Source organism: Mastigoproctus giganteus, chromosome 10 (genome assembly GCF_048544385.1).
Source record: "Mastigoproctus giganteus isolate SK-2022 chromosome 10, ASM4854438v1, whole genome shotgun sequence".
Taxonomy (NCBI): domain Eukaryota; kingdom Metazoa; phylum Arthropoda; class Arachnida; order Uropygi; family Thelyphonidae; genus Mastigoproctus; species Mastigoproctus giganteus.
The window spans coordinates 192200315-192488672 of NC_143584.1; the positions used below are offsets into that span (position 1 = coordinate 192200315).

Genomic DNA, 288358 nt, shown 5'->3' on the forward strand with positions numbered 1-288358 from the left:
TCCACATCTTATTTGGCTCATACATTTGCTAACTAATTGTTAATTTAATTAGTTAACTAATTAATTAATTCATTTAATGAATTCGAGTTATGAACTTTATCCCAAAAATGGCTTACAAAGCCAGGGATTATATGAGGCACGTAAAGACTTACATTAACTTCTTGCAGCAGGATTAAAAGATAAAATAAATAATAAATAATTGAAAATATACATTAACAAATAATAATAATAATTATTATTATAATTATTATTATTATTATTAAGCATAGCAGAATTTCATTAGAATTTCTGAGTAGAAGTTGGATTTAAAAAAGTCTCTTTTGGAATTCGCATTAATTTTCATTCATTATTGTGGTAATATGCGGCTGTATATGCTTAGTAGCATGTTCACTGCTTCCTGAACGCAAATATGTAACTTCGGATTTTAATCCACTTAGAGGGGGAGCCAGCCTGCTTTTAGAACTTTTTCCTTCTAATCTGACAGAAGAGAAACCGGATATTTGCCCTCGTGGGTAGCACAATTGGTAGAATCGCTGTCCTCCCCACACCTGGTGGAAAAGACCTGAGTTCGAGTCCTGTCGGTTTTTTCTCTCGGAAACTCCGGTTTTTTTTGTCTAGCAAACAAAATCGACTACAGAACACACGAATTTACAGACAGTATACACGGAGCAATATGGTCTTAGTCGCTGATGCTCGTAAAACCCCCACTACAACAGCAAACGGATATTTTTGTCAAGCAACCTTCACCAGAGGCTGATTAATTCAGTCGTAGTAAGAAGAAAACCCAAAAATATTTATTTCCTTTCCAGTACAGATTGACTGGAAAGGGCAAAAATATTTTCAGTTTTTTTCGATCCAAGATTCTCCTAATTTCATAAAACTATTTGGTTCTCATTCAGTTCTTCTTTCGGTGCTTCCCTAATGTCCTCTTTATATACGATTTCTGTCTTAATTTAATTAGTATTTAAATGCTGAGACTATTTTCTCATCTATCAAAAAATTGATAACTTCGATTGTTGTGAAAATGATCCACAGTTAACGTGCAATCCATTCTTTGTCTCTAGATTTGTGAAGTGTTCAAAGAATTTATTGCAGAGCTCATCGAACTGTACAGAGAAAATCCCTTCATGGAAAGTAAAATCGAGAAAAAATAAAAATTCAGAGAGGACGCATGTAAAAAAAAAAAAAAAAAAAAAAACCTCAAAAAGTTGTTTTCGTCCCCAAAAAAAAAGGGTTGATTATCCATGCCACCTTCATATAATACCAGCCATACTGATGTGGTGGATAAAAATTTTGCTGAAGAAAAGTATATACAAAATTAACTATTTACATAAATTTTCCTTTGCAGTAAACTGTATATAGTAATGCGAATTTGTAGCCTTGTTTTATAGCGAAGTTTTTATGCATCAGCTCATTGCAGTTGACACTATGCTGACCTGGATGAAATCCTATCTTTTTTGCTTCATTCATGTTTTATATACTGTACGTAAGTGGAATAATAGTTTTATCATATTCCTGTGAGATATCTTATTTAAATTTGCATTTTGTTTGCCACGTTTACTCATTTTAAATTATAGAGGACGTTAGCATTACCATAAATATTGTTCTTATATTTTCGAGTTAAGTTTGTTCGTTACTTTTCATTTTCTCAGGATCCTTTATGAACATCCATTGACACTTTGCTGAATATTCGGTGATTGAAATACGATCCTTTTGGAATTCACCAGGGCTGACGTTTTTCTCTGAAGAAGTGGCGCTATTGGGTTCCCTATCTTCTTTATTTGTTGTGGATGTGGTGTTTTTCCTTTTGTGCGCATGAAGTTTCCCTCCCCACCCCAATTTAAATATAATCGCACCTTGTCAACCATAAACTTAACTTCTGTCTTAGCCTGCTATGTCAGTTTTTTGGTATAATAGTGTCCTTTTTTCTACATTGTTTTGGAAATACGACGACCTTCTGTCTTTTCAATTAAATTGATTGTCTGTTTTTTAAAGTTATTTTACTCAGGAACATAGAATTGAATCCAGCGTGCTGCCTCACTGCTGTGGGAGATTTTATAAGCCTCCAGGGAAAGGATTTTTTTTTCCTTTTCCTTATATTACTGGATACATTACTGAAGACAAATCGTGCCTCGAGAGAGTATTTCTCCTCACACACTGAACACAAAGAGTGTACAGCAGATGCGACCCACGAACGATTCCAGTTCTGTAAGCACTGAGCACCTCAGCGCCATCTGTTGATTTCACAAACAGTATTTGTGATACGCATACTAAAAGGACCCGCTAAAAGAGGCGGACAGCGTGTATGGAGGTGGATGCAGTGAATCATTACAAAGTGGCGTATGTCGTTGGTGAAATGCATTCACGGTCACCTTCAGATACCCTCATAATGGCCTCACTGTGTAACCCTAAAGTATGATCCTGTTTTCTGTCTACTGGGGAGGAAGGGGGGATGAGTTGAAACGTAATAATAAAGAGCCACTTTGCATCCAGACGCTCAGTTATTGACGGCCCTCATTGATAAACTGGTTAGTGTTCTCGGCTTCCCCGAGGTCAGCGAAAATAGTGTCCACCAGCGGTGAGAATTCTTCAATTACTTCCAAGAAACAGGAAGTGAGTCATTGTATGGGAATTTCACTTGCGGAAACATCAACAGAATGGTTTTTGGTCATCATTAAACCAACTCGAACATAGGTCAGGGCAATTTGGTGAAGTAAGAAGACAGAGTGACAGGGAGAGAGGTAATATTACATTATCCTGGAATAATGTACACTTTAATTACCCTATACCAGGATAGTATACTGTATAACACTGCTGTTTGACCTCTATACAAGTATTGTAAAGCCTGTGGAAGCCGCACACTTCATTAGTCACTCGTATAGGTTAGAAAGCAAACTCCTTTTCATAATAACAGAGCAATTTAATTGCTGATGGCGACACCTATATCTTCAGGGTGCGTCTATTTAGTAGGGCAGTGTACCCGGCCTGTCCACCTGTTGATAGCCATATAAGCTCAGGGTGCTTGCTTCGTCTTCCTGCTGTCACCTTTCAACCTCTTAACTTCAAAGACCGGAAGTGCAGTAGGTTCTTCTTAAGTGTGGCAGTAACCCACATATTCCTTCGCTTCTTGCGATTTTAGGGTGCTTTATGACCATCGTCTTTTCAGGGACCTATAAGGTCTTGTTGAGTGAGTTTGTCACCCATGGTTTGCTCCATTTCTAAACTGCGTTCGAATCTCAGGCGTAACCCTTCGAAAACAGGAAAAGAATGAAGAGAAGTGAATGATAGGGATCTGAACTGGTTTAGAGAGAGGGAAGGCGCGTTGAAGGGAGGACTGGGGGGGGATAGTTTCTGCTTGGTAGATTTCAAAGCTTTCTCTCGTATATCAGTATTTGGATCTCATTACACACACACAGTAGAAAATGGACTAAAGCTGCATTTAAAATACATAACTAACAACTTTAACATATTTTGGAATTAATGATAAGTTTCCATAAGAAAGTTATCACTTTTTCTTTTGCCAGCTGTAATGAACGGACTAGAGTTTAATCACCTTTGGCCTAAATGGCTAAGTAGGTCTGTTTATTAAAAAGGGTTGGCTCATAGCGAATCAAAGACTCATTAACTGTTTTGTTGAAAGCTTCCCCGCAAAAAAAAAAAAAATAAATAAATAGTAATAAATTATAAAACTAAGACTTTTATGTTTCATTTCAATCAGTATCCTGATTTCAGTATACATTACCGATATTTATAGCTTACTTATATTACACGATGGTTTTAAAATGTCATAATCGACATCATTTAATGAGGGAATGTTCATAAATTATATAAAGGGATTATTTAGATTTTTCTAACGCCCCTTCCGCTGTAAGGTTTCGTAAAAATAGCTTCTTCCCCTGCTCTTCATTATTTTGTAACTAAGCACTTAAATTCGAAACATTATTAATTTTTATAAAAAAAAAAAAAAAAAAACCTTTACGTAACAATGGTGTGATGCTTTCCTCAATCCCGCCATCGTCACATTTATTCTGATCCACACCCCAACTTTAGCCACCGGAACAGTGATTATAATCACACCGTGGCCGAGCTAGTCGGCCTCGGAAGAGTAGTTGTGTGGTTTTATTCTCTTGAAGGCATGGGTTTTTCATCCAGAAGACAAAAGGATCATAAAATACGTGCACTTTACAGACATAGCACACACCTGTGTCTCACAGCCTTACTTGCCATGGAAAAAAACAACGACCTTCAATTCACACTATTTTTTTTTTTTTTTTGTAGTTGTTGGCGCATAGGCTTCCGTGGCCATAATGCACCTCCCAAGGTTTTTGCAGTACTTTGATCCAAGCCCGAGGCGGGAATCGAACCCGCGACCTTTGGGTTGCCAGGCAGGCACTTTACCCACCCGGCTAGCCCGGTCGGTAATTCACACTATGTTGATAAACCTGGGTTCGAATCTTGTCTCGATCAGAACTTTTAATGGGCTTTTGCGAGATGGAAAATTCAAGATTTCTCCCCCCCCGACCCTCAATGCAGACAAACGGGTCATAAAATACGCTCAGTTTATAACCACTATATAGACGCGCCCTCGTGGGTAGCACAGTTAGTAGACTCGCCGTCCTCTCCACACCAGGTGGAAAAGACCTGAGTTCGAGTCCCGTCGATAGCTTGAGGAATTTTATGGGCCTTTTTCACGTGGCTGAGTTAGTTGGTGTCAGGCGAGGATAGCCTGGTTTTTTCTCCCCGGGCACTTCGGTTTTTCGTCCAGCAAACAGAAAATCGATCACGGAACACGCAATTTACGGACAGTACATACGGAGCAATATGGCCTTAGTCGCTGATGTTCCGGAAAACCCTACTACTACAACACATATAGATGCTTCAGGACCTTAGTTGCCTAAGCGCAATTCCAAGATTAGATTCTCACCTTGTGTTAAGCAGTTTGCAAAGAGGTGTAAAGAGGAAATTGCAGTGCAGTAATTTTTGTTTAACAGTCGGACCCGGTTATTTGCTTAGTCTAGATTTCAGTAGACACAGAGAGAAGGAGAAAACGGAAAAATAGATAAACGCTTTCTTTATCCGTAGAAAGGATAAAGAAGAGCCGATATTGCCTCGATAGAGAGGGCGTGGAAGGATGTAGAGGAAACTCTTTCATGTCCCTAGTGGACAGTCGTGACGCACGAGGAAGGGTCAATGGCTTGGAGTGTAGTAGTTTACCCACCGAACAAGGACATTGAATGCTCTACTTTGGGTAACTATTTATAATCTGAAAAGCAGGTATGTTGATAATCGTGTGTCACAAAGCAAGGAAAAAAGGCAAATCATTTTCAAGTTTCAGAAGGCGTTGTAACTCAGCCAGATAAGGCAAATGATGGTGCGGCTGTGCTTCGCCGGCAGATCAGTCCGCTGCACACGACTTTATTGTGCCATTTATCTAAGTCGTGCTCCCTTTGTCTCTGAAGCGGACAGTAAGATAAATAGTTCTAACCCACCTACGGTGTTCCAAAAATAAGTCGTTTACCCTTCCACGCCGTGAGAAACGAATGTTGCCGTATGGATTCACTTTTTCAGAGGAGGTGGAGGGGTTCTTAGACATAACTAATTTTAGCAATTGTTAACACACAGACACATATACACAAAAAGACTTTATTACTCGTAAAAACAACGAAAAATTGAGGCCATTCAGAAATTTGTCACCAGGCACGTAGAAAAAAATTACCATAAATAACAAGTGAGGAGAACAAAAGAGAGAATAGATTAAGAAGATTAAATAGAAATCCGATAGAAACGAATAGATATTGTCGCATATGAACAATACGTGACAATCATCACTTCTTTTGTCTACTGTCAAGAAAATTTCATTCATCATAAAATCAAGAATCATTTACCATGTTTAACATTGGCCAGGACTGTTGCAGTTGTTTCTGAATGGAATCTTTGGTAGTGACAGAGCGTACTTAATTTTTCTGGATCTGTATTTCAGTTAGCAATGGGACACGTGGAATATGGAGGTCTTCTATATTTGTTCGGAAGGCCCGATAGAGCGGAGAGGTTAGAGCGGGAATACAGTAGCACACTCGTTTGAATTTACCATGGTTCCATCCTACGCGACTGCTAAATACAGTTAATGATTGTAGTCATTGCCAAAAATGATTAGTTTGTAAACTCCTCTAACCTGGTGGTCTTGTCAGAGTATAAATAGATATATACATTATACTGATAAAAAAGTATTCGGACTTTCCTTGGATTTTGGGCTGTCCGAATACTTTTTTAAATCCTTTTCTTTTCTTTTCCTGGAAAAATGAGCCATACTCTCCATCCATGTGACATAGGTATAAAAGCAGTTATGTTCACGCTAGAAGCAAGCAGATCGTGGACTGAGCCGTTGAGTTTAGCGTTAAGTAGATGGGTCGAGGCGTTGATTGCGATAACCTCCAAGGGAGAGAGTCATCATTGGACATCATATTTGCAATCAATCTCTTTGTGCTATTGCAACAAAACTGCTGATGTAATCGCAAAATGGGAATGTCTTATGGCTTGAAAAAATCTGGCTAGACAGCAGAAATTGATGGAAACATAGAGTATGGGGTTGGGAGAACACCCAGATGTGTTGTACTTAGATTTCGTCGGTGCTCATCGAATACTGTTAAAGATTCTTGGGGAGTTGCATGGTATCGGAATTTATGGAAGAGCTGGAGCATCCAAACCGAACATCAACGTGCAGTGCATAACCTAATGTAACTGATCCTTGGAAAGTGTAAAGGCTGCGTTATGGGATGACCAATCATTGTACACGGTTTTCAGAACCGATGCCGTGTTTGCTTTGCTGATGTCCAGAGAACGTTATTAACTACAGTTTGTCATCTCAGATGTGAAGCTTAGCGGAGGTGTTGTCACAGTCTGTGTTTCTTTCTCGTAGTTTGGGCTTGGGCCGTTGGTAAACTTTCCTGGAACAATGAATGCCATGAGGCAGTACATTGAAATTTTGGACAACGTTGCTTTTCCTATACTGTGGCAGCAGTATTGGGAGAGGACCCTTTTCTGTTTCAGCAGAGGGAACACAGTTTTCTCTCAAGAGTGAGATATTTTTGTTTTTCAGCTCGCACAACATACAATATGCAGATTAGCCGGTGAACTTGTACAGCCATAATACACAATGGTTTAGTATGATCTGAGCTGTTGATGCGCCTAATAGCCATTCTTTTTTCTTTTTTTTTTTTTTTCATTCATTTATTGAGCAAAGCGTCGGCCCCTAGCCAAAAATATCTGGCAAATCCGCTATACATATAGACCTGGTAAACTGTACAAATATTAACAATATTCTTATATACATGAAAAATTGTACATATCAATTAATTAAATTAGCACATGACGAACCAACTATACTGTACAATGGACATCCCGAACTCAGCTACAGCACAACGAGCTGAACAAGCAGACTACAACAGAAACCGATGAAGAGACATTGTCCACAAATGAGCATCACATCCTACAGACTGATCATCGCCGGTAATCTTCAAAAGATAAACAGTTCAAGGAACAGTAACCCACCAGCAGTCAGACAGCTTAGCAGAAGTTACTCATATTAACCAGCAAAACCAAGCTGGAAGAAGGTGGTATTGCAGGATCAAATCCAAGAAAAACAACAACTAAGGCTTCTATAACAACTATTATATAACAACCAACAACTATTTCATATTACAATGCAGTCATACTGCACAGCCTGTAGTGGCTTGGTTAGAAGATATGGGCATGCAAAAGCTTCATAGCCTCTCCGTGACGTTAACCTCCATTGAATACCTTGGGATGAACTGGAACGCCAACCAAAATACCGCCTTTCTATTATTAATTTTTGGTTTCGAGTCTACCAACGAGAATACATCGTGTAATAAAGGCCAAAGGTGCAGACACGTTATTAAATATCATAACAGTAGGAGGTTCTTTGAAACATGCAGGTGTCCTGTTGCTTGTGGCAGTATATTGAGGGCATTCAGAAATTTCAATCAATCTCTTTGTGTCATCCAGACACAAAGAGATTGATTGCAAATTTAACGTCCAGTGATGACAATGTATTGGAGAGATCCAAGTTCGAATCCCGTCAATAACGCGAGAAATTTATTGAAACCGTTTCAAGTGAGGTTTCTTGAAAAGGGTCTTAGCATAGATCCTATGCTAAGACCAAGTGTCTTAACATAGAGTCCGTACTAAGACCACCGTTCATAGTGAATAAGCCAATCACAGTTTACTTCTTTATGTCGCACACAATCTCTCACGTGTTTCATGATTTCTAACTAATAATAATAAGCCTAACTTGACTCTTTAACCTTATCGGATGAATTATGGAAGAAGAGTTGCTATGGTGTTAAATCAACATTGTCTTACTTGTGATTTTAAAAAGAGCGCCTTCTTGATTCGCGCAGATTTTGGAGTTTTCTATTGCAGTCTTTGACGCTTTGTTTCCGCATCGCACTGGGAACACCATGATCAGAAAAAAAAAAGTTCCAGTCTTTATCTTTTCTAGTCAGCAAGTGCCGAACGGGCTAGCCAGGTGGGTAAAGTGCCTGCCTGGCAACCCAAAAGTAAAGTGTGTTTAGGGTCAAACGGCACCAGGGGTTTCCCCCATCTCCGCGTTGTTTTCATTGTGGGTGAACCAGTTCGCTGGGAAATGCCAGAGATTTAAAAGTGTATGGATATTGTATATGTGTAGTGTCGTGTACCGTTGTTCATCTGGTCATTTACCCACTGAACTCGAACTGAGGCCCAACGTTGTCCCACTTTCGCCCCGTGGAGGCAGACCAGGAAATACCAGTAGACTAAGATTTATTCTGGCAGGTCCTGCCGCTTAATTTTCTGAAATTCGCCGGCTAGGACCTTAAAAAAAAAAAAAAAAATATATATATATATATATATATATATATATTTTTTTTTTTTTTTTTTTTTTTTGGTAAATTCGATGAGGAATAACGCTAAATTTTTGAAAGGCCGAGTGCATGGGCGAAAAACGTAATTTGGAGATAATTAAATCAATTCCGACGTGTAGGGCATTCGCTTGCGTATGTGCAGGTAGAGTGGGTGGGGAGACTGAAGCCTGGGGGGAAAGACTGAAGTATGGAGTCGAGAGAGGAGGCAACCCCAAGTCACAGTGGGGCATGCCCATGCCCACCAGAAGGGAAAGTGGGAACGGCGAGGAGGGGAAGAGACAGTAAGACCGTCTCCTCCCCCAGGCGCCTCCGTAGCCAGGTGGGAAGGAGCAGCAGTGCATAGCACACGCTTCTTGATTAGACCGGGGTTCGAGCCCGTCACCACCAAATACGGATGATGCGGAAAGGTCAGGGAATGACCACCGCATATTCACGGAGCAATATGGCCTTAGTTGCTAATGCTCCTAAAAACCATTCAACAACAACAACCGTCTCCTCCCCTCTGCCGGGGATAGGGGTATTAAAGATGGAGGCTAGGGCGCCCTCTTCAAGTCGCGTCAGGGTTTTTCTCTGTAGTAATTCCATTGGATAGTATTTTATGGTCTTGTACAGTTTAACTTGTGGTGGTCTTTCGTCAGACACGATTTATGGTAATTAGCAGTTTTCTCCTCTCGAAGAGGTTCTACGCATATTGAGAAAGTACTCTGTATTCCTCTTCTGTGTCAATGAAGTGGGATTCCAGTCCTTTCAGAAGGTAGTGTATCTTTGTGATCAGGATGCCTCTGAGATCTTCGTATTCTGGGCAGTCAGAACTGGAACCAAGTGGTTCCAGACACAGGGGTCCTCAACACGGCCGAACCCGATCAGCTTCTCCTTTAAGGGGCCATTACCAGTAAGCAGCGAAGTCAAGTGCTTCCCCGGAAAGTACCAGGCCGGTTGCTTGGGGTATATTTTGCTGAGTTCGCGGAGGAATTTTCGTGTGATTTCTCCTTTTGTTGTATCAGTCCATTTTTGTTGCCACTCCCAGAGTAGGTAGGCGGACCTTTTCTGTTTTTGTACTACTCGCTGGGTCAATTATGAAATCCTGGAAGGTGGCAGCGACCCCCCCCCCCATGGCATGCAGGAAAAGCAAGCCAGCTTTTACAGCCTCCAAATCGAGGGGGAGCGCTCCAGCAAGCATCTGGAACGCCGGTGTGCTTACTGTTCTGCATGCTCGTTTGGTTGTTAATAAAATGGTCCTTTGTATCATATCCAGAGTTCTCCTATTGACTGTTGGTTCGAATCCCTCCTCGGGCTTGGATCAGAGTAAAATGCAAAACAAACTTTGGGAAGTGCATTATGGCCACAGAAGCCGATGCGCCAACAACTAACAAAAAAAAAAAAAGTCAGCAAGTATCTTCTGTGTGTGTTCTTTACGTCGCTGTCTTATAGACTTTCAGGTTCTGCTACGCGCTTTTCTGTAGATATTGCAATTCTGAATTTTCTACCTTCTTTTTCAACTTTCCTCAACTAGTCAACGTCCTTTCGCTGTTCAGCTACTAATTGTATTTAGCTAAATACCCTTCTCTTTTTCTCATATTTCCTTTTTACTTCTGTTCGTTAGAACAACGTATTTTCTGCAAATTAATCTACAGAAATTCAAGTCCAGTGGCAGCTAGTGTCTTCCGTTCTCTCAACCTTCAATCGTGGCACCAAAGTGCTATGTTCTAGAAAGTTTGTGTAAGGATCACGAAAATAAACAAAAATAAATACAAAACATTTTTATGAGTGATTCGGCTGCCTCTTTGAACATTACACTGGTCAACACCACAAATGTTTCTGGCTAGAAAATAGTCAATTCTTCTTAATTTCAGCATGAGAAAAACGAATATAACATTTAAAACTCTTAGTTAGCTCTTGGTTCCACGATATAGCCCCTCTTATGATTTAGGGGAATATTGGTGAATAGTAGCCTTCAACGTCACAGGATCCTGATTTTGTGCCAGAACCTGAGTCGCCGAGTGAGTCACACAGAATCACTCAAGGTGAACTAAGTGATCTAATTCGAGACTTAGATCTATCGAAAGTTGAAGCAGAGTTTCTGGGATCAAGGCTCCAACAGTGAAATATTCTGCAACCAAATGTCAAGGTGTCTGTGTACAGGAGCAGGCAGAATGCTTTGACTCTATATTTTAAAAGTGAAAATAACGTTGTTGCCTGCTGTGATGTCAATAGTTTGATGACAGATTTGAATGTGGAGCACAATCCACAGTACTGGAGGCTATTCATAGACTCATCAAAGCTAAGTTTAAAAGCTGTTTTGCTCCGCAATGGCAAAGCTCTTCCTTCAATTCCTCTAGGCTATGCTGTCCACATGAAGGGTCTGCGCGGTAGCACAGTGGTATCGTCACCGTCCTCCCCACACCGGGTGGAAAAGGCTTGGATTTGAATCCCGTCGATGACGCGAGGAACTTTTATGGGCTTTTTTTCACTCCTTGGTTGAGTTAGTCAGTCTCAGGCCTAGATAGCCAGGTGTTTCCCTCCGAAAAAACTGGGATATTTTGTCCAGCAAAACAGGCAAATCGATCAGAGAACACACGCAATTTGCAGACAAAATACATATATGGGTATATATTAGAAATAATGGGTGGCCCTACTATAATAGTTTGAGTTTTGAGTTGTCCATGAAGGGTCTGCGCGGGTCGCACAGTGGTATGGTTACAATCCTCCCCACACCGAGTGAAAAAGGCCCGGGTTCGGATCCCGTCGATGACGCAAGGAACGTGACTGGGCCTTTTTTCACTCCGGGGCTGAGTTAATCGGTCTCAGGCGTAGATAGCAAGGTTTTCTCCCAGAAACTGAGTTTTTTCGTCCAGCAAAACAGGCATATCGACCAGAGAACACACGCAATTTACAGACAAAATACATATATGGGTATATATTAGAAGTAATGGGTGGCCCTAATATAATAATTTGAATTTGATTTGTCCACATAAAAGGTCTGCGCTGGGTAGCACAGTTGTATCGTCACCGTCCTCTCCACACCGGGTGGAAAAGGCCCGGGTTCGAATTCCGTTGATGGCCCAAGGAACTTTAGTGAGCTTCTCTTTTTTACTCCATGGCTGAGTTAGTCTGTCTCAGGCATAGGCTAATATCATAATTTGGTTTGCGCATGTAGCACAGTGGTATCGTCACCATCCACCCCACACCAGGTGGAAAAGGCCTGGATTCGAATCCTGCCGATGACGCTAGGATCTTTACTGGGCTTTTTTCACTCCGTGGCTGAGTTAGTCGGTCTCAGGCGTAGATAGCAAGGTTTTTTCCCCGAAGAAACTGGGGTTTTTCCGTCCAGAAAAACAAGCAAATCGACCAGAGAACACACACAATTTACAGTCATAGTACATATATGGGCATATGTAAGAGATTACGGGTGGCCCTAATATAATAATTTGAATATGAATTGTCCACATGAAGGAGACATACACCAATGAGCCAAAACATTATGACCAGCGAATCATTATGCAGATCGCAACTGCAAGTGAACTACAGCGGGGGTCGGGACATGGCATAGAAATCACCTGATACTGAGCTCTGTTAATCAGTGTTATGCTTGTTCTTCATGGGAAAGGCAGTGGACTTAAGCGAGTTTGACAAAGGCCAAATTATAATGGCCAGACGACTGGGTCAGAGCATATGCTAAACGGCACGGCTGTTGGGATGCTCACGGTCGGCCGTGGTTAGTAACTACCGAAAGTGGTCCGAGGAGCGAAAACCCACGAACCGCGATGTGTCTGACGACCATGGCTCATCGATGCCCGAGGTGTGCAAAGGCTCTCCCGGATGGTACGTGGCAACAGAGGGGCGATTGTGGCGCAACTAGCCGGTAATTGAAATGCTGGTGACGGGAGTAATGTGTACACAACACACAGTACATCGAACCCTGCTGAAAATGGGGGGCTGCTTAGCCACAGGCCGCTCCGACTGTCCGTGCTAACCACGGTTCATCGGCCACAGCGCCTACAATGGGTACACGAGCATCGAAACTGGACCTTGAGTGATTGGAAGGGGGTCGTCTGGTCCGATGAATCACGTCTCCTGTTGCACCATATGGACAGCCAGGTGTCATGCTTTGGGCGCTTTTCTGCTGGTATACCCTGGGTCCAGTCATCTACCACCTGCCTAACATCATTGTTGACCAGGTACAGCCTTTCATGGCAATGGTTTCCCCTCTGTCGGTGCCATATTTCAGCAGAATAATGCGCCATGCCGGATTGTTCGAGACTGGTCTGCGGAACAGGAGGTATTGCCCTGGCTTCCAAATCCCCAGACATCAATCCCATCGAGCATCTGTGGTTTGTGTTGGAACAGCAACTCCGATCTGCGGCATCTCAACCATGGACCTTACAGGAATTAAAGGGTCTGCTGGTTACATGTTGGTACCAGAAAGTACGACACATTTAGAAATCTTGTAACGTCCATGCCTCGCCGAGTACGAGCTGCTTTGGCTGCACGTGGAGGACCAACATCATATTAGGTAGGTGGTCATAATGTTTTGGCTCATCGGTGTATGAGAATATGAAATTAATTCTGGAAGCAATGAAGTACAAAGACCATGAATGACAGATCTGTGGAGACCTGAAGGTGATTGCAACACTGCTGGGCATGCAGTTGGGATACACGAAGTACTGCTGTTTCCAGTGTGAGTGGTACAGTCGGGCTAGGTCTTCACACTACAAAAGAAAAGTCTGGCCTCTAAGGGAAAATCTGCGCCCAGGGGAAAAAATATATCCAGCATAATCGTCTGGTTAATCGAAGCAAAATTCTTCTTCCCCCTTTACACATGAAACTGGGACTCATGAAGAACTTTGCTAAGGGGATGAACCAAGATGGAGAAGCTTTCAAGTACCTGAGAGGACAATTTCCACTGTTGAATGATGCTAAGGTTAAGGAAGGAATCTTTCTTGGTCCGCAAATTCGTGAACTTTTAATGGATGAAAACTTTGAACGAGTCCGCCAGGGTAATGAGAACGCAGCTTGGGAAGCCTTTAGAAGTGTTGCGCATGACTTCCTGGGAAACTGAAGAGCTGGAAACTATGTAGAGACTGTGAACAACCTTCTAGAAAATTATCATCGATCAGGCTGCAACATGTCACTGAAAATCCACTTTCTCGCCTCTCATCTGGACTTCTTCCCTGACAACTGTGGTGCAGTGAGTGACGAGCACGGTGAGCGATTCCACGAAGACATTTCAGCAATGGAAAGAAGATATCAGGGTAGGTGGAACGCTTCTATGCTTGCTGATTACTGTTGGACAGTAACAAGAGATGCCCTAGAAGCGGAATACAAGCGACAAGCGAAAAGAAGGCGCTGTCGTGAATAGGCCACATTTTGAGAAAGTACTTTCGGTTCCTGTACAGTTTCTTGTATATGTATGCACTTTCTTATATGAGATTGTTTTAATATTACTTTTCACTTCGAGTACTACTGAAATTACTATATTCTTAGACAATAGCGACATTATTGTATCTCAAAAACTAGAGCTAATAAAAAATTTCTGAAGTCATATTCGTTTTTCTCGACCCAAAATTAGTAGTAAAGTTTGCCTATTTTAAGAAAGGAAACCAAAGAATTTTTTTGTTGAACAGCATTGAACAATATTTTGTTGAACAGGGATGCGACCAGACATTCATGCTGGATAAAACTGATGCAGAATTTGAGTCATGTGGGCCGTGGTATTTTTGTCTTGAAACAATTCTGGTATACAACCTATATTATTATTTCTACACCCGGTGAACATGGAAATCTCCCCATGGTGCCTCTTTAATGACTCCACCGAGATATGCATGCCTTCGTGGGTAGCACTGTTTGTAAAATCGCCGTCCTCTGCACATTTGGGTGGTTCGAGTCTCGTCTGTGACGGGAGGAATTTTTATGGGCTTTTTTCACAACTTGGCTTTATTGATCTAAGACGAGGATAGCACGGTTTTTCCTCCAAGAAACTCGGGTTTTTCGTCCAGCAAACAGAAAATCTACCTCAGAACACACGAAATTTACAGACAAAATACACGGAGCAATATGGCCTTAGCCGCTAATGCACGACTCCACCGAGGTACTACAGCTCTTCATATAAGCCCTCGTGGGTAGCACAGTTAGCATAATCGCCGTCCTCCCAACATCGGAAAAGACCTCAGTTCGATCTCGTCAATAACGAGAGGAATTTCTATGGTTATTTTTCACATCGTGGCTGAGTTAATATCTCAGGCGAGGGTAGCATGGTTTTCCTCCCTTCAACTCGAGTTTTTCGTCCAGTAAACAACAAATGGACCACAGAACACATGCAGCTTGGGGACATATTAGATACGACGCAATATGGCCCAAGTTATTGACACGCTTAAAACCCTACAACCAACCAACCGATCTTCGTATAGATCTCTTGTACCACATGATCTTGCACGTCGCGTGCTATCCCACTTGCCTACGATGGGAGGTATGTGGAAATAGTAACGTTGAATTCTCTAATAAATTCGTAAGGTAGTGTATATAGGCATTTGCTAAAGAATTGTATTAATTATTTTAGCATCTCAGAGTTATTTGATCTCAGCATTTCCGATTTCACAGTCCCGTGTACAATCCTGAAAAATGTTTTACTGAAATTAGATATGCAAATTTATGGATGGATTAATTTTAATGCAACATTTAATGAATTAGGACTACTTAATTTTTAAAGCAAAATTTTATTTCATGCATCTCTTTCTCACGTAGGCTGTAATATGTAATTTTTGTTTAAGAAATAATAAATAAAATAATATGAATTACACAAGTGGCTCAGTTCGGCCATTTTTTTTTCTTCGGCAGTTTAAAATCTCTCAGCAGAGAATCGTTGAACTTAGCCTTATCATTAAGCCTGTGTACACACACACACACATTACGAACGACTGTGCACATGCTGACTTAAGTGTTAAGCCCATCTACACAGCAGTAGGTGTGTATGCGATGGGTTTTAATTAAAATTACAAGTAAATGTCCCATTACGTCCTCTGCGTCCGTCCAGGGGCTGGGTACCAGTAAGATAGATTGCACATGAGTTAGTTAGCAGTACTGCACGTGAGAGCCATTCCGAACTGTTTCATTTACTGTGTGTGACCTAGTTGGAGCGGACCGGAGGGAAAGTCGTTGATTGCTTTCCTATATCTTTTCGTGACCAGAGTAAAAGAATCATAAGTGAATATTATGCCCTTGCTAATTTTACCGGAGATTTTCCTCTCCATAAACAAGAGAATTTCTTATCTGTCTATCTCTCCACTTGTTTTTTATTTATTTTTGTTTTCATTATTTTTTGTTAATTAATGGTGGTTTGACACTGCCCTTATTTACCTGTGACCCCATTCTGGAACTGTATTTTATTTTTATTTTTGTGTCTACTAACAAGATAAGAGAATTCCATTTAGTCTTTTCGTTATGGAGTCTATGAATGCTAAATAACCTCTTTCGATTCATGTTCTATATCAGTTATCTCTCCCACCCCAACTATTCGGCTGCCATTCGAGGGTTCTGTTAAGCCCCCGCACTTTACGTTTACTAAAGAATTGCCATTCTTTACTTCAAACTACACGCACGGCTAAGAGCATTCATGTGTTTTGGCGAATATACAGAGACAAGGAAATTGCAATTGACTTTCTCAACTACTTTTCTACTGTAAGCTGCAACAAAGTAATTTCAAACTGAGAACTCAAACTTAAATATTTCGCTTTTGCAAATTATAATTAACTACTATACAGATTGTGTGAGTTTAATTATTTTTAATTTTTAGTTGGTTTGAATCTGTGTCAAGGCAACGCGTCAGCTTTCCCAATATCCGGGATGAAAATCTTGATTTTACAGGAGATGAAACCATACTGCTTCTTATTTTTTGAAGAGAATAATGACAATGTGCCAGGGAATGGCGTTACTCAGCTTGTTGGAACAGTTAACCCCCATCCCCTGTAGTTCATATAAAAGGAGATCTAAGTGCTCTGAATGGGTATAACCACGTGACAAGAGATGTAAGCGTTTTTTGTTTTGTGGGAAATGTTGGTGAAAGGCTAATTTCAGGAAATGCAATAATTCCTCCTAGGTAATTTCATTTGACTTTTTATCGGACATTCAACGCTGTTACCGCCGACCGGGCTAGCCGGGTGGGTCAAGTGCCTGCCTGGCAACCCAAAGGTCGCGGGTTCGAATCCCGCCTCGGGCTTGGATCAAAGTACTGCAAAAACCTTGGGAGGTGCATTATGGCCACAGAAGCCGATGCGCCAACAACTACCAAAAAAAAAAAAAAAAAAAACACGCTGTTATCATGAATTTAGTCTTGATACAGAGAATCCAGCCACTGTTGGAATTTCTGAATCACTGAAGCATTTCTGGATATCCCCTGTCCAGAAATGCTTCAGCCCGTCTGGCAATGTTTCTGAGACTTCACGAAATCTCCGCCATTTCGGTATGAATTTTAGTTTCGAGGTCAAGAAGAAATTACACGGAGTCATAGCTGAAGGTTATGGAGAGTGAAGCAGCACAGCCATGTTTCTTTTGGCCATTGGCCAAAAGTTGTATATTCAATCTGGCATAAGCGCATCTTCTTGCTACAATTTCCACTTGTTAGTCTAGACTAGATTTAGATATACTGTCTAATAAAATGTCTCTTAAGATGCAAATTTTTGCCAACTTTACTGCAGAAATTTGCAGTAAAGTTGGCAAAATAAACTATATAATATGGCCTCTCAATCGCTGCAGTAAAGCGATTGAGAGGCCATATTTTATAGCTGGATTGCCGTTGTTCGATTTAATTTTAAGTTTTCTGACTACTACTACTGTACTACTCTCGTAGGTATGTTTTGCCGATAGTTAATTGAGCGAGTTTAATTTCCTTTTCATATTTGTTCGAGAACATCGAAGAGACCAAGCGAAGACTAGGCAAGTGCAAGAAGTCCACCTCATCTGACTCTGCGCTCGTTAAAATCATAGAGAGTTTAAGTATTTAGGCTCGAACATAAAACTTATGACCTGGTCCATTAAGCATTCTCTATAGCTATAATTGTACCCGATCTTTTGTCTCTAAATCAAAACGGTGCCAGGCAAGGTTACGTGCCACCAGTTTGGGCTCTGGTGGCACGTAATCTTGTATTAACCACATATGGCTAATACTAAACGTGTTATGTTATAGAAATTTATAGAAGTTTTAGATTTTTGGAGTTTTCATTCATAAGAAATGTCTGTGTTCAAATGACGTGTCTTCCTAATGGTGAGTTACCAATTGCCCTTTAAAAGTAGTAGAAATTTCCATAATCTTTTAATATGCTCATTGTTAAACAGCCTAGTATATCTTGAGCGATTTTTGAATGTTACCGAGTATCTGACTGTGAGGATTTTCCCATTGATTCCCATTTACAAGAATTCCGAGTCTGACTAGATCACCGACTGGCCGATTGTTTTGTCTTTAGAATTTGATGCTATTTATTGGGCTGTTAATTTTTCTGAACAAGGTTGTTGTTGTTATTTGGTTTTTAGGAGCATTAGCAACTGAGGCCATATTGCTCCGGGGATATGCGGTAGTCATTTCCTGACCCTTTCCGCATCCTCCATATTTGGTGGCTCACGGGCTCGAACCCCGGTCTAATCAAGAAGCTGTGCTACGCACTGCTGCTCCTGCCCACCTGGCTACGGAGGCGCCCTCTGAACAAGGCGCTTGCAGTTAAGTTATGTTAGGTGTGCGTTAAGCACCAAAGCAACTTGGGGCATGCGGTTCTAGTATACATTTTGTCTGTAACTGCGTGTATTATTCGGTCGGTTTGCTGTTCACTGATCGAAAAATCCGAGTTTCTGGCAGAAAAAAGCCATGGTGTGGCTAAGACTGTAATTATATCAACTGTGCTACACACGAGGACAGGCGTATGTAGTACTGAGACAAATAGACAAGTTCGTCATTCAGCGAAGGAAGAATATCATTAACCAAATAATCGGGCAGTAACCTAGTTATAAATGTACACACTCCCTTCATTAAACTGACTTAGTATTGGTGTCAACTTTGAAACCTCTGCTGGAATTTGACGTGGGTGTCTGATTATCATAAACGGTTGACTTAATTTCTGCAGTCTGTGTCGAGCTTAAATTTTGGAAGATTCCATTTGTAGGAAGAATTCTTGACGGTATTATGTAGGGTGGGCTTCCGTACGCCCGTGGCAATGACTGACGAGAACCAAGACGATCTCGTCCAAGAAGTTCTAGAGGAAGCAATAAGATTATTATAAGCATCAATAGAATATCAAGAATATCAACAGTTTCATGGTGATACTTTCTGAAGAGATTTTACCTAAGTACTTTATAATCTGTCAAAACTGAATTGTATTGGATATATTTACGATAGATTTTTGAGCTGATAGACTTCAAACTCATCTTCACTTGGAAATGTTAGTCCTGCTCTCCTTTTTTCATTGTAATAATGATACAGTAGTCTTTCTGAAAACACTCACAATGAGGTATACATTTTAACTTAATAGGAAGGGGGATCCTACACTTATTTGTTTACACCTTTCCGAAACTGCGTGTTTACAAATACTCTGGGAGTGACTGCCTAGAGCAGAAACGGTGTTGCCTGATCGCACGAGGAACGACGTGACCAGCATGATGGGTGAAGATCAAGGAAGTGTCAGAGTAAATAAGGGAGTCACGAAAACACCGTTTTTTCCGTCATATCCCTCCCTGAATCTTTTCCCCCGAATAATTATATGATTAAAGGCAGCACATAACCATCTCTTCCCGATAACAAGTTCAAGGAACACTTAAAATTTTGGGATATTCTAGGGATTCGTCTACTGCCGAAGTAGACATACTTCTAAATAACAAATGGACGCTCAAAAGCATCCATTTGTCATTTAGAAGTATGTCTACTTCTAGGCGCCTATTAATTAATATCTGATTACGTAATTAATAATCTGCTTTTACCATATTATCATTCAAACAGATGATATAGCCATAGAGCCCATCTGCAAGATCCAGATGGCCATGCGATGAGTAATGTGGCACTGTATTCGTCTTAAGGAGCGTTCTTTTTCACATAGTTGTTAAATGTTGATCTCAATGATATCAATTTTTAACTATGCATGCAACTTTAATGGCACAAGTTTCGCTATAAACTACTTGAAAAATGAATTTTTAAAAATAATTCCAAGAATATGCAGTCTGTATTATCCTTTGTGCAGGTTTTCAAACCAGTGGCGCATCGTTCTTCAAAGAAAAACGGAGAATGGCCAGGGTCGAAATGATTGTTTGTTTGGGAATTTTTTAGGCGCATGGGCGTCTATTGGCCATAGTGCGCCAGGTCGAAATGAAAAATTTTACGAAAGAATGTTCGTTACTAAAATAATTTATTTTAAATTATTATTAGTAGTAGTGGTAGTACCATATGATGCAAGAAAGCAAGCTTATAAAGTATCCATCAAAAAAAAAATCACCTGTCCGTCTCCTCCAATAATTTCTCTAGTTCTCCCTTAAATTTATTCAAAGTACCCACTTCCACAACAACAGATGGAAGTTTGTTCTAATAATCAACTGGTGGCGCCTCCGTAGCCAGGTGGAAAGGAGCAGCAGTGCATAGCACACGCTTCTTGATTAGACCGGCGATCGAGCCCATCACCACCAAATACGGAGGATGCGGAAAGGTCAGAGAATGACCACCGCATATCCCGGAGCAATATGGCCTTAATTGCTAATGCTCTTAAAAACCAAACAAACAACAATCAACTGGTCGCTGGCTGAACACAAACCTCTGGACCTCTATCCTGCAACAGCACCTCAATATAAATGCCCCAACGTGTGTAGTCTGAGCAAGCTCAATACATTCAAAGCTTTAAACACCTCAATATGATAGCGTTCTGCAGCAATTTGCAGAACTGAAGTCTTTGTCGTAAGACGACGCTTTCGTTCCCTTCACCAATCTCGTTGCCCTTCTCTGCACTCGTTCCAGCCGATCTACACCCTTCCTAAAATGAGATTTCCAGACCTGTATGCAATAGTCAGATGCAGCCTAACCGTTGCCTTTTGTAATGAGATGATCACATCCTTATCCGTGCTTGCAAAGTTCTGGTATATCATTGACAAAACCGTATGAGCTGTCCTGGCAATCTGTCTACAGTGCTCAGAGAACTTCATATAATAATTTTAACAAAAGTATGACCATGGCATTACCGATCCGTGAAATGAACCCAAATGGCGTTGCGGTGAATGAATTATAGAACGCATCCTCTGCCAACGCAAGTAATCGATTTTAAATTTTTTCCCCAGACTTTTGGAGCTCCCCTGTATATATTTTTCTATTTGGGAATTTAACTTCAGGAAAGAATATTTGGCTATTATATTTTCTGTTTATTCTCCAGCACGATCATCTATGGTAGAGGACTTTACAAATAGTTATTTTACATGAATATTATCATTAATTGTATTTAGCGATCATGCGGGCTTAAACCGCTGTCAGTTCAAGTGTTTATACTATGATGATATCAAATGCGTATACCGCTCTTTACCATTCTGTTACGTGTATAAATCGATTGCCCTTAATAATGTGCGATTTAATGAATAATTTAGGGAGGGGGTATTAAGTTGAAAAGAACGCGTTGAATGAAAAATAAATACTGTATGTATCTCTTTCACCTATAAAATGGAAGAATTTTTTCTTATTATACTGTAATTAGGAGAATTAAGGTCGCCGTAGCCTAGTGGTCAGGCGCGCGGGGTGCATAAGTACACATGCCTTGAGTGACCGGGGTTCAAGCCCGTGACTGCTGAATACGGTGCTGTTTCTTATATTCTGTCTATCACACAGACTTAAAATTTCACTGGCAATATGTACATCAAAGACACCATGTATGGATTTTGCTGCTTGTACGTGCTCAATTTCGAAGACTTGTTGATAGAGCCGACTGGGTGTTTTTAGCAATCCGTTTCGTGTTCAGTTCATTCGTCATCATCTCAGCCGAATACAATAGTAACAAGTGAGTTAGAAAGTGGACTTCCACAATATTTACTTTTCACAACCACCTGATAATGTCAATTATGATCGTCCTTGTGATTATTGAACCGGTAAACTTGCTATTCAGGGCCAACCGTGGAAACTTGCAGCCACAGAGGTCGCTATCTGTAATAAATTTATAAAGCATTGATTACGTAATTTACTCTAGATATTCACACTTCATTAAATAATCACTTTTTGCGTACAGAACTTGTATTCTTAGACTATTAAATGACTTGTGATCAGTATGTTATTCACATTGTCTCTTCCCTGTTATTGTTTTGTTTTATAAATTCTTGTAGGTTTACACGTCAGTAAAACAATCTTAAAACAGGAAACCTTTATAATGTCGTCCTTAATTTATTTACAGGAAATAGAAACTCATGGATCGTGTTATAGGATGATCCCACATTATCAGCATTTTACTTTGGTTCCAAACTACAGCAGCAGCTGGCTCTGTAATGATGTGACACAAAAATTGATGCTGGTTCTGAAGGGATGAACACGAGACCGTTACACCTTCTTACATTTAAGCCAATCTTGCAACGTTTAATTAAACTGTGTGGGCAGAACGTGAGAAGAAGTAGGGTTGGATTTTAATTAACACCAGTCTACTCTATTCCGCCTGCACCAGGTGGCAGTAATGTAAACATCTCCAGGTTGTGATCCCAGAGTGCATACATCAATCACACGAGCAGCTGATAGGGCAGAACGAGTTCTACCTGGTGTGTTACATTCGGTGTACTCTCCAATTCTTCTGTTTGCTATTTCAAGACACTCATTTAAACCTTCCACCTGCTCTTAGTAAAGGCGGGAGCGCTGCAGTTCACTAATACTCTGACTTAAATAGGGCGAGGAAAAAATGGTCCAGGACAGGTCACTCCCACCCAAAAGGCTGACCTCCCTGTCAGATAACGATATTATTACCTCGATGCGTAGGTTTCTTTGTGTGTCAGCTTTCGGACTTTCCAGACCCTGCACATGTGCAATATCTACTCTCTAACCCCCACACATATGCAGTTAAAACGACTTCAAATGGCCGAACTCAAGCTCTTATGAATACCCCATAAAAGAAGGGACATTAACACAAAAAAAAGATTACCTTTTCCATTTTAGCCAATCGTCGCTTGATAATGAAAAATTTAATTGCAGTATTTTATGTGGATTTTAAAACTAAATAGAAAGGCACATGTAACTTAATCTAAAACAAACAAAACTACCGTGATTTTTCTTATTCGTACTGTTCATGCTGTCTAGAACATGTGGCGAAATAATCTTAATATTTTTACACACATATCAATAATGCGATTTTAATACTTAAAAATGAATCAAAGTTTTAAATCGAGATAATTCCGGATTTTTGAAACTAGGTATCGTAATTCTAAAACCAATCCAGTGTGGATTTTTCTATTTAAAATATTCTCTATCCATGAAGCATATGGTAAATAAATATTTTGAAATATTAATTAAATCAAAAGAAAAACCTGTTTTTAATACATCCATTATGCCTTTAATGGATTTATTAAAAGGTTTCACTATGCATTCTACATTTCTTCTATAAAGCAATATCGAATTATCTTTTAATATTTAAGAACACTCCCCCCCCCCCGCCCTGTTGAAATTGGATTATGTACACAAATTCCCGTAGTCAAAAAGGGTCTAATTCTTGAACTTTGCCTGCTTACAATGAATGTTGAAACTTCTTGCCTTTCTACACTGTAATCCCTCCAGTCTTTCTCATTCAAACATTCTTGAATTCTTCTCTTCCCCAATCTATAAACTATTCCTGGGATTTTTTTCCTTAAGTGCAATACACTGAGTTAAAGAATCCAGGAATACTTTAATGCATTAAACTTTAGCTGTCATTTTTTAAAACCGTACTTGAAGTACGGTCTAAAATCCTTTTGAAGCATTTCCTCGTTCTTATCGTTAATCATCCTCCCAACTTTTAAGTCGTCAGCAAATTATAAATTCTCCTGTATTCTTTCGACAGTATCATTTAGGAAGATGTTAACAAGAAGTCCTAGCACTGGTCCCTGCTGGATCTCCAATTGCTATTCCAGTACACTGTGAACAATATCCATTTATGACCACCTTCTGTCCTTCAACCAAACTCGAATCCACTGATGGGTCTTTCATGTTATTCCGACCTTCTGTAATTATATAATAACTTTTCACGAGGAACTGCATCAAAAGCCTTGCTAAAATCCAGATACATAATGTCAGACTTGTTTCTCCCTACATAGCAATCTGCCGGATTAGTCAGCCAAGATCTCCCCTTATAACGAAACCATGTCGAGATGCATTTAGGATGCCATTATTGTAGAGATAGTCATTATCTTTATCCAAAATTACATATCTTAACCACGGAAGTCAAACTTTCTTGTCTATAAATTGTCCAGCACTTTAGCTCCTCTCTCATTGATTGTGAAGACATTGGAACGTCTAGTACATATGGGTCCCAGGGGGAGAGAGAGAGAGAGGAAAGTATGAATCCTACAATAGAAAAGGATCATATTCTTCGGTAAAGATCGAATATCTCAAAGGAATAAAAGCCAATCAACAGATAAAATATCATTTGTTCGATTCTGTGTCTGGAAAGATGTGTGGGATCCGTAATCCTGATCTTAAAGGCCAAATTTAGAATGTATAAATATAGCATTACTAACGCCACAAAGAATGCTGAATTGCTGGTCTTGAGCAAAGACAGAAAATTCGCTATCTTATGTTTTTAATAACTTCTGAAACGTAAAAATTCCATAACGTCATATATCTCTTAATATTTGCTATAAAACACGTTTCCGGAATCTCAGACTTATATCTGAAATTTATGCTTCTAAATCATTTATGTAGTATTAAAAATATCTGCTATTGTAATTTCCATTTAAATAAATAAATTTAAAAAAATTCTAATTTTATTTGTTATACTACAGAAGTTAAAAAGTGCTACTTTTGATTGTGTTACCAAAGATTAATGATAATATTTTTGTTGAATAACTACTTGTAAGCTGTTGTTGAGCTGGAGTATAAACAGCACATTATTGAGATGCTTAGCAAGATTTTTATTTTTTCCTCTGCAGATGGTGGTGAAAGGAGAAGTTGGCGTTTGGTAACTTTCAGGTTTGTTGGTCACCATTCCGACTACCCTGGGGAGGGTAAAAAATTCCAAGAGCCTTATTACCAAGTTGCCATTAGGTAAATGTAATTTTTTACTTTTTTCTTTTCCAGTTTATGTATATTAATTACCAGGGCCATACAAAGGTACTTGGGGATCCGGACAAAAGGAATTAAGGGACCTCGTTTATTTATTTATGTCAGTGGTTTTCAACCTTTTTTTAATAACGGCACCCCTACTCAATACTGAATTTTCTGTCTGTTAGATCCGATTTTCTCTCTGTCTGTCTGTCTCTCTCTCTCTCTCTCTCTCTCTCTCTCTCTCTCTCTATATATATATATATATATATATATATATATATATATATATATATATATATATAAAATATTAAAAAAATATATGTTATATGATAGTTATTACAATAATATAATTATAAAAATTACATTTCATAATAAAAATTTTATATATAGAGTATATAATAATTTTATTCTTTATATAGAGGTACTAAGTAAACATCAATTATAGATCACCACAAAATTAAAAAGTACTGTACACTTTTTTATAATGAAATAAACATAAATTTTAAAAAATAATAAGTTTAAGTAACTTAATCCCAAATTACGCGGTACCCCGGTTGAAAACCATTGATTTATGTTGAGACTTTGATGGGTCCCTCAGTGCGGCGCATCCAATGCATCTCTCCCCCCTCCCCATTTACACGGCCCTGTTAATTACTGCTAAACCTAATTCAAATGACTGCATTGATAATTTTTAATGGCTGATTGTATATTATATTTTGTTCATTTCTTTTAAATACTGATCGATTTAAAGCCCCCGATGAGTCTGATCCAATGCTCACGTGAATGAATAAATGTATTGTATTTTCTTATTTTTAGTAATAAAATGTTCATAGACAAAGCACAGCGTCTAATAAGGCCGACAGCCGAGCTCTAACGAGTGCGATAGCTGATTTTATTTTACATCGATTTGCACCATTAGAACAAAAAAAAAAAAAAAAAACGCAATAAACTTATATATGGATCAAGGTATCGATATTATACGATTTCTTCCACGATTCATGGGCTATTTGTATAATTGAAGTTTCTAAAGACCAAAATTTACCCTCAGTTGCAATTTCATTTTCTTTCGCCTGGTGTACACATACTAGGAAATTGTATCAACACTACTTGTCGGTAATGAAATAGTCAGTGGCCATTGCATCATAAGTTAAATATGAATCGGGTCTCCCGCTTTCAATAGGACCTTGGGCAATCAATTTTACTCCGTATGAATTTAGTCTTGTGTGAATTTTTCTTTTTTGGTTCCACTCTCATTTCAGAGTGCCTCATGCTAGTTAGTAAATCTCACAATCTGGTCAAATATGTTCGATCACGAAATGGCTGAATTGACATTAACCACTGACCATGTCTATATCCGTCCTCCAATTCAACTTCCAAACCACCCCTTGTAACCTACTACCTACTAAATGAATAAATCTTATTGTCCTCTGTAAAATTATCATCCCAAAAACTAACTGGACTCATCATAAACATATTTTGTTACTCTAGGCATGTAAGAGCTACAGAACCAGATGAATGGACCAATACATTCAACGCTTCGTAGTTTCATTAACCTCCTTCATAAATGCTATTCAAGTTCAATTGTGCAATACTTCTCTCAAAATAAGTTTCCAGAACTTTTATTCTGATAAGAAATATAAGTAAAGAACCCGACAAAGTTATATTTATGCTTAAATATAGAGAGCTTTCGAAGTTCTCCAAAATTATGCATAAACTGTAAACTTTTCCACCAATGCTTGTATTTTGCTTGGTATTTCTAACCTTACAAGTAAATAAAATGAGGATGATCATTCATCCCCTCTCTCCCCCACGGACATTGCTAGTTTACAGAAATAAACATAATATATCCAAAAAATTAACAGGATATATACAAAATTCTCTGGTATATAAGTTAAAAGCACAGAGCACACCAATTCTCGGGTGTCCTCGCCAGTAGCACAGTGGTTATAACTCCGTCCTCTTACAACTGTTTGAAAAGGCCTGAATTCAAATCCCGTCAGTGATCAATTTTTACACACTTTTTTGTCAAAAAAAAAAAAAAAAAAAAAAAAAAGAAGCTTTTTTTTCCTTCTGGAAAACTGACCGAAGGATGCACGCAGTTATACTGTACTCGCAATATACTGACGCTTCATAGCCTTAGTTGCGCTTAAAGCAGACCCCCAGTTTCTGGATGAATTGGCTATTTATGAAAGTGCCCGAACTTGTAATCGGAAATTATCATCTTAAAGTTTGGACCTAATTCCTAATCTTATTACAAAGGTGACGTTTCAGGATCTTTGCCTTGCCAGATCCCATCATTGGACCAGAGGGGGGGGGGGGCGTTTTTTGGGACCTTTATATCGTGTGGTACAAACATAAATGATACTGAAGGAGTGCACCATTTCGTGAAAAGGATAGGTGGACACTCAATGAATATAAAGTATTTGATTCAATGGTGGTAAACACATTTGTGTTTTCTATAGCCCGACTGAATTCTTTAGTCAAATTAACAACAGGCAAACACCTACCAAAACTGCTGATGCGATGTATCAGCAGTTAAACCTGTGAATTTCCTTAATAAAAAGTCTTCGTGGGTAGCACAGTTGGTATGATCACCGTCCTCCACACATCGGGCCGAAAAGACCTTAGTTCTAATTCCGTCGATGACGCGAGGCATTTTTATTGGTCTTTTTCACAACATGGCTGAGTTAGTCGGTCCCAGTCGAGGGTAGCAAAACCGGAAACTCTCGTTTTTTGATCCAGAAACAAACCGACCATAGAACACACGCAATTTACAGACATTATATACGGCGCAATGTGGCCTAAGTTTCTGATGCGCCTAAAACCCCACAACTTAATAAAAGAGAAATGAAAAATTAGTTCACAGAAATTTAAATTTGAATAAAATCATTTCGATCAAATTTAAATTTTTGTAAACAAATTTTCTGGTGTCAATAACTATTTAATTTTTGACCAACCCTGTATGCCGATTACTCAGACTGGCTTTAGGTTGCTAGGATACTCATCCAACTTCGTTTTTGTTCAATGTTAATAATCATGAGTTGATTATTCGCGACTTGAGCATGCAGAATTAGCATTTCATTACAGCGTAATTCGATTAGGTGCAAACCATGGTTGACGACAATACAATTCACAGGATATTCTCTAAATTTGCGAGCTAGATTGCGGGTTGCTTCATTCTTCATTGTGTAACCAATGAAAAGAAGTTAATCAAATGTAAATATATTTTTTCCTTTAACAATCAATAACATGGAGCACAACCTACAGAAAGATTAATACGTGATGTTGGGAGTGGCCGAGTCACTCACCTGGACTAGGTGATGCGCATTAGCATAGATAAAGGGTGGAGCTTAGTATCCGATGTGATTGTCTTATCTCTGTGGGGGGGGGGGGTAGAAGCTAAGTACGGTAGAAAGATCGAGTCATAAATAATTTCAGTATGTATGAGTTGGTGATCAATAAAATGGAATATATTATTATTATCATTAATTGAAGTGTAATTAGAATTTGGAAAATTCCAATTCAGAAGCGTCAGTGAAACATTTCGTTAGCTGTTTAGATAAAAACTGGAGAATGATCAGCGAATGCCCATATGGGGAAGTGGGGTTAAAGTTAATACGTAGACCGCATCGATTTTGAAATTCTCTTAAATACACTCCACCTAAAAGTTTGGAATCACAGCATATGACAACAATTTTCATTATTTATTATTATTTTTTTAAATTGGCTCTGATGTAAGCTTTAGTATATTTATCAAAACTGAATTGTTTGACGAGGCGTGACATTTATAGCAAGTGATAATTGGGAATTAATTTTTTAATTCCCAATTAATAGAATATATATGAAAGAATTGCGCAACCAAAATGATTAAAACCGCAACACCAAATCTAGAGCGCGTGCTATAGTAAAAACGTGCGCGCAGAATGCCCACTGTAGTGGTACCGAAAATATTTAGAGGGGGGGCTAAAAATTGAATTGCCCCTGGGGCCTCTCAAGTGCTAAATGCACCACTGCCCCCGTTGTTATTTGCTAGAAGCTCTTCACACCTTGGAGCTGTGTTTCGGGTCACTCACTGTCTTGTAATATAAAATTTATTCTACAAAGTCCAGAAGATATTGCATTTTGTTCAAGAATGTCCTTACATCCTTCTTTTCCTAAAATTAAATTATTTCAATTCTAACGATATCACCCACTCCAGAAACAGAGAAGCAATCTCAGATCATAATTGTACCACCACCGTGCTTGAATGTAGGCACTAAACAACGAAGCTATATATATATATATATATATATATATATTTTTTTTTTTTTTTTTTTCTCTGTTTATCATCTCACAAACTACCCTTGGATTCATTCGTCCACATTACCTTATTTCCACTCTTCAACGTTCAATGTTGATGGATCTTAGCCGAAACCAACCAAAGCAGTTTCTTCGTGGTTTGTTCTTTAAAGGAGTACAAACTACTATTCGAAGATTCAAGATGGCAGTTTAAATGAAACGTCTAATTTTTTTTTTTTTTTTTTTTTTGCTAATACTTCTCATGGAATATCTTTATACACAGGGGCGGGTCGTCCCGAGCAGTGTTGAACGAAGGGGGTGAGTTTCACCCCTGGCGAAAAATAGTAATTTTTATTTTATAAAACACGAATTTAATAAATTTATGTCGAATAAACAACACCAAAAATCACATCAACTAAGTGTGGTACTTAGCATTAGCATTAGTAGAGGCATTTGATGCAAGAAAGCAAGCTTATGCAGCATCAGCCAAAAAAAAAAAAAAAAACCACTTCCACTTCACCTCTCTGTTCGTTCAAAATACCTGTCCAGCTGAGCCTTAAACTTATTTAGGCTATCAACCTCCACCACAAGGGATGGAAGTCTGTTCCACCAACCAACCACCCGCTGGCTAAAGGCAAATTTCCGCACGTCTATCCTACATCTGTCTTTCCTCAATTTGAATTTATGCCCTCTCAGGTGATTATTCTGAGCTAGAGGAAGAATCCCATCAGCATTGAGCATGCTTAAACCATTCAAGGCTTTATACACCTCTATCAGATCACCTCGCTGGTGCCTAGTCTCCAGACACTGTAATTTGCAAAACTTAAGCCTTTCTTCGTAAGAGCACCCCTTTGTTCCATTCACTAATCTTGTTGCCCTTCTCTGTACTCGTTCCAGCAGCTCTACATCCTTCTTGAAATGAGGCCTCCAGACCTGTATACAGTACTCTAGGTGTGGCCTGACCATCGCCTTATACAATGGAATAATCACCTCCTTATCCCTGCTGGAAAAATTCCTGTATATCATTGACAATACTCCATGAGCTACTCTTGCAGCCCGTCTGCACTGCTCAGAGAACTTCATATCTGCCTGCACAACCACCCCCAGGTCCCTTTCATTCTCTACCACTGTCAGTGTTGTACCACAGAGTTGATACGTTGCTCTGGGGTTGCTGTTTCCCATGTGTAGTACTTTACATTTGTCAATGTTAAACTTCATTTGCCACCTCTCAGCCCATCTGCTCAACCTTTCCAGATCCTGTTGCAGCAGCATAGTGTCAGTAGTGTCCTTGACAACCCTGCCAACCTTTGTATCGTCTGCAAACTTGGACATTAATCCCGATATACCATCATCAATATCATTTATAAATACAGAAAACAATAATGGACCCAACACTGAGCCCTGAGGGACTCCACTAATAACATCAGTCCACGATGAGCAGTGTCCATTGATTACCACTCTCTGTCTTCTCCCCCTCAACCACCCCTTTATCCATAGCAGCAATTTGCCTCCAATGTCACACTGCTCCAATTTGTGTAGCAGTCTTCCATGTGCAACAGTATCAAAAGCTTTTCTAAGATCCAAATATATAATATCAAAGTTATTCCCTGCATCCAGTTCTTTTGTGACTGCATCATAGTATCCAATCAAGTTGGTCAGGCAAGACTTCCCCTTAACAAAACCATGCTGTGTCTGAGCTATAACTGAAGTCTTGTCTAAATGATCCTGCAGTGCTTCTTTAACCAGTGCCTCCATTAATTTTCCTGGAACAGAAGTTAAGCTCACAGGTCTATAATTACTTGTGTCAGCCTTTGATCCTCCTTTGTGAATTGGAGTCACATTTGCACATTTCCAGTCTATGGGTACCTCCCCTGAGTCCAAGGAAGCTCTCATACTTGTTAGGTGGTAGACAGCGAAAATAAATCACTAAAATTCAAGACACGAAAATTTCAAAATAATTAAATGGGCAATATTTCTGGCTGCACAAATCGTAACTAAACGCCACTATTTCAAGTGTTTGCATTTTCGTTTTATGGTTTTCAGGTTCCTTTTATTTTCACAAAAACGGTCTACTTGTGACTAATTCCCAGGGGCTCACATCTGGTGAGTATGGGCTTGGCACACGCAGGGTCCTCAGCTGGATATCATCGTTCTTCTCTTTCTTGGTGATTCCCTTCCACTTTTTTCTCTCTCTCTCTCTGAGGATGACTCAGAAATTTTTTCTTTGGTTGGTGCAGCATACGCCTCGGGCTTCCTTGCACCATATGGCTCATAATAATAATATCGCAAACAAGATCGTAGCCTAGTGGTCAGGCGCGCGGGCGCTTAAGTACACGTGCCTTGAGTGACCGGGGTTCAAGCCCGTGACTGCTGAATACGGTGCTGTTTCTTGTATTCTGTCTTTCTTGTTAACTCCTCTGACTGTTTGGTCGTCCCGGAGTATAAACAGAATATTTATTTATTATTGCAGGCCACGAATGGGTTTGCCTGAATTGGTTCCTGACAGATGCTATTGTAATTATAAAGTGTCTCGCGGCTTTCAGGGTTCAGGGGAGTCTGCAGCCACTAATTCAGTCGTCAGCAGTTTCCACATTCCATTTTTTTTTTTTTTTTTTGTTTTTTTCACAGCAAGAGTCTACTTGTGGTAATTCTTCCTTTGTATACCGCAAACGAGATGATTTGGTCACAGCCTATAAACAATACATTTATAATCTTTTTATTACATATGCATCTGTACTGTATTATTGCATGAAGATAGCTGAGGCCCGAATGAGTTATCTATCGGAAAAATTAATAAATGATGCATACATATGCAAAGAATACATTATTACAATACAGTACTTGCATGTTTGTGCTACCTCCTTTATTAGACTAGACAAAGACAGTAGCAAATTTAAAATCGAGAAAGGAGTTCGACAAGGAGACACAATATCTCCAAAGCTGTTTACTGCTGCCCTTGAGGAAGCTTTCAGAAGATTAGACTGGTTGCAGAAAGGAGTCAATGTGAACGGAGAGTACCTAAACCATTTACGATTTGCAGATGACATTGTGGTCATAAACCACGATCCCAAAGATTTAGAGGAAAATCTTAATCAGTTATGCACAGTTAGTAAGGATTTTGGACTAAAGATGAATATGGCTAAAACAAAAGTAATGATGAACAAGTATGCCACGCAAAGGGAAATAATGATTGAAGGAGCAGTCATATACTTATCTGGGACAAGTTATTAGCTGTAATAATGATAAATGGCTGGAAGTCAAGAGAAGAATAAATTTTGGATGGATAGCATTCAGGAAATATAGTCACATACTGAAGAGCAATATCCCAGTTTGTCTGAAACATAAAATAATGAATCAATGTATACTCCCCACCATGACTTATGGAAGTCAAACTTGGGCACTCACCAAAAGAATGGAAGAGAAGCTAAGAACTACACAGCGAAGAATGGAACGAATTATATTGGGAATCAGACTGTTAGATAAGAAGAGAAACACATGGATTAGGCAGCAAACTCAAGTAAAGGACATTCTTATCGAAACTAAAGAACTAAAATGGTCTTGGGCAGGACACACAGCTCGAAGACATGATGACAGATGGACTAAGAAAATAACAGAATGGTACCCAAGAGGAGCTAGAAGAAAACCTGGAAGACAAAGGCGGAGATGGATAGATGAAATTCATGAGTTTTTGGGTAGTAAATGGATGGCCAGTGCTCAAAACAGAAGAAACTGGAAAGTTGCTGGCGAGGCCTTCATCCTGCAGTGGATTGAAAATGGCTGATGATGATGACTTGCATGTTTGATTATAATTTGTATATATATATATATATTTTTTTTTTTGCAAATTTTAATCGGTGATTTTCATATTAAACTGTGATTATTGTCAGTAATGTGTTTTGTGAACTGACTATTAGTATTTAGATGTTAAATAATAAATATTTCCTTTTGTTTTCTCATATTCTCTTATTATAACATTCCTGAAAATGCATAAATATAAATATCTTTAATCTGTATATTTATATACAGATTATGGATATTTATAATATGCATATTTTAAATTTATATATAAATATACTGATATGTTTGTAACATGTTGTAAATATTAAATAATAATAAAAAAATATACTACTCTACCCCCCCCCAAAGTTTACACTCTTTCCCCCAGTGCATGTACCCCCAAAAGCTTGCATTCTCCTCTCCCCCCCCCTCCGTGCAAACACTCTGGATTCAATACCGGTCCCGAGGTGAAAGGGTGCACTGTACCCGGGAGCCAACGTTTAAAGGCACCTGAAACTTACACATATGAGGGATACCCTAGGAACACCCCTATAACACTTCTTTCTTGGCATCTTTATCACAAAACAATCTTACACCACTCTTTTTGAATGATGGGCATTTGATAATATAAGTTATAGCTCTTACTCCTCATTTTATATTATTCAAAACACTAGAACCATCTGCAATCTTCTATAACATAGAAACAACACTCACAATTTCTACAATATTCCACTGCATTCAGAGATCTTCTACATCTTTCTGAAATTTCTTAAATATTGTTTTTTGATTTTTATACATAATAGAAAAAATATTACATAATTCCAAACGTTTAGGCAGGAGTGTACATGAGTTAGTTTTCAAAGACATAATTCAGGTTTTTTTAATAAATTTCTCTCTAATAAAAAGATATTTTTGAATTTTTTATTATTTATCTTAACCTATATTTAACCCCTCAATTGTCTTCAACTGCGAAAATTAATATGGAAATATGCGTGTCCTCGCATAGGTAATACTCTATCCAGTGTGATTTTTAATTAAGGAACGTTTAAAGTAATATGTAGCAACTAGCCAAGGCTAGCCCCAGATTGCTTTAAAATCAGCCAATATTTTAGTTAATAATACTGATAATAGCTATTAACAATATTAATAATAATTAATAAAAATAATAGCTTAGATATTAATAAAAAAGGTAAACTGCAGCCATTATCAACCCAATGCAGAATGGAAGCCTCCTCAACAATTCATGTTGAGGGAAATGGACCGTAATCTGCCATTCTGGTCCACTGAAGGAGCGTGTGCTACTGCACTCCCACTCCTGACCACTCGAATACTACTAATAATTGCTTTGAGCCAGAAGTGTAAGCACAAACGCTCTGACCTCTTTCTCAAACCCTTTAAATCCACGTCATCTTCCCGTTGTTAAAAACAAGTTCTTTAACTTTCTGTATGCAAGCTGATTGTTTAAATAGGCACATTTCACTTAAGAGTTGATTTGTTGTTTGTTTGTTATTTGGTTTTTAGGAGCATTAGCAACTAAGGCCATATTGCTCCGGGAAATGCGGTGGTCATTCCCTGACCTTTCTGCATCCTCCGTATTTGGTGGTGACGGGCTCGAACCCCGGTCTAATCAAGAAGCGTGTGCTACGCACTGCTGCTCCTTCCCACCTGGCTACGGAGGCGCCAAGAGTTGATTTACATGTATTAAATATGAAATTCAAGTAATTCAAATATCATCTGTAGGAGCTAGTTGATACCATGGCTACACTAAACAAAATTGCTCATTTACATCATTATGTTTGTAACACTGTATGTAGTACATTCACAAAGATCCTGGAATTGCACGCTGGTATTTATTTAAATGGTTTATGCTACAGCCGTAAGGTTTCATGGGGCATTGACGCATTGACCTTGGTATATACGCATACCAAATGAGAACTGGCTTGACCACTTCACTCATGCGTCACAGCTTGAATAATGTGTTAAGATCATGTTCTTCTTTAAACTTGGGAGTTTAAAGAAGAACATGACACTACGGAGACACTGTGGGCATTACAGTAAGTTTATGGAGATGATGTTTTGAAGAAAACAGCAGTTTACAAGTGGTTTGATCTGTTTGAAAAGGGACAAGGAACACTAGAAGATGAGCCTCACAGTAGACGTCTTACTGTGCCATGAAAATGAAGGAACTTGTGTGAAATGATAGGTGAATGACTATTGTCGATGTTGCTCATGAAGTTGGACTGTTGTAGACTTAGTATACTCAGTCCTGAGTTAAGATTTAGTGATGTGTTGTATGTGCAAAGTTTGTTCCACACTTGCTGTCGGATGATCAAATGGACTGCAGGAAAGCTAGCTATCACGGGTGATTTGTTCAAAAAATTTCAGGATCCGATCTTAAGAAAATTGGTCACTGGGGATGAGCGTTGTGTGTTTGCCTGTGACTCTGAGTGAGAAAACATTCGAATGACATAAAAATGTCCCCATGGCCCATGAAGTTTTGTGCAACAAAATCCAACATCAAAGTCAGGTTTGTCGTTTTTTTTTCAATGACAAGGGCATAGTGCACCACGAATTTGTGATTAGGGAAGAAGCATTACTGCTGCTTACCACATTGATGTTTTAATACGCTCTCAAAAATGGAAGGATGGCTGTATCCTGCACCGTGACAATGTGCCCAATCACATGGCAATGGCAGCTCAGCAGTTCTTGGCTGCAAAAAAGTCAGAGTCATGCAGCAGCCTCTCTACTCCCACAACCTTGCACAGTCTCACTTCTGTCTCTTCCCTAAACTGAAAATAGGGCTCTGGGGTTGTTTCACTAGTGGTTGACATCAAAGAAAATGCCAAAGGGGCATTTTCTTTATGTGTACTAAAAAAAGATGATTTTAAAGAATGTTTCAAAGCTTGGGAAGACTGATGGAGCAAGTATGTGTATGTGTGCATGCAGAAGGAAGGTACTGTGAAGGTGATTTGGTTAGCAAGCATCTATTCACTCAATTAACTTTTATAGTAAAATTCTAGGAATGTTTTGAGTGTACACTGATTGTTGAAATATACATTATCCTATTAAATGTATCCTGATCCCCTCCCCCCCATAAAACTAAACAGCACCAATGAGATGTATGTAAAGCAAGAATAAGTTTAAAGGTAGTGCATGCATTAGCAGAAATGTGGCAAACAAGTAGAACCAGTTGCAGCGAGGCATGTATGGTATTTCAAAGGGGCTTAATGCCACATTGGCTCAGCAGTTTGTCTATGTAACAGCCACATGCTTGCACCTCACAAAGTCAGCTGTAGTAGATGTAGTTAAAAGACAGTGAAAAGTGGCAGGTGTCCAAAAAAAAAAAAAATCCTGATGGTTAGGAATTGCTGATCACCAAAGTGAATAATGAAAACACATTGGTTGACACTCTGAACTTCGTATGTTCACAGGGGTGTCTGTAAGTGCATCCATGGTTCATAGGGGGCTGCCCACAAGCTCATATTTACCAGGTTACACTGATGCAGTTGCTCTAGCATCACCAGGGTTGCAAGGCCTCCTGGACCAACACGATTACCATTGGTCTGGAGTCCCTGCAATCTTACTTTAGGGCCCTTCAAAAAATATGTGCACCAGGAACCAGAGTACCTAAATTTGGCATTGGCTGTATGCATGGGTTTTCACAACAGAACTGCTGTTCACAAGCCTCCATATCACACCAACAAATTCTATCCATCATTTTCAGTGGTACTTACACCATTATTCTGGACCATAGAAACATACTATTGAGGGCAATGAGTTGCATTACATAAAATTCAGACCAGAGGTGGTCAAGAGTAGATGTAGACAGTAGAAGGGAAACATCAGTCCACAATAAAGTTTAGAGGGATGGGGGTGATGGTATGGAGATGCTTCTTGTGGAACCAATGAATGTCAAATTGTACACTGACACCTGGGACAAGTTTGCAGCAACTGCAAGCATGATTATGGTCTGTTGCATATAGCAAGAAGCATATAAAACTGGTTTGAGGAAAATGAATTCATGTCCAGCACCTAGACATGAATCCATCAAAACACCTTTGAATTAAAGTGGAATGCCAGATCAGGGCACATCCAGTATGCCCCTCTTCTATAACTGAACTTTTGACTGCAGTGAAGGAGGAATGGAAGGCCAGAAATATCTGTGCTTGCTACAAGGAACTAGTCAAAAGTGTTCTATGACCATTGGGGAGGGGACAAAGTTGGGTTGCACATACCTTATTGATTTGTTCATTAAAACAGTGTTTTTCTTAATGATTGCATCTAACTTTTGGCATTGTATCTAAATACTTTTGGCAGGCAGTGTGTTAACGATTACTGTCTCCCCCCCCCCCCACAACAAGCTGAGTTTAACAAAAGATGGATGGTTTCTTGTTGAGAATTTCTGAGGCATTGGTGGCTCAGGATAACTCAATTCATACAGTTTGTTGTGTATCCCGTCTGAATAATTTCTGTTCATGGGTATTTGTTTGTCATGCAGGCTGAATAAAACGCAGAATAATTCATGGGGGAAAAAACTCTTACTTCTTCCTCTTAAAATCAGTTAACTAGTCATAATTAAAGAGAACTTTAGGAGTTTCACCAATCTCGGACGAATCAAATCCAGAATGCTAAAAATAGTGACAAGTAGCACAATCCTATACTCTCATGGAGGACAAGATAAAATTATTTGAGAAAATTAGTAATAAATGCTCAATTAAAAAGCAGAAAAAAATTCAAGGGCACCTCAGATGACAATGAAAACCAAATCTTTATTAAATGCCTACAGCGATGGTTTTAAATCACAGACAAGTGAAAAGTGAGCAGTCTATACAATGTGCAGTGTTCTTTGACCTTCCAAAAATCTGTTCTATATTGGTTTAAATTGTGATTAAGAACTTGGAACAAGTGGGAGGAATCTATACTAACTGAACACAAAAATAGTACTTCTGACTGCTTGTTTATGATGTGCTTTGTTTTTATACCTGTATTAGTTTTTTCTCAATTCTATAAACATGTTATTTAAGTGTTGTGCTTACAAGTATAAAGTTATAGAATTCTTATAGTACCGTGATAATAGACTAAATATAAAAATACCAAAATGCTTAAAGTGTGGTACTCACCTTGAATATAATCTGCAATAGTTTTATGAAAAGACTGATGGCTAAATATAAGGTGGAATGGTTTAGTTAATGCATTAAGGTGGGATGAGATTTAATTTAACGGAATTTTAAAATAAGCGCAAGGAAGCAGAAGCGCACTACTCTGTCCCTGGTTGTCATAAGGTAGAAAATAGTTAATCGGGAACATAAAAGAATTGATATTGCCAATAGTCGTGACGACAGACTTTCGTTAAGTTATAACGTCTTCAGTTGGTGGTGTTAAATGAGAAGTAACACATGCTGTATTTTAAGGAATTTTCTATACTCTCGTGATGCTCTTTGGGACACGTGGGAATCTCAGATGTGAGAGATTCCAAGCCGAGGAAAGGTGAAAGGGAAGTTTTGCGTTTAGGATGTTGAGATTAGTATTGTGTCGAAACCATTCGATAATGAGGGCTTCATATTGAAGAATTTTGTGGCTGGTTTTTAAGTCTTATAATGGTGATAGCGGAGTCAATTAAAGGAGTGTGATTGTGGGTTTGGGCATGAATTGTGAGTTTTGTACTAGCTTGTCCTGCTATAAGACTATTATAGTGGTAGTACGCGCGAGTGTTGGAGGTTTTGGTAGAACCAAACTTGGTGGTAGTACTACCAATATAACAGGCATCACAGTTTGGTTGACATTTAATCAAGTAAATTATATTGTTCAAATCGTTGGTTGGGTATTTGTGTGTATCTTTGTAAGTGTTGAATAAGGATCCGAGTTTATTATAATCTGAAAAAATAAGGGAGATATCAGTACCTGTAAACACACGGCGGAATCGTCCGGCAAGTTCATTATGGTATGGGAGGATGATGCGTATATTTGTGTTGGTGGTGGATTTTGGTGGATTGTTAATTTTACTTTTGGCGATGGAAATAGTGTGTTGAATGAGTTGGGTTGGGTAGTTCCTAGTTGTAAATTTTTTCTGGGAGGTATTGAAGTCCATTGGTAAAGTCATTTTGTGAGGTGCTATATTTGAGGGCATTATGTATTTGGTTGTATAAAACCGCTTTTTTTGTGCAGAGGGAGTGGTGCGAAGCAAAATGTAGGTATTTGCCTGTATGTATATTTTTTCTGAAAATCTTTGTGCCTAGTTTGGTACCTGTTTTGTAAACAGTGAGGTTGAGAAAATTAATTTGGTTGTTGGTTTCAATTTCAAGAGTGAATTTTAACCTATCATGTATTGAATTAAATTTTAAAAAGATTGTCTATAGTGGACCTATTGCCTATTATGAGTATGTCATCAGCGTAACGGGTGTATAATTTTATTTCTGGGGGGAAGGGTTGTAGGATTTGGTTCTCTATTGTGGCTAGGTAAATTTCTGACGGGGGGGCGGAGATACCTAAACCCATGGGTAAACCGAATATTTGTTGAAAAATTTTATTATTGAATCTGAAATATCGGGAGTCTAGTAAAAGTGAAGTGAGTTCAAGGATGTTATTAATAGAAAGAGAGGTACGTTTAGTCAAAGTGTTATCTGTTGTTAAGAATTTCTGTAAAGCCTGTAAAGTGTATGGGATATGCATGTTAGTATATAGAGATATTACACCAAATGATGCTAGGATATCAAAATAAGCAATACTACAATTTCTGGTGGAGATATCCTAGCATCATTTGACGTAATATCTCTATATACTAACGTGCATATCCCATACACTTTACAGGCTTTACAGAAATTCTCAACAACAGAAAACACTTTGACTAAACGTACCTCTCTTTCTATTAATAAGATCCTTGAACTCACTTCACTTTTACTAGACGCCCGATATTTCAGATTCAATAATAAAATTTTCCAACAAATATTCGGTTTACCCATGGGTTTAGGTATCTCCGCCCCGCCCCGTCAGAAATTTACCTAGCCACAATAGAGAACCAAATCCTACAACCCTTCCCCCAGAAATAAAATTATACACTCATTACGCTGATGACATACTCATAATAGGCAATAGGTCCACTACAGACAATCTCTTTTTAAAATTTAATTCAATACATGATAGGTTAGAACTCACTCTTGAAATTGAAACCAACAACCAAATTAATTTTCTCAACCTCACTGTTTACAAAACAGGTACCAAACTAGGCACAAAAATTTTCAGAAAAAATACACATACAGGCAAATACCTACATTTTGCTTTGCACCACCCCCCCTGCACAAAAAAAAGCCGTTTTATACAACCAAATACATAATGCTCTCAAATATAGCACCTCACAAAATGACTTTACTAATGAACTTCAATACCTCCCAGAAAAAATTTACTAGGAACTACCCAACCCAACTCATTCAACACACTATTTCCATCGCCAAAAGTAAAATTAACAATCCACCAAAACCCACCACCAACACAAATATACGCATCATCCTCCCATACCATAATGAACTTGCCGGACGATTCCGCCGTGTGTTTACAGGTACTGATATCTCCCTTATTTTTGCAGCTTATAATAAACTCTGATCCTTATTCAACACTTACAAAGATACACACAAATACCCAACCAACGATTTGAACAATATAATTTACTTGATTAAATGTCAACCAAACTGTGATGTCTGTTATATTGGTAGTACTACCACCAAGCTATTTATATTGGTAATGCAGGCTAAACATGATCTCACATAAGTTTCTGTTAAAACAGTTTTAACTGAGTTTGTTTTCAGGCATAATTTTTTAATAAAATCTCAATTTTCCCATCAACACAATCCATGTATTTTGTGTTCCTTGGTCAGTATAACAAGTACTTTCTATTGAGAATGCTTAGGCTTAACATTTAGGATGAAGACAGATTGACAAGATAATAAAGTTCTTTAATTTCAAAATAACAGGCTATGATTCCCATTACAAGCAGTTAGGAAAATTTAACATGCATGCTTGCTAAGAAAGCAACATAAAAAGTTGTAATGAAGAGCCCATTACAAAATGCTATATGTTACACTGAGTGGCCAATTTATTAGGTATCCCTATTCTTTTTAGGAAGTAGGGTGCTCCTTCAGTAACAGCATTACATGTTCATACCACACAATATAAAGCAGGTGGGCAAGACATGGGGACGTGGGATGCTGTATGTGTGCAATTCAGTGCAAGAAGAAAGATTTAAGTGATTATGAACATAGTAATATAGTAGTAGGCAGCAGACATGTAAATATCTCAGAAACTGCAACCCTGCTGGGTTTTCACATATGACTGAATCTAGAGTGTACTGGTCCAGTAATATCCACCCAGCAGTGTCCTATGTTTGAAAACAGCTCATTAATGCAAAGGCCAATTGAGGCTTACATGATAGCAGAAAGGCTGCAATTGGTCAAATAACAACCCAGTGCAATAATGGTAACCAAAGAGCCATTTCATATTGCACAACTTGTCACAGATGGGGTATCACAATCAATGACTGAAACAGGTTTCACTCTTGTAAGCAGAACAAAAGAAGGTACAGTTACAGCAGGCTCAGGAACACCATAGTGGACAGTGGAGGATTGAAAAACAATGTCAGATACAAGAAATCCTGAATCTTGCTGTTTCATATTGATAAGAGGATGAGAATATGGTAAAAAGCTGCATTGTCTGAGGACTTTCCTATCAGGTGTCAATGATGCAGGCTGACAGTGGAGGTGTTAATGGTGTGGGGAATGTTATCAAAGTGCACAATGGGCCCATTGTTACCAGTGATGGAACAAAAAATAAACATTTCATTTTTAAATTCAATCAAGATAATCTAAAGCAGATATTTCCCTACCACAGATCAACATTACCTTGATTTGATCTCTACCAATTTTATTTAAAGGTTGAAAAAAACTTAACCAATATTTAAATCTGATCACATAAAATCTTGTAACAACTCTACCAAAAAGACCATGCTTGAAAAATGTTAATTGCAATAAGGTGAGAGACATTAGAATTACAAACTGGTCTGTTTTATACTAATAATAACATTGATGAAAAATACAACTTATTGGAGATAATTTATATAGCATCGTTAGATTTACAGTACCTGTAATAAAGAGCAACTCAACATTTAAATTTTCTAGTTGGTTCTCTAATGTATTAAAAAGACAGATTATGATAAAGAACAGATTCATAAAAAATTTAAGTTGAATAAAAATGCTTTATTCAACCACTTTCAAGTGCTAAGCAGGTCAATTAAAAAAATTATTTTAGATTACAACCAGAAATAAATTATAAACATATAAACTCATACAGACTTCTGATTATATTATCAACAGCTTGTCAAACAAGAAAATAAGAATAACCATTAATAATTTTCCTTCTCTGTTAGCCTTTGAAAATTACCTAAAAAGATGCCATAAAAAAGAGTTAATTATGATTAAGTTGATTTTCTCTCCAATATGGAAATCTTCTATGACAGATTAAAAATGATAATTTCTCAATTACTATCGTGATATGATATGGTAGCAGATCAGCTAATACTCCAATTGTATGTCAAGAAATATTGCTTTATTATCACTTACATAATTTCTAGTAATGACTGACAGACTGGTTTAAGTTAAACGTTTTGATTATAATAAGTGAAATATTTTCACCCCATCCCCGCCTTAGTTCTTTTTAATGCTTCTTCCAACCTAAATTTAACTACCATCTACCAAAAAAAATTTTATTGCAGATTTATACAAGGTGAGTACAGTTTTCTAAGCATTTCCTATTCATTTTTTAGTTAATCGTTATTAAAATAAATAAATAAATAAATAGATACAGCAGAACATAGGTTATCTGGAATAATTCAAAACAGCTGATCTTTCTTCTTTTTTTTTTTTTATTAACGGTAGTTCAGTAAGCTCCAGTTATAGTGATCACGTTTTCAAATTGAATTTTGATTATAATAAGTGAAAGATAGAGTTTACTACCTGTTTATAACAGATTGTACAAACAAAAAGCCCAATAAACCAAAAACTGCAAATTGTTTTATGGCTGTGACCTTCAGAAATGTGCTTTAGAAAAATATCAGACTACTGGGTTTGCTCAGAAACTACGAGTGAATTTCAGATTAGTTTAGCTCCAGCTTCTGTAAGAATAATATCGGTCCAAAACTGTTTGATTTATTATTTTTCTCAATTTTTTATGGTAAAATGTGAACAAAAAGAAAACGTGTAGTTTTAACATTGCAATGAAAAATTGAAATTATTAACAGAATTAGAAAAGGTGAAAATTTAGTCTCTCCAAAGAGTTTAATGTGGGGACTTCAACAGTTTACAACATCAAGAAAAATTCCAATGCTATAACAGAATTTGTGTTGATTATAGATAATGAAGGAGGATCTAGCAGGAAAAAGATGATGTCAAAACCTGAAAATGCCACTTTAGAGAGTGCACTTTATTTGTGGTTTCTTCAGAAGCGAAGTTTAGGCGAACTAGTGTCTGGCCCAATGTGTGTGAAAAAGCATTGGAATTTAATCAAAAATTAATAGGTAATGAAGAATTTAAGGTAAACACAGGTTGGCTCAAAAACTTTAAACTGAGACATGGTATAAGTGAACTAGATATTCAAGGCGAGAAAATTTCTGAAGACGAATCGGCAGTGGTGTCCTTTAAAAGTAAGTTTGCTACAGTTATAGCAAATTATGAGAAAGAAAACATTTATAATGTTGATGAGTTGGGCTTATTATGGAAAGCATTACCGAGAAAAAACCTAACCACTAAAAGAGAAATGCCTGTAACAGGTTTTAAGATGACAAAAGGGTGACTTACAATTGCTACTGGGATGCACAGATTGTCCGTGCTCGTTATTGGTAAGTTATTGGAACAACTGAAAGCATTTAAAAATCTTTCTAATTTTCCTGTTTTGTATAAAAATCATAAAAATGCCTAGATGGATGTTTCTGTTTTCTGAGATTGGTTTATAATTTTGATTTAATTAATCTTATTTAATTTAATCGTTATGTAAGATTAAATCTATATAATCTTACCAGAAAAAATTTTCTGGTTTGATTATCTGGAAAATTTGGCTATCCAGAAGAGGTCTGATATCAATTATTCCTGATAACTGATGCTCTACTGTATATACATAAATAAAGTACTAAAGCAGATATAAAATAAAAGCAATAAAATACACAGAAGCATAGAATAAATATACATAGAATTTATATATACTTATAAAATATATATAAGCAAAAAGCAATGAAATAGAAGCTTTTAGGGCGCGGTATCCCTTCATCAGCTAGTCTGTTTGATACAGATTTAAATAAGATTTTAGAATAAAGGATTATAAGTAGATGTAGCCGACCGGGCTAGCCGGGTAGGTAAAGTGCCTGCCTGGCAAACCAAAGGTCGTGGGTTCGATTCCCGCCTCGGGCTGGATATCACGATGGTGCCGAACCAACCGGTTGGTTGGATATCCCGGCCACGATACACGAAGGAAGCAAGGAAAAACTGGTTCCTTCGTGTATTGATCACATCATACGAAATAAAAAAAGTAGATGTAATTTATTTAGAAAGAGCAAAAGCTTTTGATTCTATTAATCAATTTTCTGCTTCTGCAAAAATGAAAGAGGGGTAATTTAAGGACTTTGGGGGCCTTATTTCTATATTTTTAAATGATGTAGTAACAGAAATCCAGCATTCAAATATTAACCTATGCTAATCAACTAAAAATTTATAATACAGGGGATCCTTGTTATCCGAGGATAATTGGTTCCAGAAAATTCCACTTAAATGGGGACCAATTTTCATAATGTTTACTATTTAAATAAAACTAAATGCAACTAGGCATAATATTTTAAGATCCTATATCTATATAATATCGGTGTAGATACACCATAGACAACTCTTAAAGAAAAACTATGACAGTAGTGTGAAAAGCATCATTTCATCTGTATCTCATATTGTGCTCATCCTTCACAATGAGTTTCCCATGTATTGCACTACCTCGAATAAGTAATGCTTCAATAATAGAAAAGACTATTGTTACTTATTCTCGGTGGACGCCACCACCCAGACAGCACCGTTTCAAAGTTAGTTGGCTTTTCATTGGTGGGTGGGCAGGTACCCTGGTATTGCAAGTGAAGCATTACTTATTCGAGGTAGTGCAATACATGGGCAACTCGTTGTGAAGGATTAGTAGATATGGTGTATCTACACCGATATTATATAGTAATGTTTATTATGTACTTGTACATAGTAAAAAAATGGATGATGGAACTGAAAAATGAGAAAATTATTTTATTAGACATTTTTTATTATAATATGTTACACAATGTAAGGTTAAGTAAAGGTTACTGAAGTTACCCAATAAAGAATGAATCCAGTTTCGTGTTTTTTTTTTTTTTTTTTTTGTGTTGTAGCATTTAGTTGTCTTTAACTTCTTGCTTAACATTTGTTGCACGATCATGAGGAAGATTGTTCTCACAAAAAATATTCAAGTTCTTGATCAATTTTCTCAAGGGTAAAAGCTTTTTCAGTTCTTTAATTTTCAAATCCTCGTAACTGCGTGGACTTTGATGCTGGGAACTTGCATCAACCACCAGGTCCAATTTATTTGCAAAGGGACTTGCAAATAAATTGGATCTGTTTGGAAATTTTAAAATGCTTAATAATCATTTGATAAAAGTTTCAAGTAACTGAAAATTTATTTATTTATTTTTAAATTAGACAGTGTTATAAAATCTGTGTATCCTTCGAAAAGTTATGATCCTATTGTTTCAGACACAAAGTATTGCTGATTTTTTTTTTTTTTTTTTAGATTAAAGATAGGCCCATGAAATGGTTCATGCATGTTGCATGAACCATTTCATGGGTCCTCTCTTTGGAATGTTACTTGTTGCCTTTTCCTGGAATGGCTTAGGAAGATAAAGTCATAGGTGAGCATGGCCCAAACTGAAGGCCAAGAGAAAGTGTATTTCCTGAACTCAGAGAAGATGGAATCTTTATCTGTCAGTGAATTAGCAGGCTGCCTACGCATTCTGCCATGGTCTGTTCTCATGTTGGTACATACCACTTTTGTTTCATTGTCATTACCATTTGATGGATAATTTTACCTAATCTATTAGGATTGGTGCAAACCTTGGTGATAGCTGATGCTTTGTGGGATGGAAAAAACAGGTTTAAGTATGTATTGTCTGCAGTAGATTTGTAAAAAAAAAAACAGATGATAAACCATCGAAGATAAGAGACTTCAGTGGAAACACTATCTGAAGGTTGAGGCAGATATGGTTGATGAAAACAAGAAGTAAAATCCATATTCCATACTAAACTCCAGAAGAACAATTACAGAACAGAAAGTCAAATAGTATTATGAGGGAAATTTGAAAAGATTGTGGCCTGAGTGTGAAAGAGTAGTGGTACAATATTAAAAATTTCTGTACTTAATATAATGTTATATAACAATTAAAATAGTAGCTCATCAAGTTTCATGCTGTTTCAGTAACATTGTGTGAATGGGGAAAGATGGAAAAAATCAATCATCTAATTATGGGGACAAAAAGGAACTAATGCCAAAGGCCATTCAAGAGCAGAGATAATTAGAACATTGGAAGAGGATGTCTCTTCCTATTCCATGATTAAGAAGCACACAGCAGAATTTAAACGAGGGAGGGTGAGCCTGGAAGACCCGCAACTTCTATCACTCCAGAAGTTGTTGACAGTGTGCATGATTGATGAGTGGCAGTTTGGTACATTGCCAGCATCTTTGGCATCTCATTTGAATATGTGTACCACATAATAACAGAATTTCTTGCTATGAAAAAAAGGTTTCAGTACGGTGGGTCCCAAAGTTGACAGCAGATCAAAAATACACTACACAAGAGTTGTCAAATCAAAATGTTTGCATCATTTTCAAGCAGATTCAGCAACTTCATGACCATGGATGAGATGTGGATCCATCACTTTCAGCCAGAGACAAAGGAAAAGTCCAAAACGTGGAAACACAGCTGTTGACAAGCTATTGCTTCTCTCCTTCCAAAGAAATCCAAGTTTATTCCTTCAGCTGGGATCATTTTTTTTTTTTTTTTTTTTGGGATGCTGCTGGAGTGTTGCTAACCTTCACAAAGACCTCGCTCTCACAGGGCCATATTATGCAGACCTTGTGAGGTGCTTGCATGAAAACAACTAAGCAAAGACGTTTCACCAGAACAACATGGCTGCATTGCATGGGTGCAGCTTTGATCATCCTTCAGTTTCATTAGATTTAGCAGCATTGGACTTTCACTTGTTTCCTAATTTGAAAAAATTGATTTTCCTGACCGGCATCCATTTTCCCACTGACAGTGGCATTACTTCTGCAGTGGATGCAATTTTGGAAGGCCAAGAGGAAACTTTCTTTGCAGCTGGAATCAACAGATTGCAACACTGCTGGAAAAAATATATTGACTCCAAAGGGGACTGTGTTGAAAAGTAACATGTTACCACACTCCTCAAATAAACCTTTCATACTCAGGCCGCAAACCTTTTAGATGGCCCTCATGTAGGCTAAGGCAGAATTTTTTAAACTTTGGCACGGTACCCAGGGATACGAAAATGCTTATTTTCAAACAATCAGCGAATGGCAGGACTTAGAAATTAAGGTGAGATTATAAAATGGATATTTAATGGACTAGAGCAGACATAACGAACTATAAAAGTGCTTGCATAATTCATTTTAACCCAACAGAAGAATTCTTCAAAAATTTTCATAAGTAGGCACATGGAGGTTGCAACACAGCACCAATGTTTTAGACATGCACAATGCAGTTATATCTGCATCTCTTTCACAAATGTATTTTCTATTCATCAACGATTCAACATGGGAATCTAAAAATAGAATATTCTCATATAATATAGAAGTAGATATTTTTTTGAATTTTTTTCTAGTTAGTAAATAATACAGTAAAATCCCATTACAACAAACTTCTATGGAGTGGTAGGGGTTGAAGAATCATTTTGTTGTAATGAATATTGCTGAAAATTATTTCAAAAGGGATCATTCATATAAAGAAATTCTTTATTTTACTTAAATATTGACTTTAAAAGTAGAAACATTTTGTTCAGAGAGTATCATAAAACAAATTTTGGTTTTAAAGTTTAACTTTTTTCCCCCCATTAATACAAAAATTATGCAGTGGTTAAAAAAATAACAACAAAGCACAATCACTTAAAAGGGTGTAATGAATTTTTTCCCTGCATCTTCTAACCCCCCCCCCCCCCCCCCCAAGCAACTTCTTCCACAGCAATCTTTACAATTATGGGACAGTGCCACTCAATTTTCCAGCAATTTTTCTTTTGTTATAAAACAGTACATACCACAAATTTAAACAGATACACCAACAGTTTAAAACTGATTTAATAGTAAAATAAAATAAAATGATACAAAAGACTGTAAAATAATATTTACAAAAAACTAGTTTACAACAAAAATAAAATAAAATAAGTAAATAAGTTAAAATGCATTAAAATATAAATTTAAAAGCGATAAAAACACTATTGAAGCTTTTGGAGGTGTCTGCCTCCTTCTTAAGCGACACATCCTTAAATACCAGGTTCACAGCACACGTGGATGACCAGGTGCATACTCGGTATTCCTTTCACTTGTACCAGAACCGGAAGTGGTCTGGGGACGTGGAAAACTAAAACGTTTATCTCTGGCAAAAACCACCACCTCAAAAAGGGGGTGAAACCTAACTGCCCTGTCTCTGTTCATGCTATTGTTGCCAGAGGATCCAATCCACAGACTTTCCAGCCACTTGTGGTCCCAGAATCTATGCGCCCGGTCAAGGATGACAGCGTTATCGGGGGAAAGATCTGGTGTTGTTTTTCCCAATAGTGCTCGGCAATGGTGGATTTATTGAGATCTGCGGTCCGTATCGCTCTTGAATGTTCCCCCAGACGGTCCTTGAGATGCTGTCCTGTCTCCCCCACAATCCAGGCATGTGATCTCATATACGACCCCACTACTAGAATCCCTAGTTGGTCTTTGACCTCTGACATTACTGTGTGCGACCTCCGGCCCGGATAGTAGGGAACATACACTGTGGGGTAAGCGGTACAGGCGGAACTACCCGATTGGGCTCTTCCTCTCTATTGTATTTATCAATGACCCTCTGGGGATGACCGCACCTCATAAGATCCGTTGTAATTTGCCTAATTTCCTTTTCCCCCTCCTCAGAGGTGCTGCAATGTGTTCTCACCCTACCCAAAAGTGCTCTGGCCACACTATTTTTATGTTGGGCAGTCTGTGCCGTCCTATAATGTGTATACTGGCCCCTACACATTGGTTTCAGTATATAGGGGCCAGTATACACATTATAGGACAGCACAGACTGCCCAACATAAAAATAGTGTGGCCAGAGCACTTTTGGGTAGGGTGAGAACACATTGCAGCACCTCTGAGGAGGGGGAAAAGGAAATTAGGCAAATTACAACGGATCTTATGAGGTGCGGTCATCCCCAGAGGGTCATTGATAAATACAATAGAGAGGAAGAGCCCAATCGGGTAGTTCCGCCTGTACTGCTTACCACAGTGTATGTTCCCTACTATCCGGGCCTGTCAGATCGCATTGCGAGAATGCTTCGCGACTTTCAGACATGCTGTGTGCAGCTCCCGGGCCGGAGGATGCACACAGTAGTGTCACAGGTCAAAGACCCCATTACTAGGGATTCTAGTAGTGGGTCGTATATGAGATCACATGCCCGGATTGTGGGGAATGTTACGTGGGGGAGACAGGATGGCATCTCAAGGACTGTCTGGGGGAACATTCAAGAGCGATATGGACCGCAGAGCTCAATAAATCTGCCATTGCCGAGCACTATTGGGAAAAACACCACCAGATCTCCCCTGACAACGCTGTCATCCTTGACCGGGCGCATAGATTCTGGGACCGCAAATGGCTGGAAAGTCTGTGGATTGGATCCTCTGGCAACAATAGCATGAACAGAGACAGGGGAGTTAGGCTTCACCCCCTTTTTGAGGCGGTGGTTTTTGCCAAAGATAAACGTTTTAGTTTTCCACGTCCCCAGACCACTTCCGGTTGTGGTACAAGTGAAAGGAATACCGAGTATGTGCCTGGTCATCCATGTGTGCCGTGAACCTGATATTTAAGGATGTGCCGCTTAAGTTTCATTATTGCTGAGGAAGGAGGCAGACACCTCTGAAAGCTTCAATAGTGTTTTTATCGCTTTTAAATTTATATTTTAATGCATTTTAACTTATTTTATTTTTGTTGTAAACTAGTTTTTTGTATATAATCAATTTTTGTAAATATTATTTTACAGTCTTTTGTATCATTTTATTTTATTTTACTATTAAATCAGTTTTAAACGGTTGGTGTATCCGTTTAAATTTGTGGTATGAATAATCCCAACCTTAGAGGCCTTATTGCAGATACAGTACATACATAGTCTTAGGTGGATTTTGAAAATAATTCATTGTACTGAATTTTTCATCAAAACTATTTTGTTCAAATAAGCCTTACAAAGCACTAATAAAGAGGGAAGTTGGCTAGGACCTAGAAATATTTTAATTATAGCAAAATTTTTATTAAAAGGTATTCATTGTAATGGGATTTTGCTGCAAGCTTTATGAAAATGAAATATTGCACTCTAACTATAGTGGTTATTTTTTATAAACTCTAGAAGCCAAAACGTAAGATGTTTATAATAAGCTGTTTTTGAATATTTTTCATTATTATTTTTTTTTTTCAAGCCTAGTCAGCAGCACCTTAGGCATTATAAAAATAAAATATTACACTGATAACTGCAACAGTTATAAGTTTATTTTTACTAATGCATTTAATTCCTTTTATAGAAAATAAGCCACCCCCCCCACATTCTCTGAGTAAATATGACAGTTAAAATGTTAAGTTTGTTTCTGTAAACAGGGGATTTCTTGGGACATGTGATATCATCACCATAACAGATGACTGCCTTAGACTTTGCTGTATGGCAGGTAAATACAGTGTTGTTGTCTAAGCAAATATCTTAGTTTTACTTGAAGGTACTCAAGATCTCAGCAAGCCATAACTATTATTTTTGTGTCAGAAATGGGATTTAAATATGAGAGGCCATGACACAATCCAATGCACATTCTAACTGGTTAAAGATTATTCAACTTCAAAGCTGCTAGTTTAAAATGAACACTTCATACAATTCCTATTGGGATCACTTGACGCATACTGTTTTCTTCCTTGTATGTACTCTTCATTCCTACTGAACAGCTAAAAAGAAATATCTGCGAAACATTCAGAGTATTTCAGGTGGCTACTTATGACTTTGTTACAACTCTGATCTTTGGGAATTTTTTATTTATTGACTTCAGTCATATTTTAAAGAGACAGAAACAGTTGAACAAGTTTCAAACACAGGACAGAAGATATATAAAAAACACACACCAAGAGCTATTCTTTTTGTACAACATCATTAGAGTTGTGCTTAACGTTTTTTATTGTATGGGATAGATCTGGTTACACGTGCATACAGAAAGAGGAACCTAATAAAGGCATATTATTTAAGTAGCATGTAGGCTTAAATTACAAAAAGCTATGAGCCTTTCATGACTAGAGTTTTCTGTTTGCACCTGATGTCTGTCCACTTAGTGTGCCCATTCTCTGAATGCCAGCACACAGATAAGAAATTATACTATTAACAGCATGTAAATTGTAATAAATAATATGAATACATATTGCACATATCACAGAAAACCAGTAACAAGGAACTAAATGAGTAAGTCACATAAATTATAAATACATGATTCACTGCATGCATTTCAGTGAGCAAATCCACAGATTTTATTTTTCAGTTCTTGAATTCTTGTGCTCATTGTCTTTACATCCTAGAATAGGAGAAAAAGTTATTAAAAATAAATGATGATAACCCAGATTACATACATTTATTTTTAATATATAACATATTGAAGTTTTAATGACTAAACTAAATCTTCCACTCTAATTCTATTTTCTCTCCTACCTTACCAAAGTTAGTACATGAGAGGAAAATGTAAAATAGCTTTTTCTTAAAAATCCTTTCAGTGCTGAAGGTTTGTAAGTTCTTTAAGTAGTTCAATTCACTGATAAGCAGTTTATACTCATATGCAATAGTTTTCAAAATAAAATAAAATAAATAACAATTTGGAAGTTAGTGGTTTGTTTTGAAGTATAATTTTGCTAATGTGTACCATTATATGGTAAACTCTTTAATATCCAGCAACCTTAGGGTCTAAGAGATCTACTTAGCAATTGAGTAGTATATTACAGCAGAGCACATTTCAAAAATACTAACCCTGAGTCCTGTTGTACAGGGTCAATGAGCCCCCAGACAATATATCAGCAATATATGCTCTTCGTTTACTGTTACAGAGCAGAAATTCCTAATAGCTATTTTTGAAAATAGCTTTCTTTGATTTCTCTACTGAAAATTCCAGGAATCTCTGTTAATTATTGTGCAATTAAGAATAATTCAGGAATTAAATTAAACCTAATTATGTGCAAAGGTTGAGTGGCATTTGTCACATGAATATTGACTGAGCTTCCTTTACTGACACCCCCCCCTGGCTTTGTGACATTGAAGCACTATCTGGAATCAAGCTGTTATCATCCATACTTCATGTTTTGTGCAGCCATGCTCCTGTTATTGAGAGGCTAGCTTCCAAATGCACAAGTTTGTTAAGTGTGCATGTTTCTTGATTTTCATTTTGCTCACTAACAGGTCTAAAGGGAGTTTTAATTTCAAACATTAATCAAAATGTTTTTAATATGAAAAATGGATTTTTCATAGTTGTGTTTGGAAAATATTAAAAACAAAAGTGGCATTCCTTATTTTCACTATTTGTGAACAATTTTGAATTATTTATTGCTGATTTTTCAAATGTATGCACTGAGTGGTTGAAGTGAGCCCATGTGTATAAAAGAAAATGCTTGGTGACAGGTTAAACACAAACAAATGGACTTATTTCATTTGTAAATATTTATAATGTAATGACTATCTTATCCTTTCAGGAAGCAGGATTTACATGCATGGATGAAGCAGAACAAACTTTCCTATGTAATGAGTTGCCCTAGTATTGCCCTACTTTGAACAGATAGTTTTAGCTATATTACAACTTTGAAAACTGATTTCGTACACCACATGGCAGCCTCACATCAAACAACTTTACAACTTGTGTGTTGCCACTAGAGGCCACTTGCCTCTAGTGGCAACACATAATGAGGGAACAGTTAGTTCTGAAACAGGTTGTCATAGCAGTCTCATCTTTTAAACAAATGGCAATTAACATTTTGGAAAGGCCACCTCATTGTAAAGGCAAGTTTGTAACTGCTGTGAGTCTTTTTGCATGGATTTTTAAAGTTGTTGTTGTTGTTGTTGTTATGGGAGTTTAATGGTGCATAAGCTACTATGGTTATAATGCGCCTGGATTTTTAAAGACAAATGCAATTGTTGATACGCTTTTGAATTTTAGAATTTCAGATTAAAAAAGATACCCAGATTTTAGAGAAGCTACTGTAATAATAAAATAAGCCATCCCTGCAAACCCTCCACATTGTTACAATCATCCAAAAGATGTAATTATTTATTTTTCTTCCCTCCAGATAAACTAAATGCTGAATCAATTACTTATTTGGTTCTGCACTGAAAAAATATTTACTGCTTCTGTTAAAAATGATTAAATTATTTTAAATATTGGATTATGATTTTGGACTGAATAATGGCAGTATGCACAAAAGAAATTATTTAAAAAAATGCATGGTGTAGCACAATGAGAGTTTTGTCATAGAGGAGAAATTTATCAAAGTTTCACTAAGCTTTATGTCAGGTAATTTTGGGATTAAAAAAAAAAAAGAAGTTTTATAACGTAATGGAGGGTATTTCAGTAGGTGTTGCTGGTTTATAGAAGTGTGTTCTCAGGCCATTTTGCATATTGTACAGGTTAAAAAAATCGAAATAAGTAGTGGGGGAACCCTACTCCTCTCTACCTGAGTAGACATTTAGAAAACCCTCCCATCATTACAATTCGATTTGAACCTAGAACCTCTCTAAACGAGTTACAAGTGGTAAACCACTATACTGTCAAGGTGGGGGGGGGGCGCTCGTGAGTTGGTGTTTTTTGGTAAATTTACTGTTTCAGTTTCACTTTTTTTTACTGTGCTGATTATGTAACTGTGATTATTATTTTTTTTAAACTGGATAATTCATTCAAAAATAACATTAAATCTGCTTTCAGTGGTGGATATTATAGTTTAAATTTGTTTTAGTCAGCATACAACTCTACATTAAAAATTCTAGTGGGATATTTTTGTAATTTTTACCTTAATAGAAGCAAGTTGATGTCACAGAGCAATAAAAGGAAACTGGGGATTCAAGTATCCAGGAAGCTGTCAAGTGACGCATCACAATTCAAGCCTAAGCAAAATTTTCCCTCTAAGGTCTTAGTAGGATTCTGATGCAAGTTTATAAAGTTCTCAGAGGGGACAGTAAATTCAAATGGAACGGGGGTTACAGACTGGATTGTCAGATTCTTATAGCCACCAAATTGTTAATCACTGGAATAAGTTGTCTCCATGGGAAGTTGAGGCTAATAACTTAGGAAAATTTCAAGGCTACCTGAATCAGTACCCATGGGAGGAATTGAACAATATTTTCTCCCTCTAAATGCCGGTACAGAAAGAGCTTGGCTGCATTGCACTACATGGCTATGGCCAATATTAATACAAGTCTTAAACTGAGGAATGTGGATATAAATGAGGTGGAAGCATCAGTGGAGATGTGATTAATGATTTTAGCAGTTTTACCTGCCACGTGAAAAAGAGGCAAGTTTTCTGCTCTTTGACTTTAAAAAATACAACAAAGCTAACATATGAAGAAAAGAGATTACTTGAAAAAGCTTTTGAATAAGGCCTGTACTTATCGGTATACAGTGGTGGACAAAAAACTGCATCACCTTAAAATAAAGTAATATTTGTAGTGAAACATATAAGATATTGTTTGATTACAGTCATTTTGTTTGCTGCAAAGCAACGGTATTGCATCCGCTGTTTTTATAAATACGGATGGCTCGGATGGGAAGTGATAGGTGAGAAGACGAAAATCGGAGGCATACCATCCTGACTGCATAACAAGCAAAGGGGTGGGGCAAATTAAGTTTATTAACAGAACAGTAAATTCAGAAACCTACACTGCTACCTTGGAGGAGTCCCTGAAACACATTATTAGGGATCACCACACAAACGTCCAAAATGCATTTTTCAACAGGAGTCAGCACCTTGCCACACAGCAAAATTGGTAAGTTTTATGCTATTTAGATTTAATGATGAGTTTGTCTTCTTGTCTCACAAGGCTTAAAACATACTTAAACACCAATGTTTTTCTCCCTTAAGGTGCAGTCATACCTCAGAAATGCTGGCATTATAGTGTCAGACTGGCCCAGCAACAATCAGATTTGAACCCTATTGAAAATTGCTGGTACATAATGTCTAAAATTGCTCAGAAGAAGCCAACAAGAAAGATGCAGCTGGAGGAGGAACAACAAAATATTGAGAACTTATTTTGCTGATTTACAGTACATAATATTTTTACATTATCATTTCAGTTTGTACACATAAATGCAATAAAATGTATGTTTGGTTGTCACGATTGCCATTTGCATGATTTCTCATGTTTTTTACCCTTTGGGAAGATATTTATGACAATTAGGTATATCATTTTATTGGATTTCACTGACAGAGATATATATCCCATCTAACAAATGCATTTCGAACATTTTTGCAACCCACAATGCAGCCCAAAACACATTATTTGAAAATTCACATGATGCAGTTTTTTGTCCGCCACTGTAGTTAATGATGACAGTTAAGGCTGTCATTTGGAAGTCTAAAATGCTGATATGAGTCAAGCGTAGTAAATTTCTGCAAAGTTGATCATTTTGAAACAGCCCAATCTTCTTTTTGTACCTTCACAGTGGAGTAAGTACTGTTTGTAACTCTTGTTACATCCCCCCCATATGCAAGGTCTAAAAATAGTATGATTGCCTATATATGAAAGTAGCTCCAGTATACAATTAGATATTCATACTATTTTTGGTTTCCATCCAGGTGGAAACCAATGTAAACGAGGGGATAGCTCAGTTGTCATATCCACACGTAACAAAAAAAAAAAACGATGTCATAGAAGACTTCAGGTGATTTTAGATAAGTCTATTGCACAATAAGAATGACAGAGCTCATTACTAGTGTTTTGTTTACAACAGGTTCTATAGCACGTCAAGTATTATCGATTACTGATATTCAGTTTTAGCTCTCTCTCTTAATCCAGATCTCCAACAGTATGGATGTCTAGAGATGAAAATTTCTTATTTTATGAAAACCCCAAACACAAGAGGTATTAGAACAGTGCTTGGGTTGGAGGTTGAGAAGACGAAAGAAGATATTTGTTGACATTGGACTTGAACTTCCGTAGACTGTAATTTTCAGGAAATACGTACAAAGGAAGGTTGTTCCAGAAAATGGCAATTTAATGGATAAACGAGGAAGATGAAAAGTTGGTTCTGTGAGTTTGGATGTTGGCGGCATGTGTTTGGACTGTTTTGAAAGAGAGAGTGGGAATAATAGAAGCCAATTCTGAAGAACAGTGCCCGTGGAAGTATCTGTAGAAAAGGCACGTCTATGAGACAGTGAGTGGAGAGTCTGTTAGAGAGGAGTCATTAATTAACCTAACTGCCCTCTTCTGAATGGAATCTAGAAGCCTGAGAGAGGTTTTGGGGACACCGCCCCAGATGTGGGAACAATATTCCATGGTAAGGCGGATTTTTCATTTGTACATCGTGAATGACATTACTGTCCTGAATAAGGTAAATGTTGGAAGTGATCACAGAATGGTAAGATGCACACTTGATATAGATCTAGGAAAAGAAAGGAAAAAACTGGCTCGAGTAAACAATACGAAGGTCTTTGAGATAACAGAAGAGGAGAAAAAGCAGTATGTACTGGAACTTAAGAACAAGTTTGAGCTTCTGCAGACTGCTCAGGATCAAGTTATCAACAAGGAATATTACACTTTCTGAAAGTGATAAAGCCCAAGAAACCTATAGGGAAAAAGAAATCCAAAGAAGAAAAAATTAGTCAAGAAATACTTATGATGAACCGAAGGCAACAAATAAAAAGCAAGATAAACACTGACAAGGAGAAAATTGAGTATACTGAGTTATGCAAAGCCATTAGAAAGAGACTTAGAGAGGACATAAGAAGATTTAATACAAGGAAAGTAGAACAAGCATTAAGGGAAAACAAAGGACTTAAATCAGCAGCCATGAGCAGTAATACAGAAAGACAAATGATACTGAAACTGAAGAATAGTGATGGTGTACTTATAAATAGCAAAGAAGGCATAATTCAAATAGCAGAAGACTACTATAGAGAATTTTACAAGGAGCGAGGGATTGATGCAGCATTGGGGAAGATGGATCGCAAATTAGCAACACGTACAACATACCCGATATGCTTCCTGATGAGGTAGAACATGCGTTGAAGAAAATGAAGTTACTGTAGAGTTGTTAAAATTGGGAGGAAGAGACATCACACAAAAACTGGCAAGGCTCTTCTTCACAAAATGCATGACGCCTAAGCAGTGGAATAATGCAATCATAGTTTTGCTGTATAAGAAAGAAGATAAATCAGAAATTGGAAATTATAGACCAATTAGCTTGTTATCCCATTATCTCACATCTACAAGTTGTTCACAAGGGTCATTAATAACAGATTAGAAACAATACTTGATGAGAATCAACCAAAAGAGCAAGCTGGCTTTAGGACAGGATTCTCAACTATGGATCACATTCATGTAATATCACAGCTAATGGAGAAAGCAAATGAATATAATACACCATTATGCCTGGCATTTGTGGATTATGAAAAGACATTTGACTCCATACAGCATAAGGCAATGTTTTGGGCACTGGAAAGACAAGGCATAGATACCACATATATTATGATTTTGAAGAAAATATAAGAGAAGGCTACTTCCTTTATTAGACTAGACAAAGACAGTAGTAAATTTAAAATCGAGAAAGGAGTTCAACAAGGAGACACAATATCTCCAAGCTGCCCTTGAGGAAGCTTTCAGAAGATTAGACTGGTCGCAGAAAGGAGTCAATGTGAATGGAGAGCACCTAAATCATTTAAAATTTGCAGATGACGTTGTCATAAGCCACAATCCCAAAGAATTAGAGGAAAACCTTAATCAGTTATGCACAGTTTGTAAGGATTTTGGACTAAAGATGAATATGGCTAAAACAAAAGTAATGATGAACAAGTATGCCATAGAAAGGGACATAATGATTGAAGGAGCAGTAATTGAAAAGGTGGAGTGATATACTTATCTGGGACAAGTCATTAGCTGTAATAATGATAAATGGCTGGAAGTCAAGAGAAGAATAAATTTTGCATGGATAGCATTCAGGAAATATAGTCACATACTGAAGAGCAATATCCTAGTTTGTCTGAAACGTAAAATAATGAACCAATGTATACTCCCCACCATGACTTATGGAAGTGAAACTTGGGCACTCACAAAAGAATGGAAGAGAAGCTGAGAACTACACAGCAAAGGATGGAAAGAATTATATTAGGAATGAGACTGTTAGATAAGAAGAGAAACACATGGATTAGGCAGCAAACCCAAGTAAAGGACATTCTTATCAAAACTAAAGAACTAAAATGGTCTTCGGCAGGACACAGCTCGAAGACATGATGAGAGATGGACTAGGAAAATAACAGAATGGTACCCAAGAGGAGCTAGAAGAAAACCTGGAAGACGATGGTGGAGATGGATAGATGAAATTCATGAGTTTGTGAGTAGTAAATGGATGGCCATTGCACAAAACAGAAGGAACTGGAAAGTTGCTGGAGAGACCTTCATCCTGCAGTGGATTCAAAATGGCTGATGATAATGACAGAGTGAACAGCTGTTTGGAAAGAAAAGTAATGTCGAGAGAAAAAGAGAAAACCAAGTTTTTTTTTAGATGCAGAGGAAGCAATATTTGTAATGTGCTTGTACCAAGAGAGATTAAAAGTCAGGGTAATCCCCAAAAGAGATTTATCTTGCCTAGAAATCAGTTTTACCAAAGATAAGCATAGAAGCAGAAGAATCCTTTTTGCGAGATATAAGACAAGACTGAGTTTTAGAAGGATTGAAATCAACTAAGTTGTCATTGTCCCACTGCAGAATTACCTGGAGATCGGCATTTAAGGAATTGGTAGCAGATATTCAAGAAGTTGAAGCTGATTGAACAGGGCAAAGTTTCTCAAAATGGAAAGTGGAATGCAATGTGCTATCATTGGCAAAACTATGGATAGGATTTCCAGTCAATGGAAGGTCATTAATATACAAGAGGAAAAGAGTGGGGATAAGAACTGAACCTTCTCTTCTAACTTCTCCACCAGCATTAGTGGAGAAGTTAGAAGAGAGAGCCATCTACCATCACCCTCAGTGAATGATCAGAGAGAAAACTGGATAACCAATTACAGAAAACAGTTGGCAAACCAAAATATGGAAGCTTGTTTAGAAAGACCTTTATGCCAAGAGCAAATGCTTGTGTTTCACAGAACTTTTCCATTGAATTTGTCCATAAATGGGTAACATAAGCCAGAATATCACCAGTGGATCGACCCTGACAGAATCCATACTAGCGATCATTGATCAGACAGAAGGTTTCTAGGTAATTTAAGAGTTGGCGGTTAATTGATTTCTCCATAACTTTAGAAAGAGCAGAAGTAATTGCAATGGGACGATAATTGGATGGGAGGGATTTGTCACCCTTTTTAGGAACTGGCTGGAGACGAGCAAATTTCCAAGCAGAAGGAAAAACATCATTGGAATAAGAAAGTGAAAAAAGGCAGCAAAGAACAGGAGTAAGTTCAGGAGCACAGGTTTTGAGAACATGTGGAGAAATACCATCACGACCTGGAGCTTTCTTAGCATCAAGATTCGTCAAAATCCTTCTGACATCCTTTTAACAGAAGACCATAGGAGGCATTGAATGGACTGTGTTGGGAATGGTGGAAGGTGTTTTACTGAGATCATTAATACATGAGTTGGAAGAAAAATGGGATGCTAGCAAGTTAGCTTTATTCTTGGCTGAAGTGGCAACAGAACCATCTGGTTTTGACGGAGGTGGGAGCAGAGATGGGTAAAAGTTGCGGCCAATAGCTTTGGCAAGAGACCAGAATGCTCGGCTACCATTAGGGCAAGAAGCAAGTTTTTTACTCTTAGCCTGTTCAAAATCTGGTTTGGACTGATTAATAACTGCTTAACAATTGTTGCGAGCTTTGGTGTAGGGCGCCTACGTAGCCAGGTGGGAAGGAGCAGCAGTGCGTAGCACACGCTTCTTGATTAGACTGGGGTTTGAGCCCGTCACAACCAAATACGGAGGATGCAGAAAGGTCAGGGAATGACCACCACATATCCCGGAGCAATATGGCCTTAGTTGCTAATGCTCCTAAAAAACAAATAACTAACTAACTAACTAAGCTTTGGTGTAGGCAGAAAATGAATCTGAATTGGAAACAAACTAATTACAATACGCAACATTCTTCTCTTGAATAGCCTTATCACATTTATTGGAAAACCAAGGCTTTGATAAAGGATGAGATTTTAAAGTGGAGTGTGGAATAAAGGATTCCATTCCTACAAGAATAATTTCACTGACACGATCTGAGCAAACGCTGACATCAGAAGTTTTGAAACAGTAATCCGACATAGGAAAAGAAATCTCGCAGGTCATTCCATTTTGCAAACAACACGAGGTTGGAAATAGCCATGAGATAAAGGCTCCATTGGAGAAGAGACAATCACCAAGTTGTGATCTGAGGTGCTTAAAGGACCACTCACATTGACTGTGTACTTAGAAGGGTTGTTTGTGAGAAAAAGATGAAGTGTGTTGGCTGTATGGTTAGGATTGTCCAGTATGCTTGTAGGCAAATGAACAATCTGTGGGCGCCTCTGTGGGCAGGAACAGCAGTGCATAGCACACGCTTCTTGATTAGACCGGGGTTCGAGCACATGACCACCAAATACAGAGGATGCAGAAAGGTCAAGGAATGACCACCGCATATCCCCGGAGCAATATGGCCTTAGTTACTAACGCTATTAACAACCAAATAACAACAATCTGTGCAAGGTCGTTAGTAATTGCAAAAGTCTCAGCATCTCAACCAGCTGGAGTTGTGAACATTAAAATCACCAAGGAAAATTACCTCACTGTTAGGAAAGTTGGACTAGAGAAAGTCAAGTTGCAGAGAGGAAGTCAAAGAGCTCCAAGTGATTAGTGGAGTTGGGGGAACGGTAGAGACAACAGATGAATTTGACACAATGAGGTAGAGAGATTTTAAGCCAGAGAAGATCGAAAAGAGGAGATTCCAAATTACCAAGTCTCTGACAGGGAATATCGGAACGGACATGTGCGCAATTACCACCTTTGTGGCGAAAGGAATCATACAGCGAATGATTTGGGCAACTCAGATGAGCAGTAGTTGAGTCAACCAATAACTGAGATTCTGTCAGAAAAAGTAAATGGGGTGTGGCAGACTGCAAGTGGAAACGGAAAACGTTGAGATTAGAATTGAGACCACGTATATTTGTGAAATGAACTAGGAAGTGTTTGGGAGGTTTAGATCTTTTCGCAGATAAGGTACTCTATTAGTTTGACAATTCATAGTGTATTCAATAGTAAGAAAAAGTGGGGTGGCATGCTGTATGAAGTAATGAAATTTCTGGATATGGCGTACACAGTTATTAATGGTAAGAATATACCCAGATCCTTGACATAATGTGGCCTCGACAATGTCCCCAGCATACACACTACTCAGACTCCCTTAAGTCACTATCTGGCAGAGTAGAGGTAGCAAGATTATACACTAACTGATCCGGAAGCCTCCTAAAGAGTTACCAGTAGGTTTGGCTCAGTGTACTAACTATCGGCCGGCCTGCGAACACCGTTTTAGAGCTGTACCCTCGAAATGTAAGGAAGGTTGGATCTCACCTTGACGTTAATGATAACCTCAAAAGTCATCAGTCATACTGCATGATGGAAGAGATGGGGAAGGGTTGACTGGAACTTAGCTCTGGAGACTAATCATGGGTTCCAGCACTTTGTCCATTTTGCCCATAGTACCTCTTCAGTATAGCACTGTATAATCATATTTTAATTAGATTTATTCTGAAAACAATACATTCCAGGAAATATTTATTAAGGTAATTACTTTCCAAATGGCAACTCACTTTTTACCAGCTCTAGGCTTGTGTGGCCATACATATGCATAGTTTAGAAGAATCACTGGAATTACCGATTTTGTATAAAATGCCAATCCCCCACATATCTTCCATATTCCTGCATAGCTGTGTAACACAGATCTGTGTCACAACTGCTCCAGACAGACTTCCTTAATGTGACAATTAGTAGTTGTAATTTCTCCTTGGCTGTCTGATTATCTCAGTGACTTTTGGTGTCAGGCTAACCTTAATACTTTAAGAGATCTGAAAACAGACATCTAAGTATATTGCCAGTCTTGTGCCCGTGCCATATGTGACACTGGTGAAACTGCAGTTCTTCAATCTGCACATACTAGAGACGATGAAGGACGACATATAAAATAATTTCTTTTTTACTTGTCTGCATTTTTGGTTAGAAAATCATTTTTTCACCATTTGCACCATCTCCAAAAAATACCTGCTGAACATGAATTCTTTGTCAATCAGCTTTCTCTTGGTGTGTGTGTGTATATGGAGATATGAGTAAATTCTCATTGAATTACTCCCATCTCCATGGGAAGCCTTGCAGCCTGGCTCCCATTAATGTGAAGATTATTAGTTGTATTTTTATACTACATGATCACCTTGGCTGTCTGATTAAAACCTTAATAGGTGTCTAAACAAGAAATTTCTCAAAAAAAAAAATAAATAATAAAAAAAATATATATATATATTGATTTAGTTCATGCATATATAAAATTAAAAATATTTAAATTTGTTAAAATGCAAAAATTTACCTCCTAGAAGATTTTGGCCTAGCAGATGAACGTGACCGACCAGACTTTCCTCTTCCTGATTTTTGACGTAGCGCCATTTGTGCACCTTCAGGAGTGTAGGCAAGATATACGTGGGATAAATCCAATTCTGTGTTCTGTAGGAAATAATTAAATTTCAGTCACAGAAGAAGCCGAGATGTTTTTAAAATACACCTGTTCTCTAATTTGCAATGAAATATAGATTTATAAAAAATGTGGTTAGAAGCAGTGGGCATTAAATAAAAAAGGCAAAGTTTTATAAGAAATGCAAATGCAGAACAGTTAAGTACTCACATAATTATGTATTAACAGTTTCAAAATTACCATTATATACCGTATTTTCCAGCTTATAAGATGCACGGGCATACAAGACGCACCCTAGTTTTGGCCACATAATTTGGAAAAAATAATAACCCTTCTATTATCCTTCGATACTGTTTACGGTGAAACTAAGAAGCAATCTTTTACGGACTGATGTAAACAAATATGGCGACATGGCATGATATGGGATGTAATCAGGGGTTAGGTACTAAAAATAAATTAAATGGAGTTACATTTATTTTTTTAAATTTTTTTTAATGGTATACGCTTGGGTAAATGTTCAACCAATAATGAAATGTTTGTTTCTGAAAAAAGCTGACAGAAGTAACATAACAGAAATTCTTAATCGCCCTAAGACAAATACGGTTGGAATTGAAAAATCCCAATCCAGTCTAATTAGCCCGCCATACCATAAAAGCACGAGATCATAGAAAAATACCATAAAAGCATGAGATCATATTATAGAGGAAGCAAACACATGGGAAAATGAAACAAGTTTTTACTTACGTCTGATTGTGGGATTCATATCACACAGATTTCAACAAATTTTCCACGAAAAAAAAGATTACTGGTATGTATTGTTGCCATAGATTGTAACCACTGATAATTGTTAAAAATATATTTCAACAGATAAATCTTAAGTAAAATTGGTGTGAATTTCAAAGGGAAGTTTTCAGAACTCAGTTTACCGGCACTACGTCATCAAAAATGCTTGCTGGTAGTCTTTAGGCCTAATCTGACATTGACCATTTAAGATGCAGGGTGATTTTCCGAGTATTTCTTCACAAAAAAAAAAAAAAAAATGCGTCTTATAAGCCGGAAAATACGGTATGTGGGGTGACTGAACAATCAATGGGAATCTGACGGCCCTTCCTTGAGAAACAATAAATGTCTTATGTTGATAGCTCTGGAATCCAGAGGATGTTGTTTGCTGGATATGTCCATAGGGGAAATAAGATTAGTATAGAAATCACAGGAAATCATAAAACCAAGAAAGAGAATTTGATAGTATATGAAATAAAGAAAGAAATTGCAGAATTTCTTTCAGAAACTAAGGAAATTGAAGATTAAGCATTGAATGTACTTGATAAATGATAAGGCATTAAACTGATGGTAGAATATCCCAATAAGCAAAAATATATTTTGTCTGGATTATGGAATAAGAAAAACTAACCAAGATTTATGGTGACCTACATATTATTAAGCATATGAAAATTTGTTCTGGAGTTGTAGTCTCTTTGTGGTTGCTTCCATGATTTCTTCTAGTAACATGTTAAAGAGAGAGAGAGTCCTTGCAGTGTCTGGCCTGATTAATACTAATATTAACACAGGTTAATTTAAAGTTCAAGAGACAAAACTATGTCTGTGTTGATTTAAGCAGGTTTGAAGTATTTGTAGAAGGTAAGAACATGTCAGTATTAACCAAAAGATATTTTTTAAAGTCAGATTCTCATTTAAAATGTTAAGGATATTCTAGTTTCATTGTGGTAGATGTTTGTGAATATAAGATTCTACACGTTAATTTTGTCAATATGTGAAAGACAACAATTGTACATTGAGAAACACAATCAATTTATTGAACATAACGGCAGATCATTGAGTTTAATATTTGCAATCCATGCAAAAAAGGTGGGATTGCTGATAGTGAACTGCTCTTTGTCAATTGCAGTTATTAAGCTGGTCATACAGAATTTGCATGAGCTATGAGCAATTTGACATCACTTTAGAAAGGTTCAGAATGGTCAACAGAAAATGCCCAGTGAGTACAGCTGGAATTATGTATGTTTGATTACATTTGTGAAATCTTATCTTGATTGTGTGGAATAAGTCCTTTTTTACAGAAAAGATTCACCATAGAAGCTGCTCGAAAGGAAAAGGTTTTACACACACACACTGATTGCGGGATATTGAAATGTGGAGATATGCATACGGGATGATTCAAAATTCATGCAATCTGGATTGTGTTACCACCAAATTTTATTTTTACTGCGACAATAGCAACACTAGTCATACCCAGTCCAACAGTTGTTATTGTTGCAAAGGCAACACATTTTTGCAGCACATGTTCATAAGTGAACATTCACAATCTCTGGATTTTTATCTTTCAAACTACTTAAAGCAGTAGTATGTACTAACAACCTTAACGCATTCAGAAAATTAAAAGTCAATATCGAATCAGAAACTTCAAAGAAATAAGTGATGAGTCAGCAGATTGTGTAATGAATTTTCACTTACATTTAGAAAGGAGTGCACTTTCAATATTTGCTGTGATCTCTATTACAATTATATTGAATTGGATTTCATGGTCTTTTGAATCACTATAATTTTTATATATTTTACCTTGACACAGTAAAGTGGTATTGGAAATGAAGAAAGATCCTGAACCAGCTTTCATAGTTAATTTCCATAAATGGCAGCTTAATACAGGGTGTTTCAAAAACAGCTTTACAACTTTGAAAGTGTATATAAATTCATTTAGAGGATGTATACATTATTTTGAAAAGTCAATGTAGCAAAACACTTCAACTTTTACCTCGGATAGTTATGATTCAATGTGACTTCTAATAGTTGTTGTTGTTATTTGGATTTTAGGAGCATTAGCAACAAAGGCCATATTGCTCCGGGGATATGCGGTGGTCATTTCCTGACCTTTCCACATTCTCCGTATTTGGTGGTTCTGCTGCTCCTGCAGGACCACCAAACGCACTGCTGCTCCTGCCCACCTGGCTACGGAGGCACCACGTCTAATAGTAATGCAGCAGACGTCCCACCTGTAGTCAATTTCTTGCCACATGTGGCGTTGCATCTCTGGCATCACTTCTGCAACCATGGCAGTAATTTAAGTTCGGAGCCCAGGGAATTTGCAGATAAGGGTGGTATGTATCCTAGATCTTTAACAAATCCTCATAAGAAAAAATCCATAGGTGTAAGATCCAAGGAACGAGGTGGCCATGTTATCGGCAACCCTCGCCCAATCCATTGACCTGGTAAACGGGTGTTGAGGTGCTCGCGCACTTCTCCAAGATAATGAGGGGAAGCACCATCTTGTTGGAAGTGAATGCGTCCTTCTTGGTCATCTTCGTCAATTTGTGGAACAAGGAACTGTTGGAGCATGTCTAGATACACGATACTGGTAATCTCCACGAAAAAGGGGCTGTACACTTTTCCTTTGCTGAGGGTGCAAAACACGTTCACCTTTGGGGAGGCACGTGGATTTTCAGTGCCCCAAATCCTGCAGTTGTGGGTGTTGACTTTACCAGTGACATGAAATGTGCTCTCATCACCGAAAATTATGGAGTCCAGAAATCCCTCATTGTCTTCTATCCGATGCAACATTTGCATACAGAATTCCTTACGAACCAGCTTTTCTGCATTCGTAAGGTGTTGCATGATGGATAATTTGTACACCTTTAAGTGCAAATGTTTTTGCAACCCTCGCCACACAGTCACATGTGGAATACTACTTTCCTGAGATGCATGTCATGTTGACTTTTGTGGATTTCAAATGAAGCTATCCCTAACCCTTTCCACAACATCGCCAGGCACACATGTCCAAATGGGTGACTTGGCATGGTGCACAGAACATTCGGTCTCAACAAAATTCTTGTGCCACATGTACATTGTAGGCCTACTGGGAGGGTCCTTGCGATACTGAGTGTGAAACTTCCTTTGAACTTGTGCAGCAGACTTCGTTTCTTCAAACCAAAACACATAATGAGCCCACTCTGCACCTGTGAAAGTCTCCATCTTGTTAATAAACTCCATCTGTTAATAAACATCTGTACGTGAAATCAACATAAACAATATTACATCATTTCCCAATAAAGATTTTTCCTTAACTTCCATGGAGGTCATGACACCTTCAGCGTCAGAGGCTTCCATTCCTTTAGGCACTGACCAGGAGTCAAGTCTTCACCTTGAATTTTCTTTGTAGTAGTATGTGGTTGGTAAGCAAGTTTCTGCACCTGGTCCCACAGTACTTCTGTTAGTGTTAGTTCAGGGTTGGCCATGTCAATAAGGATATGTGGACAAGTGTTGTGTCTTATGTAAGGCAGCCCATAAATGTTAGTTCATCTTAGCCATAGTTCTCTGTGATGATATACAAAACTCTGTACAATGGCCAGAAATGAGTTTAGTGCTGTGTTTGCATAGTGCTTTTGTTGTTTAGTTGTTTCTGGCCATTTTGCTACCAAAAAAGCAGTGATCACAAGGAAGGCTGCTTCCCAGTACCCGTCCATGCCACGAGTTTCGGTTGCAGTAAGCGGTCCATCATCATATATGTGCTACCCCACCTAGTAGCTTGATCCAAAATTGCTACATTTCCAGCATGCCATTTAAGTACTGCTTCTAGTTTTGGCTTTCTAGCAGCTAGTACAACCTGTCTCACCTTACTTACAAGAGCAATTGCATGTTTATTTCCTAAGCCATCACGAATTGCCAGCTGTAAAGTATGAACACCACAACGTATGTGCTGGACTCTCGAAAGGCTTGAAATTTCATCCATGATGTCACTTAAATCCAGTTCTGCTTCTACGTCATCAGGTTCTAATTCTGGAGTCTCACCACTTGATTCATCTCTTATTGAATCACCTCTCTCTCTTGGTCTTTAACTTCTCAATGGTACTTGACTTTTGTTGGAGGCATTATCAGTCAATGCACAATACATGCTCTTTTCTTATTTCAGACTCTTGAAGAATGCCTTTCACTAGCTGATGAAGGTACTTGCTTGTATGTTGAGCATATGTTGAAACAATGATTTCATTGGTCAAAGTTTTACTAATTTTTGCTCCACAGGTCAAAATCTCGCCATCAGTGCCACTCACTTGGCATGCGCAAATATATTATTTTGCATCTTCAGTGACCTTAAAGTATTCAAATACATTAGACTTTGTTCTAGATCCTTTGTTCATTGTAGAGGGCATCTGCACATTTGACATTTCTGAAAAAATAAAATGTGCATTATTTGAAACCCACTCACTGATTTAGACAAAAAGAACACAGAGAAATGAAACTACATCATGAAGCATCAAAGCATATAACATAGTTAGTTGGAGCCAAGGAGCCATTTTTTTTTTTAATGGCTCCTTGGCTCCACCCTTTTTTGCATAGATTACAAGTATTAAACAATAAATATCATAAGAAATAACTACTCTCTTTGGCAGGTATGTGCTGTACACAATAGAGCTATATGACTGATAATGGCAGCAAAACTCAGTCCTTGTTATCAAGTGTGAGAGTTTATTTGCATTGCAAATTTGTTAAAAATAATAGATTTTTAAATCTTTGAGATGTGAAAGAATTTTTGTCCTCTGAGGCGCACATTCATTGTCATTCTCTCTTCGATATTGAAAGGCCACAACACAGTAAACTCCCATTATAACACTCCTGCTTATATAGTGTTTTTTTTTGTTGTTGTTGTGGTGGTGGTTAATGATCAATCCTATGAAGTGCCATGCATTTTTTAACAACTGTAGTGCTCCCATTTAAAATGCTTTCCTGCTTATGTTGCTACTTTTTTTTTTTTTATTTTTTTTATTTAGATTCCAAGAAGAAATAAATCTGGACAACCCTCCTCCTCTTGAGTTTGTTTTTGGGAAACAGATGATGTCTTGGAATCATTTATAATGCAGTTTGTTATCAGAAAGCTGACCGGGCTAGTCAGGTGGGTAAAGTGCCTGCCTGGTAACCCAAAGGTCGCAGGTTCGAATCCTGCCTTGGGCTTGGATCAGAGTAAAATGCAAACACTTCGGGAGGTGCATTATGGCCACAGAAGCCGATGCGCCAACAACTAACAAAAAAAAAGTTATTAGAAATAGTTTCCAGCACAGGTGATATTTGTTTATTTCATATTTAACTAGAAGCTTTGATGGTAAAAAGGCTGCTCATTACAATTCATTTCTTTTTAAGTAAAAAGGAAGTGAGAAGAGTATTTGCATACTCTTCTCACTTCCTTTTTTTAATTTAACATTGTTCATCTACTTCTCTCACTGATAACAGTAATCAGTATCTTGTGCAAGTGTGTTCATAGCGGCATTATTATATTTATACATTAATACTCAAGATATGTTTAGTTCAATATAAAAATTATTAAAAAGATTTTAATACAATTTTTAATTCTTTTTAATGGCATGCAAGTATAGTACATCAAATGTGCAGGTTTTCGACTCATATATAAACCAGTACTTCATAAACATCTGCAAAAAAAAAAAAAAAAAAAAAAGCTAAAAAATCAATATCACTAACAAAATATCGGTGGTAAGGAACAATATAAGCTGTGGAACAAATTTTGCTGATATTCCAATTCAGATAACCTCAACCTTTTAAACAAGTTAGCAAAACAGCATTTTATTAGATGTTAAAGTAGAAAACATCTTGATATGTTTCACCCCAAAAAATAAGCAGTGTTTTTATTAATGAAAACCCCAAACACGAGAGGTATTAGAACCTATAGTACTTAGTACCGGGGAGGCGCCTCCGTAGCCAGGTGGGAAGGAGCAGCAGTGCGTAGCACACGCTTCTTGATTAGACCGGGGTTCGAGCCCGTCACCACCAAATATGGAGAATGCGGAAAGGTCATGAAATGACCACCGTATATCCCGGAGCAATATGGCCTTAGTTGCTAATGCTCCAAATAACAAACAAACAACAACAACTTAGTACCGTGCATGGGTTGGAGGTTGAGAAGTCGAAAGAAGATATTTGTTGACATTCATGTGAAAACTGGGAGTAAGGAGGAAACAGATATTAAGTCTATTTCTGTGCCAGTACAGGCAGAGAAGCAGTAGTAGGTTAGCAGTTGTGCAATCCAGCATTTAGAACAGGAGCTTGTTTTGCTCTAGAAGTTGTCCATGTCTACTGGTGTCATACTAACCCCCCTCCCCTCTCTTCCACAGATGGTCATTGCCATTTAAATTGTCAGAAAGGATCAGTCAGCTGTAAGGTAAGATGATCATCATCTTGCAACTGCATTGCTTCTAGAGGACTGTTCAGCAGTTCCTGAGTAGGTTTACCAAAATGGCATAATTCTGCATGGATGGACTTTCTAGAAATTTGTCCAGTATACAGTGGCATCTGCCTGCATCATAGCAGACACATTTTAATAGATAGCAGTGGAAAACCTTCATAAACCAGAGGAGAACACTAAACTTGTCACTCACTGTTGTTTAGTTTGACTTTAGGGAAAAAAAAAAAAAATTCTGTGAAATTCAGATCCAGTATTTGAATAAGATGATATTGCTTCAGGAGAAGAGAGTAACAGTAACTTGATCAAACTCACTCTTTTATATTATTTTTAAATTACAAGCATTTTACTATGATTCTCAGCAATAAAGTCAAATAAAAAGACATTTATATGCAAAGTTTCCATTTTTACAAAACTTCAATGTTTCATAAAATATCCACTCTGGAGAGCCCGCCTCTGTTGAAAACCAACTACAGGAAATTCACTTGTAAAAGGATTAATTGACACTGACAATATTATAACCTGATTTTTCACACAGAATTAACAGTCATAGTTTACTATACCTTTCACAGTCGATCTATTATCTTTTTTCTTATTAATAATACAAAATTTTGTCACAGTGGAGAAAAACATATAATCAAAATAAAAATTGCTTTTTTTTCTTTTCTTTTTTTCAGGCTAAATGCTTTTCAGCAAAGACATTATTTCATAATTCCTGCAATCAATACATAAACAATGATGTATGAAACTGAAGAAGCAAGGTGTCAATAAAGCTATCTTGTTATATGCCTGCACTCTGTCTTCTCATTCATTTGCAGAAATTTGAATCTTCTGCAATCATCTTCCCATGAAGCCTGAATAATTACTGTAAGCCAGCAAGAGTAAATTGTTTTCATTCATTTGTTTATGTCAATAGCCCAGTATTCAGAGGAATTTCATATTTGTGTTGCTAAAATATCAATATGTAGATGCATTATAAATTTGAAAAATTGTTTAAAAGAACTGAAAAAAGAAATATAACATTTCATTTTTGTTAATTATTATTGATTAAAAATAATTAAATAAAAATCAACAAGAAATATCTCCTGCTTTCCACACTATTAGCAATTCAAAAAGTGTTACAAAACTCAGAGTCCATATAGTGCTATTGATCAATAAAAAAAAAAAATAATAAATAAATATTCAACAATGGCCACACTATAAATGCTTGAGTTATACCACAGCTCTATGAAATAACGTACTTGACTACTTTTTTGTGCAACTGCCCTGTGAGTATTAATTGATTCCCTTTTCCATAATGGGAAGAATATATAACTTTTTTTTACCACAAATAGAAAAAACAAACATTTCTTTTGTAGAGAGGTACATGCTATTTACTAACCTCTTTATTTCGATCACGGTCTGAAGAAGTGGTCTGTTTCCTCATATTATTTCCAGTGTATGCTACACATTTTAGCTGCCATTCTCCAATATCTTCATTCCAATGAACAGAATTTTCTAATATTTCCTAATAAAATAATAAATGTTAGCAATGAATGTATGTATATTTTAATAGCTAAAAACTAAGTTGAATAAAAAATTTTATTACACCTTCTTATGAAATACCTTTAACTCCAACATACACAAAAAGAGATAAACTTAATTTTTTTTATGAAACCCCAAGATCAAGAGGTATTGTTATTATTATTTGTTATTTGTTTTTTTTTAGGAGCATTGGCAACTAAAGCCATATTGCTCCGGGGATATGTGGTGGTCATTCCCTGACCTTTCTGCATCCTCCGTATTTGGTGGTCACGGGCTTGAACCCCGGTCTAATCAAGAAGCGTGTGCTACACGCTGCTGCTCCTGCCCACAGAGGCACCATCAAGAGATATTAGAACCTATAGTACTTAGTCTGTGCATGGGTTGAAAGTTAAGATGAAAGAAGATACTTGTTGATATTAGACTTGAATTTCTGTTGACTAATTTTTCAGCTGGGAGGTTGTTCCAGAAAACGGAAGTTGGACAGTAAAAGGATACTTACTGGTTGCAGTACATGTTCAGGCTAGTTTGGAAGAGAGAGTAAGAATTATCAAAGCGAATTCAGAAGAATAGTGCCCATGGAAAGGCATGCAGCAGAAACAAAATGTCTAAGAGAGGGAGTGGAGAGACTTTGTTAGAGATGGGTCTTTAATTAACCCAACTGCCCTCCTTTGAATGGAATCTAGAAACTTGGGAAGTTTTGGGGGCACTGCCCCAGATGTGGAAACAATATTTTATGGTAGGATGTATTTGCAATTTATACAGAATGAACAGATGTTTGGAAGAAAAGTAATGCTGAGAGCAAACAGAAAACACAGTTTTTTGGATGGAGAGGAAGCAACATTTGTGATATGCGTATGCACAAGAGAGATTAAAAGTCAAGAGTATTCTCATATAGAAATCTGAGCATCAATGAAGATAAACATAGGAGCAGAAGAAACCTTTTTGTGAGATATTTTAGAAGAATTAGGACTGAGTTTTAGAAGAATTGAAATCAACTAAGTTATCTTTGCCCTACTGGAGAATTACCTGGAGGTCAGCATTTAGGAAATTAGTAGTGGATATTTGAGAAGTTGAGGCTGTTTGTGCAGGGCAAGGTTTCTCAAACTGGAAAGTGGAATGCAATGTGCTATCATCAGTGAAAAACTATCAATTCAATGGAAGAAGGTCACTGATATACAAGATACCTGCATAACACCTGCATTAGTGGAGAAGTTAGAAGACAGAGAAGTCTACCATCACCCACAGTGAGCAGTCAGAGAGAAACTGGATACTCAATTACAAAAAAAAAAAATTTAACCTAGTACCTTGGCTAATGCTTATTCAACTCATTACTTCATACATTCTAGCTTAAAAATGACTATTTGTTTTATCTAGATAATTTCATTTCATAATTTAATTTTTTTAAATTTTTCTAAATATCCTCTTCGTTAATAAGAAATTAGCAATTCTGAAGACTGCTTATTAGAATAACTTTTGAGCTTAAATACGAGTAAGGCCACATACCTAGTCTGAGGGGAAATGGTAAGAGTGCATCAAACCAATAAAAATAATTACAAGGACATCATTGGGGGTCTGATGGAGATTCCTTTAAATTGTATTTTCCACTCAGACCTGCCATAAAAGCAGTTCTAAGAATGAAATTGGATCAATACAGCCTGGTCCATCTGACTTCAGTGGTATGTAAAATCATGGAAGTGATTTAGTATTAGCAATGACCACATGGTGCAAGGAAGCCTATGGCTTATACTGCACCAGCAAAAAAAAAAAAAAAAGTAATAAAATAAAAGTGATGATTAAGAATGGTTGATGATTACAGGGGTACTTAAATAAAAATTGTATTCTCAAGAATCTGTAGCAGTTTTGTAAAGAGAAAATCTTGTGTAAATAAACTATCTATTATGACATTGCTTATTTGGACATTAGCAAAGCACTTGGCTCGGTCCCACATTAAGAGTTATTATACAAGCTGCAACATGTAGGGAATAGGTAAGATCCTTAGATGGATCACATGATATTTCATGTACAAGTGGCACAGAGTTGTAATAATTGGTTACTCTTCAGATTGGTTGAGTGTTCAAAGTGGAGTCTGTTAATTGGTATTGGGACTGCTATTGTTTCAGATTTTCTTAAATGACACTGGTAAAGGGATACAGCTCATATCAAAATAGTGGCAAATGACTGTTACCAAACAGTACTACAGATGAGTTCGATAGGCTTTGGGATTGGTCATATATTCATAAGTGGCAATTTTGTTTTAAAGCTGCAAAATGTAAGGTTTCACACTTTGGGTTTTATAACCCCAAATAATTTACACACTTGCCCTACCAAAAATCATAAAACATCATGTTTATGAACAAAATATAACACATATTTATTCAAAGAAATTAACAGTGAGGTCCCCCCATTGACTGTAATGACTTCTTCAATGCATTGTGGAAGTAAAGTATTTATGAGATTCACTAAGAAAGAGGGCCAACTTAACCTTGCTCTAATTCTGTGTTCAGTTTATTCCAAATATGTTCAACTGGGTTGAAGATGCCATCATAAGCTGGCTACCACAATTTTACAGTGTTATTCTTTAAACTAAATTCACAACCCTTGCCTTGTGACATAAAGCAATTTTGTGCTAATGGCCATTTGCATAAAACTGCCACAATGTAGGGCGTATGAATTTTCTAGAATATATTTTCTAGAAAATTCTGTGCTCTACACTGAATTTTCCAGAATATCAATTTAGGATATATATTTATGGATCCATGCGTTGCAACCAATAGAGCTAATCCACACCATGAGAACTATTCATAGATTATGACATCCATCTGCCTCCCAACTTTGCAATTGAAATAACACACTCATGTAAGAATTCTCCAGGAATCCTCCATATTCTAAAATATCCATCAAAAAGGAAAGGCATGTAGCATGACTTGTTCTACTAGACTTATCCATTGCCCCACAGTTCAGATTGTATCATGCCAATTGGCTAGAGTGCATATGTTTTTATTGTCAAAGGCTTCTGCACTATGGCTCTTCCATGAAAACTCATAGCACTTGCTACATGTTGTGGAAACACTTGTAGGTTTGCTATGACAAATGCAAAGTACTGCATATGGGTAGAAGTAACCCCAGAGAAACATACCAACTGTGTGGTACTACACTTAAGGTGGTAGAAAATGAAAAAGACCTGGGAGTAATTTTGCAGTCAGATATGAAGTTTTCTGAGCAATATAGACAAGACAGGCTGCCAGGGCAGGTCATGGGATTTTGTCAATGATATACAGGAATTTTGCTAGCAGGGAAAAGGAGGTGGTTGTCCCTCTGTATAAGGCAATGGTCAGGCCAAGCCTTGAGTACTGCGTACAGGTCTGGAGGCCTCATTTTAGGAAGGATGTAGATTTGCTTGAGAATGTACAGAGAAGGGCAACAAGATTGGTGAGGGGAATGAAGGGATTCTCTTACGAAGAGAGGCTTAAGTTCTGCAAATTGCAGTGGCTGGAGACTAGGCATCTGCGAGGTGATCTGATTGAGGTGTATAATGCCTTGAATGGGTTGAGCACGCTGAATTCTAATGGGATTTTTCCACTTGTTCAGATTACGAACCTAAGGGGGCATAAATTCAAATTGAGGAAAGGGAGATGTAGAATAGATGTGTGGAAATTTGCCTTTAGCCAGCGGGTGGTTAATTGCTGGAACAAACTTCCATCTGTCATTGTGGAAGTTGACAGGTTAAATAAATTTAAGGAGGAACTGGACAAATATTTAGAGGGAATTGTTTTGTAATTTTTTTTTTGTTTGGCTGATGCTACATAATCTCATACACTTTCTTTCTTGCATAACATGCCACTACTACTCACACTACCAAAACGTAGATTCTCTAAAGTGTGAAGGTAAGTAAGGTGAGGTAACCTGCCAATCTGATAGCTAGAGGTGACACTGAATCCAAGATTTGGCCAATCTGGTCAAGACCACCCTTTTGTTTCCCTTCATCAATTTCACTGCTTTTTTCTGCATTCATTTCAGCAGATCTAAGTATTTCCTAAAATGAGGCCTCCAGACTTGTATGCACTGCTCAAGAATTCAACCTAACCATTGCCTTATACAATGGGGTAATCGCCTCCTTATCCTTGCGAGTATAGCAATGACAAAACCACATGAGTTGCCTTTACAGCATGTCTGCACTGCTTGGGGAACTTCATATTTGACTGCATTTGACTCCCAAGCCTTTTTCATATTTGACTCCCAAGCCTTTTTCATTTTCCGCTATATTCATTGTCTGCGCTCAATGAGCATACAGACATTTTTAGCGCATGATATCCAATTATCATTCCTCCTGAAACTCTTAGCTCCTCTTTCTACATGTCCTTCATTTAGCATACACATCAAAACTGAATGCTGGGTTAACTGCTGATCACTTTGATAGCCAAAGTACTTGTATATTTTGTGATGACACAATTTGTTAATTTTTTTTTTAAGGATAGTGTACACTAAGAGAAGCTGGATTAAAAATACAAGGGGAACAGAGGTTGAGTGGTTACTACTGAAACAGACAGGCAGCATGGAGGGCCTATAGTGTCCTGATAAAGATTTATAAAACATTTGCTAATAGTGATGGGGAGGTTACAATCCCACAGTGTAAGAAAATTTTGTCTAGGTATGGAGGTCACAACTTAAAAATAACAGTTCCTTGAAAAGGTCCAAAGACAGGTGTTGTTTAAAAGGGTGTATGAGGAAAGACTTTGAATGTGTGGCTACAAAGCTTGATATCTAGGTATCTGATTAAGATTTATAAGGTTCTGATAGGTGAGATTAAAATAAATGAAGGTGAAACATGCATGGTTATAAATGATGCTACGAACTACTGGAATTTAAATTTAAGGGAGAAGATTTATAGGCTGAATTAGAAGATGTTTTTGTTTAGCAAGCCAATTGGTAATTATTGAAATAATTTGTTTTCATGGATAGCGAGGCCATCAGCTTGAAGAAATTCAAATGTCATCTTAATTAGTACATACATGAGGAGCAAAACACTTTTTTCATTTTTTTTTTTTTTTTGCTGATGTAGCAAAAGTGTGATGGGTTCCTTACATCTCATGCTAGTACTAATGCTAACTACTGATAACTGGGTTATTAGCTCCTATGCTAACAATGCCTAGTTATTGGCTGTTGAAAGGATAATAATCCCAAAATGGTCCATTTGAATAATGGCACTAACTGAAAAGAAATAACACTATTTCACTATTCATAAAGAGGGTAAAAATCAAGATTTATTTTAAAATATTAGCTGCATGATGCTTTTGTAATACTTCATACATTAGTTATAAAATTTTTATACCTTGAAGTCATTCAATTCTAAATGTATACTGATCAAAAGAATAGTGGGCAAGAACTTAAGAGCCATAAGAGGTTACATTAACAAAACCTGCATAAGGCAGGTGCTGTCACTCAACGAGCAAGTCAATAACAATAAATGATCCTAGAACTACTGCAATGAAGACAGCACAACAGAGGCACTATCACTTGGTGAATATGGTGGATGACAGATAATAACTGTGTGTAATAAATTAGATATACATTTTATCAAGCCTTATTTTTACTCTTTGCAATGATTGTGATGGATTTATTCACTAGTATTTTTATATATGCTACTGGATAAGAACTGAAAACAAAACTTTTTCATCTGAGAGATTTGAAGTACATTACTGCATTAAGTACTCAATCATGGGGAACTTTCTGCTCCTAGAAAGATCCCTGTGATCATGTACTTAAAGTGCAGTAATGCATATCAAATCTGTTAGATATATACATATATATATTTTTTTTTTTCTGTGTTAAAAATACCCTCTTCTATCTAATATTAAAAAACTTTTACAGTTTTCATAAATAACAGTATACCCATCTGCTGCATGGCTGAATATATCTAATTTTTTTTATGAAAACCCCAAACATGAGAGGTATTAGAACCTATAGTACTTAGTATCATGCATGGGCTAAAGATTGGGAAGATGAAAGAAGACATTAGACTTGAACTTCTGTAGATTGTAAGTTTCAGGAAATACATATGAAGGAAGGTTGTTCCAGAAAACAGAGGTTGAAGAAATAAATGAGGAGGAAGAAAAGTTGGTTCTGTGAGTTTGAAGATGGACAGTAAAAGGGTGTTGACTGGTTGTGGCACTTATTCGGACTGCTTTGGAAGAGAGAGAGTGGGAATTATAGAAGCCAATTCAGAAGAACAGTGTCCATGGCATGCTGCAAAGGCATGCAGCAGAAACAGAATGTCTATGAAACAGAGTGGACAGATTCTGTTAGAGATGAGTCATTAATTAATCTAACTGCCCTCTTTTGAATGGAATCTAAAAGCCTGATAGTGGTTTTGGAGACACTGCCCCAGATGTGGGAACAATATTCTATGGTAGGGCAGATTTGAGATTTGTACAGAGTGAATAACTGTTTGAAAGAAAAGTAACACAGAGCAAAAGAGAAAACCCCAGTATTTTAGATGCAGAGGAAGCAATATTTGTGATGTGCTTATGCCAAGAGAGATAAGAAGTCGGGGTAATCCCCAATAGAGATATATGATCTTGCCTATAAATCGGAGTGTCATCAAAGATAAGCATAGGAGCAGAAGAATGCTTTTTGTGAGATATAAGACAGGACTCAGTTTTAGAAGGATTGAAATCAACTAAGTTATCATTTCTCCAATAGACAGTTACCTGTAGATCAGCATTTAAGGAATTGGTAGTGGATATTTGAGAAGTTTAAACTGTTTGAGCAGGGCAAGGTTTCACAAACTGGAAGGTGGAATGCAATGGGCTGTCATCAGCAAAACTACGGATAGGATTTCCAGTCAATGGAAGGTCATTAATATACAAGAGGAAAAGAGTGGGAGAAAGAACTGAACCCTGGGGAACACTAGCATTAGTGGAGAAGTTAGACAGCCATCTACGTGGACACCGAATTACAAAAAAACATTTGGAAAAACCATAAAATGGAAGCTTTAGCATTAGCAGAGGCATATGATGCAAGAAAGCAAGCTTATGAGCTTGCTTTCTTACAAGCTTAAAGGAACCAGTAGGTGGCAGTGATCACAGTGTGTTGAAGTGGGATTTACTCAAAGAAGTAACTACCATCAGGAGTAAAGGGAAGGGCTTTTGCTTTCGTAAAGGCGAATACGATGGACTGAGACAGTATTTAAATTCTATACAGTGGGACCAACTGATGATGTTACCAACAGCAAATTCAAAATGGGAAGCATTCAAAGAACTTATCTTGGAAGCTACTAAGCTTTACATACCAACTAAGAAATATTGTTCAAGGTTTAGGCCTAAATGGATGTCAGATGAACTAATGAGACATATGGCAGAGAAGAAAAATGCATGGGATATATACAAATTAAAACGTGACACAGAAGCCTATGATAGATACAAGTTGATCTATAACCAAGTTACAAAGGAGGTTAGGCAGGCGAAGGCAGATTACGAGAAATCTTTGGCAAGGGATGCAAAGAAAAACAGCAAAGAGTTTTTTACTTATGTAAACTCTAGAAGGAAGGGGATGAATCAGATTGGTCCACTTGATATCGATGGGTCAACTGTTGATAATACTGCTCAGGTAGCTAACAAACTAAATGAATATTTTGAATCGACATTCACACATGAGGAGTTATTCAGGGAGGGGAATGCCAGAGGTGTATTCAACTCTGGTAGTAAGCTAGAGAATCTTGTAATAACTGAGAGTAAAGTGGAGGAGAAATTGTTAAAGATAAACACAAGAAAGGCACCTGGGGTGGATGGGATCTATCCAGTTATATTAAAGGAGGCAGCAAAGGAAGTAAGCAAACCCTTAGCCATAATTATGAGAGTTTCCTTGGACTCAGGGGAGGTACCCATGGACTGGAGATGTGTAAATATGACCCCAATTCACAAAGGAGGATCAAAGGCTGACACAAGTAATTATAGACCTGTGAGTTTAACTTCTGTTCCCAGAAAATTAATGGAAGCACTGGTTAAAGAAGCACTGCAGGATCATCTAGACAAGACTTCAGTTATAGCTCGGACACAGCATGGTTTTGTTAAGGGGAAGTCTTGTCTGACCAATTTGATTGGATACTATGATGCAGTCACAAAAGAACTGGATGCAGGGAATAACTTTGATATTATATACTTGGATCTTAGAAAGGCTTTTGATACTGTTGCACATGGAAGACTGCTGCACAAATTGGAGCAGTGTGGCATTGGAGGCAAATTGCTACTATGGATAAAGGGGTGGTTGAGGGGGAGAAGACAGAGTGGTAATCAATGGACACTGCTCATCGTGGACTAATGTTATTAGTGGAGTCCCTCAGGGTTCAGTATTGGGTCCATTATTGTTTTCTGTATTTATAAATGATATTGATGATGGTATATCAAGCTTAATGTCCAAGTTTGCAGACGATACAAATGTTGGCAGGGTTGTCAAGGACATTGGTCAAACAAGACACTATGGTGCTGCAACAGGATCTGGAAAGGTTGAGCAGATGGGTTGAGAGGTGGCAAATGAAGTTTAACATTGACAAATGTGAAGTACTACATATGGGAAACAGCAGCCCCAGAGCAAAGTATCAACTCTGTGGTACTACACTGACAGTGGTAGAGAATGAAAGGGACTTGGGGGTGATTGTGCAGGCAGATATGAAGTTCTCTGAGCAGTGCAGATGGGCTGCAAGAGTAGCTCATGGTGTATTGTCAATGATATATAGGAATTTTTCTAGCAGGGATAAGGAGGTGATTATTCCCTTGTATAAGGCAATGGTCAGGCCACACCTGTATACAGGTCTGGAGGCCTCATTTCAAGAAGGATGTAGAGCTGCTGGAACGAGTACAGAGAAGGGCAACAAGATTAGTGAATGGAACAAAGGGGTGCTCTTACAAAGAAAGGCTTAAGTTTTGCAAATTACAGTGTCTGGAGACTAGGCACCAGCGAGGTGATCTGATAGAGGTGTATAAAGTCTTGAATGGTTTGAGCATGCTCAATGCTGATGGGATTCTTCCTCTTGCTCAGAATAATCACCTGAGAGGGCATAAATTCAAATTGAGGAAAGACAGATGTAGGATAGACGTGCGGAAATTTGCCTTTAGCCAGCGGGTGGTTGGTTGGTGGAACAGACTTCCATCCCTTGTCGTGGAAGTTGATAGCGTAAATAAGTTTAAGGCTCAGCTGGACAGGTATTTCGAACGAACAGAGGGGTGAAGTGGAAGTTGTTATTTTTTATTTATTTATTTACTTATTTTTTTTTTTGGCTGATGGTGCATAAGCTTGCTTTCTTGCATCAAATGCCTCTACTAATGCTAATATCTGTCTTTCCTCAATCTGAATTTATGCCTTCTCAGGTGATTATTCTGAGCAAGAGGAAGAATCCCATCAGCATTGAGCATGCTCAAACCATTCAAGGCTTTATACACCTCTATCAGATCACTTCGCCGGTGCCTAGTCTCCAGACACTGTAATTTGCAAAACTTAAGCTTTTCTTCGTAAGAGCAACCCTTTGTTCCATTCACTAATCTTGTTGCCCTTCTCTGTACTCGTTCCAGCAGCTCTACATCCTTATTGAAATGAGGCCTCAGACCTGTATACAGTACTCAAGGTGTGGCCTGACCATTGCCTTATACAAGGGAATAATCACCTCCTTATCCTTGCTAGAAAAATTCCTGTATATCATTGATAAGACACCATGAGCTACTCTTGCAACCCATCTGCACTGCTTAGAGAACTTCATATCTGCCTGCACAATTACCACCAGGTCCTGTTTGCTGTTGTTTTGTGCTTTTTTTTGGCACAAGGGCCTCCTGGGCCATATTGTGCCTTTTCATTATTAACTTATGACTGAGTTATTAATATAATTGTTGTCAGAGGCCATTATATACATTTATGCTCTTCAAGTATCTAAACAGTGCTTCAAAATTAGAATTATTTCCAAGTATGTGTAGTAAATTTAAAGGTTCCAGCAGATTGGATGCAGAATAAAAACTGGATTTCCGGTTACTTGAATATTTAGGGCATTCTATTAGAATATGTTTGATTGTTAGCCGAGTCTGACAGAATGGACACTGAGGTGGGTTTTTTCCCATAAGCAAGAACAAATGAGTTGTATATGAGTGTCCAATACGGACTCTTGCCAAAATCACTTCTTTACGTCTGCTTTTCCTGAAACCAGAAGTCCACAAACAAGGTTCTTTTTTAATCTGAAATAGTTTATTATTCACTTGTGTTTGCCACAGATTAGTCCATTGAAGCCTACATGCTGTTTTAACAGTGGATTTATAATCAATGTGTGGTACTTTCAGATGATAGAATGATCCACTGGTAGGATGTTTAGCAGCACGATCTGCACTTTCATTACATGGGATGCCGACATGCCCAGGGATCCAGCAAAAGGTGACCAACTGTTTGGATGTTTGATATTGGTATAATTGAGACCGTATCTGTTTCAGAATGGGATGATGGGAAGAAGTAGTAGATTGAACGGCACTTAAGGAGTCGGTGTATGTAAGAACTTTTTTGATTTGCTGTTTGGTTATATTATCTAGAGCTAGTTTTATTGCATACAGTTCTGCGGTATTGATACTGCATTCTGTAGGAAGAGACACAGCTATTGAAAAAGCAGAAGAAATTGCTGCAGCACCTACAGCTTCATCTGTTTTGGAGCCGTCTGTATAAATATGAAATTTCTCTGCATTTTCTAAGGCGGGCTTTATGCAGCTGCTGGAAATTGTTGTTTGGCAGGGAGTCTTTCTCCATCTCAGAAAGAAATTATCACAGAGATGTGAGTAATGAGACCAGGGATGTTCAGGATGAGCTACATCTTCAAGGATACGCTGGAAGTTAATATTCTAACTGAGCATCAGTTCTTGCAATCTAATACCCACAGGGCGGTTTTCATTAGGTTTATTACGATATAGCGTTTCATACTGAGGGTCAAACAGGTATTCCAGCAAGGATGAGATGGAATACTTTTAATTTTTGCAGCATAACTACATAGTAAGGATTTTTGTCTAAGGTGTCTAATGGTGGTTCATTTGCGTCAATATACAGGCTGTGGACTGAAGACATTCTGAAGGCTCCTGTGGCTATCCTTAGGGCACTATGTTGAACAGTATTCAGCCATAACAAGGAATTGTTTCTTGCAGAGTCATAGACAGGTGACCCGTAATCTAAGCAGGACCGGATAAAACTTTTATAAAGATGTGTGAGGGCGTGTCTATCAGCACCCCAGGAGTTAGATGACACAGCTCTTAAGATGTTTAATTTCTTTTGACAGGCCGTTCTAAGATAGGCTATGTGATTGGAAAAGTTAAGTTTACTGTCTAGATATAAACCCAATAAACGAAAATTGTTGGTAAGAGGAATCAGATTGTTCTTTAAATATATTTCAGGATCTGGATGTAATTTTCGTATTTTACAGAAATGAATTGCAGTCGATTTATTTTCTGCTAATGAATAGCCATTCCGTTGCTCCCACAATTCTATTCTGGCTATGGACAATTGGAAATCATGGTTTGTGACTAACAGGAGATGATCAGGTCATCGGCAAACATGTATGATTCAACTGTTTTTGGTATGTCTTTTGTTATATTTGTAATTCTTATTGTGAATAGTGTTGCACTCAGGATGGAACCCTGCGGTACACCCTCCTCTTGTTCAAATGATTTGGACATACTGTTCCTATATCTGACCTGAAACGTTCTGTAGTGTAGGAAGTTTTGTATAAATTGGGGTAACTGCCCCCTCAGACCAAAGATCCTGAAGGATACCATATCGCCAAGTGGTATCAAAGGCTTTCTCAATATCGAGATTGACCATAACCAGATGTTGTCTCCTGATGAAAACATAGCGGATGTTTGCTTCTGCTTTTATCATCACATCTAAGGTTGAGTGGTTTTTTCGAAAACCATACTGATTTCGGTTTAGCAGATTGTTTCCAGGAGCCATGTTAGCTGCCTGTGCACCATTTTTTCTAAGACTTTGCCTAAACAGCTAGTCAGCGATATCGGTCTGTAATTATTCGGTATGGTATGATCCTTTCCTGGCTTCGGAAAAGCCAGTACAATTGAGTGACGCCATGAGTGCGGATAAGTATTTTCTAAATATATTCGATTGTCGAATTTCAATAGGGAACTTATTGCTTTATTATTTAACTTTTTTAACATTATATAGTATACTCCATCCGGGCCGGCAGCAGTACTCGATGTTTTGTTTAGAGACTCAAAAAGTTCCTTTAACGTGAATGGTTGATTGTACAGTTGAGATGCCTTAGTATAAAAATTTATTTTATGTTGTTCTGCAGATGCCTTAATTTTTTGGAAGGTTTTGCTGTATGTGGACACTGCTGATATACTGGCGAAAGACTCAGCTAATGCGTTTGCTATTTCTGTTGGAGCGGACAATTCCTGCCCTTTCCAGTTCAGGATTGAGGCTGGAGACTGCACAAATTTTCCGTTAAGTGCTTGAATTTTCTTCCAGATGAGTCTGCTGTCCGTGTCCTTGTTTATGGTGGAAGCAAAACTTATCCAGGCAGCTTTCTTTGCTTTTCTTCTTGTTTGGTGGAATTTGGCCTTGAGTCTTTTAAAGTTAATAAAATTAGCAGTTGTAGGGAATTTTCTAAACAGATTCCAAGCTCGATTTTTTGTCTGTTTAGCATGTGTGCATTCCTGATTCCACCAGTAAAGACTCTGTCTGCGTTTTCCAGGTAAAGATTTAGGTATTGCAGAATTTGCAGCTTGTAATATTTGATTCGTTATATGATCGGTGACACTATCTATGGGCTGAGACTGGACTATCTCATCATCAAACTGGATTAAGGAGGAATATTTATGCCAGTTTGCCTTACGGAATTTCCAAGTGGATCGCTGCAATGGAGACAAGTTTACTTGTGTTTGAATATTGCAAAGAATCGGTAGGTGATCACTGTTTAGCGGGTTATCGAGAACCGACCACCCCATATTGGCATAAATGGAGGGAGAGCATATTGAAAGGTCTATTGCAGTCATGGATCCTGTAGAAGAATGGACATAGGTGGGTGCACCAGTGTTTAACAGAGTAAGGTTATGAGCCTCAAGCAGCAATTCTATTATTTTACCCCTTTTGTCAATTTTTGGAGATCCCCATAGAGGATGATGAGCATTAAAGTCACCCAGTAAGCAGAAAGGAGATGGCAGCTGATCTACTAGCTTTTCTAAATCATCTGAGGAGAAAGCTAAATTAGGACGGAGATATATAGAAGCTATTGTAATCGTGATACCAATTTCAAAGCGCACTGCCACAACTTCAAAAGGAGTCTGAAGGGAAACATGTTTAGATGGAATGTTATTTCTGACAAGAATAGCCACCCCTCCATGAGCTGGCGTGTCAATACTCCTATCTCATCTAAAGATGGTATAATTTTTGACGGAAGGACACACTCGTGAATTTAGAAGAGTTTCCTGTAAGGCTATGCCAGCTGGTTCATACCGATTGATTAGATCCTGCAAATCATCTTTTGCATTCCAAAATCCTCTGCAATTCCACTGAAGGATTTTTTCTATTATGTGGTTTTTTATGTTGTTTTCGACTCTGACTGTTTTTTAGTTGCAGCTTGCTTGTATCGATCAATTTTTTCTTTGTCTTTCCTAGGAAAGACAGGTCGGGTCACATCCATCTCATCGGATGCATGTAATTCTAAAAAGGTATCTTCTGAATCATGATGTTCGTCGATGTCCATTCCGGTGGTGGATGTTTGCGGTTTCATGGTTTCTATTACTTTTGGTTTTATTGCTGAGGAAACATCCGTTGGTATGGTGATTGGGGTATTACTTGACTGCTCACTTGTTTTTTGTGTAGGATACTGTTTTGAACTAGAAAGCAACGAATGTGCCCAGTTCTCAATTGATACATTCGGAGGAATCGATACTTCAGTTTGGATCCCTACAGACTGTGAAGGTTGAGCTGCTGTGGCATATGTTCGCTTTGTCTCTGTTTTGATTATCCGTCTTCTTGCCTCTGAGTACGCCACTTTGTTCTCTACTTTATATTTTTGAATTTGTTTTCCTTGCTTCCATAATTCACATGTTTTTGAGAAAGCTGGGTGGTTACCCTTACAATTTGGGCAATGCAGAGTGGTAGTGGCACAATCAGATTGGTTATGATCTTTTGACCGCAGTTGGGACATACTGCCTCACCTCGACATGCTGTCTGGGAGTGTCCATATTTTTGGCATTTGTAGCACCTGATGGGATTCGGAATGTATGGACGGACACGGCAATGCAGGTAGCCTGCTTTCACTGATGTTGGTAAGTTAGGAGTGCTAAAGGTCAGAATTATGCTTCTTGTTGGAACGAGTGTACCGTCTTTTCGGGTCATGATTCTCCTTGCTTGGATGACTTTTTGATCGTGTAATTCTTGGACAATTTCCTCCTCTGACACAAGTAATAAGTCACATTCTGTTATTACTCCCTTAGGAGTTTAAAGTGGCATGGGGAGTAGCTTTTATTTGGTGTCCTCCAAATGTTGTAAGCTTTAATAGCTTCACAGAATGTTGAGGTTGAGTAGTTTCTATTAGAAGATCACTTGATTGAAGTCGCCTTACTGATTTAGATGAACAAGCGGCAGACTCAATGCATTTCTGCACTAGAAAAGGTGATAATTTGCTCAGAGGCTGATCTGATAGAGAGTGCAAGATGAGGAAGGCTGGTATCTCCTCTTTAGGTGTTGTTTTCAATCTCTTTGGTTGAGAATAGTCATTTTCATTGTCATTTGCTAGTCTTGAGGTCGATGGCTCTAAAGGTGGAAATGAACTGTTTTCCATCTTTACTCCTTTCAGCCTGGGAGAGTGGATTTCTTCTCCCAGGTTACCAGCCCCGCCACGGGGAGGCAGGAGCAGTGCCGCTAGAGTGACCAAGCGGTATAAGGGTTAATACGTTAGTTTAAAGAGAAAAAAAAGAAAGGTGGATTTCCTTTCTTAAAACTTGCTTACAATTTGCAAGACTAAGTTATTAATTAAAGAGAATGTAAAAAACTTTTTAAACTAAAGAACTGTGGCTCTGAGTAAATGCTCTATGAATCACTCGGAAAATTGCTTGATCACTATAACGCTTGGCACCGGGGGGGGGGGAGGTCCTTTTCATTCTCTACCACTGTCAGTGTAGTACCACAGAGTTGATACGTTGCTCTGGGGTTGCTGTTTCTCATATGTAGTACTTTACATTTGTCAATGTTAAACTTCATTTACCACCTCTCAGCCCATCTGCTCAACCTTTCCAGATCCTGTTGCAGCAGCATAGTGTCAGTAGTGTCCTTGACAACCCTGCCAAACTTCGTATCATCTGCAAACTTGGACATTAAGCTTGATATACCATCATCAATATCATTTATAAATACAGAAAACAATAATGGACCCAACACGGAACCCTGAGGGACTCCACTGATAACATCAGTCCACGATGAGCAGTGTCCATTGATTACCATTCTGTCTTCTCCCCCCCTCAACCATCCCTTTATCCATAGCAGCAATTTGCCTCCAATGCCACACTGCTCCAATTTGTGCAGCAGTCTTCCATGTGCAATAGTATCAAAAGCCTTTCTAAGATCCAAGTATATAATATCAAAGTTATTCCCTGCATCCAGTTCTTTTGTGACTGCATCATAGTATCCAATCAAATTGGTCAGGCAAGACTTCCCCTTAACAAAACCATGCTGTGTCCGAGCTATAACTGAAGTCTTGTCTAGATGATCCTGCAGTGCTTCTTTAACCAGTGCCTCCATTAATTTTCCTGAAACAGAAGCTAAACTCACAGGTCTATAATTACTAGTGTCAGCCTTTGTCCTCCTTTGTGAATTGGGGTCACATTTGCGCATCTCCAGTCCATGGGTACCTCCCCTGAGTACAAGGAAGCTCTCATAATTATGGCCAAGGGTTTGCTTACTTCCTTTGCTGCCTCCTTTAATACAACTGGATAGATCCCATCCACCCCAGGTGCCTTTCTTGTGTTTATCTTTAACAATTTCTCCTCCACTTTACTCTCAGTTATTACAAGATTATCTAGCTTACTGCCAGAGTTGAATACACCTCTGCGATTCCCCTCGCTGAATAACTCCTCATGTGTGAATGTGGATGCAAAATATTCATTTAGTTTGTTAGCTACCTGAGCAGGATCATCAACAGTTGAACCATCGATATCAAGTGGACCAATCTGATTCATCCCATTCCTTCTAGAGTTTACATAAGTAAAGAACTCTTTGCTGTTTTTCTTTGCATCCCTTGCCAAAGATTTCTTGTAATCTGCCTTCGCCTGCCTAACCTCCTTTGTAACTTGGTTACAGATCAACTTGTATCTATCATAGGCTTCTGTGTCACATCTTAATTTGTATGTATCATATGCATTTTTCTTCTCTGCCATATGTGTCAGTTCATCTGACATCCATTTAGGCCTAAACCTTGAACAATATTTCTTAGTTGGTATGTAAAGCCTAGTAGCTTCCAAGATAAGTTCTTTGAATGCTTCTCATTTTGAATTTGCTGTTGGTAACATCATCAGTTGGTCCCACTGTATAGAATTTAAATACTGTCTCAGACCATCGTACTCGCCTTTACGAAAGCAAAAGCCCTTCCCTTTACTCCTGATGGTAGTTACTTCTTTGAGTAAATCCCACTTCAACACACTGTGATCACTGCCACCTACTGGTTCCTTTATCTGCAGATTCTTAATGCATGAAGAATCACTGCTGATATTCAAATCAAGAGTATTACTCCCTCTAGTTGCCTCCCGAACATGCTGATGTAGAAAACAATCATCCAATAAATCCACAAAAGCCTTGTAGTGTGTGAATGACCAACCCACAAATTCCAGTCAATATCTGGGAAATTAAAATCCTCCATTATAAGACTCTCTGATTTACTGGCCCACTCTATTTCCCTGTACAGTTTCTTATTAAACTCATCCGAGTCATTAGGCCTATAGCACACTCCTACTCTCAATTTTGACCTCCCAATGCTTATGTCACACCAAACTGACTCGACACTGCACTGTCCAGCGATGTTGCCTAGTTTCACTTCCTTGGATTTTATGTTTCTTAACTAATAGCATAACCCCTCCTCCCTTCTGCACACATTGTACTCCCCAAATTCCAGTTCTGCATTCCTTATATCTGTATGACACCACATCTCTGATATCCCAACAATATCCGCCTTTGATGCTTTGAGCAATACCTCAAATTCATCAAATTTATTTACCAAACTCCTAGCATTGGTGTACACTCAAGTATACATGCATCTGTTCTTTTTCTTAGCTACCCTAACAAAACCCATGTGTTTACTTGTACCGCAATGACTCCCAGTAGTCTCTGAAATATCCTGCATCTTGTTTTCCAGGCTTCTGCTCATTCCAATAGAATGCAGTGAAAGAATCACTTTCACCTCTGCCAGTGGCTACTGTTAATCTATTAGTCCTTGTATCCGGCCCCCAGCTAGCAGTTTTCCGATCCACCTAACATTGCCTCGATAGCATCAGCAAATATTCTTGCAACCTTTCTATTTAAGTGTATCCCATCCCTGTAGAAGCAGTCCCTTCTGTTAACAAGTACAGACCAGGCTGAAAAAAATTTACCCCTTGAGCCTTGCACAATCTTTCCAGGGCCGAATTGATCGACAAGGCTCTCATCATATACTCCCTCCTATCGTGTCTGGGCAGAATTGCAGACACTTTCAAATTCAACCCTAATTCAAGGCTTTTTTTCAACAGTGACCTGTACTTGTTAAGTAATTCTGCCGGTCTCCTACTCGTAATATTATTAGTGCCAACGTGTACAACCATATCACCTTTTGTGCCCTTAAAAGATGATATCTGCTCTACAACGTCATCAACCTTTGCCCCTGGCAGACATACCCTGGTCCTGTTCCACCTATCCTTTTTACAAAGCATGTTCTCCGTTTCCCTGACAATAGGGTCACCAACAACTACTAGTTCCTGTGGGGGTTTCCGCTGTGTTGCGTGATGACCAAGTGCAAGCTCTGGCGTTGATGTGGGCAGCTGAGAGCTTGATGGGCCCCTCACTTTAAATCCTTCGAGGGCATCCACCCTGTCCTTCAAGCTCTCGTATAGGCCTATAACAACGTTGAGTTGTTGTCTGATTTCGTTACACTCCTTGCATTGAAAACACACACACACAATGACATTCCCCATGGCAATATCATGTCCCGTACCCGATTGCTCCACAAACATCATGCAAGCAGTGCATTTTAAAAGGCTGTGATTCAGAGGGCAACTGCCCCCCTCAGTTCTCCTCTGAGCCACAGCACTCTTTTGCTTTGCTGCTCTGGTCTGAGTCATGATTCCGATTTAATTTCAATAAAATTTCAATTCAGTACAAAATTATAATCCTAAACTTGTATCTCAACACAGTTATAACGCTATATATATTTTTCAGTATCAAATAATATCTACGAGTTCTGTTTATATAACTTCCGTATCAAGTTATGTATTAATTAAGTTTCGTTTGTAATCTAAGTCATTATATGTATTTAGTTAAAAGTACAATTTAATTGACAATGAAGTTTAACAAAAATTAGTAGATTTTGCTGATTAATTGACAATATTATATTATATACTATATATACTATACTATACTAACGCTGTCTAGTTCGGGATATAACGTTGTACCGTATAACAATGGCGCAAGTTACGAACGGTTAATCTATGGACACTTAAGTATTAGTTAACTTCCAAATTTTGCTGTCTCAATTCAGAATAAACTAACGATCCTGTCTAGGTCTATAAGCTACTTATAGAAAATAATTTGATGTATCAATTGGACAATAAAGCGGCTAAATATGGCTAAAAAACTTTTCCTTCAGCAGAGTGCAATTCGTAACACATGGATATGATACCCTTACTGATACTTTATTCAATTACAAGGCCGAGTAAGGAATAAATACACCAGATTAATCAGAAAGACACAAAATAATGCTATGCTACTAAATTTAAATCAAAAGTTTTAGAAAAACAATAATTTCAAATCAATAAATAAGAAAATCCACTTAGCGGCTTTGAACATGTCTGGCTCCTACTAGCCGTCTGGCTCCCACTAGCTTGTTTAGAAGACGTTTATGCCAGACACAATCAAAAGCCTTTGAAATGTCAAGAGCAGCTGCTTGAGTTTCACCAAACTTTTCCATTGAATTTGTCCATAAATGGGTAACATAAGCCACAATATCACCAGTGGATTGGCACTGATGGAATCCATACTGGCGATTGTTGATCAGATGGAAAGTTTCTAGATAGTTTGAGTTGGCAGTTCAATTGTTTTCTCCATTACTTTGGAAAGAGTAGAATTGATTGCAATGGAATGATAATTGGATGGGAGGGATTTGCCACCCTTTTTAGTAGCTGGCTGGAAATGAACAAATTTCCAAGCAGAAGAAAAACACCTTTGGAATAAAGTGAAAAAAAGGTGACATAGAACAGGAGTAAGTTCAGGAGCACAGGTTTTTAGAACAAGTGGAGAAATACCATTTAGACCTGGAGCTTTCTTAGCATCAAGATTGTGCAAAATCCTTCTCACATCCTTTTGACGAAAGACCACATTGAATGGAACATTCTGGAAATGGTGGGAGGTGGTTTACCAAGATCATTAATACACAAGTTGGAAGAAAAATAAGATGCAAGTAGGTCAGCTTTATCCTTGGCTGAAGTGGCAATAGAACCATCTGGTTTAGACAGAGGCGAGAATTAGAATAGTAATTCACACAGAATCACATTTTACTGAAATAAGGAGAATGACAACTTTTTGACGGTATACTGGGTGGGGCTTGTTAGTAGGACAGAAATTCTCTGACCACTTGAGAACAACAAAACAACAGCAATCAGCTGTTCTAAAATCGGTGTTTAATTGACGGCTGTAAATTATTATTTCATAAAAATGTTAGATAATCTTAAGTGCCAGTAATTCTGTCACTCATTAAAGATGACCCATAATTCCTCGTTCTTGTAATAATTTTTCTTCATTATCCAGCCCTTCTACTTGTAAAATTGAAAATGTTAATATACATAAACGTTTTTTTTTTTTTTTTACCTGATATTCAGGAGGTATAAATGAATCAATAATGAGCTGATTAAGGCGTAGCTCACGACTGAGCTGACGTATATTTTCTAATAATCCTTCCATTTCTCTTTGATGTTCTTGCTGTAAGTCACTCAGTTCAGCTTTAGCACTCATTAACATGGTCCATACTTTTTTAAGTTTTTTTGTTTTCCCTGCTGCCTCTTCTTGCAGATTGGAGTATTTTTCCTCAATATCCAGCCTTTCTGCCTGTAAAATAAAAAAATTTCAACTTTAGTTCTTATAAGACTTCAATTTTCAATATTTTTACAGTTTCTTTCTTTAAAATTCAAATCAAATTTCTGAAGATTTCATAATACTCAATTGTGAAAGTAAATGATTACCAATTGAAAAGCCTATTATTCACATATATCCTTAAAATTAATACTCAAATTTCTGTATCCCTATATTAAAACCTTTGAATATGACTGCAATTTCCAGAACAGCACAAAAATGAAATGACTGTTGAATCATTCTATCTAACTTTGTAAAAATTCAGTTGCATATAAAATTAGAGCTTAATGCAACTCTGAAATTTTAAAAATTGGGAGATTCTCTGAAATTTATTGTAAAATGGTATATTATACAACATTTATATTAACCTTTATCATCAGGAAGTATTAAATCCTAAGTCAATGAAATTTATATATACATAAATATACACTATATTGCCAAAAGTAACAGGACACTTGCATATCACCAACAGACTGTCAGATTTTAAAGGGGGTAAAGAAAATATTATTATTCATGTGGGGACAAACGATATTAAACGTACACGATCTGACGATTTGTTGGAAAAATACAGGACCATGCTGAGGAAATGTCGCGAGCTAGGCCATAATGTCTATGTGTCTGCAATTCTGCCCAGACACGATAGGAGGGATTATATGTTAAGAGCCTTGTGGATTAACTCAAGACTTGAAGGAATCTCCAAGGCTTTAGGGGGTAAATTTCTATCAGCATGGCCCACACTTGTAGGTAGAAGGAATTTGTTTTGTAGAGACGGGATACACTTAAACAAAGGTGGTGCAAAAGTTTTTGCCAGTATTATTGAGGATACCTTAAAGGCTCAGGGAAACTGCTAGTTAGGGGGGATGTGGGTAATACTGACACGCGTTTATCTGATAATATTGGTCAATGTAACTCTTGCACATACCTTAAGAGTTCTTATCTGTTACCCCAACTGGACGTATTATCTAGATGTTCTGGGGGAAAAGACGTTTCACGTGAGCAGGTAGCTAATATCAGGGAAGAGAGCCTAAATAACTTCAAGGGTTGTGTTAGGGTTGTTAAATATACAAGAACAGTAAATCTTAATTGTTTATACAGTAATGTTAGAAGTGTCGTCAATAAAATGAGCGAATTCGAACTGCTGGTTAAAACAAGTAACGCGGACATAATAGGGCTTACGGAGACGTGGTGCCACCCGGAAATTGGGGATGATGAGTTTCAGTACGGCTTGTATAATGTATTTAGGAAGGATAGAGTAGATAGAAGGGGTGGTGGGGTAATGCTTCTTATCAGAAGCAGCCTGAGTGCGACGATAGCTTTCCCAGATTCAGACATTTCACATGCTAGTATAGAGTCTGTATGGTGTGAGATAGTTGGAAACAAAGGTACAATGCGAGTAGGCGTAATCTACAGACCAGGTGATTGTGAAGACTATGACAAAAGCCTCTACATGCAAATGGAATGGGCAAGTAAGCGTCAATGCCTTATTATGGGTGATTTCAATTTGCCTCTAATTGATTGGAGTAAATGGGAAGGAAACTCGACATGGGGAACAAAATTTTTAAATCAACTAGATGACTGTTATTTGTATCAACATGTCAGGGAAAGTACTAGAGAAAAGAATATCCTAGACCTCATCATCACACATGAATCAGATGACATAACAGGGCTGACAGTAGAGGAACCAGTAGCAGGAAGTGATCACGGAGTTCTACGGTGGATGATGACGAGAGAGGTAGCAGAAGTAAAAGGCAAAGGAATGGGGTTTAATTTCAGAAAAGGAAATTACGATGCCTTAAGGTACTACATGGCCTCTATTAACTGGGTAGATATCGCGCAGAGAATGAATACAATTGAACTGTGGTACGCTTTTAAAACATTAATCACAGATGCCTTGAATGCGTATATACCATTAAAAAAATACTCCACGAGAAGGGTTCCAAGTTGGATGAATAGTGAAGTTGCCACATTACTTGAGCAGAAAAAGGTGGCATGGAAACGTTACAGAGCAATAAAAAGTACTGAAGCATATAACAGCTACAAGGTGGTGTGTAATAGAGCCACAGAAAAGGTTCGACAGGCAAAGGCAGTTTATGAGAAATCACTAGCAAACAGAGCAAAGAGGGGGGATAAGGAATTCTTCACATATATAAATGCCAAGAAGAGCAGGACAAACCAGATCGGACCTTTACGTAAGGGAAAGGGGATAGTAATAAATACACCAGCTGCCGTTGCAGATGAACTCAACAGTTATTTTGCATCGATATTTACAAATGAAAAGCCTTTTGTGGCAATGGGAAATTGTGGGAGCAAAGTTAAAAAATATGTAATTAATGATATTGAAATTTCGCAAGATTATTTAATGAAAAAACTTTCAAGCCTACAGACTAGTAAGGCTCCTGGAGTTGATGGAATATACCCTATAATCTTGAGAGAGGCGGCAAGCGAGTGCATTGAACCACTGAGGCTGGTTATGCGAGCATCACTAGACTCTGGGGAGATTCCCTTGGATTGGAAAAGGGCAAATGTATCTCCCATACATAAGGGTGGTTCTAAAAGTGTAGTGGGAAATTATCGACCTGTCAGTCTGACTTCAGTAGTAGGGAAAATCATGGAGGCATTGATCAAGGGTGGAATTCAGGATCATTTGGATCGAATTGAAATTCTCAAGGATACTCAGCATGGTTTTGTAAAGGGAAAATCATGTTTAACAAATCTGGTTCGCTATTTCGAAAGGGTCACTCACGAGCTGGATTTAGGGAATAATTTCGACATTGTTTATTTAGATTTCAGCAAAGCTTTTGACTCAGTCCCACATGAGCGGTTGCTTTATAAGATGGAACAGGTTGGAATCACTGGGAAAATCCTTAGATGGATAGAAGGATGGCTTCAGGGCAGGAGGCAGAGGGTTGTGATAAATGGCTATTCCTCAGATTGGGTTGATGTAAGAAGTGGGGTTCCCCAAGGATCAGTATTAGGACCACTGTTGTTTTTAATTTTCATAAACGACATTGATGAAGGGATAGAGGGCATGATGTCTAAATTTGCAGATGATGTTAAAATTGGTAGAGTAGTTAATGATCACTGTCAAGCTGAGCTTCTTCAGAGAGACCTAGATAGACTTCAAGAATGGTCAGAAAAATGGCAGCTGTGCTTTAATCCAACAAAGTGTAAGGTATTACACCTGGGAAACAGTAATCCCAAAATAACTTATTCACTTGGTGGAGTTCAACTAAACCCAGTACTGGAGGAAAGGGACTTGGGTGTTACGATACGGTCAGACATGAAATTCTCTGAGCATTGTAAACAGGTTGCAAGGAAGGCCCATGGTGTCCTATCGATGATCTATCGAACTTTTGCAAGTAGAGATAGGGACGTGATAATCCCATTATATAAGGCCTATGTTAGACCACACTTGGAATACTGTGTTCAAGTATGGAGACCGCACCTAAAGAAAGACATCGAGCTTCTTGAAAGGGTGCAAAGAAGGGTAACTCGCCTGGTGAGATCGGCAAAAGGGCGTCCTTATGAAGAAAGACTTCGAATATGTGGGTTGCAGAGTTTGGAAACTAGACACCTTAGAGGAGATTTGATTGAGGTGTTTAAGGCTCTGAGAGGCATCAGTAAAATGAATGAGGACAAAATTTTCAAGATTATAAATGATGCTAGAACTAGGGGACATAAATTCAAGTTACGCGGGGAAATGTTTAGATTGGACTGCAGGAAGTTTTATTTTAGCCAGCGAGTTATAAATTACTGGAATAAGTTGCCTTCATGGGTGGTAGAGGCCGACAGTTTGGGGAAATTCAAAGGTCATCTGGATAGTACTTTCGGGTAAGGGAAGCGCATAGGATGATAGGATTAATTTCCTTTTTATTTAATTTTTAATTTCATTTTATTATTTTTATTTATTTATTAATTATTATTATTTATTTATTTAATTTTTGTTTTTATCATTGTTTTGTTCGGATTTTTTTTTTTTTTTTTGGCTGGTGCAGCATAAGCCATAGGCTTTCTTGCACCATACGGCCGTTACTAATACTAATACTAATTTGTTAATAAGGGGCTCACTCAAGAAGAATTTCAGCTAAGGTCCATCCCCAGTTAAAACAGTCTGTTAAGAAACAAATTTTTTTAACAAGGTGCTCAGGTAATTCCCAAAAATTTTGGGCCCTTCACATATGCCAATTCTGAAATAAATTTTGAAAATTAAAATGACTAATAGTATCTAATATATATTTTAAAAAAATAATAAAAATTATACACATAATAAGCAGAAATATATGCACATATTTTAATAGTTTTTTTAAACTGGAAAATGGAATAAGTTCTAATGTGGATTATTAAAATTTTATATTGTAGATTATTTATTATAAATACAATAAGCTTGAAAAATATTTTTACTTTTATAGCACATATTTATTTTGTCATTTTCCTTATTTATTATTGATTTTAAAGTTGATATTTAAGTAAAATAAAGAGGAAATTGCGATAATTAAAAAGTGCAGCAAAATTTATTTGAACAAATGGTTCTTTGAAACAATTTTAAGATATTCAGTAGAATGAACTTTCCGCATAATGAAAGGATGCCACATATAACCTCAAAAAAAAAAAGTTTGTTTTAATGAATTTTACTGCATCATTACACAGATAGCAACAAAACTGCTTAAGGACTTACTTCCTTTAACTGTAATGCCTGTCTGAGTTCTGCTTCTTTCCTTTTCCTTTCTTCAAGTTCTCTAGCACTCTCCTCTAGTAGCCTTTCTTGTTCTTCTGCTTTTTCTAAAAGGTTTTCACCTCCAACTATTATTTTCTTTTCAAGAGCTTGGAGTTTCTGAGTTAAAGCATCATGTTCTTGTCTAAAATATTAACATGTCAAATTAATAAATAGTTTGTACCAATTTCTAAATAAAGGAATTGTTTATTCAACAACATATGAAATCAGTGAGTCACATCACTTAGCAACAAAATATGATTTTTATACAGTAGGGCTCCACTCATACGGCGGGTTAGGTTCCACATCCCCGCTGAAAAGCAAAAATCGCTGAAAAAGTGGAACTGAGCCTTTTTTTCACTTGTGAATGTACATAAAAGTCTAATAACATGTTTACACTATCATATGCTGTAAACAGACTAATCAACAACAATAAAATGGTGCCTGATGCCCTTCTTGGAATCGGCTGCTGAGTGAGTCATGCCAAAAAAAATGGAACTAAAAAAAGGAAAATGGAAGCACCAAATATAATGAACATGGATATAATTGAAACTGCCATATTAGCGGAATGCCAAAAAGCAGGGCCTTGCTGTATGTATATGTATGTCGCCTATCCCAGTTTGCTGATTCTGACACTACTTTTACAAAATTTAAATTAAACACATTATCTTTTTCTCATTTATTAGCACTTTCCATTTAATTTCTATTAATTTCAATATAATCACCTAAAATTTAAAATCAGGCAAAACTGGAATGGGGACAACAGAAACGGGTAGGTATGAGACATTCTTTTAGTCTGGCTATCGGTCTGCTCAAAGTCCCCAAAGAAGTGGCAGACCGATACTATATTATTTCCATTTTCATTAATATAATTTTATATAGGCCTTCCAGGCTAAAGCTAGTTTACTTTTACTAACTTGTTAGTTTGGTCCTTATGTAGGTTATTTTGCTACTTAACAGTTGTATATCACTACTATATATATATATATATATATATATATATATATATATATATATATATATATATATATATATATATACTATCATTGAATTATATTAAAATAAGTTAAATTATAATAAAGTGAAAATAAATAATTAAATAATTAGGCATTCATTAGAGGCAGCGACATGCAATTCCTCCATATGAAGCTGAAATACATCCAATATTTTAAATTAAATAAAATAAAACATAAGCCAGTATTATGGCAAAAACCGTAGAGCAAAAATTAACATAAAAACATACAAGACGTGAAATATCACTTTTGGTGGTATTTCAAATTCCGCTAAATTAATATGTAATTGGCATTATCCTAAAATTTGTATAGTTATTGTGAATTGGATTTAAAGTTTGAAATTATACAAGGGTTTCTGGGCTACTATTTATGTCTATTCTTGTTTTTCGTTCGTTTGTTTATTTGGGTTATTTTTATGTTAATTTTTGCTCTACAGTTTTTGCCATAATACTGGCTTATGTTTTATTTTATTTAATTTAAAATATTGGATATATATATATATAGTAGTGATATACAACTGTTAAGTAGCAAAATAAGCAGAGAAAGTAAAATAACAAAAGTTATTGTATGACTAATGCTCCAAAATGCACAGTGCAGCAGTAAAGGAAGCAAAAGGATATAAATAATGTGTGGTTTGTAAAATATATAAAGTGTCTGTGAAAATGGAAATGAAAAGTACACAAGGTGCCTGAACTAAGAGAAGTTTAAGGGATAGTCGAAAGTGGAAGTGAAGTAGTGGTTAAACAGATGAAAGAATTTGAAAAACCTAGTACAAATATTAACTGGGACTGAGGAAGCAAAAAAAATAAAAAATAAATAACACTATATTCAGATATGGGAGGGCAATTTTAGCAAGTGGTCAAATCAGGGGATGGCAAATATGCAAAATCTGAATATAGTAAATGAAAAAAATGATACATAGTCAGGAAATTCATCAGGGTAAGACTATGTATCATTTTTTCATCTACTATATTCAGATTTTGCATATTTGCCATCCTCTGATTTGACCACTCGCCCTCCCATATCTGAATATAGTGTTATTTATTATTATTATTATTATTTTTTTTTTTTTTTTTTGCTTCCTCAGTCCCAGTTCATATTTTTACTAGGTTTTTCAAATTCTTTCACCTGTTTAACCACTGCTTCACTTCCACTTTCGACTATCCCTTAAACTTCTCTTAGTTCAGGCACCTTGTGTAAGTTTCATTTCCATTTTCACAGACACTATATATTTTACAAACCACACATCATTTATATATATATACACAACACTAGATATAGCATAAAATGGTACCTATCATGACTGATTAAAATTCAAAAACAAAATTGGTAGTGAATATCTGCAACATACAAAGACCTATCAGCCTCTATGTAAAAAGCAAAGCTAATAATAATCATAATAATTTCATATTTACAAAATAGAAATTTCTTTTACCAAAAATACCAAATTTTACCAGTTATTATTGAATAAGGCTTACATTGAAATGTGTGTGTGTGTGTGTGTGTGTGTGTGTGTGTGTGTGTGTGTGTGTGTGTGTGTGTGTGTGTGTTTATTATTTTTTAAGTTGATCAGATACATGCAAACTAATACACCAGTTCTAACTGATTCTGTTTCACAAATAAAAAAGGAATGTATACATAGTTCTGATATTCATTCTTCTCACTTATTGTGATGAAATTTTAGAAAGCAAAAACCTGCAAAATAAATAAGCAAACTTGTCTGTATAAAATTCACTTGTGATAATGCTTATATTTTATCACAAAACAGTAAGCTTCAGGAACATTACCTTGTTAGTTTACATGAGATGCAAGTAGCTACACTAGCTTTGTTCTCTCTTCACATACATCTGTTTTCTATCTTCTATATTTTTTTTATCTCTATCAAAACAAAAAAAATGTTCCATTCTATTGCATAAAGTAAAAATATTTCTACAAATATTTTTATGATCCCAAGGTTAGTGTATGTGATGATCCACTAAATGGCATGTAGAAATATTGCAATGCTTTCTGAATTTATTTGATGACTTTTCTAGGCCAGTATGTTAGGAAGGCAATGAGAGAAAGCATTACTCTTGATCTGATTATCTCCTTTTATCTGCAAATTCATTAAGAATTTGCAGATAAAAGGCCCGCTAGGTGGCAGTGATCACAATGTACCAATGTGGGAGTGATTTAAAGATGTAACTACTGTCAAGGACAAAGGGAGAGACTTCTGCTTTTGTAGAGATGACTAAATGGTCGCAAAGTTTTTAAAATCAAGTCAGTGTGACCAAATGAAGATGTTACTAACTGCAAATTACAAATGGAAAGCATTCAGGGAAATAATTGTAGTAGCTACTATGCTTTTTATACCAACTGAGAGATACTATTCAAGACTAAGACCTAAATGAATGACAGATCAGGATGCTTACAGTAGATATAAATGAATCTGCAATCAAGTTACAGGGGAGGTTAGGCAAGCTAAGGCAGACTATAAGAAGTCTCAAGCAAAAAATGCAAAGATAAGCAGCAAAGACAAAGACTTGTTTACTTATGTAAACACTAGACGGAAGGGGACGAATCACATTGTCCACTTGATATGAATGGTTTAACTGTTCATAATCCTGCTCAGGTTGCTGACAAACTGAATAAGCATTTTGCATCTACATTCACACATGAGTAATTCATTATGGATGGGGGTTGCCAGAAGTGTATCAAATTCTAACAGGGGAGCTGAATGATTTTGTGAAACTGAGAAGAAAGTGGAAGAGAAACTGTTGAAGCTAAACATAAAAAAAGCACCTGACCTATTCAATTATATTACAGAGACAATAAAGTTACCTTTTTATTGTCACTAATAATATAAATGGAGTAATAAAACCACGAAGTGCAGGAGATCAAAAATGGCCTTTATTCAAATTTTTATTCCAAGTAATCACCACCTGACTGTTCGTTTGTTATTTGGCTTTTAGGAGCATTAGCAACTAAGGCCATATTGCTCCGGGGGGGGATAGGTGGCAAGTGCCTATTGTTAAAAAAAAAAAACGTTTTTTATTAGATTAGTAGTTAGGTTAGGGCTAAATGAGGTTTAAGTTCGGGCAGAGATCATTTAGATGCTAATTTAAATTTTTGTTTAGATTGGGAGCAAACATGGTGGTCAGATATGGCAGAAAGGGGAGGAAGACTGGGGGATGGGGATGGGTAGAAATATGGGGATGATAGAGAAGATGACCTCAGAATATCAGAGAGGATTGGCCCCACCAGAGAAAAGAGGGGAGGAGAGAAGACAGAAGCCCATCTCCTCCCCCTCCCTGCCCGGGGACAGGGATTTAAAGGGAATCGGGTTGAAGTACCCAGTTCAGATCGCGAAAAAAGGCACATGGGCAGCTAGGCTGCAAGTCCAATCTGGTGTGTTAGATAGATGATCGTGTCACTCGCGGGAGATCCTGCCTATCCAGGATTTGTCATGCCATGTCAGGTCAGGTTGGTATAGATGGTCAAGTCTATTTTTTTCTATGTTGAGGTTCACTCCTGGTGGTTATTGTGCCATCTTCTTATGTTCCAGGTGGTGGTCCGTCATTTCGTTGGAGCAGGGTTCTTCTTCTGGTGAAGAGATCCTGTGCAAAAAGCGAGAGAGCATTATATTCTTCTCTGCTATCTAGCAAGTGATTTCCTGGGCCTTTGATATGTAGGTGATTGTGGAGATGAGGATGCTCCTAAGGTCATCACAGAGTGGGCATTCATGGAAAAGGTGGGTCCAGGTCTCCGCTCCTCCACGTGTGCAGGATGGGTCATCTGCGATACCAAGGATTGTAAGTTTCCATTTTATAGCTCCATGTCCTGTCAGGAGGTAGCTGGTGAATAGTCCTGTTGAAAATTTAGGAAGAATTTGTGTGTAACCTTCCCTTTAGGGAGAGGTCTTCTGCCGCAGAAGTGCAAGGAGTCTTCTCTTCTTAGCTGCACGAGTGTTGTCAGGGTTTGTAGTGAAATCCAAGATGGTCTGGGAGGTTCCTTTGGAGAGGTGGTATAGTAGGCTACTTCGAAGGACTTCTAAGTCTAGTGGCAGGGCTCCAGCAGGATTTGTGGAAAGTGGGTGCTTAGCGTGTTACAGGCACATATCGTGGTAAGTAGGATTGGTCTTTGTATTATGTCCAGTGCTCTCCTACCAGTGGCTGTGATGGCCTCGGTGTACCAGATTCCTGATGCGTATGTAATTATCAGGAGAAAGATAGCCTGAATTTTGAAAGAACATACTCTTTTAACAAAAGCAAGTATACCAGGTAACTGTAAAACAGGGCTGTTTTGGTGGTGGCACTCATCCAAGAATAAGTAGGAAAGAGGTAGAACAGAGATAGGGCGCATGTGTTTAATCCCCAGTTCCACCACGAGACCCTCGCAAGCATAGTGTAGTTTCTAATATTCTTCTTGAGGTAGTTAAGATGTGGCTGGAATTTAACTTATTGTCCAGGATTACACCTAGACATTTTAACTCTGTGGAAGACTTGATGGTTTTGCCATTGATCTTAATTTGTGGCGGCCAGGTGATATTTAGTCTTCCCTTAAGCAGAATAGAGTCAATCTTAGTAGATGAGGTTTTGAGGTTATGGTGATTTGTCCAGTCATGGAACTTGCAGAGGGCATTGTTAACCAGGGTCTTGAGACGGATCCTGGTATGCTGGGCTATTGTAAGAATAAGATCATTGGCGTATGCTTGCGTGGAGAACCCATGTGGAACAGTAGGGAACCATCTTATTTGTAATAGTTTTCTTTCCTTTTCCCCCCTTAACTTCTTCAGAAAGTTCTAACAGCTCAATTTCACCATCAGAAAGGCCTTTAGGAGATCTTGATAGCATGTCTAAATACTTCACTCTAACATAGTGAAATAGTTCATTTATTTATTTTTTTCAGTGTAGAAGTTACTTTGTGACTTTTACACTGAAAAAAACAATGCCGCCTGCCATTAACAATTGAATATAAACTGACTTAGTTTTTCAGATGGTTTATACGAACTATAAATGGTTGGTAGTACAGGGAAAAACAAATTTTGTAATTAGAAATGGCAACAGTCATCCTGCTTTCCAAAAAAAAAACACATACAGACCCACAACACCACCTGCCATTAACAATTGAATATAACATAGATTTTGTTTATAAGATTGTTTATATGGAGTATAAATAAATGGCAATATAATAATGATTCAGTACAGTGGGAAAGCAAATTTCATAATCGGAAATACTGATCTTTGTGGCACCATGACATCCAACGGAAAGAGGACTTAAAAAAAAAAAAAAAAGCCATCAACTGAATATAAACATCAATTTAGCTCTTTTCAGATTGTTTATATGAAAAATAAATTGGTGGTAGTACAATATTTGTGCCAGCACAGCAGGAAAATAAATTCCACAATTGGAAATGTTGATGGGTAGCAACATCGGATCACAAGCGGTTAATTTACACTACTCCATACTGTATATTTATACATACAGCTGTATTTGTAATGTATTTTGTTTCATAAAAACTTGTTACATTACAAAAAGAGATTTGTAATGAGAGATAAAAAAAAAACAACACCGCATGCCACGTAAATTTTAAAAGGCAAAAAATTATCAAATTTATTGAAACAAGCTGGAAAGAAAACTTTACAGAAAACATTCCAATAACCCAATCACTCAAGAGTCCAAGAAATTACAAAAAAGGCATTATAGGGAATTGCATTTTATTAAGGCTTCTCAGAAAAACACAATTTTGTGTTATTCAAATACAGTACTATTGAAATTTTTACCTACCGAGCTTTACCAAGTTCATCCTCCCGCTGTTCTAGTTCAGATGCAATACGTTTTCTTTCTTCTTCAGCCATATCTTTTTTTTCAGAGAGCATTTTACGATCTGCTTCAATTTTGATTTGGATCTCTTTCATCTTTTCTTCAGAAAGACCTATGCAAAAAGTAGATTGGTATTTGTATGGCTAAATATTGAAAGAACATACTCTTTTAACATAAAAACAAGTATACCAGGTAACTGTAAAACAGGGCTGTTTTGGTGGTGGCACTCATCCAAGAATAAGTAGGAACATATTGCTCCTTCGGGAGCAGTACGTTCCTACTTATTCTTGAAAGTACTGTTAGTGGTACACCAAATTGTACTTAGTTATATGAAAAGCGAATGAAAGTTTGCATAAACTGCACATCAATTTATGGCATCTCATATTGTGAATTACTTCCACAGTTGCTCTGTTTGAGCACTTTAAATAACAATTGCTTTTCCTGAAGTAAAAGTATACTGCAACTTATAATTGGATGTGTGCATTTTTTGATGGCACCATTTCAGACTTTTTTTTTTTGATGATGGGTGGATAGACAGTTCAAGTGCAGGAACTGAAAATCTAGTTGTGACTGGATTCAGAATATGAGAGATTTAAAACAATTTGAAAAGTTAAAAGTTCTATTTAGTTTAGATAGAGCAAAGGCTACTGAAATTGCAGATGCACAAACAAGGTAACTCATTGTGAATGGATTCACAATGTGAGAGGAGCAATATGGCCTTAGTCACTAATGCTCCTAAAACCCAGTAACAACAATAAAGATATGTCATAAAACAATACCATTTATGTAAAGTTTCATTTAGTTTTTATATAGCTACATATAATTTGATGCCTATTAGCACTAATCAGATATGTTAGTTATGTAATTTCTGCAGCTTGAAGCTTTTGCTATAAACTGCACAGAAAACTAACTTTCTGCACCTTTCACATCTCTCACATTGTTAAATCATGTGATAACTGGGTTGTAAGTTCCAGCACTTAGTGCGCCACCCTGTCCTATGATCGGGACAATCTCTGAAACAGCATTGTCTGTGTGGTGGCCATCATCCAAGAATAAGTAGCAATATACTTTCTTCTTCTTTAGGAGACGTGCTTTTCATTCATGGTGGATGAACAGGGAATGAGTAATCATAATAATGCACTAATTTGAAATATAAAGATAGCAAAAACTGTAATCATGACTTTAAAAGAGTCATTTCCCTCACACGTTATTTCCATTAAGAGATAATAACCAATTAATACACTTATGCCATAATTATTACCTCTGTTAATACCATCACATTCTGGAACTTCAGAAATGTTTCAAGAGGTGTTTATTTCCAAGATAATCTTCTCTTTTCTTTATAAATTTCAATAGCATGCATAAGCATTTTTTAACAGAACGCACAAATTGCAACTAACACGATTTGTGCAGAGTAACAAGTTTACAAAGCTTAAAAAAAAAAGGAATGAAGAGAAGATTCTGAAAATTTATGTTTTTTATATGATTGAAGATTTCAGTAAAGGGCAAACACATTTCACAATAATAATGTAAAAACCCACACAATTCCAGCTATAGCTATTTTCACAAATGCAATAAGATAGAGTTTACTACCCGTTTATAATTGCTTGCAGTAACAGAAAAGCCCAATAAACCGGAAAGTGCAAATTGTTTTTATTGTTTTCTGGTTGTGACTTCCAGAAACGTGCTTTAAAAAATATCACAAAGCCATTCAAAATTGGTTCTTATAACATATGATAACGATGAAAGTGTAGTGTGTTTAATGATTTGAATTGGTAACTAATACAGTTTATACTAAAAAAACAACCTTTTAGGGAGTTATATAGTGAAAATTTGAACTTCCGAGGTTGTGGAATGAATTACCAAAAAACAATGTGTTATTGGGTTCACATTATGATATTTTTGCGATACGATGGTAATGGATTAATATCATAAAGTGGGGTACACTGTATTGTATAGCTAGGCATGTGGTTTGAAATGCAGTATTTATGAATGTTTAACATTCATTTTTTGCAATTAATGTTCATATTTTCGATTTGTTGATACTTAAAAAAAAACAAAAAAACTCATTAATCCGTAAACCAAGAACTGCCTGTATATCATTTATTTGCTGTTATTCTTAATGGAAAGTGACAGATGATAACAGTAATAACATTTGTTCTTCCTGTGTTAGAACTTTATTGGAACAAAGGCCACCAAGCCAAACTGTGCCTATTCATGGCTTATTTATACAAAAATTCTTTTGAAATTCTTTTGAAACTATGATGGTTAGAGTTAATTATACAGCTGGATGCATTTCAAATAACAAATAATTCATCAAGATTTGCATCCCAATTATAAGACAAACAGATTAAATACTTGTATAATTCTGATACAAACAAATATTTTAGATCAATGGAGATCTGTCACTTTTATACCTGACAATAAATGGTGACATTATTAAGAAAATTAAGACGTATAAAGACCTTGGCAACTGTATCAAGTTACTGATACCTATCTACCTCAACAAGGTCAATATCAATCAATGGTCAAAAAAGGTTACTGTTATTCGTTAATGGTAACATCTTATAGAGAATTATTTAATGATATCTTTGTTGTTATTATTATTCTTACATTTTCTGTGTCAATTTGCATAAATATCATTACTTTCAAAGAACATTATAATTAATGGACAGTATTAACACAGCAGATTATATCTGTGATTTATAAAACATAATTAGGAGGAACTGCTATCCTATTGAAACATGTCATATAATCTTCATGAGGAAAGAAGCACATTTCCAGTTCTATTTGGAAATATGACACTACAATTTGATTCTGATTTATTAATATAAATATTAAAGAGAAAATTTCATATTGGATTTTTATTTACATATGGGAAAGGACAGTCAACATTTTAATATCTGAATACATTACTAAAATAACAAATAACTTGCCTTTCTTTCTCCGATTCCTTTTCTTTTTCTCCTTCTTTGTCTCAAGGTCTGCTTCATCTGCTTCATCACTGTCATCCAATCCACTACCCTCTGCAGATTCACTCCCATCACTGCCTAGAAAAAATAGATCAAATGAATTTGGAAAATAATATGGTAAAGCCTTTAATTATGGTGAAGTCTTTGTCTGCACGAATTACATGGAAACAGGGAGATAAAGAGCACAAAAAAACCTTCAAAAAATTTATTTTATCAAACACTCTGGCAGGTGTGTACTTTTAGCATTCCTTCTTTAATTAATGCATATTGTAATGTAGATAACAAATATATTGGTTTTTGTCAGAAAAATGAAAATATTGGAACACATTCATAAAAGTAAAATCACAAATTTACCATAAATATGGAAAATTTGTGATATTAGCATTGCTAAGAGACAGATTAATGCAGTGTTCCTCAACCAGTAACCAGTGGTTGAGAAACATTGCATTACTGTCTTTTAGGAGCATCAATGGTTAACACAATATCTGTCAGATTTTATTTATTATTATTATGGTCCAAGGAAGCCTGAGGCTTATGCTGCACCAGCAAAAAAAAAAAAAAAAAAAAAAATCCCAAGTTACCCTGAGAGAGAGAGAGAGAGAGAGAGTCAGAAGTAAAGGAGTCACCAAGAAAGAGAAAAATGATGATATACAGCTCAGGACCCTGGATGTGCTTCACAGGAAAGAATGATTAATTCTATCTCATTTGCTTTATCTCCTAATACACTCTCTGTCCCTGCCAACACTAAGTCCCCTCTCAATGTTGTATGATTATTATTATTATTAGTAGTAGTAGTAGCAGTGACAAAAGATGCAAGAAAGGAAGCTTATACAGTATCAGAAAAAAAAAAAGGAAAAACCCTACCCATCTCATCTGTCTATCTTTAATAACATGTCTAAGTCTTCCTTAAATTTATTCAAACCACCCACTTCCACAACACCAGATGGCAGATTGTTCCAAGAATCATAATGAATCTTCGGTGGAAGAACATTCACCAATAACTTATTTGTCATATTTTTGTTTCATTTTTGTTTTCTGCATTGCATTTTAAATTATTACTATCCCTTTGCCTTCACAAGTACAAAATTTAGAAAAATAAGATATGGTTACCATAATGAAATATTTCAGCATGTAGGAATAAGACATTTAATGAATGGCTTCCTGTGCAATCAGATGACATGATATTAATAAACTATATATGACATGTCCAGTGGTGGGATTCAAATAATTTAACAACCGGTTCACTGCTCTAATGACCTTTCTAAGTATAAAAAAACTATATACCGAAAGGTAGTTTATTATTTCATGCAGTTAATACTTAAATAAGAACAATAAAAGAGGTCCACAAAACTAGATTATGTTATAAGAAAGAGTTTTAAAATATTAATGAAAAAATATTAAATAATACCTGACAAAAAACAATAAAACTGTTATTTAAGATATTTCCACATTGCTTCTTGACTGGCGTCCTCACTTGCAATTTTCTTCACTTTTATCCGAGCATCATTGGCTGAGTGATTTATCCTTAACCATCTTTTCACTGTAGGAGTAGGATCCCATTCCTTTAGAGGTAGGCCGATTAGTCTAATAGTCATTGTGTTTGATATATTAGAAACAGTTAGGCGACTTCTCTTCTCTGAACATATTATGTTCATCTTTGAAAAAACCCCTTTCCGCTTCTGCTGAACTTACAGCAATTGTTCTGACAATATTTTTAGCTCTTCAAACTTTTAGGAATTGCATAATTCTGGGAATTTTTTAAAACATTTTCCACGAAATCTCGATAATCATTAATATCAATTTGGTAATTAAAAATTTCATTAAATATGAGCAATTGTTCTTCAGCTGCTTTCCATGGAACTAGTACTTCTTCAATATTCCAGTAATCTGGCTCCAAAAAATTGAGAAATTGTAATTTATTCCTATCTTTAAATTGGCTACAAATGCTCTTAAATGCTCACATTCCATTAGTCTTAAATGTTCACAATCCATTAGTCTTTTTTTTTCAAATTCGTTACGATGTTTTCTAAAAGTCTTCCCCAAGGAAGCCCAACAAATCGATGATTTTCTACAAATTTTATATTTTTGAAGGTTTCTGAAGTAATTAATTCATCAACTTTTTTTCCGTATGGACCCTTTTCCTTTCCAAGCATTTGAAATGCTTTAATAGATCTTATCACGAGTTTTTCAGCCTTTATTATGTCTATATTTCTTGCTTGCAGTGCATTTGAAAGAAGAGAAATTTCGTTTAAAATATCAATCATCAATGCCAAATCAGTTATAAAATATATACTGTATTTTCAAGACGGGCAGCCATACCTAAGTACTTCTTATTTGACCTTAAACTACAGGCAGCACACCTTGGTCCCAAAACTCTACCAATCTTTATAATTTCAATCCCAAGTTGTTCGGATATTTTGGAAAGTTCAATTTGGTTCTTATTGGATTGATGAAAAATAGTATATATCTTATCAATAAATATTTTAAAATGATTTACTTGCTTTATTTCCTTTATCGAATCATCTAAAACAAGATGGAGGCGATGATTTAAACAGTGCCATATTATTATGTTTGGAAACTCTTTTGCAATCCTAGTGCTCACTCCAGATTTTCTCTCAAGCATAACGCTGGCACCATCGGAGCAAAATCCTATTAAATTTTTTTCTAGGTAGTTCTTAGTTTTTTTCCATAACTGAAGAACATATTGTCTTTGCATCTTGTTTTTCCAATTCAACTAGTTCAACGAAAATTGTTGGTGATGTAACTGAATCCAAGGCCAATTCTAATTTTGGTTTCTTATTGAAAAAATCTGTCAAACTCTGTTGCCTTTTCATCCTTTTAAGGGCTACTGCAAAAAATTTTAAAATGTTTTATTTTAATATATTATAGAGCAGGAGCGGATATGTGCCTATATATTTGAATATTTTTACTGGTTCTGTCCATGTGTGGTCATATCATAAACTTTTATAAACAAAGCACTATGCTTATATCATTGATAAACATCAGTCAGAACATACATTTTCTTCATTTTATCGATACTAAACAAAATTTCTTGCTGAATTAATATATGGCATAGGCTATGCAGATTAAATACGATAGAATACCAGGCGCCCACCTTAGAGAGAGAGCCCTGATCACAAGTGCCATTTTAACAACCGGTTCGCCGAACTCAACAAAAAATTAGGTATCGGTTCTGCCGAACCGGTGCGAACCAGCTGAATCCCACCACTGGACATGTCCCTATCTTTGGGACTTCATCAGTAGTAAGAGAAATATTTTTAATTTCTAATTTAAAATGTTTCTCTTACTTATTTAATTTCTAATTAATTAATTTCTGTGTTACACAATATACAAATTTGCTAACAAATCTGAGTTATTTACATACTCACAGAATGGTAGGGCTACCCTGATATTAAGAGGGAACAAAAAAGAATAATAAAGAATTCTGATTGGGAAATGTAATTATGCAAACAGGGTGTTCATTAGATCAGGTCAGCTGTTCTTGGTCTGATCATGTAGCAGCCAATGGTTCAGGGATGTTTTCTGCATGCAGAACCTTTGCCTTTCAGCTATTTGAGCAAACCTGCAAAATCTAGAGGGATTCTTATTGCTGCTGGTACTAGTAATAGGATTGTTGGCATTGATGCTGTTAGGGGAGGAAGGAAATTATATTTTTGAGGATCTGTGAGAGGGAAAGAGAAAGGGCAATGGAAGGGAAAGGAAGGTTGGGATGGGAACACTGGGAAAGGGTGTATCCAGTGGGGAGACAGTAGTCCTCCCCATGCCTATTGAGGTAGGAGGGAATGGAAAAGCATTTTGATGGCTCCAATGAGGTTTTTTTTAAAGAGGACAGGGCAGCAGATTCAAAATCTGACATGAAGACCTTTGAAAGTGTGGGAAGGATGGACAGGTCCCATGGTTGACATGAATTTTGCTGCTTTATAAAAAAAAAACATACACTATAATGCTCATACTGTCACTCCTTTTCAATGTAATCACTCTGTAAAGTGATATATTTATCCCACTGTGGCAAGGCACTGATACAAACAGTGTAGAAAGAAATATGTTGATCATCATGTAGTCCCCTTCAAGATACTGTTTCCGATTTCTGTATTCTCAGATGCTTTTTAATTGACCCGAACAAGTGAAAATCTTTGGAAGTCAAGTTCAGGGTTGATCATCATGTAGTCCCCTTCAAGATACTGTTTCCGATTTCTGTATTCTCAGATGCTTTTTAATTGATCCGAACAAGTGAAAATCTTTGGAAGTCAAGTTCAGGGTATAAAATGAAGATCATGATTTCCTAGCATGTTATCATGATCAAAATAAAACTGTGGTATGCAATACGATGTTCTGATTTGAAAATTTTCCAAGCTGCTTTTTTCTTTTCTATTTTTTTTATAAATTGCTTGATACACAAAAAGACACTGGGAATGATCTTGCTAGAGCAAAATGGTGACTCACAACAAGTAACTTTCTGGAAATGGCAACACATTACATCTTTCGGTTGAACATAAATATCTTTGGTACATCGTGCAGATGCCTTTTTCAAAAAGTAAGTGGCCACAAATAATTGTTTCTATACTTTCAATACTTATGTAAAGTGCACCTATGTACCTTGATATAGCCAACACCTTCAACACTGAAAGAAAAAGAATAGCCACAAAACTCCATGAGCAATGGCAAACAAAGTGGGAGCAGGAAACCAGAGGTAGCTTTGGGCTAACCAATGGTTAGCCCAAAGCCACCTAAGTGGACTTTTTATAACATTTATAGCCCCTGGACTTTTCCAACATTTATATTGACAGGTTTGACTGATGTCTGAATTAGTGTGGACTGATGACCCAAACTGCAGCTGTGGTGAGAGTGAAGACTGGACACACATTCTATATGAATGTATAATTTATGACATCCCCAGAACACAGTTAATAGCACAGATTAGCCCCCTTCCCAGGGGAGAGGAACATCTGTTCATCATAGAAGAGAATAATTATAAAGCCTTTACAACCTTCACACAGCAAGTGTTCAAAATGTGCAGAACTATCCAAAGAATGGCAATTCAGCTCTCCAGGAAATTAAACAATAATAGGCTCACGTTTCCCACTATGCCCAGACAATGAGTTTAAAACTGTCAGGATAGCAGTATTCTGTGCCTTGATAGCAGTATTCTGTGCCTTGACATGACAAAACCGGATTGCCCTGGGTAACCCCCCCCCCAGGGGTTGTCCGGCCATTAACATCGAAATAAAAAACAGTGCAAACATGCAACAACATGCACCTTGCACAGTAGTCATCAAACATGACGGGTCCATGGATTCATGTTGTTTTCACCAAATTCTGAGCCTTCCATCAACATGATGCACCACGAACTTCAACTTGTCAGACCAAGCAACTGTTTTCCAATCCTTGATAGTCCAGTGCTGTTGTTGCTGTGCCCACAGGAGGCATGCCCTCTTGTTCTTCATTGATAACAAAGGCATGCGATGTGGCCGTCGGCTGTTGTAGCCCATTCGCGATAAAATGCGACTAGTGGTCCATTGCGATCTTTTGTTCTGCGGCACCAAGGTTGTATTTTGATGTGATGTGTGACATTGTAGCCGCCATCCTCTGGCCTTTCTCATCAACAAGTGATTTTCTTCCACAGGAGTGCCGTTGAGAGGACGTTTTCTGTTCGTTGCACCATTCTTGACACCCTTGAAACTGGGGTGTGTGAAAAGTTCAGGAAAACTGCCGTTTCAGAGATGCTTTGTGCAGCATCTCTTGCACCTACTACCATGCCACGTTCGAAGTCTGTTAGATCACTCGTTTTCCACATTCTTGCTACAGTTTGTAAGCTTAACTGATACTAGAGAGGTTGTTCTCCTGCATTTATATCCACAACTGTGGTCATGTGACTTGCAATAGTGTGGGACAAACCATTTGTGTGCACAGCAGGGGCATACCTAATAAAGTGGCAGAACAGTGTATATGACCTGTTCAAATTTCACTGATTTTCGATAATCAAACATTTCACACCACCTTGTATATTGTCTTATATAGTGTCTAAAGTGCACTCAATGGACATATAATCACAAGGCAAGAAGGGGAAACTGTATTGTCATGACTTACCATTCATATTTTATTATACTGGTACTGGCCTCTTGGAATAAACTAAACTCCAGGCCAACATTCAGTTTCTGAGACTTGTTGTGGACATTCTTGCAATGATAATAGCCAGGCTGCCACTTGAGAATCTAAAAATGATGAATGGATGTAATGATTTGTGCAATTAGAAGGTGAAAAAAACTACCAATCTTGAAATTCAAGTACAGGTGATCCCCGCTTAACGGTGATAATTCGTTCCGGAAAAACAGAGCGCTAAGTGAATCTGCCCTAAGCGAGCGCCACATTCCCATAAGGTAACATGTGTATTTGTGAGTTGCGGTCGGTACCATAGGATATTTCCTAATCAATAATAAACGGTAGTGAAAAGACCGACATTTGTGTATCTTGCACAAATGTCAGTCAAAATATTTAATATTCAAATATTTGTACATATAAAATATTCTGCATTACATATGTATATAATTATGTGGTAACCACTTACGTATCAAAATTAAACTTAAAATCATGAAAAATGTGTCGGTTTTGGGTTGAACTTTGGCCCTCTTCCAAATAAACTAAAAGGGGTATTAATTTTAAATCCCCTGCAGCGTTACCACCTAACAATAAAGTCAACCGATCCTTCGCCACTTTGAAACCTGGCATGTTTTTTCCTTCTTTCAATATGAAGCTTCTTTTAGGCATTCATTTTTCCATAAAAGTCCTGCTTCATCTATGTTAAAAACTTGTTAAGAAGTATAACACATAATACCCCTCTTCAATAATTTTAAGTTCTTTTTTGAAAGTTTCGGCTCTTTTTTTTAAGGTGAGTTTTCTTCATATCATCATATTGACTAATCTCTCTCTCTCTCTCTCTCTCTGTTGTTTTTTTTTTTAAATATTTAACTTAACTGAATTCTGCATTGGATATTATCTTCAATAAAATTAGTTAAAAGTCTTTCCATTTCAATCCTAATAGCCAGCCTAGCCCTAGTTGCTTACAGTGGAACAGCTATCTTTCCTGCTGCTAAAATTAATTCTTTATTTTTTTATAATTGTTCTTACAGTTAAACTTGCAAGTCCTAAATTATGGCACACATCCTCTTGTCATTGACCACAATCGATTCGCTTCAAAACGTCTAATTTAATTTTCAAATTCAGTCTTTTTCTTACATTTATAGTCTTCGTACTGCGCCCAGACGTTGCTTTTTCATTCTTATCTGCCATTATTAACTCTTCGAAAATGTAACTGCGTTGGTTGCATTAATTACGATACAATGTTCGAGTAAACTGTCCATTATGCACCATGTCTAATACTGTATTGAGTGATGACCAGACTTCGGATAAATGCATATAATGCAAATATTACAAGCAATATACTTGATATATTTTTTAAAATGTTGATCTCAGAACTATGTAACAAGTCACTGTACTGCAATTAAATTAGCGTGTGAGAAACTTTCACTGAGCGTTGGAAAATTTCTCAAGTCGGCGTGGGAAATGTTTTAATGCTGTTTTGCTATTCATTTTCAAGCTATCGACTCCATCAAATGAAACGATTTTGTTAAATATGCCAAAAATGCAATCTGTAAAAGAGCGTTATAGTCAGATACGGGTTATAATATAAGAACAGCATTATAGCGAATCAGCATAAAGCGAACCGCATTATAACGGGGGCCTGCTGTACATCAAAATCTGGCTAAGTCTGGTTGCTTTGTGACAACCAATTCTGCTTGCACTCTCACACTGATGACATCATTAGGAACTGGGCATATCTTCCACATGTAAGATATAAATATACCGTCCTTCAGATGCTGGATACTCAGGTGTGACCTATCATAGACAGGTGTTGAAGTGTGGAATCTACCTAACCTCTGCATAAAATTTGATATGCCTCCAAAGATGGCAGAATTACTGGCTTTGTTTATTAAGCCCCAAGGCGAGTATTTAACCCCTTCCCGGAACATTATTTTTCCAGAAAATGTGCTGTAACGGATCCACTGTTTTTATTTTACAGATTAAAAGTATGCATCATGTGAATACTCATTATATAGTTTGTGTTTTTTAGTAATTTTTTCGTAGAAAATACATGGGAGTAATTAACCCATTTGGGCTATGCCGAGTTATCTCGTGTACACCAAAAAAGTGTGCAAATTATACAGATTTTTTAAATAAATTAGCACTTGAGCTTTTTAAAACAAAGGCACAGAAAAAGTCTTCATTACTCATTATATAAATAAATTTAAAAAATCAAGTGGAACGCACAAGCAGTAATCATGAACTAACTACATTCTGACACATGGCCACCACAAGTGGACAGGCGAGGTAAGCGTCGCTTACAGACAGCAGTTCAAGAGGGTGCCGAAATATTTTTTGATATTGTTTTTGTGAATTATTTTCGTGGGTTCGGTATTCTGCATTTATGATAGCAAATTATATTTTGCTTACTGGCGGCACAGGAATGTGCGCTACTGTTCTGACATCACTGTACAATATAAATAAAACGAAAGCCTAATGCAAAATTAGCCAGATAAATGGCAGAGAAAATGTTTCAGTCCTAAATTTGGAGGTATTATTATTGTTTGCTTCGGGTATTATTGTATCCTGAGATATTTCAAGTAGTTATGAATAACTTTTAAAACAGAAAACAAGATATCTTGGGATAATCCATGAAGGGGTTAACCTGGCGGTGGCAGCACCAAAAATTAAGCAAAAACTGTGATGAGTCATTTTCTTTTTTAATTTTCGGATTTTAAATTCTGCTTAAACAGTACTAATGTTTCATCTTTTCTTAATGGTCTTCAGTAAAATTAAAAATTTTGAAATATGCTATGTGCTTTAAACCTTTTATTAAAAAAAAAAAAAAAAATTGCAAAAAACAATTTAGACATAAATCGAAATACAAATTCTTCTGTTACACTTTAACAAGCTGCAAGGTGCATCAACTTTCAAACATGTGCACGGGCATATATTTTTGCTTATTATATGTATATGATCAGAGCTTGAAGATGTCCTTGAAGGAATTAAAATTGGTGGCCCATCAAGCTTTCAGCTGCCAAACTCAATGCCAGAGCTCACTCAAACAATGCCAGAGTTGCACCAGGCAACACAGCGGCAATCTTTAGGGCAGAATGCGCTGGTTCCACAGGAGCTAGTTATTGTCAGTGACTCAATTGTCAGGAAAACGGGATATTATTGTGTAAAAAAGGATAGGTGGAATAGGACTAGGGTATGTCTGCCAGCAGCAAAAGTTGATGCCATTGTACATGTTGGCACTAATTACATTAAGTGTAGCAAGTACAGGTCAATGTTGAAAAAAACAGTCACAAGTTAGGATTAAATTTGAAAGTGTCTGCAATCCTGCCCACACACAAGTATATGATGAGAGCCTTGTCAATCAATTCAGCCCTGGAGAGATTGTGCAGGGCTCATGGGGTAGAATTTTTCACAGCATGTCTGTGCTTTTTAACAGGAGAGATTGCTTCTACAGGAATGGGATACACTTAAATAGAAAAGGTGCAAGAATATTTGCTTATGCTATCGAGGAAACATTAGGTGGGTTGGAAAACTGCTAGCTTTGGGAGGGGGATTCACAGACTAATAGATTAACAGTAGCCGCAGGCAGGTAGTCATGAAACAAGTAAATACATGGGCTGTGATAGAGTAACTAAGAGTAAGAACAGGTGCATGTATACAATATAAATTTGATGAATTTGAAGTGCTGGTTAAGACATCCAAGGTGGATTTTGTTGGGATATCAGAGACATGGTGTCACTCAGATATAAGGGATGGAGAATCGGAATTTGGGGAGTACAATGTGTACAGAAACGATAGAAAGGGAGGAGGGATTATGCTGTTAGTTAAGGAATACATAAAATCTAAAGAAGTGCACATCCAGTTGATATAGATAGATACTGCAATGTTGAGTCAGTTTGGTGTGACATAAGCACTGGGATTTTTTTTTTTTTTTTTGGTAGTTGTTGGCACATAGGCTTCTGTGGCCATAATGCACCTCCCAAGGTTTTTGCAGTACTTTGATCCAAGCCCGAGGCGGGAATTGAACCTGCGACCTTTGGGTTGCCAGGCAGGCACTTTACCCACCCGGCTAGCCCGGTCGGCATGCACTGGGAAAGCAAAAATGAGGGTAGGAGTTTGTAATAGGCCTGATGAGTACAATGAACAATGAATACAGAGAAATAGAGTGGGACAGTAAATCAAAGTGTCTTATAATGGGGGGGGGATTTTAAATCCCCAGATATAGACTGGAACTTGTGGATTGATCAGTCACATATTAGCAAGGCTTTTGTGGATTTACTGGGCGATTGTTTTCTGCAGCAGCATGTTAGAGAGGCAACAAGAGGGAGCAACATTCCTGATCTGATTATCACCAGTGATTATTCACACATTAAATATTTACTTGGAAAATTAAATGCACTAGGCATAATCCTTATGGGTTTTGATAATTAACTATATAATATCGGTGTAAATACACCATAGTTAACCCATAGATTTGAGCTACGATTGTAGCGTAGAAGGCATCGTTTTAATTGTATCTCATAATGTGGTTGCCTTCACAACAAGATAGCTACTATTGAATTACTTCAAATAAATAACGCTTCTCTAGTAGAGAAGACTACTGTTATTTATTTTCAGCAGTACCACCACCCAGACGATCGTTTCAAAGCTGTTTGGCTTCGTCATCAGTGGGCGGGCAGGTACCCAGGTAATACAACAAGCCATCTATGGTGTATTTACACCGACATTATATAGTTAATTATCAAAACCCATAAGGATTATGGCTAGTGCATTTAATTTTCCAAATACATTACCACCACACCCTTTTGGCATCTCTCATAATGTGGATATAACTTCGCAACTGAGATGGCTTGTTGTATTACCTGGGTACCTGCCCGCCCACTGATGACGAAGCCAAACAGCTTCGAAACGATCGTCTGGGTGGTGGTACTGCTGAAAATAAATAACAGTAGTCTTCTCTACTAGAGAAGCGTTATTTATTTGAAGTAATTCAATAGTAGCTATCTTGTTGTGAAGGCAACCACATTATGAGATACAATTAAAACGATGCCTTCTACGCTACAATCGTAGCTCAAATCTATGGGTTAACTATGGTGTATTTACACCGATATTATATAGTTAATTATCAAAACCCATAAGGATTATGCCTAGTGCATTTAATTTTCCAAATACATTACCACCACACCCTTTTGGCATCTCTCATAATGTGGATATAACTTCACAACTGAGATGGCTTGTTATATTACCTGGGTACCTGCCTGCCCACTGATGACGAAGCCAAACAGCTTCGAAATGATCGTCGGGGGGGGGGAGCCTGGTAGTCACTGAGTTTCCGAGAATGGGTAACAACAGTCTTCTCTACTGGGGAAGCGTTACCTATTGGAGGAATTTATGAGTTTTTGAGTGGTGTGAGTTGAAGAGTTACTGTCCCTTTCATTCTTCGACGACGTTTTTTTTCCTCTTCCACTCCTACTATTACTTTCCCTCTACCTTTTTACTTTTCTAAGTCTAATAGGGACAATGGTTTGAATAGATCTGGTCCAATGGGTTTTTTTCACATTAAATTCACAAACAGCTTCGAAACAATCGTCTGGGTGGTGGTACCGCTGAAAATAAATAACAGTAGTCTTCTCTACTAGAGAAGCGTTATTTATTTGAAGTAATTCAATAGTAGCTATCTTGTTGTGAAGGCAACCACATTATGAGATACAATTAAAACGATGCCTTCTACGCGACAATTGTAGCTCAAATCTATGGCTTAACTATGGTGTATTTACACCGATATTATATAATTAAATATTTACAGATAAAGGAACCCTAGGTGGCAGTGATCACAATGTACTGATGTGGGATTTACTTAAAGATGTAACTACCTTCAGGGGTAAAGGGAAGGATTTTTGTTTCTGTAAAGGTGACTATAGTGGTTTCAGAGATTTTTTAAATTCTATACAGTGGGACCAACTGATGATTTGACCAACAACAACAAAAGATGGAAGCTTTTCCACCAATCAACTACCCACTGGCTAAAGGCAAATTTCCGCACATCTATTCTAAAACTGTCTTTCCACAATTTGAATCTGTGCTCCCTCAGGTTCTTAATCTCAGCAAGAGGAAGAATCCCATCAGCATTCAGCTTGCTCAACCCATTCAAGGCTTTATACACCTCAATCAGATCACCTCGCAGCTGCCTGCTCTCCAGGCGCTGCAATTTGCAGAACTTAAGCCTTTCTCGATAAGAGCACCCCTTTGTTCCATTCACCAATCTTGTTGCCCTTCTTTGTACTCGTTATAGCAACTCTACATCCTTCCTAAAATGAGGTCCCAGATCTGTACACAGTACTCTAGGTGTGGCCTGACCATTGCCGTGTATAACGGAATAATCACCTCCTTGTCCGTGCTAGCAAAATTCCTATATATCATTGACAAGTCTCCATGACCTGCCCTGGAAGCCCCTCTGCACTGCTCAGCAAACATCATATTTGATTGCACAATTATCCCCAGGTCTTTTTCACTTTCTACTTCCGTGAGAGTAGTACCACACAGTTGGTACGTTTCTCATCGGTTATCGCTATCCATATGCAGTATTTTGCATTTGTCAATGTTAAACTTCAGCTTATCTAGATCCAGTTAGGGTGGCATACTGTCTTTACTGTCATTAACAACTCTGCCAACCTTTGTATCATCTGCAAACTTGGACATTAAACATGATATACTGTTAGCCCGAGAGTTTTTACTTTCCTTGTAATTATAATCAACCCATACTAATGCCCAGTTATCAATATCGTAATAGAACAACATCAAGCCTGAGTCGCGTAACTATTGCTAGTTGAAAGAATAAAGAGAATATTTTCATTGTAGCTAGGCGAAGTTTGTATCTCAGGGAACGCGAAAACCTCTCACTCTAACTAATTCCCCCCCCCCCCATATCGGATGAGAAGTAAGATAGAACTTCCCCGAAGACTATCATAGCACCCGAGCCAAAGGCCAGTACATCCACAGCATATGTCCAACATAGGATACATTGAGTTAGAGAGAATTTTATCTAGGGTTACATCTAGAATTGCATCAATTAATCTACAATGAAAGAATGCAGTAGGTCAAGCCCTCTTCGCCAACCAAAATACCCAAAAGGCTTTACAACCAGGGTAACAAAGCAGAAGTCTTGGGAGGTTAGCAAGAAGGAAAGCCGGCATGAGAATGTAGGTGGACGTTTTGTAGTTATTAAGGCCTCCAACACCACAGCGCCCAAATAAGTCAACCAGAGACAGAGCGATCCTTTTGGAAGCATGAGTCAAACTTGGATCATCTTGGGCAGGAAAATCGCGACTTCCAGTGCCAATTTTGCTCTAGAAGAGCAAAATTGGGAGCACAGAATATAAAAAGGGGCCAAAATGAGCCCAAAGGGGTGTCTCTGTCGCCACTGGTTCTGGTCAACATTGCTCCTATGTTCCTCGGAAGATGTTTAACACCATCAACATAGTTTCTGTCGGTTTGCCGCCACCATCGGCTCCTCACCCAAGCCTCTTCAGTAGCTGCCCGCACCATCCATCTCTGGCTGAAGAGCATTAGCAGAGGCATATGTTGCAAGAAAGCAAGCTTATGCAGCATCAGCCAAAAAAAAAAAAAAACACGCTCCCATTTCACCCCTCCATTCATTCCAAGTACCTGTCCAGCTCAGCCTTAATTTTATTTAGGCTATCAACTTCCACAACAAAGGATGGAAGTCTGTTCCACCAACCAACCACCCGCTGGCTAAAGGCAAACTTCCGCACATCTATCCTACATCTGTCTTTCCTCAATTTGAATTTATGCCCTCTGAAATGATTATTCTGAGCAAGAGGAAAAATTCCATCAGCATTGAGCATGCTCAAACCATTCAAGGCTTTATACACCTCAGATAGAATTGCGATGGCCAGAGAAAACTACAGTCCACTCCACTACAGAAGGAAGCCTTGTAACAGACTCCAGGACAAACCAATTTAACCTCGTAAGCAAACCATTCTTATGCGTGAATGAAAATGTGTGATACAGCCAATTTCACATTAAACTTAATGCTTCCTTTCTTATTCTCTTCTATATGTGGAAATTAGTACTAATTCAATAAGGTGTACCACAGTTTACGTTCTAGTATTGTTTAGAGGATGTTAGAGATAAGGGACAGGATTTGTTTCGAAAGATAAAATGTACAATCGCATGAAATCGCAAGACCATTGAATTTTGCAACTCTATGTCCTACTGTTAGCATATCTTTGCACTTAGAATTGATGCACACTTTACTCATTGTACTATTATTGTGTGAAAGTAGATTGTATACATGGCCTTTTTGTTTATAATAAATGTTATGTGTTATTTGCATGTCACATTCTCTCTGTCAACATCTTAAACCACGCAAGGGTAAACAAATAAAGAAAATGAATTTTTGTGGGATGAAAAGATGCTAAGCGATCTTTCCATTAAAAACACAATGCGATCTGCAGCTGCAGAGATCCGGGGCCCTTAAAACCCCTGATTTCCGAGGGCTCAAATTATTATCCTAACTGATTGCATAATTGAAGCAGGATAGACAATATAGCCGTACCCAAAAGAAAGGGGGGGGGCAACAATACCTTCATCAATATCATTGATAAATATACAAAACAACAATGGGCCCAGCACCAAACCCTGGGGAACTCTGCTAATAACATTTGTGCATGAAGAGAGGTGTCCATTGATTACCACTCTCTCACTCTGTCATCTGCCACTCAACCATCCCTTTATCCATTGTAGCATAATCATCATCACCAGCCATTTTCAATCCACTGCACAATGAAGGCCTCTCCAGCAACTTTCCAGTTCCTTCTGTTTTGTGAAATGGCCATCCATTTGCTACCCACAAACTCTTGAATTTCATCTGTCCCTCTCCGTCATTGTCTTCCAGGTTTTCTTCTAGCTCCTCTTGGGTACCATTCAGTTATTTTCTTAGTCCATCTGTCATCTTGTCTTTGCGCAATGTGTCCTGCCCAAGACCATTTTAGTTCTTTAGTTTTGATAAGAATGTCCTTTACTTGAGTTTGCTGCCTAATCCATGTGTTTCTCTTTTTATCTAACAGCCTGATTCCCAATATAATTCGTTCCATTCTTCGCTGTGTAGTTCTCAGCTTCTCTTCCATTCTTTTGGTGAGTGCTCAAGTTTCACTTCCATAAGTCATGGTGTGTAGTATACATTTCAGACAAATTGGGATATTGCTCCTCAGTATGTGACTGTATTTCCTGAATGCTATCCATGCAAAATTTATTCTTCTCTTGACTTCCAGCCATTTACCATTTTTACAGCTAAGGACTTGTCCCAGATAAGTATATGACTGCACCTTTTCAATTACTGCTCCTTCAATCATTATATCCTTTTCTGTGGCATACTTGTTCATCATTACTTTTGTTTTAGCTATATTCATCTTGAGTCTAAAATCATCACTAACTGTGCATAACTGATTAAGATTTTCCTCTAATTCTTTGGGATCATGGCTTATGACTACATTGTCATCTACAAATCAAATGGTTTAGGTACTCTCCATTCACATCAACTCCTTTCTGCGACCAGTCTAATCTTCTGAAAGCTTCCTCAAGAGCAGCAGTAAACTTCGGAGATATTGTTGCTCCTTGTTGAACTCCTTTCCCAATTTTAAATTTGCTACTGTCTTTGTCTAGTCTAATAAAGGAGGTAGTGTTCTCATATATTTTCTTCAAAATCATAATATATGGGGTATCTATGCCTTGTCTTTCCAGTGCCTGAAACATTGCCTTATGCTGTATGGAGTCAAATGCCTTTTCATAATCCACAAATACCAAGCATAATGGTGTTTTATATTCATTTGTTTTCTTCATTAGCTGTGTTATTACATGAAGGTAATCCATAGTTGAGAATCCTGTCCTAAAGCCAACTTGCTCTTTCGGTTGATTCTCATCAAGTATTCTTTCTAATCTGTTAGTAATGACTCTTGTGAACAACTTGTAGAAGTTGGATAACAAGCTAATTAGTCTATAATTTCCAATTTATCTCCTTTCTTATGCAGCAAAACTATGATTGCATTATTTCACTCATTAGGCATCACTTTTTCTAATGCATTTTGTGAAGAGTCTTGCCAGTTTTTGTGTCATGTCTCTTCCTCCCAATTTTAACAACTCTACAGTAACTTCATCTTCCCCCGGGGCTTTCTGATTCTTCATTTTCTTCAACGCACATTCTACCTCATCAGGAAGGATATCGGGTATGTTGTATGTGTTACTAATTTGCGATCCATCATCGCCACTGCTGGCATCATCCCCTTGCTCCTTGTATAATTATCTATAGTAGTCTTCTGCTATTTGAATTATGCCTTCACTGCTGTTTATAAGTACACCATCGCTATTCTTCAGTTTCAGTATCATTTGTCTTACTGTATTACTGCTCATAGCTGCTGATTTAAGTCCTTTGTTTTCCCTTAATGCTTGTTCTACTTTTATTGTGTTAAATCTTCTTATGTCCTCTGAGTCTCTTTCTAATGGCTTTGCATAACTCAGTATACTCAATTTTCTCCTTGTCAGTGTTTATCTTGCTCTTCATTTGTCGTCTTCGGTTCATCACGACACGTGTTTCTTGACTAATTTTTTCTTCTTTAGATTTCTTTTTACCAATATGTTTCTTGGGCTTTATCACTTTCAGAAAGTTGTAATATTCCTCGTCGATATTTTGGTCCTGAACAGTCTGCAGAAACTCAAATTTGTTCTTAAGTTCAAGTACATACTGCTTTTTCTCCTCTTCTGTTATTTCAAAGACCGTATTATTTACTCAAGTCAGTTTTTTCCTTTCTTTTCTTACTATCCATTGTAGCAACTTACCCTTAATGCCATAACTCTCCAATTTGTACAGCAGTCTTCCATGTGCTACAGTATCAAAAGCTTTCCTGAAATCCAAGTATATGATATCAAAATTATTTTTGGCATTCAGTTCCTTTGTGACCACATCATAGTATCCAATGTTGTGGTCTTACTACGATGTGACCACATCATAGTAAGGGTAGCGTCCCGCAGAACGCTACGAAAGTCGGATTTTATGTAAGCCGGAATTTCCTCCATGCTTGTGCAGCACTCACAACTGTGCTGGCTGAATTGATTGAATCAAAAAAGAAATGTTCTATGAAACTAAGAAATGTAAATAGAATTATTTATTGTATTTATTAAATTTTTTATCTCATGCACAGGAAAAATTACAAAAGTGTGCAATTAAAAAAATTTTTTTTAAATTATACAATTACAAAAAAGGGGAGATGGGCATAACGTTAGCAAGTTTTACCTCTCGAGCATCATTGCCAGAATCGACGTCTTCAGGTGATAAGTACGCCGCTGCGGAGATTTAGAAGGGGCCGGCCGCTCAACCTTATGAAAGAACATATTAATGGAAGACTGGATGATGTTTTTTTTCTTCTTTTCATCGTAGATTTCTTTGTAGCAAGCAAGTAAGAATATCATTCACCCCTCTGTTCACTTTTAAGAATTGTTCGCTGTCAGAATCCATCTTCTCAAACCTCCCAATTGCCGATCCAATTGCACGAAATGCCATTGCCATCTCTCTGGTGATGAAGCGTCTCAGCTCTTCATTTGGTTCATCTTGAGCTTCATCAGCATTTTCTTCTTTCACTATTGCTGCCTGCAAGTCAATAAGTTCTTCATTAGATAATTCCTTCTCTTCTTCCTCTATTAACTCCTCCATGTCTTTGGCATCAACCTCCAACTGAAGTAGCTCTGCAACCTTTACAATCTTATCTGTAACCTCTTCATATGATTCGTCTTTTTCAAATCCTTCGAAGCCTTTTACATGCCGTGGGCTAATTTTATTTCATGTGCCATTTAAACAACTTTTAGTAATTTCCTCCTAGGCCTTATTAATGTTTAAGATGGCGTGGTAAATATTGTAAGATTTCCAAAAGTCTCTGAACGTAAAATTTTTCTCATCTACTGCAGACAATGCCTGAGCAAATGTGCGTAAATAGAATTGGAAATAACACTCTGATCCATAGGTTGGATGAGTGAAGTCGTGTTTGGCAGAAGAAATACGACTCTCACGTTCGAATTGAAATCATCTAGATGCATAGGATGTCCAGGAGCATTATCTAATAGAAGCAAAATCTTGAAAGGAACGTCATTGTCTTTACAATATTTTTCAACCTCGGCAATAAAGCAGCATTTAAACCAATCCTCAAAGAGAGAGAGATATTGTTATCCAAGCTCTCTGATCGATCAGAAATGCACGGGTAGTGTGGCTTTATTGATGCCCTTAAATGAACGAGGATTTCCAGAATGGTACACAAGCAGTGGATTTAATCTGTAATCTCCAGCTGCATTAGCCCCAAGCAAGAGTGTGGCCCTATCTTTTGATGCCCTGAAACCCGACATTGTATTTTCCTCTTTCGCAATGTATGTTCAATCCGGCATTTTTTTTCCAATACAGAGCAGTCTTGTCAATGTTAAAATTTGCTGCGTTGAATAGCCGCCTTCATCAATAATTTTTTGCAACACTTCACAAAATTTCTCTGCAGCTGCAGAATCAGCATTGGCAACTTGACCGCATATGTTGTGGAAGCCAGCACAATGCTTGATTGAACCTATTAAACTACCCCTTGCTTGCCACAAACTTGGGTTGGTTAGGTTGGTTGGCCGTACTTATCCTTAATATCTTTATAAATACTTGTTGCTTTTGCTTGAATGGTCATTAGACTCAGGGGCACTTGCTTCTGAATCTGATTTTCCATCCATATTATTAACACCTGTTCCATCTTCGATATAGCAACTGAATGCTGTTTTGTGATCGCTGTTGATCTTAAGTGCATTGATCCTTTGACAGGTTCTTTTATACGCACACTGTTACTTAAAATAGGATTCACTGTTGAAGCAGAGAGATCTAATTCCGTGCAATAGATGACAAACTTTGTCATGCTTCATCTTCATTTCTAAATCAATTTTGTTTCATTAATTAATCTGGGCAAGAGAGATTCTTCCTCTTGCCCAGATTATGAACCTAAGGGGGCATAGATTCAAACTGAGGAAAGACAGTTGTAGAATAGATGTGCAGAAATTTGCCTTTAGCCAGCAGGTAGTTGATTGCTGGAACAAAGTTCCATCTGTTGTTGTGGAAGTTGATAGCTTAAATAAATTCAAGGCAGAACTAGACAAACATTTGGAATGAAGATCAGTGAAATGGGAAGGGTTTTTGTTTTTTTTTTTTCCGTTGATGCTGTATAAGCCTTCTTTCTTGCATCATATGCCTCTACTAATGCTAATATGCTATATATCATAAAAAAGTTTTTAAAAAAACCCATATTATACATAGTTGATCCTAATGGTTACTTCCACTTTAAGGTTTTCTTCATTTTATTTTTAAATATTTTTTTTTGCTGAAAATTCAAAAAACCAAACAAACCCATTAATGGCATAAAATAGATGAAACAATCTTTTCCATTTTTCAGTTTAAATGACTGTTAAATGTGCAAAATTTCAAATGTATGCACATATTTTGGATTATTATGTTATTAACAGTTTTATAATACAAATAATACAAAAAATTAAAAAATATATATATTAAATACTATTTTTTGTTTCAATTTTTTTCAAAATTTATGTCAAATTTGGCACACTGTGAAGCATGCAACTTCTGAATATTATAAATGCTGCTAATTCTCTATGGCAAATGAATAGTCCTTCCCTTTTTGAATAATAATAACAACACATTTACTATTATTCAAAAATGACAGCAAATATTTCAAACAAATTTAATCAATCAAAAATAGCAAATATTTCAAAAATACCTTATGGATGACCATTAAAACCACTGCCATCTCATGCAGATAGGTTATTTTAATAGATCACATGGAAGAAACAAAAATCCAATCTTCAGTGTCAATAACTATCAGGTTCCCATACTAGTGCTACTACATGTTGAAAATAGAACAAACGTGGTGGCAAAATGATTCTTACAAAAATGTGTAAGAATCATTTATAATCATTCTGTATCAATGATTATTTCATCCAGCATCTACTTGAAACCACAGAGTGAAATATATAAATAATCATAGAAATAATATTATCTAGGATTTAATACCAGAATAAACAATAACAATTATATTACCACCATAGTATAACCAATACATGCCCTTCTGTTATTTACTTATTACAAGGTGTGGCAATTAAATAACGAGACTATTGCAATCAAATAAATATAATAAAATATTTTGTACCTTACAAATTATCCTCTTCAAAATAATTGCCTTGAGCTTGCACACACTGTTCCATATGTTTCTTCCAAGCAGAGAAACATTTCTGAAAGTCGCATTTCTGTAAGCAGTTTTTTTGAATGTAAGACAGTTTTCTAAATGTCTTCAATGGGTTCCCTAAGCCACTTTTCAGTTTAGGGAAGAGAAAAAAGTCAAAAGGGAATATGTCTGACAAGTAGGGTGGGATTTGTTTTCTGGCCACTGGTGAGCAGAGAGAGTGTGTTGTATGCTGGTGCATTGTCTTGATGGAGCATCCAACCATCATTTCAAAATTCAGATCTCTTCCTTTGAATTTTTTCACCCAGCCTTGTCAGAACTTCAAAGCAGTATGTCTGATTCATCATGATTTGGTGGGAGGTATTCGGGCATAATAATATCCTTTAATATCGAAGAAAACAAGAAGCATGGTTTTCATTTTTGATTGGCATTCTTGCTTTTTTGGTCTGGGGGATTGTTTTATCATCCATTGCATTGACTGTCTTTTAGTTTCTGGGTCATAGTGTTCCAGTATGACCCAGAAACAGCAGTCAACTTTCGTCACAAGTAATTACGGCACTCAAAGTCTGGATCTTCAACATGGAATCTTCTTCTTTGATCTTCATCCAAAATTTCTGGCACCGTCTTGGCACATACTTATCTCAGTTTCTAAAATTTCAGTTAAAATTTAACTGTTTTTTTTTTTTTTTTTGTCCATATTGAGTTTTGATGCAACCAATCTAATGCTTAAACGATGCTCACTTCTAATCAATGTCCTTACGCAGTCCACATTTTAATCAGTTTTCATGGATACTGTATGGCCTTCTTTCACTGTCTTCCACATTCTGTTCCTTCTAAAAAACTTTATGCCATTCAAACACGTGAGCTCTTGACATAGTATCTTCCCCATGAAATTGATGCAACAACTCATAACTTTCAGTTGGTGTTTTCATTAGTTTTGTTAAAAATACGAGGTTGATTAGTTGTTTGATTCCTTTGTCTGCTATTTTTCTGGCAAACTGCAAAAACTCAAGGTAATGAAAACCTGTCTCTCTGCAAAGTAGATATACACATTGGGATATAACTTAAATATGACTTGGCAGGCAAGTAGGGAAAGGTTCAAGGTCAACTGCTGTGCCTTTGTTTCATAGGTGGTGTTGGTGTGTAGTTGCTGTGCGTGCAGTCTCGTTATTTAATAGCCACATCTTGTATATTCCTTTTATTCACATATTATTCAGATTCACTTAAGTAAATTATTAATATTACCTTCTGCAAGCAGTCTTTTCAATTCTTCAATTTCTTTCTGAAACTTCCTTAAAAGTGCATCCTTAGGATCTTCATTGATGCGAGCTTTATTTTTGATATTTTTAGCACGATTTGCATATCGTAGAGTGCTAATTGTCTCATCATAGTTATATTCAGCTGGTCCTATATTTGCACACTAAAAAAAGAATGTGCATATTAAAATAAAGTACTTGTTTTGTAAAGAGAAAAATACACAAAGCAACATCTCACAAATGATGACACTAAACATAATAAAGATAATCTGCACATATTAGTATTTCTGATTAATAGTAATTTTAATTTAGATGAATGTGCTTCAGAACCACTTTGGAATGATAATCAGAATCCTGAATCAATGAACCTAAATCTACCAATGAATACGCTCTGAAGCAAGCAAGATGCATCACAACATCTGATATCTTATATATTTAACTCCAGGCTCACATCTGGTGAGTATGGGCTTGGCACACCCAGGGTCCTAAGCTGAATATCATCGTTCTTCTCTTTCTTGGTGATTCCCTTCTACTTCTCTCTCTCTCTCTTCCTTAGGATAACTCGGGAATTTTTTTTTTGGCTGGCGTAGCATAAACCTCAGGCTTCCTTGCACCATATAGCTAATAATAATAAATAATAATAATACTTGGTATAAAATGATGCAAAAAAAAAAGATCCATGCTGCAACTGCTGCAATCCACTGTATTAGATATAGGGTTTAAGGGTTTTGAAGACTTATCTTTTGCTTATTTTGATAGTATAGTGCACACTGCTTTTATAGGTGATATATTTGTTGCTTTCTGTTAACTATGCCCCATACTGCACTACTGTAAAAAATAAATAGCACAGTATTTCCCAAATTCAACATTATATTGTTTTATAACAGGCTGACAGTATTATCAAAATATATTCTATATTTAGGCATCTAAATATTCAGAACTGTAATGAAAATTCTGATATGGATAATTCTGAATGAACATGATCTGATGTGATTAAAAAATAGTGGCCTAAGTCACTATTTTCTAATCACTCTTGAAAGTTACTACTCACTCTTGAAAGTTACTGAAAGTAACTGATTTGTGCTTGATTGGTAAGAAATATAAAAGGAGAGGCCTGAGACCTTGACATAATAGATAATTAAATTATAATTAAAACAGAAAAAATGGCTTTATTTAAAAAAAAGCATTTAGCAAATGCAGCCCTTGGAAGTTTCTTGAAGGTATATCAGCTTTTCAATTTATTTAATTCTTTTTCTTTTATTTAACTTTAATTTGATCTTCTTGCAATTTAATGCTGCTAATGTAAGACATTTGGGAAACAATCTCAATTTATGCATGGCATGGAGGAACTAGGGCTGAAGAGTATAGTAATAGCCATATAGTGCAAGGAGACCACAGGCTTTGGCTACACTGGCCAAAAAAAAAACAAAAAAAAACAAGCATATAAGACAATACAAATCATTTACTTCCCTCCTCACATTGTAACTATCCAGTTGACCTCTGAATTTATTTAAACTATCAGCCTCAACTACTTGCGAAGGCAATCTGTTCCAGCAATAATGACTCGCATGTTAAAAGAAAACTTCCTACAATCTAGTCTAAATCTCTTCCTCTGTAATTTGAATTAATTTTTGAATTAATAGTAATTTTAATGCTTTAAAATTACTTATATTTGAGTTCTAGAATACCCAAAATTTCCACCTTCATTCATTTTACCCTTCTCAGTGTCTTATAAACCTCAATCAAGTCACCTCTGAGGTGCCTGGTTCCAAGCTCTGTAGCCCACATAATCTGAGTCTTTCTTCATATAGTTCCCCTTTTGCCAATTTCACCATGTGAGTTACCCATCTTTGACCCCTTTCAAGAAGCTCAATATCTTTTTTCAGATGAGGTCTCCATATCTGAACACAGTATTCCAACCCTGGTCTTAATTAACTATGGCTTCCATATGTCTAGAGGATAATGTTAGATAAATCATTGATAGGATACCAAGGGCTTTCCTGGCTGAATGTTTACACTAATCAGAAAACTTCATTTCTGCCCATATTATAATTCCCAGATCTCCTTTCTTTCTCTACTATTTTTAATTCAACCCTACCAAGTGTATAATTTGTTTTGGGGTTGCTATTCCCCAAGTATAAGGCCTTGCATTTTGTAGCATTAAAACATAGTTGCCACTTTTCTGATCATTCTAGCAGCCCGTTCAAGTCAACCTGAAGGAGTGCTGCTTGGTACTGATCATTAACTACTCTACCAATTTTTACGTTGTCTGCAAATTTTGCCATTAAGCCTTCTGTCCCATCGTCAATGCGATTTATGAAAATAAGCAACAACAGTGGTCCAAGAAATGATCTTCGGAGACCCCACTTCTGACTTTACATCAATTTGAAAGATGCTGCCTTCTGGAGGTGGGTGGTGATTAAATGGATTGTGATTGGGTTAGTGGATATTTTTCAGATTGGTGTAATGGATATTCTAAAATGGACTGCTGGGTGGCTGCAGAGCAGAAGCCTTGCAGCCACCTGGCAATCCATCTTAGAATTTTTCCATCACAATATGTTCCAGCTTATCCAGTAACTCTCTCATGAGGGACTGAGTCTTTTTTTTTTTTTATGAAAACCCCAAACACGAGAGGTATTAGAACCTATAGTACTTAGTACTGTGCATGGGTTCGAAGTTGAGAAAATGAAAGAAGACATTTGTTGACATTAGATTTGAACTTCTGTAGACTGCAATTTTCAAAAAATACATTAAGCAAGTTTTCTATTCTTAGTATATTCAAAATCTAGTTTGGACTGATTAATAACTGCTTTACAATTGTTGCTCTGGTGTAGGCGGAAAATAAAAGTGAAGAATTGGAAACAAGCCAATTACAATATGCAACATTCTTCTCTTGAACAGCCATAGCACATTTATTGCAAAACCAAAGTTTAGATAAAGGACGAGACTTTAAGGTGGAATGTGGAATAAAGGATTTCATTCCTACAAGAATAATTTCACTGACACGAACCGAGCAAATGTTGACTTCAGAAGTTTTGAAACAGTAATCCGACCAAGTAAAAGAAGGTAAGAAATCCTGCAGGTCATCCCATTTTGCATTCTTGTAATGCCAAACAACAGGATGATGGGAATAGCCATGACATAAAATTAGAGAAAAAACAATCAACAAGTTGAGATCTGAGGTGCCTAAAGGACCAATCACTTCGACTGTGTACTTAGAAGGGTTGTTTGCCAGAAAAAGATCAAGTGTGTTGGCTGTATGGTTAGGATTGTCCGGTAGTCTGGTAGGTAAATGAACAATCTGTGTTAGGTCATTAGTAATTGCAAAAGCCTCAGCATCTTGACCAGCTGGGTTTGAATGACTAGAAAACAGAAGCCAGCTGGAGTTGTGAACATTAAAATCACCAAGAAAAATTACCTCACTGTTAGGAAAGTTTGGCTGGAGAAAGTCAAGCTCCAAAGAGAGAAAGTCAAAGAGTTCCAAGTGATTAGTGGAGCTGGGAGAATGGTAGAGACAACAGATGAATTTAGCATTAGCATAGGCAAATGATACAAGAAAGCAAACTTATATAGCATTGCCAAAAAAAAAAAAAAAAAAAAAAGGAAAGGAAAAAAAAAAAAAAAACCTCATTTCACCCATCCACTCGGTCCAAATGTTTGTCAAGTTCTGCCTTGAATCTATTTAAGCTATCAACTTCTACAATGACAGTTGGAAGTTTGTTCCAGCAATCAACCACCCACTGGCTAAAGGCAACCTTCTGCACATCTGTCCTACAACTGTCTTTCCTCAATTTGCATTTATGCCCTCTTAGGCGATTATTCTGAGCAAGAGGAAAAGTTATATCAGCATTGAGCATGCTCAAACCATTCAAGGCTTTATACAGCTGTATCAGATCACCTAGCAGGAGCATAGTGTCCAGAGACACTGAAATTTGCAAAACTTAAGCCTTTCTTCGTAAGAGCTACCTTTTGTTCCATTCACCAATCTTGTTTCCCTTCTCTATACCGTTCCAGCAGCTCTACATCCTTCTTAAAATGAGGCCTCCAGACCTGTATACAGTACACAAGGTGTGGCCTGACCATTGCCTTATACAAGGGGATAATCACCTCCTTTTCCCTACTAGAAAAATTCCTGTATATTACTGACAAGACACCATGACAAACCGTCTGCACTGCTCAGAAAATTTCATATCTGCCTGCACAATTACCCCTAGGTCCTTTTCATTCTCTACCATTGCCAGTGTAGTACCATAGAGTTTATACGTTACTCTGGGATTACTGCTTCCCATAAGTAGTACTTTACATTTGTCAATGTTAAACTTCATTTGCCACCTCTCAGCCTATCTGCTCAACTTTTCTAGATCCTGTTTCAGCAGCGTACTGTCATTAGTGTCATTAACAACCCTGCCAACCTTTGTATCATCTGCCAACTTGGACATTAAGCCTGATATACCGTCATCAATATCATTAAAAAAAATAGAGAAAACAACAATGGACACAACACTGAACCTGGGGGACTCCATTAATAACATTAGTCCACAAAGAGCAGTGTCCATTGATTACCACTCTCTGTCTTCTTCCACTAAACCATCCCTTTATCCATAGCAGCAATTTGCCTCCAATGCCACACTGCTCCAATTTGTGCAGCAGCCTTCCATGTGCAACGGTATCAAAGGCTTTTCTAAGATCCAAATATATGATATCAAAGTTATTCTTTGCATCCAGTTCCTTTGTGACTACATCATAGTATCCAATCAAATTAGTCAGACAAGACTTCCTCTTAAAAAACCCATGCTGTGTCCAAGCTATAACTGAAGTCTTGTCTAGATGATCCTGCAATGCTTCTTTAACCAGTGCCTCCATTAATTTCCCTGGAACAAAAGTTAAACTAACAGGCCAGTAATTACTTTTGTCACACTTTGATCCTCCTTTGTGAATTGGGGTGACATTTGCACATCTCCAGTCCATGGGTACCTCCTCTTAGTCCAAGGAAGCTCTCATAATTATGGCTAAGGGTTTGCTTGCTTACTTTGCTGCCTCATTTAATATAACTGGATAGATCCCACTACCCCAGTTGCCTTTCTTATGTTTATCTTGAACAATTCCTCCACTTTACTCAGTTATTAGAAGATTATCTAGCTTACTGCCAGAGTTGAACACACCTCTGGCATTCCCCTCCCTGAATAACTCCTCATGTGTGAATGTAGATGCAAAATACTCATTTAGTTTGTTAGCTACCTGAGTAGGATCATCAACAGTTCAACCATTGATATCAAGTGGACCAATCTGATTCCTTCCCTTTCTTCTAGACTTTACACAAGTAAAGAAATCTTTGCTGTTTTTCTTTGCATCCTTTGCCAAAGATTTCTCATAATCTGACTTTACCTGCCTAATGCCTGCCTAACCTCCTTGGTGACTTGGTTACAAACCTTATATCTATCATAGGCTTCTGTGTCACCTGTTAATTTATATGTATCCCATTCATTTTTCTTCTCTGCCACATCTCATTAGTTCATCTGACATCCATTTAGGCCTTAAACGTGAAAAATATTTCTCAGGTGGCATAAAAAGCCTAGTAGCTTCCAAGATTAATTCTTTGAATGCTTCCCATTTTGAATTTGCTGTTGGTAACATCATCAGTTGGTCCCACCACATAGAATTTAAATACTCTCTCAGACCACTGTGGCGCCTCTGTAGCCAGGTGGCCAGGAACAGCAGTGTGTAGCACACGCTTCTTGATTAGACCGGCGTTCGAGCCCATGACCACCAAATACAGAAAGGTCAGAGAAGGACCAGTGCATATCCCAGGAGCAATATGGCCTTAGTTGCTAATGCTCCTAAAAACAAAAAAAAAAAAAAAAAAAACCCAAATCAGATCACCGTAGTCACCTTTACAAAAGCAAAAACCCTTCCCTTTATCCCTGATGGTAGCTACCTCTTTGAGTAAATCCCACTTCAGCACACTGTGATCACTGCCACCTAGTGGTTCCTTTATCTGCAGATTCTTAATGTATGAAGAATCACTACTGATAATCAGATGAAGAGTATTACTCCCTCTAGTTTCCTCCCGAACATGCTGCTGTAGAAAACAATTATCCAATAAATCCACAAAAGCCTTGCTAGTGTGTGAGTGACCAACCTACAAATTCCAGTCAATATCTGGGAAATTAAAATCCCCCATTATAAGACACTGATTTACTGGCCCACTCTATTTCTCTGTACAATTGTTTATTACACTCATGAGACTCATTAGGCCTATAAAACACTCCTACTCTCAATTTTGCTTTCCCAGTGCTTATGTCGCACCAAACTGACTTGACAATGCACAGTCCACCCATGTCGATTGGCTGTACTTCCTTGGATTTTATGTGTTTCTTAACTAATAGCATAATAGTACAGGAAGGATAGCCTGTCCTGTCTATCCTTTCTGTACACATTGTACTCCCCAAATTCCATTTCTGCCATCATTATATCTTTGTGACACCATGTCTCTGATATCTCAACAATATCTGCCTTTGATGTTTTGACCAACACTTGAAAATTAATCAAATCTATTTACCAAACTCCTAGCATTAGTGTATACGCAAGTATACATGCACCTATTCCTATTCTTAGCTACCCTAACACAGCCCATGCGTTTACTTGTTCCACAATGACTCCCAGCAGTCTCTGAAATCCCCTGCACCTTGTTTTCCAGGCTGCTGCTGATTCCAATAGAAGCAGTGTAAGAATCACTTTCATACTGTTAATCTATTAGGCCTTGTATCCTCCCCCACAAGCTAGCAGTTTTCCAACTCATTTAACAATGCTTCGATAGCATCAGCAAGCCAGAGAAGATCGGAAAGGGGAGATTCCAAATTTCTAAGTCACTGACTAGGAATATTGGAATGGACATATATACCACCTTTGAGGCAAAAGGAATTATATAGTGAATAATTTGGGCAACTGAGATTTGCAGTTGTTGAATCAATTGATAACTGAGATTCTGTCAGAAAAAGTATGTGGGGTTTGACAGACTGCAAGTGGAAATGGACATCATTGAGATCAGAACTGAGACCATGTATATTTGTGAAATGAACTAGGAAGTGTTTGGGAGATTTAGATCTTTTTGCAGATAAGTTTGCTCTATTAGTTCGAGAATTTATGGTCATATTTATAATGGAAATTGCACTACCCCTTTATCATTATCATATGTTTCCGTTAAAGAATCAATTTTGAATGCCTTTGTGATATTTTTCTAAGGCACATTTCTAGAAGTCACAACCATAAAACAATAAAAACAATTTGCATTTTTTGGTTTAATGGACTTTTCTGTTGGTTCATCTAATTATAAACGGGTAATAAACTCAATCTTATTGCATTTGCTATAATACCGATAACTGCAATTGTATGGGTTTTTATGCTATTATGGTGAAATGTGTTCCCTTCACTGTAATCTTCAATCATATAAAAAAACATAAATAAATTTTCAGAATCTTCTCTTCATTCCTATTTACTTACTACAATGGTGAAGGGAAAGGGACCAAGAGAAAGTGCAAGTGCTGGCAGTGCTAGAAAACCAAACAAAATTGATTTAGAAATGAAGATGAAAATGAAGTAAGAAGCAGAATAAAGTTTGTCTTCTATTGAACAGAATTAGGTCTCGCTGCTTCAACAGTGAATACTATTTTAAAGGACAGTGGCCGTATAAAAGAACATATCAAAGGATCAACACACATAAGATCAACGGTGATCACAAAACAACGTTCAGGTGCTATATGGAAGATCAAACAGCTGTTAATAATATGGATGGATAATCAGATTCAGAAGAAAGTGCCCCTGAGTCTAATTACCATTCAAGCAAAAGCAAGAAGTATTTATAATGATATTAAGGATAAGTACAGTGAATTCCAACCCAATTTCGTGGCAAGCAACGGGTGGTTTAATAGGTTCAAGCATCATGCTGTTTTCAACAATGTAAAAGTATGTGGTGAAGTCGCCAGTGCCGATTCTGCAGCTGCAGAGAAATTTTGTGATGTGTTGGAAAAATTTATTGATGAAGCAGCTATTCAACGCAGCAAATTTTTAAGGTTGACGAAACTACTCTGTATTGGAAAAAAAAAAAAAAATTGCCGGATCAAACATGCATTGCCAAAGAGGAAAATACAATTCCAGGTTTCAAGGCATCAAAAGATAGGGCCATGCTCTTACTTTGGGCTAATGCAGCTGGAGATTACAGATTAAAACCACTGCTTGTGTATCATTCTGGAAATCCTCATGCATTTAAGGACATCAATAAAGCCACCCTACTCCTGCATTTCCGATCGAACCAGAGAGCATGGATAACAATATCTCTTTGAGGATTAGTTTAAATGCTGATTTATTCCAGAGTTCGAAAAATATTGTAAAGACAATGACGTTCCTTTCAAGATTTTGCTTCTATTAGATAATGCTCCTGGACATCCTACACATCTAGATGATTTCAATTCGAACGTGAGAGTCATATTTCTTCTGCCAAACACGACTTCACTCATCCAACCTATGGATCAGGGTGTTGTTTCCAATTTAAAAGCATACTATTTACGCACAACATTTGCTCAGGCATTGTCTGCAGTAGATGATGAGAAAAATTTCACATTCAGAGACTTTTGGAAATCTTACGATATTTACCCCGCAATCTTAAACATTAATAAGGACTGGGCGGAAATTACTAAAAGTTGTTTAAATGGCACATGGAAGAAAATATGCACATGGCATGTAAAAGGCTTCGAAAGACTTCAAAAAGACAAATCATATGAAGAGATTACAGATAAGATTGTAAAAGTTGCAGAGCTACTTCAGTTGGAGGTTGATGCCAAAGATGTGGAGGAGTTAATAGAGGAAGAAGAGAAGGAATTATCTAAAGAAGAACTTACTGACTTGCAGGCAGCGATAATGAAAGAAGAGAATGCTGACGAAGCTCAAAATGAGAAGCCGAGACGCTTCATCACTGAAGAGATGGCAATGGCATTTCGTGAAATTGCATCGGCAATGTTGAGGTTTGAGAAGATGGATGCTGACAGCGAATGATTCTTAAAAGTTAACAGAGGTGTGAATGATATGCTTGCCTGCTATAAAGAAATCTACGATGAAAAGAAAAAAGCCACCGTGCAGTCATCCGCTACATCCATTAATGTGTTCTTTTGTAAGGTTGAGCGGCTGACCACTTCTAAATCTACACAGCCCTCATCCCCGCAGCGCAACACTTATCAGCTGAAGACGTCAATTCTGACAACAATGCTCAAGAGGTAAAACTTAATGATGTTATGCCTGTCTCCTCTCTTTTTTGAAATTTTTTAAATTGCACGTTTTTGTAATTTTTCCTGCGCATGAGATAAAAAAAAATTGAATAAATGCAAGAATTAATTCTATTTACATGATTGTCAAACATTTAATTTTTGATTCAATCAGTTCAGCAAGCAGGGTGGCGAGTGCTGCACAAACGTGGGGGAAATTCCGACTTACGTGGCGTTCCGTGGAATGCAACCCTTACATAAGTCAGGAAGCTCCTGTACTGGTGATACGTCGGCACTTCTCCATTCCAAAGGTGCCCTCACAGTTAACTTGAATGGTTCAATACACTCCCTGGCAGCTCTCTCAAAATTACTGGGTGTATTGCCATCGACTCCAGGGAGTGTATTGAACTATTCATAAACATTCATCTGTAATTTCAAAGTCATTAATTTCATATGACTCATCCTCACTTACACAGCCCTTTCTCAGCATGAAGGATCTATTATCAGTAAAAGACAGATGTAAAGTAGCTGTTAAATTCTTCCACAACACCAAATGTTTTGTCTAAGACTTTCCCACGCCCAAGTGTCTGATCACAAGGGGTCGCTCTGATTTGCTGTTTTTTTCTTTGTATTCACATAGATGAAAAATTGCTTGTCCTGATTCTTTGTTCGCTTAGCCAATGCTTTCTCATATGCAGCATTGGCTTCTCTAACTTTATCTATGGTTTACCAATCAACTTGTACCAATTGTAGGATTTAGTACTTTTCATCACTCTGTAACTATCCACTGCTACCTTTTTTCTGCTCTATTTGACCAGCCAGCTGTGCATTCATCTATTTGGCATCCTCCTCCTCCTGCAATATTTAGGCTTAAATGGATGTCAGATGAACTAATTAGACATGTGACAGAGAAGAAAAATGCATGGGATACATATTGTTATTTGTTGTTATTTTCGTTTTTAGGAGCATTAGCAACTAAGGCCATATTGCTTCGGGATATGCGGTGGTCATTCCCTGACCTTTCCGCATCGTCCGTATTTGGTGGTGACGGGTTCGAACACTGGTCTAATCAAGAAGTGTGTTCTACGCACTGCTGCTCCTTCCCACCTGGCTACGGAGGCGCCTGGGATACATATAAATTAACATGTAACACAGAAGCCTATGATAGATATAAGCTGGTCTGTAAGCAAGTTACAAAGGAGGTTAGGCAGGCGAAGGCAGATTACGTGAAATCTTTGGCAAAGGATGCAAAGAAAAACAGCAAAGAGTTCTTTATTTATGTAAACTCTAGAAGGAAGGGGATGAATCAGATTGGTCCACTTGATATCGATGGTTCAACTGTTGATCCTGCTCAGGTAGCTAACAAACTAAATGAATATTTTGCATCGACATGCACACATGAGTTATTCAGGGAGGGGAATGCCAGAGGTGTATTCAACTCTGGCAGTAAGCTAGATAATCTTGTAATAACTGAGAGTAAAGTGGAGGAGAAATTGTTGAAGATAAACACAAGAAAGGCATTTGGTATGGATGGAATCTATCCAGTTATATTAAAAGAGGCGGCAAAGGAAGTAAACAAACCCTTAGCCATAATTATGAGAGCTTCCCTGGACTCAGGAGAGGTACCCATGGACTGGAGATGTGCAGATGTGATCCCAATCCACAAAGGAGGATCAAAGGGTGACAAAAGTAATTACTGGCCTGTTAGTTTAACTTTTGTTCCAGGGAAATTAATGGAGGCACTGGTTAAAGAAGCAATGCAGGATCATCTAGACAAGACTTCAGTTATAGCTCAGACACAGCATGGGTTTGTTAAGAGGAAGTCTTGTCTGACTAATCTGAATAATGCACAAGTTTGCAGACAATACGAAGGTTGGCAGGGTTGTTAATGACAGGATCTGCAACAAGATCTAGAAAAATTGAGCATATTGGCTGAGAGGTGGCAAATGAAGTTTAACGTTGACAAATGTAAAGTACTACATATGAGAAGCAGTAATCCCAGAGTAACGTATCAACTCTGTGGTACCACACTGACAGTTTTTTTCGTTAGTTGTTGATGCATCGGCTTCTGTGGCCATAATGCACCTCCCAGAGTTTTTGCATTTTTCTCTGATCCAAGAGCCCAAGGCGGGATTCGAACCCGCGACCTTTGGGTTGCCAGGCAGGTACTTTACCCACCTGGCTAGCCCGGTCAGCACACTGAACAGTGGTAGAGAATGAAAAGGACCTGGGGGTAATTGTGCCAGCAGATATGAAGTTTTCTGAACAGTGCAGACGGTCTGCAAGAGTAGCTCACGGTGTCTTGTCAATGATATACAGGAATTTTTCTAGCAGGGTTAAGGAGATGATTATCCCGTTTTTTAAGGTAATGGTCAAACCACACCTCTAGTACTGTATACAGGTCTGGAGGCCTCATTTTAAGAAGATGTAGAGCTGTTGAAATGAGTACAGAGAAGGGCAACAAGATTAGTGAATGGAACAAAGGGTTGCTCTTACGAAGAAAGGCTTAAGTTTTGCAAATTACAGGGTCTGGAGACTAGGCACCTGCGAGGTGATCTGATTGAGGTGTATAAAGCCTTGAATGATTTGAGAATGCTCAATGCTGATGGGATTCTTCCTCTTGCTCAGAATAATCGCCTGGGAGAGCTAAATTCAAATTGAGGAAAGACGGTCGTAGGATAGATGTGCGGAAGTTTGCCTTTAGTCAGCGGGTGGTTGATTGCTGGAACAAACTTCCATCTGTCGTAGAAGTTGATAGCTTAAATAGATTCAAGGCAGAACTTGACAAACATTTGGAGTGAGTGGATTGGTGAAATAAGGGTTTTTTTTTTTTTTTTTTTGGCTGATGCTATATAAGCTTGCTTTCTTGCATCATGTGCCTTTGCTAATGCTAATATTTTCTTAATGGCATGTATGTGTTTCATGGCTTCTGTGATTTTTGCTTTAACAGTATTCCATAATTCAAGTGTATTTGCCCTCACTTTGCAATCTTCCCAATTAACAGATGCCGCACAGTACCTTAAACTGTCAAAGTCTCCTCTTTTGAAATTAGAAACTGTTCCTTTACTTTCAACTACTGCAACATCTTTCTTTCTTCATCTTCCAAATGGTGACTGCAAGATCACTACTTGCCAATGGTTCCTGTATTTTAAGCCCTGTGATGTCATCTAATCAATGAGTAATGAAGAGGTCAAGAATATTTTCACCCCTAATATTATCTCTAATATGCTGATACAAATAATAATCATATAATTTATTTAGTAAAAATTTTCTCCAAGGTGAGTTCCCTCCCACTCATTCCAATCAACCTGGGGCAGATTGAAGTCACCCAAAATAAGACATTTGCACTTGCTTGCCCCTTCCATCTGCATGTAAAGACTCTCATCATACTCTTCACAATCTTCTGTTCTGTAGATTATTCCACCTCTCATTATAACTTTGCTTCCAAGTAACTCACAACACAGATTCTATGCTGGCAGATGCAACTTCAGACTCAGCAAAAGCTCTTTTCACACTCAGGCTGCTTTTGATATGAAGCACCCCCCCCCCCCCCCCACCTTCTATCTTCCCTAAGTACATTATGCATACCATAGAAGAATCTGTCATTCCCAATTTCTGGGTGGCACCACATTTCTGTTAGCCCTATTATGTCAGCATTAGTTGTCCTAACCAGAAATTCATATTCAGCCATTTTATTGACAATGCTCCTGACATTAGTATTGACACAGTTAAGACTAAGTATTCTTCCATAGTTTACTACCCTGACATACCCCTTTGAAGTTATTTAGGCTTGTTTCCCTATCTTTCGCAGCCTGCTCATTTGAAACATTGCTACTCTCAGAAAATCTTGTCAACATCTGCTGTTGTGGCAACATACAACAATTCCTGAAATGAGTACAAGCATTACTTTGACCCATATCATCAGATAAATTTGGATCTATTTTATCCTTCTTCCTCCTAACTAACAGTTTCCCTGCACTGTTAAGCTATCCTCAATGATACTGGCAAATATCCTTTCACTACCTTTGTTCAAACGAATACCTCTCTACAAAATAGATTCCTTTTTCCCACAAGTGCAAGCCATTCTGATAAAAAATCCTCCTCCCGCTTCAAGTTTTAAGTTAATCCACAAGGTTTTCAGCATATAATTCCTCCTATCATGTCTGGGCAGAATTGCAGATACATACACATTCTGAACTAACTCGTGGTATTTTTTCAACATGATTCTATATTTATCCAACAAATGGTCAGGTCATGTTCGTTTAATAACATTAGTCCCCACATGAATAATAAGCATTATTATTATTCAAGAAAAGCTATTAAAGAGAGCATCTCTTTACTCTCCTTAAATTATGATGATTATGATGACCTGTTAGTAACATCTAAAATTGTTACTCCCTGCAAACACATCCTGGTTCTGGTCCACCTATCTTTATTACAAAAAATATTACCTGTTTCCTAGGCAATAGAGTCTCCCAATAAAACTAGATAACTTTTGACCAGAGCAATATGCACTTGGCTATTCTTATCTGGGACCCGAATTGGGAGTGCTATCACTTGACAGGTCATGAGATACTTGAGTCCCTCAAGAGCTCCCAGTTCCATCTGACCATACCAAGCCGAGTAATGAAGCCTCTGGCCCGACAACCAAAAGAAAAACATTACTAAAACCCCAAATTTAGTTATTCTAAAACCTATTGACAACCAAGAAGTCTAGCGAGGAAGTCAAGAATACAGTTGTCAATAAACTGAAGGAGCACTTTAAAACTAGAAGAATTAAATCGATCAGGAAGACCAGAAATGTTGGGATACTGATCGAAACTGAAACATCAAAAGAAATAGAAGACATCATAAAAAATCCTGCCATCTCAACACCTGGCCTTACTGCAGAACAACCGAAGAAAAAAGGCCCCTCAGTAGTCATATTTGATGTCCACAAGGACCTCACACCTATGCAAATCACCGAAGAACTATACTACCATAACCTGCAAGCATCTCACCCTAACTCAGACCCAGAAATTTGGCTTATTGAGCGAAAATTTCATAAAAAGTCTAAGTCAGATAATAATGTCAATTGGGTAGTAGTAGTAGTAGTAGTGGCATGTGATGCAAGAAAGCAAATGTATGAGCTTATGCAGCATCAGCCAAAAAAAAAATCACACCATTCCTTCCAAATGCCTGTCCAGTTCCTCCTTAAATTTATTCAACCTATCAACTTCCACAACGACAGATGGAAGTTTGTTCCAGCAATTAACCACCCGCTGGCTAAAGGCAAATTTCCGCACATCTATTCTACATCTGTCCTTTCTTAATTTGAATTTATGCCCCCTTAGGTTCGTAATCTGAACAAGTGGAAGGATCCCATCAGAATTCAGCGTGCTGAACCCATTCAAGGCCTTATACACCTCAATCAGATCACTGTGCAGGTGCCTAGTCTCCAGCCACTGCAATTTGCAGAACTTAAGCCTCTCTTGGTAAGAGGATCCCTTCATACCCCTCACCAATCTTGTTGCCCTTCTCTGTACACGCTCAAGTAAATCTACATCCTTCCTAAAATGAGGCCTCCAGACCTGTATGCAGTACTCAAGGCGTGGCCTGACCATTGCCTTATACAGAGGGATAATCACCTCCTTTTCCCTGCTAGCAAAATTCCTATATATCATTGACAAAACCCCATGACCTGCCCTGGCAGCCTGTCTGCATTGCTCAGAAAACTTCATATCTGACTGCACAATTACTCCCAAGTCTTTTTCATTTTCTACCACCTTAAGTGTAGTACCACACAGTTGGTACGTTTCTCTGGGGTTACTTCTATCTATATGCAGTACTTTGCATCTGTCAAGGTTAAACTTCAGTTGCCACTTCTTAGCCCATCTGCCCAAATTATCTAGATCCTGTTGCAGTAGCACACTGCCATTACTGTCATTAACAACCCTGCCAACCTTTGTATCATCTGCAAACTTCGACACTAAGCCTGATATACCTTCATCAATATCATTGATAAATATACAAAACAACAGTGGACCCAACACCGAACCCTGTGGGACTCCACTAATAACATTAGTCCAAGAAGAGCAGGACCCATTGATTACCACCCTCTGTCTTCTCGCACTTAACCATCCTTTTATCCATTGTAGCAACTTACCCTTAATACCATTCTGCTCCAATTTGTACAATAGTCTTCCATGCGCAACAGTGTCAAAAGCTTTCCTGAAATCCAAATATATGATATCAAAATTATTTTTTTGCATCCAGTTCCTTTGTAACCACATCATAATATCCTATCAAATTTGTCAGACAAGACTTTCCCTTAACAAACCCATGCTGTGTCTGAATTATTGCTGCAGTCTTGTCTAGATGATCCTGCAATGCATCTTTAACCAGCGACTCCATTATTTTACCCGGAACAGAAGTTAAACTAACTGGTCTGTAATTACTCGTGTCACCCTTCGATTCCCGTTTGTGAATTGGGGATACATTTGCACATCTCCCGTCCGTGGGAACCTCCCCTGAGTCCAAGGATGCTGTCATAATTATGGCTAAGTGTTTGCTTAGTTGCTTTGCTGCCTCCTTTAATATAACTGGATAGATCCCATCCACCCCAGGTGCTTTTCTTACGTTTAACTTCAACAGTTTCTCTTCCACTTTGCTCTCAGTTATTACAAAATCATTAAGTATCCTGCTACAATTTGATAACCTTCTGCCATTTTCAAACCTTAATAATTCCTCATGTATGAATGTAGATGCAAAATACTCATTCAGTTTGTTTGCTATCTGAGCAGGATCATCAACAGTCGAACCATCGATGTCAAGTGGACCAATCAGATTCATCCCCTTCCCTTTAGAGTTTATATAAGTAAAGAAATCCTTGCTGTTTTTCTTAGCATCTTTTGCCAAGGATTTCTCGTAATCTGCCTTCGCCTGCCAAACCTCCTTTGTGACCTGATTACAGATTAACTTATATCTGCCATAGGCTTCTGAGTCACTTGATAATTTATATGCATCCCATGCATTTTTCTTCTCTGTTACAAGTCTCATTAGTTCATTTGGGTGGTGGAGTTAATCCCCCAGCTTGGAATAGAATAAAAAATCAAGACAGAATATATATAGACTAGAGCAGCCATCGTTTTAAAGAACACATGGCTGTCCCAAAGCGTTTCAACTGATGCAGGTTTGGCCACACCACACACCTGCACTCAGGCGGAGTCAACCTGTGGGCACTGTGCCCAGAAGGGACATCAGTATAAGGACTGTCCCAACAAAACCAGCGAGCCTGTCTGCACAAACTGCAAAAGCTCAAAACATCCTCATAATCACTCAATAAGAGACAACAGTTGTCCAGTTTATCTAAGCGTAAAGCGAGCTCAACAAAGTAGAACCGATTATGGGCCTATGCCTTAAACAGTTCAACACCCAACAGATCAAATTCATCCAACTTAATGCGCAGCAGGCCAAGGCAGTTCCAGACCAGCTAAAAGTAATTGCAAATGAGGAAAATATCGACATCATGATCCTTCAAGAACCTTATACCCATGCCAAGCAGGTGCGGGGTTACCCACTTGCATACAAAATAATCCAAGCAGATAACGAAACCCCTGGGTGGCAATTGTAGTCAGGAACCCAGAACTCGCCACCACCAAAATATCAAGTCTCTGCACATCCTGAGCAGTGTGCTTGCATGTTATAGGTCCCCTTGGAACCTTTTATGTAGTTTCTATATATAACAGACCTGGAGAGGATATTCTTCCAACAATAAACTATCTGGAAAACATAGCAGCCCTCTTTCCCAATGAGAAAATTATCATGGGGACAGATGTAAATTGCCACTCTCCTGCTTGGTTTGCGGGGTCTGATGACCATAGTGGCACCTGCAATGAGCAGTGATTGGAAGAGTTTATCTCCAATTCACAGCTAAATAGGCTACATAATTTGCCAACATTTTCATCCACTCTCTGGGAATCAAATATTGATATCACCCTGGCTGGTTATGGACCACCGGGCCATAACCTTTCAAATGTCTAGAATCCAACAGCGACCATTAAATCCCAAACTCACATTGAACAGATATAAAATAGAAAATGCTAACTGGGACAACTTCATAGCAGCTCCGGACATTTCTGTCATGCAACTCCCGGCGGGGGACTGTAACTTGCTGGATCCAGAAGTGCACCAGAGAACTGTTACCAGGGTCAATACAAATGCTTGTACCACAACTTTTAAACAAAAAAATCTGCTCCCCAGTGCTGTTCCCTGGTGGTCCCCAGCACTGCAGTGCCTCCGCAGAGAGGTAAATAGCAAAAGGAAAGCTTTCCAAAGAGCAAGGAGTTCATGGCAGCAGCCAGAGGTGGAGGTCTTGAGAAAACAATATAAAATAGGCAGGAACACCTATATGGCTCTAATCTACCAAAGGAAAAGGACATCTTGGGAGCATCTGGTGATATCAACTGGGAATGCCGACCCTTGGGGGGTTGTATATAAAATTACCACCAATAAACTCCTCAGGGGAGAGGTTCTGAAAACCACTCTCACGCCACAAGGCACAATAACCACTACCTGGGAGCAGTCAATTAATAATATACTCAATACCATTTTCCAGCCACCAATCTCTGACCTCACACCAATACAAGCTCAACCGTGTGCCTCCAATGAATGCTACACCATGCAGGAAACAGAAGAGCCCTTCACCCTGGAGGAACTTCATTGAGCAGAATTGAAACTCAAGGACAGAAAATGCCCAGGTCCTGACCTGGAGCCTCAGATTTCCAGAAGGCATACTTTCTGCTGAACTTTTTCAATCACTATCTGCAAAAGGATCCTTTCCACTTGATTGGAAGACAGCTAATCTTCGACTTCTCCTCAAAAATTTGAATAAACCGCCACAACAGCCAACATAATACAGACCAATCGCCCTCCTAACTGTTCTCAGCAAGCTCTTTGAGAGACTCATTTTCTTCAGAATTCACAAGTATTATACAAACACAAACCTACAGGCCAACAACCTGTATGGATTCCGTCAGGTGCACTCGACAGTAGATGCACTAAATAACCTGATAACATCTGCTCCATCCACACCCAAAAAATACTTCCTTGTAATTGCAGTTAAACTTCGCTGGGGCGTTTGACTCACTTTGGTGGCTGAGCATCCTTGGCAGGCTCAGGCAAGCACAGATTCCTCAAAATCTCTACTTTGTAGAACAGGGCTAGGGTACTATGTACCCTAGCTCGGTTTTACAAAGCAGTCTTTATTCCAGCCATCTCATATGCTGAAGGGATCTAGTATCACCGGGAAACTATTGATACTAGATCCAGTATCAATCAGAAAAAATTAGACACCATTCAAAGAGCAATACTACTTACCATCACCAGAGCCTGCTGCATGGTGAGCACTCCTGCTCTCCAAGTCCTCTCTTTAGACCTTGAAATAATTAGATGCGGCATGTTGTATCATCTGTCTGAAGGAATCTCCACTACCACCACTGGATTCACCACCAACACAGCAATCAATCACAAGACAGAGAAAAAAAGGCACCTTCTCACTCACCTGCAGCAGGCCTGGATGACATCCACCAAGGGAGCAATTACAAAGAAATTCATCCCTGAAGTAATGTTCATGTTCCCAAAAGTCCCAAGCTGATATTCCCCTGGCCTGTACATAACGTACCTCCTCACAGGCCATGGGTCAATACAAGAAAAATTAACGTCTCTGGGCATCACAGATGATCCACGCTGCCACTGTGGCATTGACAAATCTTGGCACCATATAATGTATGAGTGTCCTGACTATGGAGATTTGAGATCTATTCTGATCACAGATTATTAATTTGCCAAAGAACCAAGAACATATACTAATTCATACCCATGACAATTATAAATACTTCACCGCTTTTGCACAAGATGTCTTCAACAGACGAAGAACATTAAGGAGAACATTAATGATATCTGCAGGCAAGATCAACTGGGACCTGTTTCCACGCAAGACTCCAAACTCAGACATTGGAGACATGAGCAGCTTCTCTGCCACAAGCCATATTGGCAATCAAACCGAGCACTCTAGCCTGGTTTTCTTTTACTCTCCTCCCCCTTCTACCATCTGGTGAGGCATGGGGCTGCCTCACTGACTTTTTGAGGTCGCCTTCTCTACCATCCCCATACCTCTGTCTTTCCTCCCAGCCTTCAGTCTCTCCCCCCACTCTGTATAACTGGCAGCGTACACCCCACACAACTTATCAATTAATAATGTCCAAATTTAAACTGCACTTACATAAACCTCTCTTGGCCTTTTATATTCTAGCATTAACCCCCTTTTTTTTCCACATAGGCCCTTGCCACTGAAATCTTTGGAAACTAGGTGGCAGGGCCTGCCAGAGTACAAAATATCTACTGGGTGCCTGACCTGCCTCCTCGGGGGCAAGTGCGGTAATGGTGGGTCCCAACGGCTCAATGGTCAGAAGAATAATGGTATACAACACTACATATCCGCCCACTCCCCACACACTCTGGCCTTCACAGAGTTCTGTGCTACACAAACAGAGTACATAATGCAGAGATGGGGGAAACCCCTGGTGCCGTCAACAACTAACAAATTTTGCACTTAACCACAACATCAACACTACAAATACTATCAAGCAAGAAAAGTAGATTCTCTTTCTAGCAAACTGAACCAAATCCCAGACTCGACTTAAACCAGATGTGACTCTATTGATTGTGACTCTACTATTATCTCTAACTAGGAATTACAGTGACGTGAAGTATTTTCATGGACTGACCTTCCATATCGGAATTGACAATCTTCTACTTTCACCTACATGGACTGCTAACCCTGGAACATCCAGGGTAGGATCCCATGCTAACCCATTCTAACCACAGCTGGGTAGGATTTCACCTGACCACACTAACTAGGGTATACCCTAGGTAGAATATTGCTAACCCAATGCTCGGATTGGGTAGGATCCAGCAGTTTAAGACTACTCCAATGCCAACAGGCAATCACACCCAGTACCCTTGCTGGGTGGCTTTTCTTCTCGGTCTCCTCTTTCACCTGATGGAGCCAATGTTCCACCGATAATTAGGGGGATGCTATCGTCTACATCCTCACTCTTATTCTTTCTTCTCCATCTTCCCTTCCTTTACTCCCTCCCTCCCTGCTGTTTCTCATTCTCCTTTTTTTTTTTTTTTTTTAACTTGTTCTATGTCCAGGAAATTCATGTCTTCCTGGTGGAGCCCAGCCAGAAAATAATGGGCAGCTTAGCTTACCTCCTAACAGTGAGTAGGGGTAACACAGAGTCCCATCCAATGCCACCCCATGTTACCCGTAAACAGAGCCACTGGTTCAAGAAGTAATGCAGGCTCATCTAAACAAGGCTGCAGTTATACTTTTTTTTGTTTAATGTAAACCCCAAACACGAGAGGTATTAGAACCTATAATACTTAGTACCGTGCTTGTGTTGGAGGTTGAGAAGATGAAAGAAGATATTTGTTGATACTGGACTTGAATTTCGGTAGACTGTAATTTTCAGGAAATATGTATGAAGGAAGGTTGTTCCAGAAAATTGCAGATGAATGAATAAACGAGGAAGATAAAAAGTTGGTTCTGTGAGTTTGAAGTTGAACAGTAAATGGATGTTGGCTGGTGGCTGCACGTGTTCAGACTGTTTTGAAAGAGAGAGAGAGAGAGAGAGGGAATTACAGAAGCCAATTCAGAAGAACAGTGCCCATGGAAATATCTGTAGAAGAAGTATGCAGCAGAAACAGTACGTCTATGAGACAGCGAGTGGAGAGACTCTGTTAGAGATGAATCATTAATTAACCTAACTGCCCTCTTCTGAATGGAATCAAGAAACCTGAGAGAGGTTTTGGGGGCAACACCCCAGATGTGGGAACAATATTCCATGGTAGGGCGGATTTGCGATCTATACAGGGTGCCGATATTAGAAGAGAGATTACAAGTCAGGGTAATCCCAAAAGAGATATATCATTTTGCCTAGAAATCGGAGTGTCACCAAAGATAAGCATAGGAGCAGAAGAATCCTTTTTGCGAGATATAAGACAAGACTGAGTTTTAGAAGGATTCAAATCAACTAAGTTGTCTCTGCCCCACTGGAGAATTACCTGAAGATCCGCATTTAGGGAATTGGTAGCAGACTTTCGAGAAGTTGAAGCTGATTGAGAAGGGCAAGGTTTCTCAAAATGGAAAGTGGAATGCAATGTGCTATCATCGGCAAAACTATGGATAGGATTTCCAGTCAATGGAAGAAGGTCATTAATGTACAAGAGGAAAAGAACTGAACCTTGGGGGACACCGGAATTAGTGGAGAAGTTAGAAGACAGAGCCATCTACCATCACTCTCAGTGAGCGATCAGAGAGAAAACTGGATAACCAATTACAAAAAAAAAAGATGCCAAACCATAAGATGAAAGTTTGTTTAGAAGACCTTTATGCTAAACACGATCGAAAGCCTTTGAGATATCAAGAGCAACTACTTGTGCTTCACTGAACCTTCCATTGAATTAGTCCATAAATGGGTAACATAAGCCAGAATACCACTAGTGGATATTCTGGCCTATGCTGACGGAATCCATACTGGCGATCGTTGATCAGACGGAAGGTTTCTAGGTAGTTTAAGAGTTGGCGGTTAATTGATTTCTCCATTACTTTAGAAAGAGTAGAAGTAATTGCAATGGGACGATAATTGGATGGGAGCGATTTGTCACCTTTTTTAGGAATTATGAGCAAATTTCCAAGCAGAAGGAAAAACACCTTTGGAATAAGAAAGTGAAAAAAGGCGGCAAAGAATAAGAGTAAATTCAGGAGCACAGATTTTGAGAATAAGTGGAGAAATACCATCGGGACCTGGAGCTTTCTTAGCATCAAGATTCGTCAAATCCTTCTGACATCCTTTTTAAGGAAGACCACAGGAAACATTGAATGGAGCGTGTTGGGAATGGAGGGAGGTGTTTTACCAAGATCATTAATACACAAGTTGGAAGAAAAATGGGATGCTAACAAGTCAGCTTTATCCTTGGCTGAAATGAAAACAGAACCATCTGGTTTGGACAGAGGTGGGAGCAAAGATGGGCAAAAGTTGCAGCCAATAGCTTTGGCAAGAGACCAGAATGCTCAGCTACCATTAGGGCAAGAAGCAAGTTTTCTACTCTTAACCTGTTCAAACTCTAGTTTGGACTGATTAATAACTGCTTTACAATTGTTGCAAGCTTTGGTGTAGGCAGAAAATGAAGCTGAAGAATTAGAAACAAGCCAATTACAATATGCAACATTCTTCTCTTAACAGCCTTAGCACATTTATTGGAAAACCAAGGTTTAGATAAAGGATGAGATTTTAAAGAGGAGTGTGGGATAAAGGATTTCACTGCTGCAAGAATAATTTCATAACGTCTGATGCAGCATGAGTTTGTTAAGGGGAAATCCTGTCTAACAAATCTGACTGGATACTATGATGTGGTCACAAAGTGGATGTAAAAAATAATTTTGATATCATATACTTGGATTTCAGGAAAGCTTTTGACACTGTTGCGCATGGAAGAATTATTGTACAAATTGGACAGGATACGAGTGCAGCTTATAGGGTTTTGTCAATGATAGAAAGGAATTTCGATAGCAGAGATAAGGAGGTGATTTTCTCATTGTACATGGCCATGGTTAGGCTGCAACTTGAGTACTGTATTGAGATCTGGAGGCCTCACTTTAGGAAAGATATAGATCTGCTGGAATGCTGCTGCAGAGAAGTGTAACCAGATTGGCGAAGGAAACAAAAGAGTGCTCTTACCAAGAAAGGCTTCAGTTCTGCAAATTACAGCTTGTAGAGATTAGGCCCCTGTGGGGAAATCTCATTGAGGTATTTAAGGCCTTGAATGGATTGAGTAAGCTAACTGTTGATGGCATTCTTCCTCTTGCTGAGGCTACACGCAAGAGGGTGCACAAATTCAAGCCGAGGAAGTATGGTTGCAGGATAGGTGTTCAAAAGTTTGCCTTCAGCCAGTGGGTGGTTAATTGTTGGAACAGCTTCAATCTGTTGTTGTGGAAGTGGGTAGTTTTAATAATTTCAAGGAAGAATTAGAAAAATTCTTGGAAGGTATGGATGGGTGAAGTGTGTAGTTTTTGGGATTTTTTTTGGCTCGTAAAAGAATCTAAGATGGGTGAATGGTCTGTAGGAATTGCAAGCAAGTATTCATATGAGGGGAACTCCAAAGGTGTGTGTCAGAGCTTGGAAACTAGGCATTTCAGGAGAACCTAATTGAGGTGTTAAGACACTGGAGAGGGGACAAAATTAATGACTGTGCAATTTTCATATTATAAAAGAGGAGAAAAACCAGTGGGCAGTGTGTTATGAACTGCTGGAAACTGCTTTCCCGGGTGGACAAGGCTGACAATCTGCAAAATTTAAAGGGTAGCTGGAGTGGTATTTTTGAAGGCAGGAAGAGATTTTCTAATGTAGCAAAAGCCTGGCTTCCTTACACCGGTTACCTTTATGAATACTAATATTGAAGCCCTTATTACTGGTTATTTCAATTATCATTTAAATTTTGTAATTGCTAACTGTAAGACTCCTCAGGGCTTCTGCTACGAGAATAAATACTGCAATATCTGTTTATCGTCAAAAAAGGAATATTATTATTATAAATTAAAATTTCATAAAAAAAAAAGCTCAGAAATATAATACTCGAATTATGGCTATTCAGCACCACATTTTCACATTTTCAATGATAATTATAACCAAATTAAGATATTTACCATTAGTGTCTTGGAATTTCCACCTAAAGAGTCTTGTAATAACCGTGTTAGTTTGGAGTTTCTGTACGGCACATGAGTGCTTTTACCGTCTACTAGAGCTGATATTACATTTCCCAAAGTAGAAAGTGAGAGGTTTATTTTTGTGGCTTCCTTTAATCTTTGACCTGATGCTCCAGTTTTGCTCTGCCGTTCAGAACCCTAAAGAACAGAAAAGAAGATATTCTTCGTGTTTTTGCAAAACATTCTATACAATTTTCCACCAGAGTCTAAACTGATTATATTGACTATAAGTTTATTATGGATATATTTTAAAAGCAAGTAAGTAAAAGCTCGTATTCATTCATTCATTCATTCTTGTGGATATATAAATTTTTAAAATTCTTGTATACATCCTAATTATTATTTTAGTTTGACAAATTTTTACTTGGCAAGACAGAAATTGCACAGAAATGACATAAATGCTACTTTAAACAGTCCCAATGTGAGAAGTGACTCATTACATTATTTGCATTTATAATATGACACACTGGTGCATATATTCCTCTTGCATAAAATGAAAGAACTTTCTGCCACAACCATGATGACTTCACAGCAACTCTCACTTCTTCAACTATTAAAAAACATTGTCTTGACAAATACTTCTTCAGAGGACTGAAGAGATGGATGTCTTAAAGTGCTTGGTCTGGACCAAGTGTTCGATCCTTCAGTACTTTTGACTGTAACATTGCAACCATGCTCTTGTGAAAGTGGCTGTATGGGGTATTACACTGTCATGAAGCAATGTTGTACCTGCTATCAGCAGATGCAGCAATATTACTTTTTCCTTAGAGTCACCCTTAGTGTCTCATGAATATTGCAATTTCAGTCCAAATTAATGGACTGAAATTAATCCTTTGGATAGGAAATCAACAAGTAGAAGCCTAATAGCAAATCTAAAAGACAGATGCCACACTTTTTTGGCTGATGGAGCAGTCTTGAATTTCTTGCAGGCCAGAAATCCAATAAATCCAAGAAGATTTCTTTTCAAGAAGTCTTCACCCTAAATTTACAGTCTACCTCTGCAAATGCTAGAAGCTCATTTCCATGTGCATGCATTTGTGCATTCTGTGAAGTGCTTTAGAATCCAGCATGCATACACCTGTCTGAATCCACCTGTCATGAACAATTCTGTATACACTGTTGGTATGCCCAATTCACTCACCAGTGTGTGCATTTTTACTTTCAGTCTGTAAAGATAGGACTTTCTATTTGTAAAATAGATATTTCTGTTTCACTGGTGGACACATGGATTTTGCTTCAATGTTAACATTTATTCTACCTGACAAATTCATTACATCAAAAACTTATTCATTTTTTAAAAGCAAAACCTTAGGCCTATCATCAATTCTTTACAAATTTAAGAAGAAGATATCCCTTTGTATTTAGAAAACAAATTACACTGTGTATGTTCATGTCTATATGTGTGCTGACATATTTGCTTACCCATACAGTATCACCAGCTACTAGTAGTGCCTTCTTGTAGCCAATAACAAAAATAATATATGTAAACCTATATATCTGCAAAGTTTTGGATTTATCTTATAAAACCTTTTTGAAAACTAATGTGTTATATTTCTCTTGGAGGAGTCCTGCATACAGATCTGAGAACAATCAGATACTTCATGTCACAAAATTTTTATGTAAATAGATAAAACAATCAACACTGGTCAACTGATAATCCATACAACTGTTCTTAATACCACTGCACAATAAAAAAGCAAGTGTCATTTGGTATTCCATGCTCATATCACATCATGCTCTACCTTGCAATAATATCGACAAATTTATTTGATATGTTATTGTAAGAAAATATATTGCATGTAAAAAATGGGATCATGACAATTCACTGCAAAACAGTTCAGTGCATGACAATTTACTGTATGCTACAATTCAGCGAATGACATTTCGGTGTATACTACAATTTGGTTAAAAACAACTGGTGGCTATGACAATTCAATGAGCATGGCAAAGCAAGACAGAAAACTTTTAACATGCCATGTTGTAAATGGTGATTTTCATGAACATGATACTATTCTTAATATTTTATATTTTTGATGGAGTATACTATCCACCTTTGCTTTTCAGTACACATTCTGCTTTTTTTTAGGAGATCCTATTAAAAATGCACTACAGAGATTTAAGACTGGGATATAAGAGAACGTTGTTCCTTGATTCTTTCTAAATCACCAAAATTTCTCATTTCCTAAACCTTTTACTTCATTAATTTCGTTAATTTCTGATCTCTATAGTTTTTTTTTTTTTTGTTAGTTGTTGGCGCATCGGCTTCTGTGGCCATAATGCACCTCCCAAAGTTTTTGCATTTTACTCTAATCCAAGCCCGAGGTGGGAGTCAAACCTGCGACCTTTGGGTTGCCAGGCAAGCACTTCACCTACCCAGCTAGCCCGGCCGGCACCACCGAGTTGTCACACAGTAAAATGTCATGCACTGAACTGTTGCATATAGCAAATTGTCATGCAATGAACTGTTGTTCAACAAATTGACATGGACTGATGAAAAATGTGACATTAGTGGTGCAGCTGGAAGTGTGTTGCAGTACTCTGCATAAGCACTTACAGTAACAGCATGGTACTTTATATCCAACTCAAGAGGGTGGACAATGAAAAAGTCTTTATAAAAAAATTTTGTACAGTCCAACATGAAGTTCCCTCAGCAGTGCAGACAGGCTACTAGGACAGTTCATATAGCTCTATCAATGATATGCACAAATTTTGCCAGCAGGGATGAGGAGTTATTTGGTTTTTAGAAGCATTAGCAACTAAGGCCATATTGCTCCGGGATATGCAGTGGTCATTCCCTGACCTTTCCGCATCCTCCGTATTTGGTGGTGACGGGCTCGAACCCCGGTCTAATCAAGAAGCGTGTGCTACGCACTGCTGCTCCTTCCCACCTGGCTACGGAGGCGCCCCAGGGATGAGGAGATGATTAGTTAGTTAGTTAGTTATTTGGTTTTTAGGAGCATTAGCAACTAAGGCCATATTGCTCCGGGAAATAAAATAAAATAAAAATAAATAAAATTCTTCATGCATTAAGAATCTGCAGATAAATGAACCACTAGGTGGCAGTGATCACAGTGTGCTGAAGTGGGAGTTATTCAAAGAGGTAACTACCATTAGGGGTAAAGGGAAGGGGTATTGCTTTCTTAAAGGCGACTACAATGGACTGAGACAGTATTTAAATTCTATACAGTGGGATCAACTGATGATACTGCCAACAGCAAATTCAAAATGGGAAGCATTCAAAGAACTTATCTTGGAAGCTACTAGGCTTTACATACCAACTAAGAAATATTGTTCAAGGTTTAGGCCTAAATGGATGTCAGATGAACTAATGAGGCATATGGCAGAGAAGAAAAATGCATGGGATACATACAAATTAACACGTGACACAGACGCCTATGATAGATACGAGTTGATCTGTAACCAAGTTACAAAGGAGGTTAGGCAGGCGAAGGCAGATTACGAGAGATCCTTGGCAAGGGATGCGAAGAAAAACAGCAAAGAGTTGTGTCCGGCTGTCTGTATGATATGCTCCGTAAACTTTTCTTGTTTTGTGTGTTTTTTATTTAAAGTATTAAGTTCCTATTAGTGCCACCACATAAGGATAGGCCCTTGGACTGCCAGGTGCAAGTACTGTATTATTTGAACGGACAACAGATAAGTATTAAATGAATTTCTGCATGTTCATTCCGCTACTCCATACAAGCGCTTTCAGCCATTATCTTGTAGTTCAACTTATACATGTGTCCAACAGACACTTGACCTTGACCAGGCATTAGAGTTTTGCCTAGCCGCTCTGTTCTTCCCTCCCTACTTAGTCCCCTGCTCCCTGTGGATTTCACTGCAGGGCAACTAAGGCGACCGGCTGGTCACAGTGCCTATTGCTTGCTAAACCACAACTGTGGTGATATTAAATTATCTAGTAAAACTACAGTAACTGAATTCAATATGACAAATACTACCTCCTGTCAAAATTCTAACGTCTGCACCATCTGTGGGACCAGCTCTGACCCCATTGTCCAATGTATTGAGTGCAAACAATTAATATGCAATGACTGTACACATTCTGACCTGAAAAAATTAAATAAAAGTCGGCGGAAATCATTCTGTTGTGATAGATGTCGACTCAGAAATTCTCAGAAAAGCCCTATAACTGTTGCAACGCCAAACAGCACGGAACCTGAGTCACTTTCCTCCTCTTCGGCTAACAAAGTTGAAATGCCGTACTCTAGTACATTTGAGACAAATATCATGCCAATAACTAGAAATACCGACTCTGAATCGTACATGGATGAAGCCTCTAATCCTTCTTTGTTGTCGCATCAAATCTCAGATGCATCAACTCAAACACATATATCTGTGCTGTCAGAAGATCTCAGCGCTAACTCCTTCCCTACGGAAACTCTGAATCCAACCTTTGGTATTCTGCAATCAACTGAATTCCAGGAACTACTCTTTAACACTATGCAGAAAATCCTCATTCAAACTCATCTAATCAGCGCACCTCATACTGCAAACTCTGAAATTCTCCTGGATTCTAATACACTCAATGAAGGAAACAGCGAGCTATACACGGAGATTTGTGGTATAAAAACAATATTAGCTAATCAACAGGCTGAAATTTCTGACATTAACGCCCAAATTAAAAATCTCACATCAGTTATGTCTTGCCACTTAAGGGAAGCTAGGAAGAATTCTGAACCTACTCTCGACACCAATGGGCTCAAAGTGAATACGAATTCTTCATTAACTGACGATGCCCTCAGTACTGAGACCAGATCTTCACCTTCCACCGGCCTCAATAGTTCTACTGCTGCAAATATTAATTTGCCCAAGCCTGCTAACATTCATGATTCAAGTCATTCAACTGAGCAATTTATTGCCAAACAGACTCTGTTAGATGATTCTTCTGATGTAAATAGAACCACTCCTCCCACCTACTCTCCTCTGCGGAACAGTTCTGTCTGTACTTCTATTTTACAAGCTCAGAGTCACCAAGCGGAATCCTCTTCAACATCAGTTAAGGCAACATATGCAAAAATAACTGCTGCCACATCTAATGAGGTCTGCAAACCTGTCTGTAGATCTGCCGCCACAGTGAGTAAACCTGTTTCTGATTGCCAGTCTCAAATATCGCACCAAAGATCAAAACAGAACAAACCGTCAGAAAATATTAAAGCATCTATATCTCAAGGTACTTTCTCCAAGCTTCCAGCCATAACTCATCAAACACAGAATGTAACTACTGCAGAAAAATCTCAGTTACTCAAACACAAGTATAATATCACAATTATTCCCACAAAAGACCGAATTTTTCTTTCTAGACTTGGACCCTCCACTAAATCTGAAGATCTTGTCAACCTAATTAAAGAAGAATATGGTTTCGGAGTAGATGTCCGTTCTCTGAAGACACGATGTCCCGCCTACTCATCTTTTATAATAACATGCCTTCCATCACAGAAAAAGTGTTGAATCTAAGATCCCTTTTATCAGGGGCTCTAGTAAAACGCTTCACGGACAGACCATCAAGGGAGTCCAAAATCTCCTCTCCACCGGCATAGCAATCAGATACCCTGCTATCTACACATACTACGCTCTCCTCTCGTCATAGAATCCCCAGATCCCAACTGTTCAGTGTTTACCTTCAGAATTGCAGGAGTATAATTAGCAACCTAAACCACTTCAGAGCAATCCAAGGCTCACATATTTACGACATTTACCTGCTCACTGAAACCTGGCTCTCCATTGATATTGATGATCAGGAGATTATAGATGGACAATATACAATCCATAGAAAGGACAGAGGATCTCGTGGAGGCAGAGTAGCTATTATACATTCTAACCATATACTCTGTGAAACTGCATCAAATTTCACAAATATTGAATCAGTATACTGCCTTCTTCATCTTGGCAAGTTAAAGGTTTTAATAGTATTGCTTTATTTTCCACCTCCCTTAACTAATATAGACCTCCAGTACTTAGAAAGCTCGCTGGAATCAATCTTCCCACTAATTCAATCTGCCGACATAGCAATGGTTTTGGGTGACTTTAACTGTCAAATGGCCAATTTAGAATCTTCTTCTCCATCACTGCAGACTAGGGCTCTCTTTAATATGCTTCACAGCTATGGTCTGGAACAAATTTGCAACTTTCCAACCAGAGAAAATGCCTACCTCGACCTAATATTTTCCTCTACTCATATAGATGTTCACACCGACAACCCCATATTTCACTCGGATCATTCACCAATTACTTTTGACATCACAGTGACTTCTCATAACTTCAAATGCAGCTCCCGTACTCCTCGATTCAATTTCAGAAAGGCTGACTGGCCTCTGCTCAACCTAGCTCTAAGAAACGTAGACAAGCAGCTCGCTGACGCTATGGATGACATCGATGTGCTCACCAACAACCTGATTAACTGTGTCCATTCAGTTATATCTGACATTGTTCCTCAATCCCATCTTACCGCACGCTCTACCTACCCGCACTGGTATAATAGTGAACTAATACGTAAAATTAAATCCAAAGAATTCTACAGAAACAAATATAAGCAAACAGGTGACAGTCAATACTATGAAATATTCAGCCAACTCCGCAAAGAAGTGAAAACTCTCATATTAAACTCCTACAACATGTATACAGAGTCAGTTCAGGATAGTCTGCTTACTCACAGAGATATCAAACCATTCTGGAATTTCATGAAGCATAAGAACATAACCAGTAGAAAGTTACAACTCCGAAACGCAGATGGAATTCTCTTATCTGACGAATTCAGTATTGCTCAAGAGTTTGCCAAACACTTTTCTAGAATTCAAACAAATGATACATTGAGACCTGCCTCATTTCCTGACTTCACACCTGTTAAAGATGATATCCTCATTAATCTCTTTATCACTGATGAAGATTTAAACTCGGCATTAAAAAGCATGAAAAATGACTATACTAGAGGCCCAGATGACATTCCAGGCCTATTTTGGAAAAGGACTGTCACTACATTGAAACCCCTCATACTGCGGATCTTCAACCTGTCTCTCAGGCTGGGGAAGTATCCTAAGCACTTTAAGCAGGTCAATATAGTTCCTATTTTCAAAAAAGGTGATAAAAATGACGTATGCGATTACAGACCCATAACCTTGCAAAACAGCCTGGCTAAACTCTTCGACACAGCAGTGCACAAACATCTCTTCGAATTCTTCAAGCCTTTTATCGATCAGAATCAACATGGTTTCTGCAGTGGCAAGTCAGTAGTCACAAATTTACTTCCTTTCTGGCAATACACCTCTGAAGCTCTTGATAACCACCTACAAGTTGATGCAGTCTACACAGACATATCTAAGGCATTTGATAAAGTCCCGCACGAACAACTTCTGGAAAAACTTAAGCTATATGGCATCCGTGACCCTTTGCTCTCATGGCTACGCAGCTATATTACGCATCGTTCCTTGAGCGTTATCATCGATCAAGTGAACTCAGACTGTTTTATACCACTAAGCGGAGTACCACAAGGCTCTCCCTTAGGTCCTCTTCTCTTCATTGTTTTCGTAAATGATCTTCCTTCTTTCATCTACACCTCCAATGTTCAAGTTGCTCTCTATGCAGATGATCTTAAGATCTACTCAGCAGTGAAGGAGACTACCAATTCTCAACAACTTCAATGTGCTCTCAATAAATTCTCTCTGTGGCTATCTCTGAATGGCTTGTCTGCTAACCCCTCGAAGTGCAAAGTTATCTCTTTCTCATCTTGCAGATCTCCACAACTAATGAATACGGAGTATAGTATTAACTCTGTGATCATCGAAAGGTGTGACCAAGTTAACGACTTAGGGATTCTCTTTTCCAGCAGTGCTAAATTCGATGCCCATGTCCTTAAAATCACCAGCAAAGCATTCAAAACACTGGGATTCATCAAACGGAACACATACAAGTTCAAAAACTACAGATATGCGGTTATCCTTTATAAAACTATTGTTCTGCCAATCCTTGAATTCAGTTCACCCATCTGGAATCCTCACACAAAGACTTTAACTAACAAAATTGAAGCAGTCCAAAAAAACTTTATCCGTTACCTTACGTACCGCAATCCTCTATTCTATCACTCAGTGTATTATGAATCGCTGTGTGATTACTTTCATCTAAGGCCTCTGTGCACCAGAAGAGTTACTGCTGACATCGCCCTCCTAGCCAAAGTAATCACTGGAATTTATGAAGCATCTGATATCCTGAGTAAAATAAACTTCAATGCTCCCTGTAGACAAGTCAGGAACCTTACACCGTTTCGCCTTGACTCTGCCAACACGGACTTAATGAAGTTCAGTCCACTGAACAGAATCAGCAAATCAGCAAATGACTCTCGCATTGACTTCTTTGACAACTCCCAATCACTGATGAACTCCATCCACAAGTTTGCCTCTTCACTTAAACTGCAAAGTGACTAGCTCACATCTAATTATTGTAGCTTATTATTTGTTATATTATTTTTCTATTCTCTAACGGATTAATTATTACTTGTTTTACCAGTAACTTAACTTAATACAATCCTCTTTTGTACATATGCTTTTATTGTTTGAATCTATATCAATGTTTATCGTCCTGTAGGATTTCACATTATTGTTATTATGTTTATTGATCTGATCTCAGATACACTGTTAATGGTTACCTGTTGTGTATCTTTTTATTAATAAAATAAAATAAAATAAAATAAAATAAAAATGCGGTGGTCATTCTCTGACCTTTCCTCATCCTCCGTATTTGGTGGTGACGGGCTCGAACCCCGGTCTAATCAAGAAGTGTGTGCTACGCACTGCTGCTCCTTCCCACCTGGCTACGGAGGCGCCATGAGGAGATGATTATCTCATTACATAAGGCAATGGTTACACAGCATATTAAAAGCTGCATACAGGTCTGGAGGCTTAATTTTAGGAAGAAATAGATGTGTTGAAATGGGTACAGAAATTAACAAAAATTAAAAAAGATAAGTCAAGGACACAAAAAGGCTTGTTTGTTAGTTACTTGGTTTTTAGGAGCATTAGCAACTAAGGCCATATTGCTCCAGGGATATGCGGTGGTCATTTACTGACCCTTCCGCATCCTCCGTATTTGGTGGTCACGGGCTCGAACCCCGGTCTAATCAAGAAGCGGGTGCTATGCACTGCTGCTCCTGCTCACCTGGCTACGGAGGCGAAGAATTGTAGCACCTGGTAACTAGACACCTGCAAGATTTAATTGAAGTGTTTAAGGATTTAAAAGGATTGAGTAAACTAAATACTGATGACATCCATACTTTTTTTCCCTCACAACACACTTAAGAGAACAAATTTAAAGTGGCAAAGGATGGTTTCAGAACAGGTGTGTGAAAAGTTCCTTTCCACCAGAGAGTAACCGATTATTGGAACAAGTATAAGTTTGCTTCCTTGCATCATTTATCACTATAAATACTAACAGGTCAGGCAAGGACCCCATGCATTACATTTCGAATGCATTTAATTTCATAAAATAATTGATTTTTTTTTTTTGTTATTAATAAAAAAATTAAAAGTAAATAATGAATTGTCTTGTTACCTATTAATTATTAATTGATTAACTAATCACATATGAAAGCAGCTTTCACTTCATTGCATTTATCTTGTAATCTAATATTCACTCAATGTTTTGTAATACATTACTTTGTAATTGCAAACTTTAATACAGTGAAACTTCTCCTAACGGACACCTCTCGTTAACGGACATCTCTCTACAACGGACATTTTCAAATTCCCGAACTCACCTCCATTGGTTTTAACGTGTTTGCAGCTTCTGTGTAGCGGACATTCTCTGTAACGGATGCGGACAGGCAATCTGCACTGTTTCGTTTAGATTAGCACTTAATTTGATCTCCCCATAACGGACAGCGGGCGAGCTTACGGCCCTTTTTCTAGGAACGTTTCTTCCACGTATTGCCTCAATCGTGTTTATTTTCTATTTCCGATTCTCTGAATTTTATCAAGGTTTGCGTCGCAGTTCTAAACCCTTTTTCAAGAATTTTAAGGCACGTGTAAAACTTCTGATGAATTCGGTGTGTGCAGGGGGGGGGAAATATGGTCGGCCTTTCGTATTTTCAGTTTTGTTCAGTGTCGTGTGAAGTGCACAATGTCTTCTCGTAAACATTTAACTTTAAAAGATAAAGTCGAACTCATTAATGCGTATGATCGGCAAAAAAATAGTGTTCGCAATCTCGCTGCAAAATTCAAAATCGGGAAGACGCAGGTAAGCGACATCCTAAAGAAAAAAAATGAACTGCTCAAACAATTTTGGCAACACGGAAATGATCAGGTTCAAAAATCATTCCCGAAAACTGTTGGACTTCAAATTGACAATGTTACGTACGAGTGGTTTTGTCGCTAAAAAAATTCCCATTAATGGGCCTATTATTAGGGAAAAGGCTTTGGAGGTTGCGAAATCTATGGGAGTAAATGAGTTTAAAGCTTCTGTGGGATGGCTAGACAAGTTCAAAACTCGGCATAAAATTTCTTGGAAAACCGTAAGTGGTGAAGGTGGATCTGTTGATACTGGGGTTGTAACAGATTGGACCGTCAAATTGGAAGATTTATGTCGTGATTTTGAAGCTAAGGATATTTACAACTGTGACGAAACAGGGTTGTTTTTTAAAGTTCTTCCTGAAAAAACAATGAGTCTAAAAAATTAAAAGTGCCAGGGCGGAAAAATTTCTAAGGAACGCTTGACTGTACTATTGTATACAAATATGCTGGGAGACTTTGAACAACCTCTTGTTATAGGAAAACCACAAAATCCTCGTTGTTTCAAGGGCATAAAGTTGAATCTTGAATGTTGATTGGAAGTCTAATAAAAAGCGTGGATGACAAGAGATATCATGAGCGAATGGATAAGTCACTTTAACCAAAACATGATTCGTCAAAACAGAAAAATTATTCTTTTCATGGATAATGCTGCATTTCACCCGCACATTTAATTGTCCAACATTCAAATCGTTTTTCTGCACCAAACACATCTGCAGAGTGTCAGCCCTTGGATCAAGGGATAATAAAAAATTTTAAACTTCACTACAGAAAACGTGTTTTAAGACATCTCATTGCAAACATGAACGATGTAACATGTGCGAGTGACCTTGCAAAGAAAATCAGCATCCTAGATGCGATTCAATGGATTTCCTCTTCAGTAAACGCAATTAAAAAACAAACTGTCGTGAACTGTTTTGTAAAGTCTGGCTTGTCAAATGCAAAAATTGAAGTTGTGAACAGCAAATGTGGAGCACCAAGAAGAACAAGAACTTCATCTATTGATAATGTACGATACTTCAGCTACAAGTGACCCTGGCTACAAAGATATAGACTCAAACCTCACTACAGAAGATGGTGCTATAGATATCAACGACATTATCATCGATATTTTTCAAGAAGTTCCTCATGAGGATGAAGAAATGGAAGGAGGCCATTATGTCGAAGAACATATTAACGACGAACCACTGATGAAAATAGAAGAAGCGCTCATACAAATCAATCGTTTAAAAATGTTTTTCGCCGCTGAAGTATCTTACTGAAGGACTTTCAATGGTTTCTTCACTCCAAACAAATGTTGAAAACAAAATTATCAGCCGGAAGAAGGTGCAGAAGAAAATAAGTAATTTCGGTATGTATTTTTCATAAGATAAAGTCATAATATGCATAGCACAATTGTATGTATATTATTTACAAAAATATTGTGCAAAATCTGTATATAATTTAATTTAATTTTACATTAAACGTTTAACGATTTTTCTTTATCTCTTGTGTATGTAATTGTATATTATTTACAAAAATATTGTTCAAAATCTGTATATATTTTAATTTATTTTTACATTAAACGTTTAACGATTTTTCTTTCTTTTTTTTTTTTTTTTCTCCCTCAGACTTCTTGTTAGCGGACACTTCTCTCTAACGGACACATTTTCGTTCCCCATGGCTGTCCGTTAAAGGGAAGTTTCACTGTACATTGTTTCACACCAACATCTGAAATACATGTTGCATTTTACACCAATGCAAGAAATGCAGAAACTTGCAAATTTCAGCTACTGCCTGCATTAGCATTAGTAGAGGCATTTGATACAAGAAAGCAAGCTTATGCAGCATCAGCCAAAAAAAAAAAAAAAAAACCCCCACTTCCACTTCACCCCTCTGTTCGTTCAAAATACCTGTCCAGCTGAGCCTTAAACTTATTTAGGCTATCAACTTCCACGACAAGGGATGGAAGTCTGTTCCACCAACCAACCACCCGCTGGCTAAAGGCAAATTTCCGCACGTCTATCCTACATCTGTCTTTCCTCAATTTGAATTTATGCCCTCTCAGGTGATTATTCTGAGCGAGAGGAAGAATCCCATCAGCATTGAGCATGCACAAACCATTCAAGGCTTTATACACCTCTATCAGATCACCTCGCTGGTGCCTAGTCTCCAGACACTGTAATTTGCAAAACTTAAGCCTTTCTTCGTAAGACCACCCCTTTGTTCCATTCACTAATCTTGTTGCCCTTCTCTGTACTCGTTCCAGCATCTCTACATCCTTCTTGAAATGAGGCCTCCAGACCTGTATACAGTACTCTAGGTGTGGCCTGACCATTGCCTTATACAAGGGAATAATCACCTCCTTATCCCTGCTAGAAAAATTCCTATATATCATTGACAATACACCATGAGCTACTCTTGCAGCCCGTCTGCACTGCTCAGAGAACTTCATATCTGCCTGCACAACCACCCCCAGGTCCCTTTCATTCTCTACCACTGTCAGTGTAGTACCACAGAGTTGATATGTTGCTCTGGGGTTGCTGTTTCTCATGTGTAGTACTTTACATTTGTCAATGTTAAATTTCATTTGCCACCTCTCAGCCCATCTGCTCAACCTTTCCAGATCCTGTTGCAGCAGCATATTGTCAGTAGTGTCCTTGACAACCCTGCCTACCTTTGTATCGTCTGCAAACTTCGACATTAAGCTTGATATACCATCATCAATATCATTTATGAATACAGAAAACAATAATGGACCCAACACTGAGCCCCGAGGGACTCCACTAATAACATTAGTCCACGACGAGCAGTGTCCATTGATTACCACTCTGTCTTCTCCCCCTCAGCCACCCCTTTATCCACAGCAACAATTTGGCTCCAATGTCACACTGCTCCAATTTGTGTAGCAGTCTTCCATGTGCAACAGTATCAAAAGCCTTTCTAAGATCCAAGTATATAATATCAAAGCTATTCCCTGCATCCAGTTCTTTTGTGACTGCATCATAGTATCCAATCAAATTGGTCAGGCAAGACTTCCCCTTAACAAAGCCATGCTGTGTCCGAGCTATAACTGAAGTCTTGTCTAAATGATCCTGCAGTGCTTCTTTAACCAGTGCCTCCATTAATTTTCCTGGAACAGAAGTTAAGCTCACAGGTCTATAATTACTTGTGTCAGCCTTTGATCCTCCTTTGTGAATTGGGGTCACATTTGCACATTTCCAGTCCATGGGTACCTCCCCTGAGTCCAAGGAAGCTCTCATAATTATGGCTAAGGTTTGCTTACTTCCTTTGCTGCCTCCTTTAATATAACTGGATAGATCCCATCCACCCCTGTGCCTTTCTTGTGTTTATCTTCAACAGTTTCTCCTCCACTTTACTCCCAGTTATTTCAAGATTCTGTAGCTTACTGCTAGAGTTGAATACACCTCTGGCATTCCCCTCGCTGAATAACTCCTCATGTGTGAATGTCGATGCAAAATATTCATTTAGTTTGTTAGCTACCTGAGCAGGATCATCAACAGTTGACCCATCAATATCAAGTGGACCAATCTGATTCATCCCCTTCCTTCTAGAGTTTACATAAGTAAAGAACTCTTTGCTGTTTTTCTTTGCATCCCTTGCCAAGGATTTCTCGTAATCTGCCTTCGCCTGCCTAACCTCCTTTGTAACTTGGTTGCATATCAACTTGTATCTATCATAGGCTTCTGTGTCATGTGTTAATTTGTAAGTATCCCATGCATTTTTCTTCTCTGCCATATGCCTCATTAGTTCATCTGACATCCATTTTGGCCTAAACCTTGAACAATATTTCTTAGTTGGTATGTAAAGCCTAGTAGCTTCCAAGATAAGTTCTTTGAATGCTTCCCATTTTGAATTTGCTGTTGGTAACATCATCAGTTGGTCCCCATGTATAGAATTTAAATACTGTCTCAGTCCATCGTATTTGCCTTTACGAAAGCAAAAATCCTTCCCTTTACCCCTGATGGTAGTTACCTCTTTGAGTAAATCCCACTTCAGCACACTGTGATCACTGCCACCTAGTGGTTCATTTATCTGCAGATTCTTAATGCATGAAGAATCACTGCTGATAATCAAATCAAGAGTATTACTCCCTCTAGTTGCCTCCCGAACATGCTGATGTAGAAAACAATCATCCAATAAATCCACAAAAGCCCTGCTAGTGTGTGAGTGACCAGCCCCCAAATTCCAGTCAATATCTGGGAAATTAAAATCTCCCATTATAAGACTCTCTGATTTACTGGCCCACTCTTTCCCTGTACAGTTTCTTATTATACTCATCAGAGTCATTAGGCCTATAGCACACTCCTACTCTCAATTTTGATCTCCCAATGCTTATGTCACACCAAACTGACTCAACACTGCACTGTCCAGCGATGCCGACTGGCTTCACTTCCTTGGTTTTTATGTGTTTCTTAACTAATAGCATAACCCCTCCCCCCTTCCTATCCTGTCTATCCTTTCTGTAGGCGTTGTACTCCCCAAATTCCAGTTCTGCATCCCTTATATCTGTGTGACACCACGTCTCTGATATCCCAACAATATCTGCCTTTGATGTTTTGAGCAATACCTCAAATTCATCAAATTTATTTACTAAACTCCTAGCATTGGTGTACACGCAAGTATACCTGCACCTGTTTCTATTCTTAGCTACCCTAACACAACCCATGTGTTTACTTGTACCGCAATGGCTCCCAGCAGTCTCTGAAATATCATGCATCTTGTTTTTCAGGCTTCTGCTCATTCTAATAGAAGCAGTGCAAGAATCTCTTTCACCTCTGCCAGCGGCTACTGTCAATCTATTGGTCTTTGTCTCCCCCCAAGCTAGCAGTTTTCCGACCCACCTAACACTGCCTCGATAGCATCAGCAAATAATCTTGCACCCTTTCTATTTAAGTGTATCCCATCCCTGTAGAAGCAATCTCTCCTGTTAACAAGTACAGTCCAGGCTGAAAAAAATTCTACCCCTTGAGCCTTGCACAATCTTTCCAGGGCCGAATTGATCGACAAGGCTCTCATCATATACTCCCTCCTATCGTGTCTGGGCAGAATTGCAGACACTTTCAAATTCAACCCTAATTCTCGGCTTTTGTTCAACAGTGACCTGTACTTGTTAAGTAATTCTGCCGGTCTCCTACTCAGGCTTAATGTCGAAGATTAAGTCTGATATACTTTCATGTCGATTACAGATGATACAAAGGTTGGCAGGGTTGTTAATGACAGTAATGGCAGTGTGCTACTGCAGCAGGATCTAGAAAAGTTGGGCAGATGGGCTGAAAAGTGGCAACTGAAGTTTAACATTGACAAATGCAAAAATACTGCATATGGGTAGAAGTAACCCTGGAGAAATGTACCGAATGTGTGGTACTAAACTTAGAGTGGTAGAAAATGAAAAAGAACTGGGAGTAATTGTGTAGTGAGATATGGAATTTTCAGAGCAGTGCAGGCAGGCTGCCAGAGCAGGTTATAGGGTATTGTATATTGTCAATGATATTGACAATATTCCTGTATATTGTCAATGATATACAGGAATTTTGCTAGTAGGGAAAAGGATGTGATCATCCCTTTGTATATGGCAATGGGCAAGCCACACCTTGAGTACTGCATACAGGTCTGGAGGCCTCATTTTAGGAAGGGTGTAGAGTTGCTTGAGCAAGTGCAGAGAAGGGCAACAAGATTGGTGTGGGGTGAACATAGGGTGATCTTACCAAGAAAGGCTTAAATTCTGCAAATCGCAGTCTGGAGACTAGGCACAGCAAGGTGATCTCATTCAGGTGCACAAGGCCTTGAATGGGTTGAGCAGGCTCAATTCTGATAGGATTCTTCCTTTTGCTCAGATTACGAACCTGAGGGGGCATAAATTCAAATTGAGGAATCACAGTTATAGAATAGATCTGCAGAAATTTACCTTTAGCCAGTGGGTAGTTGATTGCTGCAACAAACTTCTATCTGTCATTGTGGAAGTTGATAGCTTAAATAAATTCAAGGAGGAACTGGACAAATGTTTAGAGGGAATAGATGTGTGAATTATTATTATTTTTTTTTTTTGGCTGATGCTACATGAGCTTACGTCACAAGCTTCTACTATTACTATTATTACTATAAAAAATTGTTAACTGCCAATTTGAGCGTGTCTTTGAATGTCCAATGCTGGCTCTTTTCAGAAACTTTCAGAATGGTGTAATACAGAGGTTTTCAACCCGGGTGCCACAACAACAATCTTGGGGTGCACTGTGTAATTTGGGTTTAAGTTAAAGTTATTATTATTATTTTTTTTTTTTTTTGAAATTTATATATTTATTTCATAATAAAAAGGATACAATATCCATTGTACTATATCTTTTTAATTTTGTGGTGATCTATAGTTGATCTTTATATAGTACCTCTATATAAAGAATAAAATTATTATATAGGTATATATTAAAAGGTCGAAAACCACTGTGCTAGGTATTTCTTTTAGTCTAGGGAAGCCACGAACCAAGAAAGTTTAGGAACCTCTGGTGTAATAGGTGCATTTACTCAGGTGGTGATTACTTTGAATAAAAAAAAAAAACCCACTTTTGAACTCCTTCATTTCATGTTCTTTTTATTGCCACACCTTGCATACAAGTACTGTATTTAGTGTCTGGGTATTACATGTCTATTTTGGCAATTCTAAAATCATGGTAATTATTATTTTTATTTATTACAACACTTTATATAAGTTTTATGTACATAAAAGCAAAATTTTAAGCTAATAATCATTCCTTTTAAAAAGACTACTTGAAAAAAATGTCATAAGGATGTCTCAAACTATATTATTGCTTTAATTTGAAATCACTCCGCTTATTATGAAATAAAGTAGTTTAATAACTTCGAAGAGGGGCTCTTTGTGATTGTTCATTATTATGTTAATGAATTGATAGAAACTACACTATTATATAATGTGGTAGATAATAAATTACTTAATCTATCACATGATATAATAGTGTAGTGTCTATTAATTTGTTAACATAAAAGTATTTTAGTTTTGATAAAGTACGATTCACACCACACTTATTGTGATCATGGATAATATTGTCATTCATTTAATGTTATCACTTTTATGAAGTCCCCATCAAACATATTAATACATAAAAAAAAAAAAAAAAAAAAGTTTATTGTAATCAGTGCTTTGGTTTATGATATCGCTTTCCTACCTTACTGCAGTTTAGGCATGTGCAGTGGAACTGATTATATAACGTCTAGATATGTTCTCAAATTCTGACATGTTGTGTGGCTACTGCTATTATTTTGTACAGTTTGTATGGTTGTGAAAAAAAGTACTGTATCCATACTTCTGCCAATCTGACTGTTTTATAATAGAGCATTAACTCAATTCTAATTCTTGATTTTAATGTTTTCTTTATATGTTTTTACTGATGTGTATGGATTTCTTATCTTGGTTGAAGAACAACGAGAGGGTATCAAATAAATTTGGCAGGACTAAAATTTTTCTTCATAGCATCAACAGAAGAAAACTTAAATTTTTTAGACACATAGTAAGGAGGGAAAACTTTCTATTAAAGAATATATTGGAAGGAAAAATCGAGGGGAAGAGGAATACCTGCAACTAGGTGGAAGGATGGTATTAGTTAACTTGGGCGTGACATTTTGCAATGCTGCTTGTACAGCACATGTTTGATGCAGTTGGAGGAATTTGTTGGTGGCCACAATGGTTCCTCAGAGAGTTATGTGACTGCAAGAAGAAGATGCGTTTCCAGAAACATTATGACAGATTCATTTTTATTGACAACTTTCCTGAACAAATAGTGGATAGTCAAATTAAAATATTTTAAATTGCTTGATTTTAACATTTTCTTCCTGTCTACTTCCACCTTTTCAAGTACACATTTCTGCTCCATATCAATAAACACTGAACAGCTGCATTCTTGTTCCATCTGTTATTGTTATTCATTTAGCTGAGTCCCAAAGTGAACACAATAAGCAGCATCTACTGTATTTAAATTATTAAAAGTGGATGGTTTTATTTAACCACAGGAGTTGAAATAATATGGTAATAGATGCTACTCTGAATATATATATATATATATATATATTTTTTTTTTTTTTTCTGTCTGGGGAAGTTTTATTCCCGCCACTGATGACTATCTCTTGTCAGCCATTTTAAGGGGGCAGATACATAAAAAGAAAAAAAAAAACAAACGGAAACAATGGGTAGTTTTTCATGATCAAACTAGAAGTCAAGAACTGACACTAAAAAATACATAAATGCTAATAATCACTGCTTCACCATTATATAAAGTGCTGTTTTCCAATGATTTAGCTCTGCAGCTGTGAAAATCTGAATTACTCATGCATATGTATTAATCTTCTTTCGTCAAATAAATAAATAAATTAATTATAATAATGGAAACAAGAAAACATTTTATACAAATACATTGTGTATTGATAATAATTGTAGACAATTACAAGACAAGCTATTTTATATATCAGCCTGGCTGGCTCACCAAGCATCAGTTCAGAGCAGTTGATTTAAAAAGGAAAACAAGTTAATGCATTCTATTTCAGGGAGATTTCATAACACAATTAACATAACTTCTATTTTATAACACAATACGTTTATTAGAGAAGAGGCCTTGCACATCAGGAATAGTCACAATGAAATAAATATTGCTTCTACCAATGAGGCAGTCAAAATAAAATATATATAAAAAATATAAATAAATAAATACACCATGTACAAATTAAAACTGATTTATATACAGCCAATAAATATACAAAAAAAAAAAAAAACTAAAAGATAAACTTAATAGAAAATAAAAGCAATAAAACAAGCATGAAAAAGCTTTCAAGGTGATGAGCCTCTTTATCAACTTAAATAAGATAAACGATAACAAGTCTTTATGTCATGCAGAGGTACAACCTTGTGCATGCATTAACAACAGGTGTGGATTGTGTGTGATTAAAAGAAAGGAAAAGAGGGAAGGGAAGAGGAACAACAAAATACTTGACCATCGCAATTATACTTTATTACAATCTGCAACCCACTCTTGAAATATTAGAAAGGGCCAATAATTCTTGCCATCTCTCACAGTGGGAGGCCCTTCACATAGTTGTGATGGGTCTCACCATTAATTGCAATGCTGGGACCAGCATACATCTATTATGAAAGTTGTTATTTTACATTATGACAAGAGATGACGGGTTAACAATGGAGTTAACATATGCCACACCATTCCTGCAGAGTCTGACGGTTGAGTATTTTGTTGTTCTCCTTCCCTCTTTTCCTTCCTTTCTGTCACATACAATCCACACCTGCTGTTAACGCATGTGCCAAGCTATACCCATAATATAAGTCATAATATAAGGACTTGTTATTGTCTATCTCATTTAATTTGATAAAGAGGCTCATCGCTTTGAAAGCTTCTTTGTGCTTGTTTTATTGTTTTTATTTTCTTTATATCAATCAATAGATTGTATATACAATAAATTGTATATTTATTGTATATAACTTTACTTATTTTTACTGTCTCATCGGTAGCGATTTGAAACTGCTTTAAGGTTGAGAGTAGTATTTTTACACTACTGATAGCAAAGTAACAAGTTAAAGAAAACTTACAGCAAGGTCCACTAAATGCAGCTTGCCAACTCTTACATGTTGTTGGCCATCTCCACCCTTTTCGCTACATTCTACAGTAATCGAAAATATGGCATGGGATCTTGAACTATGTGAATTCATATTGGTGGCCCCAACAGCTCCTAAAATTATTAAATAAAACATTCAACAGAATAACGCTTTTGTACTAGAAAATATATATGATATACAATCTAAAATTTCCCTGTTTTAACTTAATATCTATGTAATCAAATTATTGACTTCATCTCTATCTGGACTTACAGAAAAAAATCATTAAAACTTGTTGGTAAACATACAAATATTGCAATAAAGTTAAAACAAATGAAAATATCTAAAAAAAAATAAACAAATTTATTACAAATGACTTTGTAATAAATCACCAACTCTAATGAGGTTTAATGTGACTCTAAAGAAACAAATAGTCCAGATTACAGAGACTGTAATTTTCATTAACATAATGATTACACTCTATTCTACCATTACAGAATGAGTGGATTACTTACTGTTTTTGTTGCCTAATGTCATAATGCGATCCAACTCATCTGCTGTGTTAACAACAAAGGCTGAGAGATCTTTAACATATACGCCAATATCGGGCCTTTCCTTTACCTGTAATTCAAAGATACGACCATTTTTGAAAAGCATCAAATGAATTTTTTTGCTTCTTATTTAAGATAATTTTACTTCTATAAGGGTAATATAAGCCTATAGTTCAATAATATTAATGAATGAGAATATGAATATTCAAACTGAAAATAAGTAGCAGAGAAATGTAATGCTTGTGGGAAAAAAACTACCATAAATGAACAAGGATTGTGAACTAATGTGTTGACATGAATTTTCTTGATGAGCACCTGATCCAAGCATCTAGATGGCTCCTACTCATATCTTTCATTCTCAAATTTTTTTAACTACATTAACAGACAAGTGCCATACATCCTGGCCAAATCTCACTCAAGTAATAGCATAAAACATTGTTCTTATTTTACTTGACATAAACATATATTATTAAAAACACAATTTCACAAGTTAATAACTTGATAAACATAACATCATGGTAATAATCATATTCTATACACATGATTAGGTTCAAACTTTTTGACAAAAGCAGCTTAAAGATTCTGATTGTATCACCATTTAGTAGATACAATTCACTATCGTTCACAGCTACCATTTGGAATTTTTAAAATTTTATACAACTTACCTCGAGTCTAAGGTTTTGGTCCTTTCCTAGCAGATCTCTAACTTCTTCATTATATATTTCGAGATATGATGCTCGAACTAAAAACCTAAAAATAATTATGAAAGATTTAAATCATGTACTGTAGTAATAAAATTTGATTAAATCACTTAGAAATTAAAATTTCTAAGCTGTTATTCTGTTGTGTTCATTTTATGTTAGTTACTAACAAGACCTATCTTACACTAATTTTAAAATGAATAGTTAAAGTTATGTAGATAAGGCAACTAAATTGACTCTGTAATTATATGATCAAATGCAATCATCCTATTAAGGCTTCCCCCACAAGCCAATTCACGGTAGCATTTTGTGGAATCATTTATAAAGCAAAACATCACAATGAAAATGCTCAATACAACTAAAAATTCATCATTTGTGAAATCATTAGAAAAATATTCTGTTTCAGAAATACTGAACAGAAAATATAATGGATCAGAAAGTCTACATCTCATCATCCTTGTGATAATGATGACCCCTGGCTAAAATAAAACTTCCTACAATCTAGTCTAAACATCTCTCCCTGTAATTTGAATTTATGGCCCCTAGTTCTAGAATCATTTATAACTGTGAAAATTTCATCCTCATTCATTTTATGATTGCTACTCAGAGCCTTAAACACCTCAATCAAGTTGCCTCTAAGGTACCTAATTTCCAAGCTGTGCAACCCACATATTCAAAGTCTTTCCTCATAAGGACATCCTTTTGTTAATCTCACCAGGCAAGTTACCCGTCTCTGGACCCTTTCAAGAAGCTTGGTCTTTTTTTTAGGTGTGGACTCCACACTTGAACACGTTATTCTAAGTGTGGCCTAACAACAGGCTTATATAATGGGATTATGACATCCTTATCTCTACCAGCAAATGTTTGAAAAATCATTGGTAGAAAACTATGGGCCTTCCTTGCAACCTGTCTACAATGCTTTTTTTTTGTTTTGTTATTTGGTTTTAGGAGCATTAGCAACTAAGGCCATATTGCTCCGGGGTGCGGTGGTCATTCCCTGATCTTTCCACATCCTCCGTATTTGGTGGCTCACGGGCTCGAACCGCGGTCTAATCAAGAAGCGTGTGCCAAGCACTGCTGCTCCTATCCACCTGGCTATGAAGGTGCCATCTACAATGCTCAGAGAACTTCACGTCTGACCATATCATAACTCCCAAGTCCCTTTTTTCCACTACTGACTTTAGTACAACTTCACCAAGTGTGTAAGTTATTTTGGGGTTACTGTTTCCCAGGTGTAAGACCTTGCACTTTGCTGGATTAAAGCACAGCTGCCATTTTTCATGATTATCGAAAAGTGCTGCTTTTCGATAATCATTAGCTACCTCTACCAATCTTTACATCACCTGCAAATTTAGACATCACGCCCACTATTTCTTCATCGATGTCATTTATGAAAATCAAAAAATTCCAAATGCTGAAATCCAAATAAACAATGTCAAAATTATTTTCTAAATCCAGCTCAAGAGTGACCCTGTCAACATAGCTAACCAGATTTGTTAAACATGATTTTCCCTTTACAAAACCATGCTATGCTGTGTATCCTTCAGAATTCCATCTCTATCCAAATGATCCTGAATTCCACCTTTGATCATTGCCTCCATGATTTTCCCTACTACTGAAGTTAAGACTGACCAGTCAGTAATTTCCCACTACATGCTTAGAACTGCTCTTAGGTATTGGAGATACATTAGCACTTTTCCAATCCAACAGAATCTCTCCTGAGTCCAGTGATACTCTCATAATTGGCCTCAATGCTTCAATGCACTCACTTGTCAGTTCCCTTCAACTCCAGGAGTCTTACTCGCCTGTAGGCTTGAAAGTTTTTCATTAAATAATCATGAAATTTCAATATCAATTACATATTTTTCGACTTCACTCCCATAATTTCTCATTGACATAAAGGGTTTTTCTTCTCTAAATATCAATGCAAGGTAACTGCTGAATTCATCTGCAAAATAAGTTGGGGGTATCTAATACTATCCCATGTCTATTACATACGGGTCTGATCTGCTTTGTCCTCCTCCTCTTTGCATTTATATATGCAAAGAATTCCTTATCCCCACTCTTTGCCAGCGATTTCTCATAATCTGCCTTTGCAAGCCTAACCTTTTCTGCAGCATTATTACAGATCAATTTGTAGCTGTTATAGGCTTCAGTACTTTTTATTGCTCTGTAACTTTTCCATGGAATCTTTTTCTGCTCAAGTAATCTGACAACTTCATTATTCATTCAACTTTGAATCCTCCTCATGGAGTATTTTTTTAATGGTATATACACATTCAAAGCTTCTGTGATTAATATTTTAAAAGTATACCTTAATTCACTTGTATCTTCTCCCTGTGCGATATCTATCCAGTTAACAGAGGTCATGTGGTACCCTGAAGCCGTCGCAATTTCCTTTCCTGAAATTATAACCCATTCTTTTGCCTTTACCTACTGCTACCTCTCTCTTCAGTGTCCATCGTAGAACTCCGTGTTCACTTCCTGATACTGGTTCCTGCACTGTCAGCCCTATTATGTCATCTGGTTCATGGGTGATGATCAGGTCTAGAATAATCTTTTCTCTAGTACTTTCCCTGATATAGATGAATTAAATTTTGCCCCCCACGTCGAGTTTCCTTCCCATTTGCTTCAGTCAATTAGAAGTAAATTAAAATCACTCATAATAAGACATTCACCCTTACTTGTTCATTCCATTTGCATGTAGAGGCTCTCATCATAATCTTCACAATCACTGGCCTGTAGATTACTCCCACTCTCATTATACCTTTGCTTCCAACTATCTCACACCATACAGTTTCTATACAATCATGCAAAATGTCTGAATTTGGGAAAGCTTTCATCACGCTTAGGCTGCTTTTAATAAGGAACATGACCCCCATCACACCTTCTATCTGCCCTGTCCTTCATAAGTGCATACTGTACTGAAACTCATCATCCCCTATATGTGGTGACACCACATTTCCATAAGCTTTATTACATCAGTGTTACTTGTCCTAACCAGCAGTTCAAATTCACTCATTTTATTGACGGCACTTCTGACATTACTGTATAACCAATTAAGACTTAGTGTTCTTGTACAGTTAACTATCTTGACACACTCCTTGAAGTTATTTAAGATTGTTTCACTGTCATGATTACTCACTCATTTGAAATGTTTCTGCTCTCAGAACATCTTACTAATATGATCTGTTGCAGTAACAAACAAGAACTCTAGAGGTAGTATGTACAAGCATTATTTTGGCCAATATTATCAGATAAACATATTTATATTACCCTTGTCCCTCCAAACTAGCAGTTTACCTGAACCTTTAAAGTATCCTTAATAATACTAGCAAAAACCCATGCACCACCTTTGTTTAAATGTATCCTGTCTCTATAAAACAGATTCCTCCTACCTATGAGTGCGGGCCAAGCTGATAAAAATTTTCCCCCAAAAGCCTTGCAGAGTCCTTCAAGTCTTGAGTTAATCCACAAGGCTTTCAGCATATAATCCCTCCTATTGTGGCTCAGCAGAATTGCAAACACAGTCATTTCTTCAGCATATCTGTCTAACAAATTGTCAGATCGTATGTGCTTAATATCATTAGTCTCCACATGAATAATAATAATAATATTTTTTTACCCCCCCCCTCTGAAAATCCTACAATCTGTTGGTAACATCATTAATTGTTGCTTCCAGCAGACATACCCTGGTTCTAGTCCACCTATCTAAATTTCCTGTTTCCCTGATAATGGAGTCTCCTAACAGAATTAAGTCCTGAACCAGAGCAGTTTGCATGTGGTTATTCAAGTGGAATTTATAAATAGCTTTCATCTCAATTTTTATCCACTCTTATTTTCAAAAATCATAACCAATTATTTTTATTTATTTTTTAAGTTAAAATATAGGATATATTTTAAGTTTTAGAAAATGTCTTACTTTTTATCCTCTTCTGCTTTGGCAATATGACCAAATATATGGGCAAATGTATTTGGAATGATGCCTTTTAGTTCTGGCACAGAACGTACCCCTTCCATTGTAAATGTTTTTCCTGTTCCTGTCTGCCCATAGGCAAATATAGTTCCTAGTTTTAAAAAAAGAAATTCATTGGTTCTTGTGAAAAAAAAAATTAGCACATAATAAAACAATCAAAAAAAAACTGTTTATGGCGAACAGCTCATTTAAAATTTAAAAAGTACAGGCACTCCCTGCTATACATAATACTCAACTTATGGAAATTCGACTTTACATAAATTTTTGCTGGCCAGTGCAGACTTAAAAAAATCGTAGAAAAATATTTTACATCCCATAGGAATAAATGGAGGTATCATGAAAATATCGTTATGTGAGCCCAATAACATATTATTTTTTTTTTGGTAAATCGTTCCAAGACCTCGGAAGTTGAAATCTTCGCTATATAACTAAGCTATTTATCTCTCTAAAGGTAATTTTTATAATGGAAATTGCACTACACTTTCATCATTATCATATGTTCCGTTATAAGAATCAATTTTGAACACCTTTGTGATATTTTTCTAAAACACATTTCTGGAGGTCACTACCAACATAAAACCATAAAAACAATTTGCACTTTCCAGTTTATTGAGCTTTTCTGTTAGTGCATTTAATTATAAATGGGTAGTCAACTCAATCTTATTGCATTTGCAATAATACCAATAACTGGAATTCTGTGGGTTTTTACGTTATGGTATTATGGTGAAATGAGTTCCCCTTCATTGAAATCTTCAATCATACAAAATACATAAATAAATTTTCACAATCTTCTCTTCATTCCTTTTTATTTATTAAAATGGTGAAGGGAAAGGGACCAACGGAAAGTGCAAGTACTGGCAGTGCTAGAAAACAAAACAAAATTGATTTAGAAATGAAGATGATTAATTGAGAAGTATGAGGCAGGACAAAATCTGTCATCTATTGCACAGAATTAGGTCTCGCTGCTTCAACAGTGAATACTATTTTAAACAACAATGCGCGTATAAAAGAACATGTTAAAGGATCAATGCATTTAAGATCAAAAGTGATCGTAAAACAGCATTCAGGTGCTGTATCGAAGATGGAAAAGCTATTAATAATATGGATGGAAAATCAGATTAAGAAACAAGTGCCCCTGAGTCCAATGGCCATTCCACCAAAAGCAAGTATTTATGAAGATATTAAGGATAAGTACGGCGAACCCCAAGCCAAGCTCGTGGCAGGCAACAGGTGGTTTAATAGGTTCATGCATCGCACTGGTTTCCAAAACATTAAAGTATGCAGTGAAGTCGCCAGTGCCGATTCTTCAGCTGCAGAGAAATTCTGTGACGTGTTGGAAAAAACTCCTCCTCAGCCCTCAACTTCCGCAGTGGTATGCTTATTAGCTGGAAAGTTAATTCTGGCAACGATGCTCGAAAGGTAAAACTTGCTGACATTATGCCTGTCTCTTCTCTCTTTTTGTAATTTTATAATTTTGATGTACACTTTTATAATTTTTCCCTTTTTCCTGATAAAAAAAAATCGAATAAATAATTCTATTTACATGTCTAATTGCTTCAATCAAATTCAGCGTGCATAGTTGTGAGTGCTACATAAGCATTTAGGGAAATTCCGACTTATGTAGAGTTCCTTGGAACGCAACCCTTACGTAAGTCAAGGAGTGGCTGTATGATATTCCCAAATACATCTGAAGTCTGCACCACATTAAACAGAAAAATACCATTTATATAAAATGAACAATTTTGAACTTGTTTTTTGTAAAAAAATGAAAGGACAAATTGCAATCACTTAAATGTGAATCTAGAAATTTTAATTAGCATTATCATATTATTAACAATATGTAACCACAGCAATCATACAAGATATCAGATAACAAAATTCAGTCCTTGAGGCTGTCACAGACATTCTCTCAGGTATGTCAAGCTGGGCTTGCTACCTGGGAGGCTAAAAGGCTGATGGAACTGATATTCAAGTGACACTCAAGTCAAGTTGATTCAATTTCGGCGAAGTCCGGTTGTTCTGTGACAACCAAATGCTCTGCTTGCATCTTCATGATGTTGCAACTGTTAGTAACCCTAGGTATAACACCCATGTGCTAGTACTGAAATACAGCACCTAGTATACCGGAGGTGAACACCCAGGTGCAAACCAAAGCAGCGGTCGAGGTGTGGCACCCATACCACAAGGGCGATGCCACCCTCTGTTACCAGGCAATGCTAGGCGGTAGATGACTCACCAACAAGTTCAATACCACCACTTTGCTTATTGGGTGCTTGAAGTGGTGGAACCCATGTTTAGCCTTCATGCCAAAGCTCCAGCAACCCCTCATTGCTTCCATTATGCAGTGTGATGTCTTTTGAGGTTATGATGGACATCATATGACAAGAACCAATCTTCCTTACATTTCGACGGTACAACCCTAACACGGCATTCGCAAGTCAGCAGATAGACAGTCCACTGGATCGAACCTATTGGTAACTCTCTAGGAGGCCTCCAGATCAGCTAGTGAATAATCTCACTGCCAATACTCTGCCAGAGAGTGGGTATATTCTTTCGCTCTTGGAATTACTTTTCTTCCAAATAGCTGTTTACTTTATACAAATTGCAAATCAGCCATACCCTGGAATATTATTCTCAGATCTGGGGCAGTGTCCCCAAAACCCCTCTCAGGCTTCTAGATTCCATTCAAAACAGGGCAGTTAGGTTAATTAATGACCCATCTGTAACATCTCTCTACTCTGTCTCATAGATGTTATGTTTCTGCTGCATGCCTTTTCTATATATACTTCCATGGGCACTGTTGTTCTGAATTGACTCCTATAATTCCCGCTCTCTTCTAAATCAGTCCAAACACTTGCTGCAACCAGTCAGCTCCTTTTATTGTCGAACTTCAAAGTCACAAAACCAACTTTTTTCCTTCCTCATTTATTCCTTCAACTTCTGTTTTTGGGAACACCCTACCTTCATACATATTTCCTGAGACTTCTAAAAAAATTCAAGTCTAATGTCAACAAGTAACTTCTTTCATCTTCCCAACCCTCAACCCATGCACAGACTAAGTACAGGTCGACCATCACTAATCCGGCCACCGGTAATCTGGTTCCACCGCTAATTCGGACATAGTTTCAAATTTCCCGGGACGGCACACCGACCTGCCACTACTGTTTTGGTAGCGTTGGTTGCAGCATCAGCTGTTGGCGCGAACTCAAACACTGGCAAGCCATTCCAACTTGTTTTTCTGCATTTATTATTATAACCGCCTCACATTTAGCCCCAGCCATGGTTCCAATGCATAAAGGAAGTGCCTCTTGTGGTGTAAAGCGCAAACATCGTACATTGTCCATAACAGATAAAGTTGAACTTCTAAAAAAAACTCAACAGCAGTGTGTCTGTGAGAAGTTTAACTCTGCTTAATTGTAAATTCCAGCAATTTCTCTCAGTTCCTCTTATTTTAGTAATTTTCTTTTAGCCATTCCTTTTTAGATTATTTAATTTTTTTTTTTTTTTTTTACAACGCACTTGTACAAACTTATGGAAAAACAACACAATATGATGGATAAGCACCCTAAATTGTTTTCACAAAATCTCTAACAATACTGACAAACTTACTGTGACGTTTGAGAGTTTATTGTTGTTTGTTTGTTATTTGGTTTTTAGGCGCATTAGCAACTAAGGCCATATTGCTCCAGGGGTATGCGGTGGTCATTCCCTGATCTTTCCGCATCCTCCGTATTTGGTGGTCATGGGCTCGAACCCTGGTCTAATCAAGAAGCGTGTGCTACGCACTGCTGCTCCTGCTCACCTGGCTACGGAGGCGCCTTGAGAGTTTACTTTATCGCAATTAGTTTTATTGCAGTGCCCGCTGCACGTGCAATAAACTAATCACAAACAACTTCATATGTATGCCACAATAGCGTCACACGTATGTCGCCGACACGGCTTCTCAAGAAATAAAGTAACCTATTTAACCTAAAAAAAAAAACCGACAACACTGACATTACAATATTTATTTTAGAATTACTAATGAAATTATTTGCTAAATATTTTTTGGCCCCTGGTGAATTTTTTCTTAAACTAGTTTGGCAGTTAATGTGTTAAAGGTGGTTAGCTGTTGGGTAAACTGTATGTGCTAAAATAACCACCAGCAATCCGGCAAACTCACTAATCTGGCACCCCACAGGTCCCAACGCTGCCAGGTTAGTGACAGTCGACCTGTATTATAGGTTCTAATACCTTTTGTGCTTGTGATTTTCATTTAAAAAAAAAAAAACCAAAACCTATGAATACTTATACTAATTTTTTCTTCAATTTGTGTAAGTATGAAAAAAATCCAAAAAGGTCTGAGGTCAATGCATGGAAGCCATGAAATTCAATTACCTCATTCCATACATAAATTTTGAAAGTTTGTATCCAGAAATTGAAGAAAACACAGAGAAAGAATTAGAGTGCACCATCTTATTTCTGTGTTGACTGATGATTTAAACTGTCTACAATGATCTATAGTAGAAGAAAGTTGTCAAACATGTGAAGATACTCAATCCCAGTGATGGCCTTTTCCACAAAAAATATACATAAATCTTTGTGTGACTGAGAGCACAAAGCAATTGACTTGAAACTGTCATTTATAAGCTTAAAATGTATATACTCACTTCCCCACATTTTAGCATTGTCTGTTTATTCACTAGCTATTCAAACAGTCCACTGAAACTTTTTGTTCACCTGTGCCAAATATTTAATGAAGAAATTGTGATATTTTCACTTGTCATCATGGTTTGTAGCATTTGTTGTTTATATCGTTTTACTCTCAACTGTTTTCTCAATTTTCCATATAGTGCAATGGGAATATTGAAAGCTAATTTTATACACTGGTTTTCTTGAACTTTGAACAAAAGCTGTTCTAATGTTTACCACTGTCTTATCATTTACAGATGATCTTACACAAATTCTTTGGAATACAGCAATGAAAAAGCTGTGCAAACAAAACTACAGTGTTATTCATAAACAGAATGTTTCTCCATATTGTGTGTGTAAAAGCTTCACTGAACTTGTGTTGCACATTGCATTTGTACTGCTGTAGTGGCGTTTGAAAAAGTTTATTAATTAGTAAAGTTTCACTAAATAATTTTATCAAATATAAAAATGATGTGTGGCACAAAAATATCATAGAACAATAAAAAAATTACATATCTGAATTTTCTGTTCATTACTTCCATTTTCAGTTATTACAATTTTCTTCACTTTTTTTTTCCCTGTATTTTTTACTGTTTACATGTAATTTTTAGCTACATATAAGAGAAAAAATGTACTTTTTCACAGCTTTTGTGAATTAAGTAAATATCTATATGATTTTTAAAAATTCATTCATCCTTTCTTTTTCTATAATTATAATTAAAAACACGTTCTAGGATCTGTTTTCGTAACAGAAATCAGGTGGGAAGATCACGACATCTTGTAACATATGAAAAACAGGGTGTCCGGGCTAGAGGTATCCAAAAATATACACATATATCTCAGCATCTAATAAGGTGTATTAAAACAATTTTTTGTTATTATACAGAATAGCTCACCAAGTTTTTATGAAGGTTAGTAAAGTTCGTCAAAACGATACTCAAGCTCTTGCCAAGTGTTTTCCAGCATTTGAGGTGTTATTAGAGCAACTGCTTCAACAATATGCTGTTTCAAATTGTCCAAATCCTGAACTTTTCTCTGGTACACAGTCTTTAATAAAGTCTCATGCAGTTTTTTTTTTTTTTTTTTTTTTTTTTCATAGTCATATCTAGGAAAAAAAAAAGAAAAAATGGACCAATGAAGCCATTTTTGTGCACTACTAACTAGACTGACTTTTGGTGTGTCCCTTTCATTTTATTTTTGATCACTGGTGAGGATTCTCTGTACCCCAAATGCAGAAAAATGTGACAAAACAAATCTTGGGGAGATTTCCTATTGACTGTGCTTTTGTTTGAGAAAATATAATGAGTGGTTCTCGCATTGTCATTATTTTTGGATACCTCTAGCTGGGAGACCCTGTATTATGATATGACAGTTAATATTATAATTCAAGAATTATAACTATAACTCTATAAAGATATTAGATTTTTACTAAAGCATGAGATGGCATCATAGCATACTCAGATGAATTTATGATATAAGTCTGATGTGTCTGCTTTATGGCCCATCTTTCTAGCCACCTTGTCTCTAAATGAGCAACAGAACTGAGCAATAAGTGTGCACGTGAGTGTGTGTGGGGGAGAGAGCCACCTTGTCTCTAAATGAGCAACATCAGAACTGAGCAATGTGTGTGTGGGGGGGGGGAGAGAAAGAGAGAGAATTTTTTAGAGCACATAGTAAAAGAGAATATAAATAAATAAATAAAATTAAGAACTTTACCATTATAACCCACTAACACGTTATCAATTATTGGACGAGCTGCTTGATTATAGACATCTAGCTGCTTGGCATCTGAGCCAAAAACTGTATCAAAGGTAAATCTTTTAGGTGGTTCTCCTTCAGATCCATTGGGATTCCATACTGTAACTGTGCCTTGAACAGAATCAATCTAAAAGATAATAATTATCAGACTAAAGTACAATATAACGATAAGTGGAAAACAATACTCATCAGTCATTCTTTTTTAACAAAATAAAAAAGCTAATACTGGATATATATTGCCATTTAATAATTTTTTATGATATTATTAAGTGATTTTATATACATTATTATCGTTTCTTATATGAATAAATGAACTTCTAGCAAAAAAGAAATTCACTGTAATTAGAGGAAACTGCAGTGAATAGAGATATGGATCTATAAGAGTTTTGGCAATTTTTTTTTTTTTTTTTTTTTCATTTAAGAACATAAGCATTTAAAATAATGCTATCAAAGTTTAAGTAAGTTTCCTAAATTAGTACCTCAATTATATTTTTGTAAGAAGCAGATACTTCCTTTTCACTCATAGGCCTACACCTTACCACCACTCTAACATTTTCTGAATCAGATTTGTCACCCTGTATAAATAAATTAAACATATCAATTAGAATTGTTTCAAATTATAAAGATACAATTACTGACTAAATACCTATATTTTCATAATCAAGAAAAGTTTCTACTGTATTCATCTAATAAACATAAATAATCATTCTTACTTTAAAGTAAGAAATAATTCAGTTATTCACAATTAATTAATTTCTACAAAAATAAAAGTTCCTCCACTTAAAATCATTCATCAGAATATAATTAAAAAAAAACTGGACAAATTTTATATTAAATTAATGCATTTAATATCTGTCATTGTTTTGAAGGAGGCAGGACATTCAGTGTTTGCTGAAATATTTTAGTATTCTACGAAATCATAGGTTCAGCTTTGAATAGCTGCAACGTATTAACTAATGCCTACATACAAAAGAGCAGTGACTTCAGAGAAGGTTTTCTAATAAATCCCAACTAAAACCATATACCATAAGTTCCATATACCATAAGTATATGGAACTGATTCTAAATTACTGACGGGGTTTTCTGTTGCCTATAATTTTCAAACCGGACACAACAAAAAACTGATTATGGAATATGAAAGTGTAACTGAAAAAGTTTTATTACTTATAGAATCAATACTGCAGAATGTTAAACAACTTCAATATGCGCACCTTTCGTGGAACGTAAGATGTCCAAGCGATATTCAAGTTCCCCAAGTGTTCTCCGGCATTTGTGGTGTAACGGTTTTGATCACAGCAACAATTCTGAGCATTAGTTCATCGAGGGGGGTTGTTTATTTGTTAGTTGTTGGCGCATCGGCTTCTGTGGCCATAATGTACCTCCCAAGGATTTTGCATTTTCTACTCTGATCCAAGCCCGAGGCGGGATTTGAATCCGCGACCTTTGGGTTGCTAGGCAGGGCTAGCCCGGCCAGCTCATTGAGGGAGGTCTCAGGGGTCTTGTACACAATGTCCTTCACGAATCCCCACATGAAGAAATCAAGCGGTGTAAGATCAGGTGTCTTAAACGGAATCTTAAACTTCAGTTTAAGACTCCGATTAAAAAGTTAAACTTCAGTTGCCACTTCTCAGCCCATCTGCCCAAATTCCCAATGTGGTGGTACACCATCTTGCTGGAACACCACATTTGGCTGATGATTTTCCAACTGGGGTTACAGATACAGTTGTGCCATGTCCAGATAGGTCACCGCTGTTACTGTTTTTTCCACAAATAAAAAGGTTCCCAAAACTTCCGAACACGACAAAGCACACCAGACACTGACCTTTGGACTATCTCTTTCGAATTCTCAAATGGCATGAGTTTTCTGATCTCCAAATTTTGCAGTTATGACGATTTACTCTCCCTGATACACAAAATGTTGCTTCATCACTAAATCTCCATTGTTATCTCTCAGACATCAATGTGGCGAGTACAGCATTGCCAAATAAAACTTTTGGAGTTACACTTTCATATTCCGTAAGCAGTTTTATTTTGTTGTTTCTGATTTGAAAATTATAGGCCAAGGAAACCCCGACAATAATTAGGAATCACCCTGTATATACAGTCAGACTTCTCTTAAACAAACTCCCATATAGAGATTTTTTTTTTTTGATTTCCCTCTGGTCCTTACATTGAAAATAATTTCCGTATAACAAAGAAAATTTCCATATAACGAACTGATTTCGAGATACCTGGGTACACACTGTTCACACCTCTGGCCTTTAGGCAATACAGCTGATTCTGTAGAAAGCATAATTAGGAGCTAAAAGGATTAATAATTAAGAGCTAAAACATTCTGCAATTTAGTGGTGCCTGTAAAACATATACAACTGCCTCTACTGTACTGAGAAATCACACTTGTCAACTGCTATCTGTGTCCACAGCCCTTGGCAAAGACTAAGACATATTCCCAATGCAGACATTGGCTCTGGTCAACCTGTATTCTACTGTAAGCACCATATTAGAGAATTAGGAGAAAGTGATTTTCCTTTATTCTGGAAATTCATCTCTTGTTTTGCAGAAATGAGTCATCCATACTTTCACAAAATTCACCTGTCTCTATTTACATGGTAGGTACAAGTGGTCGCTAAATCAGTTTTGTTTTAGTTGCTGTGCAAGTAACCTTACAATGTCTATGAGGAAATCCTTGAGTTAGCTGAAAAGTGGAAGTGCTTAATAGTGTAGATCAGAGTGTTAAAAAAAAGAAATTACTTTAAAATCTGGTAGTCCTGCCAGTAGTGTCAACAATTCTGAAAAACCGTGTTTCAATTCTCAAACTGTTTGAGGAAATGGGACCCAGTCGGAAGCGTGCGAAATTATGCCAGAATGAACTTATAGATGAAGCTGTTTTTAAGTGGGTGAAGTTGATTTGAGACCCCAAACATGCCAATATCAGAGCCATTAACAAAAGAAAAGGCTATGGAGAATGCATAATTTCTGGGGCATAAAACATTACAAGCCAGTTCTGGTTGGCTGGACAAATTTAAAAAGTGCCATGGTTTACTTGAAAAAGTGGCTAAGGTAAAAAAAGCCAACACAAGAACCACTGGAAACATCGGCTAACTTATCCGGAAAATAGTTTCCCGATACCGCACTCTAGCGCTGCTCGCTCAGTAAACAGACGGTAGGTGTTATCGGTCTGGAGCAGAAGTCGAGAACAATATATTGATTGACAGGTAGGCGTGGAAAATGATGAAGTGATTGGTGGTGGGTGTAACAGATAACAAGCTACTGTGTAGTCATTGTTTGGCATCATGTGTACTTTTGAGTAAACGGTGCATAATTAGTTTTGTAATGAACGGTAAACAAGTAATAGTAGCGACGAATCTTTTAAAGATGGAAGAAATTTGTAAGGAAAATAAAACATTGCTTGGTTTTTTGATGAAAACTAAATTAATAAGCCTGAAATTGTACTGTTTTAAGTGCAATGATTATTTTAAATTAATTTAATCACGAAGAGAGTCACGTGGAAAGTTCTGGTATTGTAAAAAAAAATGTTCTGCCCTAGTTTCTTTATTAAAACATAATTTTATGGAAAATACAAAACTTCCATTAAAAAGATAACGTATATTATATATTTTTGGTCAACGTGCACACCAGTAATTACGACAGCATTCCATCTGGAGATTTCGAAAGTAACAGCAATTAAGTTTTAATTAAGTGAATCGGGGAAAACTGTAGAAGCAGACGAAACTTTATTGGTAAAACCAAAACAACAGAGATGATGGAATTTAACTGCTAAGAAAAAATGGGTGTTTGGAGTATTTGAAAGAGAATCAAAATTCGTCTTCATGAAATTCATAAAAAACTCTTTTACGCATTTTTAGAAAAGTAGTGAAGAAAAATACTACCATCAAAACAGATGAATGGCGTGGATATAGGTGTATTATGGCCTTAGAAAAAAAGAATTACAAACATTTAATGGTGAAACACAAGGAAATTTTGTAGATCCACATACAGGAACACATACGAATAACATCGAAGCCCAGTGGAAGAGACAAAAAAAGTGACTAAAAGACTAAATGGCAGATGTAAAGATATGCTGACGGGCCACATGAATGAATATATGTGGCATCAAATTTATGGGAAAAATCATGAAGATACTTTTCAGGATATTATTACTCAAATTGCAAATAGCTATTGAGGTCCAACTATATGATTTGTATTCATGATTTTTTTTTTTTTTTTCTGAAAAAGTTCTGTTCTATTCATTTTTATGTTCTTCATTATGTATTTTTTTCTCATTATTAAAAGCAGATTTTTGGAGTTCATGAGTGTTTTACTATATTATTGATTAGGTTTGGTTACAAAAAAAGGAAAGGTTTCTTTATTTTTTGTTTTATTTCATAACCTGACCTTAAATGGTCTGTTAGGAAATAATAGAAAAGGTTTCCTTATATTTCGTGACTTAACCTTAAAGGTTAGGTTAGGAAATAATAGGAAAAGAAAGGAAAAAAAAGATTCTTTATATATATATTGTGAATTGAAAAAGCTATTGAGGTGTTGATTGACATTATAATATGTGTGTATCCACGCATGTGTCTTTAAAAATAAAAATACAGTAATAAAAAATTAATATTTTGTTGCACTAGTCCACCCATGATTCTAAAGAAAAAAGGTCAGGTTTCCCCCTCCACTTTGGGAGAGTTCAAGCTCCCATGGGATTCAAGTGGAGGTAACCTGACCTTTTTTTTACACCATTATGGAAAGTGTTCATTAGGGCAAGTGATACTAAACTGATGTTATCATCTGTTGTTCATGCAGCAATCAGCACATTATTTGCCACACCTACCTGTCAATCTATATATCGTTCTCGACTTCTGCTCCACACCGATAACACCTACTGTCTGTTTACCGAGTAAGCAGTGCTAGAGTGCAATATCAGGAAACTAATTTTCCACGTAAGTTAGCCAACGTTTCCCATGGTTCTCATGTTGGCTTTCTTCACCTTCACCGAAAAAGTTATTTCGGGTGAAAGTGGGGTTGTAATTGAAGAAGACTGTACCCATTGGAAAGAAACAGTTTTGAAAAAAAATTATGGAGGACTATAAGCCAAAAGACATATTCAACATTGATGAAACAAGTCTATTTTTTTTAAATGTTTGCCAAACAAGACACTGACTTTTAAAAGTGATAAAAGTTTAGCTCGTTAAAATAGTAAGGAAAGAATTACAGTCCTGGTTAGTGCAAATATGGCTAGTAATGAAAAACTGAAGCTTTTGATAACAGACAAAAGTAAACTACTGGGAAGGTGCATACTAAAAAAAAATTATACTGAGAAAAGAAACCAACCAACCTATAGATTCTGTTATAGATTTGTGGATGAGCATAGTGTTTTGTGGCAGGCATCATCGGTGGTTTCCCATTCCCACATCTGCACCATGGTACTTTGTGAAGAAATAAAAAATTTCTGTAAAAGCCAGAAAAAGTGTAATGTCTGGTTTGTGTCAGAGCAGCATTATGTTCTGTTGTTATGTCACTGGCTTCTTGGCCGCAGGACCCTGCGTTGCCTGCCACCACCACTGGGAAGTGAGCCAGGCTGCCCGGCTGCCCATAATACTCTGGCTGGCCTCTGCCAGGATCGCCTGAGCTTCCTGACAGAGACCAAGTTAAAAAAAAAAAAAAAAGAAAGAAAGCGAGGGGAAAGAGATAGCTAAAGAGGGGGAAGTTAAAGTGGGAAGGAAGAAGAAGGATGTGGAAAGAAGGCATATTCCAGATGATGGAAGTAGGGAGGGAATAAAGGTTGGAGCCCCTGGCCTGGGAAGCCCACCCACCCAGGGCCAAGAAAAGAAAAAAAGATTGCAGGGTAACTGTTACCATGCAAAGAGGTGCCATATGGCGTTTACACCCGAAGGCATTTGTAGCACCTGACCGACCTTCAAGTATATAGGTGCAAAGTCATCCCATACCTGAAGGGGTCAGCAGAGTTTGAAGTCAACCCTACCCTGGATGGGGTTTGCAGTGTATCGTACCCCCTGCAGAGGCACTAGTTTATCCTACCCTGTAGGGGTTTGCAGTGGATTAGGTGGTTTCCCTTTGTACTACTGTCGAACTGTTGCCTAGAAGATTGTTGTCTGATTAGTAGTCTGAGTTGGAAGGTTGATTGAGCAAACTCGGTAAGGGCATCTTTGCTCAATCAACCTTCCAAATCAGACATGGATGGGCATATCAAAGTTGACGAAAGCATGGAGTCAAAATGTGACAGAAACAATAATTAAGGACTGTTTTGCAAAAGCAGGTTTTGCTAAAATGCCAATTAACAGCAAGGAGAGGGATTAAATACTACAAGATATTGAGCAATCTCGAGAAGAACTTCAAGCGAGAGGAGAGGAGAAATTGTTCTTGATGAATTTTTAGGAGTTGATAATCATGTCATTGTAGCTGAATATCCAAGTGACTCCAACATTTTGGAGAGTATTCAAAGAACTAGTGAACTAGTGGTAATATTAAACTTTCCAAACATGAAATGAAACTTTGCATCGAGGCCTTCAATATGAAGAAAATGTGCCAGAAAATATATTTGAGTGTTTAAACAAATGCAAACATTTTTATGAACGATGTACAGTAAATTCCAGTGTACAACAAAAAGTAACCAAATATTTTATAAAATAATTCTTAAAAGTGTACTAATACATTGTGCACATCACATAAGTAGTAATTTCTTAATTATGTATGTATCATCATCATCATGAACTTGGTCCGGCTTAGGTCTTTTAAGACCTGTTCCGTTGTAGCTCTTGGAGGTGGTTTTGATCTCGCCATCATTGTCTTGGTCGACCCACATGATATTACTGGCTAGACGTCTTTGTGTATGCTTGATGTAAAGAGTGCGAGGATATTAGGAACCAACTCAGCTTTGTTTTGGGCCTTTCTGATAGTTTGAAGAATAGGATGAATGCCCTGGAAGGATTTAAATTGGGGTGCTCATAAAGCTCTCACTTGCCCACATCAATGCCATAGCTTGCACTTGATCATCAGGCAACACAGCAGCAATCCTAAAGGAAGAATCTGCTGTTCCCACAGGAGTTATTTGTTGTCAGTAACTCTGTCAGGGAAATGGGAAATATAGTGCACAAAAGGATAAGTAAATTAGGACCAGGGTATCTCTGCCAGGGGCACGTTGTAGAACAGATACCTTTTAAGGGCACAAAAGTTGATATTATTGTACACATTGGCACTAATGACATTAAGAGTACAAGAGCTACAGACTTACTTAACAAGACAGGGCAATGTTGAAAAAAAGTTGAAAATTAGGGTTATATTCGAAAGTGTCTGCAATTCTCCCCGGACACAATAGGAAGGAGTATACGATGATAGCCTTGTAATGAATTTAGCCCTAAAGGGATTGTGCAAGGCTCGCAGGGTAGCATTTTTCTCAGTGTGCCCTGTGCTTGTTAACAGGAGAGGCTACTTCTACAGAGATGGGATACACTTAAACAGAAAGGGTGCAAGAATATTTGTTGATACTATCAAGGCAGTGTTAAATGGGATGGAAAACTGCTAGTTTGGGGGGCATACAAAGAATAATAGATTCACAATAGCTGCAGGCAGAGGTGAAAGAGATCCTTACATTGCTCCTACTGAAACAAGTAGCAGCCTGGAAAGCAAAGTGCTGAGGATCATCATGGAACAACTAAATACACGGGCTGTGTCAGGTTAACTAAGAGTAAGAATAGGTGCATGTACACAATGCTAGGAGCATAGACAATAAAATTAATGAATTTGAAGTGCTGGTCAAGACATCAAATGCAGACACTGTTGGGATATCAGATACATGGTATCACTCAGACTTATAAGGGATGCAGAATTTGAATATGGAGAGTACAATGTTTACAGAAAGGGTAGACAGCATAGGAGGGGGAGAGCAGTTATGCTCTTAGTTCAGAAACACATAAAATCTAAGGCAGTGCATCCAGTTGACATGGGTGACGAGTGCAACAGTGAGTCAGTTTGCTGTGACATAAGCACTGGGAAAGCAAAACTGAGAGTAAGGGTGTATAGGAGTGCCAAATGACTCTGATGAGTACAACAAAACTATACAGAGAAATAGTGGGCCAGTAAATCAGATTATATTATAATGGGGGATTTTAACTTCCCAGATATAGACTGGACTTGTAGGTCGGTCACACGCCCACAAGCAAGACTGTTATGGATATTGGATGTCTGTTTTCTATAACAGCATGTTAGAGATGTAACTAGAGGGAGTAATACTCCTGATCTGATTATCAGCAGTAATTATTCATACATTAAAAATCTGCAGATAAAAGAACCAATAGGTGGCAGTGATCACAGTATATGATGTGGGATTTATTGAAGATGTAACTGATATCAAGGGTAAATGGAAGGATTTTTTCTTTTGTAAAGATGACTACAGTGGTCTCAAACAGTTTTTAAATTCTATACATCGACAACAATTGATGTTACCATCAGCTAATTCTAAATGGAAAGCATTCAAAGAATTAATCATAAACGCTAATAGGCTTTTCATGCCAACTAAGAAATACTGTTCAAGGCTGGCCTAAATGGAGGTGAGATGAACTAATGAGACTCGTGGCAGAGAAGAAAAATGTACGGAATGCATAAATTACCTAGGACACAGAAGCTTATGGTAGATATAAACTAGTCAGTAATCAAGTCACAAAGGAGGTTAGGCAAGCGAAGGAAGATTACGGGAAATCTGTGGCAAAGGATGCAAAGACCTCTTTACTTATGAAAACACAAAAAGGAAGAGGATGAATAAAATTGGCCCACTTGATATTGATGGTTTGGCTGTTGATGATCTTGTACAGATTACTAACAAACTGAATGATTATTTTCCATATACATTCACCATGAGCAATGCTTTAGGGAACTACAGGCCAAAAGTTTATCAAACTCTAACAGAGAGCTAAATGATTTTGTAATAACTGAGAAGAAACTGGAAGAGAAAATGTTGAGGTTAAAATTAAGAAAGGCACTGGGGTGGATGGGATCTATCCAATTATATTATGCAAGGCAGCAAAAGAAGTAAGCAAACCCTTAGCCATAACTATGAGCATCTTTAGATTCAGGAGAGGTCCCTCCAGACTGGAGATGTGCGAATGTATTACCAATTCACAAATGGGAGATCAAAGGGTGACACAAGTAATTACAGATCTGTTAGTTTAAATTCTATTCCAGGGAAAATAACAGAGTCACTGGTTAAAGAAGTAATGCAGGATCATCTAAACAAGACTGCAGTTACTTCAGATGCAGCATGCATTTGTAAAGGGGAATCTTGTCTAACCAATTTGATTAGATACTATGATGTGGTTACAAAGGAACTGGATGCAAAAAATAATTTTGATATCATATACTTGGATTTCAGGAAAGCTTTGAATACTGTTGCACACAGTAACACAGGCATGTGATGCAAGAAACCAAGCGTATGAGCTTATGTAGCATCAGCCAAAAAAAAAAAATTCACACAACCATTCCCTCTAAAAGTTTGTCCAGTTCCTCCTTGAATTTATTTAAACTAACAAATTCCACAACGACAGTTGGAAGTTTGTTCGAGCAATTAACCACCCACTTGCTAAAGGCAAATTTCCGAACATCTATTCTATAACTGTCTTTCCTCAATTTGAATTTATGCCCCCTTAGGTTCGTAATCTGAACAAGCGGAAGAATCCCATCACAATTCAGCGTGCTCAACTCATTCAAGGCCTTATACACCACAATCAGATCACCTCGCAGGTACTTAGTCTCCAGCTGCTGCAATTTCAGAACTTAAGCCTCTCTTGGTAAGAGGACCCTTCGCTCCCCTCACCAATCTTGTTGCCTTTCTCTGTACATGCTCAAGCAAATCTACATCCTTCCTAAAATGAGGTCTGACCATTGCCTTATACAAAGGGATAATCACCTTCTTTTCTCTGCTAGCAAAATTCCTGTATATCATTGACAAAACCCCATGACCTGCTCTTGCAGCCTGTCTGCATTGTTCACAAAACTTCATATCTGACTGCACAATTACACCCAGGTCTTTTCCATTTTCTACCACCCTTAAGTGTAGTACCCCACAGTTGGTATGTTCCTCTGTTACTTCTACTCATATGCAGTACTTTCCATTTGTCAATGTTAAACTTCATTTGCCACTTCTCAGCCCATCTGCCCAAATTTTCTAGATCCAGTTGCACACTACCATTACTATCATTAACAACCCTGCCAACCTTTGTATCATCTGCAAACTTAGACAATAAACCTGATATACCTTCATCAATATCATTGACAAATATACAAAACAACAGTGGGCCCAACACTGAACGCTGTGGAGCTCCACTAATAACATTAGTCCATGAAGAGCAGCGTCCATTGATTACCACTCTGTCTTCTCCCACTCAACCACCCTTTTATCCATTGTAGCAACTTACCCTTAATTCCATTCTGCTCCAATTTGTACAGTAGTCTTCCATGCGCAACAGTGTCAAACTTTTCTGAAATCCAAGTATATGATATCAAAATTTTTTTTTTTTCCATCCAGTTCCTTTGTGACCACATCATAGTATCTAATCACATTTGTCAGAATTATTGCTGCAGTCTTGTCAAGATGATCCTGAAATGTATCTTTAACCAGTGACTCCATAATTTTACCCGGAACAGAAGTTAAACTAACTGGTCTGTAATTAATCGTGTCATCCTTCGATCCCCCTTTGTGAATTGGGGATACATTTGCACAACTCTAGTCCATAGGGACTTCCCCTGAGTCCAAGGATGCTATCATAATTATGGCTAAGGGTTTGCTTAGTTCCTTTACCACATCCTTTAATATAAGTGGATAGATTACATCCATCCCAGGTGCCTTTCTTATGTTTAACTTCAACAATTTCTCCTCCACTTTGCTCTCAGTTATTACAAAATCATTACGCATCCCGTTTACAATTTGATAAACCTCTGGCATTTTCCTTCCTTAATAATTCCTAGTTTGAATGTAGATGCAAAATACTCATTCAGCTTGTTCGCTATCTGAGCAGGATCATCAACAGCCGAGCCATCGAAATCAAGTGGACCAATCTGATTCATCCCCTTCCTTTTAGAGTTTATATAAGTAAAGAAATCCTTGCTGTTTCTCTTAGCATCCTTTGCCAAAGATTTCTCGTAATCTGCCTTCATTTTCCTAATCTCCTTTGTGACTTGATTACAAACTAGCTTATATCTGCCATAGGCTTCTGTGTCACCTGATAATTTATATGCATCCCATGCATTTTTCTTCTCTGCCACGAGTCTTATTAGTTCATTTGACAACGATTTAGGCCTAAACCTTGAACAATATTGTTTAATCGGTATGAAAAGTCTATGTAGCTTCCAACATTAATTCCTGCTGTACAAATTGGAGCAGTGTGGCTGGCATTAAGGCCAAATTGATGCTATGGATAAAGGGAAGGTTGAGTGGGAGAAGACAGTGGTAATAAATAGGCACTGCTTTTCATGGATTAATCTTATTAACAGAGTCCCCCATTGTTGTTTTCTATATTTATCAATGACAGTGATGAAGGCATGTCAGCTGTCATGTCCAAGTTTGCAGATGATTCAAAGGTTCGAAGGGTGGTTAATGACAGTAATGATGGTTAGCTACTGCAACTGGATCTAGAAAAGTCAGGCAGATAAGCTGAGAATTGCAACTGAAGTTTCACATTGACAAATGCTGTACTGCATATGAGTAGCAGCAACCCCAGAGTAATGTACAAACTGTTTTAGTATGCTCAGGTTAGTAGAAAATAACAAAAACCTGGGACAACTGTGCAGCCAGATATGAAGTTCTGAGTAGTGCAGACAGGATACCAGTACAACTTGTAGGTTTTGTCAATGACAGACAGGAACTTTGATAGCAGGAATAAGGAGGTGATTATCCGATTGTATAGAGCAATGGTTAGGAAACATCTTGAGTACTGCCTACAGGTCTGGATGCCACATTTTAGGAAGGATGTAGAGCTGATGGAATGAGAACAGGGAAGGGCAATGAGATTGGTGAGGGGAACAAAGGAATGCTTTTACCAAGAAAAGCTTCAGTTCTGCAAATTGCAGTATCTGGAGACTATGCACCTGTAATGTGATTTGATTGAGGTGTTTAAGGTTTTGAATGGATTGAGAAAGCTCAGTGCTGATGGGATTCTTCCCCTTGCTTAAACTACACACGAGAGGGCATAAACTGAGCAGTGCAAACAGGCTGCCAGAGTAGGTCATAGGGTCTTGTCAATGATATATAGGAATTTTGCGAGCAGGGATAAGGAGGTGATTATCCTCTTGTATAAAGCAATGGTCAGGCCACACCTTGAGTACTGCATACAGGTCTGGAAGCCTCATTTTAAGAAGAATGAAGAGTAGCTAGAATGAGTACAGAAAAGGGCAACAAGACAGGTGAAGGGAACAAAGGTGCGCTTATGAAGAAAGGCTTAAGTTCCGCAAATTGCAGCTTCTGGAGATTAGGCACTTGTGAGGTGATCTGATTGAGGTGTATAAGGCCTTGAATGGATTGAGCAGGCTCAATGCTGATGGTATTCATCCTCTTACGCAGATTACAAACCTGAGGGGGCATGGATTCAAACTGAGGAAAGACAGTTGTAGAATAGATGTGCGGAAGTTTGCCTTTGGCCGGCAGGTAGTTGATTGCTGGAACAAACTTCCATCTGTTGTTGTGGAAGTTGATAGCTTAAATAAATTCAGGGCAGAACTAGATAAACATTTGGAATGAATGGATCAGTGAAATAGGAAGTTTCGTTTTTTTTTTGTTTTTGGCTGATACTGTATAAGCTTGCTTTCTTGCATCATGTGCCTGTACTAATGCTAAACTGAAATTGAGGAAGGATGGTTGCAGAATCGATGTGCAGAAGTTTGCTTTTAGCCAGTGAGTGGTTGATTGCTGGAACAAACTTCCATCTGTTGTTGGGGAAGACGATAGCTTAAATAAATTCAAGGACGAACTAGACAAACTATTGGAGGAAATGGATTGGGAAGGGTTTTTTTTTTTTTTTTTTTTGGCTGATGCTGTATATCAGGGATCAGCAAACTATGCCTCGCGGGCCAAATCTGCCCCGGCCCCACTTTTTAATCCGGCCCACGGGTTAATATTGTTTTTTACATGAAAAAAATTTAAAATAAATCAAATTACGTGCTGCAATAGCCGATAGTAGAGTTGAGAATAATGACCGCACGTGGCGCTACTGGCATCGCATATTCGCATTCTGTTGTCTACTGTAGAACAAGTGTTGCCAGCACTTCTCTCAGTTTTGCTTTAGCGGCGTATGTGGTATTGTCTGTCGTGGCGCTCTGCAATCTTTTTTTTCCCCTTTATTTATTACCCATCGTTTCCATGTCACCCTCAAGACCAAATATGAAGAGAAAATTGGACTTCGAATGTCATTCTTTTAAAGCTGAATGGAGTGGGAATTATTTTGTCATAGAAATAAATGACAAAGTATCATGTTTATTATGTAATGACACAATAGCTGTGTGAAAAGAGTACAATATACATCGTTGTTGTTGTTGTTGTTTTGGTTTTTAGGAGCATTAGCAACTAAGGCCATATTGCTCCGGAATATGCGGTGGTCATTCCTTGACCTTTCCGCATCCTCCATATTTGGTGGTGACGGGCTCGAACCCCGGTCTAATCAAGAAGCGTGTGGTACGCACTGCTGCTCCTTCCCACCTGGCTACGGAGGCGCCCGAATATACATCGTCATTACCAAACTAAGTACACGGCACAATATTCAAAACACAGAAAATCTGTGGAATCTAAAAAAGGAAAGTTTAAAACGTAATGCATCATCAAAACGCAATTTATTCATTAAAATAAAAAACGATAATGAAGCAGTAACTAAAGTAAGCTTACGAATAGCTCATTTATTAGCCAAGAAAGGGAAACTATTTACCGATGGTCAATTAATTAAATCATGTTTCCTTGTGGCAGCCGAAGAAAGTGTCCAGAGAAAATGGATTTGTTTCGATCTGTCAGTCTTTCGGCGAGAACAACTGTTAGAAGAGTTGAGGACATTGGGAGCCACATTAAGAGTCGATTAAAGGACAAGGCAAAAAATTTCAAGTGGTTTTCGTTGGCTCTTGATGAGTCTACAGACATTATTGATACTGCCCAATTGTTGCTGTTTATTCGAGGAGTCAATACTGAGTTTGAGGTTACTGAAGAATTAGCTTCTATGAATAGTCTGCATGGAACAACTACAGGCGAAGATATCTTCAAGGAAGTCGAGAAAACGTTAACACAGAACAATTTGCAATGGAATCAGTTAAAATGTGTCACAACTGATGGTGGTAAAAATGTGTGGAACGGGGAAAGGATTAGTTGGACAAATTTTTAAGGCTTGTGAAGAAGCTAAATGTTCAAAACCTCTGGTAATTCATTGTATTATTCACCAGCAGGCTCTTTGTGGGAAATACCTCAATCTGTCATGTGTTATTGAACCAGTTGTGTCAGCAATTAACTTTATTCGCTCTCATGGACTTAACCATCGCCAGTTTTTGAATTTTTTATTAGAGATTGAAGCCGAATATCCAGATTTGCCCTACCATACAGCAGTTCGATGGCTCAGCAATGGGAAAGATTTATTGAGATTTTTTGAACTCAGAGAAGCAATAGAAATTTTTCTAAATGAGAAAAACTGCACACAACCACTATTATCTAACAATGAATGGCTATGGAAATTAGCATTTGCTACAGACATCGTGGGATATCTTAACGAATTTAATTTAAAATTACAGGGGCAAACAGTGCTCATATGTGAAACGTATTCTATCATAAAGTCATATCGTCAAAAATTTGCATTGTTTGAAACACAAATCACATTAACCAAGTTTGACCATTTTCCATGCTGTAAAAAATTTCAAATATTAGCGAAATCCCCATTCCCAAAAAAATTTGCAGCGGATATATTTTCTGAACTTAAACTACAGTTACAACAGCATTTTTTGGATCTTGATGCAAGTGCAAAAGACATTTCCATATTTCAAAATCCATTTGGCTGTACAATTGAGGAGCTTCCATCAGACCTTCAATTGGAAGTAACTGATCTGCAAAATGATGATATGCTAAAGGTTAGGTTTAAAGCAATGGATCTAACCCAATTCTATAAATATCTTTGGAAGATAAATAATTAAAATCATTACGGTTAATTAATTACGGTTAGATAAATAATTACGGTTAATTAAAATCATATGAACGGGGATTTATATCTGTATTTGGGGTGTTTACCAATGTGAAAAGACATTTTCAAAAATGAAATATGTAAAATCGCAATATAGATCATTATTAACGGATGACCATTTGCAAACAACTTTAATGATAGGAAGTACTAACTTCGAACTCCAGTATGATGAAATATTATCTCAGAAAAAAACAATTACATTCATCGCATTAGTACAAATTTAACCAGTTCTATAATATGTTTATTAATAAATGGAAATATTTTATTCATTTTTTGTAAGTGTCAGCATGTGTATAAATATTATGTAAAATATCACTTCCTAATAAAAAGATTTTGAACCTGTATTTTTTTTTGTTGCTCTATGAGTAGAATTACCCATGTAAATATCTTTGAGGTTGCTACCTGGCCCGCTGAGCCTAAAAATTTTACGATCTGGCCCTTTCCAAAAAAAGTTTGCCGACCCCTGCTGTATATGCTTGCTTTCTTGCAGCATGTGCCTCTACTAATGCTAAATGGAAATTGAGGAAGGATGGTTGCAGAATGAATGTGCAGAAGTTTGCCTTTAGCCAGCGAGTGGTTGATTGCTGGAACAAACTTCCATCTGTTGTTGTGGAAGATGACAGCTTAAATAAATTCAAGGATGAACTAGATAAACTATTGGAGGAAATGGATTGAAGTGGGAAGGGTTTTTTTTTTTTTTTTTTTGGCTGATTCTATATAAGCTTGCTTTCTTGCATCATATGCCACTACTAAAAAGTAGAGAGCAGGAATTATAGAAACCAATTCAGAAGAACATTGCCCATGGAAATATCTGTAAAAAAGGCATATAGTAGAAACAGAATGTCTATGAGACAGAGAGTGGAGAGACTGTTGGAGATGAATCATTAATTAACCTAACTACCCTCTTCTGAATGGAATCTAGAAACCTGAGAGAGGTTTTGGTGGCACCGCACCAGGTGTGGAAACAATATTCCATAGTAGGGAGGATTTGCGATTTGTACAGAGTGAACAGTTGTTTGGAAGAAAAGTAATGGCAAGAGTCTTTACTTTTCCTCCAAATGGCAAGAGTCATTACTTTTCTTCCAAACAGCTGTTCACTGCTGGGGCTATAGTGCGGCTATTCATAGAAAATTATACAAAACAAAATTCAGATGTAATCACTTCATGTTTTATTAGAGAGATCTTTAAAGAATTTATGATAGATTCCAATTTTTTTCAGAAAAGAGACAAATTCCTTGACATTTGCATCATCGCCAATAATATGTTTTAATGTCATCGGTTCTCGAAGGTTTAGCATTAGTAGAGGCATATGATGCAAGAAAGCCAGCTTATGCAGCATCAGCAAAAAAAAAAAAAAAAAAAACGCTCTTTTCATCCCTCCATTCATTCCAAATACCTGTCCAGCTCAGACTTAAATTTATTTAGGCTATCAACTTCCAAAAAAGGATGGAAGTCTGTTCCACCAACCAACTACCTGCTGGCTAAAGGCAAACTTCCGCACATCTATCCTACAACTGTCTTTCCTCAATTTGAATTTATGCCCTTTCAGGTGATTATTTTGAGCAAGAGGAAGAATCCTATCAGCATTGAGCATGCTCAAACCATTCAAGGCCTTATACACCTCAATCAGATAACCTCACAGGTGCCTAGTCTCCAGACACTGTAATTTGCAAAACTTAAGCCTTTCTTCGTAAGAGCAACCCTTTGTTCCATTTACTAATCTTGTTGCCCTTCTCTGTACTCGTTCCAATAGCTCTACATCCTTCTTAAAATGAGGCCTCCAGACCTGTATACAGTACTCAAGGTGTGCCCTGACCATTGCCTTAAACAAGGGGATAATCACCTCCTTATCCTTGTTAGAAAAATTCCTGTATATCACTGACAAGACACCATGAGCTACTCTTGCAGACAGTCTGCACTGCCCAGAAAACTTCATATCTGCCTGCAAAATTACCCCCAGGTCCTTTTCGTTCTCTACCACTGTCAGTGTAGTTCCACAGAGTTGATACGTTACTCTGGGGTTACTGCTTCCCATATGTAGTACTTTATATTTGTCAATGTTAAACTTCATTTGCCACCACTCAGCCCATCTGCTCAACTTTTCTATTTCCTGTTGCAACAGCGTACTGTCATTAGTGTCCTTAACAACCCTGCCAACCTTCATATCGTCTGCAAACTTGGACATTACTCCTGATATACCATCATCAATATCATTTATAAATACAGAAAACAACAATGGACCCAACACTGAACCCTGAGGGACTCCACTAATAACATTAGTCCACGATGAGCAGTGTCCATTGATTACCATTCTCTGTCTTCTCCCACTCAACCATCCCTTTATCCATAGCAGCAATTTGCCTCCAATGCCACATGCTCCAATTCGTTCAGCAGTCTTCCATGTGCAACAGTATCAAAAGCCTTTCTAAGATCCAAATATACGATATCAAAGTTATTCCCTGCATCCAGTTCCTTTGTGACCACATCATAGCATCCAATCAAATTGGTCAGGCAAGACTTTCCCTTAACAAAACCATGCTGTGTCCGAGCTATAACTGAAGTCTTGTCTAGATGATCCTGCAGTGCTTCTTTAACCAGTGCCTGATAATAGTGAGGGCAGTCGATGAGAATATGTTTGACTGTTAAATGTACTGAACAGCTTAGACATTGAGGAGGATCCTCTCCTGGAAGTATCCAAAAGTAGCCTTCTCCTTTATGACATGATACTGATCAGTCTCTATAAATTCATTAATATCCTGATAATTCTTTATCTTCTTGGTCTTTTGTGCATCATCTCTTCAATGAAATCCCTTAATACATGCAAATATCCCTCTTTCCCTGTTCATATTAAATCCACTTTTCTTTCTTTTCATTATAACCTCTATCATACTTCTGTTTTTTCCTACCCTTTTCCATACTTTCTAATTTATAACTTTATCTATCCATTTAAGTAGGGGAATTTTAATTAACAAAAATTAACAAAAAAATTTTTGTTAATGCCACAGGGAAGACCTTAACAGTTCAAACATATTGCAATGTGTGTGTGGGGGGGGGGGGAAATCATCAAAAAGTTATAGGTACGTGGCATGGAAAAAGTAACACTTTTTCCCATGGCACTTGTCCTATGCTCAAGAGTCTGTGTACAACCTTGATTTACCATACACATGGAAAGAGACAATGAAAAAGAAATGGAAAATCCTTAAATAACTACATTGAGATAGTAAAAAGTAACAAAATCTAATTTGTCTATCTGGTAATACCAGGAATACTGTAAACAAAATAAATGAGCCTGAAGTTAACCTAATGGGCTCTTAGGTTAACTAATGTTGATATCATAGACTGTGATATGGTGGTCTACATGAAGATAAAGGACAAAGAATATCATAACGTGTATATAGGAAAATAGGACTAACGAGAAGGGTATACTTTTTATTAAAAACTGCCCAAAAGTGACCAGGCCATTCCCAGAATCAAGGGAATAATTTCAGCAAGAATTTTGGCAGCAGTATCAAGAATATTACAGTGAAGGAACTGACAACAATGGTATAAAATAGGTAATGCCCAAAGAAATCTCAGTGGTCAATGGAAAAGATGAGAGCTTCGATCAAGGGGAGGGAGCACAGATGATTAAAATATTTCTTGTGCTATTAATTGGAGAGGGAGTTATGCTATAAGACATGTATACATTATGGAAATGTTTAAGGAATTTATCCTGACAAACAGTGATACATTCATTCCTGTGAAGAAATATCTCAAAAGAATGAATCAAAATGGATGATGAGAGAGTTGAAAGGTATAATGAGGAAGATGCTATTTCGCATGACAGTTCTAAGCATATTTGTAACAAAGCCACTGATGGGATGAGACAGGTGAAAGCTGACATGAGAAATCCCTGGCAGAGAGAGAAAAGAAACGGAGACAAAAATTCTATTCTCATACATATAAGAAAGAAATGAGTAAGTCAGATAGGCCATTTAAAAGATGAACTGAACATGTACTTTGCTGTATAATTATTGATATAATGACCTTAGAAATGTTAAAATGGCTGAGGGAAGGTAAGGCCTGGATAGACAGTTTGCATCCAATTATATTGGATGCAAACTATCTATTGCAATATTGCCAATTATACCATTGCAAGTGTAATGCAATAGTATAATTGGCAGCATGCAAGTGTATCAAAGCAGTGGTAATGAAATTATCATTAGACTTGAAAGAAAACGGTAGAATTTTTCCATTCCCTCAATAGTAGAGTAGTTCTACTGATTTGCCGTTCTGAAATGGAGAACCTAAAGAGATTATGGGGAACTACAGACCAGTTTATTTAGACCACATACATAAACTTCAGTAAAAATTTTGATATGGGGACAATCAAAATCCTCATGGAAGGTTACTATATAAACTTGAGATGGCAAGAAATTACAGGGAAGAGATTTTGGTGAACTGGACTGACTCAAGGATGGGAGGAAGAGAGTATAGTCATAAATGGCATTCTTCAGAGTGCACACTAGCATGACATGTGGAATAGATCTCCTTAAAAGGCAATAGCAGAATAATCATAGATAACTTAGGCCAGCATTTCCCAAAGTGTGTTCCGTGAAAAATCTTAATAATTAAAAAAATAAAATACATTTTGCATATTTGTAACGTACACCACTTTTGTATCATTATAATTTTTAACATTATTTTTTTTTTCTATTAATAATATACTGGCATAGACTAATAATCAAATAGACCACAGAACACTATTTTGGCAGGCTTTTATTTTGGCATAGAGAGGTATGCATAGAAGTAATGACTTCTACGAAAAAAGTAGCAATGTAGTGATCTAATATGCCATTCGTATGTGATTTAGCTGAGGAGTTCGGGTTGAAGGAGAGGGAGAAGAGATCCGTTATCATAATTAAACTTGCGTCCTTGTATAATTATTTTTTGATAATTATCAGTATTTCAAAATATTATTAAAATAAATTACCATGGATTTGTGGTTGTTTGAAAAAAAAAAAGGAACTTTAAAACGAGAAGCAAGTACCTCTAGTATTGCAACTGTGTGGTCGATGAAAAGGAACACAATATTGTCACACTTGATGAACAATTGCAGCCTTTTGTTCCCCAAAAATCCGAAGTGAAAAAACAGGAACCAACTAATAAAAGACCAAAACAAAAGTATGATGACAGTTATTTGAATTTCGGCTTTACATGTGTTGGAAATAAAGATGCTGCTGATGTGCAGAGCATCGTATGTAATAAAATATTACCAAATACAGTAGCTCTTTGGCTCACACTAAACTTGTGTTTCGTAAATATATTGTGAGATGAAGTGTTCCGTGACTAAAAAAGTTTGGGAAATGCTGACTTAGGCAACTGAACATATACTACAAAAATGAATTGTTGATATGTTGATCTCTGAGAAGCATCCATCTGTTAGAAATTATATATGGCTGAGCGAAAGGAAGGCTTCTGGAACAGACAGTATACATCCAGTTATACTCAAAAACTACATAGCAGCATATCAAACTGTTAGTAAAGTTAATGTTATCATTAGATTATGAGATGACCCCCTTGGACTAGAGACACACTAATGTTCTCACATTACACAAGGGAGGACCTGATATCCTAGAGCAGGGGTCAGCAAACTTTTTTGAGTGAACAGCTGCACCTCAGCTCAAGCTGAGATGAGAGGAGGGGAGTTTAAGAAATGGAATAGAGTGGGAAGGAGCTTTATTAAAATAAATATATATTTTTTGAAATATTTATTAATACTGAAAAAAACGTAACAAACATCCAATTAGATACAAATTAATATGACTTTTGCTGCTGAACTTCTTGAGCTAGTCTCTCAACATCAGGCGAGTATGCCGTAATTTTCATCTTTAAACATGCTGAGAGACTCGCATTGTTCAGATGGTTTCTTGATTTATTTTTAATATAGTTCATGTGCAAAAATATTTGCTCGCAGAAATACGTCGCTTGTCGTACATGTGGACTAAAAATTAAAGAGCCACAGTTACATGTTCAAAGAGCTGCAGGCTGCCAACTCCTGTCCTAGAGGAATCACAATATGCGTTTATAAAAGGAAGTTCTTTCTTGAACAAACAGCTAAGGCATGTTATGAGAAATCTGGCCAAGAATGCAAAGAGGTAACAGTGGATGATCCTGTTCAGGTTGCTGGCAAACTGAATATATACATACTTTGCATCTAGGTTCACAAATAAAGAAATTTTTGGAGTAGGGATATCTGAAGTATATCAAATTAAAGGGAGTTAAATTATTTTTTGATGACTCAAGGGAGAATGGAAAGTGTTAAAGCTAATCATAAATAAGGCAGCTGGGTAGGTGGGATTTATCGAGATTTATTGAGTGATGCAACAAAAGAGGTCAGCAAACCTTAAGCCATAATTATGAGAATGTCCTTGGATTCAGAGGAGGTCCTTAAGGACTGGCTGGTGACGTGCGCCTGTATCCCTGATTCACAAAGGAGGATCAAATGGTGACATTAATTGCAGACCTCTAAGTTTGACTTCTGTTTAAGGGAAAACAATGGAGTTACTGGTTAAAGAAGTAAAGCAGGACAATCTAAACAGATATGCAGGCATATGGCAGTCAGAGCATGTAAGGAGCAATCTTGTTTGACCAATCTCACTAGATACTACAATGCAGTGAGAAAGGAACTAGATACAAAAAATAATTTTTATATCATATTCTTAGATTTCAAAAAAACTTTTGATACTGTTGCACATAAAAGACTGCTGTACAAGTTGGAGCAGTGTGGCATTAAGGGCAAGTTACTGCTACGGATATATGGATGGTTGAGTGGGAGAAGACAGTGATTATCAATGCGCAATGTTCTTCTTGGACTAATGTTATTTGTGGAGTCCCTCAAGGCTCACCCCTGAGCTCATTTGTTGTTTTCGATATTTATTAATGATACTGATGACGGAATATCAGGCTTGATGCTCAAGTTTTCAGATGATATACAGGGTGTTTCAAAAATGATGGTCAATAATTTAAAGGTGCAAAGTACAAACAAAAATAAGCAAAAAAATCCCAGTGAGCAACGGGCTGCAAATGAACCTTTTTCGAGATAATGCACATTTTCTGTTAAGATTCGCCACTGACTATGGGAGCACTAGTTTAGCAAAAAACTGTGAATGAGCTGAGCTATGGTGAGCTATCTTATGTTTTATTAAACATAAGATAACACATTTTTAATTTTTGGTTTCAACACCATAGGATTTTATAGATGTTACAAAATACTGTCCTTGCATCCGTATGCAGCTTTGTAGTCTTCTTTGCATTGAGTTGCGAATCCTCTCAGGCATTCCCAGATCATTTCTGATTTGCTGAAAGGCTCCTTCAACCCAAAGCTGCAATTTCTCAACTGTGTTAATGTCAGAAGTTTACACCAAGCTTTTTACATGACCCCAGATACAAAAATCCATTGGATTTAAGTCTGGCGATCTGGGAGGCCACATCACAGGCCGACCTCTACCTATCCACTGTTGACCATACCTTCTAATTAGATACCGAGTCACAACTCAAGCAAAATATGCTGGTGCACCATCATGCCTAAACCACATGTTCTGGCGTTGCTGAAGTGGAACATTATTCTTATCAAGGAGGTCTGGAAGAACATTCTGCAGGAACTGAATGTACAGCTCTCCTGTTAGCCTGTTTAGCAGAAAGTGTGGTCCAATTAGACAGTCTCCTAGTAGTCCTGCCCAGACATTCAACGAGAAAAGTTGATGTCGTGAATTGCATTAGGATTTTCGTCAGACCAAACGTGAGAGTTATGAAAATTAAAAATACCATCACAAATAAACCCAGCTTCGTCAGTGAACAAAATGTTGTTTAAAAATTGGGGGGTGAGGACACAGTATTGTTGCATCCACTGGCAGAAGTTCACTCTGGGAGGGGTAGTCTGTATTGCTGAGATACATGCTGGATATGGTAGAGGTACAGTAATTGGCGATGTAAAATTCGCCACACTTTGCTAAGACTCAGTACATGCTCTTGCAGAGCAACCCTCCTTGTTGAAATTCCTGGATTTTGTTCTATTCTTTCTAACACCCTTTCCTCAACATCAGGTGTTACGCTTCTTGGCCTACCTGCTCATACTCCATGTGTGAAGTGCCCATGTTCTCTTAGGCGTTGATGTACCCTGATGAATGTGCACCTGTTGGGCTGCCTTCGGCGGGGAAATGCTTCTTGGTACAAACATGCAGCCTTGAGTGTACTGCTGTTGGCTTTACCACACATGAAGTGCATGTTTGCATACTTTTCATTGCTGTAACCTCTTTCCATGTTGATTATCCTTTGACAAGTACTAGTATGCCAGCTGTCTCAGAACATTCAGAGAGGGAATGAGCATAACCTAACCTAAACAAACAAGTCAGTGGTGGATCCCAACTCTGTACAGTTCACCTTGTCAGTGGTGGCTCCCAACCAGAAATGTGCAATATCTCGAAAACAGTTCACTTAAGAACCCATGTTTACTAGGCTTTTTTTTTTTGCATATTGCAGTCTGTACAGTTCACCTTTAAATTATTGACCCTCACTTTTGGAACACCCTGTAGAGGTTGACAGGGTGGTTAATGACAATATATTATAATGGGAACCATTATGAATAAATCATCAATTCACTTTCTCCATCCTTAATTTTCCTATTTGTTAAATTTTCACTTCCTTTTATTTAAAATTCTCTTAATCAATACCCATGCAACAATTTTTGTACAAAATCAACTGGTGCCTGAATGATTCAGTATAAAAATTGCCTCTTAATCAATGATGCTAAATTAAACAAAACTTAATATTCACTACAATCAAACATTTTCTTATATGATATAGATAACATATATAAATTTCTTGAATTATATTATGTTACAGTTTCTGTTTTGGAGATTGTCATTTCATAATAACTATTTTTCATAAAATAGTTATTATAAAATGAATATCACATATATCAAAACAATTATACCAACATATATCTAAATACTTAATTTTATCTTTTCATACTAATGGAACAAATTCATCAACAAAAAGGCCTAAGCCACCTAAAAACTTCTTAAATCATTAAATCCAACATGTGATGGTTCATAAAATTTTCTGCTGGGATTCACAACCTAACTGCATACACAAACAAGAACTACAATACAAAGGTCCATTTCAAATACAAAGGTTCATAAGTGCACATAATCTTCTGTGCTTTGCTACAAGTATAAAGTGCTCTTGACACATCCAACCTTTCTGCAATATTTTGAATGCCACAGCTTCCATTTACATTTTTCAGTAACTGCTATTCTATTACCAAAGCAACACCAGTAATGCTATCACATTTCTCATTGCATTAGCAGAAACTGGTTCATGGTATGTTGACTCTCATTATATGAGCTTCTAATTTCCACATTTTCACTATCTGCAAGTACTATTAAAGCTTCTGCTAAGTCACATAACCACAGCTTTCTTTCTTCTTCAACATTGACTCAGTAACTTAACGTACCCTACTGCTGTCAACATCATTGTTATTATTTGGTTTTTAGGAGCATTAGCAACTAAGGCCATATTGCTCCAGGGATATGCGGTGGTCATTCCCTGACCTTTCCACATCCTCCGTATTTGATGGTCACGGGCTTGAACCCCAGTCTAATCAAGAAGCATGTGCTATGCACTGCTGCTCCTGCCCACATGGCTACGGAGGTGCCGTCAACATCATATTTGTGTGTTTAAGTTCCTTTTATTCGTGAAGACAGTATACATAAAAAATATGAAAAAACAAATAATAAATGTAACTTCACTACAGAGTAAAAAATAATACATAAATCTAGGAGTAGAAATAAGAATATGAAAAATTAGAGCGAAAAAAAGTCTCAAAAATTTTATTCTTTAAAGGTGAAGTTAGAAGTTTTTAACCAGTTTCAAAGAGGCGGGAGCAGCAATGACATTCCAAAGAGAGTGACTACAAATCTCAGTGTAACTGTGTTTTTGGAATTTTGCACTGAAGTAACTGAGAAAATGAAAAATATGCTGATCATCTGGATTGAACATCATGACCAACAAAACAAGACTTTCCTGAAACAACAAACAAGAGGTGTCATTCAGTGACAGTGGTATGGCTCTCTTCAATGAATATGGCACAGACCTAAGAAGAACCTAAAAAATGAACCCCAGACTTCACAAAAACTTTTGATATTGTTCCAAATAAAAAATTGTTATACAAACTGGAACAATGTGGCATTAGGAACAAGTTACTGCTTTGGCTAGAAGACAAGAAGACAAAGAGGGGCTATGAATGGGCACTGTCTTCTTGGACTAATGTTATTAGTGAAGTTATTCAGAATTCAGTGCTGGGCCCATTGTTTTCTATATTTATTAATGATATTGATGAGGGCATATCAGACTTAATGTCTCTGTCTGCAAATGATATAGAGGTTGGCATAGTAGCTAATGACAGTAATCAGGGTATGCAGTAGCATATCCTGATTACAGGTAGCAAATACCAGAAAAAAAAAAAAAAAAAAAAGTAAACTGCAGCCATTATCAACCCACTGCAGGATGGAAGCCTCCTCAACAATTCATGTTGAGGGAAATGGACCATAATCTGCCACGCTGGTCCAGTGCGGGTTGGCAGATCGACCGTATTTAGCAGTCAGGGGCTTGAACCCCGGTCTATTCAAGGAGCATGTGCTTCTTGAATAGACTACCCATTTATAATAGATTTACTACCCATTTATAATAGATTGCATTAACAAAAAAGCCCAATAAACCAGAAACTGCAAATTGTTTTTATTGTTTTATGGTAGTGACCTACAGACCTACATACTGCACTCCCACTCCTGACCACTCGGCTACGGAGGCGTAAAAGCATACCAAATGTGTGGAACCATACTCAAGGTAGTGAAGAACAAAAAAGAGATAGGGGTAATTGTGCATTCAGGCTGATAGGGCAGCTCACTGGGTTTTGTCAATGATATACAGTAAGTCCCCAAGTTACATAACTTCAGATTTATGTAAATTTTTTTCATTCAATTTTTTTTGAGTTGTTTAAAAAAAAAAAAAAAAGCAATCAAAAACAACGAACACGGCATGCACAAATTGCACAAGTGAGATACAGAGTTACAAGTTTATGAAGTTTAAAAAAATAGGAATGAAGAGAAGATGCTGAAAATTTATGTTTTTTTATATAAGTGAAGATTTCAGTGAAGGTGGGGCACATATTTCACCATAATAACGTAAAAACTCACAGAATTCCAGCTATTGGTATTATCGCAAATGCAATAAGATTGAGTTTACTACCCATTTATAATAGATTGCATTAACAAAAAAGCCCAATAAACCAGAAACTGCAAATTGTTTTTATTGTTTTATGGTAGTGACCTACAGAAATGTGCTTTAGTAAAATGAAAACACACATGAGGTTATAACAGTGTGTTTCCACCTTAACCCTGTGAAGTTCTTTACAGAAAATTTCATTTTGACTGTTTTCATGGTGCCGACTAAGAGAATATGTGACAGCGGTACTAGTAAATCTACCAAAAAAAGGAAAGTGATTGATTTTGGATCAGAAAATTAAAATAATAAGGATGTATGAAAATGGTCAATCATTAACATGTATCATGCAGAATTTAGATTTGTCAACAGTGAACACAATAATAAGGGTCAAAGACAGAATACGAGAAGCAGTGAAAGGATCGGCACCAATGAAGTCAATTATAATAACCAAGGCTACGAAATACATATCAGTTTTTACAGTACAATAACATGAATTTTTTTCTTCCTCTTATGTTTTCTTTTCTTATGTGCCACTCCAGCTACTTCACCGCTGTCCCCAGATAAAGTTTTTAATTGAACTAATTAAGAATATATAACTAATATATAAAAATTATATAACTAATTAATTTAAAAATATATAAATATTTTTCTTCATTATTAGCATTAGTAGTGGCAGATACTAAAGGGGTTTTACAATCAGAAGATGACAACTTCAATTCAGTATCTATGTGAGAATTTTTAATAAAGCTACTTTCAGCCTTCATATGAGCTTTCACTTCATCTTACCCTTCCACCTGAAAGATCTAGAACTGTTATATAAGATCTTCACAAGAAGGATTTTGTCACCAGACCTCCTTGAATATCTTTCTCTCTACATTCCAGCTGCTGGCAGAAGAAAAGTTTACTTTTCATATTTCCATCTCAACCTGAAATACATCAAAACAGATTTCTTAACTAAGCAACTTCCTTTGCCAATGGACTCAGTTGTATTTAACTGAAAGCTCTGAAAAATTCTTACATGCTGCTGGCAGATTCCTGTAGGCCAGATCATTGCCCAACTGATTTGGAATCAGCATCTACTGTTAACTGCCGCTGTGCAACTTTAGCCACAGTGATTGTTTGATTGCCTCTTTTGTGCAAAATGTGTGAAATATTTTTCTCTCCATTCATTGAAAATAGTGTAAATATTTTTGAATTTCATTTTATTATCATGTTATTGTTTATCGTATTGTTTTGCTATTGCATTATAACCTGTATGACCATACATTTTTTTTCTTTTGCTATATGGGTCAACTGATGTGTATGGTGCCTCCGTAGCCAGGTGGGCAGGAGCAGCAGTGTGTAGCACACGCTCCTTGATTAGACCGGGGTTCGAGCCCATGCCCACCAAATATGGAGGATGTGGAAAGGGCAGGGAATGACCAGCGCATATCCCCAGAGCAATATGGCCTTAGTTGCTAATGCTCCTAAAAACCAAATAACAAACAACTGATGTGTACACTTTGATTGAAATAAAATAAACTAAAAGACATTAACACCTTACATAGTTCTAATGCAGCCACCTTCAACTTTGCTCAAGTCATCTGAGATGATGTCAACCAGATATTGACTGCCAAAACTAGCTAGTCATCTTAGGAAAAGGATGCAGCCTATTCATATATGCAGTTTATTATCTTTAATGATGCAAGAAAAGAAGCTTACACAGCATCAACAAAAAAAAAAAAAAGACAAAACATACACATTTCTCAAATCACTTTGACCAACCCCTTTAATAACACCAGCCAATGTGATTTTTATCTCCACTAATATATCAACTGTATGCACTTAAATTTATGCATAGACTTTGAAAATAATTCTAAAAATTTCACAGCACAACACACCACAATTTCTACCTATACAGATTTCTGTGTTTACCCATAACACAATATCTTACTACAACTTAGGGAAGCAAGATATGACACTGTCCTGTTGTATTACTTGCAAATAATAATGTTTGCATGTGCTCATAGTGCTAGGTGGTGAGGGTTAATGGTTTTTTAGTAATGGAAAGACAGTTGTAGTGTATGTGTACAGTTTATATGCACATCTATTGCATACTGTTTTTCTTCTATGTTCATTGTATTTATTCTTTTTCTCCTACGTTCACTGTTAGTTTCTTCTGTATTTGTTGTATTGTTAAAATTTTTAAGTAGAAGCAAAGGAAGCATCTGAATCACCTTGACAATTTCTGCTGTGAGTATAGAGGGTACAAAAACAAAAACTAAAAAGAAAGAAAATCTATAGTACGTATTATTAAACATGCACATTCTTTGTACTCTGGTCACAAGATTGGTGATCGGGACAAAACTTGGGCTTCACAAGCTGCATCACCTGCATCACAAATCTGACGATGTGGCTAATTGAGAAAATTAAAAGTGTGCCTTTTGCTATTCCTATGGTGTGGCAAGAACTGCACAACCACATTGACAACTGTTATTTGTGTATGACATCAATATCAGGATGTCCAGAAAAAGCAAGCATAGAATCAAATATCCTAACATTTCATCTGAAATAAGACACCACACAAAAGTGGACATAAATTTAAATTGAGGAAGTATGGTTGCAGGATAGATGTGCAGAAATTTGCCTTCAGCCAGCAAGTAGTTGATTGTTTGAACAAACAATCAACTACTTGCTGATTGAGTGGACAAACTTCTGTCTCTTGGTTTGTGGAAGTAAGAAGTTAGAATAAATTTAAAGAATTAGACAAATTATTAGATGGGAAGGGGTGTATGTGTGTGTGTCACAATATGAAGACTGTCAATACTAGATCCCACAACCATGGGATTTAAGGAAGCAGGATTGAATATGGTGAGGATACTTGTATTGTAGACTTTGCTGGATAATCCACTTCAACATATTTGGACTATTAACTAGAAAATTATAAAATGTCACCCTTAAACAAGAAGAGTTGAATGACTTTAGTTCATAATTTAAACTTATCTAAAGGGCAAACAATACTTCTTGTTTTTAGGTTACAACAGTGCAAATTACTTAAAGCAGGAACAAAATTACACTATATCAAAAATGTCAGTATTTTAAAAATATTTCATTATGGAAGATGGTATGTGTTTTTTAAAGATATTAGCAGTCATCTGAATGAACCAGAAAATGAACAAAATCCTAATGAAGGGCATATATTAATTAATGCCTCAAAATTAAGCTTAAAAGCTGTTTAGCTGCACAATGGAAATGTTCTCTTCATTTACTCTATGCAGTACTCAAGGTATAGCCTAACTAGTGCCTTATACAATAGGATAATCACCTTCTTATCCCTGCTGGAAAAATTCCTGTATATCATTGACAAAACTCCATGAGCTGTCCTAGCAGCCTATCAGCACTATTCAGAGAACTTTGTGTGACTGCACAATTACTCCCAAGTTTTTTTTTTTTTATTTTTTCTCCACTAGCCTCAGTGTGGTACCACACAGCTGGTATGTTTTGCAGGAATTATTCCTACCCACATGCAGTACCTTGCATTTGTCAATATTAAACTTCAGTTGCCACTTCTCAGCTTATCTGCCTAGTTTTTTCAGACCTTGCTGCTACTGCAACAAGAACTAGTAAAATTACTATTATTAACCACCCTAATTACTTTCATTAGTCACCCTACCAACCTTTGTACCCTGCAAACTTAGCCTGCCTTTATCAATATCATTAAAAAATATTGAGAACAACAATAGCCTCAACATTGAACCCTGAGGGACTCCACTAATAACATTAGTACAAGAAGAACAGTGCCTATTGATAACCATTCTGTCTTTTCCCACTCAACCATCCTTTTATTCACAGAAATAACCTGCTCCTTAATGCCACATTGCTCCAATTTATACATCAAAAGCTTTTCTGAAATCTAAGTATATGAAGACAAAATTATTTTTGGCATCCAGTTACTACATCACAGTATCCAATTTTGGCATCCAGTTACTACATCACAGTATCCAATCAGCTTGGTCACACTTCTGCTTATGGCTGCTACTAACCTTGTGTATTGTCCCCACAAGCTAGCAGTTTTATGACACACATAACCATGCCTGGATAGTATTAAAATATTCATGCACCCCTTCTATTTAAGCGTATCCTGTCCGTCAATGTAATTACAGGCTTTCCTGTTAACATTTCTCCTTTTTTGGATTATTAACTTTCTAAATTAAATAGTCTTCTGATAACAGTATTCCCTTTTTACAATGCTAACTTTTTAAATAAAATAGTTAATTTGCTAAATAAAATATTTTAATCAAATGAATACATAATTTGTTTGTGCTCTTTTCTATAACATGAATATATGAAAAGAAGGTGTAATGATACTGTAGCAAATCTGGGTAGCCCCAATAATTTTTTTTTCTTGTACTGTTTTCCATGTTTTTGTTATAAATAGTGATTTCCAGGAACATAACCTATGTTTATAACAAGAGTTAGTTGAGTTATGCTGATAGTCTCCACAATCTCTATTCTGCATTTCTCTGGTTTTCATAAAAGAAAACCAGTGCAGAGAAAGAGGTTTATGATCCTTCACAAGGAGTGCATGATCTTTTAGTGATAAAATCAACATTTGACCATAGTCCTTTACTTTCTACCCAGTATGGTAATTGGGAAATTGTATTTGTAATGCTCTTTAATGATCTTATGGGTAGGCTGGCTAGCCCCTGCTTATGGTATGCTTCAGTTATCTTCATTAAAATCATGATACACACTATAAACTTATATGATAACTAATAAAGTATAATCCGCTGATGATAAATGAAAAGAACTATACACAATAAATGACACCTAGTGGCAAAAAATTAGCTGGTGTGTGTGTGTGTGTGTGTGTGTGTGTGTGTGTGTGTGCGCGCGCGCGCGAGAGAGAGAGCTGCTCCATGGTTCATAATATTAATATGCTGAGGATCATTCACAAAATATTAATATTTTGTGAATGATCCTCAGCTATACTCTACAGTAGTACAATTATCAATCAGTGGATTCTAATCCAAATCCACAATATTAAACTGCAATAAGGGCACAAAAGGTGATATAGTTGTATACGTTGGCACTAATGATATTAAGAGTAGGAGACCGGCGGAATTACTTAACAAGTACAGGTCACTGATGAAAAAAAGCCGTGAATTAGGGTTGAATTTGAAAGTGTCTGCAATTCTGACCAGACACGATAGGAGGGAGTATATGATGAGAGCCCTGTCGATCAATTCGGCCCTGGAAAGATTGTGCAGGGCTCAAGGGGTAGAATTTTTTTCAGCCTGGACTGTACTTGTTAACAGGAGAGACTGCTTCTACAGGGATGGGATACACTTAAATAGAAAGGGTGCAAGAATGTTTGCTGATGCTATCGAGGCAGTGTTAGGTGGGTCGGAAAACTGCTAGATTGGGGGGATACAAGGACTAATAGATTAACAGTAGCCACTGGCAGAGGAGAAAGTGATTCTTGCACTGCTTCTATTGGAATGAGCAGCAGCCTGGAAAATAAGATGCAGGATATTTCAGAGACTGCTGGGAATCATGGGGGTACAAGTAAACACATGGGTTGTGTTAGGGTGGCTAAGAGGAAGAGCAGGTGCATGTATACTTGCGTGTACACCAATGCTAGGAGTTTAGTAAATAAATTTGATGAATTTGAGTTACTTCTCAAAACATCAAAGGCAGATATTGTTGGGATTTCAGAGACGTGGTGTCACACAGATATAAGGAATGCAGAACTGGAATTTGGGGAGTACAATGTCTACAGAAAGGATAGACAGGATAGGAAGGGAGGAGGGGTTATGCTATTAGTTAAGAAACACATAAAATCCAAAGAAGTGAAGCCAGTCGACATCACTGAACAGTGCAGTGTTGAGTCAGTTTGGTGTGACATAAGCATTGGGAAATCAAAATTGAGAGTAGGAGTGTGCTATAGGCCTAATGACTCTGATGAGTATAATAAGAAACTGTACAGAGAAATAGAGTGGGCCAGTAAATCAGAGAGTCTTATAATGGGGGATTTTAATTTCCCAGATATTGACTGGAATTTGGGGGCTGGTCACTCACACACTAGCAAGGCTTTTGTGGATTTATTGGATGATTGTTTTCTACATCAGCATGTTCCGGAGGCAACTAGAGGGAGTAATACTCTTGATTTGATTATCAGTAGTGATTCTTCATGCATTAAGAATCTACAGATAAATGAACCACTAGGTGGCAGTGATCACAGTGTTCTGAAGTGGGAGTTACTCAAAGAGGTAACTACCATTAGGGGTAAAGGGAAGGGTTATTGCTTTCGTAAAGGCGACTACGATGGACTGAGACAGTATTTAAATTCTATACAGTGGGATCAACTGATGATGTTACCAACAGCAAATTCAAAATGGGAAGCATTCAAAGAACTTATCTTGCAAGCTACTAGGCTTTACATACCAACTAAGAAATATTGTTCAAGGTTTAGGCCTAAATGGATGTCAGATGAACTAATGAGGCATATGGCAGAGAAGAAAAATGCATGGGATACATACAAATTAACACGTGACACACAGAAGCCTATGATAGATATAAGTTGATCTGTAACCAAGTTACAAAGGAGGTTAAGCAGGCGAAGGCAGATTATGAGAGATCCTTGGCAAGGGATGCGAAGAAAAACAGCAAAGAGTTCTTTACTTATGTAAACTCTAGAAGGAAGGGGATGAATCAGACTGGTCCACTTGATATCGATGGGTCAACTGTTGATGACCCTGCTCAGGTAGCTAACAAACTAAATGAATATTTTGCATCGACATTCACACATGAGGAGTTATTCAGCAAGGGGAATGCCAGAGGTGTATTCAACTCTAGCAGTAAGCTAGAGAATCTTGTAATAACTGAGAGTAAAGTGGAGGAGAAATTGTTGAAGATAAACACAAGAAAGGCACCTGGGGTGGATGGGATCTATCCAGTTATATTAAAGGAGGCAGCAAAGGAAGTAAGCAAACCCTTAGCCATAATTATGAGAGCTTCCTTGGACTCAGGGGAGGTACCCATGGACTGGAGATGTGCAAATGTGACCCCAATCCACAAGGGAGGATCAAAGGCTGACACAAGTAATTATAGACCTGTGAGTTTAACTTCTGTTCCCAGAAAATTAATGGAGGCACTGGTTAAAGAAGCACTGCAGGTCATGCTCTGCAGCGTGGAAAATTTCAGTTCAATGGAACACTGCTTTATTGTGAAAATATTTTGCTTGATGGTAAATACTACTAGAATGACAGTTACTCCAAATAGACAAAAAAAGGCTAGTTCAGTGGATGCAATCCAATATTCCCAAAGTCTGTTAAATTATGTTCCATTAAAGCAAATATTTACTCTATATATATATATATATATGAAAAAATATAATGAAAATATGACAATTCTGCCTGGAGAGAAATAATCACCCCATGCTACAAACCAATGGTCAGACCACATCTTGAATATAGGATACTGGTCTGTAGGTTCCATTTCAAGAAAGATATCAATTTATTTTAAAGGATATTAAAAGAGGCAAAAAAAAAAAAAAAAAAACCAACTAGTTCTGGATACATAAAGTTTGAAAAATAGGCTGCTGCATAGGGATTTAACTGAGGTGTTTAAGGCCATGAGTTGAGCAAACTTATTGACAAGGAAACATTTTCTCTTTCTGAGATAACACAAATAATGGGACACAGATTCAAATTAAGGAAGGGTAACAGTATATTATTGGATGTAGGAAAACCTGACTTTAGTTAAAGGGTAATCAAATACTATAATAAGAATTAGGGAACAGAAGAACAAGAATTTAAAGAGAAATTATATATAGTAAAACCTCAGTAATTTGGGCTAATGGGGGGGGGGGAGCATTAGCTCAAATTAGGGAAAAGTATGAATTATTGAATGTAATGATATATAAATATTGTCACAGTTAAAAAAATAAGGAAATTTATTCCCAATCCAGTAAGGCATGTTAATTTAAATGGTATTAGAACATAATTATGATAAAAAGAAAAAGAAACTTTTAAGAAAATGTTTATATGAAAAACAAAATGAATATAAAGAGTTAAAATTAAATTGAACACAAATAATACAATATGTTAAACAATAAATTTTATTTAATGTATTAAACATTACTACAAATTTACTTATAAGCAGACCACCTCTCCCCAATCAGTGTCTTTTTTAATGAAACTGAAAAATTCCAGTTTAGTAAGCATAGAAATACTGTTATTTCATAATGTGTTGTTCTTAATTTTCTCTTTGAGTATAAAAATATATTTTTTAAAATTCCTTGTTGGAATTAGAATAGTTAGACAACTCCAATGTATGCCAGTAAGTTGTGTGACATTCAAATGAGGTTACTTTAAGAATTTGTAACTGAAATAACCCAGTCTTATTTTTTTAAACAATAATCAACCATCACATTCTAATAATCTAGTGTTAGCAGTACACAAGCTAAGTTTGTCTACTGTGCACTGTATAAAATTACCTTTGTCTTAATACTAGTTGACAGATAAAAAAAATGGAAATAATCAAAAACATCAAATAGTTTATTCCCTCTAAAAACATTAATGTGATATTCTGTAAGTTCAACTAAACAGAATAAAGGCATTTATATTTTTAATGTGATGGAAATGTTATTGAATTTGTAGACAGAATGCCAAATCCCCATATAATATAAATATATATCAATGATAAGAAAAAAAATATTTATGTGAGAGGTTTAGAATCATCCCGAAATAAATTCAGAGTCTGAGAAATATTCAGATGTGGCTTTACTATAAACAAACTTTACTATAAACTTTTTAAAAAATAACAAAATTTTTTAAAATGAATGAATAAGAATTATGGAAACATGGAGAATTTTTTTTTTATCTATATATGGCAGCAATGGAGGCAGGCCAGATTAGTTCTGTTGAACTGAAAAAAAATTACCTTTGAAAAAAATAAGCCTATTTACAGTTAATTTAAGTTATTATTAAATTAAATAATACTGGTTTCAGTCCCTCTCCTCAAAAAGACTATATTAAAAAAAAAAAAAAAAAAAAAACTAATTTTTTCTAAGTCAAAGCTCTGATTCTCAGCCTTCCTCCAAAGAAAATCCTGGGTGTATACTGTATCAATATGAATTATGGCATTTTACAAAAGTGCAGGCAAATAGGAAGTCAGTTCACAGAGTTCGATCCACAGGATTTATTACCCCATGGTTCTAAATCCCCCCCCCCACCCAAGAGATTTCTGAAACTTTTGGCTAAAAAAAAAAAAAAAAATCTATCTCATGGAAAGATATATGTATAATTACTCATTAATACCGAAATGAGTAATTAACATATAATACACACACTGCTATAGTAATTATTTCCTTCAATTTCTTAATTGTGAAATTACATCTGGGCAATCAATTGTAATGAGTATTCAGACCTGCGCACGCCCTCGGTTACAGAAGCGTTGTCTAGGAAACACTGGATGGAAAAGGGGGGGTGGAAGACGACAAGGCAAAATAGGCAAAGGGGATTTTAAAAATCATCGGATATTTTTATTATAAAACTGACTGCTATTATTCAATCGTAAAGGAAACTGTTGAACTTGTTACTTTAACTTATAATTTTTATTTATTCTGTATTTTTATTTATTTTCATCAGCAGCTTAAAACGCTGATAATACCTCAACAATAGGCACAAGTATTTTGCATATTACAAGTGCTGGTCAGACATACTCAAATGTTGAAATTGCATTTCTTATTTCGTGTAAAACAAGTTTAAATTTACCTAACAGTTATTATGGCAATCAAAAATACGACGCACACAATCAAAGGAAACTTTTGAGTGAACAAAAATTAAAAAAAAAAAAAAAAAAAAATGTACTCCACAAATTATACTCACTGGCATCTTTTCTTCTTAGCGTTTTTCCTGGGGGACAATAATTACAGTGAAAGGTAATTCAACACATTACTTGATATACCAGAGTAAATATAAAGAATCCAGTTTCATTCATTGTAGATGTTTCTGTATTCCAAAAATGCACGAATCCAAACACCATGCTTCACTAATGAATAAAAAACGTACTTGAACAAGATCTGTGTAAAACTGACAGCTAGTCAGTCTACTAAGAGTTTTCGGAGAACCCCAGACAGAAACTTCAAAGAATCCATGGTTACATTAGCAGGCCGCACAGAGATGCGTCATCGCAATAACTGATCTTGCGATCGATCCGGCGGCTTGCCTACTTGTAAAGTGAGAAAACCCATACATTAGGCAACAACAACAACAACAACAAAAAAAAAAAAAAAAAGATTTTTTTAATTTTTTATTTCGTTTGGCACTTATCGCTTCATAAAAGTAGGACTTCTGCAGGATTCTCTAAAATTTACAAATAACCACGGCTTGCCTGAACCAAATTCTCAAATTTTAATTCACATACTGCAGTTCCTCAATATTAAAAAAATATATATTTAAAATGAAATGAATAAAACAGCTAGAACTGAGGCAAATATTTACAACTGATCGCAGGCTTCACTAAATATTAAGCATTACTCATAAATTACAATAAGCATTTCAGAACCCAAACTACGTCTATGTTGCCAAGTGCAGAAGCCGAAAACAAACATTGCCTCTGAGACTTACAGCGCCATCTGTACTTCGTATTAAGAGGAGACATCAAATTAAACAAAATATGATTGCGAAAAAAAAAAAAAAAAAGGATCGTCTTGGAAGTCAATTTTTTTCACTGTTTAAGGCAAAATACGGACATGTATATGCTAGCAAGCACGTAGCATATATAAATTTCACGTGCTCTGGAAGAGAATGCATAAAATTCTCATAGCAGGCCTACAAATTTCTATTTATCAATTTTCTTCCTGAGAAAATATATCTGATAGTTTTTTTTTTTTTTTTTTACATTACTGTAGAACCAGGGGCGCGCCGTCCACGTGCGCAATGTGTGCGACGCACACAGGCGCCAGGAGGCCAATAATAAGAATATCAGGAACAGCAACTAAGGTAGGTTATTTTTTTAAATAACCTACTTTAGTTAATTTTTTAAATAGCCATCATCTCTTTTATTTGAGATGCTAGCTATTTAACTCTGTGTGTGGTTTATTTTTACTTTTCCTAATGTGGTGTTGATATGCGTTATAAAATTAATAGTGATAATTTTGGGTTGATTTAGAGTGAAATTATGTTAAATTTTAGAATATTATTTTCTATTGTTTTTAATTAATGGGGCATCGTATAAATTCTTGCACACAGGTGCTGCACACTCCTGGCGCGCCCATGTGTAAAACATATATAGTAAGACAATAAATAAATTTTCTGTTTATACTCCAGGACAACCACACAGTCAGAGGAGTTCACAAGAAACAAAACCATATTTAGCAGTCACGGGCTTGAACCTCGGTCACTCAAGGCACTTATGCACCCGTACGTGCTACGGGTGCATAAGTGCATAACGTGTACTTATGCACCCCCGTGCTACGGCTGGATGACTGTCATTGACTGATAGCCAAATGAAGAATGGAGATGGGCTAACCGGATATGGAAGCTGCCTGGTTCTTCAATGTGTCCAAAAGGGTCATTTGAAGGTTATGAGAACAATTCCAGGAAAAAGGAACATGTAACGCAGAAAAAGTGAAATCTTTTAAGAAAACATCAGAAATCAATATTTACACTTAACGGCCAAACGCAAAACAGAAAAACATATACATATGTAGATATTTTTCTGGTTTGCTATCTACGCCTGAGGCCGACTAACTCAGCCACGAAGTGAAAAAAGCCCACTAAAGTTCCTCGCGTCATCGACGGGATTCGAATCCGAGCCTTTTCCACCTGGTGTGGAGAGGACACTGCTACCGGCAGACAGTATTGAAGAGTCTGACCAATGACGACCAGTGGCAGATTAGACAGAGTTCGCAATTCTCAACTTTTTTTTTTTTTTTTGTTGCCGTGGTGGTGAAACCCAGATCCCTTCTCTATTGAGTAAAATTTCAACTTGAATATTGATTCCAACGAGAAGACTGAAATTATGCATGAAACAGGTTAACTAATTTGGCTTAACCCCAGGGGTTCACATCTGGTGAGTATGGGCTTGGCACACCCAGGGTCCTGAGCTGGATTTCATCATTCTTCTCTTTCTTGGTGATTTCCTTTTATTTCTCTCTCTCTCTCTCTCTCTCTCTCTCTCTCTCTCTGGGTCACAGGGTAAATCAATTTTTTTTTTTTTTTTTTTTGGCTGGTGCAGTATAAGCCTCAGGCTTCCTTGCACCTTATGGCTAATAATAATAATAAAAATAAATAATAATAAACTACTAATTTGAGAAAAGCAGAAATGGATTATATTTCAGTACAAATTTTGGTGATCGTCTCACTGGCCGGACGATCATCAGTCTCGTATTCCACAAGATTCACTCAGCGCGTGCGAATTAGAAAACGAAGTGATTTAAATTATTATTATTATTATTATTATTATTATTATAAGCCATATGGTGCAAGGAAGCCTGAGGCTTATGCTGCACCAGCCAAAAAAACAATTCCCGAGTTACCCTGAGAGAGAAAGAGAGAGTCAGAAGTAGAAAGGAATCATCAAGAAAAAGAAGAATGATGATATCCAGCTCAGGACTCTGCGTGTGCCAAGCCCATACTCACCAGATGTGAGCCTCTGGGGAATAATTCGTATAACAGTTGATCCCCGAGAGCGATCCACTATTTTTACATGCCATCCAGAGGAGAGGTGAGGGATAGTCTAGGTAGACGTTTCGTGACTGCTATTAATATATGGTGTGTGGAGATGAATGATTCTCAATGGTGAGGACATAGTGAGCTTAAACATAGTGATCTTAAAAGGACCTAGTGAGCGATATAAGCCCTCCAAAAGATGAAAAAAGGACAGTTTTAGTCATGTGCGATACAGTATGGAGGTATTGAAGAAATTGAGTGTCCTTGGTCGAATTTCTGTTTTCTGGGCGAGAAACCCGGGTTTCCGAGAGAAAAAACCTTGCTACCCTCGCCTGAGATCAACTTATGCAGCCACGTTGTGAAAAAGGCCCATAAAAATTCCTCTTGTCATCAACGGGACTCGAACTCAGGTATATTCCACCCGGGAATGCTGAGGTCTATCTAGGCGTCTTGAACAATAATTCGTTACATACCTTGTCAATATAGGTAACACATTGTCCTGATGTGAAGCACTTGTTGGCCCCTGTCGGTAGCATGGTTGCCATAATCACCAACTATGCTACGAGTTGGATCTTTTCACAACGTCGCTGAGTTGTGAAATCATGAAACCATGGTAACCTTGCTGGAGTTGGGCTACTGCGAGAGTACTATGGTTTCTCCTCCCGGAAACTAGTTTTTCGTCACAAACATCAAATCTACCACAGAACACACGAAATTTATAGACATATTTTAACGGTCTGCGAGGGTACCACAGTGGTATCGTCACCGTTCTCCCTACACCGGATGGAAAAGGCCCGGGTTCGAATTCCGTCGTTGACGCGAGAAACTTTAATGGGCTTTTATCACTCCGTGGCTGAGTTAGTCAGTCTCAGGCGTAGATAGCAAGGTTTTTCGCCCTAGAAACTGGGTTTTTTTTCGTCCAGCAAAACAGGCAAATCGACCAGATTTACAAACACGCAATTTACAAACACAAAATACAGGTTTATGTAATGAATTACGGGTGACCCTAATATAATGATTTTTTTAGCCATATTTTAACGGCGATGCCCTAAGTTGCTACTGTGCCTAAAACTCTAGAACAACAACATATCATAGAAAATAAAACATGTCAATTTTTTCAGTCCTGTATATTCTTAATTTTAACTTTCGTTTAAAAGCAAAATATATTTTTCTGAAGGGATCGGCTATCCAATCAGAGTAGAGGGAAAAACCAACCCTTTCTTATCAATTTTGTGAGCTTCTTCGATTTTCTTCTGTGCCATTTCTCGGGGTCGGGGGGAAGAAATATATCATTTAGCTGAAGATAATGAAAGTTCAGTAATTTTTTAGATATGATCTACTTGCTACAGTGCACCAACAGAACAGAGGTAAAGAATAAATACAGAGCAGCAATTCTTAACCTTTTTGCACATTACTTCCCTTCTAATTTTGACATGCTACCAAACCTCTCTTATTCTAGTTTCGAAATTTTCAAATGAAATACACGATGAGAAAACTCAATTTTGGGAGCTCTTTTCATCGAATGCGAGCCTCCTATTTTAAGAAACCTTGATATAGAGGAATCAACATGACGTCACGAACTTGTTGCCACCATTACTCAATGCATTGAAAATGAGTAGTGTCAGTATTAAAATAGCAGAACGACGCAAGGCAACGAAGCGTATATAGCATATCTACCATAAAAAAAATAATAATAAATTAATAATAATAGTTGCATATTTTATTTACTACTTCTATATAATTTTCTAATTTCTCTTTAAATTTTTACACTGACTCTCAAGAGCTACGGAACTAATGCAAAAACATAAATGCACAAAATTATTACTAGGTTATGACATTTCGATATGGGGGAAGCAGAAAGATATACAAAACTATTATAATCATTAAACATTATAATTGCCCTTGCGAAAACAAAATGCCTTCACTTGTATCCTTAACTGTAGTTATTTCTTGTCCACGTGGGTAGCACAGTTGGTAGAATCGCCGTTCTTCCCAAACCAGGCGCAAAAAACCTGGGTTCGAATGCTGACGTTAGGAATTTTTATGGGCCTTTTTCACAACGTGGCTGAGTTAGTCCGTTTCAGGCGAGGGTTGCATGTTTTTTTTTTTCTCCGGAAACTCGAGTTTTTCGTCAAGCAAACAGAAAACCGACAACAGAACACACCCAATTTGCAGACATAATATATATGTGGAGCAATATGGCTTTAGTCGCCGATGCTCCTAAAACCCTATTACAACATCAACATTAGTTATTTCTTTGAAAAAATCCCTTATAAATAAGCAATGATCAATTTAAATCCCATATAAATAAGCAATCTTCAAGTTAAGGAACCTAACAGTTCCTTTACTTGAAAGTTCATCTGACATCCATTTTGGATGTCAGATGTACTGATGATTATGAGATGATCATAAATTGTCAGAGGATACAGAGCACTACAATAAGTACAAACTGGTGTATAACTAAATGATTTAGGGATTAGGCAAGCTAAGTCAGATTATGAAAGTCTTTGGCTATTAGAGTAAAAAATAAAAAACATGAACCCTAGCATGACACGGAATAACTCACTTACGTTGTGAAAAAGAGCCAAAAAAATACCTCGTGTCATTGACGAGATTTGAACTCAGGTATTTTTCACCCGGTGTGGGGAGGACGGTGATTATGCCAAATGTTGTACCCACAATGGCTTTCTTTCGATTGTATTTTATAAAGGTATTGAATCCCTGCTGCACAGCCCCTCTGGTTTGTCAGAGCTTTCCACTACCCTATTGCCCTTAGTATTTTAAATGAATTAAATAATATAAAAAGTTCTACAATTTGTCAATAACCACCAACGGAAAAAGGCCTGAGTTCCAATCCCGTCTATGCCAAGAAGGATTTTTATGGGTTTTTTTTTTTTTTTCTTCGCAATGTAAATAAAAAATCAATTTTGTTTACACTCCGGGTGGTCAGAAGAGTTCACAAGATAGAGAGCATACAAGAAACAACACCATATTTATAGTTACATAGGCTTGAACCACGGTCATACAAAGCATGTTTACCTCGCGCTTAACCACTAAGCTACGGGGCCGTTAACTGAGTTAGTCGGTCACGGACGAGGTTCGCATAGACAGACCTCCCCCTCGGAAAGTCGGGTTTTTCATCCAGCAAACCGACCGAAAGGCAATTAAAAAGACAAAATATACAGACGCCTCATAGCCATAGTTGCTTTGGCGCTTTTGCTTTGCTTTGGAGTTTATGCTAAACATACATTTAGCATAACCTAAACTTCCCAATAATTTGGGACAAGAAGTAAAATAAATTTTATTTCTAAAAGCAAATTTCGGTTACCTAATTATTAAGTGTGAGTTTCTTACATTGATAGAACCCATATGAAGCTAAGTTCCGATGAAACTCGTATACTTTACAAATTATCAATTAAAAATAAACAAATATACAAATAAACAAAAACAGAAATAAACGAATACAATTTATTTACAAACAAAAATAAAGACGTAATTTCTTTATTTTATATTTTTTAATTTTTATTTATTTTGTTATTAATAATACTTTTTCCTGAATATCGATGTCCTCTTCGCGTGCTCATTAACAACAACACCAGCATTATCCCCAAAGTTTTTAATATTTCATGTATGCATCTTTTAGAAACAATTAAACACAAAATTGAGTTCAATGGCGAACAGAAAGCTTACTCTATTTAACCAGCAAGATTTAATTTGCTTACCGATTTCGGTTAGTGACAGAAGATTGTCGATTTTAACCATTATAACCAAATTGTGCTTATTTTCATATTTATACAGGAAAAAGATGATGGCATGGCCCAGCATTTCCAACAATGTGATTGGTGTTAAGCATGTGCTTGTATACTTCATGTGAATGAACACTTCGATTTATTAAAAGTGCTTCCACTACGTGAAATACAGTTGGCAATGTTTTTAAACGTGCTTCTACATAATTTGTAGAATTCTAAAACGTTTTAGTACCACATGGATAGAACTTTTAATGGCTGTTAACTTGCAGATTCGATAACTGACCTCATTTAAATGCAGTTTCATATACAAAAAACTTTTATCGGCCAAATGCACATGAGACTCAAACATCCTATAGCTGGTTGAGATGTCAATTCAATAATAGTTTCGATACCATATTAAAAGCTAAGTAATGAAGAAATTGAAACTGCTTAAAAGTTCAAGAAAGTTTGAAAATTCTTCAGGCCAAAGCGATGTAAGTGTTCCTGAATTAAGCAGAAAGCTGAAATCAGCCAAATATGTATTTTCGACTACAAATAAAAAATCCGACGCGAATAAAATATTATCTTACATATATGAAACTGGTTTAAAAAAATTGTCCAAATCTACACTTATTTTGGCGTCTTATTCTTACCCTTCCTGGAACTGTAGTAACGGTAGAAAGGAGTTTTTTGAAACTGAAGCTTATAAAAACGTATCTTGGCTCCACTATGACACACGACTGGTTAAAAGATCTGGCCATTATCCCTAGAAAGCGACATCTCCATGAGTTTGCACGCAACAGAAATAAAAAAAAAAAAAAAAAAAAAGTGCTAGCCAGAAGGCCCGTAGGAAGCTGCAAGTAGAAATTTTTATAAATAAGTTATTTTCTTGTGCATATTTTTAGAGGATTCATTAAAAAATGTTGAGCGAGGATCTCAAACTTTCAGTATCTGATAGTGGTAATATGACTTAATTTATGCATATAGTGTGACCGATAAAACAGCTGAATAGTGCCATGTGACCAATAAAAGTTTAGCTATGCATAAAAGTATTAAATAATATGAGTTTTTCAGCCACAAAACTTAAGTAAAAATATTATGTATGCTACCCTTTACCTTCTCAGGTAAAGCTTCTCAGGTAGCACTTGGACTAAACAAAACAAGCTTACTATATCTCAGATGAAAACCAAGAAGATGTCATTTAACCATCAGTTTAATCTGGCCCACCCTCCTAGTATTAAGATTGATGGCAAACAAATACCATACGTCCGTAACTTGAAATATTTTGGTGTAATTTTAGACAACCGACTATACTTCATCCTACACATCAACAATCTTCTCGAGGTTAAGAATTTACTATGGCTATAGTGGGAATTTCGAAATTTGCCTGGGGTCTTGGCAGGAAGACGCTCTTACTCTACTACAAAGCTGTGTTTCTTCCAATTGTCGCTTATGGTTCTCTTATGTGGCCTGAGTGTGTTAAAACTCTCAAGTTTCGACTTAAACTATACACTCTTCATCGCTCAATGCTCCTTTGTATGCTTCGTGCCTGTAGGACAGTTTATACAGACGCCCTACAAGTAATAGGTGGGACATTGCTGTTAGATCTTCATCTTATATTTAGATCGCTCTGTTATCATCTCAAGCACGCACTGCCGATGGAATTTTCTAGTATTACTGCAAAATCTATAAATGTTATAAAGCAGGAAAAACGTCGTATCTGGTCGGAACTTATCAACATCTGGCAAGATCGGTGGACCACATCAGTCAAAGGTAGAATGGCATACAAGTTTATCGATAATGTACAGTTTGCTTCTAATATTTGTTCTCTCTAAATATCTACACGTCTTTTCTCATCACTGGACACGGTTCCATCAAACGACCTTGTTCAGTTGGGTTTAGAAAATAATGACACTTGCCTTTGTCAGCAGAGAGACGACTGGGCGCACGTTGTTTGCCAATGCCCTTATTATTGCGACTTAGAAATTCCCTATTGGAAAAAGTTCCGCTGTTCTCGTCTGACAATGTTAACATTTTGATTGAAATTGTCTCCAATTTCAACCATTTTCAACAGTTTTCTGTTGACGTTTTCAACAGAAGGCAATTATTGACAACTTCCACGAGGAGTTCCAATGACGCATCATTATGAATAGATGTTTTCTTCTCACATCCTGCTTGCCTTTAAGGATTATTCTCAGCAGTACTGAAATTCAAGAAGCCTTCAGTGACTTATTTCTTTCTTTTCTTATTTTCCCCCTCTAGTATGGGCAACAAGAGAAATCTGCTGGCACCCACCGATTTAGCACTGCCTTCGGTGGGTGCAGATCTGCTCCCTTTTTTGGAAATTAAGTTAATACAGGTCCAAATCCTCGTGCTGAGAATGGGTACCACTTTGCTGCTGCCCGGTTAAGTGGCATGTACAAACCACATGTGATTTCCATTTGGTCAAACTATACCATTCTGTGAACAATACAATGATAACTGGCGGAGTTGAACTCGGTTCCAGGTGCCGCTGCTATACTGAATAGTCGCATATGTATAAGCATACATGTTTTTCTTTAGAGTCTTTTGACTGTTTTATTGTTATTTATGGATTTGTATGAGATGTTCTATAATCAGAAGGAGTTCCTCTGCAGAACCAGATGATTGTATAAGAAAAGTGTTTGTATATATGTATATTTGTTCATATGTTGATAAAAAAAATGAATGCTGTTGTATAAGCTTGCTTTCTTGCAAAATTTTCCACTTCTAATACTAATAGTTTATCTAGAAACACAATACACTAGTGTCTGGTGAGAGCGTATGCGGTTTTCTGTTAGAGCCAGAGAGCGATCATCCTAGGATGTGTCTTGGCCAACCTTTAACCAGAAGCAGCCCCAGGTCTATCAGCGCCCTGTGCGAGATTTTTTGGTGCGCTCTCTCGGACTTGAAATTTACAGTAAAATCTGAGAATTTTTGAGGCATTTTGCGCCCCCGAAACTTTGTCACCCTGTTCGGGGGACCGCTCGATCGTGCCTTAAGCTGGCCCTACCTTTAACTACTAGGTGGTAGATGACTCTCATCAACTGGTGCAATATCACCACTTTGCTTATTGGAGTCTTGGAGTGGTGGAACCCATGTTTAGTATCCAGAGCTAAGTACCGGTCAACCCTTCCCATCTCTTCCATCACGCAGTATGACTGATGACTTTTGAGGTTATGATGGACATCATGGCGAGATCCAATCTTCCTTACATTTAGAAGGTACAGCTCTAAAACGGTGTTCGCAGGCCGGCCGCGAGTTAGTACACCGTACCGAACCTATTGGTAACTCTCTAGGAAGCTTTAGGATCAGCTGGTGTATAATCTTGCTACTTCTACTCTGCCTGGATAGTGACTGGCGGGAGTCCGAGCAGTGTGTATGCGGGGGGGGGGGATTGTCGAGGCCACATATATCATTGTCGAAGTCACGTTATGTCTTACCTTCTTCGACGAAGAAGGTAAGACTGTCTAATATCGTCGACGACGACACCCGATGGCCACTATACCACATCCTGGCACCAATCTATAGACAATATCCTGAATACCACCTTCCAGAAACTCCCCTGAGACCACACTTCTGAGCAACTTCAGCTCTGTGAGGAAAATACTAATTATTGCCCAGCACATAGGGAGGACCCGTTCACACTTGAAGATCTCCATCTGGCGACAGCAAAAATAAGAAATAAGCGAATAGCCGGCGAAGACTACCTGGAGCCAGAAATTGTAAAAAAGGCCTTGGAATATACCCCAACAACTATATTAAACTTATATAACATATCTGCAGGATATTTTCCCCATGATTGGAGAGCAGCACGAATTAGACTAATACTGAAGAACCCGAAAAACCACAGGAACTCCCGAAGTCATACAGACCCATAGCCCTACTGCCAGTACTAAGTAAATTGTATGAACACCTTCTACACAGCAGGATACAAGCTCACTACCAAGAAGCAGGCCTCCCCTTTCCCAAGCAATTTGGCTTTCGACGAGGATGTTCCACCGTGGATGCCATGGAACGTATAATAAATGCAGCTACACACAGCAATAGTAAATACTTCCTTATTATCTCAATCGACTTTGCCGGGGCATTTGACTCACTTTGGTGGCCAAGTGTCCTCGGCAGACTCCGGGAGGCAACCATTCCTAGCAACTTATACCAATGCATTAAAACCTATCTTTCGGACAGAAGGATCTCAGTATCTACACCCTATAGCCAATTCACCCGGCCAGTGTTCCGGGAGTGCCCACAGGGATCAGTCCTGGAGCCTCTCCTCTGGAACCTGCTGTTGGACGGCTTCCTCAACCAGGATCTAAACGAAGCAGATGCTCAAGCCTTTGCAGATGACCTGGTCCTGATGCTGGAGGCGGACAATCGTGCACAACTTGAGGCTATTGCAAATCGGGCCACAGACACCCTCCAAGAATGGTCAAAAAATAATCACTTTAGAATATCACCTTATAAGACATACTCAATACTTTTAAAAGGCTCCCTTTATATCAGGAGGCCACCTCAGATAAAAATAGAAGAAAAAACCATAAAACTGAACACGGAATTAAAATACCTAGGAATCATCCTTGACAAAAACCTGTCATTCACCCCACACCTCGTATATCTACAAAAAAAGATCAAAAACTACTCAGCCCTCATAGCAAGAGTCTCGCGAAAGGATTGGGGCTTAAGGAAAAGAACCCTGACCCTCTTTTACAAGGCTTTCTTCATCCCTGCCATCAGCTATGCAGCAGGGATCTAGTTTAAAAAAGCAACCACCGCAGTAAATAAAAGAAAGCTAGAAACGATACAGTGCAGCATCTTACTCACCGTCTCCAGAGCATGCTGCACGGTCAGCTCACATGCACTGCAGGCCCTTGTGGGGCTCCTACCCTTGAACCTGCAGATTTTCCGCTGTGGCATGCTATATCAATTACCAAGAGGGAACAGTGTAACTTGCACTGGCTTCATCACAGACCCGACCAACAACAGCAACGCAGAAAAGAAACGACTAACCAAATATCTTCAACAAACCTGGCAGTCTCGATGGGCGGACTCAAATAAAGGTGAGATAACCCGGAATTTCATCCCGGACATTACCCAAGCTGTCCCGAACAGCCAAACTGGTTCTCACCGGGGCTCTATACCACCATTCTTCTAACGGGGCGGCGCCTCCGTAGCCAGGTGGGAAGGAGCAGCAGTGCATAGCACACGCTTCTTGATTAGACCGGGGTTCGAGCCCGTCGCCACCAAATATGGAGGATGCGGAAAGGTCAGGGAATGACCACCGCATATCCCGGAGCAATATGGCCTTAGTTGCTAATGCTCCTAAAAAAAAAAAAAAAAAAAATTCTAACGGGGCACGGCTCTTTTAGGGCCAAGCTGTCAACTTTCGGCATCAGGGATTCCCCATTATGCCACTGCGGAGAAAACCAAACATGGTCAAACCTAATGCACGATTGTCCCCACTTTGAGGACATCAGATGTCATTTCATCACAAAGATATGCTTTAACCCGAAGGAACGGGAGCACCTTATATTACATGAGGAGGAGCACTACAAGGCCCTCTCGTGCTTTCCACATGAGCTGTTTACTCGGCTAAGGGCAAGGACCCAACCTCCCCAGGCCGGATGCAGGACCTGACTACAACTACAACTTACCGGACGGAACTCTGCTGAACAAGAACCAGAAAGATCAGAGTACCACGATATCGGACGGGACTTTGCTCCCACGAACGCCACTATCAAACACGGACACCCTGTCAAATGGACGGACAGCTCATGTAATTTACCCAACGAACTACCCTAGGATGTGACAATCACCATATGCAGGAGTGACACACTGCATCGGCGCCCAGACAACAGAACAAACAGTGGAAGTGACCCCGTACCAAGAATGATCACCCAAAATGGAAATAGAAGTACCATGACCACGACCAAACTGGATGAGACCTTGATCCCATGACCAACGCCGGCATTCAACCGATCTGCGAACAAGTTGGTAGAGACCTTGTGCCTGGATGTACCTCCTGGTGGGGCCAGTGTCGTGATGCTGTTCTGAACCTGCTGACCTAGCCACTCTGCACACACGCCATATTGCCGACCTGTGCCAGCTCCCTTGTCCAGCCCTTTCTACCCCACCCCGGCAGGGGAGAGGAGACGGTCATGCTGTTTCCTCCCCTCCACGCCACCCCCAATCTTCCTTCTGGCACAGGCCCTACTGACACCGAATTGAGGCCTCCTACTCTATTGGCCTCATCCTTCCTCCTTTATCCCCCGAGTCTTCTGTCTCCCCCCTCTATCTATACACAAGCGAATTCCCCCCCAACACACATAAATTCAATGAATCCAAATTAACTTACGCCCATATTTCGGTCTTTGCTTATTCAAGCGACATCACCCTAAGCAATCGAGAGATATCACACATATATATCTATATATATATATATATATGTGTGTAATTTTTTTTTTTATTTTTTATTATTATATTATTTATTTTATTTTTTATTTATTATTTTTTTTAAGTTCCTAGCCACTGAAATCTCAGGAAATTAGGTGGCAGGACCTGCCAGAGTGAACTAAAGACTATAAGGTACCTGATCTGCCTCCACGGAGCGTAAGTGGGGCAACGTTGGGCCTCAGCAGAGGTCCAGCGGCTAGATTGCCAGAGGAACAACGGTACAAAACACCACACTTCCGGCGCCTCCGTAGCCAGGTGGGCAGGAGCAGCAGTGCGTAGCACACGCTTCTTGATTAGCCGGGGGTTCGAGCACGTGCCCACCAAATAAGGAGGATGCGGAAAGGTCAGGGAATGACTACCGCATATTCCCGGAGCAATATGGCCTTAGTTGCTAATGTTCCTAAAAACCAAATAACAAACAAATAAACAAACCACACTTCCATAATCCATACACTTTTAAATCTCTGGCCTTCCCAGTGAACTGGTACACCCACAATAAAAGCAACGTGGAGATGGGGGAATCTCTGGTGCCGTTAGACACTGAAAACACTTACATTTACACTTACACCATGTCTTACCATGTGTACAGCATATTCAAAAATTTCATTATTTCATACAGCATGCCCCCCCCCCCCCCACTTTTTCTTACTATTGACTACACCATCAATTTTAAAACTAACAGAGCAAGCTTATCTGCGAAAAGATCTAAACTTCCCAAACACTTCCTAGTTCATTTCACAAATATACGTGGTCTGAGTTCTAATTTCAATGGTGTCCATTTCCACTTGCCGTCTGCCAAACCCCGTGTACTTTTTCTGACAGAATCTCAGTTATCAGTTGATTGAACTACTGCTCATCTCAGTTGCCCAAATTATTCACTGGTCGATTCTTTTCGCCTCAAAGGTGGTACTTGTGAATATGTCCGTTCTGATATTCCCTGTCAGAGATTTGGTAATTTGGTTATTGAACAGATGAATTTTTCATTCTGTAAAATTCATCTGTTGTCTTTACCGTACTCCCAGCTCCACTAATCACTTGGAGCTCTTTGACTTCCTCCCTTTGCAACTTCACTTTCTTCAGTCCAACTTTCCTAACAGTGAGGTAATTTTCCTTGGTGATTTTAATGTTCATAACTCCAGCTGGATTCTGTTTTCTAGTCACACGGACCCAGCTGGTCTAGATACTGAGGCTTTTGTAATTACTAATGACCTCACATAGATTGTTCGTTTACCTACTAGCTGGTCGAGATACTGAGGCTTTTGCAATTACCAATGACCTCGCACAGATTGTTCGTTTACCTACCAGAATACCAGACAATAGTAACCATAGAGCCAACGCACTCACAAACAACCCCTCTAAGTACATGGTCGAAGTGAGTGGTCCTTCAGCCACAAAAGATCAAAACTTTATGATTGTCTCTTCTCGAATGAAGCCTTTATCTCATGGTTATTCCCAACTTCGTGTTGTTTGGCATTACAAGGATGCAAAATGGGAAGAACTGCGAGATTTCTTTTCTTCTACGTTTCCTTGGTCGGATTACTGTTTCAAACCTTCTGATGCCAACGTTTGCTCAGATCGTGTCAGTGAAACTATTCTTGTAGGAATGGAATCCTTTATTCCCCACTCCACTTTAAAATCTCGTCCTTTATCTAAACCTTGGTTTTCCAATAAATGTGTTAAGGCTGATCATGAGAAGAATGTTGCATATCGTAATTGGCTTGTTTCCAATTCTTCAATTTCATTTTGTGCCTATACCAAAGCTCGCAACAATTGTAAAGCCGTTATTAATCAGTCCAAACCAGATTTTGAAGAGGCTAAGCGTAGTAAACCTGCTTCGTGCTCTAATGGTAGCCGAGCATTCTGGTCTCTTGCCAAAGCTATTGGCCGCAACGTTTAACCATCTCTGCTCCCAACTCTCGCAAAACCAGATGGTTCCGTTGTCACTTCAGCCAAGGACAAAGCTGACCTGCTAGCATCCCGTTTTTCTTCCAACTCATGTATTAATGATCTTGGTAAAACACCTCCCACCATTCTCAACACGCTCCATTGAAGGCCTCTTGTGGTCTTCCGTCAAAAGGATGTCAGAAGGATTTTGACGAAACTTGATGCTCAGAAAGCTCCAGGTCCTGATGGTATTCTTCCACTTGTTCTCGAAACCTGTGCTTCTCAACTTACTCTTGTTCTTTGCCGCCCTTTTTCACTTTCTTATTCCAAACGTGTTTTTCCCCTGTGCTTGGAAATTTGCTCGTATCCATCCAGTTCATAAAAGGGTGACAAATCCCTCCCATCCAATTATCATCCCACTGCAATTACTTCTACTCTTTCTAAAGTAATGGAGAAATCAATTAACCGCCAACTCTTAAACAACCTCGAACCCTCCATCTGATTAATAATCGCCACTATGGATTCCGTCAGTAACGATCCACTGTTGATATTGTAGCTTATGTTACCCATTTATGGACAAAAAATCAATGGAAAAGTTTGGCGAAATACAAGCAGTTGCTCTTGACATCTCAAAGGCTTTCGATCATGTTTGGAATAAAGGTCTTCTAAACAAGCTTCCATCTTATGATCTTATGGTTTCCCAACTGTCTTTTGTAATTGTTTATCTAGTTTTCTCTCTGATCGCTCACTGAGGGCGATGGTAGATGGCTCTCTGTCTTCTAACTTCTCCACTAATGCTGGCGTCGCCCAATGTTCAGTTCTTTCCCCCAATCTTTTACTCTTGTATATTAATGACCTTCTTGCATTGACTAGAAATCCTATCTATAGTTTTGCCGATGATAGCACATTGCATTCCGCTTTCCAGTTTGAGAAACCTTGCCCTGCTCAATCAGCTTCAAAATCTGCTACCAATTCCTTAAATGCCGATCTCCAGGTAATCCTCTAGTGAGGCAAAGACAATTTAGTTGATTTCAATCTTTCTAAAACTCAGTCTTGTCTTATATCTCGCAAAAAGGATTCTACTGCTCCTATGCTTATCTTTGGTGGCATTCCGATTTCTAGGCAAGACGATATATCTCTTTTGGGAATTACCCTGACTTCTAATCTCTCTTGGCATAAGCACATTAAAAATATTGCTTCCTCCGCTTCTAAAAAACTTGGTTTTCTCTTTCGCTCTCGGCGTTACTTTTCTTCCAAACAACTGTTCACTCTGTACAAATCGCAAATCCGCCCTACTATGGAATATTGTTCCCACATCTGGGATGGAGCCCCCAAAACCTCTCTCAGGCTTCTTGATTCCATTCAGAAGAGGGCAGTTAGGTTAATTAATGATTCATCTCTAACAGAGTCTCTCCACTCGCTGTCTCATAGACGTACTGTTTCTGCTTCATGCCTTTTGTACAGATACTTTCACGGGCACTGTTCTTCTGAATTGGCTTCTATAATTCCCGCTCTCTCTTTGAAAACAGTCCGAACACGTGCTGCCACCAGCCAACATCTATTTAATGTCCAACTTCAAAGCTCCAGAACCAACTTTTCCTCTTTCTCGTTTATTCATTTAACTGTCGTTTTCTCGAACAACCTTCCTTCATACGTATTTCCTGAAAATTACATCTACAAAAGCTCAAGTCTAATGTCAACCAAAATCTTCTTTTTTCTTCTCAACCTCCAACTCAAGCATGGTACTAAGTACTATAAGTTCAAATAACTCTCGTGTTTGTGGTTTTCATAATAAATAAAAAAAAAAAAAACACTTTTCTTTGAGACCGCTCTCCTGTCGCCCAATACTTTGCCACAACTTTGGGATTACCAATCTTGGTGCATTTGTGGCTCTGGTTACCTCGGCTTTCAATTTTTCTGTCCTCCTACCAATAGGTAAATTTCACTCGGAAGTTTCCAAACATGTATGTTTTCTATAGAATGAGAAAATGAAATCATATGCATTCTGTACTGCATTAAATTAGAAAGGAGTGGTGTTTTCGGAGCAGTGTTAAGATAGAAGCCTGGAAGGGAACGTATCTAGTATTCAGCTCTTAGGGACGGCAAAAGGAACTGTATAAAAATGGTATCAATGTAGTTTTTTTATGTAGTGGGGTTGAGAAAAATTAATACATTACTTACCGGGACATTATCAAGTTTTGTGGAGGGACGTAGCCGAGTGGTCAGAGCGCCAGTGCGGTAGCACACGCTCTTTGGGTGGACCGGGGTTCGATTCCATGATTGCTAAATACGATTAACAATTTGTATTGATTGATTTATTGTAAACTCTACTGACCTGGTGGACGTGCCGGCGTATAAACAAGAACACCGGCCACTAAGGGCATATTATTCCATGTATAATGTCTGTAAATTGCTAGGTAGATTTGCTGGACGAAAAAGTCGAATTTCTGGGAGAAAAAACCATGCTAAATATTTAATATCAGTACAAAACATCAATAATTATGTGAAATAAATAACGGGACCGGCATAGGCGACTGATCAACCACGAGGATACCGCAGCACACGGCTGACCGTTGTTCAAATTCATATAGGGTGCTATTCTTATTCTCCCTATCCTGTGAATTCTTTTGCCCTGTGCTGAATATATGAACAGAAAGTCTTAGGAAATTATTAACAGCTTGAAGATTGTTTTCATTGCTTTATTTCCCGGAAGATGGCGTTGGACATCTAATAGTAAGTTGCAAGCAAGTAATATGTTGCTTCTTTATGTTTATAAGTTTCGAAGACACTATATACTCTAATAGCATTTTAATATATGCAACTGGTGTGTCATACATACGCATTGTTATTATTATGAAGATTACTGGGATATAACTCTGGAAGTATTTTAAGGATATAAGTACTGCTAATCGAAACCTTGAATGTGTTAGTATTTTTAAATTTTTAGTTAAATTTTTAATAAACACGAAAAAAAATGGAAACACTAACGTAAAATCACTGATGCGTTGTTGGGCAGCCACGTAAGTCCAGTGCAGCCTCTATACGTTGTGGCATAGTCTACCAGTGTCACAGGATGGATACGACACTATTCGTCCACATGAAACGTGGTAAATTCCTCTTTGTTCGATGGAGCTGGAAAAAAAACCTTGAGAAGTTTCCAGAATTTCCCATAGATTTTATATAGGGTTTAGATCTTGTGACTGCGATGGCCATGGTATGTGAAAAAAGTTCAAGCTTATTCTCTCCAAACCACTAGGTGACCATCTGTGCTCTGTGGATTGGAGCAATGTCATCCTGAAAGATAGCTCTCTTTTCATGAAAGAAAAGCTTTACCAAGAAATGCTTTATCTGCTAACGGCATTAACACACCCAAACCATGCCAAGAGAGGGCACCCAATCGCCAGAACTCTTAAGAGTAGGAAACAAACAGTCAGAGCTGTAAGCTTCCTCCGGTTGGCGCCACACGTGCATTCATCAATTTGCCACAAACAAATTGTAGGAGGATTCGTTGCCCATATCATATTCCTTCACTGCTCAAAAGTCTACTGTGTGTGCTCTTTGCACCACTGAACACGATGATGTGCGTTGTCAGATGTGATGAGTGGCCTGTGAAATGCAACTCGACTGTGATATCCAGCTCTGTTGCGTTATCGACGTCAGTTTTTGACAAAAGTGACCTCTCGATTCCTGCTTTGAAATTCATGCACAACTGATCAAATATTGGTCGCCCGTTTCTCTTGGCGCATCACACTAATGCTCGAACGTCCCGATTCTGGAGTATGCGGTTTCGCCCACTGTTCCTTTTGCAGATGATGCCTTCCATTTAGATTCCCATGTAGACACGACCCTGGAAACTGTTCTTTGTGAAACATTAACGACTTCAGCTGTCTTAGTGACCGAAGCTCTTGGCAAACGCGCTCCAACAATCATGCTCCTTTCGAAATTGCTAAGGGCTTTTCTTGACGACATGGTACTAATAATTACATGCAGTTAGGCCGGATTTGACTTTAGATACATGAAGTTAAACATGCTGGGATGTCATTTGCATGTTTAATGCCTTCGTTAGTGGAACGTAAACGTCGTTATTCAGCATAAACCTAACGCTTTCCTCAAACCTAGGTATTTCCATTTTTTGTCCATTTCCTGTACATCCTATATAGTCACAAATATTTGAGGAATTTCTTGCGTCAGACGCATAAAGTTACTATATATGAAAACGGAAAAGACAAGAGAAGGTAATTTTATCTGATATGGTCTGCTGATCCAAGCTGAATCTTGAGAGGAGGAAGGCGGGACAGTAAATAAAATAGGCCAGTATTCTGTAGATTCTCGATTTAGAATCTACATCGAGAATTCTGTAGAATAAATAAAATCCACAATTTTATTTATTCATTTTTTCATAAACAAATCTTTACCAATGATTTGACAATAAGAATTTTTTAAAAAAATATTAATACCAAAGCTTTTTGCAAACGTTTTGTTTTTAAAAAATATCCACAAATATTTATAAACTAGATCCAAGCATCTGTAAAACACAGGAATGAAAAAATTGATTTCTAAACTTCTTAGCTCATGTTTCAAAAATATGGAGACAATACCGTATTTTTCGGACGATATGAAACACCGGATCATATCACGCCCCCTCGTTTCAGAAGGAAAATTTTGAGAAAAAATATTTCATTGCCTATAATAAAACACAAATTCACAAGTACTTATTAAATAAATATCGGTGTAAAGCGAAGCTTTTACTCATTGGACAATGCCAAAAACTCGCTGCTACGGTCGCATTCGTTAATTTCCTTCATTTGTCCTATTGGTGTCAAATAGTAATTAGGTGCGTCCATCCATTTGGTCCACTCCTCACCCACTTTTAAATGGTTTCTTAGTTGAGATGTCCAATGGCTGCAGTTGGTTTATGCCTGCTGAAATTACAATAACTTTGTGTTTAGAGAAGTCACTAAAATAAAATAAAATAAAATATACAGAAATCAGCTGTAATTGGCGAATTCTACAGCCCGCTCTGGAGTGGGAACTTTTCAATGCCTTCAGATAATAACATTGCCCATGTACATAGCCCCCAACGAATTATCAGCAACGTGCAACGACTTATATTATCTAGAATTGGATTGTTAAACTATTTCTTCTTTCGTCTCATTTTTACAACCCGTTATTTATACTACCGCTCTGCCTCGCAGATAACCGTTGCTGTTTCTTCTTCTTATTTTTTTTATTATTACTGCGTGTTATCACAGTCACTATGGCAGGAAAACGTGTGAGTAAACCTAGAAAGGTTAGCGTTTCGGAAAAGGGGCGTACAATTACGTTAGAGCAAAAATTAGAAATTGTGAAAATGTATGAAGATGGAAAAACAATAAAGACCATTTCATGTGTTTTAAGGCTAGCAATATCCACAGTGAATACAATAGTGAAAGGTAAAAAATGAATAAAAGAACATACAAAAGTTCCGCGCCTTTAAAGTCTACTGTGAGTAAAAGAAGATATTCGTTCAAATCTACCTACATAAATTCGCGAGAAAGATTTTGCAGATTTTCTAACTCCAACTTCAGCGCCATAAGAGGGGGGGGGGCTAATAGCGAATATATGATTGAGTGTGAATTTTTCAATGCAAAAAAGAGTCCTCGTCATCATCAGTCATTTTCAATCCACTGCAAGATGAAGACCTCTCCAGCAACTTTCCAGTTCCTTCTGTCTTGTGCAATGGCCATCCATTTACTACCTATAAACTCGTGAATTTCATCTGTCCATCTCCGTCGTTGTCGTCCAGGTTTTCTTCTAGCTCCTCTTGAGTACCATTCTGTTATTCTATTAGTTCATCTGTCATCATGTCTTCGAGCTATGTGTTCTGCCCAAGACCATTTTAGTTCTTTAGTTTTGATAAGAATGTCCTTTACTTGAGTTTGCTGTCTAATCCATTGTTTCTCTTCTTATCTCACAGTCTGATTCCCAATATAATTCGTTCCATTCTTCGCTGTGTAGTTCTCAGCTTCTCTTCCATTCTTTTGGTGAGGGCCCAAGTTTCACTTCCATAAGTCATGGTGGGTAGTATACATTGGTTCATTATTTTACATTTCAGACAAAATGGGATATTGTTCCTCAGTATGTGACTATATTTCCTGAATGCTATCCATCCAAACTTTATTCTTCTCTTGACTTCCAACCATTTATCATTATTATAGCTGATGACTTGTCCCAGATAAGTATATGACTCCACCTTTTCTATTACTGCTCCTTCAATCATTATATCCCTTTCTATGCCATACTTGTTCGTTATTACTTTCGTTTTAGCCATATTAATCTTTAGTCCAAAATCCTTACTAACTCTGCATAATTGTTCATTTACCTACAAGAATACCGGATAAACATAACCATACAGCCACCACGCTTGATCTTTTTCTCACAAACAACCTTTCTAAGTACACGGTCGAAGTGATAGGTCCTTTAGGCACCTCAGATCACAACTTGGTGATTGTCTCTTCTCCAATGGAGCCTTCATCTCATGGCTATTTCCGACCTTGCATTGTTTGGCATTACAAGAATGCAAAATGGGATGAACTGCGAGATTTCTTTTCTTCTTTTCCTTGGTCGGATTACTGTTTCAAAACTTCTGATGTCAACGTTTGCTCAGATCGTGTCAGTGAAATTATTCTTGCGGGAATGGAATCCTTTATCCCACACTCCAATTTAAAATCTCGCCCTTTATCTAAACCTTGCTTTTCCAATAAATTTGCTAAAGCTGTTCAAGAGAAGAACGTTGCATATCGTAATTGGCTTGTTTTTAATTCTTCAGTTTCATTTTATGCCTACACCAAAGCTCGAAAAAATTGTAAAGCAGTTATTATTCATTCCAAACTAGAGTTTGAACATGCAAAGAGTAGAAAACTTGCTTCTTGCCCTAATGGTAGCCGAGCATTCTGGCCTCTTGCCAAAGCTATTGGCCGCAACTTTTGCCTATCTCTGCTTCCACCTCTGTCCAAACCAGATGGTTCTGTTGTCATTTCAGCCAAGGATACAGCTGACCTGCTAGCATTTCCAACTCATGTATTAATGATCTTGTTAAAACACCTCCCACCATTCCCAACACGCTCTATGCAATGCCTCCTGTGGTCTTCCGTCAAAAGGTTTTTAGAAGGATTTTGACGAATATTGATGCTAAGAAAGCTCCAGGTCCCGATGGTATTTCTCCACTTGTTCTCGAAACCTGTGCTCCAGAACTTACTCCTGCTCTTTGCCGCCTTTTTTTCACTCTCTTATTCCAAACGTGTTTTTCCTTCTGCTTGGAAATTTGCTCATATCCAGCCAGCCAGCCAGTTGCTAAAAAGGGTGACAAATCCCTCCCATCCAATTATCGTCGCATTGGAATTACTTCTACTCTTTCTAAAGTAATGGGGAAATCAATTAACCGCCAACTCTTAAACTACCTAGAAACCTTCCGTCTGATCAATGATCGCCAGTATCATTGATCAGACGGATTCCGTCAGTGTCGATCCACTGTTGATATTCTGGCTTATGTTAGCCATTTATGAATAAATTCAATGGAAAAGTTCGGTGAAACACAAGCAGTGTTGCTCTTGACATCTCAAAGGCTTTCGATCGTGTTTGACATAAAGGTCTTCTAAACAAGCTTACATCTTATGGTTTGCCAACTGTTTTTTGTAATTGTTTATCCAATTTTTCCCTGATTGCTCACTGAGGGTGATGGCAGATGGCTCTCTGTCTTCTAACTTCTTCATTAATTCCAGTGTCCCCCAAGGTTCAGTTCTTTCCCCCATTCTTTTCTTCTTGTATATTAATGACCTTATTCCATTGACTGGAAATTCTATCCATAGTTTTGCCGATGATAGCACATTGCATTCCACTTTTCATTTTGAGAAACCTTGCTCTGCTCAATCAGCATCAACTTGTGAAAAATCTACTACCAATTCCTTGAATGCCGTTCTCCTGGTAATTCTCCAGTGGGGCAAAGACAACTTAGTTGATTTCAATCCTTCTAAAACTCAGTCTTTTCTTATATCTCGCAAAAAGATTCTTCTGCTCCTATGTTTAACTGATATATCTCTCTATGCAAAATGATATATCTCTTTTGGGGATTACCCTGACTTCTAATCTCTCTTGGCATAAGCACATTAAAAATATTGCTTCCTCCGCTTCTAAAAAACTTGGTTTTCTCTTTCGCTCTCGGCGTTACTTTTCTTCCAAACAGCTGTTCACTCTGTACAAATCGCAAATCCGCCCTACCATGGAATATTGTTCCCACATCTGGGATGGAGCCCCCAAAACCTCTCTCAGGCTTCTTGATTCCATTCAGAAGAGGGCAGTTAGGTTAATTAATGATTCATCTCTAACAGAGTCTCTCCACTCGCTGTCTCATAGACGTACTGTTTTTGCTACATGCCTCTTCTACAGATATTTCTATGGGCAGTGTTCTTCTGAATTGGCTTCTATAATTCCCGTTCTCTCTCTTTCAAAACAATCCGTACACGTGCCACCACCAGCCAACATCCATTTACTGTCCAACTTCAAACTCACAGAACCAACTTTTCATCTTCCTCGTTTATTCATTCAAATGCCGTTTTCTGAAACAACATTCCTTCATACGTATTTCTTGAAAATTACAGTCTACAGAAGTTCAAGTCCAATGTCAACAAATATCTTCTTTCTTCTTCTCAACCTCTAACCCAAGCACGGTACTAAGTACTATAGGTTCTAATACCTCTCGTGTTTGGAGTTTACACGAGAGTTAGTTATTATTTTAAAAAATAATAATAAATAACTGATTAAGATTTTCCTCTAATTCTTTGGGATCGTGGCGTATGACCACAATGTCATCTGCAAATCGTAAATGGTTTAGGACTCTCCATTCACATGGACTCCTTTCTGCGGCCAGTCTTTTCTTCTGAAAGCTTCCTCAAGGGCAGCATTAAACAGCTTCAGAGATATTGTGTCTCCTTGTCGAACTCCTTTCTCAATTTAAAATTTTTTTTTTTTTTATGAAAACCCCAAACACGAAAGGTATCAAAACCTATAGTACTTAGTACCGTGCATGGGTTGAAGAAGTATGGGGGGAGGGGGAAGCCGGCAACTTTGCTCTAGAGACTAAACATGGGTTTCACCACTTCAAGCCTGGATCCAATAAGCAAAGTGGTGGTATTTCACCGGTTGATGAAAGTCATCTACCACCTACAAACTACTGTCTTTGTCTATTTACTTTGTCTACTACTGTCTATTTACTACTGTCTTTGTCTAGTCTAATAAAGGAGGTAGCACTCTCATATATTTTCTTCAAAATCATAATATATGAGGTAGCTATGCCTTGTCTTTCCAGTGCCCGAAACATTGCCTTATGCTGTATGGAGTCAAATGCCTTTTCATAATCCACAAATGCCAGGCATAATGGTGTTTTAAATTTATTTGCTTTCTCCATAGTTAAGAATCCTATCCTAAAAAGCCAGCTTGCGATTTCGGTTGATTCTCATCAAGTATTCTTTCTAATCTGTTAGTAATGACCCTTGTGAACAACTTGTAGATGTGGGATAACAAGCTAATTGGTCTATAATTTCCAATTTCTGATTTATCTCCTTCCTTATGCAGCAAAACTATGATTGCATTATTCCACTCCTTAGGCACCACACCTTTTCTAATGCGTTTTGTGAAGAGTCTTGCCAGTTTTTGTGTAATGTCTCTTCCTCCCAATTTTAACAACTCTACAGTAAATTCTTCTTCCCCCAGGGCTTTCTGATTCTTCATTTTCTTCAACGCATGTTCTACCTCATCAGGAAGAATATCGGATATGTCATATGTGTTACTAATTTGCGATCCAAAAAAGGGTAGTTGACTCATATGCCGAATTATAGCAAATACAATACAGTTTTACTGATGTATTTATTATCAACAGTAAAACTGTGATTAAGATGAGCAAATAGACAGAAAAGGTTACCGATATTTACATCCATTCCATTTGAGAACAGTAGCGATTAAACACATCACGGATTCCATGTGCACGCTTCTTCTATATACACGGCCTACAGAGAATTAATTCCTTATTTTTTTGACTTTTCAACTTCAGCTTACCAATTCCATGACCACATTCGCTACCCCATTGTCCCAGTACCTCCCAACAAAACATGATCCACACCTTAAACCTAACACAAGGAGTTGTAATGATTTAATAAAACATAGTCTATAAACTAGGCAGTTTTTTTGAAATCTGTTTTGTCATCTGCTGAAGCATCTGAAACTAGTATTCTTCAGGCCAGGTAACCCCACCCCCCATTTCTCGCTATGTGGTGCCTCGTATCCGTCTTCGTGGGTAACACATGATAAGCACCGTCCTTCCCACATCGGGTGGATGAGTTCCGGATTCAAATCCCATCAATAAACACGAGGAATTCATATGGGCCTTTTTCATACCATGACGGAGTTAATAAATCTCAGACGAGGGTTGCATGGTTTTTCTCTCGGAAACTAGGGTTTGTAGTCCAGCAAACTGCGTGTGTCCTGTGGCAATTCGACCACAGGACACATCCAATTTACACACAACACATATGGCGTAATATGGTCTAAGTCGCTGATGCTCCTAAACTACAACTTCATATCCTAAACAACTTTTTTTAATATTTCTTTTTTCATATCAACGAGAATTGAATATTCCCAATATTTTTCATTTCTATTTATTCTTCTTTTTACAGTCACAAACAACATGACCTATTTATATTGACATATGTTATCCATTATAAAAAACATGGATTTTTAATTTAGATAACATCTAAGATGATTCATGACAGATGCAAGCAAAGCATGTTGATTTTTCTTGGGATGGTATGGATAGCTGTTGACTGATTTCCTTCAGCGTGATGCGACAATCAATGCTCAGAGATACCGAAGCATTCTAACACATTTGCAGAGAACCGTGAAGTTCCAGAATTTTGACCAAAAAGACCATTCTCCTGCAGAAGTACGTCCTCACACCACCACCACCACTCATTCCAATATCTTAAACCAGTTTGGATAGAAGATACTGGAACGTCTTCCCTATACTCCTGACTTATTTCTTTGGACTTCTCAAGGAAATTAGTTCTAGTAAGACAATGATGTGAATACGTAGTTAGCAAGATTCTCTCTGAAGCGTTTCTACACAAAGAAACTCCTTCTTCTCCCCATTTAAAGAAAGCAAGATTGTCTCGATCGAAGATCAGGCCATACTTGTCGTTTTCTTTGATTGCCGTGGTGTTTTTCGTCATTAATTTGTCTCATCAAATCAGACATTCTATGCTGAGATTTTTGGAAGACTTGGTGAAAACATTCGAAAGACACAGCCCAATTTTTATAACCGGACAAATTGTTTATGCATTCTGACAATGCGCAGTGTCGTTCCTCTATCGCACTGAGAGAGTTTTTAACGAAAAACAAGATCAGAACATTGGAGCACCGGCCTTATTCATCATCTGGAGCTGTGCGATTTTTTTTTTCCCCCGAAAATTAAAATTCGCTTCAAAGGAAATCTATTTGTGGACTTAGCAGACATTCAGAAGAACACAACGCAGCAACTAAAGGTGGTATTCTTCCGAGGACTTCTGCTGCTGTTTTAGATCCTGGAAATCGCGAATGGAGCGCTGCACAGGTGAGGCTGGAAAGTACAGGGTTGTTAAAATTAAAGTATTCCTATGTAGAAGGCTCTGGAGCGAGTTCTAAGGCTCGTACTGAAGGGAAATTTGGACAACAGGTACAATAAAGAATGCGCTCGCCATTTATTGGGAAAAAAAAATTGTTACAAAATTTGTCACTGTATGGCGCTGTGTCGCTGCATGGCGCGTAACTATCAATATTTGCATAATCGTAAGTTATTGCCACAGCGCAACTACTCAGCTCTACTGCACTGTATAAAAGCAAAGCAGTCCCTTCAAAATCATACAGTAGATGCTTGCCTGCACTACATCAGCAATGCCAACAACGGAAAGGGCGCTAGTAAAAAATTTAAATAAATTTAGTGAAGCTGTACTATCAGAACAGCAACAATGCAGCTGCGGCTATCAGAGAATTCCGGCGTCAGAAGCGCATAAGGCGTGGACCTCTATCACTGTTTGTGCTGTCCGCAAAATGATTGCGAAATTTGAAGCGACAGGACATCTTGGTGTTCAACCAAGTAGAGGTCGAAAACGAGTGGACGCCTCTCGTGTTGAAGATGTGGCTATGGCTGTCGTGGATTTATCGAGTCAATCTCCATGTGGTAGCGCAAGTGTGCCAGCTGTTTCTCGTGAAGTGGACATGCCGTATTCCACTGTAAGGCTAGCAATGCGTTAGGTGTTGCGGTACTATCCTTACAAGATGCACATGCTACAGCAGCTAAAGCATGGTGATGCACATATTCATTTCACATACGCACTTCAGTTTCTGGCACGAATGACAGCGGATATCACTTGGCCATGGAACATCCTTTGGAGTGATGAAGCCCACTTCTGCCTAAATGGACAAGTGAATACGCACAACTGTCGCATTTGGGCAACAGAAAACCCTCGAGTTATCCAAGAGGTCCCGTTGCATCCTCCAAAAGTGACAGTGTAGTGTGGATTTACGGCCACATTCATGATTGGGCATATTTTTTTGAACAAGTCACACCGACTGGACCCGCACCTGTTCCGTCACTGGACAGCAATATTATGAAATGGTGGCAAATTTTGCAATACCAGAGCTGCAACAACGTGGGTGCCTTCAGGATACCATATTCATGCAAGACGGTGCCCCACCCCACATCTACCGTTGTGTCCAAAGACTGCTAAGGCCTAAGGCAACACTTTACAGACGAACGGGTCATCAGCCGTTGTTTGCAGACATCTTGGCCAACCCGATCACCGGACCTCACACAATGCGACTTCTGGTTGTGGGATTTTTTGAAGAACCAGGTGTATCGGAAAGGATGCCAAACTCTGGCAGATCTGAAGGACAGCACTAGAGGTCATGTGCTGGCTATTCCAGTTGACATGTTATGTTCTGCTGTAGAAAATGCTGTACTTCGAATGGAAACTGTTGTTGACCAAAATGGAGGACACACTGAACAATTGTAGCGCTGTTCAAGTGTATTGCCACAGCGCCACATAGTAACAAATTTTGTAAGTAATTTTTTTTTTTTTTTTCTCATCAATGGCGAACGCATTCTTTATTGTACCTGTTGTCCAAATTTCTCTTCAGTACGAGCCTTAGAACTCGCTCCAGAGCTCTCTACATAGCGATACTTTAATTTTAACAACCCTGTACTTTGAAAGGGATAAACATTGAAATTGTTATATTTAAAATAATATATGATTTTAAAAATATTTGTCCTTTCTTTTTAGCCACACCTTGTAAGCCAAATTAAAATCATGTATATGGGTATATCATATATGCAAATTCGTTTTGGATATCACATTAGCCATCTTTCTAGTTGTTAAAGAAAGACTGCAATTCAGGATATGAGTCACCTTTAGTTACCGTAATGCGTCCGGTGTAAGATTTAAACAAAACGTTAAACTTAATACCGTCTTTGAAACGTTTGACTAATACACATATCCTCTTGTAAAATAATTATCATTAAATGAAAGTGGACAATTAAAAGGCATTCATTATGTTTCATTTCCGTAGCCAATTTTAAGATTACACCATTCTGGGGGGTCATTATTTTTCAAAGTACATAATTTGTGCATAATGTACGTTAAAAAGTATAATCAAAATGTGTAATAATAATTCTATAAGATCAAATGGTACTTTTTAATTCAGTCTATTGCAATCAGGTAGCTATTGTCAGAATCACTCGAATGAATACGCCTATCTTTAAAAAAAATAAAACAAAAAAAATTGTAATTACAGTAATTTAAATGTTAATGGCAACTTTATACCAGAGACTGTATTTTTTATGGTTCTTTAAATTACTGCTAAAACTGTTTATTTTGTTCTCTTTCGTCTCAAGATAAAAATATGCAAAATTAAAATTTAATTTTTCTTTACTTCGCCTATCCAGTGAGCAATTGCAAAGTTGTCATAGTGGAACGGTCAGAGTTCCAATTCCTGTGATAATTGAAACAGAGTCTAACCATGAATTTATGGGTTTCGGTACAAAAGCACTTTGGAGCCCTCAAAATATTATTTTTGATAAGTGTTTTACTTCCAAGGGAAGAGCATTTTTCCTATTTTTTTTTTTCTTCCCAAACCGGGCTCTGGGAATCGGTCTCCTTCTATGTACGCTGTTGTTGTGCCTTGAATAGAAGAAACGTCAGAGATTTTACATTTTCTACTGAATTAGTCAGTTATAAAGTTTTTCCTGAAAAATAAAAGCGTTACAAAGCTTACAGACTCTTGCAATACCTTTAACAACAGGAAGTAGTAGGGGTTTAACAGGAAAATAAAATCAAATATTCATAACTGTCACGTTTCAAAAAGGGCTGTAGACGTTTTACATTAAAGCTGGGTGAAAAGTGATAACTGTAACAAATGGACTGGATACTATCTTCAAACTGGCTTTTGTTACAAACAAAAAAGGGTGAAGAGGTGAATAAAAGAACAATCACAACTATATCCCTATAATAAGTGCTCAAAGTGAGTACCTTGAATAACACGGCGGGCAGCAATGCATCTACGAATACTGAATCCAATGCATCGTAACATATCTCTATCAAAGGTTCAAATCATTACATGTAATCATGCAATAATTTCCTCAAAATTACGGGAAGGTGTGTTGGAACGTACACTAGCTGCTTCGAATATCCCAAAGAAGTAAAAGTCTAGAGATTAAGAGCAAGAGACCTCATCAATCGGGAATGGTATTGCCAAGCCCTACATGTCTCCTTGGGATGTCATATCCAGCAACTGGCAAAGCTCTGGACCAAAGCGAGTCGGTACAACCATAATCTGGAAACCAGGGGCCTCCACGAACTGTCAAAGGTAGGTCGTCCAAGAGCGGTAATAACATTTCATTTAGTATTGACGTGTGACCATTAAAGATCAAACGAAAAAGAAATATTTTAAGTTACGGATTATCCGAGCAGCAGCTCATATATCCTAGGTGTAATTTGTGTAAACTGGTGTGTTTACATAAATTACACCATTACAATTCTAGTCAAATTACAAATTACAATTCTGGTCAGTTTGCGGTGTTTTGGACAAAAATCTTGAGTTTCCCGTAGAAAAAAATCATGATATCCTAGCTTGAGCGCGACTACCTCAGCCATGTTGTGAAAAAACACATAAAAATTGCTCGCGTCACTGACAACTCGAACCGGAGTCTTTCCACCCATGTCTAGGGAAGGAGAAGGATGGGAGTAATTTGACCAGGGCGCTAAATTGTGAAAAAAAAAAAAAAAAAAAGCCCTATAAAATCCCCTCATGTCATTGAAGGGATTCAAACGTAGGCCTTTCCCACTGGGTGTGGGAAGAAGTCATTATAATGATTGTGCTATTCATGAGTGCCGACCGAGTCTGTACATGGGCAGAGATCATATCAGACGAATACGCTCAAGGACAGGAAGTGACGTCATAAAACGTTTACCAGCTCTATCTTAGAAATGGTGCTCTTAATCCAAAAATGGCCCGGAATATTTTCGACTTATTTTTCCTCAAGTATTCGGCTATTATATTTCCATAAGGGATTTCCTATGCACACCATGTATAAGCAGATGCCGAACAACGTTTTCAGTTGAATTGTTTAAGGTAAATGTAATATTCGAATTAGAACACATTCTTAAGTTAGGAAACAAAGTTTTACATTATAATAAAAAGAGAAGTTATCAGATGAAAGGAATTACTTTGATTTACCAGATTGTCTATTGGGTTTTAACTTTGCAGGAGAAGACGTAGTGCATGCATAATTGAAATATATATATTAAATCGATAAACGAATGAAACAGCTATAAATAATTAAAATTTGTTTCCTTAACTGGAATTTAATATAGCAAAGCACCTTTATGTTTTATTTCCTTAGCTGACGAATTGCTGTTTCTTGATATCTTTATGCTGAATAAGCTTTCTGAATCTTCCTTTACACAGTATTTCTCTCTCTTTCATACACACACATTCTGGATGGTTCAATCTTGTTTAAAACACACCGAACAGAAACAACCCGATTGCCATTTTATTTCAAAGTGACAGAGTACAATGATGTAATGATTTGAATGTTCACTTTGCTCAAGTTCGGGGTTGGGGATAAACCTAGTTTCACAATAAAAACATTTGTTGCTCCAAGGTGAGCAAGAATTCTTAAGGAAAGGTTACAGATATACCCAAATTCTGAATTAATTTCGAATTTTCCAGCTCAGGTTGCTAATCACTAAATGCACGCACGTGAAACTTGGGAGTGGCATTGCTTGCTTGCTTGCTTGCTTGCAAATGCATACTTAATTGCATACTCGAGCTATCATTTGTAGATTTTGTGAAAAATCTTTTTTCATCAAAGTGAATCATGCCAAGTTAACAGCAAAGTAAATTATGTAGTACTGTGAAATAAAAATCATTAAACGTAACCAAACTTATTCGGTGTTTGAAGGATTCAGAAGATTCCATATTGATATCTGACAAGCTTGGCAGGCTGACAGAAGGTAATGGTGAGGAAAATCCTGATTTCCTGACACTGTTTTATTCTGAATATAATTTAACTGATAGTAAATACCATCAGACTAAGAAAGTTAAGAAAAGCCTGGTTCAGTGAATGCTATAAACAAAACAATGAAATTATTTAATAATCCAGACTGTATTATGGATAATCCTGGTAGGTGCTGAGTGCCTGCCATAATCCGTTCTGAAGGTTATTGGGCTGAAGGATGTTTTCATATGAAGATCCTTGTAAGTAACCCGAACACTGATTAGGTTTAGGAGGTTCATACATTTAATGTCCCCGTGTAGTAATGCAGGAATATAAAGTCCAAGCAGTTTCAATATAGAGAGGGTGAGGCCAGAGACATGTGAAGATGAAAGGTCTGTTCTCCGCGTATAGCAAAATAGCATTTCCACCATTTGTCACTCGTTTGGAGTGGCCTGAGTTTGAGTCCTGTTAAAGACTAGAAGAATTTCTAAAGACCTCTTAACAGGAACTGTAATTAGCCGATCTCACGCAGGGGGAGTTGGGTTTCCCTTGAGTTATTCTGGCCCGTAAACTTACACTTGTAGAGATAATGTATGGCCAAATATTTCCTGGGTTGCTTATGTGCCTAAAAATTAACAAACACCAATTACAGTTTTCAGAGATCAGAACAGATGCTGTTATGACAAATAATCTAATTTTTAAAGCACAGGTTTTTTAACCCCTTTCTGAGGCTTCCTTATTTCTTCAATCAATAAGCGATGGTGTGGTCTTCAAATTATTGGTGCATAATCCAGGACTGGTTGAACAAAAGCCTGTAAAGGATAATAACGAATAAATCAAGTTGGAATATGTTGATAAACGTTTCAATGAAGCTTACAGATCTAAAAGCTGCTTTAATTGTGTTGAAGATGTGATATCTAAAGATGTGATATCGACTCCACAAGTGTATTTGTGGAATGGATGCACTGTTTTGTATCTGTCTTTCAAACAGACGACATTTTATAAGGTTCAGCTAAAGCTTCCATCTGGAACACCATTCTACTAGGCAGCATCGCGAATATTAGGCAACGAAAATCTTGAGGGGTGGCATAGATTTTCACCACATCATTCATGTAGATGCCGAAGAAAAAGAGGAGGCCCCCAGCAGAGATTCCTGGGAGAAGCCAGTTGTGAAGCAAAATGATTGGAGTAGAGACCTTTCACCGCAACTGTATTCTCCCTTCTAACAAGATAGCTCTTAATCCAGCTAATGAGGATTCTGCCAATGCCATAGGCCGAGAAATTGGTTAATAGTAAGTAAGTTGTGGCTGGCAGAGCTAAAGGCATTTGAAAGGCCGAAGCAGATGACATCCACACAGTAGAAAGTGTCCAATTCAGGCGTAACCTCGATAACTAGCAACGTTACAACGGCATTGGGCAGTTAGATTTGTAACGATTTGTCCCTTGTTAGTGAACACTATTGCTTCTTGCCCAAGAGAAGTTCGAAGTGTGGGCGAGAAGCTCGACGCATGCAAATTCCGAGTATCCAATTAAAATCGATCTACCACCTTACAGAGCCGCACATTATCAATGTCTATAAAAACACGGGTTGCGACCACATCTCCAATACTCAGGATGGCAAGTCATCGTCGTTTAGATGATTCTTTAAGATGGCGGGCCGTTGGACGACATGAAGCGGGGCAATGGCAGGAGGAGGTGACACGTTGGGTAATGTGTTACGCAGTGTCGTCTCGGCACGATGTAAGCAGTTTCAGGAGACGGGAACCATTACAAGAAGAGCTGGCCAAGGTCGCCCCAAGGGACACGTGAACCAGAACAGACCGCTATCTGGTCTAACAGCAAGACGGAACTCTACGATGTCCTGTCATCAACTGTCTCTTGAGGTTGCTGCGGCCATAGGTGAAAACATTTTCAACCGGAATTTGTTAAGAAGGTTCAAGTGGACTCTACGCAAGGAAGCCAGTGGTTCGTCTCCCATTAACCCGAAACCATGGCAGAGCTCGTCAAAACTGCGCATACGAACATGTGACTTGGAGCCCTGACAAATGGGGTACAGTTCTGTTCTCTGATGAGTCCCGTTTTCGCCTACAAACAGATTCTAGACGTTATTTTACCTGGAGATAACGAGGAATACCGTACCATCCCGCCAACATCAGAGAAAGGGACACTTACAGTGGAGGCAGTGTTCTCGTGTGGGGCGGAAGAATGATCAACGGCCGCACCACTCCTTTGCATGTTTTTGATAGGTGTACCGTAACTGCGCAGAGGTAGTGAGAACAGATCCTCGAACCCTATGTGCGACATTTTAGGAGTGCGGTTGGCCCAGATTTTTGTTTTGTGCACGACAACACCATTGCACATAGAGCTAAACTTTGAATTTATTCAATTTTTTGAATAAATTCAAACTACTCACCTATAAAACACCAGATGGAAATTTGTTTAAATAATTAAATACCTGCCGGCTGAAGGAAAATATACTCACATCTATCCTGGAACCATCCTTTTTAATCTGAATTAATTTAGGCAGATATCCTTGCTCAGACAACAAGGCCACTTCTCATCCTTATCCTTGCTCAGGCAGCAACACACTTATGTGTGTTTCTGCCTGAGCAAGAATAAGGATGCCATCAATATTTAGCTTATTAAATCCATTTAAAGCTTTAAACACAGTGATCAAATCTCGCAGGAATGAAGTCTCCAGACACTGCAATTTGCAGAATTGAAGTCTTTCCTGTTAAGGGCATCCATTTATTCCTTTCGCTAATCTCGTTACTCTTCTCTTAACTAGTTCCAATAGCTCATCCTTCCTAAAATGACGCCCAGACCTGTATACAGTACTCAAGATTTGGCCTAAATATTGACCTGTACAACGGGATAATCACCTCCTCATTCCTGCTGGTAAAATTCCTGAATATCATTGACAATACCCATGAGCTGTCCTAGCAGCCTTCTGCACTGCTCAGAGAACTTCATGCCGGAATGCACAATTACCCCAATGTCAATTTCATTTTTGGCTATCACGAATATGGTACCATACAGTTGTTATGTTATTCTGGTTTTAATACTTCCCATATAGAGTAACTCGTATTTGCCAGTGTTAAACTTCAAGTGCCAATTCTCAGTCCAGCTGCCTGCAGATGGACTGAAAAGTGGGAATTAAATATTTTGGTAGATTTTGTTGCATTGGCATACCCTAACTTCTGTCATTAACAATTTTGCCAACCTTTGTATGAGCAAGAGGAATAATCCCATCAGAATTCAGCGTGCTCATCCCCATTCAAGGCCTTATACACCTCAATCAAATCACCTCGCAGGTTCCTAGTCTCCAGCCGCTGCAATTTGCAGAACTTAGCCTTCCTTGGTAAGAGAACTTACACATGAAGAGTGACATATCTTCAATAAAGTCATTAATAAATACAGAAAACAAAACAACAATGGGCCCAAGACTGTACCCCGGGGTACTCCACTAATAAAAAGGGGTCCATAAAGACCAACTCCATTAATAACTACTCTCTGTCTTCTCCCACTAAACCATCCGTTTATCTATACCAGTAACTTGTTCCGTTATGGTGAAACTTCTCTAATTGATACAGCAATATTTTATGTTTAACAGTAGCAAAAGCTTACCTGAAATCCAACTACCGGTATATGATATGAAAATTATTATTTGCATCCAGTTCCTTTGTTACTGTATCATAGTATCCAATCAAATTGGGCAGACAGGATCGCTCTTTAACAAATCCATGCTGCGACTGCAGTATAACTGCATTTCTCTTTAGATGGTTCTGCCATTACTTCTTTAACCAGCGACTCTATTACTTTTCCTAGAACAGAAGTTAATATAACAGGTCTGTAATTACTCGTGTCATTCTTCGGTCCCCCTTCTGTCGACCATTTCAAGTCCAATGTGACCTCCCCTAAATTCAGTGATGCTTTCATAATTCTGGCTAAAGGTTTATTTACTTCCTTCGCTGGCTCCTTTAATATAATTGCATAAATTCTATCCACCCCAACTATATTAAGAGTGTATTGAGTTTAAAACCACATCACTTCATTCTCTGTAGACGTTTTCTCTGAAGGTGGTGAAGTTCTTTAGACATAAGTGAGTGGATGTAGTAGTAACAGTAATAGAGGCATGCGATGCAAGACCAATTTCACACATCCATTCCCTCAAAATGTTTTTCCAGTTCCTTCTTCAATTTATTTAAACTATCAACTTCCACAACGACAGAGGGAAGTTTGTTCCAGAAATTAACTACCTGCTGGCTAAAGGCAAATTTCCACAAATCTATTCTACAATTGTCTTTTCTCAATTTGAATTTATGCCCCCTCAGGTTCATAATCTGAGCAAGAGGAATAATCCCATCAGAATTCAGCGTGCTCACCCCATTCAAAGCCTTACACACCTCAATCAAATCACCTCGCAGGTTCCTAGTTTCCAGCCGCTGCAATTTGCAGAACTTAAGCCTTCCTTGGTAAGAGAACCCCTTCTTTCCCGTCACCAATTTTGTTGCCCTTCTCTGTACACGCTCAAGGAACTCTGCATCGTTTCTAAAATGAAGCCTCCAAACCTGTACGCAGTACTCAAGGCCATTGCCTTATACAAAGGGACAATCACATCCTTTTTACTGTTAGCAAAATTCCTGTATATCATTGACAATATCCCATGACTTGTTCTGGCAGCCTGTCTGCATTGCTCAGAAAACTACATATCTGACTGAAGAATCACTCCCAGGTCTTTTTCATTTTTTACCACCTTAAGTGTACTTCCACACGGTTGGTACTTTTCTCCGGGGTTACCTCTACCCATATGCAGTACTTTGCATTTGTCAATGTTAAACTTCAATTGTCACTTCTCAGCCCATCTGCCCAAATTTTCTATATCCTGTTGTAATAGCACACTGTCATTAAGAACCCTGCCAACCTTTGCATCATCTGCATCCTTCGACATTAAGCCTAATATACCTTCATCAATATCAATGATGAAGGGAGTATGACTGATAACATTAAGCCTAATATACCTTCATCAATATCAATGATGAAGGTAGTATGACTGATAACTTTTGAGGTTATGATGAACATCGTGGCGAGATCCAATCTTCCTTACATTTCAAGGCTACAGCTATAAAAAGGTATTCACAGGCTGGTCGCTAGTTAGTACACCGGACCGAACCTATTGGTAACTCTTTAGGAAGCTTCCGGATCAGCTAGTGTATAATCTTGCTACCTCTACTCTGCTACATAGTGACTGGAGGGAGTCTGAGTAGTGTGTATGCGGGGGGCATTGTCGACGCCACGTATGTCAAGAATCTCGGTATATTCTTCCCATGTGTACGCCATATCCAAAAATTTCATTACGTTATACAGCATGCCCTCCTCCACTTTTTCTTACTATTAAATTCACCATGAATTGTCAAACTAATAGAGTAAGCTTATCAGCGAAAAGACCTAAACCTCCCAAACACTTCCTAGTATATTTCACAAATATAGGTGGTCTCAATTCTAATCTCAACGATGTCCATTTCCACTTGCAGTCTGACAAACCCTATGTACTTTTTCTGACAGAATCTCAGTTATCGGTTGATTCAACTACTACTCATCTCAGTTGCCCAAATTATTCGCTGTATGATTCCTTTCGCCTCAAAGGTGGTACTTATGCACATGTCCGTTCCGATATTCCCTGTCAGAGACTTGGTAATTTGGAATCTCCTCTTTTCGATCTTCTCTGTCTTAAAATCTCTCTACCTCATTGTGTCAAATTCACCTGTTGTCTTTACCGTTCTCTCAACTCCACTAATCACTTGGAGCTCTTTGACCTCCTCTCTTTCCAACGTGACTTTCTCCAGTCCCAATTTCCTAACAGCGAGATAATTTTCCTTGGTGATTTTAATGTTCACAACTTCAGCTGGCTTCCATTTTCTAGTCACACTGATCCAGCTGGTCGCGATGCTGAGGCTTTTCCAATTTCTAATGGCCTTTCAGAGATTGTTCATTTACCAACAAGAATAACAGACAATCCTAACCATACAGCCAACACGCTTGATCTTTTTCTAACAAACAACACTTCTAAGTACACGGTCGAAGTGAGTGGTCCTTTAGGTGCCTCTGATCACAACTTGGTGATTGTTTCTTCTCCAATGAAGCCTTTGTCTCATGGCTATTCCCAACCTCGTATTGTTTGGCATTACAAGAATGCAAAATGGGATGACCTGCGAGATTTCTTTTCTTCTTTTCCTTGGTCGAACTACTGTTTCAAAACTTTTGATGTCAACGTTTGCTCAGATCGTGTTAGTGAAAATATTCTTGTAAGAATGGAATCCTTTATTCAACACTCCACTTTAAAATCTCGTCCTTTATCTAAACCTTGGTTTTCCAATAAATGTGCTAAGGCTGTTCATGAGAAGAACGTTGCATATCGTAAATGGCTTGTTTCCAGTTCTTCAGTTTCATTTTCTGCCTACACCAAAACTCCAATTGTAAAGCAGTCATTAATAAGACCAAACTAGATTTTGAACAGGCTAAGAGTAGAAAACTTGCTTCTTGCCCTAATGGTAGCCGAGCATTCTGCTCTCTTGCCAAAGCTATTGGCCGCAACTTTTGCACATCTCTGCTCCCACCCCTGTTAAAACCAGATGGTTCTCTTGCCACTTCAGCCAAGGATAAAGCTGATCTGCTAGCATCCCATTTTTCTTTCAACTCATGTATTAATGAACTTGGTAAAACACGTCCATCATTCCCCACACGCTCCATTCAATGCCTCCTATGGACTTCTGTAAAAAGGATGTCAGAAGGAATTTGACGAATCTTGATGCTAAGAAAGCTCCAGGTCCTAATGGTATTTCTCCATTTGTTCTCAAAACCTGTGCACCTGAACGTACTCCTGTTCTTTGCCGCCTTTTTTCACTTTCTTATTTCAAATGTGTTTTTCCTTCTGCTTGTAAATTTTCTCATATTCAGCCAGTTCCTAAAAAGGATGACAAATTCCTCAATTCCAATTATCGTCCCATTGCAATTACTTCTACTCTTTCTAAAGTAATGGAGAAATCAATTAACCGCCAACTCTTAAACTACCTAGAAATCTACAGTCTGATCAACGATCGCCAGTATGGATTCCGTCAGTGTCGATCCACTGGTGATATTGTGACTTCTGTTACCCATTTATGAATAAATTCAATGGAAAAGTTTGGTGAAACACAAACAGTTGCTCTTGACAACTCAAAGGCTTTTGATCGTGTTTGGCATAAAGGTTTTCTAAACAAGCTTCCATCACTAAGGGTGATGGTAGATGGCTCACTGTCTTCCAACGTCTCCAATAATGCTGGTGTCCCCCAAGGTACAGTTCTTTCCCCCACTCTTTTCCACTTGTATATTAATGACCTTCTTCCATTGACTGCAAATCCTATCCATAGTTTTGCCGATAATAGCACATTGCGTTCCACTTTCCATTTTAAAAAACCTTGCCGTGCCCAATGCTTCAACGTCTCGAATATCCGCTGCCAATACCTTAAATACCAATCTCCAGATAATTCTCCAGTGGAGCAAAGACAACTTAGTTGATTTCAGTCCTTCTAAAACCCAGTCTTGTCTTATATCTCGAAAAAAGGGTTCTCCTGCTCCTATGCTTATCTTTGGTGACACACCGATTTCTAGGCAAAATGATATATCTCTTTTGGGGATTACCGTGACTTCTAATCTCCCTTGGCACAAGCATATTACAAATATTGCTACCGCTGCATCTAAAAAACTTGGTTTTCTCTTTTGCTCTCAGCGTTACTTTTCTTCCAAACAGCTGTTCACTCTGTACAAATCGTAAACCCGCCTGCCATTGAATATTGTTCCCACATCTGCGGCGGAGCCCCCAAAACCTCTCTCAGGCTTCTTGATTCCATTCAGAAGAGGGCAATTAGGTTAATTAATGACTCATCTCTAACAGAATCTCTCCACTCTCTTTCTCATAGACGTACTGTTTCTGCTGCATGCTTTTTCTACAGATACTTCCATGGGCACTGTTTTTCTGAATTGGCTTCTATAATTCCAGCTCACTCTTTCAAAACATTCCGAACACGTGCCACCTCCAGCCAACATCCATTTACTGTCCAACTGCAAACTCACAGAACCAACTTTTCATCTTCCTCGTTTATTCATTTAACTGTCGTTTTCTGGAACAACCTTCCTTCATACGTATTTCCTGAAAATTACCTCTCGTGTTTAGGGTTTATATAAAAAAGCAAAAGAAAACAAAACAACAGTGGGCCCAACACCGAACGCTGTTGGACTCCACTAATAACATTAGTGCACTAAGAGCAGCGTCCATTGATTACCACTCTCTGTCCTCTCCCACTAACCCATCATTTTATCCATTGTAGCAACTTAACCTTAATACAGGAACTCCCCTACTTACGTAATACTCGACTTACGGAAATTCGACTTCACGTAAGTTTTTTTTCCGGCCGGTGCAAATTTAAGCAATCGTGGAAACGTATGTTGTATCCCATAGGAATAAATGGAGGTATTGTGAAAATATCGTAATATGAACCCAATAACACATATATATATATTTTTTAATTCGTTCCAAGTAGTTGGAAGTTGAAAATTTCACTATATTACTAAGCTATTTATCTCTTTAAAAGGTCATATTTATAATGGAATTTGCACTTTCTGATTTATTGGGCTTTTCTGTTAGCGCAATCTATTAAAAACGTGTAGTAAAACTCGATCTTATTGAATTTGTGATAATACCGATAACTGGAATTGTGTGGGTTTTTACGCTAATGCGGTGTAATGTGTTCCCCATTCACTGAAATCTTCAATCATATAAAAAAACAATTTTTCAGAAACTTCTCTTCATTCCTATTTACGTATTACAATAATGAAGAGAAAGTGACTATCGAAAAGTGCAAGTGGTGGAAGTGCCAGGAAACGAAACAAAATTGATTAAAACAAAGATGAAAATGATTAAAAAGTACGAAGCAGGATAAAGTTTGTCATCTATTGCAAATGAATTAAGACTCGCTGCTTCAACAGTGAATATCATTTTAAAGGACAGTGCGCGTATAAAATAACATGTCAAAGTATCAACGCACTTAAGATCAACAGTGATCACAAAACAGCATTCAGTTGCTATATCGGAGATTGAACAGCTGTTAATAATATGGATGGAAAATCAGTTTCAGAAGAGAGCGGCCCTGAGTCTAATGACCATTCAAGCAAAAGCAAGAAGTATTTATAAAGATATTAAGGATAAGTAGGGCGAACCCCAACCCAAGTTCGTGGCAAGCAACGGGTGGTTTAATAGGTTCAAGCATCGCGCTGGTTTCCAGAACGTTAAAGTATGCGATGAAGTCGCCAGTGCCGATTCTGCAGCTGTAGAGAAATTTTGTGATGTGTTGGAAAAAAATTATTGATGAAAAATTCTTAAGGTGACGAGACTGCTCTGTATTGGAAAAAAAAAAAAAAAAGAAAGCCGGATCGAACATACATTGCCAAAGAGGAAAATACAATGCCAGGTTTCAAGGCGCCAAAAGATAGGGCCACGCTCCTGCTTGGTGCTAATGCAGCGGGAGATTTCAGATTAAAACCACTGCTTGTGTACCATTCTAGAAATCCTCGTGCATTTAAGGGCATCAACAAAGCCACCATACCCCTGCATTTCCGATCGAACCAGGGAGCATGGATAAAATATCTCTCTTTGAGGATTGGTTTAAATGCTGCTTCATTCCCGAGCTTTAAAAATATTGTAAAGACGACGTTCCTTTCAAGATTTTGCTTCTATTAGATAATGCTCCTGGACATTCTACGCATCTAGATGATTTCAATTCGAACGTGAGAGTCATATTTCTACCGCCAAACACGACTTCATTCATCCAACCTATGGATCAGGGTGTTATTTCGAATTTAAAACCATACTATTTATGCACAACATTTGCTCAGGCATTGTCTACAGGAGACGATGAGAAAAATTTTACGTTAAGAGACTTTTGGAAATCTTACAAGATTTACCACGCCATCTTACACATTAATAACGCCTGGGCGGAAATTACTAAAAGTTGTTTAAATGGCACGTAAAAGGCTTGGAAGGATTTGAAAAAGATGATTCATATGAAGAGGTTACAGATAAGATTGTAGAGGTTGCATAGCTACTTCAGTTGGAGGTTGATGCCAAAGACGTGAAGGAATTATCTAACGAAGAACTTATGGACTTGCAGGCAGCGATAGTGAAAGAAGAAAATGCTGCCGAAGCTCATGATGAACCAAATAAGGAGCCGAGACGCTTCATCACCAGAGAGATGGAAATGCATTTCGTGAAATTGCATTGGCAATGGCGAGATTTGAGAAGATGGATCCTGACATTGAACGATTCTTAAAAGTTAACAGAGTGGTGAATGATATGCTTGCTACAAAGAAATCTACGATGAAAAGAACAAACCATCGTCCAGTCATCCATTAATATGTTTTTCGTAAGGTTTCGAGGCCTACCCCTTCTAAATCTCCACAGCCCTCAACCTCCGGAGCGGTGTACTTATCAGCTGAAGACGTCGATTTTGGCAACGATGCTCGAGAGGTAAAACTTACTGACGTTATGACTGTCTCCTCTCTTTTTTTGTAATTTTATAATTTTGAAATTTTTTTTAAATTGCACGCTTTTGTAATTTTTCCTGCGCAAGAGATTAAAAAAATATGAATAAATACAATAAATAATTCTTTTTACATGTTCGTCGAACATTTCTTTTTTGATCCAGTCAATTCAGCAAGCACAGTTGTGAGTGCTGCACAAGCATGGGGCAAATTCCGACTTACGTAGCGTTCCGCGGAACGCAACCCTTATGTAAGTCGGGGAGTTCCTTTACCATACTGCTCCAGTTTGTACAGTAATCTTCCATGCGCAAGTGTCAAAAGCTTTCCTGAAATCCAAGTATATGATATCAAAATTATTTTTTGCTTCCAGTTCCTTTGTATCCACATCATAGTATCCGATCAAATTTGCCAGACAAGACTTTCCCTTAACAAACCCATGCTGTGGCTTAATTATTGCTGCAGTCTTATCTAGATGATCCTGCAATGTATCTTTAACCAGTGACTCCATGATTCTTCAAGAGGAAATTACTGGAAGTGACTGGAGATTTATATTTCTACTAGTCAGCTAGGTTGGCAACGGCTTTTGAAACCTCGAAACCAGAAAATAAAAGGACGTGATATTAATAAAGGAAGGAGATTATTCATGAGAAGATCTTTAGTATATCAAGTTGTCATAGCGCTCTACTTTGCATAAAAATATAAGTTAAAATAAGTGTATTGCAACCTATTGGCAATGTGATCCCATCACTTAAGCGAACCTTTCGATCAGGGACAGGACATCATTCTACTATTAAGTTAGCCCTGATATCAATATATTACATCTTTAGCTTATTGGATAATGATGTGATGTATCCCTACTATATATATTTCAGAAACCATTTGACTTTCCACATTTTTCCCAAAGGGAAACATTTTGCATTATCTGAGACCATGAAACTGTCCATTGATGATTTTGGAATTCTTTGGAGCTTTGTTCTTACCAATCGCTTTTGATTAAATACGTTTAGTTGACTTAAAGTTTCAAAACTTAAAGTTGCAAAAACTAATCCTAGGAACTTGCCACCATTTTTTTTTTTTTTTACAAGAATTGCTAACAACATTTTGTTTTACTTACAAGGGGGAGAAGATCGTGGAAACTTTCCGCACTGACTACTTCACGTACTTTCACTTTCACAGTAACGTAAAAAAGAAAATTTTACAAGAAAAAGGTGAGTATGCCCTGCAGCTAGAAAGCAGGTGAAGTCGTTACAAATCTTCAGAGCACAGACACCATGAAATATCGATAATTTGTTCGCATTCAGAAGGCGTTACTCGAATTCGGGGAATTAAGAACAAATATAGCCCAAGACGGGATCAGTACCAGGTGGTGTACACGAGGAAAAATTGCAGCATGTGAGACATGCTGGACACATGATGTTTTCTTCCAATACCGTTAGCCATCCGTGAATCATTTTTAGGTAATTCGTGGAACACCGAATATCAAAGGGACTCGATGATTCAAAGAAGTACGAGGAGGAGGAGGAGGAAGGAAGGATATTAAGTAAGTGTTTAGAAACAATCAAAATGTCACAATAACGGGACATCTAGGCAACCTAATTCAAGGCCATGCAAGATAAAGGGAAAGATTAAAGTGAGATAAGTGAAAATACGCATTACGCATGTGCACGAATGCATGTCCAAACCTAAAGTACAGCTTCGACCATTTGTGGTGTAGGCAATAATCAAAATCTCAATGGTCGTTGATTTCGAAAAAGTTTCTCAGTGGCTTTTAGTTATCACGTGACATTACGAAGTGAAGAATCGAGAAACCTATTTATAGCATTATGACAAGAGAACACAATATCTCTAATTGTGTTCTGCAACTATTACAAAATTTCCTCTTCAACAACTGGTGTAATGTAAACCATCACATCCATTTGTTCTGTAATTAGCACCGCTACGAGAAGAACAAGTTCTTTTAGAAGAGTTGGTAAGGTATGTTTAATGGTATACATTAGTCACGTGTTTTATATTTTCAATGCATACTTATAGTGTCAAAGATTTAATTTGTTAATCTCTTAATGATATTACTAATATAATGATCTGTTGTATAATACTGTTAACAATAAAAGGCGTACATTTTTGTTTAATTTTTCCTATATAGTGAAGCTGAAAACACCAGCATGTATAAATTACTCTTTCACGATGTTAAACGATGCTGTTATCTTTGACACTGATTTCAATAAGACTAGTATTGTAAAGATTGGCATAATGTTGTCCCACTTAGAATATACTTTAAAAAGAAATGGACAGCGTATAAAATATAGCCATTACTCGGGAATGATTAGTTCTTCGAACAAAAATTTATGATTTTAAGGCAAACAGAAGTTCCAATATATATATCAAAGAGTACTTCCCACTCCAAAAATCAATTACGATGGAATACAAGAAACTAAAAAAGTGGCTTACTGTACACGTTTCTTAAAACAATTGTTTTAGTGGTCTTAAGAGAAAATAAATACTTTGTCCTTGCTATTGCTCATTACAAAAAGTTAATTTCTTTTTATTGTTAAAATATTTTAACTTATGTCACTTATATCATAGATGCCTACGGTAATCTATAATAAAATGCTATTATACCTAATAATGAAAATCTGTCCACTGAGAGTTCAGTTATTACATGCGGACAGACAGATGGACGTACAGATGAAGGCAAGAGGAGCTGTATGCATATATGCGAACGCGCCTAAAAAGAAACAAGCAGGAAATTGGTGTAACATATTTATACACTTGTCCCATAGCTTTATAAAATTCTAGAAGCCCATTATAAGGGGGGGGGGGGAATTTGTCGGTTGCTAGCATAACCAGCGACATACATCACTTTAAAAATCCGTATCGTCAGAGAAACGCTTTCCCCCAAGAAGTTGTTTAAACAGATGAAACAAAATGGAAATCGGTAGGAACGAGGTCAGGGTTGCAGGGAGAATGATCAAGAAGTTCCCATCCCAAATGATTAACGGTCTTTTGGGTTGTACGCGCTGTCTGCAGCTTTGCATTATCTAACAGCAGTACTTCGTGACTCAAATAGCCCAGGTTGCTTTCTCTGAATTGAATTCCTAAGTTCTTTCAGGAGTGTGCAAGTAGGATGCCACAGTTAGAGTAGCTCCAGGCTTTTGAAAATGTATTTTTGATACTGATGTTCTGTAAGCAACGAATGATATTGGCACTGAGTTAAAGGCTAAATATTTCGCATTTGGGTCTTTTAGCTGCTGTCAGTCAGGTCAACTTCACTGACAGGGTTTCCGCCTCTACCAAATGAGGAGGAGAGAGGACACACTATACAAAACACCATACATTCAAAATCAATACCCTTATACGTAGTGGATTTGCGAAGTTTATGACGCCTTTAGTTCACCGCCAACTGGTGGAGTAAAAAAGAAAAAGGGTGTTAGTACTAAAAACCCCTCATAAAAAGTTTTAAAGTAAATACAGGAGGCCACATAAGTAAATTAAGCACATGCATACATGCAGCAGGGATCCGCAATATAAAAATCCGATCCCGGTAGTTGTATTAATTCTTTTTAAGTTACAATGTAGGTTACTATATATATATATTTTATATGTCTTCAGTAACCCATTTTTAAATTCTAACGCCACCACGTGGAAACACTCTACACAGTCTAGTTGCAAATATTACCTTAGCAGAATAATATGAATTTTTCTGCCTATAAGTAGTGGTACTTTATTTAGTTTTGGATTAGTTTGGTTAGTCTAAGCGACTAGGCAACTTAGGTCGTGAAGCGTCTCTATATTCTGTTTGTAAATTGCATATATTCTATGGTAGCCGCGCGCTTAATTTAAACTTATGATTTTGTTTTATTTCTCAGATTTTTCCTCGCGGATTGCCCTTCGGCTAGGCTAAAGTTCGTATCTTTGGTATGTGCAACCTCGGATATAGACTAACTCGATTAAGCCAGAAGTTGTTGTAGTGGGGTTTTAGGAGCATCAGCGACTAAGGACATATTTCTCCGTCTATACTTGTCTGTAAATTGTGTGTTTTGTGGTAGATTTTCTGTTTGTTGAACAAAAAAACCAAGTTTCTGAGAGAAAAACCATAATCTGCCACACTGGTCCAGTGCGGGTTGGCAGATCGACAGTATTTAGCAGTGAGGGGCTTGAACCCCGGTCTACTCAAAGAGCGTATGCTACTGCACTTCCCCTCCTGACAACTCTGCTACGGAGGCCTTACCTTAAGTTACAAATTTGTTATTATCAGTCAATGTCCCATTTGTTACTCGTCGGACATTCATCCTTACCACAAGCACACCTGAAAATCCATTTTTGTAATAACCTGGAGAATTTTATTTAATTTTGAAGAAAATATTCGAATTACTACAACAGCAATAAAACAAAAATTTGATTTGCATTTTAAATATTTTTTTAAAATATTTTGATTTATATGAAATGGTTAAATAGCTGAAATTCCTTACTGGCTCAAATGAAAACAATAGAACATATGAACAGTTCCATTTTGATTTATGATAACTGATTGCCCCGACATGTGAGATATCCCTGACCTGTAATTCCCTTTTCCTAAGTATATCACTGTTTGTTTTGCCATCTGTTCTCATTACTGAAATCAGTAATTTGCTCAAGACGTACGAGTATAACCTTCGTGTTTTTTCAACGTCAACAGAAAAGTTTCGAAGCCTTCTCTTTTGAAATTTAGAAATCAGCAGAACTTTTTTTGCGCAAACCTAATTATGAATTTTAATCGTGAATTATGCGTATTCAAATTTAGAATTTACTTGCTAAAATAGGTTGAATTACTTAACAACTTTCCCCACCCCTTTCTCTTTTAATATCCTAATTCAGGGAACTTTCTTAACTCAAACTCATGAAAGTATAAAGTCATTTTATTGTTCCCATAGACGTAATTGCTATTCACCTTTGACCTTGAAGACTTTGAACATTATAGAATACAATATGTTGTGTAGGAAGCGAGCTGATTATAATCATTAGAAGCGAAATTATTGTTATTAATTATTTCCTGGTATTCGAAACAGAAGTTTTCATCCAACATAACATTTAACTTCAGAAATGTGGAGAGGAAGATAAACTGAAAATAGTTTATTAATACGGGTAGAATTCAATGCAGTTTTTAAGAGCGTTCGCATTTGCCTAAAGCGACTATTGTCTTCACATATCCGTCCGTCTGTCTGTCTGTCTGTCTGTCTGTCTGTCTGTCCTTCCGACCGCATGTACTAATTCTCAGAGTGGAAGGCTTTTCATGAAATTTTTATTCGGCTTCTTTAAAAGAAAAATTAATTTTTCTGTTCATGCTCCGGGACAACCACATACGATCAGAGGAGTTCACAAGATAGAGAGAATACAAGAAAATTACAGCATTTAAATATTGGTTGAGCAATCCCAAAATTCATTAAAAAACGGAAATCCAGCAATTATTATATACATATATATTTTTTCATGTACAGTATATAATATATGTTGTCCATAGTTGAAACACTAAATATTAAGTTTGTTGCAGTGTGCTTATTGGAGGAATGACTGAACAATATGGCAGTTGCTCAAAAAATATGATCTTGTTTCAAACTGAACACATTTGAAAGTCACTGCTTTTTAAAGAGCTCGTTTTTTTGTTATCAATTTATACATGGATTTTAACAAAATTCTTCAATTATTATTAAAATGCAGGAAGAAATAAGTAAAGTACATTATAAAAATATTGACTCCATACTAAAGTAAGTGCTGTTAAATCAGAAAAAAGTATGCGTTCATTTTACAAAATCAAAAAAATAAATATATATATATATTTTTTGTAAATCCAAAAGGAAATAAAAAGTAAAATATCACAAAAAGTGAGTGAATATATGTTGAATTATATGCAGTGAAGAGAAAAGAATTACTTTTCTATATGATTAGTTAATTAATGAATTAGTAATTAATTGGTAACAAGTTAATGAGTTTTTTACTGTTATTAATTGCAGAAAATGAAAATCGAATTATTTTAAGAAAAAATTATCAAACGCGCCTAAAACCCAAAATCCACTGCACACATAATCTAACTTGTATTCCTAAAAATTAATGCAAGGAAAATTCACAGCATCATAATAATCTAGAAACCGATCCATTTGAATCGAATAGGACCATGCCGAATCGTTGAAAGATGCTAACGATAAACATACAAAATTTTGATGAATAACTGTGCTATACTCACTGGCGAAAATCTTCAAAACCTTTTGCATTTGGCGTCAACAGATAATTAAACGTATGGTATGCAAATTTAAGTTGTCACATGATATGATCACAATTTCCTTGATATCAGATAAATACTGCCCGCTTTCCTGGGGCTTCTTAGCGGGTCCAGGCATGGAGAAAACAGCCGATCCTTCCGATTTTCAGAAAGGTGTTATTGTTGGAGCACGTTTAGAGGCCGCCACAATTGCGAAAACAAAGGAAATCACTGGCACGTCGAAAGAAACTCTCTCAAAAGAATACAATGAGTGGAAGCCCAAAGGATAATGTAGCGATAAAAGGAAGCTCCAAAAGTCGGTACTCCAAGAACCAGACCGAAGGAATTTCAAGCGAATTGTGCGTCAGAACAGATGATCCAGTGTGCAGAAAATGACTGAAAAATTCAATTTGGGCAAAGAAAGATCCATTTCGAAACAAACCATCATAGGAATTGAAGAATCTAGCTATAGGTAGTTGTGTGCCTATACGAAAGCCACTTTTTGTAAAAAATCGAAAGATTTGACTGCAGTGGAGCCGCCAACATCAGGACTGGACTGTGGAACAGTAGAAAAAGATCATGTAGTCTCTGACGAGTCTCGCTTTGCACTTTTCTTACGCTAATGGTAGAGTGAAGGTGTGGAGTGAACTTCATGAAACTATGCATCAAGAGGCTGTATCATGGCATGTATCTGGTATCATGGCATGGGCTATGTTCTGTTGGTACATACAAGGTCCGCTCATCCTGTTATAAGGCCATGTTACCGCCAATGAATATCTTCCTGTAGTTTCACACTGCAATGCACTCCACACTTCATTTTTACCCGGAGTGCAATGGCTTACTTTAAAATCGTAAGTGAATGTTCGAGGAACATTCTAAACAGTTCCAACAACTACTTTGGCCGTCCGTCCAAATACTTCGGATCTGATCTAAATCCAAATAACAATGTATGGGATATTCTGGAAAGGGCAGTTCAGAGCTTCGCAGTTCTCTGCCAACCACAATACAACAGCTGACAGATGTCCTGATGAAAGAATGGTCAAATCTGGGGCTAGACTCGACTCCCTCACACACCAAATGGAATCATGACATGCTGTTTGCAAATACCGAATAAAGGGCCATGAGTGCAGTTGAGAAATATTTTTTTCTTTACAAATATTTCATTCTATCTTTTTCTTTATGAATTATGGCTAATGGCGGTATTTCTGGCTAAAATTAGTAACAAAAAACGAGATTGCAAAAAACCTTTTAAAACTATAGTTTATTCTGATGACTTAAAGACTGGGAGGAATAAACGAAAAGCATAACGTTTAAAGTTACCAGATTCATATACTTTTAGTAAACTTTGTCTAAGTTTTAATGATACCTCCCTTTGGTAAGCATTTAAATTTTATGTTCTGCAAACATACTTGATACAGTTTTCAGAGATGGGAACTTATTTTTAGGTCATACGTTGACGCTTGCACTTCCGAAGTATCCTGTAAGACAATGTTTGTTAAAAGAAGTTTCATTTTATTAACCAAGCCATTTAACAGGAAGTGCTTGGGTGTAGATGGCGTGTTACTTCATTTAAACAACTATTCAGGTGTGAAGTTAAACATGGCTGGCCTGTTTTGGGTATAGAATAATAGCAAGGGGCGAGCATTAGGAGTGGTCTGAATGGTGAACATTTATTACCTGTGAGTTTACCGAGAAGATTTTGTTACCTGTGCTTTTGTTTTAGCTACGTCTAGAAATTAGGTGCAAGAGTCTCCGTAAACTTTTTTGTTTCCTTCTGTTTTGTTTTAATGAATGAGACACTCATAACAGGAACATCAGTTGATATTGTTATAAGAGGCTCTTTTTTTTGTCGAAAATAGAATTGTGTCAGCAACACAGATAGCTTATTCTTTCAGATATTGTCAGAGTGTATATGTAAAGACCCTGTTTGAAATATACAGAAGGTTTTTTAAGACTGAAATTCTTATACAGATCTTAAAAATGGCTGTTGATAAATTCTGACTACGCTAATGAACCAAATCAAGAGTTGGATTATCCTGCATGATAAAAGAAAAACATCGAAGGAAATATACAGCTAAAAATCAAAAAGACAGAGTTAGCTTATGTAAGATGACATGTTAGTAAAGATACAGGAAAAATAAATAAATATAAGAATTAAAACCTCAATAAGAAAACATCTGAACTCGGCATAAATAAATGTTCTTCCTAAACACCGCATAGCACGCATTTACATCAAAAGGAAACATGGAAAGTAGTAGAAGATAATGACTCTTAAGTTTTGGCTACCATACCAGCTCCAGAGCCGATCATAATTAGATAAAAACTGTGAAAAGAGAAATTAACTATAATTCAGGGGATTCCCAACAGAGGAGTGTTTTCTAACTTCGGTCAGCAACGAAAATGGAACCCAGGCTTTTTCCACAGGGTCTACATGAGAGACATTTTTCTCTACGTTACACCAGATGGTAAAGATTTAAGAAAAATGGTTCTTTAAAGAAGAGAACTATTCTCATAATTAGAAAACACAAGAAATTAGAGGCTAAAGCGGGATTACAGCCAGCGAAGAAATATAATCAGGCCCTCGGCGATGCTGCTCAGATATTATTAATAATGCTTCTTGTCACCAGTTTCTATGCTAGAGTATCCGAGATGGGCGTTAGTGAATGATGACGTTCTGTAAGAAAACACAGACTCCCTTTTTCAAATTTTATTATTTTAAAGTCAAGTTAACAAACTGGATGGTTATCATGAAAATAAAACTCATCTTTGCTAAGACTACTCCCCCAGATTTAAAAGCCCGCTTTATAATTTTGGAAAACGGAGTTATGAGATTATTATTTTTTTGCGTATGTTTTTCCTACCCGCTCCATAATTTTTATGTTTACATTTTCATCTAAAGCAAAATTTACATTACATGCAAGGAGTGACAATAAAGTTTGTTCCAGAAGTAAGTTAATTTCTCTTTTCAGAACCTAAAAGATTCTGAAAAGAGTCAGCAAAGAAAGAGATGATGTTCGGTTTGGTAGTTACATTTCTGTTTATATCCACAACATCCTGAAATCTCTTTTCTTTGAGGTAGTTTTCACCTTGGGAAAGAGGAAGAAGTCCGCTGGTGCTAGATCGAAAGAGTAGGGCAGATGGTTGATCTGAACAGTGCTGTGTTTCGTCAGAACTGTCTTCACAACAAGTGCAGAATGGGCAGGAGCATTTTCGTTCAACAAGTACCAGCTGTCTATCTCTGAAAATTGCGGCTTCAACCGGGAAATGCGCTCCAGTAGTCTTTCAGGCACCTGTAAGTAGATCGTAGCATTGACTTTCTCCCCTTCATGTAAAAATTCCTGGTGAATCACACCCTGTCTGTCGAAAAACATGATTAGCATCGTCTTCATTCCTGGACTTCTGTAAACGAAACTTTGTTGGCCCTTGGTGATGATTTTGAAGTCCACTACACGTACTGACGCTCTATCTCTGGGTCGTATTGAAACGCCCAAAACTCATCTCCAGTAAAAAGACAGTCGAGGAAATTAGGATTATCTTGGCAAGTCTGGATGAAGTCTTCGCATGATCACAGTCTTCGTTGCTTCTGCTCAGCCGCGAGGCTGTGTGGCACAAATTTTGCACAGACCTTACTTTCGCCTAAATCTTTATGCAAAACTTGACGAATTGTCTCCTCATTCATATGCCACCATTTTGAGTCAAAATATCTCTTGTCACATTTTCCCAAACTTTTGCAACTGTGTCCTCATTTCGAAAGGTTGACAGACAGTCACTTCTCGAGTCATCGCGAACATTCTCACGTCCATCTTTGAAACGATTATTCCATTTAGACACATTGTTATGACTTAACGTTTCATCACCATAAAATGTTTTTAACGTTTCATATATTTCTGTTGCAGATTTTCCCAGTTTAAAACAAAATTTGATATTTGTTCATTGCTCCATTGCAAAACCATGACATGGAACGTTAATGATACTAAAGAAACTGGACGTTACTTGCAACCAGCCTAGTGGACAATATCAGTCGGGGGAAGTTTGAACTCTAGCATACTACTTCCGTTAATTTCAAACTCATTGAACAGGATCACAACATCACCAGTCCGGGAACTTTATTGCCACTCCTTATATATGGAGTTCCTAAATACATCCGAAAGGAGCATTTTTACTTCGACCTGTTATCTTAAAACAATACCACTAACATTATAAACACCACCTGTTTAGAAGACATGAACTGCAGAAGGAGAGACTCTAAGATGATGGAGGCTTTTTATTTCTATCCTCCATCTTGAAACAAGATGGCCGGCATTCAAATTGCAAGCATCATGCAACCATTTAAAACTGTTGTGTTACACAGCCCAAAACATTTACAGCACGTATGAGGATTTTAGGTTATTCTGATAGGGCTGTTTTTTTTTTCTAACTGCCATCTTTAAACAAGCTTGGAATTCCTCCAATCTATGATGGGGAAGCGAACCCAGATATCTCTAAACGAATAACAAGTAGGGAAACCACTATACTCTCAGAGGACGTTGAAAGAAGTGGGACTGCACTTCTACTGGGAGTTATTTTATGTTCCAGCACTGTAAAGTGCCTGAACATAAAAGGGAGTGGTTTGCTTCCCCCCTCCTTTCACCATGATCATAAAAAGATAAAGTAGCTCCGAACATACATGTTGCCCATCGTTGGACTAAGAGTCCAATCAGCTGAACACAACAACAAAGAATTCGCATTCATTTCAATTCGGAACTACGAAATAAATTTAACGAGTTTTTTCCCCTATTTCGTTTTTTTTTTTTTTTCTTTTGTTGCATTAGCCCTTGCTGGTTTCGGAGGCCTCTAACAAACAAAACGTATACAGCGCCACGCCCATTAATACAACGCAGAGTAACTATCCCATCCCGGCTACAGGAAAACAATTGTACTTAATAGCATGCTTTTATTCAGCAATAGTGAAGCAAGCAGTTCTAAATATAGAAATTTCTCTCCTTAGTAGTGACTATATGTGCCCATCCAATTATTTCTTTTATATATTTTTTTACATTTTCCGTATTACATCCGGGAAAGTTTCTGATATATTTGACCGGATTATACTGGATATTTCATTTTCCGGAAGGAAAAGGAAGCATTTATGTTTCAAATATTTGATCTTCTGCTTTCAGATTTTTTCTTTCTTTCTTTTTTGTCAGTTTAGTTCACATTTATTTATGAAAATAAATCAGAGTTACATATGAATGTAGTTACACCCTAAGGGTACATTCTCTTTCTCGCTTTTTGAAAATGAACGAAAGAGCAAGTCCTAAATTAGGATTGAATATATAGGTCACCTCCGATGGTTTCTAGATTTAAACTTTGATTCCTTTTCGATAATGAATCGAAAAATGCTGCTATTTGGGTTACAATTCTGCTTATTATTTCATGAATACAGAAGGATAAAAACAAAGAAAAAAGAAAAGAAAAAAAAAGGAATCAGAGAAAAATGCATCATGCTGTTGTTACAAAACTATATCAAGTATATTTGGAAAGTTAGCTAATGCAATAGGATTTAAGCACCGACTTATATCACCTTGGAATGAAAGAGAAGTCAATGAGTTATGAAGGATGAAAAAATTCATCGGAGTAATCTTGCATTGGAAAGGCTTTTTTCAAAACACTTTTCATAGTGCAGGAGTTTTATTAAAATATCGAATTTTTGATTCTTGTGGAGGCGAGAACACTTTTATGGGAATTTTTTTTACAGCGTGGACAATTTAGTAGGTATTGGACTTTTTTTCCTCTTGGAAAGACACTGGAATTTTCGTCCCCACAGCCTGGCAAACCGATCACAGCAAGCATGTTGTAACTATACTGCTCGACAAAATTAACAGATCAAAACGTTTTTAATAAATATTTTATTTTGAACATGTCGGCGAAGGCGAATATTTGATATAATAGGCATCCTAGCATGCAAATTCTGAGTATTCAATAGAAATCGATCCACCACTTTATAGAGCCGCAAATTATGCAAATTATTCATGCCTAAAAAAACATGGGTTGCGATCACATTACTTCATTCCCGTTTTATGGCTTGCTCAGTGTTATAGCCACATACCCAGTACTCAGGATGGCAAATCATCGTCGTTTCGATTATTCTTTGAGATGGTGGAACGTTGGACGACTTGAAGCCGGGCAGTTGCAGACAGAGGTGGCACATTGGCTTAATGTGTCACGCAGTGTCGTCTCGGCACTATGAAAGCAGTTTCAGAAGATAGGAATCATTACAAGAGCTGGCCAAGGTCGCACAAGGGCTACGTCAACCAGAACATACCACTATCTGGCTCTAACAGCAAGACAGAACCCTACGATGGCCTCTCATCAACTGTTTCTTTAGGTTGCTGCGGCCACAGGTTAAACCATTTTGAACCGGACTGTGTTAAGACGACTCAATTCAAGTGGGCTGTACGCAAGGAAGCCAGTGATTTGTATTCCATTAACCTCAAACCACCGCAGAACTCGTCGAAACTGGTGCCACGAACTTGGATCTCTGACAAATAAGGTTCAGTTCTGTTATCTGATGAATCCCGTTTTAGCCTACAAACAGATTCAGATTCTATACGTTATTTCACCTGGAGACAACGAGGAATGCGGTGCCATCCCATCAACATCAGAGAAAGGGACGCTTACGGTGGAGGCGGTGTTTTCGTATGGGAGGGGGAATAATGATTAAAGGTCGCACCCCTCTCCATGTTTTTGATAGGGATACCTAACGTACGTAGCTTCTTTAATCTTCCTTTTGTAAAAACTCATTCGCTCCCAATAATCTTAAAATTATTTTCGAGAAATCTTTTGCATAAATATGCGTGCTCGGCGACTTCCTTTATTTTTTCTCTTTTCTGTATGTTTTTATACCCTTCAATTCTGGTGTCAAACCTGAGTCCCGTGTCTCCGACACACATTTTTACACGTTTTTGTAAATTAGGTCTTCGGTTTTTCTGTAGTGAAATAACTTGTTTAAGATTATTGGGAGCGAACGGGATTAAAAAAAAAAAAAAAAAGGGAAAATTGACGAAACAATCTATATTACGAAATTTAAAAATTAGGAAGGGATATCGTGGATAATAAAACGCAATACGAAGCGAACCTGTCCAGGAGTGTACAATCCGCGAACTATATGATGCCAATTAAATGAACCATTCTTTTTTGCAACTTTTTTTGGTATTATTGTTGGCATGGGAAGAAGAAACCAGTTCTGAAACGTAATGCTCTAATAAAATTGTTTGTATAGTAAGATGCTATTAATCACCAAGTACCTAATTAAGATCACGATTGAATTTAGATAATTAATTTTAGATATCAAAACAGCAATATACATTTATAGAAAATAATTTTAAATTAAAGCACAATAAATGGAGAATAGCTCTGAAATTTATTTTGGAAAGTTTAAACCAATTTAGGCAAGTAAATTGCTTGTTTTAATGGTGAAGTTAATTATTTTAAAATAAATGAATCTCCATGAATATCTCTTCGAAGTGCCACACGAATGGGCACATTTATGAATTTGTGGTTCCTAGACAAAACAGTCATACAAAAGCAACTGCAGAGGGAGCCGGGTTAAAAAATGAAATCAAGATGCTTTAAACATTAATTTAAAGCTTATTTTTTAAATTAAAAATGGTATAATGGCTATAACACGTACAGTGGTCTAAAACAACCGCTTACACCACTGTAATTTCAAAAGATTATAAATTCATTGCAAACTGAATCTAGACTGGAACTTACCGGTAACTCCCAGTCTAGTCCAAATGAATTATTATTACCAGTAAACTGGTAATAATAATTCATTTGGTTACTCTTTTTTAATATCCTTTAAATAGATCCGTAGTTTCTTTCTGATTAGTGTAAAGTAATTATAAGGATGGTTCATAGTTCAATATAGGTTCGGAGTAAAAATTATTAAAAATAATAAATGCTTAGATTAACTTAGGTAGTCCATGCAGTCTAGAGTAGCCCAAGTCCATTGAGAATAAAAATAGGATAGTTAGGATAGGATAGTCCGTCCCGGTTAATAGTTTTCTCAATATTTTTATTCCAATATACTAGATTAGAATGGTTCTAGCCTAACCAGTGCCTATCCAGTCATGCGCACATTTCTCTCTTGCACTAGAGTTTAGGCCTGCTAAAGGAGAATCTAAGATATTTATGAGAACCCATGTACGCATTTTATATTAATTAATTTCAAATAACAGACATTAAGATTCTCAGTAAATTTACTATGATATGAATTTATTAATAAAGTGCATTGAAATTCAGAATTTCCTGCACTGAGGTTGAAAGAATCAAAAAACTCGGAGAGTCATTTTGTATGCCATAAATAAAATTAAGCAAACAAAACATTTAATTAGCAGCAGAAATATTCCCTATACTTTTTTACATGAAGATTTTTTGGTCTATATTTGGCTCCATATTAAAAACTAGCTACTACTGAAAGCTGCGCTGACCCATTTCCAACTTTCACCCAAACTTAGAGCTGGATATGGAAACAGTACAATTAAAAGTAATTAAAAATAGAAATACAAAGACAAGATTATTCAAAACACAAACCAGTCAAAGAGCACTAATACAAGTTTCCTTGGTTACAAGCATTTCAAATTATCATTAAAAATTACCAAATAAATCCTTTATAATATATTTTGGAACCAAAAAATCGTTGAAAAATGTAATGAACTGACCATTGCATGTTCAACCGACTTAACGAAACATATTTCTATGAGTGTATGTACACTAGAGATCAAAATTTCTGTAACCCCTCCAAGAAGCTTCTCGGAAAACATTTCCAATGATGAAGGTAAGTTTTCTTTCATATACAGTACTATGGTAATGCTTTAGAAGCGAGCATCCAGCTGTGTGTCGGTAAAAAGGGAACATCTTAACGGTTATTGGTAAATCAAGAAGCAATTTCCCGGAATGCCAAGCGTTGACGACAGAGCAACTTTGCACCACACACAGTTCGTCAGTTGAAACACGAAGTGGGTCGTAGCGCGTGCTGTCAGCCTACTCACCTGTTTACTGTTGCATGGAGTAGTACGGTGACGGGACATGAAGAGTACGGCAAAGGTAAGTAACCTTTCAGTGATATGAGCTTCCGTCGCTTTGCACCCCTCTGTCGGAGTGTGCCATAATAGGTTAACTGTACCAGGACACCTACGGTATAGTGGGGGATCACAACATAAAGGGATTACATTGAACATACCAGTTGTATAACTTTCCGTGTTCCACGTGGAACATGGAAAACATCTATCGGCTTTTTATAATAGCTATAAACAGGACTTGAAAGATAGTCGGTTTAAGTCACTTTGGTCCAGGAGTGTGTCCCCAATTTGTGAACAAGGGGCTCGCTCGAGAAGATTTTCATATAAGGATCATTCGTCCCCAGTTAAAATTGTCTGCTAAATTTTATCGAACTATCAAGGGGCTCGGATAATCTCCAAAAATTTAAGGAGGGCCGTTCGAGCTCCCTCGAGTCCCCACTACGGCAACCCCCCTTTGGTTAAGCAGGAAAGAAGCTTACGAGCTCGTATTTATGACACGAAGTTGCGACTATATGTAAGCATCCGGAATTCAGTGCATATAATTCATCTCAATCTGTATTTGCTTAATGCTTCCATGTTTAAGTGTTATATTAATAAGTGTGTAGCTGTAGGATAACGTCACTGAATTCTAAACAATGAAATTCATATTTTCAACGTTAGTTTTCGAAGTAGGTCAAACCGAGAAAGTCTAATACACTGCTCGATAAAATTAACAGAACGAGTAGAAAACGTGGTGTAACTCATGCAGCTTGCGACGAAGCGGGACAAAATTAGGTACAGTTCTTTTCTCTGATGAGTCCCATTGTAGCTTATAAACAGATCCTGGATGTTATTTCATTTGCAGACAACAAGTAATGCAGTATCATCAGTCCAACATCAAAGAAAGGAACACTTACGGTGGAGGCGATGTTCTCGTGTGGGGCGGAATAATGATCAATGGCCGCACCCTTCTTCATGTTAGGGGTACCGAGAACAAATCCTCAAATCCTATATGCGACTTTTTACGGGTGCAGTTGGCCCAGATTTTCTTTTCCTGCACCTCAACGCCACTATACATAGAGCTCACGTGGTGGAGGAACACCTTGAAACTGAAGATATCAAACGATTTCCGTGGTCAGCACGATCACAAGGCTTAAATCCGATCGAAAATGTGTGGGACCCCTTGAACGTCCCATTGCACGCTGATAGCCAACTCTTCGGTCACTTGGTGAGCAAAAGTCTGCGCTGGTGAAAGAATGGGATTTGTTACCACAAGCTGCAAGAGTTACACCACGTTTTCTAAGTGTTCTGTTAATTTTTTCGAGCAGAGTTATTTGCAAAGGGATTCAGTTTTTTTTTTTTTTTTTTTTTTTTTTATAAGAACCCCAAGCAGAGAGAGGTACTAGAACCTATAGTACTTAGTACCGTGCATGGGTTGAAGGTTGAGAAGATGAAAGAAGATACTTGTTGACGTTATACTTGAATTTCTGCAGATTGTAGTTTTCAAGAAATATGTATGAAAAGAGGTTGTTCCAGAAAACCGAAGTTGAATGAAAAAAATGAACAACCCCAGATGTGGGAACAATATTCCACGGTACGGCGGATTTGCGATTTGTACAGAGTGAACAGCTGTTTGGAAGAAAAGTAATATCCAGAGCGAAAGAGAAAACCCAGTTTTTTAGAGGCAGAGGAAGAAATATTTGTAATGTGCTTATGCCAAGAGCGATTAGAAGTCGGTGTAATCTCCAATAGAGATATATGAACTTGCCTAGAAATCAGTGTCCTTGAAGATAAGCATAGGAGCAGAAGAATCATTTTTGCGAGATATAAGACAGCAATGAGTTTTAGAAGGATTGAAATCAACTAAGTTGTCTTTGCCCCTCTGGAGAATTACCTGAACGTCAGTTTTAAGGAATTGATAGTGGATATTCCAGAAGTTGAAGATGTTTGTGCAAGGCAAGATTTCTCAAACGGAAAGATATAATGCAATGCGCTATCATCAGCAAAACTATGGATAGGATTTCTGGTCAATGAAAGAAAATTATTAATATACAAGAGGAAAATAGTGGGAGAAAGAACAGAACCTTGGGGAACACCAGCATTAGTGGAGAAGTTAAGAGGACAGAGAGTCACCTACCATAACTCGCAGTGAGCAGTTAGAGAGAAAACTAGATAGCCAATTACACAAAACAGTTGGAAAACCATAAGATGGAAGCTTATTTAGAAGACCCTTTGAACCAAACACGATCAAAAGCCTTTGAAATGTCAAGAGAAAGTGCTTGAGTTTCACCAGACTTTTCAATTGAATTTGTCCATAGATGGGTAATAAACCAGATTATTGTATTACCAGTGGATCGACACTGACGGAATCTATAATCTATACTGGCGACTGTTGATCAGATGAAAGGTTTCCAGATAGTTTAAGAATTGGCGGTTAATCGATTTCTCCATTACTTTAGAAAGAGTAGAAGTAATTGCAATGGGACGATAACTGGATGGGAGCGATTTGTCAAGAAATTTTAGGGACTGGACAGGATATGAGCAAATTTCCAAGCAAAAGGGAAAGCACCTTTGGAATAAGAAAGTGAAAAAAGACGACGCAGAACAGGAGCAGAGGTTTTGAGTGCAAGAGTTGAAATAGTGCGTTGAAATAGCGTTGAAAAAGTGCACTCTCACCTGGACTTAGGTCTTAAGTGGGATGACAGACTCACCTTTGCTCAACACTTCGCCCATATGAAGACAAATATATATTCGCCGCTTTATGGGCTACTAGACAGGAACTGGTAGGAATTAGTGATCATCATCTAGCGACCAAGTACATTTTAATGTGTGTCCTGCCAATTGCAATGTATGCCTCGCAAATCTGGTCATCAGCTCCAGATTCACATTATAAGTCCGTCCTTGGGATTGAGTACTGGTTCTTGCGATGGCTTAACAGAGTTGCTGGCCACCCTTTTACTATCTCAAGGGCCATTCTCTACTCAAACCTTAACATCGTACCCTGGATGCAGCGGACAATTAACAGGAACATACACACTCTCGCACAAATGCTCACAGGCAGAGTAGATGCTCCAGTCCTGGATAATATTCTAGTCAAACCGCGTGCCACTGCTAGACGTTGCGGGGAAGTAAATAATCCACTCCGTCCAGTCCTGAACAATCTTAGTAGCCTGCAAAGATTCTTCCCATCAAATACAGCGAAAATATTTAACTCACTACACATAGATGCTGAAAAACTGTGTGAGGATGCAACATACCGGAAAGAGATCTTCCAGAATTCGTACAGATTTACCGAAATATGAATCGGCTGCAAAGTACCAAAGAATTGAGGGTAAAAGAGAAACTTTCTACTTTAAGAACAATAATAATTGTTGACCGGAAAAATACACCTTCTGTAACAGTTATGTAAATAGGTAAGTTATATGTGGAATTATTAATGAATTGTAAATATATGAGCTGTATAATGTTTGTACACAATCATAAATGTGTAAATACTGTATGTATTAAACATAAAATGTGTACAAAATAGTTTGGGACGAGACTACGTGTACAGTATATGTAACCAATTGCACGTAGTATCTCGTACCCTGATATGTACTTAGCACCCTCCTGGCACTTTGCCGTCCCGAGGTGGTTCCTTATGGAAATAAACAGATAATAATAATAATAATAATATCGTCAGGACCTCGAGCTTTCTTAGCGTCAAGATTGTTCAAAATCCTTCTGACATCCTTTTGACGGAAGATCACAGGATGCATTGAATGCAGTGTACTGAGAATGATAGGCGTTTATCTATTTGTTCTTTCAGATGAGACATTCATCTGAAATTGTGCTTGTTATATCTTCAGAACCGAAGATTCTCGTTTGTTCTGAAGAAGTACTATACTGAATAGGAGAGCGAAGGGAAGCATTTTTCCAACGTTTCCGCATCGTGTAGATATTTTGTTTGCAGCGAATTGCACAGATTAATGGGATTCCTTGCAAACAGAATATCTATCAACAGATGGTGCAGTGGTGCAGGGCAGTAACGTAATTATCAGTATAAGTGTGCAAGGTTACCAATATTCAAATATGCAGCTGCATATTTGAAAGTCGGATAGAAAATCCATTCACAGCTACTGCTTTTCAAATAAGCACGAGATTATTAAAAACGGCGAACCTCAATCTGATATTAAAGAATTAAAAACACAAACGTGTTCAAATGGGATGGGGGAACCATCAATACTCAGTGATAACCATGAAAACATTTCCCCAAATAATGATACCACAGCCGCCGGCCTGTTTTTTTTTTTTTTTAACTGCCGTCTCCAACTGTTCACCTGATCGCTGTCGAATTTGCACAACATTTCAAATTAGAACACGAATTCAAATTGGAATTAAAGCATGAAGTGGTAACTGGATGTTTGAAGAAGAGAAAAATTTTTTTGCTGCATTTGTAGTTTGCTATAACTTGTGGATGTAATTCATCAGTGATTGGAAATTGTCATAAAAGTCAACGAAAGAGTCCTTTGCTAATCTGGTTGCTGATCTTTGTTTATGCTATAGGTCAACGAAGACTGACAAGACTTCTGATGGGTAACAGAGAAGCTACAGCCAGTTCAATAACAATCTAGTACAACAGTTACAGCCAAAGAATCGTTTCAGACACACAACTACTTTACTTTTTCAGGGATGGGGTATTGCAGCTGATGACGGAACCAAGTTCTACTCCTGGATTTAAAAAAAAATTGATTACAAACAACTAGATAAAAGAACAAGAAGGTTGGGCTCAGGAAGGCTAACACTGAACAATGCAAGATAGCCAACTGTTAAACTGTTCGGAAGTTACCTGGTCTTACAAATCGCTGCTGTTTCACACTGACGGGAGTGGTCAGAACATGACGAAAACAGCACAAGTCGTCCACGAATCCATCCTGCCAGGTGACAACAATGTGGGGTTGGTAGGGGCAGTATAATGATGGAGAGGGTGTTTCCGTGATGTACATTGGGCTTCTTTGTACTACTAACGAAGCAACAAATGGATGACATAAAACTAAAACTATTAAATTAAGATCACTCGGAATGTTAAATCAACTACCCATGCGTATTGTGTCTGTTAATTGAGTGTGTTCTCTGGTCGATTTTCTTGCTTTGTTGGACGAAAATACCCAGTTTTTCCTGAAAAAAATCTTGCTATCTACGCCTAACTCACGGAGTGAAAAAAGCCCATAAAAGTTCCTCGCATCATCGACGGGATTCGAACCCGGGACTCTTCCACACGGTGTGGAGAGGGGGGGGTAACGATACCAATGTGCTACCCGCGCAGACAATTGGATGACATAGGTTACCTGGAATTGTTACTGACCAGACGCATCCCTTCACGTCGGTGTATTCATCTGCGAATTTGTTATTCCAACACGATAATGCGCCATGTCACAAGGACAGAATTCTACAGAACTGGTTCTAAGACGAAAAAAAAGCCCATAAAAGGAAAAAGTTCCTCGCGTCATCGAAAGGATTCGAACCCGGGCCTCTTCCACGCTGTGTAGAGAGGGCGGTAACGATAGCAATGTGCTACCCGCGCAGACGATGACATAAGTATGTTGAGGGTCAGACGGCTCCGGGGAATTCTCCCATCTCCGCGTACATTCTATGTATCGAGTTACAGTACCCTGTCTATGCCAGAGGTTTAAAAATAATGTATGGCTCATGTGGTATGTAGTTTGTTGTGTCCATTGTTCATCCGGCCTCTTAGCCGCTGGGGCCCTAGTGGGACCCAGCGTTACCATACATAGCGACGGGTACACCGGCCGGGTGTACCAAGAGACTAATTATATTCTGGCAGGTCCTGCCACTTACTTTCCTGGGATTTCGGTGACTAGGACCTAAAATTGGATGATATAGTTTACCTGGAATTGTTACTGACCAGGCGCATCCCTTCACGTCGGTGTGTTCATCTGCGAATTGGTTATTTCAACAGAATTTGCGCCATGTCACAATGCCAGAATTGTACAGAACTGGTTCTAAGACTATGTGAGTGAATTCGGCCTTCTGTGGTGGCCTCCTCAGTCACTGATTTCAGTCCAATTGAGCACCTGTGGGAGATCCCAAACCATCCAATTTGCAAGAACTGTGGGAGGCATTTGAGTCAACATGGACCATCATCCCTGTGATACACTTTCGATACCTCGTTGAGTCCAAGGCTCGACAAATCCAGGCTATTCTGAGGGCTAAAAGGAGCACTAATGAAGTGGCCACTCTGTGTGCTTTTCATTGAAAAAAAAAAAAAATCATCATCCTTATAACCTGTTCTTGTGCCCCAGGGATGTGAATTGGAGAGCTAGTCATTTCTAGCCTTGTGGCTTTCTCGCAAAGTACAGTAGACTTTCAGAATAACGGCACCTTCGGGGATTTATGATGCCGTTATTCTGAAAGTCTACTGTGTTGCACATCAAAACCCACAGGAAGTGACTAGCACATCTCAGAAAGAAAACAGTTCATCTTGAATATGCCTTGTCGGCTGCGGACATTGGGTTTTCTCGTTGGAGTAAGTTGGTCAGATCCTGGTATTCTTTCTGTGTTAGAATTGAATACTGGAGAAGATATCGGCCAATATTTCTATTCTGTAATTATTTTCAAACCATATTCTACTTCGGTCGATTTCTAAGGAGCTATAGTAATTAATGGTGTTGAAGGGAAATTTTACCTGACGTAGCTGAATGGTCGGGAACGAGAGTGCAGTAACACACGCTCTTTGCATAGACCATGGTTCAAGCCGCGTAACTGCTGAATAATAACGATTGTATTCATGAGTTATTGTCAACTCCTCTGACTTGGTGGTCCTACCGGATCGTTATTCTACCTTTCTCGTCCTGCTTTTCAATGTTGAGGGGCATCCAGATGCGCGCCGCCGGTTTGTACTGTTTACAAAGTATACACTGAGTGGCCACTTTATTAAATCCACCTTCCCTTCTGATGAAATGCAGCGAAAACAGTACCGTCTTGGAGATCGCGAGGGGCTTCCTTGTTGCTCAGTTTAACCATCGTAGGTACCAGTAATGTAACGTGAGATGGCGTTTTAGATGCGAAGGGGGGGGGGGGGTAGATGACTAATCATCGATATATATTGATGACTGGACCAACAGATCTTTGAATACTAAATGATCAGACTTGAATGACGAAAGACGGTTACGTTATGTTTAATTGTTGAATGACGTAAAGTAAGACGGTTTATTTAATGAGTTATTAATCTTGTTCATCGAGTTGATGTTACCACTTGAAGTGGTAACATCAACTCGCTCAAATTGTAAAAATAATTATTGGGATTCCAAATTGTTTAGAATGGTGTGGTAAAAACTTTTTTGTATGGTTCTATTGAATGAAATCTCTGCTCGCATACGGTATTCTAGGGGGGGAAAAACAGCTGTGTCTATAACAGTGTATATATTTATTTTTATGGTGTATGTTTTGTCAACTGCAATACTGGCCCTTGAGGCACGTCACTAACATTATCTCAGGTATGACAGGCTAGGGCTTGCTACCTTGGAGTTTAAAACGCTGACAGAACTTATATTTAGGTGTCACTTGAGTCAAGTGCACTGAATTTTGGTAAAGTCCAGTCGATCTGCGACAACCAAATACTAAGCTTGCCCCTTTATGATGATGGGACTGTTAGTAACCTGGGGATAACTCTCTTGTGAAAGTCCCGAAATACTTCACTTAGTATACTGGAGGCGACCACCAGGTGTAAATCAACGTAAGCAGGGATCGAGGTGTAGCGTCCACACCATACAGCGGAATACCAACCTCTTGTGTTCTCGTCAACGGTGCAATACCACCACTTTGCTTATTGGAGATTTGAAGTGGCAAAACTCATGTTTAATGCTCCGGCAACCCCACATCTCTTCCATCATGGAGTATGATTGATATGTTTTGAGGTTATGATGAGTATCATGGCGAGATTCAATCTTCCTTACATTTCGAGGGTACTGCTCTAAAAACGGTATTCGCAGGTTAGCAACTAGAGAGGCCACTGGATAAACCATTGGTGACTCTCTAGGATGCATCATGATCAGCTAGTTATATAATCTCCGTACCTCTACTCTGTCAGATGGAGACTGTAGGGAATCCGAGCAGCTTGTATGCGGGAACATTGTTGAGGCGACATTATGTCAAGGAGCTGAGCATATTCTTGCTGAGTATACGCCATATCCAAACATTTCATTACTTCATACAAAATGTCTCCCACCTTTTCTTTAAGATCTAAACTTTCTAAACACTTTCTCATTCATTTCAAAAATATACGTCGTCTCAGTTCCATCTCTATGATATCCATTTCCCCATAGAATCTGTGAAGTCCCACTTACATTCTCTGAGAGAATCCCAATTATTGGTTGATTCAAAGATGATCATCTCAGTTGTCCTAATTATTCGCTATAGGAATTTTTTCACTTCAAAGGTGGTACTTGTGCATATGTCCATTGCGATATTCCCAGTCAGAGAATTAATAATTTGGAATCTCCTCTTTTCGATCTTCTCTATCATAAAATCTCTCTACCCCATTCTGTCATATTCATCTATTGCCTCTATCGTTTTCCTAACTCTGCTAATCACTCGAAACTCTGACTCCCTCTCTTTGAAACTTGATTTTCTCCAGTCCAACGGTGAGGTAATCATCTTTGGTGAATTTAATATTCAGTTTTATACTCATACGGAGCTGAGGCTTTTGCACACTGGTTGTTCATTTTTCACACAGGTTAAACCGGCCTCCGTAGCCGAGTGGGCAGGAGCGGGAGTGCAGTAGCACACGCTCTTTGAGTAGACCGGGGTTCAAGCCCCTGACTGCTGAATACGGTCGATCTGCCAACCCGCACTGGACCAGCGTGGCAGATTATGGTCCATTTCTCTCAGCATGAATTGTTGAGGAGGCTTCCATCCTGCAGTGGGTTGATAATGGCTGCACTTTACTTTTTTACTTTTACCAGATAATCCTTTATTCCACACGGCCAACGCTCTTGATCTTTTTCTCCGAACAACCCTTCCAAGTATACGGTCTGGGTGAGTAGTCCTCCAGGTACCTCAGATCAAAATTAGATGATATTCTCTTATCTGAAGGAGCTTTCTTTCATGGCTATTCTCAGCCTCGTGTTGTTAGTATTACAAGAATGCAGAATGTGATTATCTGCGACATTTTTATTCTTCTTTTCCTTGGTTGGAATACTATTTTAAATTTTCTGATGCCATGTTTGCTGCTCGCGCCAGTGAAACTTTACTTGTGGAAAGCAATCCTTTATTCCGCACCCCACCTTAAAATATCGTCTTTTATCTAAAACTTGGTTTTGCAAAAATATGCTAAAGCTCTTCAAAACAAGAATGTTGCATATCGTAATCGGCTTGCATCCAAATCTCCAGGTTCATTTTCTGCCTGCACCAAAGCTCGAAACAACAGTAAAGCAGTCATTAATCAGTCAAAACTTGATTTCGAACAGACTAAGAGTAGAAAACTTGCTTCTTGTCCTAACACTAGTCGAGCATTCTTGTCTCTTGGCAAAGCTGTTGGCCATAACTTTATCCCCCCCCCCTCTCTCTCTCTCTTAAAATTTGATGGCTCTACTGTCACCGCATCTAAAGAAAAAGCCGACTTACTTGGTAAACCACCTCCTACCATCCTCAGTACATTCCACTTAATGCCTCTTGTGGTCTACAAGACCACAAGAGGCACTGAGTGGAGTGTACTCAAGTGTATCAGAAGAATTTTGAACACTTTTGATCCCAAGAAAGCTACAGGTCCTGATGGTATTTCTGCACTTGTTCTCAAAAACTATGCTCCTGAGCTTACCCTTGTTCTGTGTAGCCTTTTTATACTTTCTTATTCCGCTAGTGTTTTTCCTTCTGCTTTACTCATATTCAACCAATTCCTGAAAAGGGTGGCAAATCACTCTTACACGTTCTTCTATTCCTGCTAAAATAATGGAGAAATCCGTTAACTTCCAACTCCTAAAGTATCTAGAAACCTTCCATCTGATCAATGATCGCCAATTGGGATACTGTCAGAGTCGATCCACTTTATTTACAAGGCTTTTTATCGTGTTTGTCACAAAGGTCTTCTAAATACGCATACATCTTATGGACTGCAGACTGTTTCCTTTAACTGGGTATCCAGTTTTCTCTCTGACCGCTCGCTGCCGGCGATGGTACACGTTTTCTGTTCTCTAACTTCTCCATTAATGCTGGTGTTCCCCAAAGTTAAATTCTTTCTCCCAGTCTTTTCCTCTTATATAAATATTAATTACCTTCTTCAACTTACCGGAAATCCTAGCTATAGTGTTTCATTGGCGAAATATTACCGTTGATACAATTTCGCATTCCACTTTCCAGTATGAGAAATTTTGCCCTGCAGAAACAGTTTCAACTTCTCGAATCTCCACTACCAATTCCTTAAATACTTCCAGATAATTCTCTAATGGAGCAAAGATAACTTAATGAATTTCAATTCTTCTAAAACTCAGTCCTGTCTCATATCTCGCAAAAAGGATTCTTCTGCTCTTATGTTTATCTTC

General features: G+C 37.7%; 1 protein-coding gene across 1 annotated transcript; it reads right to left on the reverse strand.

Moving 5' to 3' along the window:
- Positions 1-51650: 51650 nt before the first annotated feature.
- Positions 51651-220934, reverse strand: Klp64D (kinesin-like protein 64D). Its single transcript, XM_090383588.1, has 16 exons — positions 220545-220934; positions 184678-184773; positions 184157-184325; positions 177716-177860; positions 173758-173842; positions 173057-173162; positions 172536-172675; positions 152583-152780; positions 128569-128743; positions 106892-107005; positions 103920-104067; positions 97105-97285; positions 92169-92405; positions 71953-72078; positions 63272-63405; positions 51651-52071 (listed from the first exon to the last, which is right to left on the reverse strand). Exons 1-16 carry the CDS (start codon positions 220548-220550, stop codon positions 52065-52067), a joined length of 2067 nt encoding a protein of 688 aa, XP_090239714.1. The 5' UTR covers positions 220551-220934; the 3' UTR covers positions 51651-52064.
- Positions 220935-288358: the final 67424 nt, after the last annotated feature.

Bases quoted from the DNA above. Each gene is read 5' to 3' on its own strand.
- Klp64D (XM_090383588.1), bottom strand. The intron at 177,861-184,156 runs GTAAAGTTCTTA...TTTTAAAACTAG, and splicing joins CGTGTTAGTGGGTTATAATG to GAACTATATTTGCCTATGGG. The intron at 172,676-173,056 runs GTAAGTAATCCA...TAATAATTTTAG, and splicing joins GACATTAGGCAACAAAAACA to GAGCTGTTGGGGCCACCAAT.